The 243793-nt window shown below is 41.3% G+C and overlaps 2 protein-coding genes and 1 long non-coding RNA gene across 7 annotated transcripts; 2 read left to right on the forward strand and 1 right to left on the reverse strand.

Annotated features, from left to right (window-relative positions):
* The first annotated feature begins 52827 nt into the window (after nt 1-52827).
* ITGA6 (integrin subunit alpha 6) lies at nt 52828-131003 on the forward strand. Of its 2 annotated transcripts, XM_045033951.1 has the most exons (26): nt 52828-53156; nt 91430-91554; nt 92987-93066; nt 94499-94754; nt 96883-97014; nt 100121-100331; nt 101067-101260; nt 101407-101495; nt 102194-102312; nt 105156-105254; nt 105706-105767; nt 109797-109957; nt 110347-110490; nt 112097-112212; nt 112337-112526; nt 112616-112699; nt 112797-112876; nt 113026-113103; nt 113190-113292; nt 114580-114753; nt 116542-116640; nt 116741-116851; nt 116951-117049; nt 123331-123456; nt 126655-126784; nt 128914-129059. In XM_045033951.1, the coding sequence occupies exons 1-25, from the start codon at nt 52975-52977 to the stop codon at nt 126760-126762; spliced, it is 3222 nt and encodes a 1073-aa protein (XP_044889886.1). In that variant the 5' UTR covers nt 52828-52974; the 3' UTR covers nt 126763-126784; nt 128914-129059. The 2 variants fall into 2 exon arrangements, with proteins under 2 accessions (XP_044889886.1, XP_023115227.1); XM_023259459.2 differs by lacking the exon at nt 126655-126784 and having other exon boundaries at nt 128914-131003.
* On the reverse strand, nt 128315-188697 carry LOC123379173. 3 transcript variants are annotated; one of them, XR_006583292.1, is made up of 3 exons: nt 187833-188697; nt 186469-186777; nt 128315-129842 (listed from the first exon to the last, which is right to left on the reverse strand). It is a non-coding gene; the product is annotated as an uncharacterized LOC123379173 (long non-coding RNA). The 3 variants fall into 3 exon arrangements; XR_006583291.1 differs by lacking the exon at nt 187833-188697 and adding an exon at nt 187305-187441; XR_006583290.1 differs by lacking the exon at nt 187833-188697 and having other exon boundaries at nt 186469-187195.
* PDK1 (pyruvate dehydrogenase kinase 1) lies at nt 187371-220493 on the forward strand. 2 transcript variants are annotated; one of them, XM_003990864.6, is made up of 11 exons: nt 187371-187572; nt 189429-189570; nt 192175-192246; nt 194390-194574; nt 194855-194950; nt 196167-196244; nt 198034-198110; nt 199923-200021; nt 211145-211255; nt 215025-215138; nt 217864-220493. In XM_003990864.6, exons 1-11 carry the CDS (start codon nt 187371-187373, stop codon nt 218002-218004), a joined length of 1317 nt encoding a protein of 438 aa, XP_003990913.1. In that variant the 3' UTR covers nt 218005-220493. The 2 variants fall into 2 exon arrangements, with proteins under 2 accessions (XP_003990913.1, XP_044889887.1); XM_045033952.1 differs by lacking the exon at nt 211145-211255.
* The last annotated feature ends 23300 nt before the right edge of the window (nt 220494-243793 follow it).

A 243793-nucleotide genomic window follows, 5' to 3' on the forward strand; every position in this document is an offset into this window, starting at 1 on the left:
TCTGCTTTGAGATGATCTTTTTCTAGAAGAAGGGGGTGCCTAACTCCTGAAATGGTGATGGATCCTCACGGTCAATGAAGTAGAATTCCAGTGAGGAGCTCACAAGCATGACATCCTACTGTCTCAGATTCTACTTAAAACCGCTGCTCCCAGATCTTGGTGCCAGTTCAGCATGGAATTCTCTGTGCTGGTGACATTAGTGACATTAGGCACTCCTGTATGCTACTTTACCTGAGAAGGCTGTGGTGGGAACCGCTGCCTGTGCAGATGTAGCCTTGCATCCCAGATCAACGCTGTTCTCTCCTACCTGTTGACCAGAAAATAATTCATCTCCTTGCTGTCCAATAAAACAGGTAGACAGGATTCCTTGCAGATAGTTCCCTAAGAGAGTCTGTACTGTGTCTGCATAGAGACCTGAACCGCTATGGGCAGTGATCTAAAGGCCAGAGGAAGGGAGTGAGTGAGTGAAGGGAAAGGAGAAGAGGGCTGGGTAACGAGGGTCCTGTGTAAAGACGGACCACGTGAAAGTAAAAAGAACTGCCAAGGGCACTGATGCCCTTGTCTCTCATGTCCCAGGGGTCCCTTCTAAAGTAAAAATGTAACCTTGAGGGTCATTTGTTTGCTTTTTAGAATTAGGGAGTGGAAGAGAGGTTGATGGCCAAGAGATCTTTCCTCACTTCCCCCTCCCTCTCTTTACACATACACATGCGTGTGTGTCCATACGCACACACACACATACAAGTGCATGTGCACACACAAACCTGCACTTTTGTGTAAATACGTGTAAGCCCTGAGGTCAGAGCTTGCTTCTGACCATGTTTTGCATTTTAAAGTATTTTTCTGCATCTCTGTTTTAAGGACACTCTACTGTACTTTTGAATTATAGCCTATGTCTGGTGGTCTTTCACCTCTATGTGTCTTTTGAGCCACTGATCCTTGGCACTGAGGCCTTAATATTCTTTTAAATTCTATCCGTGTATTCTGTGTAACAGAACTTGCTTGGGCCCAATAGCTATAAAGAGTGAGTGCTTAACAATCGAATAGATTCTGTTTCCTGGTTGACTCCCTTCAAGCCCTGGAGAATGGAATGCTTTGCCCTCACAAGCTGCCTGATAACCCTCAGAGTGGCCCTGTTTGACTAGGGGGATGGGGAGTGGATGAAAGAAGATGGTATTTAAGCTGTGATGACCAAGTCAAGCCCTTGCCTCAGCTCAAACTCTCAGAAAAAATTCTCCCTGAGGAAATGTAGGGATAGGAAGTTTTTGTGAGATCCAGAGGAAGAGGGGACAAGTTCATGACTGACAAATGCGGAGCGACAGACAGAATTGCAGTCTGAAGGAACTGGGCCCAAGACCAGGGCTTGATGGGTGGGAGCCAAGCGCTGCAACTGTTCCTTTCACCAACCCGGGGCGCCTACGACACTACCTTCTGCCCACTCCTGTATCAAGTACTTCCTACAGCCAGCCCCCTGTGATGGCGCCATCTTTGAAACCCTGGAAGTCCTACTTCTGGGATATCTTCCCAGTTTCCTAGGGCCTGGGGCATGTCTTTCCCTGTGTTGAAGAGGTAACCCAACCCAGTCACATTTTTTAGCATTGTTTCGGAGGTAACAGAGATGAAAGTAGGAAATGGGCGTGACCAACATGGTGCAAGAAGGTCTCTAGGTTACGGGTGTCTTTGTCCAAGCTACTCCTCCCCTGAGGCCTGAGACTCTCGTGAAGTCCTCAGGGTGGGACGTCTAAGGCATAGGCCCGGAGTCTGAGCTGCTTAGGAGAATTCAGGCAGGGACAAGCTGAGAACCTTGAGTTGGTTCGGAGCCTCTGAGGTAAAGGCTGCTTGTCTCCAGCTACAACTCTCACAGACCCACTGTGTGTCTTTAAAAAATAAAAATAGCAGGTGAAACCCCAGCTGCTGGGCTCTTTCATGCCACAGCCCCCCACACCTGTGAGACCTTTCCCTGCAGTTTTCCCCACCGCAGGACTTTGTGCTTGGAGGCGATGCCCCCGAGCTGGCATCATCTGCGATTTCTATTTAAAGGCAAATCCCAGACAGTGAAATATTTGCTGAAATTATTACAGCAATGTGACACACGGCTTTTCTGCCACTAAGGTCACTCTGCCACAGGCCTTTCGCTTCCTCCTCGATTGCTGTTCATTCCAGGAGGTTTCCTCAATTTCAGCAACTCTTGTGCAGAACCGCCCAGCCGTTTATCACTGGTAACAACCAGGAGAGCTGTGATCTTTTACATCTCCATCCAGTGATCTGAGTCTTGGAAGGCTTCCTAAACTCCTTGATCCCCTCGGCCTGGTCAGGGCCTCTCTTCCTTTCTGAGTGCAACAGATCGAGTTCAGATGCAGGGTGCTCCTGCTGCGTAGGAGCTTGTGGGTCACAGCAACGTCCGACAGATTCATTAACATAGCGATCTAGCGATCGAAGGAGAGAAACGACGGCCGGGTGATTCTGGTGAACGCTGAGGTTGTTCTAAATCCTCATATAGAATCTTGATAGACCCGCCGGCGGAGGATTTGAGGCACTGTTTTGCAACAGAATTTCAGAGAGCCAAAAACAAGGGAATGGAGCCATCAGGACGGAAAGCCACACATTGCAAAGCTTTACTGCAAACAAGCTCAGGTCTGGCGAGAGGAGAGGTCTTAACTCAACTAACTGCATGCAGCTGCCAACTCCGTACCAGGAGGTCAAAGTATTTTTCAATGTTGAATGAAGGCAAGAATTCCTTTTCTCTCCACCAGTGGTTCCCGTTACTTACTCTCTTACGACACAATGCCCACCCCCACCCCCACCCCCATCCTATCTTTCAGACCCAGAGGAACTTCCTCCAACTTGCAGACATTTCCACAGTTTTTTGAGGGACCCACCCTGGCTTTGAGGGTGAAAGCAGGGTGTGTCAATTAAATACAACCTCCAGGTCATGCATTTCTTGAGGAAGCAGGCCTGGGTGTACCTAAATCCATCCCGGTTATTTCCTTGGAATTGTCCAGCCTGTGAGTGCCCTTTTTGATAGGCACCCCTAGCTGGCAGGCATGGTGGCCTGTCAGGTTTGGCCTGTCAGGACACAGGACTCTGGGGTAATTCATAGCCAAGAGAGAACATCAGCATGTAGGGTCTGAACAATGAGCCATCTTGAACTCATAACTACATTTTGGGAACCAAAAACCGTGCATAGAGATTTAAGGAATCCAGCATTCAGATAAAAGAACAATGCTATGAGAGAGGGGAGGGGGGCTGTTTTTTGCCCCACCTACTTTTCTTGGCTACAAATTCTAGAAAACTTGTGGGATTACTTATTCTAAAAGTCTCAGTTGGAAAAAAAACTCTGAAGCCTCTCCCCAGCAGTGTGTATCTTGGCCAGCCACTTTCTCATACATGAACAAATGCATTGGACAAGCATTGGATTTGGGGCCTAAAGAAGAACCCAACAAACCCATCACCTTGCCCTACTCTGTGACCACTTATAATCAAACGCACTAAGTTGCAGTTTTGCTTTTGAAGTTGTCCTATTTCTCTCGCTTTACAATTTATTTTGGTAATGAATTGCTGTGAAGGAATTTTAATGATAGATGTGTCTGCTCTGTACTGGTCTTCCCTCCTTAGCAGCCCCTGCAGGCTTCTTTTCATCAAAGAGCAAACTGAATACCCATGGCTGCCCTGGTCCCTCCCTAGGGAATCCTGCATCACCTGCTCCTTACTCAGAAAGAGGAACAGTCGCCATTTGTTGGCGGCTGGTAGTCATGGCTGCCTCATGTTAATGATCTGGGTTCTCTTTTCTGTCACAGCAAAAGGGGCTGCAAGGCAAGCACAAAGGGAGGCTGAGCAGGATGACTTTGGTGTTTGGAAGCGATCAAGTTGGGGCTGTCTCTTAGAAGCACAATGAGATGGCACAGGTTGGAGGCATAGGGTGGGGAGGGGCGGGCACAGGGGCTGCATGCTTTCCTGCACTGATCCTTCTAAAGGGCTACCAGGCAGGGCTGACTTTTGTACTAACTCCGGGGCTCTCATTCACCTTGGAATTGTGTAAGGCTGGGTCTGGGGTTTGTGGCTTCCCAGGCTTGTGCCTGAGGGGAAGACATTAAAGGATTGGGCAGACCTATGACTCTGCCCCCGTTCCGCCCTCGGCCCCAGCATGCTGCCATTCAGACTTGAGCCAGAGCCCATCTCTGAGGGCCAAGATGTGTCCCACGTGGGAGAGAATCTTCTGGTTTTGCCACATACTAAACATCTGGCGAATTATTGTATTGTCCCAGTAGAGACCAATGACCAAAAGAAGGCTCATGATCAAGTTTTCAGAACTTGGCCTTTTAAATTGTACTTCACATCCCATGGATTTTCCACCAGAACTTCTACTCTCATTGCTTCCCTGTTCGGCCCAAGCCCATTCATGTGATATCCAAGGTGTAGTTGTGGCTCTGGGGTAGGGGTTGGTTTGTCAGGCTGTCTCAGGTAACGGTGGTGGTGGGGTGGTGGTGGGGTATTGTAAGAACAGACACAGCAATGCAGGAGATGAGGATTCCTCGAGAACCCAGACTAGGGGACAGGGGGTCCTCATGGAAGAGGAAATAGAGTTCAGGAATTGGAAAGATCTAAAATTAGCCTAGGGCCTCTTTTGTTGTTCTTTCATTTTGAACTTCCACCATTACAGGGGTAGAGCACTTCTTGTCTTTCCTTGGATTTTCCCAACATCAACACCTGCATCATGGTCCATCCTATGTATCTTTTTCCTATGTTAACAATTTCTGCCCACAGATCAGACTTCTCTTTACTTTAGACTTTGCTTCACTCGTAGACTCTCACTGCTCACTGCCAAACAGTGCTCTTACACCTTATCTTCAAGAATCTACAAGAGACAGAATGTGACTGGTCTGGGTTTGCCACCAGCAATCCTCTGGGCCACTCGCCAGACTGTGGATTGCCTGCCTAGTCCTGTCTCCTAGCAGTGGGCTTGGGGGTTTTCCCTAGTGGAAGACTGTGAGCTTATAGCACTTGGTGGTTCCCTCCAGAATGTAAGACCAAATGTAAAAAGGAAGAAAATGAAATTTTCTTGAATTCCATAGCAAGCTGAGAGCACCACTGATCGCAAGGCATCTTGGGAGCCTGCTCGTAGCGAGGTTCCTATTACATATTTCTACCAACAACAGAGCCTGCAGGTTGCTGGCCTGAAAGCAAGGGCCAGCCATTATCTGCCTGCCATTTTGTAAAACAGCAACAACAAAACCCCCAAAGCTTTGCTTGAGGCTGTGAATACTAAAATTTGCCAAAGGAAGCGGTGGGAACTGCATTACTTAAATCCTTTCAAAATTGCCTGAATAAAGCACTTCACTCAGACATAAGGAGAATAGACTGGCGCTGACCCTGCAGGGCATCCATAAGATGACCTCAGAGTTTCTTTCCTGTGTCTGGTTTCTATGAAGGAGAAAGACTGGAGCTGAACCATGGAACAAAGACGGAAGTTCATACCCCCTCCCACCCCCACAACCCCCACAACCTTTAGTCTTTAGCTGGGTTCTGATTCCAGACTGTGTCCACCGAAGACGTTTTAAAAGCGTCCACACATACCGCCCTCCTAAAATATTGTAAGATCATCCTTTCCACTTTAAAGAGAGAATTCATTGCAGAAAGGCTTTCGGGTTCCCATTTCTTCTATAATTCGGGCAGACGTCCTCAGGAGTGGGCTCGGCCTCATTTTCCCAATTCCTTCCGCTACCTCAAAAACGCCTCCACCTCGTAGCCACCAAACAGTAACAGTCCCCTCACGCCGCTCTACCATATCGGTTAGAAGTCAGGGTTGTTTGCTCTTGGAGATCCAAATAATCACAGGGCAGCTTCTCAGGCAGCAACTGGACTCCAGAAAAGTGAACGCAGAAGGAAACGGATAGCTTTTGCAGGAGGTGTAGTTTTGCTTTCTTTTCTTCTTCCTTCATTCATTCTTTGTTTGGAAAGCAGATAAGGAGGCGTTATTTATTGGGAAGGAAGTGTGTGCATTAGCTACCATGGCAACTTATGTAACTATTGGCACTGTTCAGGCCAATTAAGCCCCTTTCATAATGCTCATTTTCTTTCTAGGGGCTGAGAAAGCCACTTAAGTAAGAGACAGATAAGTATCTTACAAGCTCTGAGCATCAGGCTTCAAATGTCCCTCTACTGACTTTCCTGGCAAATCTGTGCACAATGGAGTTTCATTCACTCCAAGCCTCTGGGAAGACCCTGGACGGTAGGCAGCCCTCACCTGTGCTCTGTAGCTCTGGGCAGGGGTCAGTCTTGCTGCCACACCCTTCTGCACCTGCTGCTTCCTCACTCTGCAGTTAGATTCCCTGCAGTTAGACTCACTTGTTTGTTTCTATGGAGATCTTCCTTCCCTGGGCTCTTTGCCCAGGACCTTGGTCCCTGCCATCATACCCCTTTGATGCTAAAACTGTTGGTCTGCCATTCATCTACCTATCAATCCATGCATCCATTGGTTACCTTTCTACTACATTCGAGGTGCTGCATTTGGTGCAGGGGATACTGAGATGAAGAGGCCATGGTTTCTGCCCTCAAGGGACTTGACAGTTTAATGGACAAGGCAAAAAGGCCTGTGATTTTTTACATGAACATATAAAATTCACATCGTATGGAAGATTTATAGTCAACCATTTAATTCCCACTCCTATTGTGCAGATTCCCAGTTCCCCTCCCCACCGACTTCAACCAATTAACTGAAATGCTTCCAGGGATATGCGCAAAAGCACATGCAGGAATCTGGGGGGGGGGGGGGGGTGGCACGCAGTAGATGCCTTCTGGACTTGAGGTCCCTGACAAGGGGTAAGTGTACTGAGTCACCCTAAGAGTGTCCCCAGCCCTGGTACGCTGGCATACGCACTTTTATTCTTTTTGGCTCTCATTTGTACAACTATGGGTTCATCCTCCCAGGCTCCTGTGCTATCTGTGCTGTGTACCAGTCCCTAATTGCCTGCTGATCTTTATATATAACTGTTTCCTTAGCTACTTCTTTGGAGGTGGCAGGAGGTCTCCTAAGATTTGCATTCCAAATCACTTCCATTGCTTCTGGGGAGGCCCAACTCCATCATTTCACACTTTATTGGTCATGATGGGTGTTCACCATAAAGTAAAATGTTAGGCATGGAGAAAGGCCACATTGGGTTAAAAATATGGTCATTTATTGAAGAGAGTGTGTGGCTGAGGGCTGGCTGGTGGCATAGATAAAATACACACCAATAGAAGATTTCTAAGGTGGATAAATTTTGGATAGGCAGTGGATATTCAGCTCTTACATTCATCCAGTATGCATCAGGACAGCTACACTGGTTGTTAATAGCTGGTGTATTTTCTGATTAGTTGGTGTTATGCCATACAAGTTGGAACTATTTCAGTGATTAATAGCATTAATGTAAATAAATACTTCATGGTACAATTTTAAATGAAGAATGCCTGTATTTTATGTATAATCAATCACATAGATCAGGCCTTGGATTTTAAAAGCATTTCTGAGCCTCTTTAACCTTTCCTTGGAACTTTCTTGGGTAAGAAATGGGGCCAAGCAGGCAGGGCCTTGGGTCTTCCTTTCTCTTGCTTCCACATCCTCAGAGGACCTGCTCTTTTGCATTGAGTTCTGAGTAAGATTTCTTTTCCAGAAAATACTCTGTTAATTAGGCATAAGGTTGAAACCCTATGAGATATATAATTCCAATACGCTGGCAGTGTTTCTATGGGGGCCATGGAGGTGCGTGGGGAGGAGCACCTACTCCCGTCTTGGGGGTCAGGCATGGATCAGGAAAAGCTTTACCATAAAATGTGAATTCTAAATGTGTGTGTAGGGTGAGGTGAGGAGATTGTGTACCTCCCAGGCAGAGATAGCAGTATGTGGAATGTCCCAGAAGCAAAGCAAACAAAGTTTAGCTTCTTCAGGAAAGTTACAAGGTGTTCAATATGGCTGGAGTGTTTGGTTTCAGATGAGACTGAGAGGTGAGCTAGGTGAGCAGAAGTCAAACCTATGTTCCTGCCTACTCCACTTTGTCGGTTTCACATCCTTCAACCAATGATGGCTCTCAAAGTTTTGAACTTCAATTTTTTCTAATGTTTGTTTATTTTTGAGAGAGAGAAAGAGTGCAAACAGGGGAGGGGCAGAGAGAGAGGGAGACATAGAATCTGAACAACCTCCAGACTCCGAGCTGTCAGCACAGAGTCCGATGCGGGGCTCAAACTCATGAATGGTGAGATCATGACCTGAGCCGAAGTTGGACACTTAACCGACTGAACCACCCTGGCAGCCCTCAAACTCTTGAATTTCAAACCTAGTATGGGTACCATCTGTTCCTCCCTATCTTTTTGACACTGTTGAACTTTGACCCCAACCATGTTCTCAGACCACATGATCCCACCTAAGAGACTAGTCATTGAATCCAGTCAGCTCACCTTTAATGTTTGCTTTTTTGCAGTCTGCGCTAACTCATCAACTTTCCAGATTCCTAAGCCCCATCAAGCCTAAGGTCTGATTTGTCTATGCCAAGTCCTAAACTCCCTTCCAGTGGCCATGATCTCACTTTCTGGTTCTCATTTGGTTCCTTAGTCAAATCTTTGGAAAAAAGAACTTGCAATGGAATGATAGAGTGACCTCCCAAACACTCAACACCCTACAGCAAGCAAGTGTGGTGTCTTTTGGAAGCCAGTCTTTGGTTACCTACAGTTTCAGTCTGACTAACATTCAAGAATTATTGTGTTCTCCCTTCAGCTCACTAAGATATTTTTTGTACTAAATTGTAGTCCAGGCTACGACAGTTTAGCTTATGATCAAAATTTTCATTCTTGGGAAATGATCCATCCTTTCTTTATCACATTGGACTTCTCTTAGTGAAAAGGGATCTCCAAGTTGTGAGAACTGAAAATGCCAGAAATTTCCTCCTGCCGAGCACCATGATGGCTGCCAGCAAGAGAATTTTGGGCTCATCAAAATCGGAGAGCTCAGTTGAAGGTCTTTAAGGAGTTGTGCTTGCTGGTGGAGAAACCATCAGGTTCTGCACTGCTTATTACGGTCTCCAAACTGTTGATTGTGACAAAGCAAATTTTGTGTACAGGAAACAACCACTTCCCTTCTCCCTTTGGAGGACCGAAAAAAAAAATGATCTTAGATAAGAAGCCATAAATAATTACACAAACAATTACTCAGCCTTTGCCTTTTTTTCTCTCAATCCTTTAATAGTACTTCACCAATAACATCAGACACCATTATTTGCCTTAGGTTTTCACAGTGAATAAAAATAAAAAGAAAATTTAAATATTTCAAGTACTTGGTTTTTAAGGACTTTCATTAGTTGTAAGAAAACCGTGTTATTGATGCATTGCTGGCTCCTAATTTGCAAGCCATGCATGACTATGAAACTGAATGGAAGTTTTTGTTTTTCCCCACGCAAAGAATAAGACCATTTTTACAGTATGTCACTGAGGACGTAAATTTTCCAGCTGTATGAAGTGCTTAGATTAAAACTATGCTTTTAGATGTGAACCATAGCTCCAATATTTAGTTTTAACTATCAAAACTTTAAGTTCTCCCACGCCATAAAGAAGTTAAAAGCCAGGTCATTCTCTAAACAGAAGTTGAGTTTTCTAATATACTGTTATTTTTTATGGGACAAAAAGCGATGGCAATGTTTCCTAAATGTTAAGCTTATCCTATGTAACATCCTATAGGAAGTGAGGAATAAGAATGTGCCCCGTCAATGTGAGCAATAAATATTTGCCCTGTGCTCTGTGATAAATTAGACATTTACTGTTTGAAAAATGTTCTGGAAAAAATTTTTAAAAAGAAAAAGCCACTTTACTATGGAGAATGTGACTATCCATTAGCATGAGAAAAGAATTTCCTGACTTGAAGTGACATGAACCAGTTGATTTAATATTTAACATTAGTGTTAATAAACATTTCTAATATTTTATAACCACAAAAATACCTGCTTATAATATGAATGTTCTAATGCTGGATAATACACTGTGACTAGTAAAGCTTACTTCATAAGCATTATCAATGTGGAAGCTTCATTTAATGCTCTAAAAGAGTTGTATAATTCTACCTTTTATTCTGTTAAGCCTATTTGTCTCATAGTAGTAGAATTAATTGCATAAATACCCTTCTCTATGCCTCTCTGTGTTCATTATTCATTCACTCTACTTATTGCCTGTTGAGCATCTACAGGGGCCAATCCACTGTTTAAGGTAAGAGGATTCAGGATTCCGAGATAAGTAGAACCTGGTCTTTGCCCTCCAGGAGTAAAACACAAGTGGAACGGATTGTTTGCTGTGCTCTGACACAAGTGTGAAAAGAATGCAGAGGAACTAAGGAGGAAGCGGGCCTGGTGTAGACAGACAGAGGCCTGGTCCACACAGTCCTTCTACAATGCAGGATTTACTCATGACAGATGAGAAGGTGTCAGGAAAAGGGCCCTGTGTTGGGGATTAGAAGGCTTGGGTTTGGCTCCTTTTTCAGCTTCTTACTAGATTTGTGACCCTGGGAAATTTACTTCAACTCCCCACATTTTCTCATCTACAAAATAGAAATAAAAATAGCTGCTCACCCGTCTCACAGAATGTTGGTTTTAAGGCTCAGCTGAGCTAGTGCAAATTAAAACCCTTTTTAAAGATGGTATAGGGGCACCTGGGTGGCTCAGTCGGTGAAGTGTCCTACTTTTGATCTCAGCTCAGGTGTTAATCTCAGGGTCGTGAGTTCAGGCCCCGAGTTGGGCTCCATGCTGGACATTGTCCATGCTGGACAATTTTTTTCTTAAAAAGAAAAAAATTAAACAAATAAATAAATATTACGCATGCGCGTGCGCGCACACACACACACACACACACCGTTGGAACTAACAAATTCAGTAAAGTTGCAGGATATAAAATTAATCACAAAAATTTGTTGCATTTGTGTACACAAAAAACAAACAGAGAGGGAAATTAAGAAGACAATCCCATTTACTATTGTATCAAAAAGAATAAAATACCTAGAAGTAATTTAACCAAGGAGGTGAAAGACCTGTACTCTGAAAACTATAAGATGTAATGAAAGAAATTGAGGAGGACACACAAGAAGGGAAAGATATTCCATATTTATAGATTAGAAGAATCAATATTGTTAAAATACCATACTTCCCAAAGCAATCTACAGATTCAGTGCAGTCCCTATCAAATACCAATGAGATTTTTTTCACAGAAATAAAATAATCCTAAAATTTGTATGAAACCAAAAAAGACTCAGAATAGCCAAAGCAATCTTGTGAAAAAAGAACAAATCTGGAGGCATCAAGCTTCCTGATTTCAAACTATGTTACAAAGCTATAGTAATCAAAACATTATGGCAGTATCATAAAAACAGATACATAGATCAATGAAACAGAATAGAGAGCCCTAAAATAAATGCACACATATATAGTTAATTAATTTGTGACAAAGGAGGCAAGAACACCCATTGGGAAAGGACTGTCTCTTCAACAAATGGTGTTGGGAAAACTAGATAGCCACATGCAAAAGAAAGAAATTTGATCACTTTCTTACACCACACACAAAAATTAACTCAAAATACATTAGAGATTTGAGTATAATACCTAAAACCATAAACTCCTAGAGAAAAGCAGGCAGGAGCTCCTTGACACCAGTCTTGGTGATGATGTTTCAAATCTGACACCAAAAGCAAAAGTAACAAAAACAAAAATAAATAAGCGGGATGACATCTTACTAAAGAGCTTCTGCCCAGCAAAGGAAACCATCAATAGAATGAAAGGCAACTTATTGAATGGGAGAAAATATTTGCAAATCATATATTTGATAAGGGGCTAGTACCCAAAATTTGTAAAGAACTCATACAGCTCAGCAGCAAAAAAAAATCTGATTAAAAAGTGGACAAAAGAGCGGAGTAGACGTTTTTCCAAAGAAGACATACAGATGGCCAGCAGATACATGAAAAGATGGTCAAAATCAGGGAAGTGTAAATCAAAACCACAGTAAGATATCACCTCACACCTGTCACAGTGGCTGTTATCAAAAAGACAAGAAATAAAAAGTGTTGGCAAGAATGTAGAGAAAAGGGAACCCTTGTGCCCTGGTGGTGGGAATGCAAACTGGGTGCAGCCACTGTGGAAAACAGTATGGAGGTTCCTCAAAAAATTAAAAATAGAACTACCCTATGATCCAGCAATTCCACTTCTGGGTATTTATCCAAAGAAAACAAAAACACTAACTTGAAAAGATATATGTTCACTGCAGTATTATTTGCAATAGGCAAGACGTGAAAACAACCTAAGTGTCTGTCTGTGGATGTGTGGATAAGGAAGATGTGGGATATATGTATATATATCATACATATGTATACATATATGCATATATATGTATATATATGATGGAATATTATTCAGCCATAAAAAAGAATAAAATCTTGCCATTTGCAATAGCATGGATGGACCTGAAGGGCATTTTGCTAAGTGAAATAAGTCAGACAGAAAAATACAAATACTGTGTGATCTCTCTTATATGTGGAATCGAACAAAACAGCAACAAACAAACAAACCAAGCTCTTGGATACAGAAAACAGATCGGTGGTTGCCAGAGACAGGGTGTAGGGGGGTGGAAGACATGCATGAAGTGGGTCAAAAAAAAAAGGAAAAAAAAGATAATGTGTATAGTTATATAAGATTATATTACATAAATCTCACATTATGGGCACCAGTGTCCAATTTCAAGTATTGTGAATACTTCTGGATCATAACGGGGAGGGGAGATGGAGAATTTAGAGAGGACTTAGAAGAGACAGCTAAGAAGAGAAGACTAAAACGGGAAACCTGAGACAACACGTGCAACACAGGAAGGGCGCCAGGTGTTTCCTATCTTTACCAAGACCCAAACAAGAAGAAATGGATTTACACAGCAGCATGAAGGATTTAGGTTAGGAATGATTTTATTTTCTCTAAAGCGCTGTTAAAACACTAAAAGGGCCAGTACAGGAGGGCTCTGGTTCTCCTCCTCCTCTGGGAGTCTTTAAAAACAGAAAGAACAGAGCCATCCTACAATAGTGGGTCACTGTTCAATGTGGGGTTCTATAAAGAGAGTTCAAGAAATACCCAGGTGATGCTTGGAACATGCACAACCTTAAATTATTCCCTTGGGGGAGAACCAGTATTGGGAGAATTATATCAGGGCCCCATTCACTTTCTGGACAAAGTGGATGGAAAAGATATGCCTTCTCCTCTGTAGACCTCTGTTGTTCTTGATTTATGACTTTGTATAACTTCAGGTGTTTTATGGCAGACCTAGTATAGTCTGAGGGTCATAAGTCATTTGCTTAGGTACACCAAATGTGCCACCGCTTCCTCGTAAGCACTTGTGTTGATCCTCATTCTCGATAGCGTTCTATGATTTCATCCCCGTGCCATATAGAGAGCCTTACAGGCCTCGTGGACACTGGACTAACTCAAGCCTCTAAGTTTCAGCCTTAACCTCAGTGGAGTGTATTTCAGGGATTTCTGCTTCGTGGCAGGCTGGAAACCCGTTGCACTGGGACCTGGAGACTTAACTTGCTTATTTTCCAGGCTCTAGAAAGTGAATAAAGTGAAACAGAATCTTTAAAGCACTCAGGTACAGACCTAGTCTAGGCAGAAGGCAAAGGATGGTCTGCATAGCCAGCCCAAACATACTTCCGAGAAACCATATGTGTTGTTGGAATTGTTCTGGAATGTTCTTGAATCTACAGTATGGTTAAACCTGGCTTCCATTCCCCAAAGACATGAGAGCCTGCAAATGAGCAGAGGCCTATGGTGGGTTTGCCACCCTGGCTGTGGTTTAGTTCTGTCCTTCTCTGGCTGTGGGAGGAAGAATTCAGAGCCAGAGGATATGCCAATGGGTTCTCTACTGTCCAGGTGTGATATTTGGGTCAGACCCATTCCTGAAATGGCACGACTCTTCCTTATTTCCCATCTGATTACACTGTGGCTTGGAGGATGTGCTGTTTTTCCCACCCTTCCTGATTGGAGTCTGCCTCCGTATTTGTGTAGCCAACAGGGAAAATGGCAGAAGGAGGAGGGAGTTTCTGTCGTAACTGGCTATTTTTAGTGGCTCATAAACTTCTCCATATTCCTTTGGCCTGAAGCTACATATGTTTGGTCTCAGCCCAAAGGGAAGTTATTTTGGAAAGTCTGAGCAAAATCCTCTCCACTGCTGCTTGGGTTGGCTAAGGAGACAGAAAAAAATGGGCCTTTGGAAAATCAGGTCTGTAACTGTGGGGATGGTGTGAAACTGGCCACTGGAATCCTATTTGGTCTGTCTTCCACAGCCCCCCCTAGAGGTGGGGCCACTAGGTTGAACATTTAGGGGTCCTTTCGTAGGCTGCCTTCTAGTCACAGGATAGTGACAGCAGGTTGCCCCTAAGTTGAGGGCTGATAGCATGGCCATCAGTAGGCTACGTTGTGGTGCGAAAGGAGAAAGAACCAGATCCAAACTCAGGAAACTCTTACTGGTTGTGTTGCCTTAGACAGAACTAGTCCCTTCCTAGAGGTCAGTTGATCGTCTACAAAATGAAGGAGATAGACCAGCTCTCAGTTCTAATTCTGCTCTGGGATAAGGGGATGGAAATATATCTCTCTTGGGATGAAAGTACTCAGATGATTGGAGGGAAATTGTCTCCACCCCTAAAGGCACTGCTGGTAAGAAACCATTGAGACCAAAGTTAGGCTTTTCCTACAGCTCATATTAGGAAGAATAAAAACTTGAGGTTCTCAAGCACAAATATATAGAGGACTTCTTGTTTGTGGAGGATGGCTATAAACAAAAATGATGATTTTCATGTAGTCATTCTATATAGTTTCCCAGAATTGAAGCTATTTATCCATCAAAGCAGATGAAAGCTGAGCTCAACTTTCCCAAAAATGTGAAAAAGTTCATTTATTAATTTATGCATCTACTTATTTCTTCAACTAATATTTATTGGGTGACCACTGATTTTCACCCTTTCCTCTGGGAGTCGGAAAGGAATGGACAGGGAAAGAAAAAGGTAAGAGAAAAAACTGCTGACTGCCTGGACAGAGAAGGTGGGTTTGGGGCTTCGAGAGCACACTGAGTGTGAAAATGTATCCTCCAGGGAGGACCGAGAGCATCACCAAGCAAAGGGAGTGACCAGACACTTAGATTCTGTGTTTGTGCCTCCCACATGCTTCCAGGTTTCAGAGGCAAATCCCTCTCGCCAACTAGCAGAGGTGTTGGGCTCCATTCTCAGGGGCAACTGGCAGGGTGCCACCACACCTACATCAACCTTCTCATTTCCTTGCTCTGTCATCCATTCCCATGGGAAGCTCCGAGTTCCCACACATCCTCAGCCAGGAAGGTCAGCATGAACACATCTGTGTGTACGTTGGGGTGTGGCTGATAAGCACCAGCTGCTGGACCCTACTTGGCCCGGAGCAGCACATCCTCTTCCATATCAGCTACTGCAGCGAACCACAGACCCCATCCCACAAGCCTGCAGGGCCAGATTTAAGAAGGGGAAAATGAAATAGGGCATGGCTCTTGATTAGCTTTCTTGCCAATCAGGCCAGACCGGGTGCTGGCGCTGCTGCTTTCAGAAGCAGAAAAGGGGGAGTGAGTGGTGGCCTCCTATTCCTGACACTGTGATGCGAAACCAAGAGAAAGGAACACCTGTACTCTTGCCAACCTGAAAAAATGATACAGCGCATAGCGCAGTCCCTCTTAAGCCTTGGTGTTCATACGGATCGCCTGGGGATCTTGTTGGAAGGCAGGTTCTGAGGCGGCAGATCTGAGATGGGTCTGAGGATTTCTGTTTCTAACAAGCACCTAGGTAATGCCTACACTGCCAGTCCATGGCCCTTCCTTTGAATAGCGAGGCTTTATTTAGTCTCCTAGCACCCCTCCTCAGGGGTAGGAATGTGAACATGAGCCAAGCTGGAGCAATGATAATATCTCAACACAAGTCAAGGGGTGGCACATGGCCCCATGTGGGGCCAATCAGAGTTTCTGTGTTTTTAACTTGGGGACTTGAGGGGCTCAATATGGAATTGAGAGAGGGAAACCCTGTCCTCTTTAGGTGCTGAAGTGTGAGTCAGAGCTGCTAGTAGAAGTGATTCCCATCTCACAGAGGACTTGGTCTGAGAAGATGCAGCAGATATATGTGGGAGAAGGGAGAAGGGGGCAGAGAGGATCTTCACAGTGTTCAATGTCCCGGTTCTGGTCATCCTTAAGGGCAGCTCCACCTGGCCCTTCCTGTGGTTTTCCTCTGCGAGCCTGCAAATGCCACCTCTGCTTCAAGTGGTCGTTCTTAACCTGGCTGCCCATTAGAATCAGATGCTTGAACACCTTACCTGGGGACTCTGTTTCAGTCAGTAGGGGATAGGACTTGGGCACAGATAGGTTGTTGTTTTTTTTAGAAGTTTTATTTATATATTTATTTTGAGAGAGAGAGAGAGAGAGAGAGAGAGAGAGAGAGAGAGAGAGAATCCCAAGCAGGCTCCTTAGCACAGACCCTGATTCGGTGGAGCTCCATCTCATGAACCATGAGATCACCACCTGAGCCGTGATCAAGAGTCGGATGCTTAACCGACTGAGCCACCCGGGTAATTTTTAAAGCTTCCCAGGTGATTCTAATGTGCTTCCAAGATGGAGACCCGCTGAGTTATGCTCATTCAAATTGTGTACATATCCAAAAGCAACTGAGCCCTGAAATAGGTTCTGGAGAACCACTGAACTTGAAGAGACAGACTGAGCGAGAAGACTGGGACAGACTCTTGAGAAGCAAGTGTCTACAGAGGGCCTGAAGAAAGGGAGGCTGGGGACTACACTCCAGCCCTCAGTGACCTCTCTGGTCCCTAAACTCTGTATGTGCCACAAGAGACCGTCTCTGAATTATGTGTGGAGCTCAGTCTTGTTTTGGTCTTTGTTTCCAAGGGGTTAGCTCTCATTCCAGATCGTACGCTCCTTCAGGGCAGGGATGTTATCTGATGCCTCTTTCTTTTCTTCCAAAGTACCAGCCACGTACTAGCATTTCCAAATATGAGGTGATTAATGAATATCCAAGTATGTGCCATAACTGGTTGGTCTCATCTTTCACAACCAAGTCTCCCCAACTTCCTCCATGATTATGAAGAATGTGCTTAGCATGTGTTTGGAGGAGGGAAGAGGAATGTTCATCAAGTGCTTATTTTATAGTCCTGATCCACATCTTAGTCATAAGAGTGGATGGAATGTGCCAGAAGTGGGCGATTAAGGGGTTTATGAACTCTCTTGTCACTTTAGGTTCGACAGCTTGTCCTCTTGAAATAGAAATAGCTGCTGGTTTTGTGGGCTCCCCCGCCCCAAGGTCAGGCCCTTTTCTCAGAAATACAGTTGCCTTGGAAAACTGACACTCCCTAATGAGTCCTTAACAGCTGTCCGCCGCACAGCAATAGTAATTATTCTGCAGGCTTCTTGCTAAATTCCAGCGATGGTCTTTGCCAGAGCCCAGAACACAAGCGCATTGGAAGTGGTGGGAGCTCACAGAGCTCTTTGGGTGGTATTCTCTCCCCTTCTCTCAGGGGGACTTGCCCTGGGAGGCTTCCAGGTGGATCTTCCACAGCAGATGTGAGGAGACTGGGGAATGTGAATAGATCTCTCAGGCTGAGCCCTAGGGCTGTTCACCCTGATTCCAAGGATCTAAAGCACAATAAGGCACGGAGCTGATAGCTAGGAAGAGACACCAGCCTTGCCAAGAAAAAGCGAAAGTACATAGGAACTTGTTAATATGTAGAAGATCTTTCACAAATGTAAACACTATCATTCTTCTTCAGTATTATTATATGGGTGAGGGCCTTAATATATGCAAGACAGCTTCTGACCCAAACCCTTAGATCAGAGTCCAGGGCTCAGGTGTGGTCTTGTACACTTTATTCTACCACTAACTTCCCATGTGACAATTCAGTACATTTGTCCAGGCTTCAGATTTCTCACCGCTGGATATTTACCTGTGCTAGCGACTTCTGTGGTGCAGTAAATTACTCCTTATATAAGGTGTCAACAGTCAGTAGCCTTCAAACAACATGTATAGGAAACCAGTTACAAGCACTGGCAAGAATGGTAGGGGGCTATTTCCAAGTGACTTGAATCCACGTGGATGTCAGTTCTTTTTATTTTGTGGAGATGCGGCCAAAATAAAAGGCTAATTGGAAGAAATTTGTCCCCCTTATTGCAGCCTCAGTAGATTAAATGGATCCTCTTTGACTTGGCAAGAGAGAGAATTCATTTTCCGACTCATTTCAGAAGTTCTGCTGCGCTCTGTTTCTCTGTCCTCCATCCCCCAGACTCAATGACTTCCGGGGGTGGGTTTTGACCAGAACACCTGGGAAAGGCCTGGGGATGGGGGTCCTAGTGCATTCAGCTGCTGCCTATAGCTTAGTCTGAAAGGGATTTAAGCAAATAGCGTGAGATGCCTATCCAGAGAGCTGCCTCTCTCCGGCCACTCTGTAGAAGTGGAATCACGCCAGTTCTTCCCAGCTGGCTCTGAAATCCTATGCCTCAATGATTGATTTCACCATCTGACTCCAAAAGACTAGCACACTAGGGTAAAACGGACGGCTCTCAAGAGTGTGATAATCCATGCTTCCTGATAAGGTTTCCAAACACCACTCTCCCTGGGTTTTTTTCCTCCTTGGTTGTAGATCTTTCTCTTGAGTCTGAAAACACCCCTCAATGCTCATTATGATGAAATGGGTTTTACACCTTTTCCCTTCATGTGCCCACAGCATTTTGTGCATTCCTGTCTGGTGTCACAAACCATGATGTATTATATTATTTGTGTCCTTCTCCTGTACTTAACAATGATCTCCTGAAGGGTGAGAGTCGTGCCTTATTTATTCCTGTACATTCAGCAACTAACAGCATATAGTTCTTAGCACATAGTAAGAGTTAACTAAATGTTACTTGACTGAAGGAACAGCATCAGGGCATTTTGGTGATTTTCCAGGAAAAATGAGACTACCAAGAGTCAAAATAGTTTTAAAACTTCACGGTGTCAAGGTATCAATAGAGGAAATACTACGAGTTCATACACTGAGTTAACTTTGGCATTGGTATAATAAAATTATGATTAAATTGGTTTTCTTTCTTACCAATAAGACTCCAGGCGTACCTGGGTGGTTCAGTCAGTTAAGCATCTGATTCTTGATCTCAGCTCAGGTCGTGGGCTCAAGCCCCATGATAGGCTTTGCGCTGGGCATGAAGCCTACTTTTAAAAAAATTTAAAAAAATATCCAAAGTCTCCCAAGATGACATGAAGTAATCCTATGAGGCCTTAAACATGTAGAAGTGAAAAGTTTGTGAGGCGCCTGACTGGCTCAGTCAGTTGAGCATCTGGCTTTTGATTTTGGCTCAAGTTATTATCTCACGGTTTGTGGGTTTGAAGCCAATGTCGGGTTCTGTGCTGATAGTGCGGAGTCGGCTTGGGATCCTCTCTCTCCCTCCCTCCCTCTCTGCCCCTCTCCTGCTTGTGCTCTATCTCTCTCAAAATAAATAATACACATTTTTAAAAAAGGAGTAAAAAGCCTGTTTGCTCATTTATCCATCCGTAAGTATGTGTCACATGAATAAATGAATGGAAAATGAATCTTTTAATAAACAGAAGACACAAAAGTCCTTTTAATTTTCTTTTTAAACATTTTTTTTTTCAACGTTTATTTATTTATTTTTGAGAGAGACACACACAGAGCATGAGCGGGGGAGGGGCAGAGACAGAGGGAAACAGAATCCAAAGCAGGCTCCAGGCTCCAAGCTGTCAGAACAGATCCCAACATGGGGCTTGAACTCATGAACCATGAGATCATGAGATCATGACCTGCATCGAAGTCGGATGTTTAACTGATGCAGCCACCCAGGTGCCCCAGTCCTTTTAATTTTCTTGGAACTCCACTGTTAAAAGAAAAACCTTACCTATAAAAGCGATAATATATATAAACGTAGTATGGTGTGTGACATGTAAATGTTAGCTACTTTGATTTTTTTTTTAATTTTTTTTTCAACGTTTATTTATTTTTTTGGGACAGAGAGAGACAGAGCATGAACGGGGGAGGGGCAGAGAGAGAGGGAGACACAGAATCAGAAACAGGCTCCAGGCTCCGAGCCATCAGCCCAGAGCCCGACGCGGGGCTCGAACTCCCGGACCGCGAGATCGTGACCTGGCTGAAGTCGGACGCTTGACCGACTGCGCCACCCAGGCGCCCCTACTTTGATTTTTTTAATGTAGATAATGAAACGGCAAGCTTCCTCGTTCAGTGCAAATCACAGCGAATGCCAAAAACTCCCTTAACCTTTTGTTAAATTAAAAGCAAATTAAAAAAAGAAAAAAAAGTAAATAAAGAATGACTTGGGAAACTTCTCCAGTTAAGCATAGAGAATAATTTCTTAAATCTGAAGTCCTTTCTGTTTTATAGTCATCATTCTTTAGGAATGCCTTCACACAGCAAGGCAAGAAATAGATGAAGGAAATTGATGGTCTAGCAGAATTTGGCTCAATCGTAGGTCCCAATCTCTCTTCAGATAACTAATTCTGAGTTGGTAGCCCGTTAGTTCTTCCTTTTACTTCTGCCTCATTCCCTGTACTTTGCATGGAGCTTGATGAGGACAGTTCTACAGCTGGGATAGTGGGCCCAAAGTCACCTGGAAGATGGGGCTGGATTAGGGACTGAGAGCAGAAACAGGGAGAACAGCCTGCATTGTATTACTCACTGTAGTCAAAACTCCTGAGCCCATCTGGCTAGTCAGGGAACTAGAGAGGGTCTGATGTTGTTTTCATAACCCTGGTGAGCAACGCCTTCTGATAGGGTGCCTGATAGTCCCCTCGCCCTTATCTCAAGTAGTGAAGATGGGGCCCCATGACCCACCCTGGCTTTCCTCTTCCCACCAAGCCTAGATGGGTATAGAGTGCTTCGCTCTGCCTCCTTCTGTCTCTAGGGAGGCACAGTTCTTAGGTACGGTGTCTGGCTTCACACTATTTTGGTGTTTCCTAGATATGGGCAACCAACCACACCCATTTTAAGGATTGTTTTGCGGGGAGCCTGGGTGGCTCAGTCAGTTGAGCGTCCGACTTCGGCTCAGGTCGTGATCTCACCGCTTGTGGGTTCAAGCCCCGCATGGGGCTCTGTGCTGACAGCTCAGAGCCTGGAGCCTGCTTCGGATTCTGTGTCCTGCTCTCTCTCTGCCCCTCCCTCACTCATGCTCTCTCTCTCTCTCTCTCTCTCTCTCTGAAGAATAAATAAAATATTAAAAAAAAATTTAAGGGTTGTTCTGCTATTTAGGACCAGAAGACAGGAGATGACAAACCTTACAGGGTGCGTGGAGCCACCACCTCCAGAGCAAGACTGGAACTGGAGTGAAGGAAAGTGAGGACAAGTCCCATAAGTGAAGGTTTAACCCCATCTTTATTTAAAATCTTGATATTTTGTTTATTTTGGATTTTTTTTGCATTAAAATATTAATTATCTGGATTACTGACTTCTTCGGCGACCCCTGACATTTTGGCTGAGCCAACAGGATTTTAATGAGCAGTACTGTCTGATTAGTTAGCGTTGAATTGGTTTTTTTGATGGTCTCAGAACATGTCAAGGCACTTCTCTGTCACAGTGAGCCATCTACTCTGAGTTAACATAGACAAAGCACCTGTGCTAGCATAGAGCAGGGACTCAACAAACCAGTCTAGGTGCCCTTTCTTCCACCAGAGCGTGGAAACATTTCAAAGCTTCAGGGATTCTCCTCCTGAATGAATGTGTTTAAAGCGAATGCGATGGGTAAGCTGTGGTGATCTGTTCTCCCCTGAAATGGAAGGGTTGTGTTTCCTTCTGATGCAAGGAAGCTGTTTGCTCCCCCCTTTGGGCTCCCTCGGCACTTTGTTTCTCCTGTTCCCATGTCTGTCTTCCCAGACTGCGAGTTTCTCTATGCAGGGACACTGTCTCGCATTTCTCCCTAGCCCCAAGTACAGTGCCTGGCCCCGGACCTGCTCAGTAAGTGTTTATGGAGGGAAGGTATCAATTAGGCATTGTTTCTGACGTAGGCGAAATATTGTTGAGAGACACCTTATTCAGTGCTTTTTGTTGGCATGAACTTTTTGTATCAGAAATTCTTCAATGAATCAGGACCAAGTGCTTTCTGTGAACCCTACCTAGCTCTCTCTTCCATGACATCCGTTTGTGAGAGCTTCGTGTGTGCCAGGTCTAGCCATTTAGGAAAGTCCTTAGCCACTGGCCAGAGTGCTTGCCGCTTGAAAACATTATTTTAGTGACTGAAAGTCTCCTTGAATTTTGGTTTATGAGTAACAGTCTCCAACTCAAATTAGTCTCAAGTGAAAATGAGAAATTAGCTCACATACCAAAGAATTTGTTATTGGGATAAATATCTGCTCTAGAGGATGAAATGACATCATCAAGACCCCGTCTCTAACCGCTGGTGAAGATGGTCTCCAGCACCCTAAGGCTCACATGCCACCTGCTTCCGGCTCCCAGCGATGAAGAAGGTCCTTCATTAAACTCCACCAGAGAAGCCCTGTCAACGACGCCTGGTCAGGCTTCCATCACACGCGTACTTGTGAGCCATCACTGGGGCCTGAGCGAATGGACCACCTCAGATAGGCCTGGGTCACATTCCCATACCTGGGGTGGAAGAGGGGCTGGGAGGGTCAGCTTCCCCTGAGCCACGTGATCTAAGGCCCTCACAGGAAGAGGGGGCTTCATTACAGAAGAATGGGGGTGGTTCTGGACAGGGAAACAACGGATGCTCACTCCACTTGTTACACTGGATTTACTCATTTTCCATTTATTGTTCATTTTTTGCATTCAGTCTTAAGTCCTGCATTAAGTTATTATTGGGACAGTTTTATGGTTTGATCTTTACCTCTTTTTTTCCCCCTTTGGGCAATTTTTTCAGGCCTTTCTTAAGGTAGCCTGCAGTCTGCTTTTCTTTATTTACCAGGCTTTTATTTCTCCCTTTTTATCCTCAGCTCACAGGTTGGTCTTCGTCATCCAGGGTGTATTTTGGGCTTCCGGTTATTAACAGCCGTGGTGTATGTGTGTGCGTGTGTGTGCGTGTGTGTGAGAGTGTGTGCGTGCATGTAGTGTTGTTTCCAATCTTGACTATTGTCAAATGTCACCTCTGACGGCTTCTAGATGGTTTCAACAAGCGGGCTGCCTCTCTTCATAGGGCCCGCTCTGATAAGCCCCACTGGATGTACATGGCCTGGGTGCTCTCGGGGTGTGTTTGGAGAGGGCACCCCGATTCTCCCGGATATGCACCATGCTCAGTCTCCCAAGCATTTGCGTGTACTGTTATCTCTGCCTGAAATGCCCTTGCCTGGTCAATTTCTACTTGTTCTTTAAGTGTCTAATCAGGCATTGCTTCCTCCAGGAAGCTTTCTAGCCATCCAGCCTGGGCTAGGGACAAGATTCTTTCATAATCAGCGGGTATAGCCTTTTGTGGAGCCAATGGTTTACTTGTGGAGTCACTTCTGGTTGGTCAGTTATCTTTCTGGAGTGCCTACAGCTAGAGCCCCTTCTCTGAGTTCCACTGAATCTCATATATCTCCCTAGTGTGCCCGGTATCACATTGCTTGGTATTTCTCTGTTTATCTTGCTCTCTGCTGGTAGACGCTCAGCTTCTGGAAGATAGGAACTATATTTTAACACTATTCCTAGTTTCGGGAACATAGTGGGCCTTTGATAAGTGTTTGGAGAATGACCCATTCCCTCCACTCAGAGTCCCTTAAGTTCTGCTGCAGGTCCCTACAGTGCCCAGTGCACACCATTGCCATTTGTCTGTGTGTCTCATTTCTCCTATCGCATTGTACAATTTCTTGCGGTAACTGACTATGTCTTTATGAATACCTGTTATCTGTCACCTCATCCAGTGGTATATATAGTAGGTCCTAAATAAGTGTAAGAGATATTTTAAACTTATAGCTCTTTAATTAAAACGTTGCAAACTGGCAGATTATTATGTACCCTTTTGTTTGTATCTGTTGAAGTGCTTGGATAGTTTAATGTGTACTAAGCCATGTGACTTTTGTCAACACTTGATTTGGATGTTCCTTAAATGTCCCCAGGTAGCAGACTATTAAGTAGCATGGCTAGACTTCTCTTACTCTTAGGATGAGAATAAACTCAGAGACAATGAGCACAGTCTGGGCATTCTGTGCATCACACAACCTTCTTTATGTCCTGAGGTATGTCTTCATTAGGCGCCTTGGAGAGTGGGCCCAAGTCTTTGACTGAGCTGGGGTCTTAAGACCTCAGACTGGTGATGGAGCTGTATGGGTGTATGGGGCTAGAGTTTGTGGCCAAAATGAGTGTAGGGGTAAGGCTGGCGTCAAGTTCATACTCGTAGGTGGAGAGCAAGTAGTGGATTCCAAGTAGAGAATCTGGAAGGGAGAGGAAGCTAGGGAGGCCCCTGAAGGAAGGTACTGGAAAGACTCCCAGAGGCACCAGGATGCGGCAAGGACCTTGTCACTGCAAACCTACAATGGAGTCTGTGGGTGGAAAGGGATTGTGAGGGGTAATGAGTGAGCTCTGAAAGGGATAGGAAGGAGTCGGTCTGTTGGCTCTCTGCAGTGGCAAGCTTGAGGGCCACCACAAACATTCCACGGGGGTCAGAGGACACCAAGTAGACAAGCGTACCCTGGGTACGTGTAGCCCGGATCAATCTCCCCCAGGCCACTTTTGGGGCCTGAAGCTGTGCCAGTCTCATGGAAAGACAGGCTGCAGGTTGGGATTGTTGCTTTTTTTCTAACTATTCTGAGCAGCCCAGATTCAGACAGCAAAACTCCTCCTCATCCCAGAATGAGGCTGAATCAGCTAGAATAAATATGAATAATAATGCGCCAGAAGCAGTCTGCATAGAGGCGTTCAGGCCCGCCTGGTTACCCAGCCAGCGATTCACATGAGCTGGACTGTCAGTTGATGCACTGAGCGGGTAGGGGACGAAACTCCAGGGAAGCAAAGTAGGAACGCTTGCTTCTACGTTTTTGTGTTTAACTGAGGTAAAGTCCGTATATAACATTACATTAGCTTCAAATTCCAACCTAATAATCTGCTATCTGTCTACGCTACAAAGTGGTCATACCAGTTGAGTTTCACGGGATACAGTCTGGAGAAAACAGACTCGATCCACTTTCCTCTTGGAAGGAGACACTCTCTTTCTTGGCCAGCTTACGTCAGAGTAGAAGATGAGGATTTGATAAAACAATGTCTTTATTTCCTATGTATATTTCTTTGTTCCAAAAAGAGCTCTGATGTGTTTTCATGTTGGGTTCAAAGAAGAGATTATCCTGGAAAATCACAGCTCCTTTGGAAGGGCAACCAGGATGCAAAAACCCTTCTGCTAAATCTTCACCCTGATAAGCTGAGAACTGACTTCCCCGGCTCAGGTGGCTTTTAATTAAAGCAATTTATATTCAAAGAATGTATGCACACGCAGGCTCACACGAAATCAATGAAATCAAGAGAGGAAACGGAAAAAAAAAAAAAAAGGAATGTAACCAAGTGGCACTTATGTGGAAGGGCAAAAAGAAATTCTTTGTGTTCAATTTCTATTGAGAATATTTGTATACATAGCCTCATTTCAGCCAAAATTCTAAATGTGTTGCATACTGTTTCCTATTCTCCCTCTCCCTGACTGCCCTCCCCCTGCAAAATAAGACTGAGTTCCGTCCTACGTGAAGCCTAACTCCTTATTTTTCTTACACTTAAACGAGTACACAGTTTGAGTGCCTAGGAGGACACATGGAATAATTTTCTGCCCCTTTCTTTCAACCAACTCAGTGAGGATGAGGTATTAATGAGAGTGTCCCCTTAAACAAGCTGCACAGTTTTGTCATTTCCATGAAGCTTGCTGGCATAGAAATATAACCCCACATTCTTTTATGAAACACATCAATGCAATAAAATAGTTGCTTTGCTTCTTTTCTGGAGGCAGAAGGAGAAAAATGTCAAACTCTCATTGTTCAGTGTTTCCAACAGGCCTCTTTTGTATAACCGGGATGACTTTCCAGCACAAAGTTCCCAACTGCAGATAATGGCTTAAAAGGCTATCTGAACTCATTCTGTTATGTAGATGAAAGGCAGTCTTTAAAATTAATCTATGGCATCTCTGAATAAAAAAGAAAGGCACTCATCCAACTCATTTCCTTGGGCCAGAGCAGTGAGCAAGCAGAACAAAAATGCCAAAATTCCGCTGCTCCAAAACTAGAGTTTAACGTGGCACCAGCACAGCAGATTAGCAACCAGATTTTCGCTTCTGACCTGTCACTGTTTGGAAATACGAAACAGTGTGTGATTATTCAGTGTTATCACTAAATTCAAAGTTAACGTAAGGCATCTGACTAAACGGTGGCGAACCTGTTACTTTGCTGTTTTATAACAAAATGTTTTGCGGGAGATAGATATTTAAAAGGACATAAGTACTCCTTATGTAAATATTGACAGACTGTCCAAACCAAGGGAAGCAACAGAAAAACAAATTCTGTCTGTTACTTTGGAATAAATGTACTGGGAATGACCTATCACACATCATCCTTGACAATCAGTTTTATTAATAAAATTGTATCTCCAAATGTATTTCTATCACAAGTACTGTAGTAAGGAATCAAATGCAAATACCGGCAAAGCGCGAGATTTAAAGACTGAGTTAGGGGTGCCTGGGTGGCTCCGTCGGTTAAGCGTCCGACTTCAGCTCAGGTCGTGATCTCACAGTCTGTGGCTTCAAGCCTTGCGTCGGGCTCTGTGCTGACAGCTCAGAGCCTGGAGCCTGCTTCGGATTCTGTGTCCCCCTCTCCCTCTGACCTTTCTCTGCTCATGCTCTCTCTCTCTCTCTCTCTCTCTCTCTCAAAAATAAATAAATATTAAAAAAAAAATACTGAGTTAATAACATTAGTTAAAATGGTATCTGCCATGGGGAGCATTCAGGTAAAAAGAATTGAAAGTACTCAGTTCTCAGAAAGAATAAGCATTTAGGAGGATTAGTTACAAGATAATTGTGCAGATCAAGACTGCTCCCCTATTGAGAGCCAAAGCATAGGAGACTCTTAAAAACCGAGAACAAACTGAAGGTTGATGGGGGGTGGGAGGGAGGGGAGGGTGGGTGATGGGTATTGAGGAGGGCACCTTTTGGGATGAGCACTGGGTGTTGTATGGAAACCAATTTGACAATAAATTTCATATATTGAAAAAAAAAAAGACTGCTCCCTATGCAAGCAATACATAGGAATATAAGAAAAATACAGATCCCGTTCATACTAAGATGTTGATACACACAAAACATCAACAACATAGGAATATACCTATCTGTAGAAAAAAAAACCCAGTTTCCTTTTGAGACGTGTAAGAGGAGGTTTGAATTCTATTTTTCTCCTGGCAAAGACATAAAAATAATATCCATTAGTAAGTCAGTCCCCTCTAATTAAGCTTTGAGTTTTAACAAATTTGTAATGAGAATGCCAATAGGATTTTAGGGAGAACTTGACAAAAATGTTTTAATGTTCGTCTGAAGAAAAAAAAATCCATGATAAAAGTATCTAGGAAAATCCTGAAAAAGTAGAATAATGATGTAGGATTTGCCCACATTTAAAAATGTATCATAATTATTTTGATCAAAACAACATGGCATTATGGGACGCCTGGGTGGCTCAGTCAGTTAAGCGTCCGACTTCAACTCAGGTCATGATCTCATGGTTTGTGAGTTCGAGCCCCCCATCAGGCTCTGTGCTGATAGCTCAGAGTCTAGAACCTGCTTTGTATTCTGTGTCTCCTCCTCTCTCTGTCCCTCCCATGCTCATGCTCTCTCAATAAATAAACATTAAAAAATTAAAAAAAACCCCAATATGGCATTATCACAGGAATAGGTAAATAGGACAGGAATCAGTAACATATTTGGTCACTCCACCAGTTGGCTGGACATAGTAGTGAACACATATAGTTGGGGTTTCTTTCCCCAAAGAGGCTTCTTACCTCCCAGATAAATACATTTCTACTGGGCATTTTTTCAGTTTATTAACAGTGCCTAGAGGTATTCAATGTTTGATGCATAAGTGACTATATTAATAAATGTGCATTGGAAAGAAAACTTTGAATAATGTTAGGATGGTCCACCAGCTTTAAATCTCCGCTTGAGAGTTGCTGACAAAATTCCTTTTCAACGGCTGGCATTAGAATGAGATTTCCTATTTAACAAACCAAACTGCAGCTAATACCTTAGTTAGGTATTTCTCAAATTAAATTAATTTATAGACTGCTTTTCATGGAAAAAAAGCCCAAGTGATGACTTAATTTTTTTTTAAAGTAACATTACTTAGAGGCACCTGGGTGGCTCAGTCAGTCGAACATCTGACTGTTGATTTGGGATCAGGTCATGATCCCAGGGTGGTGGGATTGAGCTACGTGTCTGGCTCCACACTGAGCTTAGTTAAGCCTTCTTAAATTCTCTCCTCTCCTCTGCCCCTCTCCCCCACTCACACTCTCACTCTAAAATAAAAAATAATAATAATAAAGTAATGGTACTTAAACATAAATACAAGTAAAACTAGGTATATCCTTTCTAGGTTTATGAATATTAGGCAAGCATAATACCAAAATGCATTTATCAGTTAAACATCCATATTATAAAACCAGTAAAATCCAAATAAGCAACAGATGGTATTTAATGAAAACCAAATTGCTGGTGTTGGGTTTAATAATAGAAAGATGTGTTTAGCTGTTGTACATTTCACTAGTTGACTTGATTCTTTCAGTCTTCAATATGAAGGACCCTTATCTGAGGCTTCCTCGGTGTTACTGCTGTTTTTAGTTTTTGCAGTTCTATCCATTGATCCTCTATAGTGGTTGTCCATTGAATTTAGTACATTGCCTAGCATATAATTCGTGTACAATGTTGTGTACAACACTGTAGGGTTGGCACCAGGTCTCATGGAAACACAAATGCATATGCTGAACTCAAGATAGTGTTTGGTCATAAGTGGTCATCCCAATGGTCCAGAACCCTCTTGTATTACTTTTCTTAGATTGTAATCTAAAAGAAAACTCTGAATTAAAAAATTCTTTCAGAGCTTATAAATCTTTGTTTGAGAAACATTGCCCTAGCCCATTTCAAATAGTAATTGATTTTTTTTTTTAATTCCAGAATAAGAGAGCAAATGGGGCAACATTTTGTGATTGTTGTAAATAGATTTTTGACCGTTGATCTATATTTTCAACACCATCTGTGGCATGAACCAACCGATCCTCCTTTGGAGACAGGCACCGCTAACCCTACTTTCCAGAACAAGAAACTGAGGCAGCGAACAGCACTCGGGAGCACAGAGAAAATTGTGGTGAGATTTAGATTAGAGGTCGAAGTCGTTTGTATCTCATTGATAGGGAAAGTGAGTGGTAATCACACAAGCTGCTGAGCCTTTGGCTTGCTCTGACAATCATTTAGGCTTTACCTCTTTTCTTCTTCTGGCTAAGCAGGACTCCTTGATATCTCAGACCACAAGGTACAGAGCCTCATTGAGCCCTTGTGCTAAATACACACTCCCTGTACCTTACCCCCATGTGTCCTATTCAGCTACAAGGGACTCAATGAAAGCTAATAGCTTGTCTGAGACCATGAGAGCCAGCAGTCAGCTTAAAGGTGTTATCCACTTCTAATTACAGACCTGTAAGGGGTGAATGCTTACCATGGGGAGCTACTATTCTTTCCCAAGTACAGGTGTCCCTTCTCCTTGAGCAGCCGCCAGGTGCTCAGCAGCTTGGGAGCCCTCGCGTAAATAGCACCTCAGGTTACATTGCCTCAACTGCGGCATGTGCAGGCACAGCCCTCAGGTATTTGGGCATGGACCTGCCTTCGCCATAGTAAGACTAGAGAGATTATTCCTTCAAATCAGACGAAGTCATAACCGCTTCCCTAAATATCAGGGGAACATCACCTAGCCATTAGTGACTACTATAACCAAAAGAAATCACCAGCAAACATAGAATTCCAAACTGTGCCAAGTAGATTCCTAATTAATGTAAAATAAGATACCATTTAGTATTAAATATAACTTTCCTATGTTTGAAACCTTTCTGCAACTCAGCAGAAGAGCACTGAGAAATAATTTCAGTTCCAAAATTCTTATTATTAACTCTAGTAAGAGCTGGCATCCTGGGGCGCCTGGGTGGCGCAGTCGGTTAAGCGTCTGACTTCAGCCAGGTCACGATCTCACGGTCCGTGAGTTCGAGCCCCGCGCCGGGCTCTGGGCTGATGGCTCAGAGCCTGGAGCCTGTTTCCGATTCTGTGTCTCCCTCTCTCTCTGCCCCTCCCCCGTTCATGCTCTGTCTCTCTCTGTCCCAAAAATAAAAATTAAAAAAAAAAAACGTTGAAAAAAATTTTTAAAAAAAGAGCTGGCATCCTATTTTTAAATTACCAAATTTGACCTATTTGCATGTTTAGAGTAACCTGCCCAAACTAGTAAGCCAGGTTGCCCTGTTCCATACCTATATTATTATCATTTTCAGGGTCCCCAAAGTAGGGCCTAATACACTCTTAAGAGGGAGTTTGACCTATGATCTCTAATAAGGAGCTTCTTAAATCGTGCAAGGTTTGGAAGGCAAATATTTATAAACATGTTCCTACATGCATAAAAGGGAGGATGTAAACCTCACTGTTAACAATGATTATCTCAGGGGAGTGGCATTAGACAGGGAGGAAAATGTCACTTTCTGTTTTATACACTTCTATTGTCTCAGTTGTTTTAATAGTGAGCGTGTGAGTCATATTCTAACTTTTTAAAAACACTGTTTTTATTTAGAATAACTTCATTCCCTTATGGAAAATGAAACTAGATTCACACTCAACCCAGAGCAAGTATGATCTAAGGCACATTAGAATAAGTTCATTTGAATTGATTGGCTTCAGGATGAACTTGTGAACATAGACACAATCTGGGGTAGAACCTCTAGAAGAGGGGGAAGGGATGATTTCTCTCCATTTCTGGATAAGAAGTAGTATGAAGTCAGAGAGACTGCAAGCCCTTGTGTGGAACCTGAGTGGCAGTGACTGGCAACCCTATTAAAGCAGACAAGATCCAGCCTCAGTAGAATGTGATGGCAAAACACAGTCATGAAATCACCTCAAACTCTGCCAGGTGTTTGCTCACAACTTTAGCATCTCTGGGCAAATATAACTTCCATGGATATGTTCCAATGCAAAGCCCTAGGAATTCTAGTGTGGGGGGTTGTGCTTGAAAAAAAGAGCATGTCACCTCTGTGTTGATCTGGCCTGCTCGGGAAAATACTTGGTGAGATTAGGGAGACTCATGATCTAATCCTGATTCTGCCTCTAACCCTTTATGGGTTTCAGTTTCCTCAACTCTGTATACCTGAGACGATTGAATTATACATGATCCCTCAAGTTTCTTTTCATACAAAAGCTTTATGACCTCTAAAGCGGTCCATAAAGCAAGAATTTTGAGTAGTGAGTACCATACCGTTTCTTTCTCATTAGTAAGAGCACAACTTAAAAAAAAAGCCCAACTTTAATTAAACACAGCAACTCAGTCACATATGTGTACGTCATATGTAACATGATATATCGTCAAAGAAATTCAGCCTCCCCTGTAGCCTCCCCTGTATTATAGGAATGGAATTGGAGAACCAAGAGAAGTGGTATGCTTCAGGTTTCTCATAAAATAAGCATGGACTTGGAATTAGGATTTAGTCCTCCATGCTCCAACATGGAGACAAAGCTGCCTTCACATCTCTCTTCATCAGCACAGTACCTTAGGAATAAGGACCGTGTCACCCATTTTCCTTCCAAGTGACACCTTTGCCCAGGGGCAGAGCTCTGCATAGAATGGGCACTCCAAGTTGACACCATGATTGATATTGTGGTCAAGGCATTCCCACTCTGGTAGGGTCCACTCTCAGTTGGGTTCCTGAAGGTAGTTGATGAGTCAGTCTTAGACTGACTCTCAGGTGTCTCCCCCAGGAAGGTCTTGTGAAGATCAGGAAGGACGACTACACATGAAGTGCCTGAACTCTTGGCCACTCTATTTGTCATGCTCAACTTGGGTTACTTCTAAACCGGGATGTGATTTGATGACAGCTACCCTGTTGCATAGTATATTGTACAAAATAAGAGAGCAAAGAGTGACCTTTGGACATCATCTGAAAGGTGAAAGCTAACATGACCACTTCCTCTGACACATGTCCCTATCTGTTTATTTCTTCTTCCTCTCTTTTTCTTCTATACTCTATTTATTTATTCCTTCTCATCTGACTCATGGCTCCCCATGGCACTTCTGGATTGGCATTGGGTATTTTTGTTGGCAGCCTCAGATCCAAAGATGCTACTGAGTTCTGTTTGTCAACCATGCGAGACTTCCATGTGTTTTCTAAATTTCTTCTTGAACACGTCTCCAGGGCTAGGCAGTCCTTGGCCTTGTGTAACCTGTGAACAGACTCCTCCTCCTATTTGACAGAAGAGATTTGACCAAAGCTCATTCCTACTTCTATGAATACAAGACATAATTGTGATTAAAAACCTTCCATACCTTTGAAGACAATAAAAAGTTACTCAACTTTCTTCTCTCTAGACCAAAGAGCCCCAATTCCTTACAGTTTCACTTAAGTCATACTTTAATAATTTAAAATTTCTTGAAACACTTGCCAGGAGATCTATATCTCTGTATCTTTTTTTATTTTATTATTATTTTTTTAAGTTTATTTTGGGAGAGACATAGAATGCGAGTTGGGGAGGCGCAGAGAGGGAGGCAGAGAATCCCAAGCAGGCTCCGTGCTGCCAGTGCAGAGCCCCATGCTGAGCTTGAACTCATGAAACCATGAGATCATGACCTGAGCTTAAACCAAGAGTTGGATACTTAACCAAGGCACCATCCAGGCACCCCTATATCTTTTTTATTTTAAAGGATGGCAAAAATGACACTGTGTGCTAAGTAAGATTTGATTAAAAGAGAGCAGAAAGGGGGCGCCTGGGTGGCGCAGTCGGTTAAGCGTCCGACTTCAGCCAGGTCACGATGTCGCGGTCCGGGAGTTTGAGCCCCGCGTCAGGCTCTGGGCTGATGGCTTAGAGCCTGGAGCCTGTTTCCGATTCTGTGTCTCCCTCTCTCTCTGCCCCTCCCCCGTTCATGCTCTGTCTCTCTCTGTCCCAAAAATAAATAAACGTTGAAAAAAAAATTAAAAAAAAAAAAAAAAGAGAGCAGAAAGTTTTTTGAAACCTGCCTCTTAAAAAATCATGATTTATGTAATACATTCCTTTTCATATAGGTCAGTATTGTATTGTTTCTTTGAAAAATGGTTTCACATAGGTAAAATTATTCTTTAAGTCATTTTTCTTTTCCTCTTCATGCATCAACAATTCCCTAACCTATTTTGGAGTAGAGAGATTTTGTCCAAAAGTGAATTGCTTTTCGCTCATCTGATTTTCAGGTTAGGTTGTTCTGTTTGCAAGGAACAGAGCCCCTCTTGAGTTCTAAGGCCATGGGGCTTGTAAGAGTTCCTGTGGACCACAGTGGAACATGAGCACCGCCAGAATCTGGAGAGGCACAAAGCATAGCCGTGCTCTGATTTCTCATGTTCGTCTCTCTCCCTTTCTCTTTCACTCTGTATCTCTTCTTCATCCTTCTCTCCCAATGGGCCATCTTGCTCTGCTCACTCAAAGCTTCTGCTCCCCCGTAGCTTTGGCTGTACTTTGGCTGTACTTCATGTGTACATGGCCACAATGGCCTCTCATTTTCTTTCCTTATATCATAACTTTTCAACCTGAGTTGCTGTAGCCCACTGGGACACTCTGTTTTCTAGAGAACTGCCAAGAGCAAAGATCTGATAGGCCCACTCCAGCCTATGGACAGACTGTGACCCACGGGCAGTCCAACACCCCTGGGTCAAGTGTTGGTCCACATCCAATCACCTACGCCGGGCACGTGAGCACATGTAGCATGGAGTGGCTGATTTGGCACTGTATTTAATAAACATCTCTGGCACATCTAAAGTGAATTGAATAATTTTTATAGAATTATTCCCCCCCTTTTCTGAGAGTTAGTTGGAATTTCCATCGTCTTCCAAGATATTAACAATTTCACTGAAGTCATTAGCATACAGAAATTGAGGAAACACAGTCTCTTTTTATCTACCTAATAAATACTGATGCTGAATGAGATAGATTCTAAGAATGAACCCCGTGGGACTCTCTTCAGAACATCACAGGTGGACACTGTCCCTATTGACCACTTTTAACTTGTGATTTAAGTCTGGAAGCCATGACTCCAACTCTTACCAAAATAAAATCAAAAGATAATACTTGTTCTTGATTGATAACTTTAAAAAGTCACATATTCTGGGAATTGTTGGGGGTTGGAGTCATGTATCCAGGCTCTGGAGCTGGCCTACTTAGAATCAAAATCTGGCCTTGACACTTCTGATCTGTGTAACTTGGGAGACTTATGTGACCCTGCTGTTCGTACATACATAAAATGGGACCACTAAGAATATTTTTTATTAAAAAATTTTTTTTAAGTTTATTCATTTATTTTTGAGAGAGAGAGAGAGAGAGAGAGAGAGCAAGGGAGAGGCAGACAGAGAGGGAAAGAGAGAAAATCCCAAGCAGCCTCTGCACTGTCCAAGCAGAGCCTGACACAGGGCTCGAACCCACGAACCACGAGATCATGACCTAAGCTGAAACCAAGAGTCGATGCTTAATCAACTGAGCCACCCAGGTGCCCCAGAATATATTTTTTTTAAATAACTTCTTTTTAGGTTTACTTAATTATCTTGAGGAAGAGAGAGAAAGAGAGAGCAGGGAAGGGACAGAGAGAGAGAGAGAATCCCAAGCAGGCTCCATGCTGTTAGGGCAGAGTTCGACTCAGGGCTTGAACTCAGGAACTGTAAGATCATGACCTGAGCCAAAATCAAGAGTCCCACTCTTAACCGACTGAGCCACTCAGGCGCACCCCACCCCCTCCAGAATATTTCTGATACAGGTTCTCGTGAAGATTAAATAAACGAATCAATGTTAAATGTTCTCTGGGAGCTACCTATTACACGGTAAATAAGCCACAATTGTTATTGTTGTGATAAGTAGCGCCACAACTTTTGTTGAATACCGATTGTATAGCTCAAGCTGGTTTGAGGTGGGATTCTGTGATTTTTAAACCATGGTGGTCTTTTTCAAGAAAATGCAGGTGGGTCTCTTGTCACTTTCTCCCAATCAACGTGGCCATGATTTTACTATAGAAAGACTGGAGACTGGTTTGTTTTGCCAAGCTCCTTACAGAATCACAGTGGCAATCTCCTGTCATCTTCATATATATTATTTCATTAGTTTCCTGTTATGAATATTTTCAACTGCCTGGGATCAAATTGAGAGCAGTTGCACAGTTTTTGTTGTTTTCCAGAATATTAGATATTTAATTTCATTTATTCCAATTAAAGCATCCTTCATTTAATATAAAATATTTTTGCAAAGCTGATTCTTTGAATCTTGTAGTGACATTGTTTTTGTTTTGTTTTCCTCTCTATTTCTTCTGGCTATGGTGATTTGAAGCTGTGAGTATGTCGGTGTGGGAGTCTATAGTAAAATAGACACAAGAGACACTCTTGAATCCAAGTTCACGAAGTGTGAAAAGCCTAATAAAGAAATGTGGTTTTGCTAGTTGTCATCTGAACTAAGCTGCGCAAGTTCTGCTCCAAGGTTCTGTCACACTAAATACACTCATCTTGCTAAGGATACATATCAGGTTCAATGCCTCTAAACAGGCAGCCTCTTCTAACCCAGTGGTAAACATTTTGATTAGTGAGAAGTGTTTCCACATCTGCTTATTTCAAGCTTAAGTGCTTTTCTCCTTCTCACAGAAAAATTGAGATAAGGCAAATATCATCATCTCCATTCACTGCCATTTGCAGTTTCAGCTAGAATGTAAATACAAGGCTCAGAGGACCAGAAAATGCCTTAAATTAACACAGTATTATAACTGCGTTGCCCAATGCTGGGGAGTGATGGGAAATTGGTATTCCTAACGGAGCCGTGGTGAATATTCATTTTTTCCATCTGGAAACTAAACATATGCTATTTAAGAGATTGAAAATTGGTGTGACTTCAGCACTGTAACTATATAAACTTTACAGTCTTGAGGGTGTATTTCACATTAAAAAAAATGAACGTGTTGCTGTAAAAGTATACAAATGAGAAATCGAACTGAATTCGCTGCCGGAGCTAATTAAGTCTGTTTTTCAGAGGTGATCTGGGGCACAACCATGTTAAGAAAAAATCATGGGTGGGGACTCAGGACCATACTTTGATCACTATTATGAGGGGCTATAGGAACTTGGAGACGTTCTCTGCCCATTTCTCCACAGGATCTCAGTTTCAACGAGAATTGCCAGAATCTCCCTAGAAATGCAGAATATTGAGGAAATGGAAAGAAACTGAGTAACTCAAAGACACACCTTATACCTTGAATAAAATCCCGGAGTTAGACCTTGGATTGAAAGCCTCCTGGGGATTGACAGCTCGTGTTCCTCTGTTACAACTGCTCTCTGGAAATTAATGGGCTTGGCTTTGTATCTCCAACTGTTCTGCACAAATGAACCAAACTGGGAATCAGTTGGAGTCAGTGAGGCTTAACACAACTCCAGCTATTGTTTACACGGCTCCCATGAAACCCCTGCGCCAAACTGATTAGATTTACAGTTCATTCGATAAGCTTGTCTGCTCATGGCACATAAGGCAGTGAACCTTCTCACAAAATGAAACTAGAGCTGGAGGGAGGGGGAGAAAGGCCTTTAATGAAGAGGGAGGCTGACAGACATTGGTGGGGGATCTTTTAAGTTTTAGGCAGCCTCCCTTCGGCTGGGATTCTTCCACGCCGTGTTGGAATGACACTTTGGGATTTGCCTTCCTGCTTACCTGACGCTCTGCGGTGCCATTTTCAATTTGTTGTCATAATGGATATATGTAACACTACTGGCCCTAGGCACTAGAGAAGACTCTTAAAGGTAAAACTGGGTCAGGGAGCACCAAGTGGCTCAGCAGAAGCTCTTACGAACCACACAACACCAGACAGAGCCGCTTTTTGTTCCTCCCCTATCCCCCGTGCTAGAGGCTGGGAGAAACCATACAAAGCCTACCCTATTTGCACATGCTTTGGATCTATTATTGAGTGATTGAAAATTAGTCATGGAGCCATGAAATCATCACCCTCAAAACTCTGTCTAGTCACCTTTAAGCAAGTATAACTGCCCTCATTTCTCGAAGATCATGACCCCAAAATTTTGCCAACCACGGCCTAGCACTGTGGATTTGCTCCCACTGAGAAAGATGTCAGAGGACGGACCAGCTGAGTGGAAGGTGATGCTCACCATCAGAAGGGTCCCACGTGGGAACTTTATACCTCATCTGTTGTGGTTAGCTGTTGCTGCATCACAAACTACCCTAAAACTTAGTGTCTCAAAACAATAACCGCTGTATGAACATCTTACAATTCTGTGGGTTTGGATTCCAGGCAGGGATTGGCTGAACCCTGCTTTTTCTTCACATGGTCTCCGCTGGGATTTCTTGGCGGTATTCGGCTGGTGGCTGGGCAGGTTTGTAGGGCCCAAGATAGCTTCACTCCCATAGCTGGCACTTTGCCATGGACAGCTGAAGGCTGGGCTCTGTTGAACCTCTCCCCCTCCATGTGGTCTTGTGGTTCTTGTGCCATAGAAGTTGAACTTCTTGCATAGCTTAGGGCCCAAGAATGAGTGTTCCAAGAGTCCCAGGAATGAGCTGTAAGGCTCCTTATGCTTTAGCCTGAGAAGTCTCAGAACATCACATCTGCTCATTTTTATTAGTCAAGAAAATCTCTAAGGCCAGTTCAGATTTAAGGTGAGGGAGTTAGACCCCATCTCTCAATGAGACGAATGTCAAAAAACGTGTGGCCATCTTGAGTCTTCCTCACCTTAGAACTCTAAGAATGAATTCAGTATTACAAGTCATTTCTCCAATCTCTTACCCAATGATGGAAAAAAAAATGGAAGACAACTCTCAAGAAACCTTTATGCATACAGTGAGCATGCACTGAGTGTTTAATAATATTGAGTAAACCTTGGTATGTGCTGAATTCTTAATATTTAGTAACAATTGAGAGATCTATTAAATGGAATATATGATTGAGAGTAATTGCACAGGCTCTAAACAGATAACTCTTGGCTGACAATTTTACTATCAACCTTGAACAAATCCCAGAGAAAATTGATGTTTATATAAAGCAATTTAGTCTGTAAGTATTAAACTCTGGGACTCACACACTGGATGCCTTTTCCCGCTGTTTACCTCATGGTTTGTCATTTATTGCCGTAACCATATGCCCTCACACACACTAACCGTGTCTCCAGAATTCTATGTAAACTATAGTTGTGGCTCTTAACCATAATATATCATCCTTGTAGTGCCGAACAGAAGCCTATTTTCTCAGGTCTTTTGATTTTTTTTTGTAATAAAAAGTTACATCTGTAGTATTGCTTCAAGCTTGTGAGCCTCAGCTGGTCTGCCATGTATACTCAATGCATGCTCTCTCCCAGAAATCCTTTCCTGAGAAGGCCTAGCTGGCATTAAGCTTTCTCCCAGTTCAGCAAGGACAGCTGGGATTGGGAGAAGGCCAGGTGCAGACTGTCCCAGTCACACACTGTTGGGTGGACTGGGTGGGGGGACGGGGGAGATTAGGAAGCATGTCACCTGGACCCTTCCTACTTCAGGTCACTACATCTTTTTATTTGGTGACTAAAGGACGAGGCACACTGACGGTGGCAGCATTGTGAGCACGCTGGGACAGCAGACCAAGGAGTGAAACCATGGATTTTCCAATTTAGGGGATCTAGCCCTCCAAGGACACTGCTACTTTCTTTGTTCAAAAGGCTTCTGGATTTTCAGCTTTCACGCCCCCCTCTTCCATCCACCCACCTCTTCACTCTCCCTCTAACCTCCCCCAAATCCTTTGCTAAGAATTTCCGCTCCAGATTATGCAGTCCACTTTCACTTTTTCCTAGCTGTCTTTGAATTGTTGGCGGGATTAGCGCTTTGGAGACCTTGAGTCCAGAATGGTGCCTTGTTAATTGGCTGACTGGAGGAAGGCGTTTTGCATTTCCATGAGAATTCCTGATCTTTAGAGGAATCTGGGGAGGGAGGATGTGCCCTTTGAAAAAAGTGTACTGTTGGGTATGCTCCATTTGCAGCATATAATACAAGGGTGACACATTTTCTGTAAAAAAAAAAAAAATGCTTAGGTACCATAGTCAGTCATTTTTTCTAGCTTCCGTGTTCCAGAACTAGTTATTGGTACCAGGGATACAAAGATGAATAAAGCTTGAATAAAGCTGACCTCCACACTGAAGGAATTAAGTTTAGTAGCAGGCAGTTTAAAAAAAAATTCATTTTAGGGGCGCCTGGGTGGTTCAGTCGGTTAAGCGTCCGACTTCGGCTTAGGTCATGATCTCGCGGTTGGTGGGTTCAAGCCCCGCGCTGGGCTCCATAAACGTATTTTTGAGACAGAGAGAGACAGAGTGTGAACAGGGGAGGGACAGAGAGAGAGGGAGACACAGCATCGGAAGCAGGCTCCAGGCTCAGAGCCGTCAGCATGGAGCCCAGGGCGGGGCTTGAACCCACCGACCGCGAGATCGTGACCTAAGCTGAAGTCAACCAACTGAGCCACCCAGGCACCCCTGTAGCAGACAGTTTTGTAAGCAGATGAAACACAGTATCACAAATATGAAGTGGGAGAGAGATGTATGCATACCGTTGATGGAATCTGAACAGATGGACAGGGTGTCTACTTAATGCTACTCTCCTTTTTGAGTATTTATTGTAAGTGGCTAATGGCTAGCACATATATATATAGAATATATATATATTCTATATACATCTATATCCTTTTAATTAACATTTGAAAAGATTTCAACTAAGGAATATATTTTAAAAATACACATAACACTAAAACTATTTTTCCGGCGTTTGAACTATTTACAAAATACAGCTAGAAATTATTTATAACCACTAAAGACATTGCTAGATGACTGTAGCCAGCACATAAAGAAAGCTCAGAGAAATAAAATATTTTGGTTATTTACAGAGTGTAAATTAGGATATTCTAATAGCCCTTCAAAATCAAAGAGCTGACTGTCTCCCACACCCTCTTACCTTCCTTTCAACCAGTGTGGCATTTACCCAAACTTTTCTGTAACCAATAGCAACTGGGGGTGGATTGGCTACTCTGGGAAAGTAAACTTCTGGAGCAATGGCGTGGAGACTCTATTTACTAGTAGGGTCCAAGGCTGAAAAAAAATTCACCCTGGTTCATTGGACTGGGTAGAGCGTGAATCCCCCCTGGTTAGCCTTTCTACACTTTCCACTCTTCTGTAAGCAAGAAGAACGTGCACATGTGTTTATGTCTGAACACCCCAACCTAACTGATACAATGTTCCTGGTGGTGGTTTCCTGCCGGAGAACACCTTGGGCGGAGATTACTCTTTTTTTTTTTTTTTTTAATGTTTATTTTTTTATTTTTTATTTTTTATTTAAAAAAAAATTTTTTTTTTCAACGTTAATTTAGTTTTGGGACAGAGAGAGACAGAGCATGAACGGGGGAGGGGCAGAGAGAGAGGGAGATACAGAATCGGAAACAGGCTCCAGGCTCCGAGCCATCAGCCCAGAGCCTGATGCGGGGCTTGAACTCACGGACCGGGACCGCGAGATCGTGACCTGGCTGAAGTCGGACGCTTAACCGACTGCGCCACCCAGGCGCCCCAATGTTTATTTATTTTTGACAGAGAGGGAGAGACAGAGTATGAGTGGGGGAAGGGGCAGCGAGAGGGGGAGACACAGAATCAGAAACAGGCTACAGGCTCCAGGCTCCGAGCTGTTAGCACAGACCAACGCGGGGCTCAAACTCACAGACCGCGAGATCATGACCTGAGCCAAAGTCAGAGGCTCAACCGACTGAGCCCCCCAGGCGCCCCAGGAGATTACTCTTGGTGACCTGCTACAGTTCCTGGTTTGGGAGGCAGGAAATTTGGTCTTTGTCCGCCAGAGCTGAAGGAGACTATAAAGGTGTGGTGTTGGTTATCAAATCAGAAGTCGAGATATCCTGAGTCTTAATTTGTTCAGAGACCCTGGCATTCTCTCTTAGGAAAAGTCCCTGCTTTAATGTCTCCAGATGTAAAATTAGGACAGTGGCTTTGCCTTTTGGAAATGCACTGACTTTCTAAAGATTTTTGAGAGATGAAATGTGATATAAGTGCCAGTGAGCCCATTTTTCTCCTTTTTCACGAGGACTGCCCAGAAATACCTTGTATAATGCAGACTCATCAGGCCCCTCACTTTTAATCCTGTGATCTGGGACAGCAAAGCCATTGTTACAGGAACATTCTCAACTATTAGGTGGTCCAAATTTCTGCATTCTTTTCCTTCTTTGTTATTTGTTCTATACAGTGGTACGTTCACAGGGCAGAATTTATTACCTTGAGTTCAAACGTCTTGCTAATGTGCTAACAGAAGCGACTTATTGAATAGTGAGTTCTTAATTATTCATGTGCAAATGGCTTGCTTTCCAGATTCAACTGTGAAGAAATTTTGACGTTCAGGGTCTGATTTCTCTATTAAGCAGCAGGTTCTCTTAACTACCTCGCCAATTGATTTTTCAATAGCATAAGCTGCTTTAACATTAGCAGCAAGATGTATTCAATAAGCTAAAGTTTCAAACAGAGTAGCAGTGATTTGTTAAGTCGGCCACGGTTTTGGAGGATCTTTATCACTAACGTTTCCCCTGGTTGGACAGACTGTGAAAGGAAGGAGATAAGAATGTGTTTGGAAATGTCCTTCTACTTTTTCTTTTTTAATTTTTTTAATGTTTTATTTTTAAGAGAGAGAGAGAGAGACAGAGTGTGAGCAGGGGAGGGGCAGAGAGAGAAAGACACAGAATCTGAAGAGGCTCCAGGCTCTGAGCTGTCAGCGCACAGCCCGATGCGGGGCTCCAGCTCAGGAACCACGAGATCATGACCTGAGCGGAAGTCGGATGCTTAACTGACTGCGCCACCCAGGCGCCCCTGTCCTTCCACTTTCACCTCATTCTCCCGCCCGGCCTCCTCGCCGGCTGGTCCTCTGAGCTGTTTTTCCCTTTCCAGCTTCTGGTGTGGAGTTTGGGGCCCATCGTTGCTTCCGCAAACACGGCAAGAGGTGCAAGTGGCCCAGAGCTGGTGTGAAGCGTGGACGTGCTTGCGCCCAAACGCCAGGCACTGAGAAAGTGCAATGACAGGGACTATTGGCCAAGCTCAAAGGGAAGGAACGGTTTATCCGGACCATTTACACGAAGTGACTGTGGGGTGCAGGTGACCTCATGTACATAGCCTCTCCCCTGTGTTTAATACCCATTGCCTGAAGCCTGCTCGTTTTATTTTCTAGAATATTTTCTCCTCCTTCATTTTCATAGCTACTATTTTACTCACTATGTATTTAATAGTAGGCATTGTGCTCCATACCTCACGTCCATAATTCATTTAATTCGTGTAACAACCCAGGGAGACAAGAATGCTGGACATTTTGTGGATTAGAAAACCGAGTCCTTGAGAAGCAGAGGAAATCGTTCCAGCCCCTCAGCGGGGAAGTAGGTGAGGCTAAGCTGCCACTCTTGAGTGCTTGCCTTGATCTGAACTGACACACTCCAGACTAAAACGCTTAATGACAGAGATACTGGGTCGTCAAGATGGAGTCCTGCAAGACTGGGTCATTGATGACTGCATTGGTAACTGGTGGAGAACAAATTTTGAACCTCCTCAGTATCCGTATATTCCTGCACATATTACAAAGCCTAAGGAACATAAGAAGTTATTTTTGGTTCAACTTCAAGAGAAAGTCCTGACTCAGAATCAGTTTGTTATTGTTTTTCATTGAAGTTCTTTTTGTAGAAAGCAAAATTTTTTTCTTTACTTTTTTTTTAATGTTTATTATTTATTTTTGAGAGAGAGAGAGAGAGAGACAGAGCACGAGTGGGGGAGGGGCAGAGAGAGAGGGAGACACCGAATCCCAAGCAGGCTCCAGGCTCCACGCTGACAACAGAGAGCTTGATGAGGGGCTTGAACCCAATAACTGTGAAATCATGACCTGGGCTGAAATCAGACGCTTAACCAACTGAGGCGCCCAGGCTCCCCTAGAAAGCAAAACAATTTTTAGTTTAAAGAAATCAATTTTAAAAATGTCTCCTCAGGGTGCCTGGGTGGCTCAGTCGGTTAAGCGTCTGACTTTGGCTCAGGTCATGATCTCCTGGTTCACTAGTTCGAGCCCCACGTCGGGCTCTGTGTTGACAGCTCAGAGCCTGGACCCTGATTCAGATTCTGTGTCTCCCTCTCTCTCTGCCCCTCCCCCACTCATGCTCTGTCTCTCTCTCTCTCTTTCTCTCTCAAAGAATAAATAAACATTAAAAAAAATTTTTTTACGTGTTTCCTCTAAGTTTGGCCTTTCAGTATATAGAAAATCAATATACAGAAATCCATTGCATTTCTATACACTAATGATGAAGTAGCAGAAAGAGAAATTAAGAGAAGAGTCCCTTTTATTTTTATAAAATTTTTTTAAAACATTTTTTTTTGTTTATTTTTTGAGAGACAGAGAGAGACAGAGCACAGGGGAGGGACAGAGAGAGAGGGACACACAAAACCCGAAGCAGGCTCCAGGCTCTGAGCTGTCAACACCAGAGCCCCATGCGGGGCTTGAACCCACCAACTGTGAGATCATGACCTGAGCTGAAGTCATATGCTTAACTGACTAAGCCACCCAGGTGCCCCAAAACAGTCCCATTTATAATTGCACCAAAAATAAGAAAATACCTAGGAATAAACTTAAGCAAGGAGGTGAAAAACTGGTACTCTGAAAACTATAACACATTGATGAAAGAAATTGAAGATGACACACATGGAAAGACATTCCATGCTTATGGATTGGGAGAACAAATATCGTTAAAATGTCCATATACACAAAGCAATCTATAGATGCAATATAATCCCGATCAAAATACCAACAGCATTTTTCACAGAACTAGAACAAACACCCCAAAACTTTGTATGGAACCACAAAAGATCCCAAATAGTCAAAGCAATCTTGAAAAAAGAAGAACAGAACTGGAGACAGCACAATCCCAGATTTCAAGATACACTACAAAGCAGTAGTAATCAAAACAGTATGGTACTGGCACAAAAATCGACCCATAGATCAATGGAACAGAGTACAGAGCCCAGAAATAAGCCCACGATTATATGGTCAATTATCTTCAGTAAAGGAGGCAAGAATATGCAGTGGGAAAAAGACAGTCTCTTCCACAAATGGTGTTGGGAAACCTGGACATCTACATGCAAAAGAATGAAACTGGGCCACTTTCTTACCCCACACATAAAAATGAACTCAAATTGGACTGAAGATCTAAATCTGAGACCTGAGACCATATAATTCCCAGAGGAGAGCATAGGCAGTAATCTCTTTGACATCAGCTGTAGAAAAATTTTTCTGGATATGTCTCTTCAGGCAAGGGAAACAAAAGGAAAATTAAATTATTGGGACTAGGGGTGCCTGGGTGGCTCAGTCGGTTGGGCGGCTGACTTTGGCTCAGGTCATGATCTCATGGCCCGTGAGTTCAAGCCCCGCGTTGGGCTCTGTGCTGACGGCTCAGAGCCTGGAGCCTGCTTCGGATTCTGTGTCTCCCTCTCTCTCTGACCCTCCCCCCGTTCATGCTCTGTCTCTCTCTGTCTCAAAAATAAATAAACGTTAAAAAAAATTTTTTAAAAATAAATTATTGGGACTAAATCAAAAGAAAAAGCTTTTACACAGTGAAAGAAACCATCAGCAAAACAAAAAGATAGCCCACCGAATGGAAGAATATATTTGCAAATGGTATATCCAATAAGGGGTTAATATCCAAAATAGATAAAGGACTTATACAACTCAACACGAAAAAAATAAATAATCCAGTTAATAGCGGGCAGAAGACATGAACAGACATTTCTCCGAAGAAGACAGACGATGGCCAACACACACATGAAAAGATGTTCAGTGTCACTTACCATTAAGAAAATACAAATCAAAACTACAACGAGATATCACCTCATACCTGTCATAATGGCTAAAAAACACAAGAAATATTGCCCAACAGGATGTGGAGAAAAAGGAACCCTCGTGCACTGTGGGTGGGAATGCATATTGGTACAGCCACTGTGGAAAAGAGTATAAATGTTCCTTAAAAAGTTAAAAATAGGGGCGCCTGGGTGGCGCAGTCGGTTAAGCGTCCGACTTCAGCCAGGTCACGATCTCGCGGTCGTAAGTTCGAGCCCCGCGTCAGGCTCTGGGCTGATGGCTCAGAGCCTGGAGCCTGTTTCCGATTCTGTGTCTCCCTCTCTCTCTGCCCCTCCCCCGTTCGTGCTCTGTCTCTCTCTGTCCCAAAAATAAATAAAAACGTTGAAAGAAAAAAAAATTAAAAAAAAAAAGTTAAAAATAGAAATACCATATGATCCAGTAATTTCACTACTGGGTATTTGCCCAAAGAATATGAAAACACTAACACTACATTTCAAAAGATATTTGCACCCCTATATTTATTGCAGCATTATTTACAATAGCCACGTTAAGAGCCAAATGTCCATCAGCAGATGAATGGATAAAGAAGATGTGGTATATTTATACAATGGAATATTACTTAGCCATATAAAAGAATGAAATCTTGCCATTTGCAACAACATAGATAGATCTAGAGGGTATAATCCTAAGTGAAATAAGTCAGAGAAAGACAAATACCATATGATTTCAGTCGTATGTGGAATTTAAGAAAGAAAACAAAAGAACAAAGAAAGGAGACAAACTAAAAACAGACTGTTAAATATAGAGAACAAACCGATGGTTACCAGAGGAGAGATTAGGGGCGGATGGGTGAAATGGGTGAGGGGGGTTACAAGTACACTTATCATGGGGTGCTGGGTGGCTCAGTTTGTTAAGCATCCGACTTCCACTCAGGTCACGATTTTGCAGTTCGTGAGTTCCATCCCTGCATCAGGCCCTGTGCTGACAGCTTAGAGCCTGGAGCCTACCTCAGATTCTATGTCTTCTCTCTCTGCCCCTCCCCTGCTTGTGTTCTGTTTCTCTCTGTGTCTCTAAAAAAAAAATAAATAAACATTAAGAAAGATTAAAAAAAGAGTAATGTATAGAATTGTTGATTCATTATAGTATACACCTGAAACTAATCTAACACTGTATATTAATTACAACTGAATTAAAAGAAAAAAGACTACATTGCATATGGCATGAGCTACACTTAACTTCATGTTTGTTTCTGATGATGGTGGGATGGAAAACCAAATTTTCCAAGTGGTGGTTTCGCCTCAGCCTTGGGAGCTCAGTTTTATATTTCACTTGATTCTTTTAAAATTTAGTTTATTTTTGGCTGTCTAGCAAAATGTGGCTTCTTGGCTTAGAAAAATTCCCTCAAAACAAACAGTAAGAATCCCACCTAAAGTGACCATTTTAACGAGTTCATTGTAAGTGAATTGAAATACTCAAGTGAAATTTATTTTAAAATAGATCTGGGTGAACAACCTTAATGCCCACTGATGGATTAATGGATAAAGAAAACATGGTGTGAGTATATATATGTATATCATATAATATATATATGTATAGCAGAATATCATTCAGCCATAAAAGAAGGAAATCCTGCCATATATGAGAACATGGATGAAACTTGAGGACATTATGCTAAGTGAGATAAATCAGAGAGAGAAAGACAAATACTGTATCATCTCACTTATATGTGAAATCTAAAAAAAAGAAAACAAAAACCCAAACTCATAGAAACAGAACAGATTGGTGGTTAGCACAAGCAGAGGTGGGGGAGTGGTGTTCAAAAGGTACAAATTAACTTCCAGTTAATAATATACATACGTTCTGGGGATTTACTGCACAACACGGTGACTCTAGTTAATAATATTGTATTTTATATTTAAAGGTGACTAAGACAGTAAATCTTAAAAGTTCTCATCACCAGGGGAAAAAAAAAATCGAACTGTGAAGTGACAGGTGTTAACTAAACTTATTGTGGTGATTATTTCACTAAAAATGTACATAATCTCTGGAAAAATAAATAAAATAGATCTGGGCTTTTTTTTAATGTTTTTTATTTATTTTTGAGACAGAGAGAGACAGAGCATGAACGGGGGAGGGGCAGAGAGAGAGGGAGACACAGAATCGGAAGCAGGCTCCAGGCTCTGAGACATCAGCCCAGAGCCCGACGTGGGGCTCGAACTCACGGACCGCGAGATTGAGACCTGAGCCAAAGTCGGACGCTTAACCGACTGAGCCACCCAGGCGCCCCTAGATCTGGGTTTTAAACTAAGGTATAGCTGGAAATTTGGTTTCTCCTGATTCCAGCCAGAGGTAGATTTGCCCCTATAAAATGTGCTGTGACTTAGAGCAAATAAAACGTCAAACAAAAAACATTTTTAGTGTGGAAGGAAAATCTCTGACCGCTTACATAAAGAGACAAAAAAGCAACGTGAAAAACTCTTTTTCATTTTCTGAAACATAAAATCTGCCATTGAAGAGTAGAATCCCTATTTGAAAAGTTTACTGTATGTATCTAGCTCACAAAACTGTATATGTATCATGGGTCAACGCATAACTTGTAAAGGCCAGATTTTGAAAGCTTGTACACACATGAAAGTTTTTATTTTAATGTAACATTTTAAGTGCTTCAGATTCCATCAACCTTACTAATGCTTAAGGCAAGGCAACTCTTTGGGAGTAGATGCTATCATTATCTCAGAGCTGGGGAAACTGAGGCATAGAGAGATTAAATGACATGAGGTCATGTGGCCAGTCTGGACACAGAGGCACAATTTGAAGCACGGGGTCCACAGACCATGTGCTCCAGGAAACATGTAAAACCATTAGTATAATGCAACTACGAAAGGAGAATAAAGAGATGTTTTCAATAGTTAGTTTCCATGTTGCCTAAAAGCAGCAAACATGATGTTCTCTGCAGTTGGTGATGATGAAGTCAGTACAACTGTGAACCTGATAGCAAAATGATTACAGTATTACAGTAGGTCCTAGGAAATGGAAAATATTTCAGGCATGATGGGAGTTTCTCAGAGTTCTCCACAGGTGACCCACAGTTTAAAATTACTTGAAAGCTCCCCTACCAAAGGTAGGATATAGAACAAATAATTTTCTTTTGAAAAGTGTATTGGTAAAACATAATTCAAAAGCTCTCATCTGAGCAAATGTCTATTCATAGCTTTCCTTGCCTTTTTGTTTAAAATTTCCAGTTTGTAGAAGTATCTTCTATGATCTTATAGTCATATTCTTAGGTATTCCTGTTTTCTAATCAGCCTTTTTTGGAACATGACCCGAGTTTGTCATTACTGGATTTGTCGAGCAATTCTTGCAATATGTGTATGCACACACCTCATGCCCTATACGGTCAGCACATCTTTACCATCGAGCTAACTTCCTCCCTTTGCTTCCAGACAAGTGTCTTCTTGTCCCAGATTTATTTTTTTGTTAAAACTATGTACCTCTTTCCCCAGGTCTTTACCTCATAACTTTTAGCTTTCTTGGTTCTTTCATTTCTTTTGGTCCTGAAACTGACAATGTCCTCAGCAGGTCGTGAAGGTCGTCTACATCTTCCTTTTGAGACTTCTCTTACGTTAGTCTAACTCTATTCATCACGGAAATGACAACTGATTCACAAAACTTGTTACAGTTAATCAGGAAAAGCTCACAGCCTTCAAAGAGACTATTGTGAAGAGTCTTTGAGTTTGACTCAACTTCAAGTATGTTTGGCATCCTAGGCAGGAGATAGGTGGAAGGTAGGAGTGTGGTTCAAAGTTTTCCATCTGTCATGGGCACTCGGCACACTCCAGAACAAGTCACTTATCCTTGTTTTTCCTTATCCCTTCCTTTTCCCACACATCATTCAATTCCATAGCACTCTATAGTTAGTTGCTATTTTAAGTTTAACATTATTTAAAATGTCAATTTGAGCACAATCAATATTTGGGATCAAGTAGATAACTGGCCATTCAAACATCATCTACTAAAACATATCTTGGGATAGAGGCAGCAAACGGTGCACAGAATTACCCTTGGAAGCAAGGAGTGATATTCCAGTATGGTGAACAGCTGCTATGACACAGGCACACCCCACCAGATGCCCTTGCAACACAAGGGCTTAAGGGTTTAAACCTTTAGTTGCTGTATTGTGGGGGTGGGTCCTAGGAAAGTGGCCAGGGTAGGGGCAGTTGAACTTGGGGAGCTCAGGGCAGAGTTTTTATCAACAAGTTCAGAAGTATTTCAGCAGGCAAACCATAAGAGATTCTTAAATACAGAGAACAACCTGAGGGTTGATGGGGGTTGGGGTGGTGGGGAAAATGGGTGACGGGCATTGAAGAGGGCACTTGTCGGGATGAGCACTGGGTGATATGTGTAAGAGATGAATCACTGGAATCTACTCCTGAAGCCGAGACTACATGGTATGTTAGCTAACTTGAGAATAAATAAAATAAAAAAATAAATGAAACAATTTACTATCAGGAAAAAAAAAACTTACTTAAATGTTTTTGAGAATGAGTTAGTACATTAAAGAGAATCAGCATTTATTATGCCTATACTACAAGCCTTGTATTAGATAGTTTAGAAGATTAAAAAGTATAATGTGTTTGCCCTTTTCAAGTTCTTGACTTTAATCATTACCCAAGATTTAAAAATGAAACCACTAGAGAATAAAATAATACCACATTTAACCGTCTAAATATTAAATTTCTAAAATAGAAGACAAAGAGGATGGAAATTCAGTGGAGTGGGAGGAAGATACACAAGGCAGAGGTGGGGCCTTAACTGGACCTTGAACATGGTAGTGGAATATGTATTAAAGATGATACAAGGCGGTGGGGAGGACTGCATGAGCAATGGCTTAGAGAAGGAAGGAAGTGTTGTTACGCTGGACAGTGTCAGGTGTCAAATCGAGTCGCATTTCAAAATTAAAAAAACAAAGTGTTACTTAAAAAAAAAAAAAAACAAGGGCAACCGGTACAGCTGCATCAGTGGCTCTCCCTGAATACCAGCTTGCAGTGAGGCTCACTGTACTCTCACTGTAATAGCTCCGATCTGTTTCTCTGGAATAGTAGGTGTTCAACATGAAGAAGAAAGGCTACCTTGCATGAAACATCATAATACAGATGTTTTCCTTAGCTTTCTCAATTAGTTTCCAACAGTTTTTCAATCTTACCATGGTTATTATGCATTTGTTAAAAGTGTGATCTTCAGCCTTGCCCACTGAATTTGAATTCACTGCACCCCACTTTTTTTTTGAGATGCTCAAATCACATGGTTTATTCACTCAATTCAAAACACCATGAAAAGCAACAAGAATTTGATGGGGTAATGAATGCACCTGGGATGTGGTACCTGCCAGATGGAAGGACCATACTTCCAGGATTCTAGAATCCTGGGCTATGTTTTGACCCTCCATCTGCGGCATCATCCTTCCTTGCCAATGATGTGGTTACAAGCACTGGAGTTCAAGTTACACAAGGGGCTCAGTAGACGCAAGGTGCTGTAACCAGCACATGCTTGGCTATCTATTGGGAAGATATCTGCCCAGTAGCTTGTTGGTCATGGACTAACCAGCTGAGTGGCTATTTTTGGCAGAATACTGGCCCCCAAAGATGCCCTCGTCTTAGTCCATAGAACTGTGACTATGTAACTTCACATGGCGAAGGGAACTTTGTAGATGTCATAAAGAAGCTTGAGATGGGGAGATTATCTTGCATTATCTGGTGGGCCTGGTGTTAATGACAGGGGGCCTTTTGGGAAAGTGGGAGGCAGGGGAGTCAGAGTTAGAGAAGATGTGATAATGGAAGCAGAGTCAGAGAGATAGACTCTGTTTGAAGGTGCTACACTGCTGGCTCTGAAGGTGGAGGAAGGAGCCATAAGCCAAGGAAAAGCAGGTGGCCTCTAGAATTTGGAAAAGCCAAGTGTTAATGGACCGAATTGTGTCCCTCCCCTCTGTGGAATTCCTGTTGAAGTCCTCTGCACCCCACTTTTGACAATACTTGACTGGAGTTATTGATTGGAAGAGAAGTAGGACACGCCCCTCTTACCTGAGGGTTCCTGTTTCTCCACATTCTCTCCAGCATCTATAGTCTGCTGACGTGTTCATAAAAGATTTTTAATGTTTATTTATTTTTGAGAGAGAGCGAGACAAGAGTGGGGGAGGGGCAAAGGGAGAGGGAGACATAAAATCTGAAGCCGGCTCCAGGCTCCAGGCTCTAGGCTCTGAGCTGTCAGCACAGAGCCAGGCGGGGCTGGAACTCACAAACCATGTGATCATGACCTGAGAGAAGTCAGAAGCTTAACCGACTGAGCCACCCAGGCGCCCCTATATACTTTTTAATTGACCTATTGCACAACAAGATCTAGTGGAGGGTCTATCTAATGACTGTAATTGAAGATATTGTAACTATGATGTGATGTAAAAAAATCTATGGGTTCTACTCGAGACTAAAGCATAGGTACTTATCCTACTGCCCCTGTGGTGCGTTGCCTACCTTCATAAAGGAAGGAAATGCTAAATGCCAATTAGAGGTTAGTGAAAATAAAAATGTAAAACTTTTTTTTGTCATCCAAATTTCACAGTAACTCTGAATTCTCTTTTCCCTGGTTAAGAATCCCTGGGGATAAAGTTGCCCCAGAGATCAACACCTCACTGGAGGCCCCACCCACCGCTCTGGAGGCAGGAGCCTTTAGGCCACCCACACAGAGCTCAGAGCTGACTCTGGGTGGGGACCTAGTCCCGGCAATTTGGGGGGCAGGAGAGAAGGGCTCCTGAGCCCTTGTCGGTATCACCTTAAACACCCATCCTTTACTGTTGAGGGGCTTCTTCTCAGCTTCAGAGCACCTACAAACCAAGTTTCAAATTGCTGATACCAGAGTGACTTCTCCCAAAAGCTCTCCTTTTCACCTGGTCAGATCCCTCCCTGGGTGCTCTGGGTCCAGGCTGAGCTTGAGTTTTTCTCATCTGCAAAAGAAATACCCATCTCATAGGAGTGTTCGGAGGGTTAAATGAGATAATAGCTGTGAGCTGTAAATTGTATAGCACCATCAAAGTTTGGGCTATGATCATTTTTGACGGTTAGTTCTTTGAGGGCTGAAAACAATCCATGCAGCTCCCTTCCCCGAGTATCTGGCACGCGTTAAGCGCTCCATAAACACTTGTGAACTGAATGAAGTGCGCATTTGCACGTGGGCTTGGGTCGGCGAGAATCCGCTGCTTAAGGCGATCAGTGCCGGCGCAACACCAACACGTCTCCTTGCTAACAGATAGTAAACGCCTTTCTGGCTCGGCGCCGAATTGCAACCACAATTCCCAGTGCTTCTTTCCCGAAGGACCCCCCAGACGGGGCTGCTGGGCCGAGAGCTCAAGGCCCACCCCCCAACTCCAGTCTCCCACTCCGGCTTCCGGGCCAGGTAGGCGGCTGCCGGAGCGGCCAGGGGCCGGCCGGGGAGGGGCAGCGCGGGGACGCAGCGCAGCCGGGCCGGCCGGGAAGGTGCCGGCTGCGGACCGGGTGGCGGGCGCGCGAGGAGGGGCCAGAGGGGTGGGGAGGGGCGGGGCCGGCGTCCTCGTCACTTGATAAAACGCCTGCGAGTCTCCAGAGAACAACGGGCTCATTCAGCCACCGGGAGCTGCCCGCGAGGGGGAGCGGCCAGGCGGAGTGCGCAGCTCGTCCCGGGGGTGGGGCCGGGCGCGGTGGCCGGAGGAGACTAAGGTGGCCGCGGCGGCGGCGGCGGCAGCAGCAGCAGCAGCGCGGCAGCCTCGAACCCGGCCCCGAGCGCAGGGCGGCCGCCGCGGCTCCCGCTCCTCTCCACTTGCGCCCGCCCATGGCGGCCGCCGGGCAGCTGTGGCTGCTCTACCTGTCCGCGGGTCTCCTGCCCCGGCTCGGCGCCGCCTTCAACTTGGACACCCGCGAGGACAATGTGATCCGGAAAACTGGGGACCCCGGGAGCCTCTTCGGCTTCTCGCTGGCCATGCACTGGCAGCAGAAGCCCGAGGACAGGCGGCTGTAAGTTCCCCGACTTCCCACCCCCGCCAGGGCGCCGGCCTGCGCGCGAGCAGGGGCGAGGGCGCGCCGCGTTCCCGCCAGCCAGCCCTACCCGTGCGTCCGCCCCGCCCGGGATTCTGCCGGCCCCTGGGGGAGCGCGGCCCGCTGCTCGCCGCCCCGCCCGTCGCGGCGCCTACCCCCATTTGGCCTTGGAAGCCGGAGGACCCGAGGGCCGAGCCCCGCGGACCCCGGCCCCGGTGCCAGGCGGGGCTGTCCTCGGCCCCGGGAGAGTTTACTTTTTTTTTTTTTTTTTCTTTTTAAACAAAAGTGCTTTCCGGAGGTCCTTCCCTCCGGGCATGTTTGCTGGGAACCCGGCAGGTGGCACGCTTTGCTGAGCTTCACGTGTATGTTTGGGGCGAGGGTGACCCGGGGTGTAGGGTCGCTGCATCGCTGCTGTGGGCTTGCTGGGAGCGTTGTTCGGAAAGATCCAGGCCTTTCCCAACCGCACACACTACCTGGTTTCCTTGAAGACTCGCGAGCCCGGCAGAAGTTGGAAAGCCACTTTTTATCCTGTCTTGCGTGGCTTTCTCTGAACGGCGGGCGCTCCTCTGGGAGCTACTCTTACACCCCAACTTTTTTTTCCCAAAAAAAAAAAAAAAAAAAAAAAAGATGAAATTGACCAAGCACCTGTTCTCTTGACTAAGATCAGCTGAGAAAACAAGCCCCTATGAGTGGTGTTCCCGGTCCCCCGCCCAGGCCCCAAAGCGCCCGGCGGGGGGTACCTCAAGACACTTTGGGCCCCTGCACTGGGCAGGCCCAAGCTGAAGGGTTAAAGCAAAATGTCCGATCTGGGCTGGGGCTTTGCAAACAAGGTTTGGAAATGACCCCCCTCCCCCACCATAGCGTAGCGGTGTTCCTCCCGGGAGAAAGTGGAGACTGGCACTGCTTAGCTTCTCCTTTTCTTTCTTAGACGGTGTTGGTTCCCACATGATCAAACTATTTAGGCTGGAGAGGGTTTGGGAGCTTAGTCCGCCCTAATCGCTGTGGGCCTTCATTCTTGATCTGTACTACCGAAAAATAAACTCACAGAAGGTCCCTCCTCCCTCAAGGCTTTTAGTGGAACCGAGGCCCTTCCAGGACCAACAGACCGGAGAAAGCAAAGTGCAGCCCCAGTAAAGAGAAGACTGTGTTTGTGAGAGACGAAGGGGATTCTAGAGCTGGAGGAAACCTTTTGATTTCTGAGTTAAGAACTTCAGAATTGGTGAATCTTAAAGTCAGGCTTTTCTGATAACACCTGCTAGTGAAGCAAAGAAACTAGTAGGGGGTGGGGAGGCCCAGGGCTGGTGGTCTGAGGGCTGGCCAGCTGCTTATACTCTGCCTTCTTTTAGTAGAAATAATTGTCAAGCTGTAAATCTGACATGAAAGGTGGTTTCTGTTACCTCAGTTAATGGATGACGTTTAGTGTTTCTGAATACTTAGTGTGTAAATGTGCTTCCACCCATATGGAGAGTTTGAACTGGTTAGTGCAGCAATGATTGTGGGCCAGCGGAGGGAATACATTCTGCTTGGTATTCTCTTGACCTGACGCCTACTGAAGGTGATGGCTTCCTTGGAATACTTGTTCAAGCAAACATTGTGAAGGGGAAGTATTGGGGCAAGGAAATATCTGGGATGGAGACTTGCAAAATGTGACTTTAGCCAGGAATCTCTGTCACTACGCAGCATGCCTGCTAAAACTTGTTACTGCTGGTAGAGTCCCCTCCCCTTCTTTTGGTAAAGTATTCCAGCTTCAGGAGCAGCTTTGGTCCCCCCCGGGAAAACCACACACAGGCCATAATCACATCAGTTGTCACCTTTGACTGTAACAGTTGTGAGTGTAAATAACAGCCAGTGAGATTGAGACCCCACAACTTCTGGTCCAGTGTCCTAAACTCTGCACTCTATAGAAAAGCTCAGTAGGAGTATTTCAGGGAACCAGTGAGAGAGGCCTGAGCTCATATTCCTTCTGGGCCATGTAGCAGCTGTTAATTTATTTTGAACCTTAGTTTCTTTATCTGTAAAATGGAGCTATTACTGCTTAATAAGGTTATTGTAAGGATTAAGAGATAGCACGTACAGTGCTCAATTCCTGCCTGGCATGGGTACTTGCTGACTAAGTGGCTGTTAGTGCTGATAAATTTAGAAGCACTAATTCAGTTCTTACTATGTGCCAGCTATTGGACTGGTGTTAACCATTCTGATTGTGACTGCCAAAGAGCAAAGCCAAAGTTTATTGTAGGTGGCGTGATGGATATCGTAAACTCTTAAGTTACATTTATGAAACCTGTGTTCAAAGCAGTTTAACTTTAATTGGTCATAATTAGACTGATAACAAAAAGTGGATTTGCTGACCAAGGGACTTCATTGAGGCAGGAGAAGTAAAGATGTGTGGGAATATCAGATGAATGCACTGTTATCGAAACTGTCATAGATTTTTGTGACTTAAATTTTCTACAGTGTTATTTAAATATTTAACACCAATTTGAACTCAAGTTAAGATTTTATAACAGAATAATGTATCTGAGAGCCTTGGAACGTGTTGGGTGTTCCCAGGACTTTGGGGACTATAAAACTGACCTAGAGACTATAAAACTTCAGTCACGGTTTTGGGCTGTGCATTAAGGAAGTTTGAGACTCCAAACGATGATGAGATAGTCGTCTGAGTTACCGAGGTCAGGGTCTTCACTCCTTGGGATCTTTCGTTTCTCTTAGATATTTAAGGTTGAGTTACCACCCCTGCCAGGTAGACGGTGCAGGATGACACCTGTGGGTATGTCCGTTCTATGAATCATCACCCTTAGCTCTTCTTGGAAGAGATGGATCTATGTTTGACTATAAAGCAGAAACTAGAAGGAAGAAATCTGTAAGTGCAATTCTTGTAGAGCAGTTCTGGGTTTTTCCTCGTCCATTATCTTCTTTTGGGGAACTTTTTGGTCCTCGTCATCTTCCAGAGGCTCTCCAGGCTCCTTGTCCCTTCTGACTCTGTGATGTTTGCTTTTGATTTTTCTCAGACTAGTGATGCTCCTGCTTTAAAAATCATTAACTAGAGGTCATCTAGTCCGACTGACTCCCTTTATAGATGAAGAAACTGAAGCTGAAAGTTAGGAAATATCTAAAGTCTCACAACTGGTTCAGAATCTGAATAGAATCTGGATTTGAACTTGGTGTTTCTGACTTGTGCTCATGCCATGTCCTAAAGGAAAAGTCAGAAATGTCCTTCAGACCTGGAGGAATTGGCCGGCATCTGAGTTTTGGAAACGCACTGTGTTATGTTGATTTATTAAACTGCTTTCCATGTGAATCGGGGCTATCTGTTTAAGTATCTGTGCCTGGACTCTCTTCTAATTGACCCTTATCCAGCTGGCCTTGGATCAGCTTCCGGGTTCTTCTTTCTTTGCCTCTTATTCCCTCCCCTTCTGAAAAAAGCCCAGTGAGGGATGACTGGAGCTAGCCAGGGCTCAGAGTTGCATCCAAGATGTGTGCCTTAGCACTTGCTTTCTTGAGTGCATTCACAGTGCCATGTGGCCCAGGGCCAGCATCCAGGGACTGTGCTCGGTCACCTTGAGTCCTGAGATTAGAGAAAGCTCCAAAATGGGCAGGGAGACTTAGAGATCTTAGGACTCCGCAAGAAAGAGAAATAGACCAGTTTAATTTTAACACAGGTTGGTGTGAGACCAACCAGGTAATGACTTAGGGTTTGAAAAACAGATCAGAGTACCCATGGTATGAATAATTTGTTAAGAGTCAAGTTAAATGCTCTTGTAAGACTCTCCACATTTGTAAAGAAGCAGTCACTGTGTGTTCTTAGTTGTATTGTACTCTGTTTTAGCATAACAATAACATTAAGATTTAGTTTAAGCTTTGGTAACCAAATGGAACTCGAGCTCTGGCACATGGTTTACCCCAGGACCTGGGCTCCACATACTACTGTGGACAGAATTGGCCGGTGAATTATTTGGCACTTTCAAGAGGGATAGTGGAGACGTAATAGAAAATACTATTGTATGTTTAGCTGACCAGGTCAGTTTTATGTGGAACACTGATTGGTTCTCAGGCAGCCCATCGTAAGAAAGAACATAATCATATCTCAGGAGCCAGTTTAAATTTCTCCATGAAAGCCTTTTGAGCCCAACCTACACTATAGCAATTTCTTCTTCCTTTGAATATCTGTAGCACTTAGTATCATGTGTCTGACAGTTCTGAAGGTTTTGTGTTTAACTGTTATCTACCATTTTCAAAGGATGAACCAGTCTCCCCAGCTGGATTATAGGTAATGTGAGGGCAGGGGTTTTATGTTCATTTCTTTGCCTGATAGCACCTAGCATATGCCTTGAAAATACCATGTAGTCCTATGTAACTTGTGAAATCCACTGTTTCAGCTCAGAGTAGAGAGAGAAAGAAATCCCTTTATTTAACTCCTTGCCATTCCCTGCTCAAAGTAGCCCTTGGACTCTGCTACCCCCAAGGAAAGGGAAGCATAATAGGCATAATAGGCATCCAAGACCTTCATTCTCGGTTTTTGAATTTTCAAGGATTCCAGTCCCAGCTAAGGGATTTTCAGGAGTGATTTTAAATTACATTTGATTTTTGCCTTAAAGGTGGCTGACCCACACTGCAGTGGGTTCTTAGGATTTGTTGGTTGTTATAATGAGACTAGATAGAGATGATGGCTGTAGAACAAGATCCTGAAAGCACTTGGCAAGGATGTGCATGGGTCAAATGGGAGTAAGCATGTGAGGGTACTAGTGAATTGATGGCTAAAGCTTTAGTTACTCATGGCTGGTAAGGGAATCTTGGATATGTGTAACTCTAGGGGCCGTGGTGGGGAAGCTGTTGACTTCCTCCAGTGGGAGCTATAGTCTAGATCCCAGTGGTGAGTTGTTTGGGACCTTGTGTCAGAAACAGAATTCAGACGGCTTCTTGGGAGGGTGGTCAAGACTCAGCTGCAGTAATGGGCACCAGGGGCAAGGCCAGCCCCCGTTCTTTCTTACCCTTCTGTGTTTGTGTACAACTTGAAAATCAAATAACTTTATATTTGCAAGGAACCTTAGGGATTTTTTTTTAAAGTTTATTTGGGAGAAAGAGTGTGCATGTGTGTGTGCACAAGCAGGGGAAGGGCAGAGAGAGAGCATCCACGCATGCATGCAGGAAAGAGAATCAATCCTAAGCAGGCTCTACGCTCAGCATGGAGCCTGATGAAGGGCTCAATCTCAAGATCATGCGATCATGACCTGAGCTGAAATCAAGAGTCGGTCACTTAACTGAGCTACCCAGGTGCCCCAGAATATTAGGGATTCTTAAACCTGTTGGCCATCAGGGTAACTTATATAAACATATACTTCTAGGCTCATCCCAGGTCTACTGTATGTGGATGTGATCCAAGAATCTGCTCTTAAAGTTTTCTAGGTTTGAGCCAGATGAGCTTTCCTTTTTTTACACAGAAGATAGCATAATGTAGTGGGTAAGAACAGATCCTAGAGCTATAGTCTAGTTCCCAGCTGGAGCCTAGAGTCAGCTGGGATGAAATTCTGCTCTGCCATTTACTAGCTATGACATTGTGCAGGACAGCTATAATTCTGCACCCGGTTCCAATGTGTGGGCTTTTTTCCCCACACACCACCAGTTGGGTAATCCTACAGTATCCAGTTGTGACACCATCTACCTGGAGATAGCATCGAATCCCACAGATTAAGGACTCAGTCCTATAAGACTGCCTTCTCCCACTTCAGATGCCAGTCCCAAGTCCAGGTTGTCACTTGTGCTTGTGATGGATGAGCTGTAGATTGGAGGTTGCTATGACCTCTCTCCTTGGGTTCAATTAATTCGCTGGAATGGCTCACAGAACTCAGAAACATTTTACTTGCTAGATTACCGGTGTATTATAAAAAAAGTACAGCTCGGGGCGCCTGGGTGGCGCAGTCGGTTAAGCGTCTGACTTCAGCCAGGTCACGATCTCGCGGTCCGGGAGTTCGAGCCCCGCGTCGGGCTCTGGGCTGATGGCTCAGAGCCTGGAGCCTGTTTCCGATTCTGTGTCTCCCTCTCTCTCTGCCCCTCCCGCGTTCATGCTCTGTCTCTCTCTGTCCCCAAAATAAATAAACGTTGAAAAAAAAAATTAAAAAAAATAAAAATAAAAAAAGTACAGCTCAAGAACAGCCAGATGGAAGGGGTGCGTAGGACAGGGATGAGGAAAGGGCACCGAGCTTCCGTGCCCTCTCCAGGTGTGCCACCCTCCCTTAAATTTTTACATGTTCACTAAGCAGAGGTTCTCCAAACTCCATCCTTTTGCGTTTTTAAGGAGGCTTCATTACATAGGCATGAATGATTAAGTCATCGGCTATTGGTGATTGACCTCAGCCTCCAGCCCTTTTCCTTACTGGAGGTCAGGAGGGTAGGACTAGGAAGTTCCAACCCTCTAATCAAGCAGTTGGTTCTCATGGCGGTCAGCCCCCATCCTTAAAGTGTGGTCCAAAAGGAACCATGGATAAAGACGAAATATATGTATTTCTTTTTTAAATGTTTATTTTTGAGAGAGAGCGTGAGCGCCCAGGCAGGGGAGGGGCAGAGAGAGAGGGGGACAAAGGATCTGAAACCAGCTCCATGCTGACAGCAGCAAGCCCCATGCAGGGCTCGAACTCACGAACTGCAAGATCATGACTTGAGCTGAAGTCAGACGCTCAACCAACTCAGCCACCCAGGCACCCCCAAACATATGTATTTCTTACTTTAAATCACAATATCTAATCTGTCTATGCTCTCCTTACACAATTGTAAAGGAGGATAATTGTACCTTAGACTAGTGCTGGCCCAGAATAAGCACTTGGTGTTTGTTAAATAAATGTGGAAACCAAGGCTGTAAGGAGGTGAAGTGACCATGGCACATTGTTGGGCAGGTTGGTTCTCAATCTACATCTTGCATCCTTCTTGGCCTGTGCAGCATGTGGTTTCTCCTTTTGGGTTTGAGTTTGATCGTGGTTAAGTGTACATCCTCCCTTTAATTCCATTCTGTAGTTATCATGTTTGGAAAGTACATCTCCGAGGAACTGTGCCTCGTAGTCTTTTGGTAGCTGCCAAGCAGTAGATGAATACCGGTGTGGTTTCACTATGTGGAGGAGATCAGGAGGCAGACTGGTGCAGGGACAGTGAGGTGCTGGGCGGGCAGTGACTTTGTGCACAGGATACCCTTGAGGCATGGATTGTGACGTTGCAGGATGCAGTTAATAAGGAACACCAACTGTTCGGTTTCCAGATCTTCTCAGACCTCTGACTTTGGAAGTACCCCCTCATCCTTATCCTTGGGAGACTGGGTAATTTGCGCTTCCCCCAGGGCAGGGTTGATGATGATTTATTTTCCTGGTCCTTTGGCATTAACGTATGGTAGGAAAGCTGGATCTGTTTGTGCAAAGCTGGGTCTGATTGTTCACAGTGAAGCTGCTTAACGTTGAAGGTGCACGGACAAAGTGTGGAAGTAACGTTCTAGCAGATTTCTGTTTCTTAAGCCGGCACTTGGAATTGGAAATGAGTGATCCCTTGGAACTAAATTAAGAGACTAATTGTTAATTAGCCCTGAACTAGGACAGGTAGATTGGCTCTTCACAAGTGTCCGTGCCTATTAGCCTAATAACAGGGTGGAATGATCACCATCTAATCTGCTGCTGTCTGGCTTTTCTGGTTATAGGTAAAGAAGGCAAGACAATCCCAAGTCAGTTTACTCTATAGTTGGTGTGCGTGTAGAATGACTTCTTTCACAGGCCACAGGGTAGCCCGGTCAGACCCCAATTTGCTGTCTCGCTGTGTGTCTGTGTCTTTCTCTCTCTCTCTCCCACACACATGCTGGATGCTAGGGTCAGTTACTGTTGTCACTTTGCCCAATCCCAAATTGGGAGAAAGACTTCAGAAAACGTTTTAAGACTCTAAAACCAATGAAATTGCACAGAAGGCTGTTCTGAATTGGGGGGGTGGGGCGAGCGTTCCTGAAGCAAGCGTGGAAGGCAAAAGCAAGTACCATGAAGCCACAGATGTCCGCTCGCATGTTTATTTGCTAACCAGCAACATATATTTTGCGTGTCGTACAATCCGAAGATTACTTTTTTTTGAAGAACCGCTTCAGATATAGTATAGGAAAACCTTTTAGCAAAATATGCTTTCTAAGCCTGGAAGCATAGAAATAAAAATAAACTTTGGAATAATGTGAAAGGGGCACGCTGGTTAATGATATGAAGAATAAACGGAGCACAGAGTAATGCCTGTTTACCCGAGGTCTCTGTTTGCTTTGTTTGGTGATATCAATGTCACTGTAGTTTCTTCATTTTGTAAAGGACATCGATTTGTACTGAGGTTATTTTAAGCGTGGGTGTGGGGGGAAGTGTACAAATGATGGTAAACATTTCAGGCCCATAAGGGTAGGATGTCACTGAACTAGAAGTCTCTTGAGCCAAATAGCCTCTTGTCTTTGCAGAATTAGAGCCCTTCTCTTTAGGATATACTGCCATTGATAAAGCAGCATGATCTAAAGTTAGCAAGAGGATCCTCATCAAGGTGAGTCACAGCCAGGGCTGTGGGATGGTTATTCCTGGTGTGAATGGACCACTTGCTTGATAGCAGTGGGATTTTGAAGTCCTGTTTTTCTTTCTATTTGCTGAGGAGAGTAAGCAGCCCTTCCTAGGTCCCTTTCCCACTGATCCATCTGTCAGATGATGGTCTGAGCCCCCTCCAACTGGCAGTGTAGGACCCTCTCATGAGAACACGGGTTGTTGTTTTTTTTTCTAACTTTTTTTTTTTTCTTTTTAGTGTTTCTTTATTTTCGAGAGAGACAGAGACAGAATGCGAGTGGGTTAGGGGCAGAGAGAGAGGGAGACACAGAATCTGAAGCAGGCTCCAGGCTCCGAGCTGTCAGCACAGAGCCTGACGCGGGCTTGAACTCACGAGCTGTGAGATCATGACCTGAGCCGCAGTCGGACGCTTAACCGACTGAGCCACCTAAGCGACCCGAGAACGAGGGTATTTTGAAATGAAATGGACATGTTCAGAATTCTGCAAGGCTCTGGTGAGATTGGAGATCAGTAGGAAAAGGTGTTTAAAATATGTGGGGTGAGAGGTGCCTGGATGGCTCGGTTAAGCCGACTTCGGCTCAGGTCACGATCTCGCGGTCTGTGAGTTCGAGCCCCGCGTCGGGCTCTGTGCTGACAGCTCAGAGCCTGGAGCCTGTTTCAGATTCTGTGTCTCCCTCTCTCTGACCCTCCCCTGTTCATGCTCTGTCTCTCTCTGTCTCAAAAATAAATAAACGTTAAAAAAAAATTAAAAAAAAATATGTGGGGTGAAGAGAAGTGTTGAAAACCAATTGACTGGGGCTTAAGGAATCCAGCTTTGCTGTGACACAAATAAACCTAAGAGTTTTCAAACAAGGAGAAGCTTAAAGAGACTCAGATGTGATCAGGTGGATACGTAAAGACATAATTCTAGGAAAATGGCACTTGCCCTTGAGGCCTTCTGGCTGCTAGTGGGACCTGGCCTAGGTGCCAACACTTAGGACAATATTCAGAAAAAGTTGAGAGGTGACTTAAAGAGCTGGGTAATGAAGAGGTCTCACATGAACCCACAAATGCAAGAGGTAGGCCTGGACACTGTTGGGCCTTTTAGAGGCTCGAGGATAGAGGACCTGGAGAAGGCGGGTACTGATTTAGATGATCCAGAGCCCAAGGGAGGGCTCTGGGGGCCAGCTGGAAAAGAGTTTTAATGCTTAGGACATGGTAAAGCCAATTGAGATACCATATCCTATCAGCCAGTTCAGAAAGAAATGTATTTTCTAAGCCTTATGTTTAGAAAGGGCCCAGGGCTGCTACAGCGATTATTAACTGAGGGTGGAGACGTGGAGACGCCTCCTCACTCAGGATGATCCCAGGAGGTGAGGGCTACAAGATGAGAATCCCCCAAGTTCGACAGCACCATGATCCAGAAGCCGTCTGAGAAGGTTTTTCACTGTTGTAGGGTAAGAAATTGATCTTTTGTAAGCTCATTTATTTCTATGTGTGCACATTTATGTATAACTGTATAGTTGATGTTTCAACTTAAAGGGATTTTTTTTTCTTACTTTACCATGACAAGCAAGTAAAAACTTAGAGGGGAACGTGCTCTGGACGTCTAGGAGAAACCATAATCAACTTTTTGGGGGTTTTGCTATAGAAGTTGTAAGTTCAACAGATACTCAGTGAGCGTTTACTATGTATTAGGCACTGTTCTAGTGCAGGAGCTATGGCAGCAAATTAAATAGATAAAATCCCTGCTTAGTTCTGTTGGGGGAGACAGACAAATAGGGGTATTATGTTAGAAGGTAGTAAGCAGTACAGAGGAAAAGAAAGTGGAGAAAGGAACTGGGGAGTTGTTTGGCAGTAGGTCAGCCGGGGAGGACTTCCCTGAGAAGGCAAAACTGCAAGCCATGACAGTATTGGGGGGAAAGAGTGTTTTGGGCAGCAAGAACACCAAGTGCAAAGGTACTGGGGCAGAAGCATGCCTAGCAAATTAAGAACAGCAAGGAAGCCTGTATTTTCCTTGAAGGCAAATTGTGCAGAACCTCATAGATCATTGAAAGACTTTGGCTTTACTCTTGACTGAGGTGGGAAGCCATTGGAGGGTTCTGAGAAGAATATGACATGTTCTGACTTAGATTTTAAATGGTTTTCTCTAGCTGCTGGATTGAGCATAGACTCTATGAGGGCAAGGATAGATGTGGTGATACTAATTAAGAGGCTCCTGTAATAATAAGAGATGATGGGAGTTTGGACCAACGTGGTTGCAAATGATTGGATTCTGGATCTATTTTCAAAATGGAGTCAATAGGATGAAGCAAGAGAGAGAAGAAAACAGTATCTTCAGGGTTTTTGGGCTGAGCACCTGGAAGGATAAAGTTGTCCTATGATGGGTTAGGACAGAGCATAAGAGGAATGGATTTTGGGGGAAGAGCAGGAGTTTGATTTTAGACACGTTAGGTTTGAGAGGTTGAGACACCCCAGTGGAGGTGTTGAGTTGGCTGTTGAAGAAGTGTGAAGTTCAGTTGGGGAGGTTTGAGTGGGAGATACAAACAGTACAGTCCTGGGCCTCCTGGTGGACTGAATGATGAATGAGGTCAAGGGAATGGAAGTAGAGTCTAAGGGCAGAACTCTAGGGTACTCCTGTGCAGGGGTTAGGGAGAAGGGGGGCATGGCTAGTAAGCAGGAGTAGATGTGCTCTCCTGGAAGTCACGTGATGAAGGCATGTTGGAGAGGAGATGATCCATCAGTTGTGTCAATGACACTGTGAGCTGATTACTGGGATAGCAATGTGGAGGCCATCCGCAACCTGATCAGAGCACTTGTGGGGGTCTGGGAGCCATGCCTGGCTGGAGTGGGTTAGTGAGAATAGAAGAGGAATTGGAGACAAAAAGTAGGAAGTCAAAATTTTGTTGAGGAGGGGAACAGAGCAAGAACTGGAGGAGAAAATGGGGTCAAGAGGGAATTTTATTATTTTTATGGTGGGAGCAATTGATAGTGAGCTGGGCCATTGATGAGGATGATTGAGTAGAAAAGGCAAAGTGAGCGTAGGAGACGGGAGGGTTGTCAGTGTGCTAGCTGGGACCACAGCACAGGTGGCTCATCACACCACAGAGTAAGGGCGTACAGATGCGGGCAGGTGGGTTCTTGTCCTGGTGGGAGGCTGCGAGAGGTTTTTTCTGGTTCTCATTTCTCATCAATAACAGTAGCTCATTAGCCCAACGTTACTCAATACCTGTGTAGAAGTTTGCCTTGCAGGGGTAAGAACTCCATTCTAGAGATAGAGGAATGTGGGATTGGAATCCCTGCTTCTTCACTTTCTGTGGATTTGACCTTGGGCGGGTTGCTTGTCCTCTTCAGGAAGGTGGAGGTACTAACGGTACCTACCCCATAGGGTTGTGAAGAGGGAATGCAATGAGGATAAAGCTCTTGGCATAGTGCCTGGCACATCCAGTCAACATCATCTTTTACTGTTGTGGGCCCCTTAGCAGTAAAGGCTGCTGTCGCGATCTTGTCTCGACAGTCTGGCAGGCAGCAGATGCTCCTCTGGGGGGTTAGGTCAAAGGTGAAGTTGCCCCACGGGCAGGGCTGTCACTGGAGTTGGGGGCTGTCTGTAGGCAGACAGGAACTATAGTCTCGCCTTGAGGAGAAGAAAGGGAAACATGGGACTTGGAAGAAGGAAGAGAAAATGGCAACACATCAAAATCCTTTAGCCATCTCTAGTTCCTTGTGCTATATTTGAGCTGCAGAAAACTGCAGCTTTTTATTTTGTTCAATTCTTACAAGGCTCATATTAGGTGTTGAGTGAACATCACCCATATGGGAGTATATGCAGCTCCAGGATCTGGAACGGTCTAGGATGGCGTAGTGCCCATGTGTCCATCATCCTCCCGCCGTAGGCATCAGGGCATCGGCAGGCAGGGATGTGCTGTGCAGGGTGGCAGTGAGCCAGGAACACAGCAGGAGTGCTGTTGCCTTGCTTCCTGCTCCTGGGGCCTGGTTGATTGTCTTTGTAATCCTGGTTAACGTATGTAGCATACCACGGTGTGTATCCAGTCAGAGTGACTTAGGGCCTCGTTGAATTGTCAAGAAGGTAGAAAACTAGACTGAATAACCCTTTGGGGTCTAAAATACTGCCAATTTTCAGCCTCTTCTCACAAGACAAGTGGTATAGGCTAACTAGGTAGCTTGAGGTAAATCTGAATCTAAAAGGAAATAGACTGTCTCTGAAATTATGCAAGAGGATGACTCATCAGGACCTTATCCTCTATTGCCCTGGGGTGTGCCACAGATTAATTACAGAACATCTCCCTGAGGCAGCATGGTGGTGAGTTATTAAAAAAAAAAAAAAAAAAAAAAGGTTATCTCTTTCTAGTGCAGAGTGAAATATATGTAAGTTTTTAACCTAAAACATGAGGCTTTAAAGACAGTTTAAGCTTTTAGGCATTTTGGGCTATGCCCCCGTGCATGTTCACCTTCTCCCTGGTCATTCACTGCTTTCGTGGAAATGGTTGAGAAGCACCCACCAGCCTCCTCTCTATAGAGGGACAGCTGAGACCTAGAATAGGGACAGCCAGATAATGGCAGTGAGGGCCTTGGCACACGGCTGCCTGATGCCTAGTCCCTCTAATGCTATGCCCTACACTTCTACCTTTTGGCGAAGCAGGCTGTTCTTGGAATTAATCATGTGCCACATAATCTTGCCCTTAATAGAGCAGTGTCCTATGTTTTTAAGTGTCTCTCTGGAATAAGGATAGCAAGTATATAGCCACTGTTGCCCTTTTACCCTGCTAATTGTGGACACCCCAAGTGAGCATGGCACTTCTTTCCGCCGAGTCTTAGAATTCTCCAGGTCAGCATAAGTTAGCCTCCGCTGGTGAATGGTTGCCTGCACATAAGACAACACCTGTTTGCCTACTTGGTCTGGCCAGATCCCCTGCTATGGAAGGCACTCTCTATATAAATGTCTGCCTGATGGATATTATCCCTACTGGTTTGAGAGCTTCTTAAGAGCAAGGCTGATAGCTTGTCCTTTTTTGGCTCGGATTTCATGGAAATGGGTACCCGGTGGTACTGGTTGAGCTCTTGGAGTTGATTTAATTTCCCAAATACATTAAAGACTTCTAGAGAGCAGGAAGTGGGATGACCATTTTTTTAAGAATGATCCTTTCATCTTGGTACTGTTCTTTTGTTTACCATCTTAACGATTTTTAGGTGTACATTTCGGTAGTGTTAAATATAGTCACGTGGTTGTGAATACTTTGGCACTTCTTTTTAAAAAATTTTTTTCAATGTTTATTTTTGAGAGACAGAGTGCGAGCAGGGGAGGGGCAGAGAGAGAGGAGGAGACACAGAATCCGAAGCAGGCTCCAGGCTCTGAGCTGTCAGCACAGAGCCCAACGCGGGGCTTGAACCCCCAAACCATGAGATCGTGACATGAGCCGAAGTTGGCTGCCCAACCGACTGAGCCACCCAGACGCCCCTGGTACTTCTTAAACTTGTTTTGGAGCCACCAGAAATCAGCTTGTCCATGTTATGAGGCCAGAAAATATTGACCCTCTAAACTTAAAATAACTAAATAGAGACTTGTGCTACATCCTGTCATCTGATAGAAAATTCTAATGTAGATTAGTGGCAATGGAATTAAAAGTTTAACAAATTTACGGTAGAAGTTAAAAAACCCCTTGCGTAGCTTAGTGTGTGTTTTCCAGTTTCGGAAGGGCTGCTCCGGTTGGACCCACAGCTGTGCTCCCAGCTCCATGTGTGGAACGCCCAGGCTCCTCAACACCTGCCCTTTGAAAAACCAAAGTAATTGGTTTTCAGTTTCTGAGTGAAAGAGAAAATCGCAGCAAATACCAAGCCTGGCCGTATTCGTTTGTTTGTCACTTACGTCTTGCTGCTCTTCCTAACTCAGCAGCTTTAGAATGAAACCTCCATTTCAGTGGCACCCCGAGGTCAGGTCAGAGTTGAGGTTTGGTCTGACAGTGGCACATTTGCCGGTTGAAGTTTGAAAGGAAGTGTGTGTGTGTGTGTGTGTGTGTGTGTGTGTGTGTGTTCGTGTTCGTGTTCGTTCAGGGAACATCAGATTAGACTAACAGCTGTCCCTAGCAGTATGGTCATCATTAGCTTGTCTTGCACATTCTTTCCTTGTTCCTACCTCCCCACCCCCAGCTTCCTTTAGAGCCATGTTCATCTGTTACCTGGGAGCAGCTTTATTTTCTTTCTCTGTTCCTCATCTCTTTGATTTTTCCAGTGACTAATTTCTCTATTCTGTTTAGCTTAATAAACTCTTTTTATTCTTACTGATGTGTGTATCATGGAATTTCTTGTAAGCTATTTGGGAGCCATCAGAATAGAAACTCACTGATGGTTCTGAATTGTGGGCCCTCAGAATTGCGTCTGATTTACCTGTGCCTTCCTGGGGCTTTAATATGGAGCCTGGCACACGTCATTCCTCAAAATAAAACAGAAAAGTGCTTTAAAAGAAACCTAGGCCTATGCACAAGCCATAGATGTTTTCATCTGCACACAAAGAGTGGGCGTATTCTAGTAATATCACCCAATAATGCTTTTATGGATTTCTTTATCACTGGAATTATTATCACCTGCAGAAGTTGGCAAGGAACCCAATGAATGATCTAGAAAGGTAGACCATCTCCCTTGTTTTATGGATCAAGGAATGGAGGCCTAGAATTTGTTGTAGGTCATGTAGCCAGCCACTGGTGGAGCTGCCCCTGTGTCCCTCCTCCATCCAGAAGTCTTTGTACACTTGAACCCCGTCCTCCACCTCCACCCCCAAGCAGGGGTCTGTGTAGTCCATGCTTCTGTTTTTATAAGAGAAGCTTAAGCAGATCTGTTCAAGTCCTACCAAGCCTCTCTGAAAATCTTTTCTCATCAAAAAGAGCTGCCATCTTGAGTCTGAGCTAAGCGTTTCTTGATGAGGAGCTGGGCCTGGATTTGCCTTTGACCACAAATCCAGAAGCAGTTATGTGTTCCCTGTATGGATCCCCACACCCTCTGGTATGTTCCTGGACCAGGAGTCCTGGTCGCCTACACTCCTCTCATTCATGCTGTAGATTAGATGAAAGGTGAGGTGCCTGACTCAGGCCATGACTCATTCCTGCTCCTCCCTTTAGCAGGTGGTTACTGCGGAGAGGGTTGGGTAGTGTCCATAGCATGGAAGACTAAGGCATTTAAACCCAGCAGCTATTTATAAATAGCTCTGTATATTGGGATGCCTCTGAACTCGGTAGATTCATTCCCTTCTAAAGGAGGATATGAGGAGTGAGAATTGTGTCGATGTTCCTCTGTAGCTGACATGTTCCCCTGAATGCTACTAGCAGTGTGGACTTTTATGATGAGTGTGCAGCTTCCTCTCCGGTGTCCATGCATTTTACTCTCTAGCTCACTTGACCATGGCGGGAAGCTTGTCCACCTTCTCAGTTGTTTGGATTTCCTCTCCTCAGTATCTTTCAACTTCTGCCCTCCGTGTGGACTTGATTGTAATGCCCAGATGGCCAGCACAGTACGGGTTATATGCTTCTTTATTGCTGTGTCCTCATGCCTCTGGAATGGGCTGTAAAAATCAGCTTTTGACTTTTGCCTGCCTGCAGCTGCCTACATAAAGATAGCATGTGTGAGCTTGTCTTCTGCAGTTCTGAGCTTTGCTTTCTTCATGACTTCCAGGCACGGATTTTAACCTCCGTGACCATCTCTGTCCTTTACTCTGCAGGATTTTCAGTGACCCAGTGTTCATCGGCTGACATTATTTTTAAAAGCACATTTAAGTTTATTTTTGAATAGGTAATACAGTCACAGGTACAAATACAAAAGCTACAAAAAGATGTGAAGTGAAAATCACCCTCCCACCCCTGGTCTCCAGTTACCCTGTACTTCTCAGAGTCAACCGTTGTTTAACCAGCTTATGAATCCTTGCACAGGCACTTATACATTTATAAGCAAATACATGCATTTTTTTTTACACATATGGTAACATGCTGTATATATTCTTTTGCACCTTTTTTCTCTTGACATGTTTTTTTTTTAATTTTTTTTTCCAACGTTTTTTATTTAATTTTGGGACAGAGAGAGACAGAGCATGAACAGGGGAGGGGCAGAGAGAGAGGGAGACACAGAATCAGAAACAGGCTCCAGGCTCCGAGCCATCAGCTCAGAGCCCGATGCGGGGCTCGAACTCACAGACCGCGAGATCGTGACCTGAGCTGAAGTCGGACGCTTAACCGACTGCGCCACCCAGGCGCCCCACTCTTGACATGTTTTAGAGCTTGTGTGATGTAAATAAAGAGCTTCCTTGGTATTTAAAAAAAATTTTTTTTAAACGTTTATTTATTATTGAGAGACAGAGAGAGACAGAGCATGAGCATGGGAGGGGCAGAGAGAGAGGGAGACACAGAATCCGAGGCAGGCTCCAGGTTCTGAGCTATCAGCACAGAGCCCGATGCAGGGCTCGAACTCACAGACCATGAGATCATGACCTGAGCTAAAGTCAGCTGCTCAACTGACTGAGCCACCCAGGCACCCCTCCTTGATAAGAGGGAGCCATGATTAATTTAACCAGTCTGGATGTTCAAGTAATTTCTAATCTTTTGCTGTTAAAAGCAGTGCTGTAGTGAAGAACTTTGTACCCCCCTTTGCTTTACCTTAAGTCAAGGGTCAATTCCCAGCATGGTGGTTTGCCCAGCATTGTTTTAATGAACATAGTTGATTCTTGAGGAGTGACTGGCTGCTCTTCGTGACTGCCTATCATGAATGATGTCCTACCATCTGATACTGTCACAGACTACTACCCTGCCATTGGGGTTACTGGAATCTTCTCAACAACTATAATTAACAGTCTTTTAAAAAAATTGTTTTTAATGTTTATTAATTTTGAGAGAAAGAGAGAGACAGTGACAGAGAGTGAGTGACGGAGGGACAGAGAGAGGAAGACCCAGAATCTGAAGAAGAGCCTGGAGCCTCCAGGCTCTGAGCTGTCAGCACAGACTCCCATGGGGCTCTCAAACCCATGAACCATGAGATCATGACCTGAGTGAGGGTCCGGTGCCTAACCAACTAAGCCACCCAAGTGCCCCTACAATCGACAGTCTTACATTCAAACTGTTGGATTCCTAATGGCTTCAGCATTTGTGCTCCCCCTGTACTTAGACTTGTTAAAAACTATTTGCTAGTCAGAGTGGCATGTTGGAATGTGTGTTAACTGAATACTGATAAGAGCATCACTGCATCAGAGTTTACAAGGTTATTTGATGTTATTTTGTTTGATCCTTGCAACACCCTATGAGAAAATGTAGAACCATTTCACAGATGATACCCAGCTGTACAGCCAGGCGGTACAGCCAGGATTTGAACCCATCAGGTCTTCTGGTAACTCCCTCAGTGTTTCCGATTATGGTTTTTGCCTTGGCAGTCTGCTCCGGGACAGGTCAGAAGGTGTGAGCCGTCCCTAGGCGGTAACTGCTAGAAGCATGTGCCCTATTGTTCTGACCGCAGCAGGTCCAAGCAGAACTGTTGCTCAGCCAGGGTATGCCGGTGAAGCAGTACTTGTTGTTAGGCTATTGAAATGCTTCTAGTTGGCAAATAGTTATGTCCCAAACCCCCTGAGTGTCCCTTGACAACTGTGCTGGCCCCTCTGCCTGGATGCTCCCGCCATGTTTCCCCACAATGCAGCCACTAAAGGGGAGGTGTCCTAACACAACAGGGGGCTTCTGGGGGCATCTCCAATACTTTGCCACCATCTGTGCTAATTGGTCACTAAATACTTCTAAATATCTTTAAATGCAGGCGTGGAGTGGTAAACAGCATAAATGTTTAGCAGTGTACCTTCTATAAATCTTGTATCCACTTCTGAAATGGTATTTTTTTGTTCACAGTATCCTTATTTCTAAATCTTTTTTTTTTTTTTTTTTACCTGAAAGACCTCTTTTGGCTTTGCTTTTTTGTGTTGTTTTTGGTGTTGATTGTTCTGCCATAGCGTATAAAAATCAGGGTAGCTGGTTTGAGGTGTCTGGGAACCAGAACTCCTTCTCCCTGCTACTGCACCATGCATAGCCTCAACCTCGTAATCCAGGAGGGCGGCGTCTGAGTTCTAGGGGGACAAACGAGGGGACAAAGAATAGAGCCAAAGGCACACGGGCGCCATCTCTTAAAGGAGATTCCTGGAAGCAGCAATGTGATACCTTGTCTTGCATCCCCTTTAGCAGGACCGAGTTCTGTGGCACGTCCAGCTGGAAAGGGAGGCTGGCACGAGCTGCCTTTTTTCAGGGTGGCCTGGTGCCTCGGTAATCCTTTCACTGTGGGAAGAGCGGAGAACCGGTCGGTACTGGGCCACAGCCGGCAGCCTCTGGCCCAGCTAAGCCTGTCGTTTCAGTTAGCTCATTTAGAAAATAAACTATGTGATATTGATTTCCTTTTCTAAACATTGAAACATTTGGATTTCCTGAGATATTGGAATAGTAAAATGGATATGGTGACTAACCAGGTGTGTGTTTTTTAAATATACCTTTTGTCTCCCTGGTTTTAATATTTTACTGAAGAATGATGGAAATCGAAAGTCACTTTTTCCTTTGCAAGTTACTATTTGGTACCAGCTTTTAAGAATGACTTTTTTTCCCCCCAAGAGTTAGCACTGATACGATTGATGCATGGTACATTGGGCATATAAAAACCTGCTTGGTAACAACATACTCAAGTCTAGAATTATTACATGTAATAAATTACTTCTAAAATAAACTTCATTCATTTAACTGAGCTTGCTGTGTACCTACTGTGTGCCAAGCAGTGTGTGAAGATTGGGGATGGGAGGCTGGGCTCACTGCCCAGCTCGTAGAGCTTCTCAGACTTGGATCCTTGAAAGGTCAAGTCACCAGAAGGACAAATGTGACTCGATTTGGCAGCTGGGAAGTCAGGTATCTGAAAATTCAGAAGCACAGGAAGTGATCAAATGGCACGTTTGACAAGGTCAGGCAGCTGCTTTGTAAAACTAAAGGAATAGTTTTGCTCGGAGACCTTTCATTTTTCCCTTTTCTTACTGCAGTGGATAATAGCGTTTTTATTACAGTTCTTTGAGTGATGACATACCAGTAGTGATTTGCTTGATCTGCTGAAAAGCTCTTTTCGCTAATGATATTATTTTTTATTTTTTATTTTTTAAAATTTTTTTTCCAACGTTTTTTATTTATTTTTGGGACAGAGAGAGACAGAGCATGAACGGGGGAGGGGCAGAGAGAGAGGGAGACACAGAATCGGAAACAGGCTCCAGGCTCCGAGCCATCAGCCCAGGCTCAAACTCACGGACCGCGAGATCGTGACCTGGCTGAAGTCGGACTCTTAACCGACTGCGCCACCCAGGCGCCCCATGATATTATTTTTTAAATGAGCTGGTTATGTATCGATACCTATAGTTTGTCAATTTTTGTTGATGTGGAATTCTTGGACATTTTAAATAGAGTCTTTTATGATTTTACCTTATTGGGTGCTAATTATATTTTTCCTTCAGATTATTTAAATCCTTATTCCTGGGAGATTAGAAGCCAGTGTTGCACCAAAGACACTCCAAAAATTGATGCCAGGAATGGAACCGGAAATCCTTCCCCACCCCGTCTCCCTCTTGCTGATCGGACCACTCTCATTGGTATTCCATTTACATAGTTGAAATCGGTGCCGTGACTTCCCTCTTATTCCCCCGGTAGATGGTCGAGGTTTCTGAGCTGGAAGATGAGGTGAATGCTGGGGATAATAAAAACCCTTTGTGCTTTGTGTGTTTCTTTATTGCATGAGCTCCTTGTTCTTGGTCAGAGACATACCTATTGGAAAATGTACCCAGTCAGGTAGAAACTAGAACCTTCAGGTTCACACATCACAGGAGCTTCGTAGTCGCTGGAAACTGGATTTAGTTCCGGCATGTGTCTCCAAGGAGCCAGGAAAAAAGTCTCTTGTAAGAGTTTTGGATGGCCAGGATGAGATTATTGGTTTTGTGGCCCACAGAAAGGCAACAGGTATTCTTTGGGCCTCTGTGGCCTGGCTCTCAAAGCGCTGTTTTATAGACCTTAGTTATAACTGGCCATCCTTTTATAACGTAGTTTTTTGTAAAGGTAAATAAATGAAAGTGCTTTGGTGATGTTATCCAGTCAGGCAGAAAGGAGACCTAGGGTGTAGTGGTTTAGAGCAAGATTAGGGAGTATGGGGCACAACTCCTGTTTTACCACTTACCAGCTGTGTGACACTGGACAAGTTACTTGCCCTCTCTGAACCTGCATCCACATTTGTAAAATGGGTGGTGATAGTGGTATCTGCTTCTTCATGAACTCAGAGTGCCTCGTATATAATAAGAGATGATGGCTGCCAGTGTGTTCTTAATAATAGCTTGTTTGCCCTAATTTGCAGGTCAGGTGTGTATTTATGTGATTTCTTGGAAGGTTATTAGAAATCCAGTCTTTTGAAAGTGAGATTGTAGTTCAAAAGGGAGCCTCAGCCTTTTAATCACCTTTCTGTGTAAACGGGGAAAACCTGATGCAAGGAGGTGAACAGATTTGTTGCACCGTGAATTTTAACTCCTACTTGCCCAACTGGATCAGCCAGTTAGTACAGTTAAATAGCGTTTTGGTTTTTCTTGGCCAAACACTCTTGAGGTCACACACACACACAAAATGGGACCAAATTCCTGCCCTTGAGGAGTTTATAGCCTGATTCAAGTGAGGTTGGGAGAAATCCTTGTCCAGGAAAGCTTACTGTGGGGAGGGTGACACATGAGTGCAGAATCTGGAAGGCACATTTCTACGTACAGCCTGGAGCTGGAGTCTGGAAGTAGCTGGAGTGGGGCAGGATGGCAGGGAAGTCATGAGGGAAGGCACCGAGGCCTTTGCTCAGAGAGCAGGGGCAACTTGTGCCCAATGGCTAGGGGCTGGCTGGGTGCAGGGGGCGGCTCTCAGCTGTCGCAGGCAGCGGGCGGCATGGAGGAAGGTATTAATCAGGCAGTGTCCCAGCCTCGGTTTCTTCACCTCTGGGATGCAGATACCTATCTGGAACATTTGAATAAAAGCATATGTGAATAACTTTAATAAATTACAGTGTCCCACACATGCAAGTGGGTTCCCCCTACTCAGGTGTGCTGCCTCCCTTGCTAAGAAAAGCATTGGGATGCATGAACAGTGTCTACATAGGGTTATAGTCAACTTATGTATTGAAGGCCAAGGCTGTGCCAGGTGCTGCTCCAGGTTTTGTATTCAGGGAGCAAGAGAAGAACCCCTGCACCTGTGGACTGGTAGCATTCTGGAGAAAAGGTGGGAAGTTGACACAAAAAATGAATATAATTTCAAGCACTGGTAAGGACTGTGGAGGTTATTAGGGTGAATGTAGGGAGGGACTGAGGGAGAGCTCTAGCTAGATAATCAAGGTAGGGGCTCTCTGAGGTGGTGACTGGAGTTGAGCTCCGAGAGATGCAAAGACCCAGGGCAAGAATGTTCTGAGCCCAAGGAAGCAACGGCAGAGACCCTGAGATGGAAACGAGGTTGATGTGTTCAAAGGACACAAGTCAGGCCAGTGTAGGGGTGGGGAGTGAGAAGGGGCAGATGAAGGGCAGTTCTCATAGTACCTTGCAGAGCACGGCGGCGTTTGAATTTCATGTGAGTGGCCATGGGGACTGATGGGAGGGTGATAAGTGGAGGACTGATGTGATGTGTCTTAAGATGTAGAAAGAACAGTGGTTGGGGCACCCGGGTGGTTCAGTTGGTTGAGCGTCCGACCTCGGCTCAGGTCATGATCTCACGGTTTCTGAGTTCGAGCCCTGCATTGGGCTTGCTGCTGTCAGCGCAGAGCCTGCTTCGGATCCTCTGTCCCCCCTCTTTCTCTGCCCCTCTGCCACTTGTGCTGTCTCTCTCAAAAGTAAATGTTAAAAAAAAAAAAAAAAAGAAAACAGTGGCTGCTCTGTGGAGGATGCACTGGGTGTAAAAGAGTAGAAACAGAACAGGTGGAATGATACTGCACTTGTCCAGCTGTGACCAGAGGGTGGCTCCTATAGCAGAGGGGCCCCCGAGAAGTGGGTCAGAGTGAGATGAGGAGGCAGAGCTAAGAGAATGGATGGATGCGTCAGACGTGGGTTTGGAGGGAAAGTGAGCCCTTTCTTCATCCAGGCACGTCTAGTTCCTGCTTGGACAAGATTTGAGGGTCAGACGTGAACTAGACAGGGGAAGTCACAGGCACACTCCTGTCCCTCTCCTCCTAAATAAGGAAAGTGAGCCCACAGTTCAGAGCTCTTACGGTTGGGCAAGACAGGATTGGTCATAGTGGACACAGTTCCCGAAGTGAAGAATATATAGGTAACGGGCACTTCCCATTAAATTGGGGGGAAAGCGGTTAGAAGGGGCCCTCTCTGCATGGTACCCTCCTAGAATTATTGTTTAAAGCTCTAACAATGAAGAGGAGCCCCCTGGTGCTTAATCTCACTAAGATTCTGCAGGAGTTTGACATTCTGGGGCTTCCTCTCAAGCGAGGTAAAGAAATGTGGTTTAGAATTGGACTCAGAAAGAGGTAGTCTGTTTCCTTGGCCTGCTACCCTTGACCTTCTAGTTCCTCTCTCCTTGTGGTTGTTTTCACCATTCCGTTCTTAAATGCAGGGCTGTATATAACTGACCATGGCACCTGGGCAGGTCCTCTGTGAACCTTCATCCTTCTTGCCCTAAAATTAGGAAATCAAATGAGATCAAGCTGGGCTCCTTGAGCAACTCCAGGAAACCAGGGCCTGGTGGGGGTTGGTGGGCAGTGGCTATGCCCAGGGGGTACCAGGGCTCAGAGAGCGTATGCATGGCGGCCAGCACTGGAGGAAGCAGAAAGGGCTTTCTTCACTCGTGAGGGGATGCTCGAGTTGAGTGAAGATGTAGGGCAGACGTTCTGCGGGAATGGATGGCATTTGCAGAGCGCAGAGGCACCAGCCTGGTGGAAAGAATGCACCCAGAGGGTTTATCTGGTTGGAGTCTAGGTGGGTGTGGAGGGGGAAGTGACGAATGTACAGGACCAGCTCCAGATGGTGACCTCATATACCACAGTGCCGCCTTATTCAAGGGGGATACGTTCCAAGACCCCAGCGGATGCCTGGAACCACAGGTAGTACCAAATCCTATACATACTGTGTGTTTTCCTATTCCCACTTACCTATGAAGAATTGTCACTTATAAATTAGGCACAGGAAGAGATTAATAACTGATAGAACAATTATAACAATATACTGAGATAAAAGTTATGTGAATGTGGTCTCTCTTAAGATACTGTACTCCCCCCCCCCCCACTTTGTGTAACGAGGTGAGCTAACGTGTCTGCGTGATAAGATGAAGTGAGGTGAATGATGTAGGCACTGTGATGCTGTTGAGACTGTGTTAGGCTACTCTTGACCTTCTGATTGTAGTTGGAAGGAGGGTAACCTGCTTGCAGATGGCGATTGACCACGGGTAACTGAGGCTGCAGGAAGAGAAACTGCGGATAAGGGGGACTGTTATATAGGAATAGGTGATTCTCCTGTATTTTCTCATCTGTACAAGCAGCCATGTGGAGAATCCAAAGTGGGTTGAGTTAAAGGCATTCGAAAACATTAGGGCTATGAGTTCTGCATATTTAAAACCAGAAACAGAGTTCAGATTTCATTTGACAAGTAGAAGTTTCTAAAGCTTTCTCTCAAAACCCATCCAATGGGCTTATTTTGGTGTTTGTCCTTTTGGGTGAGTTCTAGTTGAAGGCATTTATGTTACTTAAAGCTATGTTTTGATACCTTGTAGACCCTCTTTTGACTTTCCAAATGTGTGGGCATCTGGGAAAAACGGCTCACTGTGCAAGGTGTTGCTAAGGGTCCCGTTTTGAAAGACCTATTTCCTCTGCAAATGCATTAGTCAATAGGAATCACTGGACGGGACCACTGACTCCTCTAATAGGTCCAGTTGAGGTGGGGAAGTGGGTCAGTCACCGCGTAGGACAGAGCACTCATTCAGTGAGGAGCTCAGGAAATATTTGCCGAATGAATGAAGGAGCGAACAGAGGATTGAAACTGGCAGCCAGCATTTCCATGTCATTTCACTCAAAGGTTTACAGACAAAACGTTTTTGCTTAAAACAGTGTCCCATTAATACAGTCTGACTTTAACATTAAGAAAAAATTTTTTTTTATTTATTTTTTATTTTTAAAAAAAAATTTTTTTTCAGCGTTTTTATTTATTTTTGGGACAGAGAGAGACAGAGCATGAACGGGGGAGGGGCAGAGAGAGAGGGAGACACAGAATCGGAAACAGGCTCCAGGCTCCGAGCCATCAGCCCAGAGCCCGACGCGGGGCTCGAACTCACGGACCGCGAGATCGTGACCTGGCTGAAGTCGGACGCTTAACCGACTGCGCCACCCAGGCGCCCCTAAGAAAAAATTTTTTAATGTTTATTTATTTTTGAGAGAGAGACAGAGTGCAAGCAGGGGAGGGGCAGAGAGAGAGGGAGACCCAGAATCTGAGCTGTCAGCATAGAGCATGACGCTGAGCCTGAACCCACGAGCTGTGAGATCATGACCTGAAGTCATACACTTAACATGAGTTGAAGTCATACACTTAACTAACTGACTGAGCCACCCGGGCACCCCTCCCTTTTTTTTTTTTCTTTTTCTTTTCTTTTCTTTTTTTTTTTTTTTTTTTGGTTTTTAATGTCTCTCTCTCTCTCTCTCTCTCTGTGTGTGTGTATATATATATATATGCATATATATATATATATATATATTTTTAATTTTAAATGTTTATTAGTCTAACTTTTACATTTAAAAATTCACAGTGCAAATGCTTTTGTCAGAAATAAACTAGAGCCCTCAAAGGAGTGTTTGGCTTTCTGGTATTAGGATCTCCCCCATTGTTGGGGTGGCTAAGTGGCTCAGTTGGTTAAACGTCCGACTCTTGGTTTTGGCTCAGGTCATGATCTCATCATGGTTCTTGAGATCGAGCCCTCCATCGGGCTCTGTGCAGACAGTGCAGAGCCTGCTTGGGATTCTCTCTCTTGTCTCTCTCTGCCCCTCCCCTGCTCGTGCTCTCCTGTCTCTCTCAAAATAAATAAATAAACTTAAAAAAAAAAAAAAAGGATCTCCCCATTGTCCCCTGCCTTTAGAGGGCTGCTTGTAGAAATGGTTGAAGGTTGAAGGTTTCTCAGATTTTAGATCTTCTGTGTTGAAATTGTTAACAGTGAACTTTTAATTGTGTAAATTACTGTATGAACATGGCTTATGTACGTATGTATGTATTTTGAGATAGAAAGCACGAGTGAGGGAGGGGCAGAGAGAGAGGGAGCAAGAGAGAATCCCAAGCAGGCTCTCCCGCAGCCCGATGCCAGGCTCAAACCTACGAACTGTGAGTTTGTGACCTGAGCCAAAGTCAGATGCTTAACCAACTGAGCCACCCAGGCGCCCCTTGTTTATTTATTTTTAAGACTTTTTAAGAAAAGTTATTTATTATTATTATTATTATTTTTTTTTTTTTGAGGGAAAGAGAATCCCCTGATGTGGGGCTTAAACCTCACAAACCATGAGATCTTGACCTGAGACTAAATCAAGAGTCAGATGCTTACCCGCCTGAGCCACCCAGGTGCCCCAAACAGGGTTCATTTATTAAAAAAATTGTTGAGTGTCCTTTAAGGGTCAGGCACTGAGCTGGATGCTGGGGGGTGGATGTAGCAGTGAATGGACGAAATGTGGCCCCTGTCCCCATAGATCTGACCTGGAGGTAAGGGAGGTGAACAGTATGCAAGTGCTCACATTACTAAGCATGGTGATTGCTGTGAAGGAGAGGTAAGTGGGAACTTACAAGAGGTGACACCTGGCCTCGTCTGGAAGGTATAGGGAGATTTTTAAGCAGAGACCTCAAGTCTGAGTAGGAGGATTCCAGGGAGAGAGAGGAGCATGTGCAAAGGTCCTGAGCCAGGAGACAGCATGTGCTGGAGGGGTTTGAAAGAAGCCCCATCCAGTTAAAGGGTCCAGAGTGAGGGAAGAGTTTAACTCAGACTGTGCTCTTGAGACATACTTAACCTCTGCAAAAATGTTTTGGGTTATCACCAAAATTCAAGTTCTTGGTGAAGATGAATAGGGAAGAGGCTGTTCAGCTTTCTTGCCATGGTAGAGAGCATAATGCTTATGAAGAAGTCTGTGTCCTAACCCCTCCACTCCCAAACCTGTGAATGTATTAGGTTAAGTGGCAAAGGGGACTAAAAGTTGCAGATTAAGGTTGCTATTCAAATGACTTTACCATTCAGGAGATGATCCTGGATTACCCAGGTGGGCCCAGTGTAATCAGAGGGCTCCTCTTAATGTGGAAGAGGGAGGCAGAAGAGAGATTGGGAGCTGCACATCTCACTTACTGCCAGCCTCGCGGAAGGAAGGGGCCATGAGTGCAGGAATGCGGGTAGCATAAGATGCTGGCTGGAGTGATGAGAGATTCTCCCCTAGAACCTTCGGAAAGCAACTGCCGACACTTCGATTTTCACCTCTGAACTGTGCAACTGTAAGATGCTACATTTGTGTCGTCTTAAGCCACCAAGTTGGTGGTAATTTGTTACAGCAGCCATAGAAAACTAGTACACCTGCCCAACTCCAGGTCTCATTGCACAGATGGCTGTTGCCACCAAGTCACTTGGTGGTAACGACCTCTGACAATTTGTTTGCTCTTCTCAGAGCAGCGGAGAGTGGCTCTTATGCATCCTGTCTTGCGGCAGTCAGCCATGATGCTTCTTCAGTAAATATTGATGGTGCACTGCCACGAGCCAGAGCCTGCCCTAGGAGCTTGGGATAAGTCCGAAGGTTCAGAACAGAAGGATCTGTGCTTTTCTAGAGCTTCAATCCATGTGCCTCACAGCCTGACTTACACAGAGGGCTGGTGGGGGCAGAGATTTCTGGCTCATGACTGCTGGATAGAACTTTTTGTGAATGCAGAGTTCTCAGATGTATTTTTAAATCTCCAAATGACCAGTCACCAAAATAAGGAAAATTGCTTAAGGTTTCATAAGTTTAATAATACATATACATACATTTTGGTTGAAAAGCCTAACAGGAGGTATTAGTCTGGTGATTGATTTTTTTCTAGTTGCAAAGGAGAGAGAAGCAGGCCCTCTCTCCCCTGAAGGAATCTAACTCAGGCAGAGTTGCAGGGTTTAGATAAAAGCTTTAATGCCTTTGCTTCTCTTTACCAGATGGAGAAGAGAGAGGAGGAGGGTCTTTAAAGAGAGGGAAGAACCATTAAAAAAAATGGGGCGGGCACCTGGGTGGCTCAGTTGGTTAAGGGTCTGATATGGTCATGATCTCACAGCTTGTGGATTTGAGCCCCGTGTTGGGATCTGCGGGTAGCTCAGAGCCTAGAGCCTGCTTTGGATTCTGTGTCTCCCTTTCTCTTCTCTGCTCCTTACCCCTCCCCACTCAGAAATAAGCATTAAAAAAAAATTAAAAAAAAAAAGAAGAAGGATGAGTCGCCTCAGCAATCTGGGCAGGCTACCTGGGTTGCGAGTGGTGGTGCAGGGGTATGGACGTTCCCTGTTGACCACTAGTCCTTGGAAAGCAAGTACCTCTCCCTCCAGCCAGAGGCAGGACAGTGCTTCTATCAGTGGACACCTGGAGAGTCAACCTGGTCGGGGGAGAGAAGCTCTCCTAAGGCCAGTGGAGCTTTGGGGACCAGACAAGCTGTCCCCAGGTAGCCCAGATATATGGGAATTGAACACAGGGCCTCCCAGGCCAGAACATCTCACCAAGTGCTTGTGAAGCCATGGTCAGATCCAACCACACAGCTGGAGTTTTAAGCACAGCATTTTTAAGTTCAAGCCGCTGCATCAATCCAGTTCTATTGCTAGCACTCTCTCTGAGGCTGGGGTGACTGTATAATTGGTCTACCAAGCTGGGATATTTGTGGGAGTAAGGGGGGGTCCAGGACAACAGGTGTGAAGCAGGAGTGTCCTGGGAAAACCTGGGGATATGGTCAGCCGAGCTAAGTGCTGAAAGCTTTAACCACACTGTGGATAGTCTGCTGACCAAAAATAACTCCATACAACACGGCCTTTGTGTAGACGGGACTACCCCTTCCAGGAGAGAATGCGTGACCCGGAGGTCTTTCCTGAGATGCCTGTCCACAGCACGGGGAGCTCTCCGGCTGGGGGGGTCTTGAAGATTTGTTTTCTGTGCACCCTTGAATATAATGAAAGATCTATTTTTTCACCTCCAAATGATTCCACCTTCTATGTGAACCCTTATAAAGATGTTCTGTGAGAACTGCCCTCTTGATTACTTTATTTTGAACAACAAAGTTCTGTTTGTTATAAACACATTAGCCTGAAAGGACCTCAATCAGTTATAATTGTGGATGCGGATAGAGGTTAAATTGGTTTTAAAATATTTTAAATAAAATAAATTGCTTTTAAAAAGGAGGCAAAGAAATTTAGCTCCCATTTAGTAATAATTCCTCAGGATTTGACACCATAATTGCAAGTCTTGGATGTTGTTATAAACTTTAAAATGTCCTGGGAATGCTCCTGAAAACTGGGTTAGACCTGGCTTTCAGAAAGTAATGTCAAAGAAGCATATGGAGTTTGAATAAAATCACTTCATGAAATACAAGTAAAACTATTTTTAGATGTTTAACGTGTTATTTAAAATGTATAAATGATCAGATGTGGTCAATTGACTATCCTCTATATTCATAAAAGCTTACATATACAAATTGTCTAGAAAACCTGTTTTGGATTTTTTTTTTTTTTCCATGCAGGGAGTCTTCTAAGTAGGTACACACAGTATATGAGAGAGGGTAGTAATGATAAAGAGGTGTTATGGGAACAGTTGGGAGAAAGACCTCTGCAGACGGCCAGGAAACAAGGCTGGAATGAAGACCTGATTCCTTCAAGAAACTATTGGATTTTGAGTTAAGGTTGCAGATGGTGGGCTGGGTATACAGGGTTTCCCTCCAGGCTCCTCAAGGCTCCATAATGGGTGAGATTAGGTTACTGAGAGACAGGAAGCAGATGGGCTCTGGCTTATGACTGTGACAAGGGGAGGAACCGCAGTCTGGAGCACGTCACGTGGGAACTGGGGGGTGGGGGGTGGTCCACCTGTGACGGACCACCCTTGGAATCCTCAGGTAAGGCGGGGACTGGGGAATGAGGTATATATCTGGAAGGGAAGGTCTGTGTGCAGGACCACAGATACCAGATAGCACCATCATTCCCCACTCTGTGCAGAGTATATAGTCTGTTGGCATTTAACACTGTGTCCAGAACGAAAACCAAACCCCATAGCACTCTTTTGGGGGCAGCGGGATGGGATTGTTGACAGGTTTTTTTTTTCAACGTTTATTTATTTTTGGGACAGAGAGAGACAGAGCATGAACGGGGGAGGGGCAGAGAGAGAGAGGGAGACACAGAATCGGAAACAGGCTCCAGGCTCTGAGCCATCAGCCCAGAGCCCGACGCGGGGCTCGAACTCACGGACCGTGAGATCGTGACCTGGCTGAAGTCGGACGCTTAACCGACTGCGCCACCCAGGCGCCCCTGTTGACAGGTTTTAAGAGCTTGATTGCAACTCAAAAATAAAAAACAGATTCTTGTAGACAAGAAAGCTATGTGTTATTAAAAACCAAAAACAAAAACAACCCAAAGCTAGGTCTTCTGGTGTGAATGCTGGCACCCCAAGAATTCAAGGCTTCCTCCTCTAGCATTTATTTGAAGAGTGGTTTGTAGTCTGACAGCAGCTCCCCACCCACTCAGCCAATAGTGAATCCTGCAGGCCCCACCCGGGACTCCCTTCAGAATTCCTTCTCAGGGTGAGACCAAGCCAAAAATGGACCTTTTAAGACAACACCAACACATGAGAACCAAGGATCATGAGGCATGTGGTGAGAACATAAAAGGGAATGGCTGCAGTAAACCCAGGAAAACACTGGGAAACAGATAATCCAGGAACAGAATGAGACCTGAGGGGGGGAAAACCTAGGTAAAATGCTCAGAGTTTTGAGAACATGCTGATCCACAAGTTAATAATAGAGTGCATTGTTATGTAAAAGGCACGATCAGAACCAAGTAAGAGCTTTTGGAGATTACAAACATAACTGCTGGAATTCAGGGTTTTCAATAGAACTATTGGAAAATCAAGTTGAAAAGCCTTAGAGAAGGAAGAAAATGAGAGAAAAGATAGACTAATCCAGGAGGCCTAACACCTGACTAGTTAGGAAGTTCCAGAAAGAGCACAGAAAATAGAACCTGTAAAGTGATAAATGTACCGTACAAGTTTCTTAGAAATTTTTTTTTAATGTTTGTTTATTTTTGAGACAGAGACAGAGTATGAATAGGGGAGGGTCAAAAAGAGAGGGAGACAGAACGTGAAGCAGGCTCCAGGCTCTGAGCTGTCAGCACAGAACCCGACGCAGGGATCGAACTCACGGACGGTGAGATCATCACCTGAGCTGAAGTCGGACGCTTAACCGACGGAGCCACCAGGCGTCCCACAAGTTTCTTAGAAATTAATGTTCTAATTCCATGGGTCGAGGCCATGCAATCAGTGCACAGGTAATGAATAAAGGCTCACGTGCAGATACATGGTGGTGGTTGTATGTTTTGCTGTTGAGAAGGCCCGGGGTAAGTGAAGGACCTAAAAGTTCAAAGAAGTCAAAACTGGACTTCCCTCAGAATTTTCATTGGGTGCTAAAATAACAGCAGTAACATTAAAGTTCTGAAGAAAATGTTTTTCAGCCTAGAAAAAAACAACCAAACTATCAATCAAGGGTAAGAGCAGAATAATGGCATTTTTGTATATGGAGGGACTAAGTTTACCTGTCATATACTGTCCTGTAGGATGGTTTTTAAGAAAATAATTAGAATTAGAGGGAAATCTGTTTTCCAAAGCAGATCAGCCCAGGAGGGCAGTCCTAGGGTGACCCAGTACCACAGCCCTGGAGTAATCCGTGTAGTGATGGGAGGTGTGAGGCCTCTGAGGAGGAAACCTGAGCAGAGAAGCAATCCTGATTTAATACAAGGTATGACTGGGGGCTTAGAAACGATGGAGGCTAGAAAAAAAGCAAACAAGGTAAGGAAAAGGGCAATGAGAAATGCCAAGAAAAGCAAAAGTCATGGTTCAAATGTGAAGTACACTAAGCCATTGGTAGAATGTAAGAAGTCTATTTGACCTTGGTGCTGGGGACACTTTCCTTTGAGGCCAAGGACTCTGACCCAGGTCCCAGATAGAAGAAAGAGGATAATTTCAGTGTGGTTTGATTCAACGCTGAATATTTACCTGGTTATGTAAAAGAACAGGTGACCGAATTATGGTTACACAAGACAAGATGTAAGTGGTAATATAGTCTGATAATAGTGTAAAAGTTTAGCTAATGGGTGGTAGGACTTGGAAGGGAAAGTTTGGGGGAAAGGGTCAGAATGCTGAAGCCTTCGTCTCCCCAATTCGGGAATGGAGACAGATTTTGTTGAAAGTTGGTGAAGGGAAAATAGAGGGTTAAGTATATTGTGAAATGTTAAGGGTAACAAATACAAGAACTAAGGTAATATAGTTGCTAAACATAGGAGGGAAAGTGCAGTCCCAAGTAGTGTAAGTTCTTCCCTTTTCATGTTGTGGGGTCAACAGTTATTGTCCAAAGCTGATAAATCAAGAGATAAAAAATATAGGCAGAAGTAATGGAATTATGGAGAAGTAAATACAGACTTTTTTTTTTTTTTTTTTTTTAAAGAGATATACCTAGAGACTGGGGCTTGGGATGAGTTTGGAATCTGTTGCTTTCCATCATAAGTTCTTTCTGTTTGGTTTCTTGTCATTTGTATTTCACAAAAATTAAAAATTGAGTTTGAGGATGGGTTAAATGCAGAGGTGACACAAATCCACGGTAAGGCTGTCTTCTAATTTTCTAATGCTTAATTTGAAGAAACTAAGAAGGCTGTGTTTTAAATTAGGCAATAATAGTGTCCTTGTTCTAATGAAGCAATATTTCATGTTTCCTGGGACGGAGTTGCATAGCTAGAGGCAGAATCTTTAATCCTCGAGGAAATGAGTTATTGCCAAAAGCAATGAAGCAAAGCTGCTATTGTGCTTAGAGTTTTAAAAGTGTTCCAGTGTTTAGATCTTTTGGTTGAAGTAGTTATACAAAAGTATACCTGCTCTGTTTGGGGGAGAACTTGTGTATATGAAATAGGAGTACTTGAAGTTTGAAATAACCTTGTGGTTAATGGCATGACAGCGGGTCCCGAATCTTTGTGCTAGGACTTCTGATCGGGATTCCAAAAGGACCTTGAATTTTAATACCATACCCTCAGTTTTATGTCATACTTGTGTCATTATTAGCCTTTCATATTGTATTTTACTATTTCAGATTTGATTTCTCATCTTTAAAGAGAATGATGTTGTGGTTTTGCAGGTTTTGAATTTTGTGGGTTTTTTAAAAAGTTTTAGTTATGTAAGTAATCTCTGTACCCAATGTGGGGCTCATACTCATGACCCAGAGATCAAGAGTCCCATGCTCTATTGACTGAGCCAGCCAAGTGCCCTGAGTAGTGTATTTAAAATTTTTTAAAAATGTTTATTCATTTTTGAGAGGGGGGGGAGGGGCAGAGAGAGAGGGAGACATGGAATCTGAAGCAGGCTCCAGACTCTGAGCTGTCATCACAGAACCTGAAGCGGGGCTTGAACCCCTGAACATGAGATCATGACCTGAGCCGAAGTTGGACGACGCTTAACTGACGGAGCCACCCAGGCGCCTCTGAGTTTTATGTTTTATTTTTAAAAAAAATTTTTTTTAATGTTTTATTTATTTTTGAGACAGAGAGAGACAGAGCATGAACGGGGCAGGGGCAGAGAGAGAGGGAGACACAGAATTGGAAGCAGGCTCCAGGCTCCGAGCCATCAGCCCAGAGCCCGATGCGGGGCTCGAACTCACGGACTGCGAGATCGTGACCTGAGCTGAAGTCGGACGCTTAACCGACTGAGCCACCCAGGCGCCCCTGAGTTTTATATTTTAAATGTGGCTTTCCAATATGTTGGAATCCCAGGGCAGTTTTTATGTGATTGCAGCTTCAAAATAGTAAAGGTGATGTTTCACTAGCCCTGTGGAAAGCAATCTGGGAAGTATTTTTTCCTGTTCCTTTTGGTGCCTAAGACAATCTTAGTTTAAAACTTAGATTCTTGCCCTTCCTTGACAGTTTTTCTTTTGACCTGATATGGGAATAGGCTTCTTAGACCCAGTTCTGTTAGTTTCCACCACTTCCCTTTGAAGGCCATAACTTCTATCCGCTGGCCCCTGCCACTTTGAATATGAATTGTCGCTGCAGGTTTGAATTCCTCCATACATGTGGCTTAGTAATAACAGCAGCTGCTATCACTGCTTCTTAAGAGGAAATGAACTCAACAGACCAGCAGCTACTACCTGAGTCCTAGGAGTCGCTGTGGGTGTCCTGGCCGTGCCCAGAGAACGTGTGCTGCCTACACCGAAGCAGCCTCTAGGGGCGTTGGGGGCAAAGTGAAGAAAACTGGGCTTTGAGCAGAAACTGTGGACTCTGGTGTGACCTCAGCGTTCCTCTACATGAACACCACCCTTTTTGGAGCTGTACCAGTCAGGTAGCTCAGGAGGCCGCTTGTATTTGAATGGCTTATAGGCCAGTGCCCATCCTACAGGACTTAGACGGGACTTGCACCGGGGATGGTATCGTTTGAGTGGACACAGCTCTTTTTATTTGTTCCTGCCAGACATAGCCTCCACTTATGGGCTGTGACCTCCTGATAAAGGCTGGTTTCGAGCAGAATTAAGTGTTTGCTTATTTCCTGATCGAGAGAAGACCGCTTTCACCTTGAGGATTGAGACGCCTGCCAGTTGTTGAATTTGGTTGGGGTTAGTTACTGTGTTTTTCCATCAAGGTGCTTCCTTGCATTTTCTGCGATTCTCATTTTATCCAACTCCGTTCCACCTGCCCTTCCCTCCCCCACCCCAGTCATTGTTTTCCCGAATTTCCGATTAAGTGTGGGCCCAGGGAACCAGGTGCAGCCAGAGCAGGGGCACCCTTCCGCCCCAGTACTTGCTTGCTGTCTGCTCTTCCTCTGACTGGCTGGGGCCCGAGGCTGGAGGGGGTCTGCTGGGGGCCCCAGAGCACTCAGCCTCCCTCCATCCCGGGTGGGATGGGTTCTGAAGTGGGCTCACTGTGCCAGCTGTCCGGGGACCTGGGAGGAAGGACTGTGGTGGGAACGCGTGCAGGCAAAGCCCACCAGGGGGCGACGTGACCCTTAACGTTGTTCTCCAGGAGTCCATTTCTCGTGTTTGCCAACTTCTCTTCTGTGTTTCCTGCCCCTCCCCACACCCTCAGACCTTCTTGCTGTTTCCATTCTTCTGTATGTCGGCTTTCATCTGCGGCAGTTGCCACGAGAGACATGGGTGAACCCCTCCTGCGAGAGGTTGGTGTCTTTAGCACACATGAAATTTTGCTGTCACAGTTGGCAAACTGGAGTGAAAGCCCTCCCATTTCTCACATGCCTGCTAAAGGCTTGTCTTGGCTACTCTGGATAAGGGGGACAAGTGGAAGGTGGAGGTACTGAGGAGGGAGAGGCCCTACCGTTCTGCCAGGAGAAAGGGGGCTGGGGGAGGTGGCAGGCCTATTCCGGACTGTCCATGTACGTGGAACAGGAAGTCCGCAAGCGCCTATCCTCTGCAGGGCACGGCAGCCTGGGGCTCTGAGGGGCTCTGCGGGTGCGTGTGCCTCTGGCCCTTCACCCCAGAACCCCCAACTCCACTGACCAGCTTGCGCCTCCCCAGCCCCGTCTTGTGGCATCACCGATTCCCACCCCTCCGTTTCCTCTGGCTCCTTCCCCCTGCCCGCGGTCAGCCTCTGCAGGTGACAAGCCCCTCATCTGCATCCCCAGCTCTGCTGTGGTCTGGGTGACCCCCTTCCCCGCAGGCAGATTTTGGTGCCCCCCCCCCCCCCCCGGACCGTGCGCAGGATTACCGGTCCCGCCCTCGCATGGCCTCTGCCTCCCTCTGGTTTAGTACCTGCTTATGAATCTGCCTCCCTCAGGGCCAGAGTTTTTTTTGGGGGGGGGGGGGGGAGGGTGCGAGGGCAACCCATACTCATTCTAGAAGGTTTTTAAATGTTTGTGGAATGAATAAGTGAATGAGTGAACATGAAATAACAAGCCCAGCACCTGCCTTAGCCTCGGGTGTGGATGAGGAGGAGAGGAAGTGGTCAGAGAAGACGCTGTAATAACCTTGGAACTCCCCGGCTGCTCTTTATAGCCTTCCCGTTGCAGTTGGTTACCTTTACAGATAACCTCTTCCCAACCTTCACCCCACCCAATTCCAGCAACCCTTTCACTCCGCCTTCCTTCAGCCTTTCCATATTTTGCTTACATCTGTCAGTTGCCAGAGCAATTCTTGTTTCAGTGTTTCATTTGTGTAGGTTTTGCCCTTTCAGCAAAGTTGTAAATGCTTGAAAATCCTGGGTTTTATTTCCTAGGAAGCATCTAACAGGAATGGGAAAAAACATTGCTCCAAAGTAATTTTTTTGTCCTGTCTATATCTGTGTATCTATATAGATATATGCTTATACCTATATCGAGCTGTGAGATCGTAGGGGCAGACTGCTTACCCTCCTCGCAAAGGCCTCTGTTTTCTGTTCTGTAAAATTAGGGAGCTAGATGCTTTCTGGCGCCTCCAGTGCTCACATCCTGTGATTCAGCGCTGCTGACCCCAGCGCCTTGCTAGTCCCACCCAGTCCCTGGGTCAGGGTTCCATCCCCATCCTGCCAGGTAATTGAGCTTGCTCACTGACGGTCGAGGCCAGCTCACCTCTCAGTTATTTGTCAGAGCTCCTGGGATCTGGGACAACATTCATGGAATATGTATGTGGGGCAGTCCCTGTAGCCATTGGTCTTGCCTCGACTCTCTGCCAGAAACTTCCAGGCACTAAGGACCCTGCCTTTGTCCTGCTAAGTCTCCATTCCAGTTCTGTGTTTTGGTGTATGCTGTTCATCCCTTCAAATGTGGGACGGGGTTCGAGGTGGAAGCTCACTGTGCCTGCTGTCCAGGGTTCCGGGAGGAAGGACAGCGCTAGGGGCGTGTGTTCCTGCATGAGCCAGCTCTCATTCTGTGACACCTGGCTGCACTCGCCCTCCCTGGACAAAGTCTGGCCCCTCCATTTTTGAGTGCATTTCCTTCTGTTGCACCTGCTGCATTGTATTGGTTTAAATTTTTTGTTGTTGTTTTTGTTAAATCCTTTATTGGGATCATAGAGACAGGTGGTAGAGACTTTTGTTTGTAGGTGGGTTTTTTTAATTTTTAATTTTTATTTTATTTATTTTTTATTTTTATTTTGCATCTGAGTTTTGTGGGTTTCTTAAAGGCCAGGAGTGGCCTATTTTCTGCTTGGGGGTTGTTTGTTCACTTTTGTGTGTCTAGCCCTCTCCCCCAGCTCCAGCCTTGCTTCTCTCTGTCCAGTCAGGTGTGTTCCTTCTCTCTGTCTCTATTCCTAGCTGTTCCATGAGTCAGTCAGACCCAAAGATGGTGAGTAAAGAGCATTAGCAACAGGAACCCTGCAGAAAGACAGTAGGACTCTAGAGATCCCTCCTGGCTGTGACACTGAGACTTTAAGGATTGTGGGTTGGGGATAAGGCCCCTTCTTACAGGAGCTAACAACACTGGGGTGGGAGGGAAGAAGAAAGAGCATTACAATACCTAGTATGTAGGTGGCACTGCCCAGACCCTGCCTGTGGTCTCTGTGCCAGGCTGATAGGAGGAATGTGGAGGACCCTGTCAGATTCAAGAGTGCCAAAAGTAAGAAGTGATGCAGAGAGGCAGAGAAGGGGACGGAGGGAAATAAATTCAGGCCGGTTGTAACTTGGGCGAGCTTAGGATCTAAATCAGTATTGTTAAAAGATAAGCTGAAGCCTATTTTAAAAACTTCGAGTTTATTTGAGCAAAAATCAATGGGAATCTGGCAGCAGCAAGTTGGAAGTGGTTAGGAGTGCTCTGCCAACAGGAACCAGGGGAAAGACCTACTTACAGGGAGTAAAGAATCAAAGAAAAATTATTTAATCAGCTGTAGCTTAAAGCCTGACTGGCTGTTTGTGATCGGTTGTCCTTGGGTTTGATTTTATAACCTTGAGGCATTTATAGGCTTAGATATTTTTTGCTTACATAGGCTGCCACGTCATTAGAGCCACATCAGCCTAATGGCCTCCTTGTTTCCTTAATTTAGCCAGAATGTTTACTGAAGATTTAGGGTACCGTTAAAATTACCTTTGAAAAATACCTCAGGAAGGCACAGTGTTAGAAATTGACACATTATTGCTTGTTAAGTTTAACGGGACCATTTCCCCCCCCCTCCCGTGTGGGAGCATTTGTCTGTTAAGTTCCATATGTCCTTGATTTAGGTTTAGGGGTCATGTTCTATCTATGAAAAGTGTGTCTTTTAAAACACCAGAATCCTACTCAGCAGAGAGGTGCTGATACTATGACAGATGGCTGATACTTTTCGCCTTGTTTGAACAACCCCTCTTCTGAGGCTTGACTTGGCTAGTTGTGCATGTGTGTGTTGCATGAGCCGGTCACGGGACTCGACCTTCACTCTCCCCAGCGCCCAAGCCAGCAGGGCATCTGGGAACTCTTGACAAAGAATGATTTCCCACATCTCTTGGTTCTGACTGATTGAAATGTTAAGTGTGTTTTAAACTCCAATCCCCCAATTCTCTCTTTTGTCAACAGGTTGCTCGTAGGGGCCCCGCGGGCCGTGGCCCTTCCACTCCAGAGGGCCAACAGAACAGGAGGCTTGTACAGCTGCGACATCACCTCCCGGGGGCCTTGCACACGGATTGAATTTGATAATGATGGTGTGTTCTGTACTGTGTCCACTTGGCCAGCTCGCCGGTATCCCACTTGCCCTTTCCATGAGGGGGGAGGGAGGTCCGAGTATTCTTGGAGAGAGGGCCTGTTTTCATTACATGTCTTGAATTGTTTGGTGGGATGCTTGAAATTGCTGCCCTTCCTAATCCTGCTCTCTCAACTGATATGGTGTATTGATGTCGCCACCTAGTGATGTGTTGAGGTTCTACAGGAGGCTGTTAAAACTGAATTCACAGCGGCAAGAAAATTGGGCATCGCTTGTACTTAGCTGCCAAAAGTTCTCGCTTGCTGTTAAACTATGTGGGAGAAAGTCTGTTTTAAGTATCAGCTCTCTCTGAAATGAAAACTGACCATCGTGGATAATTTTTCCCTGCTGGCTCAGACCGGCTTGTTTTGTGAGGCCTCGATGCTGAGCAGAGCAGTTAGTGTACTAAGAAGGCTCAAGCGAGCTGGATTTGACATACTTGGTCTAAGTTGATTTGCAGATTCACGTTTAGGTGCTTCTCTTGATTTTACGTATTTTAGAAATAACGTTTGTTTTTTTGTTTTTGTTTTTTTGCTGATTAGCAAATGATACATGTTAATTGTGGGAAACTTGTAAAAAAGACACCAACCTGTATAAAGAATAAACCAAAAACCTGTGGGTAATTTAGACTTAATCACCCTTTAACATTTTGGCTTCCGTCTACTTAAAGTGACTTAGTGTTTGCATTTTTGTAATGATTCAAGATTAAAAATCATACCTGCCTTCTCATTGAGAAAGGCAGCAATTTGGAGACAGGGTCACACAGTAGGATTAGATTGATACTGAAATGAACATACATGATGGTGTTTGTGATATCTCTCTTAACTGGGGGGGGAGGGACTAAAAATATATCTATTTTCCTTTTTGACATTGATAGATAATAAAGTGAATCTGAGGCCTTGCTTCCTATCTCTAATGCAGAGAATGATTCATGCTGTTATGTAACAAATTTGATACTATGTAGAGAACTGCCCATTTTGTGTTAGTTTGGATGATAGCTGGAGTTTGGAAACTGGATTTCTGCATCACTGCTTTTTTAAATATATCTTTGCTTTAAGTGGCATACGGGGGAGGGCTACTTGTTAGCCTTATAATTTTCAAATGCCTTTCTGTACTCAGGACCCTAGGTGTCAGAGAGGATGTAGGGCTACCAAATAGAGCTATATATTTTATTTAAGAACTTTATAGAAGATTCTTACCAATAACCACTTACCCATTTTCTTAAAATGAGAAATAATTTTTCTGAATTGAGTACATGAATTTAGTAAGTAGCAAGACTCAGAATCTGGGCAATTTAGAAACCGTCTTGTATTGTGTTCATCTCTTGTTTATTGACTGCTCCAGTCACTTTGAAGGTCCTAACTGTGTTATCTCACCTGTGCTGCTTTCCACAGCTGACCCTTCATCAGAAAGCAAGGAAGATCAATGGATGGGGGTCACCGTCCAGAGCCAAGGTCCAGGGGGCAAAGTTGTGGTAAGTGTAGAGAAGCGTGTTCATTCCACAATGTCTGAGTGCCTGTTACATGCCAGCATGAGACATACAGTAGTGAACAAGACTGGCAGAGCCCCTGCCCACACAGAGTTGTACCTTCTAGAAGATTGACTGCTTTAAAGCAGGCATTGGTGTCAAGAAGAAATCAAGGCATTATTTTTCCTGTGATTTCTGATGGTCCTTAAAACACAAAACTAGACATGGTTTCTGTCTCAGGAACTATGTGTCTTTTTCAGAGGAGTTATTAAAAATGTGGGAATGGGGCGCCTGGGTGGCTCAGTCGGTTGAGCATCTGACTTCAGCTCAGGTCACGATCTCACGGTTTGTGAGTTCGAGCCCCGCGTCGGGCTCTGGGCTGATGGCTCAGAGCCTGGAGCCTACTTCCGATTCTGTGTCTCCCTCTCTCTCTGCCCCTCCCCCATTCATGCTCTGTCTCTCTCTGTCTCAAAAATAAACATTAAAAAAATTTTTTTTTAAAAATGTGGGAATGGTCATGGAAAGTAAGATCAGATAATTTAAAACTTCCTGGTTTATTCTGACAAGTCAAATACAAGTGTAGTGAAGAAAAGAGGTTTGTTAGGTGGCTTTGTGAGATGGCCTTGGTGGTGCCTTCCAGGCTGGCTTATGACCATCCTTGCGTGTCTGTTTCAAAATCTGGTTGCTGTAACAAATTTATACAGGGTTTTGAAAAAAAAAAAAAAGAGAATTTTACTGAACACTAAGTTTTGATATCTAAGGGATCCTTACAGGAAATCAACTTGGATATTGTAAAGTCTATTCGTCCTCTGTTACATGGAGGGTAGCCATGAATATCTTGTAAAATTATAGGGATTATTTCATCTTTTCTGGCAGTATAATTCTCTCTGCCTTTTAAAATAAACTTAATCTCAGACTTTAGAGTGTAAGTTAGGAGTGATTATAAGGAAATAGTGTGGGTAAAAGGGAAATGTTTTTGTCTTAGCTGTGTTTGCCTGATCCCTATGAAAATACGTCTGATTTCCCTCCTCTGGAATGTAATTACATATTTTCACAAACACACTGATGTGAAATTTCATACGGCCATTAAAGCCAATTAAATTAAGAAAATGAAATAAGATATTTCCCATTGTTTATGTGACAGGTAAATTTACAAATAAATTGCCTGTGGATTACAGATAGGCATTCAGTATTTGGACTGGAGCATTATTCTCCAGGTGAGAAGAAGGCAGGAGTCCTAGTTCCTATGTGCTAGATAACGGTCTTCTTAGTGCCACTTGGGGGAACAATCGCTGGTCTGGGATCCAGGCCCAGGATGAGGACATGTTTCACATCCCGTTTAGAATTAATCCCTCTTTATTACAAATTGATAAAATTGTCCATAATAAACCTAAGTTTTGTGGAAATGAATGGGCAGCTTCATTCCATCTGTTTGCAGACATGTGCTCACCGATATGAAAAAAGGCAACACGTCAATACAAAGCAGGAATCCCGCGACATCTTTGGAAGGTGTTACGTCCTGAGTCAGAATCTCAGGATTGAGGATGACATGGATGGAGGAGACTGGAGTTTCTGCGATGGCCGATTGAGAGGCCATGAAAAATTTGGTTCTTGCCAGCAAGGAGTTGCAGCTACTTTCACGAAAGACTTTCATTACATTGTGTTTGGAGCCCCAGGCACTTATAACTGGAAAGGTAGGACATGTACTTATAGCAATAGAGATTAGACTGACTACGTAAGTTCTCCTATATGCACCATGATTGAGAACATTTTAAATTGAAACCAAATGTGTTACAAGACACTTGTGTATTATAGAAGTAAGGTAGGATCTTATAATCTCTCAATTATATGATTTCAGAAACAGTGGTGGAAATGTTTGAAGATATTTTTTTCCTTTTCTCAGCAATTTATATTAATACAAGTAGTTAGCCTTTTTCTGTAAGAATATAATAATTAACATTAGTGGGTTTTTTCTGTTTGTGTTTTCCTGTTTCTTGAAGGTGAAAGTTTTATGTTTTAATGTTAGTAAACATTGCATTTTAAGGTTGTGATCTGAAAACAAGATAATTGGTGTCCTATATACGTAACAGTGTATTAATACAGATATATCTTTCATTATATATTATCTTAAAAGGCTGTGTTTTACTAATAAAGCAGAAAAGTTAGAAGGGTAGATGAACTAGGGGAATTTTGAGATGATAATTTTAGATAGTTTACAGGAAAGTTGTTTAGTGGTATCATTTAATGATGATTGTGATATAGGTAAAAGGAGACGGAGGGAGGGAGGGAGGGGAGAATGGTCCTCAGTTTTGACTGGATGAACCTGGTCAGCTCCTATATAAAGTTTAACTTCTCTGAAGAAATTAGGCAGGCATAGGAAACAAGTATGTTACAAAGGACAATTAACTCTAATGCATAATGAAGAAAAATGTATATGATTTAGACATAAGACTTCTTTTTATTAAAATAAATCCTATGTTATAACATTTTCACTAAGTTAGGAAACACTTAGGAGATGTGTTTTAAAAACCTCCCAAGTTTGAATTCCTTTCTAAAAAATTTTTTTTAGATGGTTTTATTTATTTTTGAGAGAGAGAGACAATGTGTGAGCTGGGGAGAGGCAGAGAGAGAGGAAGACACAGAATCTGAAGCAGGCTCCAGGCTCTGAGCTGTCAACACAGAACCTGATGCAGGACTCATACTCATGAACCTCGAGATCATGACCTGAGCCAAAGTCAGATGCTTAACCGATAGAACCACCCAGATGCCACCCCCCCCCCCCCCAGCTCCCTGCTCAAGTTCGAATTCCTATTAGAAATAATCCTCGAGGACACCTTCCTCTTTACATCATCCATGTTAACCTTTGGGAGTAATCTCCTTTGGCCTCCCCACCCCCAACATGACGGTATTTGTAAGGTTATACTGACCTAATGAAAGTAACACATTGAATTTAGAAATAGTTCTGTTGTAGCAAGAAGAGATGCCATACATAGTAAAATAACAAAAACACCCACCAATTATGTATATATCTGTATTTATGGGAAACATGTCTTATATGCTTTATAAACCCTGACTTAAAACGTTATTTATTATTTAATTTTAGAGCACATGCGAGCAGGGGAGGGGCAGAGGGAGAGAGGGAGAATCTCAAGGAGCCTCTACGCTCAGCACAGAGCCTCATGAGGGGCTTGATCCTACGACCCTGGGATCATGACCCGAGCCAAAATCAAGAGTCAGATGCTCAATTGACTGAGCCATCCAGGTGGCCTGAAATGTTACCATTTTTAAAAAGTCATGTAATAGGTTTACTATATGAAATCTTCTTAATTCTTAATTGCTAATTGTGAAAATTTTAGAAAGATGAAATCCAGTCTCCTCCATCACATTAAAATGATTTGGAGAAAGGATCAAAACATTTCACTTTTACACTATAGTAAAGTAGGTAAATTGGTATAGGATTGCTACATCAGGCTCCTATAGCTTTTAAAAAGTTATTTTCTGTAGGTTTAGTTAAGTAAACATTCCATTTTCCATCTAGTTGGTGGCATTATAAAGATAATTCCTAAAAATGCATGGTGCATTTTTTTAAATAACTAGAACACATTTCTTTGTAAAAATTCACACGAACATGATTTTTTAAACTTTAATGACCTCAAAAGCCCCCTTTCCTTTGCCTTTTCTTCCTCTAGACTTTTCTTCCTATACTGACAGTGATAACACGAGGCATGTTTATTAGGAACCATCTCTTTGATTTTGTTTTCATCTTCATTGTTTTTTGTTGTTTTTTTTTGTTTTTTTGTTTTTGCCATTTCATTCCTGTAGGCATTGTTCGCGTAGAGCAAAAGAATAACACTTTTTTTGACATGAACATCTTTGAAGATGGGCCTTACGAAGTTGGTGGAGAGACTGACCATGACGAAAGTCTAGTTCCTGTTCCTGCTAACAGTTACTTAGGTAGGAACAAGTGTAGCTTGGCGTGCCTGTTTTTTCAGATGCCTCAGTGTGACAGCGCCCTCCCTGGACCTGGACTTGGAGGCTGAGGACGGGTCAGGCGGGACCAGGGGCCTGTGGCTGCTCTGATGGGCAGTCGGGTTTAAGCTTTGGTGATCCTGAGGTAACCTGACTGGTGCCTGGGACCCTTCCCTTCTGACCTGGGCTCCCTCAAGGTGGGAAACCTCTTGCATTCAAGCCCATCTCTTGGGCTAGCATCGGCCTCTGTAACCTGAAACAGGCTGTTCATGCAGCGGGGAAAAAAAATGCATGGATGTTAGCAGTCAGCTGAGCCGTATCCTCTTTCTAGAGATACTCTTGAGAGCTCCGTTTATGAAGTTACTCTGCAGTGGCGGGTCAAAACCTCCGCGTCCTTCCTTTGTGACTGTCGATCTTCCAGGGTTGGCCCGGCTTCTGGATCGGGGCCCCCATGTCACGGGGCCCCTGGCGGGTGGCACGGCAGCTTTCCAGCGGAAGCTGGGCAGGACTGCTGGAGGACACCCAGATCGTGTCTAAGTGCCAGTTCCCTAACTCCTCAGGCTTGTCTGCATTACTAATGGGCGTCCTAAATCATTCGTGTGCATTATGGTAATTACACAAAGGCTTTTAAAAGCTTTAATTCTTGGTATGAGTTGACATAAAGAATAATTACTGCACATTTCTTGAAAAAAATGTAAAAAAATCTCCTAAACCTAAATAGTAACCTATTTTTTTTTAAAGTCCCCCTGTGCTAGAGATGTTACTGGAACAATGGAAGATAAGTCAACACAAAGAATAGTTGTTATCAATGTGTTAGTAAACAGATTCTTAAGATGGCCTAATTATGTACATATACATGAATGATCCTGTTAATTTAGGGGAAAAAAACAACCTTTCAGACATTCCCTCCTGCCCCCAAATTAAAAATTTGATGTGAAAGCATACAAGAGAGCAGAGCAAAATTAAATTTATCACTTGTTAAGTGTGGGTCATGTGCTCTAAGTCATGTGGTGTATTTACTACTTTACAGGTCTTACTTGACCTTCCCAAAAACATTATAAAATAAGTATGATTATCCCTCTTTTGATGATGAAAAAAGTGTATCTTAGGAAGATTAATTTCTTAGTCGAAGGTCACACAGTTACTGATCCCTCAGCCTAGGAGAGAAAGTTTCATGGAAGTGACAGGGTCAGGGTGGGAAGCGGCTGGATTGCATGAGTGCCACTACGTCCATGGCTTCGCAGGACAGGAAAGGATGCAGGTGCCAGCAGTTTGCAGTCTCAATATTAAATACGGTTTTTCGGCATAAATACTGTCAACAAACCCATATTTTATTCGAATATATGTGCTGTCCAATCAAGCGTGTTACTTAGGGGTTATTTGTGACGAGACGTACTTAATTTTAATTTTTTAATGTTTATTTTTGAGAGAGAGAGAGAAGTATTTAATTGTAAATGAAAATTTGACTTCATGGTCAAGAAACCAGTGGTCTAGTCTTGAAGATAGATGCTCATGGATGTTGTAAACATAGATGCTATTGGAGCATCTGAAAGGATTCAGCACTTTTTATTAAGCCCATTTGCCACTTTGATGAATGGATTTCCTCCAATGTGGGTGCCTGGCGGGGGAAACAGTCAAGTTTGTGTCGTTACATGTTTTGTTGTCCATGCTGTCTGTGCCTCTGTCATTTCAACGAGTCCGTGGTTTTAAGGAATAAAATGATCAGCTTGGGGTTCGGGAAGCTGGCAAAGAGGGTGGCTTGCTAGATGCGGTGGTGGCCTGGTGGCCTCATCGTCTGGCTGGAGCAGCCGAAGCTCTCGTGCCTCTTACAGAGCGTAATTGCTTTTCCCTTCAATCTCTTCCGTTCCATGCACGTGTCCAGGCCTGCTGTTTTTGACCAGCGTTTCCTACGCAGATCCTGATCAGTTTGTTTACAAAACACAGCCTCCCAGGGAGCGGTCCAACGTGTCCCCTGATGTGATGATGAATAGCTACCTAGGTTTGTGACCTCTGAGATGACAAATAAATTCTCTTGGTCATGGTCATTTAAGAAATTTTTTTTGATCCATACAGAGCATCCATCTTTTTATTTTTTATTTCCTTTAAGTGGAGCACACACATGAGATCATGCCACTGTTGAGGCTCTGCTCCCGGATGGTTTTCAGAGCTGGATTCGGTTATATCACCCTTTTCTAAACTTGGAGCTCATCGTATTTTGCCACTCAAACTTCACAATTTGAGAACTACAACAGTAGTGGTGAAGCTTTTTATAAATCCCACTAAAAAGGGGGAGCTTACACCATTCTGCATCTGCCTCACCTTTACATAGCAAGATTTGCTTAATGCGAGTGATTTTGATGGAGGCGTTTACACTCACTTGCTACCAGATCTCAGTCTGTTATCTGACATCCTACCTGATGCTTTATAATCAGGTGTCTCACATGTTCTGCCCTCCGAACAAGTATGTAATTGTCATCATTGACAGCTTGCTCACCTCTATTGTTTATACTGGGTTCTCAAATACTATATCTCACCAGTCATGGTCTTGTTTGCATGTTTGTGTCCAAGAATCAAGTTGGTTCAAAACACTGAAATGTTGCCTGTGGTATACGAATGATGTTAGCATTTGTTCTTGCCTGATTACCAAGGAGATCACTAATCATTACATTATAGCAGAGCCCTATAACATGCACTCAGGTATGCTGTGTCTGGTTGTATCTCTGTGTATCCTTTCCCGTGATAATTTAGTATCTAGCTTGACCTCTTTTGGCCCACAGTTCCAGTATTAAAATGGGGTTTGAGCAGCTTCTTCAGATGCATGAATGCTTCATGATTCAAGTTACACAGATGTTAAATAGCATAGGTGGATTCCTTTAAAAGTCTTAATAGAGAGCAATGAAATAGCCTACTTCTTTGTACTTGAGTCAGACCTCTTACCTCTGTAACTCTTTTGCGTTGTAAATGTGATAAGCTGGTAGAGAGGCTCAGAAGGAGAGGGTTGGAAGCCAGAGGAAGAGGTAGTGATGGAGTTACCAATGGTAGATACCTCCTGAAATACGGGGTGATGTGAACTGTTACTTTGTGTTTCTAGGCTTTTCTTTGGACTCAGGAAAAGGTATCGTTTCTAAAGATGAGCTCACTTTCGTGTCCGGTGCTCCAAGAGCCAACCACAGTGGAGCTGTGGTTTTGCTGAAAAGAGACATGAAGTCTGCACATCTTCTCCCTGAGCACATTTTCGACGGGGAGGGTCTGGCATCGTCATTCGGCTATGACGTGGCAGTGGTGGACCTTAACAAAGATGGGTAAGAGGGTCTTAGGTTATTTTACGCTTGCCAAGAAATCGTTGGTTCTTTGGCTTCTTTAGGTCTTGAGAAGAGCCATCCTTTCAGGTTAGTGGATTCCAAAGAGTGTTTTTGCTGCCAGGTTTTTACTATCCTATCACATCTTTATCACTTGTATTTTGGCAGCAGACCTTCATTGCCCTCCCCATGGTGTAGGATTACATTTCAGTTTTCAGTTTTCAGATCAAAACTCACGTTTTGGGTCTGTCTGAATTAAAATTTGGGGGAAAAAAGTTAACTTGAAAAATGACACCTACATCGTTCTTCTGTGATTTCTTCAGGGGCTGTCAGAGCATCTAGGATGTCCTTTTGAAAGTAGGGATTGGATTGGGGACAGAGTAATAGTTATGGCTGGTGGTGCCATTTCGGGTGGTGGGTGGAGGGGAGTCTCTGTGCATACTCGTTCTAACTTGGGGACTGTCTTCAGGTTCTTTGATATTTTTCTTTGGGCATTTATTATGGGCTACCATGTAAAATGTTTTATCTAAGCATAAACATTTACATGCCTACATAGTATGTTACCTAAACATTACATAAAAATACCTTAAAATGTTTTAATTGATGAGAAATGAATTCCAGATTTGAGACCCTTTCCTCATCCTATCTCTGTGTCCCTAATACCTGGGCTGGAGGTATTCTCCGTGGGCTTGCTGGTATTTTAGCTGATGGTTGTTTTATCCCTCGTTGTATTTTTAGGTGGCAAGATATAGTTATTGGAGCCCCACAGTATTTTGATAGAGATGGAGAGGTCGGAGGTGCGGTGTATGTTTACATTAACCAGCAAGGCAGGTGGAATAATGTGAAGCCAATTCGTCTCAATGGAACCAAAGATTCCATGTTTGGCATTGCAGTAAAAAATATTGGTGACATTAATCAAGATGGCTACCAAGGTAGGTAATAGATTGTGAAACAGTTATGCTGCTCATAGGTAGATTGATTGTCTAAGATGATGAGTGCTTATGGCATCTTATTTTGAAATGTTGTATTGGAACGTTTTTAAAATGTAGCGTTTGTTGAAATGTGATGTCCTCAACAGATATTGCCGTTGGAGCTCCCTATGATGATCTGGGAAAGGTTTTTATCTATCACGGATCCCCGAACGGAATAAACACCAAGCCAACACAGGTAACCAGACAGCCTGGATTTCTACAATAAGGGTCTTAGCTTTTTGCCTTGTAATAGGGCATTTGGGTTTATGTGCATTTTCGTGCTACTCACGTTTTATTTACAAATCTATAATAGTGTGAATTTTGTAGTTAAAAAATGTACTGTTAGAAGATAGCTTGGAAATGGATACAAATGCAATGAGGTAGATGTGCTTATTTAAATTGTAAAATTGCTTAGATAAATTAGGAGTTGAAGTAATACAAAGGAAAAGATGATTTTGCCGGGACAGCACAAATAGATGGAAATATGATATCTTTCCTTTAGTAGCATACTAAATGGAGGTAAAAATGGGGCAAGTGAAATAGATGATTGTGATTACATGGAGAATTGAGACTCCAAAAATTAAAAATTGCTTTTGAGAAGGATAAGACATTTGGAGGGCAGGCAGAGAGGTTTGTTTGGTATATAGTAAAGAAGCTCATCAAAACTTGTCTCAAAACCTTTGAGATACAATGTAAATCAGATGACTTCTATGAAGTAAAATATATGAAGTGTTGGATAACATGTAGACTTAGTTATAACTCATTTATAATTTAGTATCATTTATAAGCGAACTCTTGAACTTCAGTTTAAAAGGAACCATGTGGCTTTTTGAAAGCACAGAGAAGCTCGTTTTGGTGGGCCAGTCATTCATCCTGATGCTTTGCTCATTTCAGATTCTCGAGGGTAAAACACCTTATTTTGGATATTCAATTGCTGGAAATATGGACCTTGATAGAAATTCCTACCCTGATGTTGCTGTTGGTTCACTCTCAGACTCAGTAACTGTGTTCAGGTATGCGATCTCTGACTTCAGTGAAGCATGTTCAGTAATCTGGTTACACTCAGATTTTGACCCTTTTAATTGAAAATTGTAATACCTGTATTTCAAAGTCAAAAGCTTGTATGAATTTTGAAAATTTTTCTTTTGACAGTGGTATAACAATGTGACAAAACATGTTTTGTAAAATCTTGCTAATGTTGAATTGAGGAAAAAGTCAGAATTGGTGAAAATTCTACTTCATAAATATTTTTAAAACCTTATATTTTGGTAAAAACTGAAACATAAAATTTGACAGGACAAAGCTTATAAGGGAGGAAATAAGCATCCCCTGTATTTAATATCCATTAGTAAGCTCCAAAATCTTGGTTTACCTCCTTTTAGTCCTTTGTTTGCTATGAACGTACATGTATATTTAACAAAACCGAGATCATAACGTACATATTGTTCTATAACCTGCTTTTGTCAGTTTGTAATGCATTAGTAGACTTCTTCCATGTAAGTGAGTTTATAACATACAGGTGTTTTTTCCCCTTTCGTTGAGCACTTTTCTGAAATGAAGTTTATGGCTGCGTCACATGGCTGGGTCCTAATTTAGTTAAGAACCACCATACTGTCATTGGATATTTATGTTGCTTTCTAGGTTTGTTTTTGATGATACACAAAGCTGGTAAAACCTTGACTTTTGTTCATGTCCTGAATTATTTCCTTATGATAAATTCCTAAAAGTGAATTTCAAAAGTCAAAGGGCATATGTGTTTTCAGACTTTGGATTCAGATTCACCAAAATGACCTCCAGAAGGGCTACAGTAGTTTGCCCATCACCTTTGCTTGAGTCCCCCTGTTCACTGCTGGGAATCAGCATTAAAAATCACCTGGGTGATTTTTATTTTATTTCGGTCACCTGGGTGGCTCGGTTGAGCATCTGACTTTGGCTCAGGTCATGATCTTGCAATCTGTGAGTTTGAGCCTCGGGTCGGGCTCTGTGCTGACAGCTCAGAGCCTGGAGCCTGCTTCAGATTCTGTGTCTCCCTCTCTCTCTGCCCTTCCCCTGCTCATGCTCTTTCTCTCTCTCTCAAAAATAAATAATAAGCATTACAAAATAAATAAATAAACTTTAAAAAATAAAAATGTTTTAGGCAGAAGGTATGTTAAAATATATCCTTCTGATATTTATGTCACATTAAAGCTTTAATACTATCATACATGAAATACTCTTGCAACTGTAGCAATTGGCTATAAGATTTTTGTGGATTTTTGTCTCTTAAATATGCTCTCAAAACTTTAATTAGAAATATATCTAGAAATATATCTAGAATTTAATTAGAAATATATCTAGCATCTTAGAAACCAGCAGCTGTCTGAAATAACAATAGAAAGGAAAGTAATTGAGATAAAAGGAAATCTACAAATGAGAATGTGGGCAGCATTTGTCCTTTTATATAGGCTTCCACCTTGCCCACGAATGTTCTCATGCCTTTTCTAGCCTACCGATAGATGGAGTCCAGAAGTTCCAGTTACCTGTAAGGGATTTGGAATGCTTATCAAACATCTTACCCAAGACAGCTAGGTTACCAGAAGACTGCTGAAGTCAGTCTAACTGGATCCATGTGGTAATAAAACCATGGAACCCATTCTGAGTTCTGGCTGAGGAGTGATGGAGATGCGAGGGGTCTGTCTCCCCATCCACTTACACTCCCAGCCACCATCTAGCTGGATTTCTCGTACCTGCGGCAGAGTTCAGGACGTGGGCTGGGGGTGACCCCACTGGCTGTGGGGAGTAGGGGAGAAGATGGAAGGCAGAGCAAGGATGTTTTCACATGGTGAGAAGGACCAAAGGTGTGGGATTACAGCTTCTTGAGCATTTGCGAGGTTGGGGTTAAGGCAGGGTAGAAAAAAAGGCAAAGGGCTTGAAGTTTCTGCTTACAGAGATACTGTTGGGGCAGAAAAGTTGTGATCCATTCTGGTGGAAAGAGGACAAAGGCTTGAGACTGGGGATGGGAGCAAGGAAGGGCAAATGTTTTAGGATGGATATCCGAGAGCTAAGGATTGCCTGTAATAATACAATTCATGTATGTAGAAACCCTGATTGCGTCCCAGGTGTTGGGTGTATATGGGGTTTTAACCTTTTTGAACGTATTTTGGCAAATTTAAAACATGTCCATATTCTTTGACTCAGAAGTTCCACTAGGAGTTTATCCTACAGGTAAATTCAAACGTGTGCCGAGAAGCAGGTACAAGGATGTTTGTCAGAGCCGGAAGCCTAAAAACAGCCTCAAATGTCTACCCGTTAGGGACTGGTTAAATAAATGATGTTGTGTGGGGACAGAACAACACCAGCTGTGAGAAACTGTAAACTAGATCTGTGGATAGATAGGAGAAGGCCTCTGAAATGTTAGAAAAAGCAACATTCAGAACAAGAAGCCAGTAAAGCTCCCATTGAAGAAAAGCATATGTATGTTTCTATATTTAACTTTAGGTAATATTTTTAACAGAAACACAAAGACCGAATAGGTTTCTGGAAGGACATACATACCAGGCCACTTGGGGGTTTGGATGGGGACAGAGACCTAACACTGAAAATTCTAGAACTTTTACATATCACACATATTACTTACCATTTAAAAACTCTGCTAAAACTATAAAACATTTTATAATTATAAAATGTTATATTTAAAACTTAAAAAAAATTGTGTCATCAGGTTTTCAATGGTATCTGTTATTTTCTTTGGCAGTGGGGAACATTTTTTCCCCCTCTGGTTTTTAAGATGTTGTAGGCAGCTGATAGCATGTAAATTCATCTCCCACTCAAGGTAGCAAAAGGCTAAGCCTGTGTTTTTTTATTCCTTTGTTTTCAGGTCCCGGCCTGTGATTAATATTCAGAAAACCCTCACCGTAACACCGAACACGATTGATCTCCGCCAGAAAATGTTCTGTGGGGCACCTAGTGGGATATGGTGAGAGCTTTGGCTTTGTGTATGTAACCTCCTTAGTGTTGTGTTTTTGTTTTTTGTTTTTTGTTTTTTTAAGTTTCTTAATTTTAAGAGTGAGCATGAGCAGGGGAGAGGCAGAGAGGGAGAGAAACAATCCCAAGCTGAACCTGATGTGGGGCTTGATCTCACGAACTGTGAGATATGACCTGAGCCAAAATTAAGAGTCGGACGCTTAACCGACTGGGCCACCCAGGTCCCCATGACCTCCTCAGTTTCACAGCCCTGCTTTATGATGACCCGATTGCGCTGGGGAGCCATAGGCAAGGGTAGACAGAAATGGGCAAAGGGGACATATATATATATATAACATTTTACTCATCGGTGGGCAGTGGGGTATTTGAGAGTTGGGGAACATGGAGTTTTTTTCTGCTGTAGTAATGGATCTTTTAAGGAATATGTGTTTGATTTTATACAGCCTCCAGGTGAAGGCCTGTTTTGAATATACTGCCAAACCCACAGGTTACAATCCTTCGATATGTGAGTACCCAGTACATTTAAAAATTCTGTATTTTCTATCTGCCAGGGTGAAAGTTCTGCATAAATAACAGAAAAATAAAAACTGCAGTGGCCAAGCTGGGTTCATAAATTCGTGTTTACAGAATTCAGTGTATCTGTTGTCTTCTCTTTAATCAGGAGGGAATAACACTCCATTTGGTCCTCATTTGGATTTTCCAGAGCAGATGGTTTAGGACAGGATGCCTTGGGAGAGCAGTCATTTGCTACCACAACTGTTTCCTCCATTTCTGCCTTTGAAGAGCCATGTGGAAAATTGGTTTTGTGGCTGTGAGGTGGTGGGGGGTGGTTAGAGAAGAGTGAGAGCCACAGCCTGAGCATTGCACAGAATTGCTGCCTTAGCCTCTTTTCACTCCCTTGTCCCCTCCCGGAGGCCTCCACGGCCTGGAACACCCACGCTGTGTCCCTGAGTGCAGATTCCTGCAAGGCTGGAAGGCCGGTCTTGAGAATTCAGAGCCCTGGGCTCTGCTCCTGGTTCCAGCTCCGAGGCTGGCCGACCCTGCCGCACAGAGCAAGTCTCTTAACATTTGAGTTTGCATTTTCCTGTCAGTAAGAAAAATGCCTGTAATAGAATTACTACAGAGGATTGTGGTGAGAGCAAAGGAGATGCTGTGGTGAAAGCTGTTTGTCATTTACAAGGTATTATTCTGCTCCCTTTCCCTACACTCCAAACAGGATTTCTGCCCCAGGATTAGACAAGGCTAATGGTACTCTAACAGGAGTACTCGTCACCAAAGCCTTCTGTGCTATGTTTTAGTAACAGCCATGAGTTTTCAGGTGTAAGCCACCTGCTGCAGCTCCAGAGGCAAGACGGGGGCACGGGAATTGAAAGAAAACCATTTCCCAAAGAGCAGGTACAAAGAGTGACGGTGACCTCCATCCTGGGTCAGGCGGTAGTCCCAGAGGCCTGCTGTGAGGGCGTAGCATGCTACCAGGGGCAGCTTTCTGAAGGGACAGGGTGGCGTTCAGTTTTTACTGGAGCTAATGAACTTTCTTAAGTTTCCTCCTTGTTACCTAAAGTATTACTCCGTTTCTTTATTAACGGTATATCCCTTATGATGTCCCAGGATTTGGCAAACATGTCCGTCTCCACCCAGCTCACATTGTCATAGGCCCCCTTTTTGTATGTTAAGCCTCCGTCTTTCCATATTTTGAGCCATCCTCAGGCAGTTTCTTTACCTCCCTGATCTCTTTAGGCCCCTCTTCTGGGCTGTCTGCCGCCATAGCCTCTCTCGCTGGGATCTGCAGACCTTGCCTGAAGTGTGCTTGCTGTGGCTGTGTCATGGCCTGTGCCCTTTGCCTTTTGACGTGGCTGGTATTTTATTCAGTACTGGAAACGATTCTTTGCGTGGCGCCCACTGAGAAGAAAACATCTTCCATGGTCTCTCACACCCCGTCATCCTTTCAGTATCTTTTGTGTTATTTGTACCCAAATGCAGTACCTCACACTTGTCTGTTTGGATAACGGGCGTTTTACCTCTGGGTTTGGAGTAGACTAGAGAGACCAGGAGAAACTGCAATTCTCTGACTAGAGGAGGAGAGGAAATGGGGAGACATCTTTCTCAGTCAGTCAGTCATTTTCCCATACATCTCTGACCACAGACGTGAAACCTCCTCAAGAACTCCCCGTCTCCTCCCACATCAAACATTTCTATATAGTCACGAACTTCATTCTAGCTTTCGTGCAGCATTTGATGCCCTGGGTATGCAATTCATATTCAGCAACTACTCCATTAACCAAGTGTTTATGAACAACTCCATTAGCCAGGTGTTTACCGCTGGCCTAATATGGATAGAACTTTTTTCTGTGAAGACATTTAGAGGGACCCTGTTTTTCATTTCCTGTACTTCCTGTAATTCTAAATCAAATAGAACTTTCACAAAGCTATATGAGTTGATATATCTCAAATCTGTTCCCAGAGTCTGAGAATGTGAGCTTCTTGTTTGATCAGGCTATTTTAACTCCATAGTCCTCAGATGCGGTGTTCCATACATACAGATATTTATAATTGAGCCTTAATGAGTATTCTACTTGGCTTGCCCCTCAAAAGGTCAGCAAAGGTGGCCTGCAAGGATTTTAAGATGATGTGAACTGTCTGGAGGGTTAGGGAAGGTTAGAGTGGGCCTGGTAGATAAACGGTTTTAATGCACCCACACCCTCCCCTACTTTTGCTGTGAGGGGCACTCAGCATGTGAGCCTTCATCTGGTTCATTGTGAAGTTAACAGGTCATTGATAAATGGATGATGTCAAGGCTACAAGGCTAAAATGGAGGCACATTCCATTTGGCAGAAATTACTATTGAAAGTGTCAGTGTTTCTAAATTTTGGTCTCACACATCCGACTGGCTATTGTTTCGGCATAAGAATAACGTCACGTTGTTTGTGCACATGCCTGTGTGTGCATCGGTGTGCATGTGGGTGTTGTGCCAGTCACTCCCGCTTCCGTTCGTCTGTTCTAAAAATCGTACTTACATCAGGTGTTGTCCTGTTGCTGGGGAACACAGTGGCGGGCAGACCGATGTGGTCCCTGTCTACGCTTTTGCCTGGGGAAGACGGTCGGGCGATCACAGCACAGTAGCTAAGTGCACTGGCTGGGGAAATAGAATACTGTCGGATCCCCCTGGAGAGGCCGGGAAAGTCTTCCTGGAGGAACTGATGTCCACGCTGAGATCTGAAGGAGGAGTCGAGTTAGCCAGGCAGTCAGGGGGAAGTGGAGAGGGAAGGGGTCCAGCTGGCAGAAGAAGAGAGTGACTGAAGCAGAGGCCTGGAGGAAGTGGAACCTGGACATCTAAGAGGCCTTCATCAAGCAGTTGTCTTGTGCGTCTGTGACAGAGACTCAGAAGCTGGAGCTGCCCCTGTCCCTCACTGTATGATCCTGGGCCAGTCTCCTACCTCTGTGGGCGTCCCATTTCTTCATCTGCAAGAAAAGGGTATTAAAATAGATGCTCTTTGAGGCCTCTTCTGAACTCCAGCATGAATATTAGAACATGGGTGGTTCATTTTCTACATTTTCTGGAGAAGTTTTGTTTTCTTTTCTTGAGGCTGCCTTCTGTGGCCCTGTACACACTTTGGTTTTCTTCCCCTCCTGATGGTTAGTGAGTGATTAATGAATGAATGTAAGTTATTTAAATATTGTCCCATAAAGAAACACAGTAGCTACATCCAACAAACCAGCAGAGAATGCATTCTGAGGTCAAGAAATGAGATTTTGATCGTCCAAATCCTGGCTTGCCCTCTGAGCTCCATTGGTACAGATGATCAGGAACAGGATGTGCCTTCGAGGAGGTTGGAAACTTTGGTTGTGGGAGATACAGTAGCTGGGCCCTCTAGCTTCTAAAAGGAATATGTTTTATCTTTTAATTCTTTTAAGTGAAAAGTCTCCTATTAAAAGACTTCTCTAATATCGATTATTCCCATTTGGCCAACATTTTATCAGTGCATCTTAAACTTTAACATGTATAAGAACCATCTGATGGTCCTGTTAAGATGTAGAATCTGGTTAACTAGGTCTGGCTGGGGCTTGAGGTTCTGAATTCCCAACAGACCTGAGGAGACCTGGTTCAGAGACCTTTTGTTAATATGCAGACATGGTCCCACATAAGCAACAGACAGCTGAATGGGAATCAGTGTCTGCCTTTAAGGAGTGTTGGATCCCCCATTATCTTTAGTTCTCTAGGAGTTGTTGAAATTTAGCCGGAAATCCTTGGATGCTGCTCAGAGGTTTTGACTTATTCTCGAGCTCCCCCAGGTGGCTCAATGGAAATTTAACTTCAAATAAACTATTAACAGCAGTGGGCAGGAAAGGACAGCTCGATTTGAAACACCATAAATCGGTCGAAATGTACGTCATCAGGAGATATGAAGAGCAACAAGGGCAATGGGAAAAGTATTCTTCTGCAAGGAACTAAACGCAAAAGGGAACTCCCCATACTTCTGGCTGAACTGTACGTGGATGCACTTAAAGTTCATATGATTTTGTTCATTTTATCTAGCCATTTTGGGTACACTTGAGGCGGAAAAGGAGAGAAGAAAATCTGGGCTGTCATCAAGAGTTCAGTTTCGAAACCAAGGCTCTGAGCCCAAGTATACTCAAGAGCTAACTCTGAACAGGCAGAAGCAGAGTGCGTGCATGGAGGAGACCCTCTGGCTGCAGGTGAGGCCCACAGACAGTCACGTCTGCTGTTAGGACAGAAGTTGGGTTTTATGGTGGCATATGTAGATTTCTGAAATTTATGCCAGCGGCTTATTATTCAGTACGAAAGAAAGCATTGCGGGTGCTTAGGGCTCAGCTGGTGAAGTGTCCGACTTCAGCTCAGGAAGAGATCTCATGATTCGTGGGTTCGACCCCGCATTGGGCTCTGTGCTGACAGCTCAGAGCCTGGAGCCTGCTTCGGATTCTGTGTCTTCCTCTCTCTCTGCCCCTTCCCCACTTGTGCTCTCTCTCTCTTTAAAAAATAATAACAAAATTAAAAAATAATAAAAAAGGAAATCATTGTTTGCCCAGGAGCATTGACACCATGCTTAACTCTGCATACTTTTCAGGAAAATATCAGAGATAAACTACGCCCCATTCCCATAACTGCTTCAGTAGAGATCCAGGAGCCAACCACACGGAGGAGAGTGAATTCACTTCCAGAAATTCTTCCGATCCTGAATTCAAACGAACCCAAGACAGTTCATAGAGATGTAAGTCTTTCTGATTTTTGTATGGCCAAAGCTTTTGCCGTGTTATTATGTTACATCACATGTCTTTGAAGGCAGTATGACTAGTGATTTGCTTTAAAATCTATTCCTTTGTATTAAGTAAAGCTTTTTAATATATGCAAAGTTTGGTTGAGATTTGTTTCCCAAATTAATAGTGAGAATAGAAACATATGGAATACAATTTGGAACCAGAGTATTGTTCTCAATAATTTTTGGCCACTGGGACTTACTGAGACTATAATTGGCAGAACTGACTCTCACTTCAAGTTTCTCTTATAGCCGTATGTACAAAGAAAAATACATTGCATTTTACCATTGAGAACATTAAAATGTAGAAAACAAACTTGTTAGTCTGAACATTAAAATCAAGCACCACAGGGGCACCTGGGTGGCTCAGTTGGTTAAGCGTCTCTTGGTTTCCACTCCAGTCATTGATCTCACGGTTCATGGGTTCGAGCCCTGTTGAGCCTGCTTGGGATTCTCCGTCTCCCTCTGTCTCCGCCCCTCCCCCTGAGCTTGCTCGCACGTGCACGTGCTCTCTCTCTCTCTCAAAAAAAAAAATAAATAAACTCAAAAAAAGTCAAGGCATATAACAATTCAGCAAGGCAGAAAAAGATTAGCCATAAAATAGTCATCTAGTGGCTAATGTAGCCTAGCCTATGTAATCTTGGGAAGAAAAATTAACGTGGCTTGCCGTATGCCTCATATGAGGTGGGGTCTATTTGTTAGGGCTTAGGGTGGTGGCCATACAGGGTTAGGCTGGAGAGCTGTGGCATCTTGGTCTGTCATCGTGCACTTGCTGTCATAATCCAGTTGGTGCTGGAGCATCCACTCTGAGGCTCTTGGTTCTGGTGGCCCACGGGTGAAGCCTTTTCAGCAGGGAGACCTGCTTCAGTCTACACGTTGCCAGTCTTCATTGTCACAAAGTGTGGTTCCTTACACTATCGTATACTTTTTCGTAGACTTTGGATGTTATCATCACGTGAATATTTCTTGTGTCTATTCCTAGCTCTGTAGTCCAGTTAAACATAACAGGCAGGGAGACTGTTTTCCTGTTTATCAGTGTGATTCTTGAGCACCCGTTAGCACTGTACCATTTGCTTTCCTGATCTTAAACTCTGTTTCCTCATTTGTACAGTGGAGCCTGTAACAATATCCTCCTAAGTCTGTTGTGAGGATTGAGTTAAAATATGTAGTCGTGTGTTGGCATCATCATTATTGTTGGTAATTCTTACAGTATCCCTAGCAAGTAGGGTGGTGGTATCCCCATATTACCTAAGGTGAAACTTAGCCTCTGAAAGGTTAAGTGACTTCCCCCAAGCCACGTGGCTGAGTGGCAGAGCCAGGATTGAACATGGACCTGTGTGGCTGCAGGGCTCACGCTCTTTACTACACCTCAATGCCATGGCCAAAGTGTTCTTAAAGCGTGGTTCTGTTAAAGCACAGAGTGGGCGTTGGATGCATGGCAAAGTACCTTTGAAGCTTGTGCTGTGGTAACTGTCACACAGGGAAAGGACTGTGTGGAAACAGCCAGTCACTGTTGAGGGTCCTAAATGGCATAAATTACAATGGTTTTGTTTTCCTACAGGTGCACTTCTTAAAAGAGGGATGTGGAGCCGACAATGTATGTAACAGCAACCTTAAACTAGAATATAAATTTTGTACCCGGGAAGGAAATCAAGACAAATTTTCTTATTTACCAATGTAAGAATCGCTCTGTCATCCTAGCAAAAATGACTGCTTTGCAGTGGGTTACTGAAAATGTACTGAGGGCTCTGTCATTTTTCTTGTTTTTTGTGTTTTTTTTTTTGCATTGTTTTTTTAATAGTCAAAAAGGTGTCCCAGAACTAGTTCTAAAAGACCAGAAGGACATTGCTTTAGAAATCACAGTGACAAACAGCCCTTCCAATCCAAGGAACCCCACAAAAGACGGCGATGACGCTCATGAAGCTAAACTCATTGCAACTTTTCCGGACACTCTGACTTACTCGGCCTACAGAGAATTGAGGGCTTTCCCTGTAAGTGTTTTTGGAGAGCTGTGAGGAGGAAACACCCAGAGCCGTGCGGCAAGTGAATGCATTGTGATCTCGTGTTTTTTTTGTTACAGGAGAAACAGTTGAGTTGTGTTGCCAATCAGAACGGCTCACAAGCAGACTGTGAACTTGGAAATCCTTTTAAAAGAAATTCCAGTGTAGGTGATGCCTTTACATACTGTATTGTACTGTTTTACGTGCCATTACAGTGTTGACATGCTTGATCTCTGGTAACATCTCTTTCTATTTGTTTAGGTGACTTTTTATTTGATTTTAAGTACAACTGAGGTTACCTTTGACACCACAGATCTGGATATTAATCTGAAGCTGGAAACGTAAGCGTTTCTTCTACCTTTCCATTCAGAATTATTTCATGAAAACACAGCCAAAGAACCAGCTCTGCTCGAACTCCTAAAAGAAGTGTGAATGTAATGAGAAAACTGACGGTTAAAATGAAACCCTATTGTTTCCTTTTCATTTTCAGAACAAGCAATCAAGATAATTTGGCTTCAATTACAGCTACAGCAAAAGTGGTTATTGAACTGCTTTTATCGGTCTCTGGGTAAGTGTTTGTGTTTAGCATAACAAATCAGTGTTTAAAAGAACCGTTTACAATCCTGCTAAAACTGGTGTTTTTTAATTTAACAGAGTTGCTAAACCTTCCCAGGTGTATTTTGGAGGAACAGTTGTTGGTGAGCAAGCTATGAAATCTGAAGATGAGGTGGGAAGTTTAATAGAGTATGAGTTCAGGGTGAGTTGAAGCAGTTGGTCTTCCGTATTATATACACTAAAAGCTAACATATACTATATATGGTGATATGTGATGTAATTTTAATAAATGTGGATATGGATTTTAGTATGTAATATCAATATTAAGCAATATTAATAAAGAAGCATGATAAATGCTCAGTTAAAAGTGAGTTCACCAATTTTTAAGCAACAGACTGGCTTACGGTAAAAGTTTTATCCTCCACAATGAAGAACACAACCGTCATTCAACATAGGACTTTCAAGATCCAGTTCAGTTTGGCCATTTTCCTGTTAGAGAGTTTTAATGTGTAAGTGGTGTAGAGACCAAGGAACACCTCGCCCCTCCCCAGAGTCTGTCTGTAAAACAAAAATCTCAAAGTACTTCATATCTGGCTTTAGAATGTGTTATGACTCATTTCTTCCTCCACCATAAGGACATCTTTCTTACTGTGTGTGGTTAATGTTCCCTAACATTTCACAAGCCCAGTGCCAGTAAGGAAGACTACTGATTGCTCTGAAGCATTTCAAAATAGGAGTCACACAGTGCCTCTAAGTCTGGTTGGATGAACAGAAACGCGTAGGACAGAGGTGGCTCATACCTCATCCGTGGATTTGGGTCTGAGATGGCAAGAATGTGCCCAACCCTGTCCCCAGCAGGATGAAGGGGTTGAATTCTGTTGTGTGTGTGTGTGTGTCTCAGCATCATAGACACAGCTGTGACAGGTGGTGGCGGTGGCCGTGATGATGCCTGCGCAGGGGTGGCTGAGAGCCGCGTCTCTGGGCTCCGAAGCTGTCCCCGCGCACAGAGAAAGAGAGCTCGTGCCTCTTTCGGCTTCTGCTGCAGGAAGTTACTGTGTCCCCATCTTGGACTCCTGATTCGCGGCTGTCATAATGGTTTTTACTCAGACTCTGCGTTGCTACCCAAGCCTCCCCTGGGTAGTAGAGGACAGAGCCTGCTTCATGTTTACAGTGGGAGGGGCTTCCCAGAAGCAGGTTATTGGTGACTTCCCGAGTGTGTTGAGGGTGTGGCGTATCTACACCACAGATGCTGTTGCACACACTAGTTCCTGGGTGGGAATGAGCAATCATTTCTCTTTACCTTTTTTAGGCATCAATCTCTGTTTTGGACCCCATATCGGTAGTGTCAATTTTTGGAGCCTATACTTTCACTGTAGGATTATGCCAGATATTTGGGTTTTTTTTTCCCCCCTTGGCAACAGGAGCTGCTACTTAATTTTATGTTGAGAGAATTACACTGAGATATATAATACGTATTATTTTCTAACAGGTTATTAACTTGGGTAAACCTCTTAAAAACCTCGGCACAGCCACCTTGAATATCCAGTGGCCAAAAGAAATTAGCAATGGCAAATGGTTGCTTTATTTGGTGAAAGTAGAATCCAAAGGCTTGGAAAAGATAGCTTGTGAGCCGCAAAGTGAAATAAACTCCCTGAAACTAAAGGTATGTTGATGGATTTATCTCCTGTCTCCATCGATGTAAATAGGGAAGCTAACCTTTGAGGGGAAAATCATCTTTTTCCTTAGGAAACTGACATAGTGGCATGTTGACTTTTTCTCTGGTGTCAGTTTCTCTGTTACAGTTGAGTATCCAAGTCAGGCTGAGGGTTGCTGCTGATTAGTGATCGTTATGGCAGGGTCATTCAGCACTTGTTGAAGGAAATGACGCTTCCTGGAGTTTTACAGCTCAGCATGACCTATAAAGAGGACTAGGATATGCTTCTGGGGGTTGGCCAGCCAGTGTTAACTCCCGGGAGAACCAAACTCATTACAAAGGATATTGGCACCTTGGCAAGTGACCTTCAGAGCTTTCATTCTTATTTTTTAAAACAGTGAATACTTAGTCGAGTCTTTATTGTGTCTCAGACACTGTGCTAAGCATTTTTTTTTTAATTTTTTTTTTCAACGTTTATTTATTTTTGGGACAGAGAGAGACAGAGCATGAACAGGGGAGGGGCAGACAGAGAGGGAGACACAGAATCGGAAACAGGCTCCAGGCTCTGAGCCATCAGCCCAGAGCCCGACGCGGGGCTCGAACTCACGGACCGCGAGATCGTGACCTGGCTGAAGTCGGACGCCCAACCGACTGCGCCACCCAGGCGCCCCAGTGTGCTAAGCATTTTATTTGCTTTTTCTCATTTCATTCCCTTGATAGGCCTTTAAGGTATTTTTCTTATCCCTACCACTTCATAGATGAAGAAACTGAGGTTCAGAGAGATTAACATTTTAAGAATCAGCTCGGCAGTTAAGAGGCAGATTCTGCATTCAAGCTCAGCTCCGCCTGTTTTCAGAGCCTGTGTTCTTAACTGCTCAGTACTGGTGCACATAACGGGTTTATCATCTATGCTCCAGTTGGAGGATCTGCTTTGTTATTGCATGTCTGTTTCTTTTAAGTTGTAGAGTGACTCGGGTATGACTAGTGTTAACAGTTGGCGGCTTATAGAAGTATCCTCTGTTCATCAACTTTGAAAAACAAGATGGTCCAGGGGTGCCTGGGTGGTTGAGTTAGTTGAGCGTCTGACTCTTGATTTTGTCTCAGGTCATGATCCTAGGGTTGTGAGATCGAGCCTCATGTTGGGCTGTGTGCTGAGAGTGGAACCTGCTTAAGATTCTGTCTCTCTCCCTCTGTGTCCCTCTCCCCAGATCACTCTCTCTCTAAAATAAAATTAAAAAAAAAAAAAAAAAAAAAAAAAAAGAAACCCAAGATGGCCCATTACTCTTAATCCTGTCTTAAGGAAAATGCTATTTTGAAGCAGAATTCTTACATGGCTTACTTTTCAGTACTCTACTTTGAATAAGTCACTGACTAGTTCTTTGCTTTTTTCCTTGTTCTTCAGTGTCATTTATTTATTCAAGATGTGCTGATTTTGTACCATACATTAGTTACTGAGCTGGGTGCTAAAGATAAAGCAATGAAATCTGATGCCTGAACTCAGGGTACTCAGTCTGGTGAGGAGACAGAAGAACATAGAAAGCCTCTTTCTTTGCCTGAGTTTTGAAGTCAGAGTGGGAATAAATGACCTTAGTCAATAAACTCGCAATGAGATCGGAACATTTGTGGACTTTACACTTAAATTATTTCGGTGCCTTTGATGACAGGAGACGGGCAGATGTTAATTGCTGATTACGTGAATTTGGCGTTATTTGGGAGGGAGGGCTCAAGGGTTTGTATGCTAGGGACAAAGAATTACATACATTAAGTAGAACTAGTTTGGATATAATTTCTTTTCAGGAGTCTCACAACTCAAGAAGGAAACGGGAAATTGCTGAAAAACAGACAGATGATGGCAGAAAATTTTCTTTATTTGCTGAAAGAAAATATCAGACGCTTGTAAGTATTTTTTCAAGAGCCGGGACTGTTTGACAGATGGTGGCGGGAAGGTCTTCCCTGTACTGTTGGATTTCAACTGCCCCTCTTGTGTCCTGTCCAGAATTGCAGCATGAACGTGAACTGTGTGAACATAAGCTGTCCGCTGCGAGGGCTGGACAGCAAGGCCTCTGTTGTCCTTCGCTCGAGGTTATGGAACGGCACGTTTCTAGAGGTTTGGTCCTGCCGTGAGGCTGTCCCCTGCAAGTCATTTGCTGTTTCTTAGTACATCTCTCACTTCCTTAATGCATTTGCTAACTTTGTCTCCAAACAGGAATATTCCAAAATGAACTACCTGGACATTCTCGTCCGGGCTTCCATTGATGTTGCTGCCGCTGCTGAGAATATCAAACTGCCACATGCAGGCACTCAGGTGAGAGGTCCCCCTGTCTTGCCTGAATTCAGAGAAAATCACTCTGTCTCTGCCCTGTGCCCCAGCCTGAGGACATGCTACCGTGGCACTCATTTCGCTCACAGCACCGTGACCCCTCCTTTAGGAGAAGTCAGATGATGCTTTAAGGTGCTGCCACCCCAAGCTGTATTTTAATAGAATCATTGGAAAAAGAAGTACCTCTGGGGTCATCTAGTTCTGCAGTGCACGTGGCAGATTGGAGAGCTATTAGCCTCGTGAAAGAATGGGTGCACCTCCCACCTCTGTAGAAACCCCAAGTCTTAGACCATCCCTGATGCCGTAGTCATCGCTGGGAGTGTCCCCGCTGATGGTCACCACCACTTTATGGAGCAGCTCATGGCACGTGTGGCCAGCTGCAGTTATTGGAAAAGATCTCTTTACATGTGAATCCAGAGGTGAATCTTATAAAATCGGCCCCTGGTTATGCACCTTGGCACAAGTCCCAAATGAGCCCTCTCTCTTAGCCACGTAGCGGCCTTTGGAATAACTGAAGGAAACGGAGATGCCCCTTGGACATGCCTTTCCTTCCGTTCAGAGCGAAGCATCCACCTCTTCAGTTACCCGTCATGCCAGGCCCTCTCCTCCTGGGCTGGCGCTCATCCGGCAGTGTGACTCCCACATGGGCAGAGTGTGGACCTGCTGTCTACCTGGTTCGCCTCACCCTGAGGCCCCGAACTCCAGACACCTCGGCCCCATGCTTCTGTCAGCCTAAAACTTGGTCTTGTGGTGAACATGGGAGACTGTGTTTGCACTTCTAGCGGCTACGGTTTGTGTTCTGCTGAAACTTCCCGGTGTTTTCAAAAGAATGTGCTGTCAAGCTGTAGCTCCCATATCCTGTCCTTGAGCAATTTTTAAAAATCTAAATGTATACCTTTTAATATTTTTTAACGTTTATTTATTTTTGAGAGACAGAGGCAGAGTGCAAGTGGGTTAGGGGCAGAGAGAGAGGGAGACACAGAGTCTAAAGCTGGCTGCAGGCTCTGAGCTGTTAGCACAGAGCCTGACGTGGGGTTCAAACCTACCAAGTGCGAGATCGTGACCTGAGCCGAAGTCAGAAGCTTAACTGACGGAGCCCCCCAGACGCCCCTAAATGCATGCCTTTAAATGTGTCCTTACATTTTATGTGATTTGCTTGTGGTCTGTCATTTCAGTTCACAGAGTAGTTCTGAGTCTTGATCATTTGCCCTGGTAGTGTTCTATGCCTGCAAGGTTTTATCTTTTTCAAAGCTGACAGGCATGCCTTCTCTGGCCTCACCCAGGCAATTGAGAAAAATGCTTCACGGGACTGGGAGCAGTGGCTTCAGGGGCACACTGGAAAGGGTTCCTTGTGGGGGTCTGTAGCCCACAGGGGCTTCTGTCATGCTCTCAAGATACAGTGACTGCATGTCATAGACCAGGATGTTTTACAAGAGACTGGAGAAAAAGATTGTGACTTACCGTTCTTAAACTGATCTGCTGATGTGCCTATAGAAGTGTTTTGGCTTCAGTCCTTTGAGACAGCAGTGAGCTCTCCTGAGCACTCGTTTCTGAATACAGTGATTTTTAGCTGTTAAAACCTATCATCCAAACTAGAACACGTTTGTCTTTTTGTCTGGGGCAAATGCTAAACTGGGCAGGATGCTGGGACAAGGGATATAAATTAGGATTGTCCTAGGCTCACCAGGACATATGTCACCCTGGCCTTAGATTATCTTTGCATGTTATTCCAGCCCACCTTTCTGCCTCTTATCAATAAGGCATCATAGAGGACGGTCAGTGGAGCCATAACCTTCCTGAGAAGCCCTTCTCTACCCTCTCTGACTGGAGGCAGCTGCGATAGCTTGCTAGAACTTTAAATCAGTAAGCCTGAGGGGCACCTGGGTGGCTCAGTTGGTAAGCGCCTGCCTTTTGGTTTCGGCTCAGGTCATGAACTGCTGGTTTGGGAGTTCGAGCACTGCCGTGGGCTCTGTGCTGACAGTGCAGAGACTGCTTGGGAATCTCACTCCTCTGTCTCCATCCCACTCCTGCTTGTGTGCACTCTCTCTCAAAATAAATAAACACTTAAAAAAAGAACAACAGTAACCCGGAGAATCACTGAGTTTTTAGAGCTGGAAAAAGAAACACTTTAGAGGGGATGGATAAGCATCATAAAGCATTAATAAAATGTCTACAATTTACTAGACATTTTACTTATGTACAGTCATTTAAACCTCAGAAGAATGACAAGGTAGACTTACCCATTTTACCAAAAAGGAAGCAGGCACAGTTGGGATCCTGAGTTGAAACCTAGAAGTCTCTGGTTTCAGGGCTCCTATTCTTTGACTCTGTAACGCCTGCTTCCGAGTAAGTCTCCAGATGTCAGATTCCCATGAGAAAACAATCCAAGGAAGGTTGTCTCTCCCTCAGGTCACAGGACCGCCATGTGACGTGAGACCAGACCTTGGGCTCACAGGCCCCCATCAAGTGCTCTTGTTTTCTGGAAGATGATGGGACTAGGGTGCTGGTACCCAGTCTAGTGGCTGGGTCACAAATGAAAGTGCGGTTCTCTGGGGCATTTCATGTAAGGGCTTGGAGAACTCGTGCATGCTAATGGGAAGTGGAGTCTGCTGTGACCCTCCTTGGTTATTTAATAATGGGTGGATTTGTGAATGTATTACTGTTTTGTATCTAGAGTGCATTTCTTTTGAAAATGGAGACATTTTCTTATCTCTAGTCTTCTGGTACCTCTTCTATTGACTCTGATTTCTGAGATACAGCAGCTCAGATATCCATCTACCTGTTTCTTTAGCATTTTCTTTAGTATTTAGGTGTACTTTTCCTGGGCCTAAAGATGTGAGCTTAATTCAAGTGTCAGGATGCCTTTCTCTTTATTCCCTCACTTATTGTGGGTTTCAGTTGCATCTTTATCTTAGTCCATCTGTCCTTTCTAGCCTGAAGATCATTTTTCTTTGGAGATAGAAGCCAAGGAGGTTGAGTAATTCAGTCTTGTCTTTTGGTCTTCATATTAAAACTTCTCCTTGCTTTCACTCTAGTCCTGGCTAGAAGGAAAGAAAAGGAAGAAAAACAAAAAAACAAGAAACACCTTTTAGTTTCCTTATAACCCAACCAATTTTAAGAGTGTTCTGTTTGCTTCTCAATACATTTTAGCACATTGTTACAATAAAGTCGGAGAGCTGGTCACCTAATTGAACCAGATAAAATGGTTACATTTTAGCATCAGTTAAATCCATCCAGTTAACAAGTACTTACTGTGCACACACACTACGTGCCTTCCCTGCACAAATGCTAGAGAAGCAAAGTTGAATAAGATACAGTGTTGACTGTTAAGAATTTCATGGTCTAGGGGAATGTGAACCAGGAGATAATTGTTCCTTGAATTAAGTCAAGGAAGGAAGAGATTGTTTATTGGTTGTATTTATATATCCCCCACTTCATTCCTAAGGAAATTGGAAAAGAGTATCTGCTTCCTCGTTGCCGAAAATAGGTAAAAGGCATATCATTCTTCAGGGGAATGTGATTTTCTTCTTTTGGCTCTAAATTCAGAGAATATGAGATCTGGATCCTTTTACAAGATGGGTTTCTGATATGAGGAACGTGCATGAAAGGTGATGATGTCTTTAATAGAGAGTTTTGTGAAAGATATGAAAATCCCTTCATGTGATTTCTTACATTGATGTTCTAAGAATAGAGAGTACTATGTCACAGAGTGATTCAGGGGAACCATTCTGGCAGTGAGCAGGCAAATGGGGTCTAAGCACTGCTCGCTCATGATGGAATTTAATGCGTCAGCAGAGCTCAAGCCTCATCTTCACATGCATATGTGAAAAGTGCAAACACCTAGATTTTAAAGAACACCCCCCCCCCAAATGTTTTTGGAGTTGGAATAATTTCCACTCCCCTTAACCTGTCACTGTCCATCAATAATAGCTGCTGTGGCTAGATTTGACCAGGCTTTCCAGAGCTCTGGAGGTCACAGCTCATGTCTGGTCTCCCCTTCCCCAGTTCTGAGGTTACCTCCCCCTTGATTCCCAGTCCCAGCTGGAGAATGTCTTAAAAACAAAACAAAATTTAGGTGAAAGTTTATGGAAACAACAAAATCTTGCTGACTCGCCTCTCTCACCTTCCTGGACTGCAGTGTGGCCTTACACACAGCCTGGGTTTGCAGAGCACATCTGCCCTTTACAAGTGTAGCCCTGCCCCTGGCTTCAGTCTTCAGTCTTTGACGCTGAGTTGTTTCACAGTTTCTGAAAGGCTCCAAAATCTGGTTTGAATGGTAGTCAGACTCGGGGCTAGACCTCTCAGCAGGATGTACACTCCACCCCCACCAAATCAAAAATTACCTTGTTCAGCTCTTATACTGTTGGATTGCTGCCATTTATAGGAGTGGTTTCCCCTATTATCAGCCATTTAAAAGGCACTCTGATACACAGTGCGATTGTGGGGCTGGGTCCCCTGCCACGGACCAGTCTCCACTCTCCACTTCCAGATTTATCAGAACTTATTCTTAAAAATGAGGATGGTCCTTCCAGGTTGTCATCTGGCCCCCAAGTAAATGAGACCAGCATAGGCTAATTTTTTTGGTTTGTTTTGGTTTAGAGTAGGCAGGCTTACCAGTCACATCGAGTTCGCTATTTCATCACTGGTCTCTCACCATTCTTTCTTCCCACTAAATGGATACGCCTGTGTTAGACCCAGTAATCAGGGGTGGTTTTAGCTTACAGCTGGGATGCCTTTCCGAAGGGGGATGGAAGGTAGGGAGGATTGAACAAAGGGGCCCCCCCACCCCCACAGTTGTCTGGCAGTTTGAGAGAAACCTCACTGAGAGCATAACAGGAAACACAGTAGCTGGGAGAGGTGTCAGAGTTGGTGTAACAGGCTGAAAACAGACTTCTTTCCTCCTAAATGTTCAAAGAAAAGCAATTCTCTTGCTTTAAAGTATATTCTGTAAATGAGGCTGAGAAGCTACTTTCTATTATAAGTAGAAAGAGAAGTATTTTAGTGAAGAGGTTTTCTTTTAAAAAGAGAATCACATAAGTATGGAAGCACAATGTAGACAGACATAGAAGCACTTTTAGGCAGCATCAGGAATTCGATACTAATACAGAGTACTTGACTGAAAACACTTCTCAGAAGCCAAGTACTCACACTTTTTCTTTACCCTTCACCTTACATTCTTGTAATTCAGAAATATCAGAAACCCAACTGGAAGCTCTCTAATCCGTTTACAAAATCCTGTTTGTAGCTATCACCAGGTCTTTTACGTGCTTGGAAAAATAGTCTCCTGGTTTCACAGAAATCCACCTGAATCCTAAATGCACATAACTGAGTTGTTGCAAATTGCTGTAAGCAACTTCTTAGGTTTCTGAATAGACACTATTTCCGTTTCATTGGTATTTGCCAACTATCAAATGGTGAGAGTTTAGGCTTCTCACCAGCTGCAGCTTACAGCTCTAAGCCCTCTAAGAACAAATCCAGGGCTTACTTTGTCCAAATATATTATTGTAGAACACACGTACAAGGCCATTGCAGGAAACCTTACTGTGTATTAGGGTCCTTCGTTGGACGTCCTAACGAAAAGTTAAAATGGTATCAGCAATGCAGCTCCATCCTTGTTTCCATATTTCACATCATCTTTAAAATCTGAGTGAGGAATGGGGTGCCTGGATGGCTCAGTCACTTAAGTGTCCAACTCTTGATTTTGGCTCAGGTCATAATCTCAAGGTTCATGAGCTCAAGCCCCACATTAGGCTCCGTGCTGACTGTGTGGAGCCTGCTTGGGATTCTCTCTTCGTCTCTCTCTGTCCCTCCCCTGCTCATTCTCTCAAAATAAATATATAAACATTTTTTTAATCTGAGGAATATAGGCTAATTATGGCCTATATTAGCCATTTTGAGCCCTTCTATTTCCATTAGTGAAAATGAAAAGAGAAGGTGATCATTCTCAAAAAGATACCCAGATTATACAGATGAAACAAGATTGGCTGTGTATTGATGAGTGTTGAAACTTGGTGATGAATAAATGATTTATTATACAATTTTCTCTACTTTAACTCAATATAAAGGTTTTAAAAAGATGGGTTAGCAAAAAAAAAAAAAAAAAAAAAAAACTTTGTCAAAATGCAGTCCAGCATTTTCCAGGTTCTGAGAAAAGATATCAGTTAGATCAAAGGCATCTAATTAGGCTGTATTGTTCAAAATGTGTCTGGAACAGAATTAGAACTATGAACCCCACTTACGGTGGTGCTTGCTTTTGTGCCCCATAGGTTCGTGTGACTGTGTTTCCCTCAAAGACCGTAGCTCAATATTCAGGAGTACCCTGGTGGATCATCCTAGTGGCTATACTTGCTGGGATTTTGATGCTTGCTCTCTTAGTGTTTTTACTCTGGAAGGTAAGTCCTGGCTGGCATTTGAGTTTTAATGTTTTTTGAAAACAGTGAATTTACACTGATAGTCTGTACATTTCTTTGTAATGCTTCCCTTTCCCCAACATTTTATTATAAAGCTTTGCCAACATAGAGCAAACTTGAGAATTTTACAGTGAAACCTGTGTATCTACCAAGCACCTTAGATTTAAAGGTATGTCATTTGTACGTTATGAGGAGCTTCCTAAATAAAAAAAACCTTGGTGCTTTTCACATAATTTAGCTGTTCGGAAAGTAACAATTTAAAAATTTTACTACTTTAGCGTTTTCTTCATCTTAAATTAGGAATCTAAGCCAAATTGTTGGATATCCCATTAACCTGAACGTGTATCCTTGTTAATTTCAACTTCTGTGAATAAACGGGGCTTACTTACAGTTGCAGCCAGATTAGAAATAGAAAAGCATGAAATTGGGGTACCTGGGTGGCTCAGTTAGTTAAGCATCCGACACTGGATTTCAGCTCAGGTCATGATCTCACGGTTCGTGAGACCGAGCCCCGTGTCAGGCTCAGCACTGACAGCACAGAGCCTGCTTGGGATTCTCTCTCTCCCTCTCTCTCTCAAAATAAATAAACAAACATTAAAAACATGAAATTAATAACTCCATTGCAAGGGAGTCCTCATAGCCTCTATCAAACATGAGGAAGATCTGGGTTTAATTTGATGTTCTTCATGAGAATTTGGTCCTGCAAATAAAGTTTAGTATCTTCCCCTTGATTTCTGCCAGTAAATAGTCTACATTACAAAAATATGTGTGTGGGATGGATGCATACTTTCGTTGCCAAAGATTATGACCTATAGATTTTGGACGATTCTAAGTGAGTAAAGGAGGCTCATAGTCCCTTATCGACAATTACAAATTGCAAAAAAAACTCTGAAAATTTGTAACGACTTATTTGGGAACAAGACGACATGTGAAGAGAGGCAGTATATACCCTTTATCCTTTATTTAGCAGTTCTGTGAAACTAATGTCTAGATTACAGTGGCATTATGTATGCAGCATGTTACTTTTCTAAGATGCCAAAATTTCTGGATTTCCAGAAAAATTCTGGTCCACAGGATTTTGGGCAAATGATTATGAACCTCTACCAACAATCTCCAGGACCAAACCACCTATATCCTTCCCTTGGATCCAAGTATAATTGACAAGGATTCAGGATATTGTCACTTTCAAATATTGGACATTTCTTTTTTTATTTTTCCAAGTAACTTCCTTTTCCTAGTGTGAGATAACTTTCTGGTGTCCTCCAAATGTGTGATTGAAGCTTTGTAATTGTTCATGCCAAGACTCCTCCTTGAATTGGACATTAGCCAATCCTACCTCTGATGTTCACTTTAGGCAGTAGGTTTCTCTGGTCAGCACAGCCAGCCACAGGAGATGCTCTGGAAGCTATTTTGGTACCAAAAACTGAATTTGAGGTTTGATATCTGAGGATGACCGTCGTGTACTCTTGGGAGGAGGTCACAAAGACAGTCTTTTTCAGACCAGGTCTTATTGGCAGTCTTTAATGAGGGTGAGACATAGCAGTGGGTTGAGAGTTAAGAAACCCAAGCTATATAATTTTAGGTAAATCATTTCATCTCCCCGGGGCACTGGTTTGTTTTAGCTCTTTAGTACGTACATTGGACTGTGTGATCTCATGGGTTGTTTGTAGCTCTAAAGTCTCCAGAACTCAAAAGTGCAACTCAGACAACCTCTATGTCCCCTCCATGAAGATCATTTTTATTACTTTACAGATACTCTTCTTTCTGAAAGTGAACTATTTGTTTTTATGTGTTAAAATCCTAGAACTGGAGGGCCAGAGAGGACTTTGGTTCAATGGCCTTTAAAGTGAGTTTTGCACATCCACATAGGTGCCAAGATGAAGTGAGGCAGGGGACTTAGTGCAAATATCCCCACTTCAACCAGAGTAGTTCTGATATCTGCTTTAAATTCCAGGATATTACATAGGGTTTTGTTGGAAGATGAAGACAAAAAGTCCTTGAGGCTGGTCCAGTCGCTTTAATTGTGCCAACAAGGATGCTCATGCCTGTGGATATTAAGAATGTTGCCAAACTGCAGGCAGGACCAGGACTTTGGATTCCTGGCTCATTCCTTCTCCCCACCCTGTTGCCTGGCATGTGTGACTGAAAGTTGGCTGGGTGTGTTCACTGTGTATTAAATGGAGAGAGTCACAAGTAAACACCAGGATAGAGAGTTTAGATCCGTGCTGCCCATAAAACGCCCTGTGATAATGGAAGTGTTCTGCAGCTGCACTATGCAATGTGTAGTCATGAGACACAGGTGACTACTGAGCACTTGGAATGTGGCTGGTGCGACGGAGGTATTTTTCATTTAAATTTGAATAGTCTCACGTACTTAGTAGTTAGCATGCTATACAAAACAGACCTAGATTTTTACTTTCATGAGTTGCCAGGCTAGGAAGCACAGTTTTCCAGGAGGGCGGGTTTATTTGACCAAGCTATGTTTCAAAGGGCAGTTCCATAGCCTTATGAACAAGTAGACCAAAAAATTTCTCCATCATTGAATGAAGGAAATTAGAGTAGAAAGTGGAATTACACTTCTGTGTTCATTTAGAGTGACTTAACCTGAAGAACATAGGTTCCTACCACTTAAGGGTTTCATAGTGGTTCAGAATTTGGGAAAATGACAGCAAATCATTCTTTCATGATGGTAAATTCAAATTTATATTGTGATTTACCCACAAATCCAAAGGCTTCAAGTAGATGGCATTTGTTCCATACAAGTTACTGTGAAAGGCAGAAAAATGCAGCATCTTTTTTTATTTGGATTTGTGCTAAATTTTAGAGAACTTCCTTAACCTTTGTCTAAGTAAAACGCAAAAGTCAATCTTTTGCCTGTTTTAGAGTTCATATTCATAATCGTTACAATGATTTTTGTCCTCAGGATTTCTGTTACAAATACAAAAATCAGCTGAGTAATGTCATCTAAGTATCTGACCAGAGACCCATGAGAATCGAGTTGGTTTGGTCGCTGTCCGTGTAACCTAGTGCAGGTGGCGGTCCACTTTTGGCTGATCCATCATGGTCTCTTTGTAAATAAACAAGCTGTAAATAGAAAACAGGTTAACATCTGAGATTTGCTTTTGTTTAGCTCTTATATACAAAACTGTAAAACTGACTAAATACCTTGCTTCCTTATAGTGTGGTTTCTTCAAGAGAAATAAGAAAGATCATTATGATGCCACATATCACAAGGCTGAGATCCATGCTCAGCCATCTGATAAAGAGAGGCTTACTTCTGATGCATAGTATTGATCTACTTCTGTAATTGGTAATTGATCAATGTTTTTTAATTGCTAGCTGTGGGACGTGCTATGGTTGTGGTGGCTAACTTTAAGAGCAACAGCTTGCTGTGTGTGTCCCATTAACAGATGTTTCCAAATGTCCACACTGGCTTGCCTTGCTTGGATTTATTTTATTTCACTTGAAAGCTCAGGGTCTTTTTATTTTTTAGAAATGCACAAAGAATCTTTTGTTGCAGGTGAGTTATTCTGTGTTGTTGTCAAACATCACCCACAGCAATGAAGAAGATTGTAATCTATGTACACACAAAAGGAGGCATTAGCCCTCCACAGTAGCCCAGTTTGCCATGTGTTGTCAATCCAGTACCTAGCATCCCACTTGGAATTTCAAAGATGAATAAGAAATCGTGACGGGTTTCTTGTCCATTTTGGAATTTCCCAGAGATAGAAGCTTGTGTTGACTGCCTAATTAACCTGTTGCATGTTGGAAACATTGTGTTTCTCCTGAAGAGAAGGCTTTCTCGCTGTCTTTTTTGATCTTGCTATAAAGTGATGGGGGAAGGCTTGGAATGCTTTTATTGTTGCTCAGAAATTGTTTTATGCTAGCTAAGCATGCAACTTCCTTTTCCTGCTTATCTACTACAGGTCAAAGACCATTACAACAAACTATGACTGTTGTTGACATGGTGGACATGATGGCCAATTTCAGAAGATGGTTCTAAAGTGACCTTCATTATGCAAAATTCTAATATAAAAATGATCTGGACAGTTACTATTTCAATGTTGTTGTAATGGAGTTTGACCTTGTTTCATGTTCCTAGAGATTTTATTCAACTTTGGTTCTTGGTTGATTTTAAGTTCATGTATTTTGCTTCTCTTGTGTGTAGATCCATGGAAACAGGAATTGGTGATAATTCCTTTTTCCATTTCTCTGGGCATGAGAGGATAGAATTACTCCATAATCCCTTTCCATGGCATTGTCATGATAAACCCCAGCATTTCCATTTCAGTTTTACATACCACCCTTGATTTCCTCCTTTGTCTAAATGAAGCAAGAGCCACATTTTGTAACTGATAGGTATTTTGGCTTTTTGCACAGAATAATTATGGAGTCCAATGTAGAAATGGCCTTAGAACAAAATGTCTTGGTCAGTTTTTCCTATTGATTTAGTGATGCCTGGATATAATTTTACTTTGCCCGGTGACACTTTTATAACATCTAAATGTTCCATTCCTGTTACGTGATACAAATTGACCCAACTGTCTTCCTCATCTTCCCTCTATCTGCATTTTTAAATTGAAAACACATCTGTTTCATTAAACGTATATTTTATTCATTTTAAAAATTCAGTTTGAGTAAAAAACTTCCTAATATGTCCTCAATAAAAATCTACTTTCGATTAGATTGAATATTTTAAAAAAAAATGAATAAAATATATATTCATTAATAATTTAAGTGTTAAATTTCCTTTGCCAAAAAAATCAGGGGTGCTCGGAAATTTAACGTAGTGCTACTGTCCTCAAGTTCTTTGTGGTACACAATTGATTTTATTACAGGACACAGTTACTACATGATTTATTAATGAAACAGCTTAATTTATAAGCACAACAGGAAATCCAGGCAGTGTAAATTGCCTGGTAGCTAATGAGAGATATGTGCTGAGCCTTGGAGGAGAGAGGATTCTTAAATTGGCCCATTTGAACACTGACATATTTAAATAGTAACTTGTAAAATATTTGTGATCTGATTCCATTTTGTTAGTGGGAAAGGGGTATGAATAATCTTTGGTTTATGGCCTTTATTAGAATATCATTTTTAAAGACCAATCTTTTTAACCTAAAAATTAGATCTTTAACATATAATATCGTGATTATAAAAAATGGAAGCATTTTTCCGTAACTCTTAAGTTTGTTAGTAGAGACACAATGGAAAAACGGACTTTTCTTCCAATGTTACAGCTGTCTTCTCTTCTGTTTATCCCCACTGCTGGTATGTCTTTTGGACCTATTAGTTCCTTCTTAAAAGAAACCATGTTTATTTTTTCCCCTTCATCCAAAGGTAGGCGTAGCTGAACAGAAAGCTTAGACATTCCCATTTTGTGCATTTGCTTTTCTTGAGATACTTAGTTTGTTTCTGTTTCTCTTTCCCCTTCGTCAGTGCGGATTCTTTAAACGCTCTAGGTACGATGATAGCGTTCCCCGATACCATGCTGTGAGGATCCGGAAGGAAGAGCGGGAGATCAAAGATGAAAAATATAATGATAACCTTGAAAAAAAACAGTGGATCACAAGGTGGAATGAAAATGAAAGCTACTCTTAAAGGGGGCCAGAAAAAGCTTCACAGTTCCCAAACTGCACCCTCCCCCTCCCAACTCGAATCGAAACGGACTTAAAAGGCTGCTCCATCCCTGGAATATTAACTTCAGACAGACTGCACACAGTACGAACTGAGCAGTTTCAACTGTGGACGTGGTCATGTAGCCTGAGGCTCCGGTTTTGCACAGCCAAATCTAAGACTGTTGGAATGGATTTTTCTTTCACTGCCTTAATTTAACTTTCCGGGTTGCCTTTGTTGTTTTGGTGTGGCTGACTTACACGTGCCGGGACAGGGACCGCCGGGTGGCGCTCACGTGACATCTTCCCGCTTAGCCTAGCTGAAGAGGGCTCCCGTCTCGGCGCTAACAGAGTGGCCGTCCTAACCTGGCGCTGCCTCTGCACACATTGTTCCCGTAGGACTCGAGAACTCGCAAGTTAACTGTCCCTCATCACAAGACTATGCCGTCGGGGGAGTTGTATTTCGATTTAAAGTGCTATTCTTAAATGTGCAATAGGTGATGTTGCCATCCTGCCATCTTTTCCCATTTCCTAGATGTGTGAATACTCACACTAGATAACATACAGGTTTCATGCTTCCTTTTCACTAAAACACACAGGTGCAACAGACTTGAATGCTAGTTATACTTACTTGTATATGGTATTTATTTTTTCTTCTTTATAAACCATTTTGTCATTGACAGGCCAAAGATTCTCTTCCAGTTGGATTAAACCATCAGAATTAGAACCTGGATTGTCACTGGTTTGGATTTACTGCAAAACAACAACAACAACAACATTCCTTATAAAGTTCCTACTGCATCTCCCTTCATGACAGCCCTCACACGCCTTCCTCCAGACCCAAAATGTTTAAGAAATAGGAATTAACCATAGAGGTTTAATCCTTACCACACAGTGGATATTTCGGAGTTTGGAGCCCTGTGTGATGTGTCCTGCATTTTGTGCTGTAACTTTCAGGAACCCTTGGAAATAATGTGTTCGTTTGCTGAACTTCAGTGCAGTTTAGTCCTTACTGCAAGTATTGTATAATCAGGACTTGAAAGAAATGGTGGGTGCCTCTGGCAGATCCAGACTGATCCAGCGTGAGACTACTGAGTATCTGATACTGAAAGTCAGAACATCATGGCTTTTAAGTTTTTAAATGTTGGAAACAGTGAGTCAATGTTCTGTCTTTAACTTTGTTTCCTCCCCTAATCTGTATTCCCCCAAATTACTTTGGGACTGCACTAACCACAATTTTAAATGGCTTAATTATAAGAATGAAGTGGCATTTTTATACATTCAACAGAGATTGAATAGGTAGTAAAGCTGAATTTAAAAAAATTTCAAAATGTTATATGGGGAATTACAGCAAGCAGGTGCTAATTTGTTTGCATATAGTATAAGCAGTGTCCCAATCTTTCAAAAGAACAAAATACAGCTATATGTGCCATTTTTGCTGTGGAGCTTTTTTTTTTTTTTCTTTTCAGAAATCGTATGCCCTTAAGATACTCTTGTTGTACTTTGGGATTTTCATTCACAAAGACAGTTTTACAAATGATACTTTGTTTACAAAAATTTCTCTAAAATCGGTCATACCAGTGTTTGAAATCTCAACTTCTTCCTTAGGTAACTTGTAACCTAATGCACTGTCTTTCTAGGTTGCTAAGAAGCTGGTATTTTGAGTGTTACAGACCTTTGTTATAAAAAAAAATGAATAAAAGGGAGGGAGGAGGTGGAAGGGCGGTTCAACAACAATGAAACAAGAATGTAGTGGTGTTTATTGTTAAAAATGTCATCTCAAGTCAAGTCACTGGTCTGTTTGCATTTGATACATTTTAATACTAACTAGCACTGTAAAATTATCTCATGATTAGAAAATACCTGTGGATATTTGTATAAAAGTGTGAAATAAATTTTTTATGAAAGTGTTCATTGCTTAGTAACACCACATTATATATGTGAAACAAACTCTAAAATTATAACCTGAATTGTTTTTTTTATTCCATGAGGCCAAACTGAAGTATTTGAGGTTTTTATTTTATATGATTGAAGGTTTTCTTTTTTTCCTTTGGGCTCTACTGTTCAGTTGATGTCAAAAGAAAATGATCTTAAAGATGGTTTATTCAAGATTCCTACAAACTGAGAGATGTCGTTTAGCAATGATACCATGGAATGAAGAGTAAAAGTTCTTAGGGCAAAGTTGCTTTCTTCTTAGAAGGTATTTTGGATGTGACATGTGTCATTACTGATCACCAAGGACTGCTCTGGCAGAATTGACCAGTCTGAAAATATTTTCTTCACCAAAGGATTTTGTTTAGATTTAAGCAATTTTATGAACCTTTTCTAGCTGGTTTATCACAATCTAATAAATAAAAATAAGGCATGTATGTAGTGCTCAGATAACACAGCATGAACTGGCCTAAATAATTTTCCAATGCAAAATATACTGTCTAGTAAATTAATAGTTTTCTATTTGGTATTATATAGTGAATTGTAGTCTTAGTTCTCTGAAGATCAGACAGGTATTACCACCCAAAGAAATGTGGTAGTTTTTCATGACAGACCAGTGGCTGTGAACCTCTTATTCACAGTCCCAAGGATCCGCCCAGAATAATTACTACAGTGTGTAATCACTCAGAGTGTCAGTAGCTGTGGCCTGGCTAGGGTGATGGCATAAATGACTTGCACTGGACATCATGCCAATGCTTTATAGGACGCCAGGGATTCTACCCCTTTCTCTCCCTCTTAAAAAATCGTACAGGAATGCCTAGAAATGACAGTTGTAGAGTAATGGGATCCATTTACAAACACGTTTTGTTGTTGGTTACAGATTACTTGTCGCTGGGTCATGCCCTTGGGGTTGAGACTAGTTGAGACTATTGAGATGTAAGTGGGAATGCTTTAAATTGTCCAGACCAGGGGAGTAAGGATAAGACCAAGCCTTCTACTCTAAATGAAAATATCTTATTGAGAAGTGATCTCCAGTACACTAACCTATGAAAGGACAATGTGGGAAGACAGACTGGGATTAACAGATTGTTTTGTTTTGAAGAAAAGAGTGAAATGCTATAGGTGGCTGGGTTCCACATGAATACAACCTGAGGGCTAAGAAAACAGGAATGTATGAAAGTTGTGATCAGGTGGGGTAGCATAAAGTAAATGATTACAGGCAATTCTATAACACCTAAGGGTAGGGTCCAGTCGTGGCTCAACCACCAAGGAGAAGGCAAGGTTCAAAGAGATGAAGAAAATTAACTTCAGAATGATTTCAAAACAGTAGCTATCGCAAAAAAAAGCTAGTAGGCCTCTGTTCTTCTAGTAGTTCCTGCTTCTGGTCAAATGGCAAGTGTTTTCTTTCTCTTTCTTTCTCTTAAAAAAAAAAAAAAAAGGTTTTGCTGACTCTGAAAGGCCCAGCTGTTAGAATGGGGAGCACTGAGTGCTGAGTACCAGTGGCTGAGGCCAGGTGTGCAAAGGCGATAACAACAGACCTATCTAGAGGGACAGTTGTGAAAGGATTCATGGTTAAATCCTCCAAGAATAAGTGAATTATAAAACACAAATCAGAGGGAGAAAACTGGTCTAGCACAGTGTGAGGGTGGAGAAGGTGCCACAAAGTATATAACCAGCCAGGGAATGGTTAATGAGGACCCTGGAGTAAAGGAGTCAAGTGCAAATTTTATAAGTCAGTGGAGCTCATGGGCATCAGTCTCTGCCCTTCTGATGCCATCTCTCAGGCTGGCTGTTGCATGGAAATGGGCAGCAACAGACCCATGTCAGCAGAGATCAGATAAAATTTCCTACTATTCATTCTTCTAGAACATTCACAAAAAAGTCTCAAACTATAGGGATGACATTACTTCTTTTGTTATCCAGAGCTTAGCAGATCAGCATTCAATTCACCAATAACCAGTAGATAGATTTAAGTGAATATTGCGCTAACACCCGGTCATTGTGAAATGGAGATAGATGTCATTTAACTGTTTCTTCCAGTTGGAAGTAAAACTTCTAAGGATGGTAATAGACTCTGGGGATACACATACAAATGAGACCTCTTATAGGAAGCTTACCTAAAACAACAGATGGCAAACCAAAGCAATCTTGAGAAAGAAGAACAGAGCTAAAGGGATGTATCCCAGATATACTACGAATCTATAATAATCATAACACGACGGTACAAGCACAAAAAAAGACCTATGTCGATGAAACAAAAGAGAGAGCCTAGAAATAAATCCAAACTTACCAGTTTATGACAAAGGAAGCAGAAATATACAATAGGGAAAAGACAGTCTTAATAAATGGTGCTGGGAAAACTAGTTTCTTACACCATACACAAAACCTCAAAATGGATTAAAGACCTAAATGGGAGACATGAAATCATAACTCCTAGAAGAAAACCTACGTAGTAATCTCTTTGACATCAGCCTTAGTTAGCAACATTCTTCTGGCCAGGTTTTCTCAGGCAAGGGAAACAAAAGCAAAAATAAACTATTGGGACTATGCCAAGATCAAAAGCATTTGCATAGTGAAGGAACCGACGAAAGGAAAAGGCAACCTGTGAATGGGAGAAGATATTTGCAAATGAAACATCCAATAAGGGGATTATATACAAAATATATAAAGAACTTCTACAACTTGACACCAAAAATAGAAACAATCCAATTAAAAATGAGTAGAGGACCTAAATAGACACTTTTCCAAACAAGACACATGTGGCTAACAGATACATGAAAAGATGCTTACCTCACTAAATACCAGGGAAATCCAAATCAAATCATAATCAGATATCACCTCACACCTATCACACCTGTCAGAATGGCTAGTATCAAAAACACAAGAAACAAGTAAGTGTTGGTGGGGATGTGGAGAAAAGGGAACCCTCATGTGCTATTGGTGGGAATGTGAATTGGTGCAGCCACTGTGGAAAACAGTATGGAGGTTCCTCAAATTAGAAATAGCATATGATTCAATAATTCCATTACTGGGTATTTACTCAAAGAAAAAAACACTAATTTGAAAAGACACAGACACCCCTATGTTTACTGCAGCATTATTTACAATAGCCAAGATATGGAAGCAACCTCAGTGTCCACTGATAGACGAATGGATAAAGAAGATGCGGTATTTACGTTCTGTGGAATATTAGTCATAAAAAAATGAGATGTTGCCATTTGTGACAACATGGGTGGACCTAGAGCACATTATGCTAAGTGAAGTCAGAGAAAGACAGATGCCATATAATTTCACTTATATGTGGAATATAAAAAACAAAGCAAAGCAGAGACAGATGACCACAGAGAATTGGTGGTTGCCAGAGGGAAAGGGGGTGTGGGGAGGAAACAAGAAAATGGGTGAAGGGGAGTGGGAGATGGAGGCTTTCAGTTATGGAATGTATAAGTCACAGGGATGAAAGGTACAGCACAGGTAATACAGTCATTAATACTGTAATAGCATTTTATGGTGACAGATGGCATCTATACTTGTGATGAGCACAGCATAATGTATAGACTTGTCTACTATGTTGTATACCTGTAACTAACACCATGTGTTAACTATACCTTGATTTAAAAAAAAAAAATCACACACACACACACGCACACACACAAATTCTCTATCATTACCACAGTCCTCCCCATACCTTTTATCTGACCTCTAAGAATGGGAGAGGATCTTAACAAAAGTATGATTTATTTTCTTTTATGGTCACTTTTGGGTAGAAGTATGCAATAGTTTGGGTTTCTTTGTTATGTGAAGCTATTATAATTCATTTATTTTGACATTCAATAGTCATAAAGAACCTGTTAAAGTACCTATTACAGGCCAACGTCTATGGAAGGCGATAGAGATACAGAAGTAACACACACTTGATTCTTGTTCTTGTGGAACTTACCATATGATAATTAATACTTAATCAAAAAAGTGGTTGGATGGCATGATAGCTAATTTATACTTTTAAATGTAAAATCCACTGCCTTTTGTCTACGTAATGATATTACTTACCAGATCTTGTATAGAATGGACCAAAAATCATAATCAGAATTTGTGAAAAAGTTATTCCCAAAGAGTAAAATAATGTAATGGATGCTTTCAGTAGGAATCAATTTGTGTTCTTTCCCTTTCTTTTAACTCTTACCAGTAGTGTAATAAAATACTGCAATACTTAAAAGACTCTAAGAAAGAAAAATGTTTAGATAAAACAACAGATGGTGCTGTCAAACACAGATGAACTCACTTTATAGAAGTAACAGAATTTAAAATCTTGCATTAAGATATCAATGGTTGACATAAGAGAAGTACCTGATCCTATGTGGGTAGAACTTGCCTTCAGAACCAACCCCATTCCCGGAAAATTTGGAATAGTCATTCTCAACCTGGGCTGCACATTTGAATTTCTAAGGAACATAAAATTTTAAAAAATCCCAATGCTTAGACATGCCAGATAGACTCTGTTAGAATCTCAGGATGGGACCCATGCATCAGTGCTGTTCAAGGCTCCCCACATGACTCAAAGTGCAGCTGATGTTGACAACTGCTTTAGAAGTCACTGGGTGGCCTGGATATTTATGGAAAGGGCTCTTCACTCATGGGAAATGCCTCGTTTCTGCTTATGGTGCTTCCACCGCACTAGCAACAAAAGCTGAGAAGCCAGAGGCACATTTGCCATAGAGAGGGAGCAAGTGGTCAGGGTGTGTAAGAGCAAGGCTCGAGCCACACTGCTGAGTGTGAATTGGCTTCTGCTCCTAGAATATAACCTGGTGAGTGACTGACATGTTTGTGCCCCAGGTTCCTCATCTATAAAACAGGACTGATAGTAGGAACCTCACAGGTTCTTTAAAAAATATATTTTTTTAATTATATAGAGACAGCATGAGCAAGGGGAGAGGGACAGAGGGAGAAAGAATCTCAAGCACGTTCCACGCTGAGCATGGAGCCCAATGCAGGGCTCAATCCCACAACCCTGGGATCATGACCTGAGCCAAAATCAAGAGTCGGACGCTCAACCCACTGAGCCACTCAAATGCCCCTCTCATAGGTTCTGGTAAAGAGTAAATGAGATGATTCGGAAGTGCTTGTTAAATGTTTTTGTAATTACACTTGTTTGTTATGTAGAATCATAACACATTAAATAAAGTAGGAAGGAAGTAGAGAAATCTAGTTTTACTTCCTCATTTCACAGATGGGGAGACACAGCTTCTTTTGATTCTCACTGACCTTCTGTCTCACTCTTCAATGTCTATCATACCCCATGATTTACTAGTGGGTGTTATAGCTACAACCTGCAAACTTAAGTACCTTTAACTACAAAGTACTGTGAACTGAAGTCTTGAATTTGAACTGCTTATCAACATAGGTTACTTTGTACAATAAGACTGACCTTATTTCTGTGTCTTACCCCTTAATACAATAATTGTAATGTAGGCTGGGGTTGGGGCATGCACACAAAGTCAGTGTGTAGGCATCTTGAAATTGCTTTGTACTGATTTTGGATTTTTTTTTTCTGAAATGGAAGAATGTAAAAAAAGCAGGTTCCTTTTTAAAATGCTTTCTCAGTTCTTTACACACACTATCAATTCTTTGGTTTCCTTTAGTGGGAGGGTGCCCTACCGTTTTGTTGCTTATTACCTTTATTGCTATGCAGAAGAGGAAATGCTCACAGGGCCCATCTTGTGCTTGACTTACATCATGAAATTAAGGATTAGAGTTTACTACTGGAAGAACAGCTTGAAAACTCCCATTTCTCCCTCTGACATGTCATAATGCACAGACTGAAAGACTTATTAAAGGCAAAAACGAAAAAATGAGCACTTTCCCCTAGGAAGACAGGTTCTGCTTCATCAAATTACTGACAGAACCCAAGTTCTAGGGCACCTGCCTCACGGAGAAAGCTACTCCTGGTTAGGAAGTCTCAATCAGCAAAGTGGCTATGAGCAGACTCCTCATACTTTAACAAGCCAAGAATCACCTGGAGATCTTGTGAAGATGAAGGTTCTGATTCAGGCAGTCTGCAACAGAGCCTAAGAATCAACATTTCTAACAAGCTCCAGGTGCTGCAAACCTGCTGGTCCATGGATTACACTTTGGGTAGCAATGGTTTCAGGGATAAGTCTTTGTCTAAGTTACTTCTCTGCCACTTCCTACTTGTGTGACCTTGGACAAATATGCTAACCCCTGACTTCTGGGGAAGAAGGCAGAGTAGGAGGATCCTAGCCTCATTTTGTTCCATAGATACAACTAGATAACACCCACATCAGTGTAAATAACCCGGAAGAACAAACAAAACCCAAAACCAGCAGAAGGAAGCAATAAAGATTAGAGCAGAAATAAATGATATAGAAACTAAAAAAACAATACAGCAGATCAATGACAACAGGAGCTGGTCCTTTGAAAAGGTCAACAAAATTGATAAACCTCTAGCAGATTCGGGGGGAGAGGGGGTAGAGAACTCAAAATCACAAATGAAAGAGTACAGATAACAACGAACACCAAATAAATACAAAGGATTCTAAGAGAATTACAAAAAACTATATGCCAACAAACTGGACAATCTAGAAGAAATGAATAAATTCCTAGAAACAAGTAGCCTACCAAAACTGAAGCAGGAGAAGATAGAAAATTTGAACAGACTGATTACCAGCAATGAAATGGAGGCAATAATCAAAAACTCCCAACAAACAAAAGTCCAGAACTCGACAGCTTCACAGGCAAATTCTACATAACATTTAAAGAAGAGCTAATACCTATTATTTTCAAACCATTCCCATAAGGAAAAATTCCAAAATCATTCCATGAAGTCAGCATTTACCCTGATACCAAAACCAAAGACACCACCAAAAAAGGGAACTATAGGCCAGTATCTCTGATACACATAGATGCAAAAATCCTCAACAATTCGCAACCTGAATCCAACAATACATTTAAAAATCATTCAACATAATCAAGTGCAATTTATTCCCAGGATGCAAGGGTGGCTCAATATTTGCAAATCAATCAGTGTGATACATCACATCAATAAGAGAAAGGATAAAAACCACAGGATCATTTCAATAGATGCAGAAAAAGCATTTGACAAAGTACAATATCCATTCATGATAAAAACCCTCAACAAAGTAGTTTTGTAGGGAACATAAAATAGGCGTTATATGAAAACATAAAAAAAGCGTTATATGAAAAACCACAGTGAACATCACACTCAGTGGGGAAATGCTCTCAGGAGAGGTCAGGAACAAGACAAAGATGTCCACTCTCACCACTTTTATTCAACATAACACTAGAAGTCCTAGCCACAGCAATCCGACAACAAAAAGAAACAAAAGGCAACCAAATTGGTAAGAAATAAGTAAAACTTTCATTATTTGAAGCTGACATGATACTATATATAGAAAACTCAAAAGACTCCACCAAAAAACTTCTAGAACTGATAAATGAATTCAGTAAAGTCACAGTATATAAAATCGATATACAGAAATCCATTGCATTTCTATACACTAATAATGAAGCAGAAAGAGAAATTAAGAAAACAATCCCATTTACCAAAAATAATAAAATACTTAGGAATAAACTTCACTAAAGAGGTGAAAGACTTGTACTCTGAAAACTGTAAAATATTGATGAAAGAAATTGAAGATGAAAGAAATGAAAGAAATGGAAAGACCCTCCATGCTCATAGATTGGAAGAACAGATATTGTTCAAGTGTCTATACTACTCAAAGAAGTCTATGGATTTAATGCAATCCGTATCAGAATACCAACAGCATTTTTTTTGTCCAATATATGAAGTTTATTGTCAAACTGATTTCCATACAACACCCAGTGCTCATCAACAGCATTTTTCACAGAACTAAAGCAAACAATCCTAAAGTTTGTATGGAACCACAGAAAACTCTGAACAGCCAAAGCAATTTTTAAAAAGAACAAAACTGGAGGTATCCCAATCCCAGATTTCAAGATATACTACAAAGCTGTAGTAATCCAAACAGTATGGTACTGGCACAAAAACAGACACAGAGATCAAAAGAACAAAGAGCCCATAAATAAACCCATGATTATATGGTCAATTAATCTTCAACAAAGGAGGCAAAAATATGCAATGGTAAAAAGACAGTCTTTTCAACAAATGGTGCTGGGAAATCTGGAACAGCTACATGCAAAAAAAAAAAGAAGCTGGAACACTTTCTTACACTATACACAAAGATAAAGTAAATGGATTAGGGACTTAAATGTGAGACTTGAAACCATAAAAATCCTAGAAGAGAACACAGGAAGGAATTTTTCTGGTATCAGACATAGCAACATTTTCCTAAATAGGTCTCCTGAAGCAAGAGAACATAAACAAAAATAAACTTTTGGGACTACATCAAAGTAAAAAGCTCCTGCACAAAAAAGGACACCACCAACAAAACTAAAAGACAACCTACTGAATGGGAGAAGATATCTGCAAATGATACACCTGCCTGATAAGGGGTTAATATCCAAAAAATATAAAGATCTTATACAACCCAACACCAAACAAATAATCCAATTAAAAATGGGCAGAAGAGGGGCCCCTGGGTAGCTCAGTTGGTTAAGCGTCTCTTAGTTTTGGTTCAGGTCATGATCTCACAGTTCATGAGATTGAGCCCTGTGTTGGGCTCTATGCTAATAGCACAGAACCTGCTTGGGATCCTCTCTTCCTCTCTCTCTCTGCCCCTCCCTTGCTTGCATGCGCTCTCTCTCTCTCTCTCTCTCTCTCTCTCAAGATATATAAACTTTAAAAAAATGGGCAGAAGATATGAACAGACATTTCTCCAAAGAAGACATACATGTGGCCAACAGACACATGAAAAGATGCTCAACATCTCCCATCGACAGGGAAATGCAAATCAAAACCACAATGAGCTATCACCTCACACCTGTCAGAATGGCTAAAACCAACAATACAAGAAAAAAATAGGTGTTGGCAAGGATGTAGAGAAAAAGGAACCCTCGTGCACTGTTGGTGGGAATGCAAACTTGTGCAGCCAACTGGTACAGTATGAAGTTTCCTCAAAAAGTTGAAAATAGAACTACTCTATGATCCAGTAATCACACTACTGGGTGTTTACCCAAAGAATATGAAAACACTAACTCAAGGGGATATACGCACCCCTTATATTTATGGCAACATTATTTACAATAGCCAAACTAGGGAAGCAGCCCAAGTATCCATCAACAGATGAATGGATAAAGAAGACATACTGGAAATTGAAATTAAAAAAAAAATTGCTAACCCCTAATAACTTAATTTCTTCATCTGTAAAATGGCATATGGAATAACCAGGCCCCTAGGAAACAGACTCTATCCTACTCACCTCTATACAACCTCCAACCCCCTAACATCCTCAAACATATAGATAAAGAGCATTGGGGGCACATTTTAATCTTTCTTATATCTGAGTGCACAGTATTCACTATATTGAAAGGATAATGACATTGGCCTTTGTGGCCCATGCCTTCAGGATACATGCCCTGCTAGAAGCAAAATTCCATTACAATGAACACCATTAGAACTGAATGAGGAACAATATGCCAGTTCTTGTCGATGACCCACAGAAACAGTGATATATCGGTCTGGTTATAGTGACTTCTCTAAGTCTGTAAGGAAACAGAAAGATTGAAATAAGGCTCAGGATGACTCCAAGAGTTAAGCTTTTGCAATTCGACATTTCCTTTTTCAAGCAGCAACTGTTCTTCAGTTTTCCTCTGCCTATTCCCACCACAAACAATCCAACTACTCCTGCCAGAAAACATAAAAAGAAAGAAAATGCCTCAGCCATTGTGATAATTAACTGTGGATTGGCTTGTTCAACCTCTATTCCACCCTTCTGGTTGGAAAAGCTAAGTAGACATTTCCAGACTCCCTTGTAGCTAGGGTTTTGCATGTGAGTTAGAGACTACGAATACATACCTTCATTTGAGATCTGAAAGGTAAACTCACAGTGGGTATTTCTACTAATGAGCATGGCTGTGGAGATCAAAATTTCAGTGTTGGGAGCCTTCTAGCTTTCTGAGTATCAGAGCAGGGTTAACTGGTGGTGGTCTCTTCATTCATTTTCCTCGCCTTGGACTGCAGCTACAAGTATATGTCTTCACCTGAACTTCCAGCAACTTCCCCAAAGCTTCTCAGGTAGATCATTATTCTCGAAATTATCCTCAGAGGCCCAGCCTAGAACTCACCTTAGTCTATTTTGTATACATGTAATTTCCTGAATTAAATCCCTTCATGCCAATAATAGCTAGAGTGACTTCTGTTTTGTTCACTGAACCCTGACTAATATGGCCACTCACCCAAAGAAAATGCTAAAGAGCTAAGAAACTGAAAGAGAACATAGGTACTAAGGATGTGGCTGCCTTTTTCCAGCTACTTTCCAGATTCAGAATACTTTCACTGCTTTTAAGAGCAACTTGATTTTCTAAGATTTATGTCCAATAAACTCATATTCAGGTGAATCGTATTTCTTTTTTCTAAATCTCCTCTAATAGAGGGTGGAAATGTATATACATGCATTACCTGACTTAGAAAAGAAACATCACCAAATAAGAGGAATAAAAAAGAGAAAAATGTGAATAATCATTATTCTTTAAATTTCAGAATGTCACATTTCATGGACTGAATGTGTTCATTATATCCCAGTAAGGAATTCTAGCAATAATGAAGAAATATTCAGTTAAGAAATTTGTAAGTACAAATACACTGTAAGAAAACATGTTTCCAGTCTGCAGAACATGGAAACAGATAATCAGTGTGTGTTGTTTTCCCCTGCCCAGCATCCTTTCTTTGAGTGAAGGGATCTGCTGTGTTCTTTGGGGATCCTTCCTGCTCCTAAATCAGTGGGAGAGATTGTGTGTGTGTGTGTGTGTGTATGTGTGTGTGTGTATGTGTGTGTGTGTGTATGTGTGTGTGTGTGTGTATGTGTGTGTGTGTGGGGGGGTGTACATCACCAAACCTATTCCCAATTTCTAGGAGTGGAAACATGCCCTATGCTTGGCCAGAGTCAATCTTGGTGCTTCTCTAGAGCAATTAAGGAGTGAGGTGCTCATTAGGGAGATTTTGCCAATCTAGGACTGCTGCAGGCTGGTGCTACTTTGTCCATCTCTGTCATTACAAGGATACAGTCAGTCTTGTGAAGCCAACACCAAAGAAAACAGAGATGAAATACGGGGAGGAAGACAGGGGAGAAGAAGGAGGGCAGGATACACTCTGACGCTCTGGTTCCACCTGAGGATTTTTCAGTGACTTGAGACAAAATAGTCTCTTTTTATTTAAGGAAGTTTGAGTTGGCTTTTCCGTACCGGAGTCTCCAAGAGTCCTGCCTAATACAAAGTAAAACCTGTCAACTCCATGACATCACTGACAGGATTATCTAAAATAGATAAATATTTGGTTATTCTGAATTTCCTTTCTTTACATGGTTTATACAGTGGGCTTCTCCCAACTTTCCCTTTAGCTTCAGCTGTATTCTGTCTCCTGCTTCACACACACAAAAAAGTAAATTATCATAGAAGGATTTTCTCAATTTCCTGCTTAGATTTGGGCAGTGGTCTAAGTTACTTTAACAAACATGTTCTCTCCACTAGGCTATATAGCCTTAGCATTCTCCAATGTAAAAACAAAACAAAACAAAGATCCCACACACACAAAAAACCCACAAAATGATTTCATTAGTTAGTGCCTGTAGCATAAAGAGTGCTCAATAAGAGAAACAGCCATAATCACTGAAGACAATGAGCAGCTCGGCCAAGGTTACAGAGTTAGAAAGTGGAGATGCCTTGATTCCAACCTATGTCTGCCCACATCAATTCCACACATTTCTCAAACACACTGTAATGCATCCCAATCAGAGACAGGTTCCTCAGGCAAACCTCCAGTCCTCTAGGACTCTATTCAGGTACTTAACTTCTCCCTCTTTATATACAGTTTGACTCACTGGTCCCTCAGCTCCAGCATTTAGACATACTCAAAACCTTCCCTTTGTAAAATACATGAATAAACCAATTCAACTCCATGGTACTTCCCAATGACTGTATTTATTTACAGTTATCTTTATTTCCCCACTCCTATTCTCATAAAACCACTCATTCCAAAGCCATCAACATTTTGGTTAAGTCTAAAGCATACTTCTCAGTTCTCATCTTACCTGACTGCTGAGGAATATCTAACAGTGTTGAATGCCCCCTCATTTTTGAAAGCACTCTTCCTTTAGTTTCTACTAGTGATCATCACTTAAACGCTGTTGCATTGGAGAATTGTCTCTGGCTTCATACCTTCCCTAGATGATCTCAATAATTCCAATTATCATGTTCATTAGAGACAGCGAGTTATCTCTCTAAGGGCCAATGTCAGACCTTCCCAAGATGGACCACTTTGGCGTGGACTATCTGGTCAAAGTCCTCTCTATGTCCCATTGTTTCTGAATGGCCCAGAAAACATTTGTTTACCAAACATTTACTCCTTTTCATCCTCCTGTGAATGGTATTCCTTCCCTTTGAAGTCCCAGACCCCTACCATTCTCCTTAGTTCAGGATGAGATATATACTTCATTTTGCCTGACTTTGGAATCTCATGTCTATGTGGATTCTCTGTACATATAAAATTAGATTTCATTTTCAGCTCTGTCTCACGCCTATTTCTTAGTTCAGTTAGAAGAACCTTAAAGGGCACAGTAAAATTTCTTCCTCCCCAACAGCTAGCAAAGTCAGCAGGATACTTTAACTTTGTGGACAACTTTGTGGAAGCTTGCCCCAGTACTGCTTCAACTGATATTCTTGGGCATTTGACATACATACAGCAGAAGGTAAGTTTTCTTACTGTGTCAGCCTCCCAGAATTTCTGTCTGCAGGGTCCAATGGAACAAGATTTCTCTTTCTAAATTTATTTTTTTTTCTTTTTTAAAATTTTATTCATTTTTGAGAAAAAGTGAGGGAGAGCAAGCAGGGGAAGGACAGAGAGAGAGAGGGAGACACAGAATGCACGTAGGCTCCAGGTTGTGAACTGTCAGCACAGAGCCCAATGCAGGGCTCAAACCCACGAACTGTGAGATCATGACCTAAGCCAAAGTTGGGACACTCCACCAACTGAGCCAACTGAGCCACCCAGGCGCCCCTCTTTCTAAATTAGATTAGCAGGAGAAAATATTTGTGAAAACTAGTTCCTTGGACTTAGCAACTCTTGCTAAATTTGGTAGAGTACTCTTGGTTTGATTAATCCATTTCCTCCCAGAGATGGTCTTTGTTCTCATCTTTGTCTGTTATGTTGTTTGTCATTAAAAGGAAAAACCATAGGGCAAGAATGCAGGCATAGGCCCTATTATAAGTCTGCTGTTCAACCTGGCCTCACAGATTGTTGAGTTCATGGTTCTTACCAGACTGGCATCTGTTTAGATAAACTTTGCTGCTAATGTACATACACATGAGGAAAAGGGTGTTGCTAAGGGACATCTTGGAAACCAAAGCCACAAAATAGTTGGGTATGGGTTGCACACTCAAAAGCTGTTAGAGTGCCTGCCACCTAACTCAAAGACTCCTGTGTTAGGATATGTTGGTCATATCGTATCCATCAACTCACAGAATGGGTTAGATGGAGACTAGGTCACCTGTCAACTTCAAGCAAACTTCCATGCAACATGGTACACTGTAAAACACCACACAATCTCTAACTCCATGGCACATCCCTCCTAATATGTTGGGCTCCAAAAAACCCGTGGCTTAGCTAAAGCTGTTAAATGTGCACGTAAGAAAAATTAGATAAGGTTTTCCTTTCATCTTGTATGTCCTGAGAGCTTGGCATAACCTCTGAAGGATGTATGGACCAGTGTACATCTGGGGGATAGCTGAATAGGCTGTGGACTCAAACTTAGGGAATTAAACAAAAATTGGGGTGAAGTTTTGGCTTGGTAAGTCATCCTATTCTGTTCAAAGTAGGGAAAACATGTGATTCCCTGTGTTTTGACACAGCTGTTTAAAAACAGAGTCCCTCATAGTTCTTGTCTGACTGCGCCAGCTCTCAGGGAAGTTTGTCATAAAGAGGTCCCGGACTATAAGAAATCTTTGTCGTCTTGACCTTCGTTGCCTGTTAGTGCTGCGAAGTCCCTTTCTGGAGGCACCTGCCTGGTGTCACAGATCGACAAATCTGTGACTGGAGGCATCTCACGTTCTGGGGGGAGACCAGGGACACTGTTTTACTATACACCATCCTTACTGCCTATACAGTGAAGGCCTTTGCTTTCTTAGGAACTTTTGGATCATGAAGCTGCATCATTCATCTATTCCCTCTCTAAGAATGCCTCTTGTATCTTTGGTTAAGCCATTAAAAGGCTTATTGGTTTGAGACACTACTAATAGATCCTACTTGCCAATGGCCAGATGATGGATCCTTTAAGTTGGCTATATTTGAAAGAAAAAAAATCTTTATGGAGAGCTCTCAATTGTCTTATTAGTATAATAGCTAGCATTAGGGGCTCCTTTGACAAGATAAAAGAAAAGAAATTACACTTAAGATAAAAATTAATGGCCATGACTATGAAAATTAGTAAAGCACTTTACTAAACTGGATTTGGGAGGCTAGAAGGAGAAGCTGGAAGGGGTAGCAGTACTACTCAATGCCAATTACAGGAAGACTTGTCAACTGCAGATCATAACAGAACCATCAACAGAAAAGAGTCATCCATGACAGATTCCAACAGGGAAAGACATTGCATTTCCTAGAAGAAATCAACTACCTCAGCAGCTCAGCCAATGAGAAACTGTCATCACCCTGAACTCTTGCTTTTCTCCAATGGACTTTCCTTCAGAACAACTCCTCTAAAATTCCTCCCTCTTCTGGATAAAAGAAGATTCTTCTCCTTTGTTTGTTAGACTTCCTTATGGTTCTGCCATAGCTTGTTTGCCCCAAATAGCAATTCTCTGTTATTCTTGAATAAACCCACTTTGCTGGTAAAATAACTGACAGTTTTATTTTGAAGGTTAACATTACTTGGTGATCAGAGGTGGGATCCTCAGAAGACCCCCCAACAACCTTAAGGCTGATGAGCAAACAGGTGCTCATCAGAGCCCACAGAGCCAACTGGACTACTCACTGCTTTTTTGCTGACCTTGGAGTTTGAGGGTAATTTTCTCCCAGATTTCAAGCTCCACTCTTTGTGTTTGAGCTCTCCAAGCTTTATTTGGGTTCTATTAAAGACTTGGTTCTTTCTGAGAGTATTCCTTTGGCCTTCAGTCTAACCCCTTTTTGGAAACAGACTGTTCCTGTTGGAACTGTGCCAGTTTTTGGTCTGACTCCCATTTTTGTGAGTGACTATACTTGTTGGAACTGTGCCTGTTGGGATTGCACTAGCCTTTGATCCAATCCCTTTTTGGAACCAGACTGTCCCTAATGAAAAATGTGCTGACCTTTGTTCCAGCTCCTATTTGGAACCAAACTGTTCCTATTGTAACTGTGCTAGCCTGTGGTCATTTCTTTTTGGAACTGGACTGTTCCTAGTGGAACTGTGCTTGCCTTTGGTCTGACTTCTTTTTGGAACTGGACTGTTCTATTGGAACTGTGCTAGTCTTTGGTCCGATTCCTTCTGGAATGATGCTGTGACTGTTGAAACTGTGCTGTTTAGGAATTTTTCTTCCTACTCTAGAGAAAAACCTCTAAGAAATGGGATCCCAGCTACCAAAATGCTTTGAGGGCATCCTGCCTTACTGGACCCCAATTTTATGTTTAAAGACTATGATCCCTCCTCCTGTGCATTTCTAACTAAATGGATGGACTTAACCAAAAGTAATTTAGAACGTCAATGGCCATTATGGGGAACTTTCAATCTCCCAAACTTGTTTTTCTCCAAATTAAGTTAGAAAGACACAGCTTCTAAAACAAACTAAACTAAATGGGAATACATACTTTAATTGGTACCTTACGCTTCCAAATGTTTTCAGGATTCTCCTTGCAAAATACTATTTCTACAGAAAGAAGTCGAAATGTCTTCCAAGGCCTCTTTTTCACCTCCCTCATCTTCTTTGCAGACCTGTGGCAGCCACCTTGTGCTCAAGGCCTGCCTCCAGCACTATTTTCTTTTTGCTGGACTTCCCTTTTCCTCCAAACTTCGCCCCATTTTCTCCTTTCCTGAACCTTTTAAAACCTGTTACTTTAAAGTTAAGTCTTCTGAGGAACTAAGGAAACCCCAAGATTCTTACATTCTCTGGACTAAGCTGAATTGGGAGCCACAGTTAAAGAGTTCTCTAAAGTAACTAAAGGGCCCCCATAAGTTTACTGAAGAATTTAACATGGTTATTCAAACCTACCAACCTGATTTTTCTCAGATTTACGTCAATTAGTCCACATGCTTAGTGAAGGGTAGGCCACACACTGGATGAAAATAGCCCACTGGGAACCTCCTGAAGGGGACCTAGAGATGCAAACCCCTAACTTTTGGTAAGATGCTAGAATACTCACTAGACACATCCACCAAACAAATATAGTAGTTTTTCCTAAGCTGCCGACTGGAACAAAATTCAGGCTTGCACACAAAAATCCTGATGAACCTGTTTGTGACTATTACAATCAACTCCAAATTGTCTTTAAAGAAAATTCTGGTCTTCCTTTAGATACTGAATCCAGCTGGGTAGCGTTCAAATCTATGTTTACTACTGGGCTGAACTGGGATCTTTCTCTTTCAGTTAAAAGGACCAGGATGGAAGGAGAACCGCCTACTTCAGATTTAGTTAATATGGCAAACCAGCTCGTTCACCCCCTAGATGAGTCATCTAAAAGAAAGATTGCTTAAAATTCTTACTTTTCAACTCCAGCAATTAAGGCCTCTAAACAAAACCAAAAGCCCCCTAATTTCTGCTGTTATTGCAGAGAGCATGGGCACTGGAAAAAAGATTGTTAACAAACTTAAGCATTCCAGGCACCTCCAGCCCTCTTATACTTCTTTCCAATGTCCTCCTAATTCCCAATGATGGGGCTCCAAGGAACCACAGAGTCTTCCCTCAGCCCTCCTTCTTACTAGGCTTGGAGAAACCACTCTCCAGATTGGGAATGAATATCTCTCTGTCCATACTGACACACTCTTTGTACACAACCCCACAGCTATAAAGCAGCCCCTGCCTTGGAGTACCAAAACCAGTTCAAATAGCAGGGGTCTCTAATAAACCTCAATAGTTTCTTGCATCTGAACCCATTCTCTTCTAAGGCCCTCTGAGAGATACACATGCTTTTGTCTTTAGTTCTTCTGTCCCTATTTACTTACCGGGCCTGAAATTTCTTAGAAAAGAAGTATCATGCTAGAATTTCTTTCTGCCAAAAGGGGGAATAATTCTAGAAATTGACAGTAGTTAACCAAAATAGCCAGTCATGGGGCGCCTGGGTGGCGCAGTCGGTTAAGCGTCCGACTTCAGCCAGGTCACGATCTCGCGGTCCGTGAGTTCGAGCCCCGCGTCAGGCTCTGGGCTGATGGCTCGGAGCCTGGAGCCTGTTTCCGATTCTGTGTCTCCCTCTCTCTCTGCCCCTCCCCCGTTCATGCTCTGTCTCTCTCTGTCCCAAAAATAAATAAACGTTGAAAAAAAAAAATTTAACAAAATAGCCAGTCAGGGGAATTAAATGACCCTTTGACATCTTTTATTTGTTCTGTCTCTGACAGCACTATAGCTGAGTCTGGGGACACTGATTATTCTTATTGGATCAGCTACCATTGCCTTTATGGGAAAAATCTTAAACTGATATAGGTAGAATCTATAGTGTACCTCCCACCAAGATTCAAATAGATCCTGGGGGCGCCTGGGTGGCTCAGTCATTTAAGCATTCACCTTTTGATTTCGGCTCAAGTCATGGTCTCACAGCTCGTGAGCTAGAGCCCCGCATCAGGCTCTGCATTACAGTGCAAAGCCTGTTTGGAAATCTCTCTCTCCCGCTCTCTCTGCCTCTCCCCTGCTTGTGCTCTCTCCCCTAAAATAAATGAATAAACCCTAAAAAAAAAAAAAGATTCAATAGATCCTTCAAATCATTTCCCTGGAATTAATCAATACCCTATTAAAAAAAAGAGGCCCTTCAAGGCATCAAGCCCATAATAGAAGGTAACAAGGCTCAGTGCCTCATTATCTCCTCTACTAGTCCATGAAATACCCTTACTTTACCTGTGAACAAATCCAATGGCTAAGGGTGCAGGTTTGTGCAGAACCTCTAAGCAGTAAGTAACACTGTTATCCCTTGGCATGCAGTTGTTCCTACCCCCATATGCTACAGACATCCACTCCCACTGGAAGAAAAATTTTCACTGTAACTGACCTATTCAGTGCATTTTTAGTATTCCAGTTGATAAAGACAGAAAATATCTTTTGTTTTCACTTGGGAAGAATGGAAATATACCTGCACAGTTATATCCCAGGGTTTGACAGAGCGTCCTTACTTTTCACAAATATTAAAAACTGATTTAGATGAGGGGCTCCTGGATGGCTCAGTTGGTAAAGCATGAGACTCTTGGTCTTGGGGTCATTCGGGCCCCAAGTTGGGGGTAGTGTTTACTTAAAAATTTTTTATAAAGCTGATTTGGATGATAGAAAGTTTTCTGCAGGCTCTACTTTGTTATACATAGATGATTTGCTTCTCTGTTCCCCTTCTAAAACCTCTTCACAGGAAGATAACACCCACCTATTAAAACTTCCGGCCCTAAAGGAATGTAAAGTCTGAAGAAAACTGAAGTTGCTCAAACTCAGGTTTGACACTTAGGGCACCTCACTCATCTTGGGGCAAGAACTACATTTAGATCCAGGTAGACCTCAAGGAATCCTGAACTTCCCCAAACCTAAAACTAAGCACCAATTATGAGGTTTTCTTGGACTGGTCAGCTACTGTTGAAACTGGATTCCAAGATTCTCTCTTATGGCTCAATCTCTATATGCTTTACTAAAAAATGACTAACCTCATCCCATTATTTGGTAAGATCAGGAAAATACAGCTTTTGAGACTTTAAAGAAAAGCCTAATACAGCCCCTTGCCCTCAGACATCCTAATTATCAACTTCCCTTTTTCCTCTTTATATATGAGAGGGAAGGAAATGCCCTTGGAGTGCTCACCCCAAAACACACACCATTACTGACCACAGAGTAATTATAGCCAGCAGCTTGACTGTGTGGCATGGGGATATCATCCCTCCCTCACAGCCATTCCTGCCACTGCCCTTTTAGTTAAGGTCACTGAAGAAATAATCATGGGATCCTCTTTACCCATCCTTGTACTTTAGCCCAGAGTAAAACTGTAAACATTTATACTGATAGTATGCTATTCAGGTAGCTCCTGAATTTGGAATAGTATGTAAACAATAAGGATTTTGTTTTTTTACCTCCAATGGGGATAAAGTTAAAAATGGCTCCTATGTTCAAAATGTATTAAATGCCATACTTTTGCTGGCTGCTCTGGCTATTATTAAAGTCTCTGGGCATTCCAGACTACACTCTCTGGAGGCACAGTGAACCACTTCACTGATATCATACCACCAAAAACACTGCTTTCAAGGAAACCAACAGCTAAATCTCTGGCATGGTCAATTTGGATATTCTCCCAAATGATAATTTGGAAAAACTGGCAAGAGATACCCAACAATCGTTCCCAGAGAGGGAAAAACAATATGAAATCTAGTAACAATTGGTTCAAAAATAAATAACTCTGATTTGCACCAAATAACAATCTGACCCTATCAGAAATTCTAAAATCCCCACTATTTCCTGTATAATTATTTTATATTTTGTATTTTGTTGCCTATACATGCATTAAGCCATTGGTCTACTGATAGAATGATAGTATTCATGAACCAGTATTGGTAACCAAGAAATATTAATAAGGCTACAAAAACTGTCTATCTCACTTGTCCCACCTGTCCAAAGTATAATCCAGGGAAACCTGTTCACAAAGTGGATTTCACACAGCTTCCCTGTCTCATGGATGTAAATATGTTTTAGTCATGGTGTATGTTTCTCACTGAACTGAAGCTTTCTTATTCACAGGCCAGTGCTGCTTTTGTAGGTAAAATTTGGTTAGAAAAGATTATCCCTACCAGGGGAACCCCTCTTGAACTTCATTATGATGAGGAAGCCCATTTTAGCAGTCAGATACTTCAATAATTCTCTGCTCTTTGGCTGGTTTTACAATACTTTCATTGTGCACACCAGCCTCAATCATCAGGGTTAGTCAAACACACCAATAGCATTAAGACTCAACTGCCAAAATCTGTAGAGACCCTCGAAATACCATAGCCCAAAGCAGTGCCATTTGTCCTTCTAAATCTATCAACTCCCTATGGAACTCGTAGGCTCTCATCCTTTGAGATAGTCGCAGATGTCCAATGCACTTTGGCCCCTGCCTCCTTTGATCCACAGTAGGTAAAGGAGATATACTTTACAATATTGTAAAGGCCTAACTGCTTCTATTAAAATAATCATGCTATGGTAGACCAATCTTTTCACAATCCACTCAGGGAGACAAAGATCTTAAGCATAACACCTTGCAACCTATTGGAAGACACTTCCAGAAAGACTCCCTTCAAACTCATTGGAAGGGCCCTTATCAGGTATTGCTAATCAATGATTGTGCTGTCAAACTCCAAGGAATAGACTCCTAGATTCATGTGACATACCTAACCAACGTACCAAACCCTGACTGGACCTGCACACCATCTGGTGACCTGAAAGTAAATATTTCTCAGAATTGAAGCAGAAGACATCTGATGAGACAGCTTCCCCAAGATGTCTGGATCAGACCTATCTATCTTTCTCTCACTGTTTGCTTCTACTATCTCTTTTGTGGAAACAGTGCCAATGTCTGCATTTCCCAAACCCTTGCCAAAGGGAGAATACCTCATTTCCCAAACCCTTGCCAAAGGGAGAATACCTCTTCTCTTGACCACGGCCTTTTGGAAATAACCTTGTCATGATCTCATGACAAATATTTTCACTTGCTCCTTCTGAAGGATTAGAAGGTTCAAGATTCACAAAAGTCTTTTTTCATCTAGACTATTAACTGACTCTGGATTCTTATCCATATTCATGGTTTCCAGATTCATAACTTTTCAGACTGTATTATTGATAACATTTAGTTCCAAATAATGCTTTTGAAATAACAAACATTTTTGTTTTTTTTTTTAATTTTTTTAACGTTTATTTATTTATTTATTTATTTTTATTTTATTTTTTTTAATTTTTTTTTCAATGTTTATTTATTTTTTAGGACAGAGAGAGCCAGAGCATGAACGGGGGAGGGGCAGAGAGAGAGGGAGACACAGAATCAGAAACAAGCTCCAGGCTCTGAGCCATCAGCCCAGAGCCTGACGCGGGGCTCGAACTCCCGGACCACGAGATCGTGACCTGGCTGAAGTCGGACGCTTAACTGACTGCGCCACCCAGGTGCCCCAACGTTTATTTATTTTTGAGACAGAGCGAGACAGAGCATGAATGGGGGAGGGGAAGAGAGAGGGAGACACAGAATCTGAAACAGGCTCCAGGCTCTGAGCTGTCAGCACAGAGCCCGACGCGGGGCTTGAACTCACGGACCGCGAGATCATGACCTGAGCCGAAGCCGGTCACTCAGCCGACTGAGCCACCCAGGCGCCCCATTGAAATAACAAACATTTAATACATCCTTGAAGCTTTGCTATTTTCATTGCAAAAAGTTCATTATATTGCTTCATAATTATACCTGCATCGTATTTTCCCAAATGCACTAGGTTAACTCTTTCAGTGTGTTCCTGCAGTATTACTATTCTGCTTTCATGGCCACTTTAAGCAAAGACTTTCAGGAGGTGTACATCATTTGCCTTGATGGGAAAAAACCCCTAAGTCTGAATAAATTCCAATAAATGTTTAAATTGGTACTTTCAGACCTAGTGTCCTGGTGTAGAGCTGTCATACAATTTGGAATTATTATGTTACTTCTTCTGTTTCTATATAATTGTTTTATATTTTATATTTTGTTGCCTGTGAAACTTTTACAATAATGATGTACCCAATAAAGAGATGGTTTCCAATGCTTCTGATCTTGATACATATGAACTATTGATGATAAGTGCCTGAGAATTCTCTCCCTAACTTACCCTGTTATTCAAATGTGGCCTTGTTTCCAACTGCTCTGCTCTTTCCCTCTGACACAGGGAAAGGTCTTTCTTGGCACAGAGGGGCAAAACCACTAAATACAAAAAAACAAAAAAACAAACAACTGATTTTTGATCAGTCATGCTTTCAGAAAAAAATCTTGATCAAAAGGGGGGACATGTGAAAATTAATAAAGGAAAACCACTAAAATGGACTTGAGATGTTAGAAGGGGAGGCAGAAAGGGGGAGCAGTACCACTCAATGAAAATTTCAGGAAGACTTGTCAGTTACAGACCTCAACAAAAGAACCATTAACAAGAAAGAATCATCCATGACTGATCCTAACAGAGAAAGACATACACCACATTTCCTACAAGAAATTGGCTAGTCCAGCAACTCAGCCAATGAGAAATTGTCATCACTCTGAACTGTTGATTTTCTCCAATCGACTTTCTTCCAAAACAACCCCTTCCAATTTCCTCCCTCTTTTCCGTAAAATATTCATCTCCTTTGTTTGTTGGACTTCCCTGCAGTTTTGACATATTTGCTTGTCCCGAACTGCAATTCTCTGTTATGCCCAAATAAACTCATTCTGCTGGTAAAAAAAAAAAAACCAACAGTTTTATTTTTAAGGTTAAAATAACAACATAAATCCCCCTTCTTAAAATCCAGCCACATTAGCCTGCTTTAAATTCCCTCTTCCGTACAGGCTTTAGAGAGAGAACTCTGGCTGAATCTCTAGGTCCGAAGTGTACAGGTTACTCATATAAATGCTGAAAGCCAAAAAGTGAATTTAACGAAAGTGCCTAGGACTGGTAGTAAGTCTCACTTTGCTTCTACTTTCCAGGGCTCTGTAATCAGGTTCTGCCAGCTTCAGGCATTCCAACGCAATGTGCTTTGCAGGTTTACCCTAGACCTCCCACCACAAAGAATTCATGTTCCCTGGACAGCAACAGATCTTTGAAATGATAAAGCCCTTTACCTCCACTTTCAAAAGATCCTACCAAATGTAGAGAGGAATTAGAAAGGTTGGTGGCCGTTCACAAGTGTCCCCTACCCCATCCCACTAGAGGAAACAGATGACTCTTCTACAAAAGGCCAATATTCAGGAGCTAATAGCAGCCAAGGTTGAACTGTGTACTTAGGAAAAAGGCTTTATTAAAATGCTTTATACAGACTTTATAAAGCATAAATCTTTAAATTCCCATTTTAGTTAAAAATCTTCCTGAAATAAAGAAGCAAGTTTAGGGGCGCCTGGGTGGCGCAGTCGGTTAAGCGTCCGACTTCAGCCAGGTCACGATCTCGCGGTCCGGGAGTTCGAGCCCCGCGTCGGGCTCTGGGCTGATGGCTCAGAGCCTGGAGCCTGTTTCCGATTCTGTGTCTCCCTCTCTCTCTGCCCCTCCCCCGTTCATGCTCTGTCTCTCTCTGTCCCAAAAATAAATAAACGTTGAAAAAAAAAATTTTATAAAAAAAAAAGAAGCAAGTTTAATTAAAAAGGTAGGTCAAGCCCTTAATATTCAGGCTGCAATCCACTTCTCTGGGGGAATTAAAAACAAATTGCTTTGTTGTAAGAATCTCTACAAAACCAGAAATACAACTGTAAAAACAAGTCAAAGCCCATCTATCTTTATCAATCCCCCAAACCTCACCTATTCCTCTCAAAATGCTTATTGATACAAAAGATCAGGATAGTGGAACAAAACTGTCCTGTACTCAAGAAAGGTAAATTTTAAATGGCAATTACTCGGGAACTCTTAGGAAAAAAGAATTTTTTTTTTTTTGCATTCTTTCTCTGTTCCTTAAAATTATAAATCTTGTTATGTCTTTGAACTATAAATATAGCTCATACCACCTAAGATTGATGAACAGAAAAGGGGGGAAAGAGGGCTTTTAAAATACAAACTGCTAGGGCACCTCGCTGATTCAGTCAGTAGAGAAGGGTCCTGAGTTCGAGCCTCACGTTGGGGATAGATTTTACAAAAAATAAAAAAGGCAAATTGCTGAAAGTGTTCCAGCATCTCTGATAATAGGCATATGTGCCCCAAGTCTCAACCTTGAAAAAAGTTTTGATACTTTCTCTGTGCCTTTGTGATGTCAATTTTCTATCCCTATTTTCCCTAGGACCGAAGAGCCATTTTTTGAAATGTAAACTTTAGGGAGAAATTTTTCATGAGAAATTACAAAAAAAAAGAAAGAGACAGAAAGACAGAAGATAGATACGTATTTGGAAATTGGGCCTATAATGCCATATCCACGAAAATTAGTAAAAACAAAAGCTATTAGATTTTTGTTTGTATCTGTGTTTATATGTGTGTCCATAAATATGATGCAAACGTCAGATATTTTCTCTACCTCCAAATGGCATTGTGAAAATGAATCTGTAACAGAGCTATGTTTCCTTGGTTCGAACACAAGTGCTTGTAAGGATTGCTCATTCTAAGACTCTCAGAAAGATAGAAACTGACCCAAATGGTTTTAGAGGTCATGTGATCTGGGAATATACCTAGTATTAAAACTAATTTAGAGTTGTTGGTTTAATTAAGATAGAGATGTCTTTAGAGTTATCAGCATTGAATATAAAACTTTGTTGTGCCTGTGTTTCCTGAAAGTTGAGTAAGTTTGTTATCTCTGTTGCAAAATTTGTCAGAAAGAAAAAAAACTTAGCACAACTTTGATGCCTCATAGAGCTTTGTGGGTAATCTAAACATAATTGTTAAGAACAAGTAAATTAAATAGGTATAAATAAGATAAGAAAGTTTATAGGTAAACTTTTGAACAGCTTCCAAAATATTTTTGGTAATCTTAAAGTTTTGCTAAGTTAAATGATAAGTTAAATTCACTATCTAGAGCATTTCCAAATAAAGTAAAATAATGAACATTAAGTACAGAACGTAAGTTTATCTATTTTTCTCTTATTACAGAGAAACTAAAGATAAATTTGGGTCTGTTGGCAAACATATTTTGTGCTTAATTAAAAGACTGTACTGTGAAGATGCACATGTTTCTAGAAACCATGAAACGAATTCATAAATTTGCCAATATAAAGAATACCGGTGTAACAGTTCACAATTGCTTACTACTTAGATTTCACTAGAAATTAAGGTTTTGTCACCAGCAAGACCAAAAAACCTTGACCTTACTGCCCACCTGCAAGTATGTACTTACCTTTATCCCACATTTTTCCTTAACTACTTCTTTCCAGCTTATCTTTCTTTTAACTTGGGCAAAAGACCCAATGGGGCATAGCATCCTGTGATGGAAACCGAAACTACCCCTCAAGCAGTAATGACAGCCCTGATGAAGAGCTCCAGCCAGCCCAGACCACCCTGACCAGTTTGAGCTCATACCCTGACTCACACCTGCGAAAATGGACCACAGGGTGACCAAAAATTACCTTTATTTCATTTTAATGTTAAAATCTCTGCTCTTCTCTGCCTGAGGAACACAAGCCTCATTAACATAACATACACTGCACGTATAGACATGTTTCTGTAAGGTACATGTAGGAACCTTATACCTGACTCTACATAGGATGACAAGGCTTCCCTTTCTAAATATTCATCCTAACCCTAAATAAAGGGAACCCATTCATCCTTGCTCAGGTAGTCACAGTTTCGGAAGTTATTCCTTGTGACCTTGTTTGCTGCAAATAAAGATTCCTTTGCGTGACAACTCTACCTGGTTGGTCTCTACCTGTAACTCAGCAAGAAGCAAATTCATGTTAGTTCAAATATAGTTTCTAAGAGTTAAGAATTCTAATAAGTGTAATTAAAACTACTGGAAATGGGAGGAGTTAAGATGGTGGAGCAGTAGGGGAGTCTACGCTTGCCTCATCCCTCAAGTATGGCTAGATAGAAATCAAATCATTCTGAACACCCAGGAAATCAATCTGAGAACTGAGAGAACACAGTGCACAACTAGAAGAAGCAAAGAGGCCACATGTCATGGAAGGCAGGAGGTACAGAGACATGATTTGGGGGAGAAAAAAAATTATGGGTGCTGCTGAGGGAAGGGAACCCTGACCACAGGGAGAGAGAGAGTGTGTGTGTGAGCACACAGTGTGCAGGGGACTACAAAAGAAAAACACTTCCCAAAGCCTTTGATGGGAAAAATGAGAGGGCCTGATTATTGCAAGCTTTTACAAGCAGTGGAGCTCAAAGTCTCAAGTTTTGGAAGTCCACACCATCTCTGGGGTGGAGCCCGGCAGGCGTCAAGAAGGAGAGCAGAGGGGCGCCTGGGTGGCGTAGTCGGCTAAGCGTCCGACTTCAGCCAGGTCACGATCTCGCGGTCCGTGAGTTCGAGCCCCGCGTCAGGCTCTGGGCTGATGGCTCAGAGCCTGGAGCCTGTTTCCGATTCTGTGTCTCCCTCTCTCTCTGCCCCTCCCCCGTTCATGCTCTGTCTCTCTCTGTCCCAAAAATAAATAAACGTTGAAAAAAAAAAAAAAAAAAAAAGAAGGAGAGCAGAGGTCCAGGAGCAGACAGCATGCTCTGAGGATCCCCTGGGTGGCACTGGGAGAGACAGTTCCTCTTCTTGGAGTGCGTTTGGGAGAGGTGGCACTGTCTCTCAGGGGACAAAAGAGTGGGAAGGCACTAGTGTGCTGCCCTGTTCATTAGCATAGGAACAGAGACACCTGCTGAGGGCAGCTAACCTGGACGATGGCTTTCTGCTGCACTTTACCATAAACTTCAAGCCCCTGTGTGTTTGTGCAACTGCCCTTCTGGGACAAACTAGCACCAGGCACAGCACAGTGAGACCCTCCCCCAGAGGATCAGCACAAGACTGTGCTGTGCCTAGTCACTAAAATTTGGAGTTTTGAAACCCAGCCAGTACATCTGAGATAAAACAGGAGCACTACACCACCGGTGGGCCGATGGCTCGGACACAGAATGAAGACAAGGATCAGAGGGATGCCTGGGACACACGAGGGGAGACTGTTTGCCTTTCTGTGAGGGCTTCCTGGAGGTGGGTGTGAACTTGCCTCTCCGGTGATGAGAGAGTGGGCTGATGCAATTTTTACCCCCACCAATCAGCACAGATAGACTTCAGTGACCAGCACAGCCCCCACAATGGAGGCTTGAACCACTGACACGAAGCCTCACCTCCCTGTGCCCTATAGATGTTTTACTTGGGCAAGTGTGCCTAAGAGCCAGAGCAGCAGCAGGCCCCTCCCTCAAAAGACCAGCAGAAACCTCCTACACACACAAAGTCTACTGACCAAAAAGTGCTGTAAATCTTCAGTTCAAGGAAGTGGAAATAGGACATAGCCTCTTTTAACAAACAGACCAAAACACACTTAGTTAAAACTTGCCACACACTGGACAAGGTCCAAGCACTCTCTACTACAGGCAAGGAGAAATTCTGCAGAGGACTGACCTGAGGGAAAGAGCAGCCAAAATACAACAGCAGAGTCCACACAGCATATACCAGAAACACTTCCTGAAGTGCCAGGCCCTGGAGAGTATATGACCTTTTCTTAATATAGCCATTACTCTCAGGAGCAGGAAACATAACAGACTTTCCTAACACATAGAAGAGAGATCTAGACAAAATGCCAAGATGGAGGAATTCATTCCAAAAGAAAGAACAAGAAAAGGTCACAGCCAGGGATCTAATCAAAATGGATATAAGCAATATGCCTGAACCAGAATTTAAAACAAGAATCAGGACACCCGGGTAGCTTAGTCGGTTAAGCATCTGACTCTTGCTTTCAGCTCAGATCACGATCTCATGGTTCATGAGATCCAGCCCATGCTATCAGCACGGAGCCTGCTCAGAATTCTCTCTCTTCTCTCTCTGCCTCCCCCCTCACTTGTGCTCTCTCTCTCTCTCTTTCTCTCTAAAAATAAATAAATATTTTAAAAAATAAATAAAACAACAATCATGAAGATGCTAACTGGGCTTGAGAAAAGCATGGAAGACATCAGGGAGTTCCTTACTGCAGAGATAAAAATCTAAAACCAAGTCAGGACAAAATAAAAAAACACTATAACCGAGATATGAAACCCACTGGATGTAATGACAAGGATGGAAGAATCAGAGGAACGAATAAGTCATATAGAAGATAAAATTATGGAAAACAATGAAGCTGAAGAGGAAAAGAAAAATATTGGATCATGAATATAGATTTAAGAAACTCAGTGACTCCATAAAGCATAATAGCATTCGTATCATAGGAGTCCCAGAAGAAGAAGAGAGGGAAAAGGGGGCAGAAGGTTTATTTGAGCAAATTATACCTGAAAATGTCCTTAATATGAAGAAGGAAACAGATATCCAAATCCAGGATGGCACAGAGAATTCCCATCAAAATCAACAAAAGCAGGACAACACCAAGACATATCCTAGTAAAATTCGCAAAATACAAAGATAAAAAAAATCTTGAAAGCAGCAAGGGAAAAGAAATCCCTAACCTACAAGGGAAGACAAATAAGATTAACATCAGTTCTCTCCACAGAAACTTGGCCAGAAAGGAGATGCATGACACACTCAATGTGCTAAATGGGGAAACTATGCAGCCAAGAATCCTTTATCCAGCAAGGCTGTCATTCAGAATAGAAAGAGGGATAAACAGTTTCCCAGACAAACAAAATGTAAAGGAGGTCGTGACCGCTAAACCAGCCCGGCAAAAAATATTAAAGGTGACTCTTTGAATGGGAAATAAAGACCAAAAGGAACACAGACTAGAAAGGAACAGAGACAATCTCCGGAAACAATGACTTTATGGGTAATACAATGGCACTAAATTCATGTCTGTCAGTAATCACTTTGCATGTAAAAGGATGAAATGTTCTAATCAAAATACACAGGTTATCAGAATGGATAAAAAAAACAAGACCCTTCAATATGCTGCTTACAAGAGACTCATTTTAGACCCAAAGACACCTCCAGACTGAAAGTGTGGGGATGGAGAACCATTTACCATGCTAACAGACACCAAAAGAAACCTAGAGTAGCCATACTTATATCAGACAAACTAGATTTTATAATTTTTTTAATGTTTATTTATTTTTGAGACAGAGAGAGACAGAGCAAAAGCAGGGGAGGGGCAGAGAGAGAGGGAGACACAGAATCCAAAGCAGGCTCCAGGCTCTGCCAGCACAGAACCCAATGCAGGGCTCAAACCCACAAACTGCAAGATCACGACCTGAGCCAAAGTTGGACGCTCAACTGACGAGCCATCCAGGCGCCCAAGACAAACTAGATTTTAAACCAAAGATTGTAACATGAAATGAAGGATACTATATCATAATAAAGAGGTCTATCCAACAAGAAGATCTAACAATTTTAAATATTTAAATATCTGTCCACTTACAGCAATGGACAGATCATCTAAGCAGAAGACCAACAAAGAAACAAGAACTTTGAATGAAACACTGGGCCAGATGGATTTAATAGATATATTTAGAGCATTTTATCCTAAAGCTGAGCACCATACACATTCAAGTGCACATGGAACATTCTCCACAATAGATCACATACTGTGTCTCAAATCAGGCCTCAACAATACAAAAATCCTGAGATATATCATGCATATTTTCCAACCACAATGCTATGAAACTTGTTGAATTCAACCACAAGAAAAAAATTTGGAAAGACCACAAATACACGGAGGTTAAAGAACATCCTACTAAAGAATGAATGGGTTAACTAGGAGATAAAAGAAAAAATAAAAATACATGGAATAAGTGAAAATTAAAACATGACATGGGCCCCTGGGTGCCTCAGTCTAACTTCAGCTCAGGTCGTGATCTCACAGTTCAGGAGTTCAAGCTCCACATTGGGTTCTCTGCTGTCAGCACAGAGCCTGCTTCTGATCCTCTGTTTCCCTCTCTCTCTCTGCCTCACCCCTGCTCACACTCTCTCCCAAAAATAAATAAACATTTTTTTTAAAAAAGAAAACACAATAGTCCACAACCTTTGAGATGCAGCAAAGGGAGTCATAGAGGGAAGTATATAACTATACAGTCTACCTTAAGAAGAAAAGTCTCAAGTGTACAACTTAACCTTATACCTAAAGGAGCTGGAAAAAGGAAAGAAAATAAAGCCTAAACCACCAGAAGAAGGTAAATAATAAAAATTAGAGCAGCAATAAATGATACAGAAATTTAAAAAAAAAAAAGTAGAAAAACCAATGAAGCTAGGAGCTGGTTCCTTGAAAGAATTAACAACATTGATAAACTCCTAGCCAAACTTATCAAAAAGAAAACAGGAAGGACCCAAATAAATAAAATCATTAATGAAAGAGGAGAGATCACAACCAACACTGCAGAAATACAAGCGATTATAAAAGAACATCATGACCAATTATATACCAACAAATCAGGCAATCTGGGAGAAATGGATAAATTCCTAGTAAAATATAAACTATCAAAACTGAAACAGGAAGAAAGAGAAAATCTGAACAGACCCATAATCAGCAAAGGAATATAATCAGTAATCAAAAATCTCCCAATAAACAAGAGTCCAAGGCTGGATGGCTTCCCAGGAGAATTCTACCAAACATTTAAAGAGTTAATATCTATTCTTCTCAAACTGTTCCAAAAAATGGAAACAGAAGGAAAACTTCAAAACTCAGTCTATGAGGCGAATATTACCTTGTTTCCGAAACCAGACAAAGACCCCACTAAAAAGGAACACAGGCCAATATCTCTGATAAACATGGATGCAAAAATTCTCAACAAGATACTAGAAAATGGAATCCAAAAGTACACCTTGATCAAGTGGGATTTATTCCTGGACTACAGGGCTGGTTCACTATTCACAAATCAATCAACGTGATACACCACATTAATAAAAGAAAGGATAAGAACCATATCATCCTGTCAATAGATGGAAAAAAAGCATTTGACAAACTACAGCATCCATTCTTGATTAAAACCCTCAGCAAAGTAGGGATAGGGAATCCACGTCAACATCATAAAGATCATACGTGAAACACTCACAGCTAATATCATCCTCAATGGGGAAAAACTGAGAGCTTTCCCACTAAGATCAGGAACGTAACAGGGATGTCCACTCTCACCATTGTTATTTAACATAGTACTGGAAATTCTAGCTTCAGCAATCAGACAACACAAAGAAATAAAAGGCATCCAAATTAGCAAGGAAGAAGTCAAACTTTCACTATTCACAGACAACATAACACTATGTAGAAAACCTGAAAGATTCCACTAAATAATTGGCAGAACTGGTACATGAATTCATCAAAGTCACAGGATACAAAATCAATGCACAGAAATCTCCTGCATTTCTCCACACCAATAATGAAGCAGCAGAAAGAGAAATCAAGGAATTGATCCCATTTACAATTGCACAAAACCCACAATATACCTAGGAATAAACCTAACCAAAGGGTTAAAGATCTGTACTCTGAAAACTACGGACTTGTGAAAGAAATTGAAGATAACACAAATAAATGGAAAAACATTCCATGCTCATAAGAACAAATATTGTAAATGTGTACTTCCCAAAGAAATAAACACATTTAATGTAATCCTTATCAAAATATCATCAGCATTTTTCACAGAGCTAGAACAAACAATCCTAAAATTTGTATGGAACCAGAAAAGACCCCAAATAGCCAAAGCAATCCTGAAAAAGAAACCCAAAGCTGGAGGCATCATAATCCTGGACTTCAAGCTGTATTACAAAGCTGTAATCATCAAGACAATATGGTACTGCACAGAAACAGACATATAGATCAATGGAACAGAATAGAAAACCCAGAAATGGACCCACAACTATATGGTTAATCTTCAACTAAACAGGAAAGAATATCCAATGGAAACAAGACAGTCTCTTCAACAAATGGTGTTGGGAAAACTGGACAGCAACATACAGAAGAATTAAACTGGGCCACCTTCTTACACCATACACAAAAATAAATTCAAAATGGATCAAACACCTAAATGGAAGACAGGAAACCATCAAAATCCCAGAAGAGAACACAGAAACCTTTTTGACATTGGCTGCAGCAACTTCTTACTAGTCACGTCTCCAGAGGCAAGGGAAACAAAAGCAAAAATGAACTATTGATACTTCATCAAGATAGAAAGCATCTGCTTAGCAAAGGAAACAATCAACAAAACTAAAAGGCAATCAACAGAATGGGAGAAGATATTTGCAAATGACATATCTCATAAAGAGTTAGTATCCAAAATGTATAAAGAACTTAAACTCAACACCCAAAAAACAAATAATGCAGTGAAGAAATGGGCAAAAGGCATGAATGGGCAATTTTCCGTAGAAAACAACCAAATGGCTAACAGACCCATGAAAAAAATACTGAACATCAATCATCATCAGGGAAATACCAATCAAAACCATAATAAGATACCACATCATACCTTTTGGCTTGTTATTACATGAAACTGAGGATACTGAGTCTAGTGGTAAATGTGCTTTATGTTTTATTGCAAGTTGTACTATGAAAAGAAAAAACATGTTTCTAAAAATTATAAAATGACCTCATAAATTTTAGATCTAAAGAATTCTGGTTTAACAGTTCACAATTGCTTACTACTTAATTTTCACCGGGGTCTAAGGTTTCTAAGTTTCTAAAAGTTCTATTTACATTCTGCTAAATGTAATTAAGACTGATAGAAATGACAAAGAAAGCATGTAGGAAAGTAGGAGATATGCTAAAAGGTATGAAAAAAAGGAATACAATTTTATCAAGGCAAAAGGAAATAATTTTGTCCTAAAATGAGACTGGTTATTCAGAGAAGGCTTAGGACAAAATTTCAATGAAAAACAAAGTTGTAGAAGGTTTGTGAAGGGAAAGCTTTGGAAAAGAATTTTATACGTAGTTAGAACTAAGACTGAAATGAATGAATTAAAAATACACTGGTAGGGGCACCTGGGTGGCTCAGTCAGTTAAGCATCTGACTTCGCCTCAGGTCATGATCTTGCAGTCATGAGTTTGAGTCTCACGTCAGGCTCTGTGCTGACAGCTCAGAGCCTGGAGCCTGCTTCAGATTCTGTGTCTCCCAATCTCTCTCTACCCCTCCCCTGCTTGCACTCTCTCTCAAAAATAAAAAAAAACATTAAAAAAATAAATAAGTAGAAGCACACTGGTATAAGACTGAAATTCAATTAGTGTGCTCCTGATAGAAATTGTAAACAAAGTTTTTTTCTTTTTCCTTTATCTTCCCAGAAAACCAAAGTGTCTATGTTTTATCTTTACCAGGTCTTTGATTACTTAGGAAAACTGAAACTTCTCAATGTTTAAGGAGCGAAGTTTGACTAGCACTTATATAAACTTCTGTAGAATCTCTTATTACCACCTTGGTTAAATAATTAAATATTAAGTTGTGTAATAATCTGTAATCCTATTTAGGTATGTGCTTTAAAACTTTCTGAGGTTTTTGACAAAATTCCCAAGATTCAAATTCTAAATGGAAGTCTTTCTTACTTTTATTTAGTCTCATTTGTTTGCTATGCTTAAGTTACATGGGAAGCACCATCAAACAAACAATGAAAGACCTCTCTAGGTTATATTGTATAGGTAAAGGCTAGAACTGTTTTAGAAATTATATGAAATTCCTAAAGTTTTAATATGTTCTGGTACAAGGTCATCATTTGACATTCTAATTATTGAAATGTTATATATCATAGAAACAACCAGATTTCCTTGTCAACTGTATTATAATGAACTCTCATCAGATTTTTAACCATGGCCACTTTTATTTATAGTTATTGTCCTTATGCTCTTGAGAAATGTATTTCATGTTAAAGGAGATTCATAAAAAGAATTTTCTAACAAACATAGGTTTTTGATATCTTTAAGATCATAAAACTTAACTGGGTAAGAATCCCTGGAACTGGGGCGCCTGGGTGGCTCAGTCGGTTAAGCTGCCGACTTCGGCTCAGGTCATGATCTCGCGGTCCGTGAGTTCGAGCCCCGCGTCGGGCTCTGTGCTGACAGCTCAGAGCCTGGAGCCTGTTTTGGATTCTGTGTCTCCCTCTCTCTGACCCTCCCCCGTTCATGCTCTGTCTCTCTCTGTCTCAAAAATAAATAAACGTTAAAAATAAATAAATAAATAAAAGAATCCCTGGAACTATTGGGGATACTGCCTTCAAACAATAAAAATTAATAACATTGGACTAAATGAACTGAGGAAGATGACTATAGTTTTTATGACTCTTATTTCAAACATTGCTGGTTCTATAATGTTTGCTCTTCCAGATTTAAGGAAGTTTTCTCTTACCTATGACTTATACAAATATGATAAAGTATTCCTTTGTGTACAAATTGAGACATTTATCTTTTCTCCCTCGAGGATTCAGCAACTGTGAGTATTCTTTCATGGCAGTTATAATTATTTGCATAAGTTCAGTGAGAATCTGTTCTCCTTGCAACAAGACACCATTGGAAACATTGGTTATATTACCAAGGCCTTGACTGGAATGTCATATTTGACAAAAACATGCATAGACTCATACGACCAGATAGCTTTAAGGACCTAAGGTTGACTTTATGGAGCCAACAGAGTCCCCTTGGAAATGTTAACTGTTCATTACAGGGTTCCCAGCAGCTTTACTGGTGAGTAAAGAATGTCACTTCCTCGCAGGTACAGGAAACCTCAGGATATTTGGGGGACCTTGAGAGGAAGAATTCACCCAAATCTATAGGTATTGCAGGCAAATTTGATGGCAAGTCTTTGGCTTGGCTTCTGGCCTTGAGAGGCTGTTAAAGGCTCAATCTGAAATTCCTTATAAAAGTTCCAGCAAAGCAGATTAAAATAAAACTTATATGGTCAATCATTATTCTTACTGAGTTTATTGAAATAATTAGGCCAAGTTTATTAAAACTGGGCTTATTTCACAAACGAACTAGTCTTGATTTGGCTATCTTTGATGGAAAATAGGGTGGCTTTAGAGAAAAATTATGTTTTAATAACACATCTTTGTCAATGTTAGATACTAGTTCTGATTGTCCTTTAGTTTTTGCTGTTTGCCTATAAAACTGGGTTAGATTCTAAATTCTGATGTCCTTGAATATCTGATTATGACTCTCCAAACTAAGATTTCCAATTTTCTCCCATTCTATTGACTTAAAATCATTAAAAACTAAAACTGCTCTTTTTCCTACAGCCCTGCAAACTGAAGCTGGATAGCTCGATGAAAACTTCAGAGAAGTTGCCACAAAACTCACATATAGATAGTCAACAGTGCCTATTGCTCTATGGGCCACTCAAAAATATCACCAGAAACATTTAAACTATAATCCAAAAGGACCCATCAGACTGCCACTGCCTGCTCCCACTCCATTTCAGGATGCTTAGAGCCTGACATCTAGAAATCTTCTCACTGGCAACACTCAGGACTCAGACATTGGGTTTGTAAGTTGCTCCACTCACTAACTGTTTTCCTTTTGTTTCCATAGAAATGCCTCTTATGTATTACCCGACTGCTTGCTAAATAAGGCAGAGCGTATATGTGATGGCTAACACAGCACCTACCGGTATTAGTCCTGGGAAGTAAGAATCCATATACATAAAATCAGGCAACAAGTCACTTGGCTACAAGATGCCCTTGACTACATTCTTACAAAAATCTGGAAGTCTTCACAATGACTAACACACTGTGCTGTGTATGAATCAATTCATCTGGAGAAGTTAAAGAAGCCTACAGGTCACCAGGGCAGTAGCTAACCAGACCACGTTTCTCCATAAATCCACCCCTACCTCCTCTTCCTGGTGGGATTCCTTATTCTCCTAGTTTCCAGGCCTTTCACGGTTATACCCTCTTCTTGGACCCTTAATAGCCACACTTATTCTGATGTATAGACCTCAGTATTTAGTATCCTAAATTACTAACAAAATTTATTTCCTCTTGACTCAGCCAGGTGAATCTCCAGATGGTGGTCCACAACTACCCTGAAAGGAATCCAGAAACAAATGACTATCAACACCCACTACACCAAACCACAACTTCCTTCTATTCCCTACTGCCCATCCAGGTTTCCTACAATTTAGATAGCAAGGAATTCTGGAGCCCTCAGGCAGGGTCAACATCCCACACCAGCATGAGGTAGTTACAGAAGATAGACCATCACCCAATTTTCTCTTAAAAGGTATTAGGGCCCAGAGTCCTTGATGGGGGAATGTTAAAGTAGGCAGTTAGGTTCCAACAGGAAAGAAGAAGTCTTGGCCAGCCATTGGGAAATCAGAGGCCCATCCTGGCAGCACTCCACAAGAAGCCAGATCAAACCAGGCAGGCCCAAGATGGTAGATGGCATACAGGAAACCCCTGCCCAAATAAGCAAGAAAAGGCACAAAACCTTGCTTCCAAGAAATCCCTGCCCTTAGGAATGAATATTCCACCCCCTAGTTAACAACTGTCAATAAAAGATAGAAATCCAACCCCCAGGATGTGCAGTTCTCTCTCTCTTAAGCTCACCCACTTTAAAAAACTTCCCCATTTGTGTTGCTCATTTGCTGTCTCATGTTTGTTCTTGAATTTTTTCTTGTGACAAGACCAAGAACCTTTAGCAACAACTCTGGGACAGGCTGAGTTGAGGCCCCAGTTCGCCCAGCAACACCATGAAATCAGTGTTCCCCAATCACTGCCCACCTAAGCTCCAGCCATTTTACCAAAGCTCCAGCCATCCCCCCAAAGTGGCCCCGGTGTGATGCACAGAGGGACACCGAGGAACAGTGAGGACTGTAACTCCGCCATGTCACCAAGGCAACATAGGCAGAAAGCACACCAGGGCACACCAGGGCCACACCTGCTTTAGCCCCTGACAATGTGTGGAACAGCCCCTTGTGTGGAACACCCAGGACCCCCAGCCTGCACCCACTTTACCTCCAGCTGTCCTGCCATAGCCCTCCTGCATGGAGCACCTTGAGACCTCCCAGCCTACACTGCATCAACTCCAGGTCTGCTACTAGAGGGAGTGGCCTCCACTCCACACAGGGAGTGGCCCAGGATCACTTGGCCTGCACCTGCTTCAGCTCCTGCTATCTCCTTAGGTAGTCTCCTGCATGCGACACCCTGGGACCCTCCTGGACTGTGCTGACTTCAGCTTCAACTATCCTTCCAGGGTGCCCCTGGCCCACACCTACTTCAGCTCCAACAGAAAACCAAAGCTACCAGGCACATTCTGGTAGGGAAAGTTCCTTTCAAAGCTAAGGGAAGTAGCTATTTGTCTAATTCATTGAAACAAACACAGAAAGTCAAACAAAATAGAGGAAAATGTTCCAAATAAAAGAATAAGACAAGACTTCAGAAAAAGAACTAAACAAAACAGAGACATGCAATCTACCTGATAAAGAGTTCAAAATAATGACCATAAAGATGCTTTCTGGAGTGAAGAGTGGATGAACTGTGTTAGAATTTCAACAAAGAGACAGAAAATATAAAAATGAACCAATCGGAATTGAAGAATACAATAACTGAAGTGAAAAAAAATACCTAGAGGGAATCAACAGCAGGTGAGGGGATGCAGAAGAATGAATTAGTGATCTGAAAAACAGGATAATGGAAAGTACCCAAGCTGAACAGGAAAAAAAAAAAAAAAAAAAAAGGAATTAAAAAAATGAGGATAGGTTAAGGAATTTCTGGGATAAATCAGGTATACAAACTTTGCATTATAGAGATACCAGAAGAAGAGGTGGGGGTGGGGGTGGCAGAAAACTTATTTGAAAAAATAATAGCTGAAAACTTCCCTAACTTGGGGAAGGAAACAGACATCTAGGTGGAAGCAGAGACAGCCCCAAACAAGATGAATTCAAGGAGGTACATACCAAGACAAATAATAATTAAAATGTCAAAGATTAAAGATATAAGAGAATCTTAAAATAGCAAGAGAAAAACAACAAGTAATGTATAAGGGATCTCCCATATGGCTATCGGCTCATTTTTCAGCAGAAACGTAGACCAGAAAGGTGTGGCATGATATATTCAAAGTGCTAAATGGGGAAAAAAACCCTACAACCAAGAACATTCTACCAATAAAATTATTACTCAGAATTAAAGGAGAGATAAAGAGTTTCCCAGACAAAAGTTAAAAGGTCATCACTAATAAACTAAACTGGCATTACAAGAAATATGAAAGGGACTTCTTTTTTTTTTTTTTAATTTTTTTTTTCAACGTTTTTATTTATTTTTCGGACAGAGAGAGACAGAGCATGAACGGGGGAGGGGCACAGAGAGAGGGAGACACAGAATTGGAAACAGGCTCCAGGCTCTGAGCCATTAGCCCAGAGCCTGACGCGGGGCTCGAACTCCCGGAATGGGAGATCGTGACCTGGCTGAAGTCGGACGCTCAACCGACTGCGCCACCCAGGCGCCCCGAAAGGGACTTCTTTAAGTGGAAAAGAAAAATATGAAAGGAAAAGCATGAAAGAAAAAAGCAAACATACAATAAGAGTAAAAGCAAACATACAATAAGAGTAGATCGATCATTAACACAGCTACTGTAAAGGTTGAAACGAAAGTAGTAAAATTGATTATATCTAAAAAATGTTACAGGAGTCACAAAAAAAAAGATGTACAATATGACATCATGTACATAAAACATGGAGAAGGTTGGAAAAATGTAATGCTAGAATGTGTTCAAACTTAAGCGACCATCAACTTAATATAGACTGCTATATATTTAGGATGTTATATATGAACATATGGGAATCACAAACCAAAAACCTATCATAGACACACAAAAATTAAAGAGAAAGAACCAAAGCATAAAAATAAATAAAGTCAGACAGCAACATGCAGAAGAATGAAACTAGACCACTTTCTTACACCATTCACAAAAATAAACTCAAAATGGATAAAGGACCTGAATGTGAGACAGGAAACCATCAAAACCCTAGAGGAGAAAGCAGGAAAAAACCTCTCTGACCTCAGCCGCAGTAATTTACTTGACACATCTCCAAAGGCAAGGGAATTAAAAGCAAAAATGAACTATTGGGACCTCATGAAGATAAAAAGCTTCTGCAAAGGAAACAATCAACAAAACTAAAAGGCAACAGACAGAATGGGAAAAGATATTTGCAAATGACATATAGGACAAAGGGCTAGTATCCAAAATCTATAAAGAACTCACCAAACTCCACACCTGAAAAACAAATAATCCAGTGAAGAAATGGGCAGAAGACATGAATAGACACTTCTCTAAAGAAGACATCCAGATGGCCAACAGGCACATGAAAAGATGCTCAATGTTGCTCCTCATCAGGGAAATACAAATCAAAACCACACTGAGATATCACCTCAAGCCAGTCAGAGTGGCCAAAATGAACAAATCAGGAGACTATAGATACTGGAGAGGATGTGGAGAAATGGGAACCCTCCTGCACTGTTGGTGGGAATGCAAACTGGTGCAGCCACTCTGGAAAACAGTGTGGAGGTTCCTCAAAAAATTTAAAAAAGATCTACCCTATGACCCAGCAATAGCACTGCTAGGAATTTACCCAAGGGATACAGGAGTGCTGATGCATAGGGGCACTTGTACTCCAATGTTTATAGCAGCACTCTCAACAATAGCCAAATTATGGAAAGAGCCTAAATGTCCATCAACTGATGAATGGATAAAGAAATTGTGGTTTATATACACAATGGAATACTACGTGGCAATGAGAAAGAACGAAATCTGGCCTTTTGTAGCAACGTGGATGGAACTGGAGAGTGTTATGCCAAGTGAAATAAGTCATACAGAGAAAGACAGATACCATATGTTTTCAGTCTTATGTGGATCCTGAGAAACTTAACAGAAGACCATGGGGGAGGGGAAGGAGGAAAAAAAAGTTAGAGAGGGAGGGAGCCAAACCATAAGAGACTTTTAAAAACTGAGAACTGAGGGTTGATGGGGGTGGGAGGGAGAAGAGGGTGGGTGATGGGTATTGAGGAGGGCACCTGTTGGAATGAGCACTGGGTGTTGTATGGAAACCAATTTGACAATAAATTTCATATTAAAAATAAATAAATGAAAAAATAAAGTCATCAATCACAAGGGAAGAGAGCCAAGAAGAGAAAAAAATGAAACTCCAAAAACAACCAGAAAGCTATTAACTAAATGGCAATAAGTACATCAAGAATTACTTTATTTATCTATCTATCTATCTATGTATTTATCTATCTTGACAGAGACAGAGCACATGAGCAACAGAAGGCCAGAGAGAGAAGGAGAGACAGAATCCCAAGCAGGCTCTGTACTTCCAGCGCAGAGCCCAACCTGGAGCTTGAACCCTCGAACTGTGAGATTATGACTTAAGTCAAGAGCCGGATGCTTAACTGACTGAGCCACTCAGGCTCCCCATCATCAATAATTACTTTAAATATAAATTATCTAAATGTTCTAATCAAAAGACATAGGTGACTGGATTAAAAAACAAGACCCATCTATTTGCTGCCTAAAAGAGACTCACTTCAGACCTAAAGACATATACAGACTGAAAGTGAAGGGACATAAAAAGATATTTTATTCAAATGTAAGTAAAAAAGAAAGCTGGAGAGCAATACTTATAACAGACAAAATAGACTTTAAAATGAAGACTGTACAGAGAGACAAAGGCATTACATAATGATAAAGGAATTCATCAAGAGAATATAACAATTGTAAATATCTATGTACCCAACACAGAAGCATCTAAATACATGAAGCAATTAACAACTGACATAAAGGGATAATACAATAATAGTAGGAGACTTGAGTATCCCACTTACATCAATGGATAGATCATCCAGCCAAAAAAATCAGTAAGAAAATAGTGGCTTTAAATGACACATTAGACCAAATGGACTTAACAGATAGATACAGAACAATTCATCCCCAAACATCAGAATACACATTCTTTTCAAGTGCCCAAGGAACATTGTCCAGGAGAGATCACATGTTAGACCATGAAACAAGCCTCAAAACATTTACAAACACCAAAAATCAGGCACCTGGTGGCTCAGACGGTGAAGCATCTGACTTTAGCTCAGGTCATGATCTTGCAGTTCATGAGTTTGAGCCCTGCATCAGGCTGTCTGCTGTCAGCACAGAGCCCACTTTGGATCATCTGTCTCCCTCTCTCTTTGCCCCTCTCTGCTCACATGCTCTCTCTCTCTCTCTCTCTCTCTCTCAAATATAAAACATTTGGGGAAAAAAAAAAAAAAAAAAGCTTGTCACTTTAAGAACACCAAAATCATATCAAGCATCTTTTCCAACCACGATGGTATGAAACTAGAAATCAATTTAAAAGAAAACTGGAAAGGGGTGCTTGGGTGGCTCAGTCGGTTAAGCCTCTGACTTCAGCTCAGGTCATGATCTCATGGTTCATAGGTTCGAGCTCTGCGTCAGGCTCTGTGCTGACAGCTCAGAGCCTGGAGCCTGCTTCCGATTCTGTGTCTCCCTCTCTGTCCCTCCCCTGCTTGTGCTCTGTCTCTGTCTCTCAAAAATAAATAAACATTAAAAAAAAATTTTTTTTTAACTGGAAAAAGCACAAACACATGGAGGCTAAACAACATGTTACTAAGTAACCAATGGTTCAATGAAGAAATCAAAGAAGAAATTAAAAAAATCCATGTAGACAAATGAAAATGGAAACACAATGGTCCAAAATCTTAGGGAGATAGTAAGAGCAGTTCTAAAAGGGAGGTTTATAGCACTACAGGCCTCCCTCAAGAAACCAGAAAAATCTCAAACAATCCAACTTTCCACTTGAAGGAACTAGAGAAAGAAGAACAAAGCCCAAAGTTAGTAGGAGGAACAAAATAAAGATTAGAGCAGAAATGAATGAAATGGAGATTAAAAAACAATAGAAAATATTAATGAGGGGTGTCTGCATGGCTCAGCCAGTTGAGTGCCTGACTTTGGCTCAGGTCATGATATTATGGTTGGTGAGTTTAAGGCCCACATTGGGCACACGGCTGTCAGTGCAGAGCACACTTTGGATCCTCTGTTTCCCTCTCTCTGCCCACACCCCCCCGCCCACTCACACTCTTTCAAAAATAAATAAAATAAAAAACATTAAAAAAAATCAATGAAACCAAGAACTGGTTCTTTCAAAAGATAAACAAAATTGATAAACCTTTAGCCAGGCTCACAAGGAAAAAAAGTAGAGGACCTAAGTAAATTAAATCAGAAACAGAAGAGCAGATGGGGCCCCTGGGTGGCTCAGTCGGTTAAGCATCTGACTTTGGCTCAGGTGGTGATCTCATGGGTCATGATTTCAAGCACCACATCAGGCTCTGTACTGACAGCTCAGAGCCTGGAGCCTGCTTCAGATTCTGTGTCTCCCTCTCTCTCTGCCCCTCCTCTGCTCATGCTCTCTCTCTCAGAGAATGAGTAAACATTAAAAAAAATTTTTTTTAAAAAGAAAAAGAAACCGAAGAACAGAAATAACAACTGACATCACAGGAATACAAAGCATTCTAAGAGACTAGTAAAAAAAAATTATATGACAACAAATTGGGCAACTTAGAAGAAATGCATAAATTCCTAGAAACATATAATCTTCCAGGACTGAATCAGGAAAAAGTAGAAAATCTGAACAGACTGATTACTAGTAACAAAGTTGAATCAATAATCAAAAAACTCCCCAACAAACAATAGCCCTGGATCAGATGGTTTCACAGGTGAATTTTATCAAATATTTAAAGAATTAATACCAATTCTTCTCAAATTATTTCAAAAAATAGAAGAGGAAGGAAAATTTGCAAATTCATTCCAAGAGGCCGGCATTACTCTGATACAGAACCAAAGACACTAAAAAATAAGAAAACTATAGACCAATATCCTTGATGAACACAGGTGAAAAAGATCCTCAACAAAATTCTAGCAAACCAAATTCAACAATACATCAAAAGGACCATTCACCACAATCAGGTGGGATTTATTCCAAGGATGAAAAGATGATTCAATATCCGCAAATTGATCAACATAATAGATCACATTCAAAAACGAAGGATAAAAGCCATATGATCACCTCAATAAATGTACCAAAAGCATTTGACAAAATACAACATTCATAAAAAAAGCTCTTAACAAAGTGGACACAGAAAAAACATACCTCAAAATAATAAACACCATATAGGACCAAGCCAATGCTAACATTTTACACAATGATGAAAATTGAAAGCTTTTCCCCTAATATGAGGAACAAGACAGGATATCCGTTTTCACTACTTTTATTCAACGTAGTACTGGAAGTTTTAGCCATAGCAATCAAACAAAAAAAAGAAATAAAAGGTATCCAAATTGGTAAGGAAGAAGTGAAACTGTCACTATTTGCAGATGACATACTATATATCCCTAAAGACTCCACGAAAAAAATATTAAACTTAATAAATGAATTCAATAAAGTTTCAGGATACAAAATTAATATATGGAAATCTGTTGCATTCCTATACAGTAATAATGAAGTAGGAAAAAAGAAATTAACAAAACAGTCCCATTTACAATTGCACCAAAAAAAATAAAATACCTAGGGATAAATTTAACAAAGGATTGATGAACTATCTATACTCTGAAAACTATAAGACACTGATGAAAGAAATTGAAGATAACAAACAAATGGAAAGATATAACATGCTCATGGACTAGAAGAATTAATATTGTAAAAATGTCCATATACTGAAGCAATCTACAGATTCAGGACAATTCCTATCAAAATACCAATAATATTTTTCACAAAACTAGAACAAATTTGTATGGAACTTTAAAGATCCCAAATAGCCGAAGCAATCTTGAGAAAGAACAACACTGGAGGTATCACAATCCCAAATTTCAAGCTATCCTACAAAGCTATAGTAATCAAAACAGTATAGTGCTGGCACAAAAACAGACCCATAGATCAACAGAACAGGATGGGGAGCCCAAATATAAACCCATGCTTATATGGCCAACTAATCTATGACAAAGGTGACAAGAATATACAGTGGGCAAAGACAGTCTCTTCAATAAAAGGTGTTGGAAGAACTGGATAGGTATGTGCAAAAGAATAAAACTGGACTTTCCCAGAACACATAAAAATAAACTCAAAATGAATTAAAGACCTAAATGTGTGACCTGGAACCATAAAGCCCCCAGGACAAAATAGGCAGTAATCTCCTGGACATCAGCCTTAGCAACATATTTATGGCTATGTCTTCTCAGCCAAAAGAAACAAAAAGCAAAATTAAACTACTGGGACTACAACAAAATTAAAAGGTTTTATAAGTAAAAAAAAAAAAAAAAATCAACAAAATGAAAGGCAACCTATTGAATGGGATAAGATATCTGCAAATGACATATCTAATAAGGGGTTAATATCCAAAATATATAAAGAACTTACACAATTCAACACCAAAAATACAAATAATCCAATTTAAAACATAGGCAGAAGACCTGAACAGATATTTTTCCAAAGAAAATATACAGATGATCAGTAGATACATAAAAAGATGCTCAATATGACGAATCATCAGGGAAATGCAAATCAAACCACAAGGTATCACCTCAGACCAGTCAGAATAGCTAGTATCAAAAGACAAGCAATAACAAGTCTTGGTGAGGATATGGAATATAGAGAACCCTCACACACTGTTGGTGGGTATATTGGTGCAACTACTGTGGAAACAGAATGGAGATGCCTCAAAAAATTTAAAATATAAATACCATATGATTCAGTAATTTCACTACTGAATATTTACTCAAACAAAAACACGAATTCGGAAAGATATATGTATGCATCTCTATGCTTATTGTAACATTATTTACAATAGCCAAGATATGGAAGCAGCTCAAGTGTCCATCAATAGATGATTAGATAAAGAAAATATGGTATACATATATAATGGAATATTATTCAGCCATAAAGAGAATGAGATCTTGCCTTTGTGACATCGATGGACCTAGATGGCATAATGCTAAGTGAAATAGGATAGAGAAAGACAAATACCGTATGATTTCACTTATATGTGGAATATAAAAAAAAAAAAAATAAGCAAACAAAAACAGAATAGAAACTACTCATAAATACAGAGAACAAACTCTTGATTACCAGATGGGGGGGCGCGGGTTGCAGGATGGACAAAATAGGCAAAGAGGATTGAGAGGTACAAACTTCTGGGTATAAAACAAATAAGTCACTGAGATGAAAGTACAGCATAGGGAATATAGTAGATGATACTGTAATAACATTGTATGGTGCCATATTGTAACTACACTCATTGTGGCGAGCATTGCATAAGTATGGAACTGCTGATTTGCTATGTTGCATACCTGAAACTAATATAACATATAACTATACTTCAATAATAGAAAAAAATTTTAATTTTACTCAGTTGAATTTTTGTTCAAATTTCGTTCGAGAAGGCAAATGTATATAAGAAAATATCATGCTCCAGTGGAATATAAAGCATTGCTTAGAGCATAACTTTCTAAAGGGTCTGATTCTGATTCATCATTCTCTTGGAGCTATTTCTAACTCTGCAAATTGTAGATAAGTGATAATGCAAAATTATGCTTGCCTATATCCATGAAAATAAATTGTCAGATGGAGGGTTTCTGATTCCTAAAAGGAAAAGAGCCAATTTTGATGCCCTTTGCAAATTCACTTCTGTTTTCCTTTTTTTTTTGAGTTCTCCTTTGAACTGGTTGTAACATCTTTTCTGGTTGCCTCATTTAATTAATGTCTTAATTAAATTTTTGGCATGTTCATTTTATTATTATTATTTTTTTTAGCTTTACTGAAGTAAAACTGACAAAATTGTAAGATTTAAAGTATACATGGGGTGCCTGGGTGGCTCAGCCGAGCGTCTGACTTCAGCTCAGGTCATGATCTCATGATTCATGGGTTCGGGGCCTGCGTCAGGCTCTGTGCTGACACCTCAGAGCCTGAAGCCTGCTTTGGATTCTGTCTACCTCTCTCTCTGCCCCTCGCCCACTCATGCTCTGTCTCTCTCTCTCAAAAATAAATAAACGTTAAAAAAATATTTTTTAAGTATACAATGTGACAATGACATGTTCATTTTATAACTACTTTCAAAGCCTTGATTTTACCTTTTTCAGCTTTCTGTAAGTAAGTAAGTAAATAAATAAATAAATATTTTTTAAAAAGGTGTCCAATTTGCCTTTGGGCTACACATGCAAATGAAGTTGAAATATTATGAAGTGCAGAGCCTGTGTGCATTTCTTGGAAAAGGAGTAAACCATTTCAATCAGTACCTCAAACCATCACTCCAGAAATCAGAACAAAGAATTAACCTTGTAACAGACCCTCTCTTAAAACAAGACGTTCTTGTCTTTACTACCTTACCCTACACAACAACCCAATCTTGCCATAAAGAAAGAAGGCAAGGGGCGCCTGGGTGGCGCAGTCGGTTAAGCATCCGACTTCAGCCAGGTCACGATCTCGCTGTCCGTGAGTTCGAGCCCCGCGTCAGGCTCTGGGCTGATGGCTCAGAGCCTGGAGCCTGTTTCTGATTCTGTGTCTCCCTCTCTCTCTGCCCCTCCCCCGTTCATGCTCTGTCTCTCTCTGTCCCAAAAATAAATAAACGTTGAAAAAAAAAATTTTAAAAAAAAAAAAAAGAAGAAAGAAGGCAAGTTTGACTCAGAGGGAAACCAAATTTATTGATTTGTACAGGACCTAAGGCACAGAAACTCTTCTGTAATTCCTTGGCACCCTAGAGTCCCAAATCCAAATTCAGCTATTATTCTTAGCTGGATTCCTGCTGATGCAACCTGGGTTACAGCAACTGACCCTTCCTCAGCTTTCTTTTCAATCCCACCCAGACTCACAATTTCTTTTTGCATTTCCATTTAAAGGGAGACAATTGCCATGGACTCACATACCATAAGGCTACTACGAGTCTTCCTCAATATTTCCCCAAGTCCTTAAAGCCACCCTAGACCCCATAACCTCTACCCAAGCTTCCACACTAGCGCAGTATGTTGATGACCTTTTACTCTGTAATTAAACTAAGTCAGGAGCTCTTACAACTTCTTCATTCTCTTAAAGGCAGTAGCTGAACAAGGCGATAAAGCCTTTAAATCTAAATATCAGTGGGTACATGCAACTGTTATCTCTTCAGTATATGCGATACGTCAGGGCATTCAAAAGCTCACTCCATGGGGCATCTGGGTTGCTCAGTGGGTGAAGCGTCTGACTTAGGCTCAGGTCATTATCTCACTGCTTGTGAGTTTAAGCCCTGCATCAGACTCTGTGCGGACGGCTGGGAGCCTGGAGCCTGCTTCAGATTCTGTCTCCTTCTCTCTGCCCCTCCCCTGCTCATGCTCTGTCTCTCTCTCTCTCTCTCTCCCCCTGAAATATAAAATAAAAACATAACAAATATATATATTCCAAAATGCCTTGAGTCATTTTGCCCAGCCCTCTCCCCAAAACAGTTAAATGAATTTTTAGGGGCAGACGGCTACTGCCACCAACAGATTCCTAATTTTCCAGTTTTTGTTAAATCTTTGTATGCTCTTGTCTCAGATATCACCCCAGAGCCCATTTTCTGGCTTTCAGAGGCATTAACCTCTTTTGAAGCCATAAAATCAGCTCTGTCCACACTTCTGACATACCTAATTTTGCCACACCTTTCCATTCATACAGCCATGAAAACAATGGCTTTGCTGTAGGCACTCTTGGACAACCTTTTGCCTCTCCTGAATGGCCAACAGCATATTTCTCACGCCAATTAGACCCTGTGGCATCAGGTATGCCTCCATGCTTACGTGCAATGGCTACAGCTTCCACCTTGATGGGCAAACCCCCTACTCTTACATTAGGCTTCCCCATTCACCTATGTGTTCCCCATGCTGCGTTTGCTCTCTTACAAGTTAAGTCACAGCATCTCTCTACCCAATGACAGACCACTTATGAATGATTAAGCTCTCTTGACTAACCCATTAACTTACATCACTGAAGAACTTTAAATCCAGTTACCTTACTAACCTCTCTGATAATGGAGAGCCCCATTCTATTCCCCACGATTGCCTTACAACTGTAAGTATGATCTCAAAACCACAAGAGTGTCTCTCAGACATCCCTCTAGATAATCCAGACTTACTTCCGTTTTGTGATGGCTCCTGTACACAAGATTTCCAGGGAAACATAATCATTGGTTGTGCCATAATTTTCCCCCATAAAACACTTGGAGGCTTATTTTTTGCTCACAGTAAAATAGCCCAAGTGGCTGAACTCCTAGCTCTTACTAGAGTTTATATACTGGTGGAAGGGGAAAACTGCTACTATTTACACGGATTTTGTAATCTGCCATGCTGTTGGCATAATCTGGAAATTTCATGGATTCTTAACTTTGGTGGATACTCCCATTGCTAATGGGCTCATAATTGCTGACCTATTATGAGCTATTCACCTCCCTTCTAAAATTACGATTATTCACTACTGAGTTCATACTAAGGAAACTGATAGTGTATCCTTAGGAAACCATAGGGCTAACAGAGCTGCTAAATATGCAGCCCAAAACATACCACTCCCCCATCCTCAATCCACCCAGTTTTTAACCCTACCTTTAACCCTGACTCATATTATTAATTATCATACAAATGCCCTCCAATTTTAAGAGACAATTACATACAAAAGGGTGGAAATAATTATCAGATGGATTATATATATTGGGTCAAATGGACTCCTTGTAGCCCCTTTTCTTATAACCTTTTGGCTAGCACTTATCTCCCACCAAATGGGACACAAGTGTGTGAAAGTCAATGAAGGGAAACCTCACTAAAAGGAAGTTGGGAGGTTTGGCTGGGAGAGCTCTCACACTCTACCACTCATTTTCAATTACAGAACCAACAGGAAGTCTGCAACTCAAAGCCACTTTCCTTGGTAGCAGCTCAGCTACCAAGAGACCGTCACAAATCAGCCAACGAAAAGCCACTATATACTTCAAACTCCCAGTTTACTCTAACGGGCTTTTCGTTTATAACAGCCTTCCCAACTTCCCCCCTTCCCTCTATAAAAGAGCACCCCTCTTCTTGTTCTGCATACTTGCCTATGGTTTTGCCACAAACTGCTTGTCCCAAACTGCAATTCCCTGCTATTCCCACATAAACCCATTTGCGCTGATAAAACAACTGGCAGCTTATTTTTAAAGTTAACCTGTGCAAACAGATTAATTAAGGAACTAAAAAAAACAATTGGTTCTGCCGTGGCATCCGTAAAATTTCTGACCAAATTATCTCCCAGAGTACTACTCATACATCTTACCAAATCAGCATGCCCCTAAGAAGTACTCTTAGGCCCACAATGCCCTTTATGGCATTTTAAATGGTTTTTATAGACTCACCCCCTGCCTTGAGCTATTCTCCCTATTTGGCTATTATCTGCCTATTTAGTGAAGGGTCTGAATGCTACCTGACTGTGTAGACTGTATGCTACACTGATGTGCTCATGCCACAACAGTGGTAAAGAAATTAGTAACTGAGATTATTCCTCATTTGACATTCCTTTATGGACTGAGTTAGATGAAGGAACTCATTTTACAGCAGAGATAAACCGCCTGCTTGCAAAAACTCTGGGACACTCATTAAAATTTCACATCCCCTATTAACCTCAATCATCAGAGCAAATGGAACATAAAAATCTAGATCTAAAAAGAACCTTAGATGGCACAAAAACAGACACATAGACCAATGGAATAGAATAGAAACCCCAGAACTAGACCCACAAACGTATGGCCAACTCATCTTTGACAAAGCAGGAAAGAACATCCAATGGAAAAAAGACAGCCTCTTTAACAAATGGTGCTGGGAGAACTGGACAGCAACATGCAGAAGGTTGAAACTAGACCACTTTCTCACACCATTCACAAAAATAAACTCAAAATGGATAAAGGACCTAAATGTGAGACAGGAAACCATCAAAACCTTAGAGGAGAAAGCAGGAAAAGACCTCTCTGACCTCAGCCGTAGCAATCTCTTACTCGACACATCCCCAAAGGCAAGGGAATTAAAAGCAAAAGTGAATTACTGGGACCTTATGAAGATAAAAAGCTTCTGCACAGCAAAGGAAACAACCAACAAAACTAAAAGGCAACCAACGGAATGGGAAAAGATATTCGCAAATGACATATCGGACAAAGGGCTAGTATCCAAAATCTATAAAGAGCTCACCAAACTCCACACCCGAAAAACAAATAACCCAGTGAAGAAATGGGCAGAAAACATGAATAGACACTTCTCTAAAGAAGACATCAGGATGGCCAACAGGCACATGAGAAGATGTTCAGCGTCGCTCCTTATCAGGGAAATACAAATCAAAACCACACTCAGGTATCACCTCATGCCAGTCAGAGTGGCCAAAATGAACAAATCAGGAGACTCTAGATGCTGGAGAGGATGTGGAGAAACGGGAACCCTCTTGCACTGTTGGTGGGAATGCAAATTGGTGCAGCCGCTCTGGAAAGCAGTGTGGAGGTTCCTCAGAAAATTAAAAATAGACCTACCCTATGACCCAGCAATAGCACTGCTAGGAATTTATCCAAGGGATACAGGAGTACTGATGCATAGGGCCACTTGTACCCCAATGTTCACAGCAGCACTCTCAACAATAGCCAAATTATGGAAAGAGCCTAAATGTCCATCAACTGATGAATGGATAAAGAAATTGTGGTTTATATACACAATGGAATATTACGTGGCAATGAGAAAAAATGAAATATGGCCTTTTGTAGCAACGTGGATGGAACTGGAGAGTGTGATGCTAAGTGAAATAAGCCATACAGAGAAAGACAGATACCATATGGTTTCACTCTTATGTGGATCCTGAGAAACTTAACAGGAACCCATGGGGGAGGGGAAGGAAAAAAAAAAAAAAAGAGGTTAGAGTGGGAGAGAGCCAAAGCATAAGAGACTGTTAAAAACTGAGAACAAACTGAGGGTTGATGGGGGGTGGGAGGGAGGAGAGGGTGGGTGATGGGTATTGAGGAGGGCACCTTTTGGGATGAGCACTGGGTGTTGTATGGAAACCAATTTGTCAATAAATTTCATATATAAAATAAATAAATAAATAAATAAATAAATAAATAAATAAAAAGAACCTTAGAAAAGATGTGTCAAGAAACTGACTTCAATGGCCAGAAGAACCAAACTTGGTCTTTATTAAAATCCAGAATACTCCATATAGGAGACATGGATTGATCTCTTTTAAAACAGTGTTTGGTCGGGGCGCCTGAGTGGCTCAGTTGGTTAAGCTTTGGACTCCTGATCTTGGCTCAGGTCACGATCTCAGGGTTCATGAGATGGAGCCCTGCATAGGGCTCTGCACTGCCAGTGCAGAGCCTGCTTGGAATTCTCTCTCTCTCCCTCTCTCTCTGCCCCTCCCCTGCTCACATACTCTGTCTCTCTCAAAATAAAACAAAAAAAAAAAAAAAAAAAAAAAAGCCCAAACTGGTCTTTGTTCCTGCTAATGTAAACATCTGATGGACTGAGCAAAGGAGACAGGTAAATAATAAGGTGTGATATCCATGATCAGAAGAAAGTTACTCTGCCTTTTTCCCTGGTGAGTTACGTGGGTGGCAGAAAATCTCTACAGAAGCTCAAAGACTATCCCTTGTCAGGGTGAAAACAATAGCTGAAGATTTTTCCTGTTACATTGAAAACAGACCTGCCACTGGACTTCTCCTGGATGACATACCAAGCTAGTATTACAACCAAACTCTGTGTTTGATGCTGAAAATGGCATTTTCTTTTTCTTTTTTCTTTTTTTTTTCTTTTTTTTGGAAAATGGCATTTTTAAACTTGGCAAGGAGATTAAAAATAACTCTAGCATAAAAGTTTGCCAAATCACCAAACGGGTTTACATACCAGCTGCCCCTCTTGTTAGATTGCCCAATACCACACACTATATTTGGGTGGATCAGAATTGCAGATTTCTTTGGCTCGATGACAGCAGTAAGCTTTATAGCTGCCAGAACCAAACTATAGACCTCCTACATCACTATTTCACAACCTGTTCTGCTCTCATAGACTGACAGGAAGAATAGAGATGTATGGATATTAACATTATCAATGGCAAAGGTCATGGAATACTCCCGACTTTAAAAATTACAGGTTTCAGGGTGCCTGGGTGGCTCAGTGGGTTGAGCATCCGACTTCAGCTCAGGTCATGATCTCATGGTTCATGGGTTCAAGCCTCGCATCGGGCTCTGCTCTGACAGCTTAGAACCTGGAGCCTGCTTCAGATTCTGTGTCTCCCTCTCTCTCTGCCCCTCCCCCTCTCAAAAATAAATAAACATTAAAAAAAGAAACTACAGGTTTCAAGGGTGCCTGGGTGGGTTGAGTGTCCCACTCTTGATTTGGGCTTAGGTCATGATCCCAGGGTCATGGGATCAAGTTCCGGGTCAGGCTCTGCACTGAGTGTGGAGCCTGCTTAAAATTCTCTCTCCTTCTCCTCCGGCCCCTCTCCCCTGCTTGCACTTGTTAGCTTTCTATTTCTTAAAAAAAAAAAAAAAAAAAAAAAAAAAAAATTACAGGTTTCAACCTAACCTTGTCTGTAAATCATACCCCTCTTTTTTATTTTTAAGTTTATTTATTTATTTTGAGAGAGAGAAAGAACACAAGCAGGGAAGGGGCAGAGAGAGAGGGAGAGAGAGAATCCCAAGCAGGCCCCACCCAAACTGTCACCATGGAGCCAGAATCGGGGCTTAATCCTATAAACCCTGAGTGTTGACCTGAGCGGAAATCCAGAGTCTGATGCTGAACTGACTGAGCCATCCAGGTGCCCCAATCATAACCCCTTTTTATCTTATGTAGCAACAAAGTACATAAAGGGTTCCCACCTAAGTTTGCAGGACAATGTGGGTTCAGACCTGCCTCCTTCTGTCACTAAATACTCCACGTTACATGCCAAATTATAAACTTGGGTTCCTTTGTTCATAAAATTATGTCACACAAACACGCCTCTCAAAAAAATCATAGAAATTCTGCTTGCATATCTCAAGTCCACCTTCTTTTCAGCTTTAAGGGTTTTTATTCCCAAATCTTGGAGATTATGAATTAGAAAAGGCAATCCTAAATCTCTCTCTGTAGTGGAATAGTTCAATACCACTATGCAAACTTTGAAAACACTCCCGTCAGAAGTTAACAGCTTAGCCTCTTTGGTACTGCAGAATCGTCATGCCCTATATACACTGGCAGCTCAGCAAGGAGGAACTCCCTGGTGAAAAATGTTGCTTCCGTGTAAGCCAAAGGGGACAAATAATACCTAACTTAAATCTGTCATAATAAAGGATTAATATTTGTCATCAGATAAATGAAACAGTAATATTTACTGGACGGATCTATTTCTGGAGTTGGGAGGCTGGCTTAATGGGGTGTGGGGAAACGCGCTCTGATTTGTTCTTCTGTTTTTTTCCTCATTCTAATCTATGTGCTTCTTTCTCTTTGCAGATCTCCTACCGCTCACTAGCTCAGTTTCTCTCTCCACAGTCACCAGCTCAGCTTTTCATATTGAAACTCCCAGGGAAGTTTCAGAGGGAACTGGAGAGGCCCAGGGCAGGCTGCCCCCAAAATGTGCCACATGGCATATTGGTTATTTTGAATTGAAGCTACTTGGAAAAAGCACAAACACATGGAGGCTAAACAACATGTTACTAAGCACAACATGTTACTAAGTAACCAATGGTTACATGAGGCTACTTGGGAAATAGCCAGTGTAAGGACACAGACCTTCCTCTGTCCCCCACCCCCACCACCCTCTAGGCAGGAAATAAACCTTCCTTATGAAAGTTACCTTCCCTGTACTAAGAAGTAAAAAGACAACCTTATCACCAGAGATAGAGATTTTAAAGCTGAGAAAGTTGTAGAAACAAACCTTGTCACTTTTATTTTAAGTTTATTTAGACAGGGTGGAGGGGCAGATAGAGAGGGAGAGAGAAAATCCCAAGCAGGTTCCCCACTGCCAGGGCAGAGCCTAATGTGGGGTTCAAACTCACGAACTGTGAAATTACGACCTGAGCCAATATCAAGAATCAGAAGTTTAACCAACTGAGCCACCCAGGCAAACCTTGTTACTTTTTACTAATCTACAACCTCAGCCCAAATTCTTAGAATTCCTAATTAAAACTCTCAAACATCTATTTTCTTTATCCTGTTAATTCCTCCCAAATTTATCGTCTTTTTGTCTAAAATGTATAAAAACTGCGAGTCTTGGTCATTTCTTTGGATCTTGATTTCATTATTGGGTCTCCATATGTGCCTAATGAATTGGGTTTTTCTCCTGTTAATCTGTCTCATGTCAATTTAATTCCTAAACCAGCTGGAAAAACCTGGCAGGGAAGGACATTTTTTTCCTTCCCTAAAACTGCTTCCCCTAAGATATTTTTACCAATCGTCGGGTTAATAGATCCCTGAAAAACTCTAATGTTCTCTCCAGCTTCTGGACAGTAAGCCTTTGACCAAAAAGTAAAATGTTGATAGCATTTTTAATGTGTTTTCATAGAATCACTCTCTGGATATTGAGTGGAAGTTTGGTGGTGAAGATACTTTGCAGAAAAAAAATATTTTAATAAACAGCTGAGTTAGTTTCTGGGAGAACAAAGTTGCTAAAATAAATCTCAAGATTCTTGCTGGGCCTTTGTACTTCCACACAAGTCAATGTTCAGCTGAATCCCTCCACGTGCTCAGGTGGAAAGCAGCAGAGTTGCCAACAGTGGTTGAAGGAGCTGAATAATACTATGCATAACCTTTAAGATTTTGGAGTTTCTACCCCAGTGATTGCTGGAGCTATACATGCATACATATTTTATTGATAAACTACCCAGGAAAAAGTAATTTTGTTTCATCTAAGACATACCAAAGTACTGGGGATGGATATAGGGGGAAGTAGCAGTGGAGAGGAGGAGGGACAGCAGTGGAGAGGAGGAGGGACAGCAGTGGAGAGGAGGAGGGACAGCAGTGGTGATTTTCAGCACAGATTGCAACTTTTGTAGCTCTACGGCATTAACCAATATAAGAAATTGTCTAGTCTTATATTCACTATAGGCAGTTCCTGACTTTCAACAGTTCAACTTAATGATTTTTCTATTTTACAATGCAGCAAAAGCGATATCCATTCAGTGGAAATTATACCTTGCATGTTGATGTTTTCCCAAGCAAGATGCAACGTGGTACAATATTCTTTCGTGATGCTGTGTATCAGCAGCTCCAACTCCAAGTCTGCCACATAATCACCAGGGTAAACAACCGATGTACTTACAACCATCCTGTTTTTCACTTTCAGTACAGTATTCAATAAAGTGCATGTTCTTATAAAATTGGCTTTGTGTTAGAGGATTTTGCCCAACTGTAGGCTAATGGAAGTGTTCTGAGCACATTCAAGGTCCACTAGGCTAGGTTACGACGCTGGATAAGTTAACCGTATTAAATGCGTTTTCAACTTACCATATCCAGAGGTGCCCCATCGTCTAAGTCGAGGAAGACGGAGCAGAAGAGGAAAGGATGGAGCAGCCAAACTGTGAGGCTGAGAAGACAGTTAAAGTCAGTCAGTCAAGGAGAGGGACCCTTTAAGTACTTTGCTGACCATGCCCGAAGACTTGTCACCTAAGACTTGAAGTTGGGTTGCCAATCATCTTCTGGGTCTGCAGTCGCTGACAACATTTAGGGCCACATTCCCCCTTGTTCATTCGTATTTTTGTACCACTTCTTGGCAAGGGTCAGATCCTGAAGCTCTCTGGGTCTTGGCTCCTTCACCTGTAAAACGTGGGGTTTGCATCACAGAGGAGAGTTTCTGGAAAGCGCTCGGACAGCCAGCACACAGGTGTGGGAAGCGAAGCGCGGCCCAGTCCTTCAGCCTTTTGGCTGAGGCTGGGGAGGCACAGATAGCAGGAAGGTGGGGTGTGCTCCGAGAGAGCGTGGGAAGGGGGCGCACCAGTAAGCGAGGGCGCCTTAGGGCCCCGGGCGCCACGGCCACCTACGGGCTTCCTCGCTGCAGGGCGGGCCGGGGACTGAAGAAGCCTAGGCTCCTCCCGCACCCACGGCTTCCCGCCGGCAGACCTGCGCACGCCCTGCCCGCCCCACCGCTCGCCAGCACCGCCCCGGCGCACGGAGGCTGGACTTTAGCACGGGGGCGGACCCCACTCCCGCTCCCGCCTCTCTCCCCGCCTCCCTCTCTGGGTCCCGCCCCGCGGCGCAGGGGGCCGGGCTCCGGCGAGGGGGGCGGTGGCCGCGGCGGTGACAGCCGCTCCCCGCCCCCGAGGGTCGCCACGTCCCTCACGTACCGCCCGGCCGAGGCGCTGAGCGGCGACCTGGCTACCCCAGCTCCGGCTCCTCCGGCGGGGCTCGGCATGAGGCTGGCGCGGCTGCTTCGCGGAGCCGCCTCGGCCGGCCCGGGCTCCGGGCTGCGCGCGGCCAGCCCCGGCGCCAGCCGCAGCTTCACCTCGGACTCGGCCTCCGGGCCGGCGCCCGAAAGCGGCGTTCCGGGCCAGGTGGACTTCTACGCGCGCTTCTCGCCGTCCCCGCTCTCTATGAAACAGTTCCTGGACTTCGGTGAGTGCGGCCCGGGCCTAGGGCCTTTGTGCGCGGCCCTGCTCGGGGAAATGCGGCCCCTGACCCGGGACGGGCCCGGCCCTCGCTGGCCCCCTCTCACCTCTGGCGCACCCCTCCTTCTTAACGTCTCCTCCCCCAACGCTGTAGGTGTTTCCTTCCTCCCTTGCGGACAGATCCCCAAGCTCAGGTGCACGCACTGGCGGGCGGGATAAATAACCGGGGGCGTGTGCCTTTTTGTTGTGTATTGTTGAAAAACAAACCTGGAGGGCCGCGGGCGGAATGACCTCCCGCCTTTCAGCGCACGTGCAGAGCCGCGCTCTCTGCCAGGCGCCTTCCGAAGAGTAGAGCTCCGGCTGGAGGCAAGTGTGCTGCACACTCCCGGGAGTCGTGTTCGGATTCTGCACAGTGATGATAAATGCTCAGTTTTGTAGACGATGATTGCATAAAATTGGCGCGATGATAGGGGAAGCAGGTTATAACTGGCCCAATTGTTTCATAGAATGTTTTCCTTGCCACTTGCTTAATAGTGTTTCCACCAACAGCACATTCATTTCATCATCAGCAAGTAAGTGTTGAGCACACGTAAAGTGCGTGAGCACTAGACGTGGGGATTGCCACATTTCACCCTGTAGAGGCGACGGTCCACTTTCCTCGTCTTCCGGTGGGCCCTTCCTGGTTTTCTCTAGAAAGGATGCAACAGATTACAGAGAAATTGCAAAGTTAGACTTATAACTTTGACTTCTCATACGGAGGCGTGGAGGGGAAAGGGAAAACTAATAAACTCGAATAAAGTCATAACATTTCAGTAGAAAAAGTTATCTTCTGCATTGTGAGTACTGTTAAGGCAGTAATGGATCTCTGGTGGGCTCAAAAGATATCACTTAGCTGGCAGCTTTATCTTAAAATTGTGGTGTACAGGGGCGAACTCTTTTTGGCGCAAAGCCCTCGGTTTTCTTTGTTGTTACTTTAAAATGACTGTAGTGTGATTAAGGGGTGAATTTGGCCTTGTTCACAGTATGCCATTAAACTTTCACAAGAAAGTGTTTTCCTTTAATTCGGTAATTACTGCTAGGAACAATCTAGTTTTGGCTAAGGCTGCCTTTCTAAAACAGCAAGATGACATTCGTGAGTTCAGAATGCATTGCTGAAATAACATGATTTTTTAGTTTAACTTTCAGTAGAACTGCTTGTCAAAGGACATTCTACAACTGTTCTGCTTAGTAGCTTGGTACAGGAGTGGAGGAAGAGCAGGATGCTTACCAGGAATCAGACTATTGAATAAGACCTGGGGGTGGGGGTGAGGGGAGGGGGAGCTTGAAGATGGTTGCTGAACAGGTATTGGTATTTTTTGCTTTCTGTTGCCTGAAATCCCTCCTGTACATCAGCTCTTTGCTTATCGTGGTTCCCACGCACATTGACCAAATTTCTCTGTTTATATTGGACAGGTATTCATTTCTTACAAACCTGGAGTTAGGAAACAGATTTTCTAAATAATAGCATCCAGTTAATAGACTTTGGCAGGTCCTGCTGTTAATTAGACTCTGCACCTTGTTCAGACTTGCTCGGGTTACCTTGGTGCTAAGATAATCACAGGAAGGATGCAAGTGATGGAGAGGGGAGAGTATCTTCACTGCTCTACAAAGCGACTGGAATGTCATGACTTAGGTCATTTAGGATGCCTCACAACCCTGCTGACTGGGTTATCTCATCCCTTTCGTCCTCATTCCCTGTCATGAAGGGGATGCTACTACCACTCTGACGTTGCCAAGTAACTCCCTCTGTGTTTCTCCCTGCCTCTTGGCTTCTACTGCCTTATGGGCTCTACTTACTGCTGTTCCCACCTTGTTTCGTTTTAGGATCTATGAATGCTTGTGAAAAGACTTCATTTATGTTTCTGCGGCAAGAGCTGCCTGTTAGATTGGCAAATATAATGAAGGAAATTAGTCTACTTCCAGATAATCTTCTCAGGACTCCATCAGTTCAGTTAGTACAAAGCTGGTAAGATTCCCATCTTGTGTTTGCAATTTCAATGGACTTACGGACTTTACTCAAGGTGAAAGCAAATACTCTTTTACTCTTCAGTGGGTTCTTACGGTAGTAAGAGCATTCCTCCACCTCTTTTTGGGTGTGTCTGGGCTTGTCCCCTGAATCCTGGACTCTACCACTCCTTGACTTTGAGAAAACAAACAAACAACCAATCAGAACTGCACAGAAATACACACACTAAATTTAAGATTTCTGATATTAAATCTGTAGGGATGTTATGTTATAATAAAAAATATCTACAAAAAATATATGTCTACCATTTGTTGATGGCTAGGGATTTATAGGCATTACCTTTAATCCCTTTGACAACTCTGCCCATTAGGCATTATTATCATCATTTACAGATGAGGAAATTGAAGCACCTACTGGCCTTTTGTCAAAGGTAGTACCATTCATAGTGGAGGTAGGATTCAAGCTCAGATTTGTTTCTTTCTACTATACCATGCTCTAGTCAGAATGATAAAATGTATTAAAGTGTGTATATATTTTTGAATAAACTGGATTTATTTTACTGTAGTATATCTTTGTCAAACACAAAAGTTAAAATCTTTATTCTCCCATTTTAAAGTAATTACAAATTAGTGGAATCATATAAGAAACTATGCTGTCTTCCAAAATATGACAGTAGAGGTATTAAGGGTATGAACATATACGTGGCCATTTAAATACAGCCTTTCTTGAAAAATAAGATAAAAACAGAGAGGGAGGCAAACCATAAGAGAGTCTTAAATATGGGGAACAAACTGGGGGTTGCTGCTGGGGGGGGGGATGGGCTAAATGGATGAGGGACATTAAGGAGGGCACTTGTTGGGATGAGCACTGGGTGTTATATGTAAGTGATGAATCACTGAATTCTACTCCTGACACCATTATTACACTGTATGTTAACTAACTTGGATTTAAATTAAAAAATAAATAAATACGGCCTTTCTTGTTAATGTTATTAATTTAAAAGTGTAATTCTTTTAAGCACTATACATTTCAAACAAAAGAGTTTGCCAGAGTTCAGTCTTAAATGGAAAATAAAAATTAGCTGCAAGATTTTTCCCAGTTCTGATTCATGGAGATCTTAGCACTTTTTTGTAGCCATTATAGTTTGTAGGAGAAGCTAATCTAACTTCAACTTTAAAAAACAAGCAAAAGAAGTATGACTGCTACAATATGTGATAATGAGATGCTATCTGGTTCAAGTATGGAACAATTATGAGTGTGGTTTAAAGAAGAGGCATTTGTTTAGGAACTCTGATGGAATCTAAAGGAGAACATATAATTTTCTACGGAAGCTTATTTCTGTTTTTTAAAATTCTTCACTGAAAATAGAATATGCTGCATCTTGAAATCTGTTCTGTGCCTAACATGTTGTCAGTGCTCAACCGTCTCTTGAATTAAGAGCGTGGTTTTTCTTGCCAGGGAAGAGAAAAGTAAGGGGTAAAGCAAACGTCAGAATCACTTGACTTTGGAATGCTTTGGACTGAAGAGAGGCACACACTGCTTGTCAAGAACAGCTTTCCAAATCAACATATGGATTTACAGATTTTTCAAACACTTTCATTGCTCCTGGATGCCTACTAAAGACAGTTGTAGATAACAGTGCCCACAGACCAGTCAAAGCAGAGCCTATATAATTGAAAGTCATTGAATAGTAGTGAGGTGTTTTCAGCTCCGGCCCTGTACTGCCATTATGCTTGGCCACATGACCTTGACAAAGTCATTTGGCTTTCCTTATTTTGTTCCTTCCTTAATGGGTGATTTGCTACCTTGAATTGTTAGATAAATTAGAAACCTACATTTGTATGACTTTTGTTTTTGTTCAGCTCGTTTAAAAGAACTATGTGGTAAGTTATAGGCTTTTAACAAATACTTCTTGATGGTACACAAACTATTAACCTGGAGAGTGCATGCTTCTGAAGGACAGACAGCCACCTTCAGCTCCAGCTGGTCATTGCCACTGCGGAAGTACCATCCATATCATCTGGTTTTTGTTTGTTTAAAGAAAAGCCACAAGTCTAGATTTTTAATGTAGAATCTCCCAATTTTGAAAGATTGCAACTAATTAAAAATTTTGTAAAGCACCAAAGCCCTAGAAGGTCTGTAGGGTTTTAAAACACAGGTTTTAAGCTAGACTCAGAGACTGAGGTAGGTGTTCCTCCACATTTCGCTGAGACTAAGACAAATTAAGTCATTTCCCTCAGATCACATAGTTACTGGTAACAGACGCAATTCTCATGACAATCAGCATTTCTACTGTATAGTGGTAAATTAAAGAAATTGAAAAGCTATTTTAGAGTATAGAACTTAAGAATAAAAGAAGTAGGAAATCTTAAAACTCTAAAATGTAACCTATGTTCTTAGGAGAAAATGTGCACCTTCTATTACTTTATGCCAGGCACTTTGCTCAAAGGTGGATGGGTATAAAAATCCTACTTCAACCATAATTCATAGCACGATTCTAAATTAAAAATTAAGAGATGGGTAAAAATACCTTTTGAGTATTTTCATAATATGGAAATTTCAAATTGTGAAAAAACAAATTTATCCAACTGATTTGCATTTTAGGTATATTCAGAGTCTTCAGGAGCTTCTTGAATTTAAAGACAAAAGTGCTGAAGATGCTAAAACTATTTATGAGTAAGTACATGATTTTGACCCTATTCGGACACAATTTTTAAAAAAAATTTTTTTTAACATTTATTCATTTTTGAGAGTGAGAGAGAACATGAGCTGGGGAGGGGCAGAGAGAGAGAGAGAGAGAGAGAGAGAGACACACACACAGAATCCAAAGCAGGCTCCCGGCTCTGAGCTGTCAGCACAGAGCCCAACGCGGGGCTCAAACTCACGGACAGTGAGATCATGACCTGAGCTGAAGTCGGACGCTCTTAAACATCATGTAAAAAATATAAATGTATTGAACTTAAACTTGCTATTGGGTCACTTTAGGGAAATTAACTTTTAGTTTCTCACCACTCGAGAACATACAGTAGTACATGTGTCTATAGCAGCTCATACAAGTAAGACAAATAATGTAAAACAGTGAATATAAGAAAAGACAGTTCAAGTCTGATGATTAGGGGAAATCCAGAAATGGCCTTGGTGCCATTTGGATGATAGGGGACTGGTGAGAGGACTCTTTATCTGGAGAGCTCAGGTGAACATTCAGCTCCAGCCAGTCATTACCAATGCAGAGACATTATTCAGATTGTCTGATTTTTTTGTGTTAAAAGCAGTAACTTTAGATTTTTAATGTAAAATCTCCCCCAATTTTGAAGATTGCAACTAATTTTAAAAAGTTGTTTTAACACCGAAGGCCTACAAACACACCTCTGTGGTCTCACTTTCTGACTTCTGTAAGATGATGAAAGTAATGACAAATGTAATAACCAGTGTACCAGAATTGATAAACCCAGGTAGTCCCCTCAGGCAATTATCTGCTTATTCCGATGAATGTTGCTCAGAACTTAAAGCCCACCTCTTTTGTTGTCCCCAGAGTCTACTGCACATTTTTTTTTAACTGTCTTTAAACATGATGGCAACATTTCACCTTTTAAACATAATTGGGTCTGAAAATAACATCAAGGATTTACTCTCTACCTAGGTATGAAGCACACTGTATATTTAATCTTTAAAACAGTGCTCTTGAGTTAATGCTATCTGTGCACAAAGAGGTTAAGTGACTTAAGGTAGCATTAAAATCACATAGCCAACTAGTGTGATGGGATCAGGATTTGAACCTAAGCACTTGCACTTAAAAATAAACGTATGCTATAGAACCTTCTGAAAATAGCTAGTCAGAGCTGAATCTAAAAAATAAGGTGAGCAATCAAGCAGAATAATCCTGTTTTGGGTTTTTAAAAGAGAGAGGTGAAATAAAGGGGTGATTAGGAATGATGAGTGTTTGTTGTTTTTGAGGAGTTTTGTTGTTTGTATTTTGGATTAACCGTTTGGTTTTGAAGCACATTACAAACTAGGAATTCCAAAAATATTTTGAGCGATGAGAGCATCACTGGAATAAGTTGATAGTACTCAAGATGATGACTTTGAATGGGAAAGCACTCATTCAGAAGTGTAAATTCTGATGGGTATGTTACAAGATGGATTTTATTTCGTAATTAAGACTTCTTTTCTCTTTTATCTAGATCTTTAAATTAACCATGCAATAAATGTCTTCTAAATGACAGAAGTGGGAAGGCTGGATGACTTGAAAATTTTTCTTTTAACACAACAGTTGACTCTTTCTCTCCCATTTTTAAACTTACAGGATCAGCGACATTAAAATTCCTTTTACTTTTCTGTTCTCAGTAGTTCTTTCTCTCTTGGAACCATAGAGAATAGTTCCAAAACAGACAGGCTTTATTGGCTTATTCATCTTCATTCCTCACAGAGCTGTGTTCACTAGAAGCAAGCACTCTCTGTCTTCTCTTATGCTGAACGTCCGTGGAATACTGTCCTTGTAGGGAATGCTCAAACGATCTTAGTTGATGATGGTTAAAGCAAACCCTTAACATTTTTAGGATTGTGTTTTTGTGGCAGCCTTACTTTTAGGAATTCCAAGAAAATAATTAAGCTTCAAAAGTTTTATTTTGGAGGTCTTTATATTCTATATTCTATATATTGATGATCTGAAATACAGTTAAATAAGCAGAAGAAAACATGCACTGATGCTTTTTTACTGAAGTAGGGATTTCTTGCCTAGAAAAGGTTGGTTAAACGTAGATTTTAGTAATAAATTCACTTGTCAAAATATTTGGCTGTTTTGACGGACAGGTTTGTTTAGCTTTACAGATACTGTGATTCGGATCAGGAACCGACACAATGATGTTATTCCTACGATGGCCCAGGGAGTGATTGAATACAAGGAGAGCTTCGGGGTGGACCCCGTCACCAGCCAGAATGTTCAGTACTTTTTGGATCGCTTCTACATGAGTCGCATTTCAATTAGAATGTTACTCAATCAGCACTGTAAGTATCTAGAAGTCAGGAGAAGAAGCAAAATAAAATGAATGTGTTGGTATATTTTAAGTTTATTTAGAAAACTTCCCTTTAATAAACATTTGATTTGGCTTTTTTGTGTGTATTAAGTAAATAGACTGTCATGCAAAGGAGGTATTCTTATTGAATGTAAAATACTACGTTTAAAAAAAGTGTCTGTTCTACTGTTTGGCACCATTCAGAGACACAGTATTCAAATCAGGAGAAGGGCATTAGAGAGTTTAGCTTATTTTGTTTGTTTGTTTGATAGCTTTATTGTTTGGTGGAAAAGGCAAAGGAAGCCCGTCTCATCGAAAACACATTGGAAGCATAAATCCAAACTGCAATGTAGTTGAAGTTATTAAAGGTAAATGCTTACATTTCTCCTTTCATGAAGGATGCAAAAATCAAAATTATTGAGTGTTAATTCATGCCAATAAAACAATTACTTATATCTTGAGATAAAACATTAGGAACAAATGCAAGGATTTGAGAATAATTTTATGATGTTAATTATACATTATGTATAGGATGAATATTTTGTTGATCCAATTCTTTGTTAGGCAAAGTATGGTGATACTGTGAGGGCACCTGTTTCACTTCAAAAAGATTCAAGCTCCACCTCCCCCCGCTTTCTAATTCCCTGTACTAGGAGCCATAGTCTGTGATAGTTTGGTTTGCATTTTTCCACACTTTTTTCTGTTTATACCACATATACTCATATATGTATATATGTCATTGTTGTTCTTACGTTGTTTGCTTTGGGAAAATGGATGCTGTATGTATATTTTTCTATAAGCTTAGAGCCATCACACCACATTCAGTACATATGGAAATACCTTAGGTTTTTGGGTGGCTTAATGGGTATTTCAGAATGTATTAATCCATCCTTCTATTGATGCATATTTAGGTTTTAATTTTTTTTTAACCAGTAATACTGAAGTGAACATCTTTAGACATGTGCTGACTTTACTAGTACTTTAGAAGGCAAGATTCTTAGAATTTAAGACATTTAAAATGCATTTAGGGGCACCTGGGTGGCTCAGTCAGTTAAACGTCTGGCTCTTGATTTTGGCTCAGGTCGCGATCTCACGGTTCATGAGATTGAGCCCCATTTGGGGCTTTGCACTAATGGTGCAGAACCTGCTTGGGATTCTCTCTCCCTCTCTCTGCCCCTCCTCCCCTCCCTCAAAATAAATAAACTTAAAAAAATTTTTTTTAAAGCTAAAATGCATATAAAATTTTGATACCTCCAAAAAGGTATCAAACAATGAATTCCTAAACTTTTACCAACTCTATATGTTATGTGTATTGTAAATATTTTCTTCACCCTGCTGTTTTTACTTTGTTCACAGTGTCTTTTTCTTTATGAATGTTTTTATTTTCTTATAATCATATCTGTCATTTTTCCTTTATGGCTGTTAGGTTTTATCATGTCATACCTTCTCCAAACTAAGACTGTTAAATTATATTTTCTTCCATAAACGGTTTTAAAATTTCATTTATCAATAGTATTGCCATCTTAATGCATGATATAGAAATACATTTATTTTAATGCTTTTTTTTGTTTTGATTTACACTAGATGGCTATGAAAATGCTAGGCGTCTATGTGATTTGTATTATATTAATTCTCCTGAACTAGAACTTGAAGAACTAAATGGTAAGCCTGATGATATCTTTTTCTGAATGATTAGTGTTGTGATTATCTGCGAAGGAATGATAAGAAGAATTTAGATTTGTTTTAATATAAAAGGACTTTTCATAAACTCTTTCATTGAATATGAAAGCTGAGGGAGAACAATCATGTTAAAAATATGTGTGTGTGTGTGTGTGTGCGCGCGCGCGTGTGCATGTATGCGTGTATGTGTGTAATTAGTTGGATTCTGTCTGAAAAGCATTTTGGCTTCTTCCTCGTTTTGTTTATGTTCAGTTGATAATGTTGATTCTTTCCTTATTTTTGTGGGTTTTCTTTTTGGTTAGTTTGGTTAGAAAAAAATGATGCCACGAAAATTATATTTGACTTTTATATGCATTTCAATAATATAGAATTGAAGAATTTAAGAATTCCACTTACTGAGTGGTAAATCATTTTTATTATTGAGGAACTAAAGAGACTGGGGGTGTAAAGAGGAAAGAAAGATGCTGATCTGTTTGAGAATCTGTTAATCTCTGATGGTCTTTTCACCCTGACTAGTAGTGTGCCTTTTGGACCAAACAATTTCAGATATCTTGGAAGGAGATTGATAAGTTTCTCTGTGTTTCTGAGGGGTAGTGTAGTTTTGTAGAGGGAAAAACAGTTACTAAGTGAAGATGACCCTTTAAGAAGAATAAAATTAAGTAGGGTTTTTCTAAACTGTATTCTGGAACTTATAGTGGGAGAGCAATAAAGAAGTTACTCAATTGAAAATAGAACTGCTTGGTGTTTTTCTAAAGCCATATTAACTTTTGTTTCATAACAATACCATTCAGTAAATGAGAATCACAATGCAGAGATGATATTTACACCTGAACTGCTGTGAGCATGTTCTAGGTGTCCCATCCATGTTTCCGTGGGGTGGTTTATTCAGAGGAGAGTCCAATTTATTGGGTCAGTTGGAATTCTAAGGTAGGGTGAGTCTTATTGCTTTGCTCTACTTTAAGTTCTGTTTTACATACAACCTGCCCCCCTCACCACATCCCCAACTGGCCTTCTAAATTTAATAAAATGTTTGAATATAGAATTCATATCCCTTGATAAATTGATGCTAGCTTAATTTTTTTTTAATTCAAATCTATATACATAGAAATGCCTGAAATAAAACAGAAAACATTCCACATGGGAGAAACATTCAAAAAATGACTTTTTAAAAAAAAAGTATTTTTTTTTATATTTATGTGAATTGGACCATGGAAGTTACAGACTTTAATACTTGTTTTGGTACTCTGTATTTAAGAGTCTCTTATAGTTTGCCTTCCAATGGGGGGTGGGGGAGAAGGGAAAATGGGTGATGTGAATTGAGGAGGGCACTTGTTAGGATGAGCACTGGGTGTTGTATGTAAGTGATGAACCCCGGGAATCTATCCCCAAAACCAAGAGCACACCTTACACACTGTATGTTAGCCAATTTGACAATAAATTACATTGAAAAAATTCTTGCTTTGGAAAGTAAAATTCTGGCCTAAAGGCTGAGTGTCCTTTAAAAAGACTCACCATCATAGAGGAAATAGGAAGCTGGGTTGGCTAGATTGTCATTCAGGGTCGCAAGAATGACTGCAAACTCATGTTGTCACTGTCATATGTGAATGTGGGGTCAAACACTAATATACTGAAGAACTGGGGTGACAGTTCTCTCCCAAATAATAGTGTCCTCCATAGTAAATGTTTTCTTTTCATCACTACACAATATATACTTTAAAATGCTTTAAGCACATCTCTCTGTACTTTTATATTTTTCTCTTCTGCTCTGTAGCAAAATCACCAGGACAGCCAATACAAGTGGTTTATGTACCATCCCATCTCTATCACATGGTGTTTGAACTTTTCAAGGTTTGTAAAATAGTATTACATAACCTTTATCAGTCCTTTTCTGAGGTTAGGGATCTGCTCTGAAAATTAAGTACTCTACCAGGTTTTCCTCAGTTTCATTAAAAGATGTCATTTCATGCTCAGTGTCATGTCACGTTGCTGGAGATCAGCCTTTTGTCAACACTGATGGACATCTCAGTGTAGCAGTCAGCTCATACTGGGAAGTCAGAAAGACCTGGGCTTGAATTCCAGTTCTTGATACATACGTGACCATGGGAAAATCAGTCAACCTTTTTGAGCCTTAGTTTCCTCTTCTGTAAAATGAGGGTAATACTATCCAGGTTATGATGATTGGGAATAGCATACTAAATGTCCAGTACAATGACAACTCATTATAGGTGCTCAATAAGCTATATTAATATTTTTTAAAAATGGAATATTTAGAAGAGTAATTTTCAATTTTCCACCCTTAAAAAACCAGAGTCCCACTATTATATGTTTTTTTTTTTCTTTGAAAAAGTCATTTAGATTGACTTACAGGGCTTCTGCTATTATATTTGCTCCTTACAACAAATTTCAAAAGCTAAATAAAATGAGTCTAGTAATGTTGAGAGTACTCATTTCCCAAATAACGCACCAATGACAACTTGGTAATGGATAGAAAAGTGAGTGAGGAGAAGTGGTACAGGTCCCTGTGGCTAAAAATGACTGCCCTAAATCAAGCTGATAGTCTCTCTGACTTTAGTTAACATGTCTTCAGCCAGCAGCAAACTGCTAGAAGAGGTGGCTTTCATCCTGACCATGAAAAAGAAAAATACACTGAAACACAGAAAATCTAACAATATCATAGAACAGCAGGAGTTCAAGAATGCTCTTTTGTTCTAGGACATCAAGAACATATCTAATACCTTACAAAAATCTTTCTCAAAGTGGGAAAATAAGCAATTGGCACTTAAAGGATTAAGCTTAATTTTTTTCCTTAAGATTTCAGTTACATAAAGGTCTTATTCCCCATGATGCTTAATAAAATAAATAACCGTATTATAAAACAGATTTTATATAATGTCAATAATAATGTCAATAATCTTAAGTAGCCTTTGGTAGAGATTATAGCATCCCCAGGGATACTCAATCCTGATGTGTATGTCAGGGCCACACACTCTGAATTTTTAGGAGTGTTTTTAAAAAATTTAGTTTAAAAAATTTTTTAAATTTGGTCCCATCTTTTGCCTTTTTAACTGTATCTAGTTTTATCAATTTCTCCTCCATTGCTACATGTCATGTTATCTTTTAGTGCTCATAATATATTGGCATTGTGTACTGTGTATCCTTTAGGAACTGATCAAAACTAGGGATATTTACAGTGTAAATCAAACTAGTGATGAATTGGATTAGTTTCTACATCATAAAACCATTGCTGTGAATACTATATGAAAAAATTTTTTCCTTAATTTATGGCAATTAAAATGATTCCTAAAAATAGAGACAAAACTCTTTTCAAAAAATAAGTTATTATCTACTAAACTATAAAAATATTTGGATAGAATTTTCAGCTTTAATGTAAACTATTTAAGTGTTGAGATGCCTGGTTTTGGAAAATGTGCAAACTGGATTTGGTTGAAATCTTTAAGTCAAAGTATCTCACCAGTCGTCCAAAATGGACAATAATTTTTTGAAGTAATTCTTTAAATATAATTATAAGAATTATACTTTGGCATATTTCCAGAAAATTAAAAATTTTTTAATTTCAAATGGTGCCTATGTGTTTGAAAATCAGAATTAGTTTCTTCTTTTTTAAAGTTGTGTTTTGAACGGAACCCTAATGTATTTCAGAACGCGATGCGAGCGACGATGGAGCACCATGCTGACAAAGGTGTTTACCCTCCTGTTCAAGTCCACGTCACACTGGGTAACGAGGATTTGACTGTGAAGGTAAATGCTCCCTGGCATTGTTTTGTTTGTTTCGTTGATGTACAGGCATGCACATAATTTCTTGAAGATGTAATTTATTCTTAGAAAGAGATCTTATCTCTAATAGCTAATAAGCACGTTGCTTCATTTATCTGGCAGATTATGGAATTATCCCTTGAGTCTCTTTCTATTCTGGTCTGTAATCCAGATGATGCAAGTAAAAATAAATCCTGAAAACACAGTTTAGCAGTCATCATGAATATCTACTTTGATAAAATATATATATTTTTTAGAATTTAACATTTATTTATTTTTAAGACAGAGAGAGAGAGAGCGCGCGCATGAACGGGGGAGGGTCAGAGAAAGAGGGAGACACAGAATCTGAAACAGGCTCCAGGCTCTGAGCTGTCAGCACAGAGCCCGACGCAGGGCTCGAACCCACAGACCGCGAGATCATGACCTGAGCTGAAGTCGGATGCTTAACCGACTGAGCCACCCAGGCGCCCCTACCTTGATAAAATATTTGAGTGTTCGCAGTGTTACATAGATAGCATATAACTTTTCATTTTTAAGTAACATTTTTCAATCTACTTTTATATCATTTCATTTGATTCTCGTTAACGGCTCTTTAACATAGGAGCACAGGTAATTTTATTGTCAATTTTACAGGTGAGGAAACTAAGACACAGTGATTAGCTCATAATTAATTACCCGACTAATAAATGTAACAGGACATGAAGTCAGGCTCTCTGACCCTAGAGAGCCTTCTTTAGATAGTTTAGTTTCTTAGAGTATGAATATGCTCTTTTTTAAATAATCCTTTTAAATTTTGTTTTAAAGTAATAAATGCAAAGAGTATAAAAATCAAATATATTAGTTCCTGGCCATTTGTAGGCCACTACTCAGAGATAATCTTTTAGTTATTTTTTCTGGGATTTATTGATGTATTTTTAGTAGTATTCTGATATTGCTATTTCTGAAATTTAAAAATTTTCAACAGCAAATACTAGCTTTCTGTTATGATAGTTTAGGAATTAGCTCTTGTAGAGCACCTCCCCTCCCCAACACAGACTTAGTCGCTATTTTCCCAGTTTTAAGTTCATACATGAAATTCTGGATTGAAAATAATCATCTTGATGAATTTTGAAGGCATCTACTGTTACTTTTTTAAAAAGTATATAATTCAGTGGTTTTTAGAATACAAAGTTGTGCTACCATACCACTAATTTCAGAACATTTTCATCACTCCCAAGAAAAACCTCAATACCCATTAGCAGTCACTCCCCAACTTCTCCTACTCCCCAGTCTTTGGCAGCCACTAATCTACTTTCTGTAAATGGATTTCCCCATTTTGGACATTTCATAAAAATGGAATTACAATATGTGATCTTTAGTGACTGACTTCTGCCACTTACTGTAATGTTATAGCATGTATTGTTTCTTCATTCCTTTTTGTGGTTGAATAATACTGTTATCCATTTTTTTTTATCCATTCATCAAGTTGATGGACATCTGGGTTTGTGTTGTGAGAAGACTTTGATAACTCGTTCAATCTCTTTATTTATTATCAGTCTATTCAGATTCCGTATTTCTTCCCGAGGTAGTTTCGATACTTTAGGCCTTTCTAAGAATTTGTCCATTTCACCTAGGTTGTTTAATTTGTTGGCATAGAATTATTCATAGTATTTCCTCATAATCCTTTTTATTTTTGTAGGATTGGTAGTAATGTCCCCACTTTCATTCTTGACTTCATCAATTTGAGTTCTCCCTTTTTTCTTGGTCAGTCTTGCTAAAAGCTTGTCAATTTTGTTAATCTTTCCAAAAAAAAACCAAAACTTTTGTTGAGTTTTTGCCATTGTTTTTCTATACGTTATTTCATTAATTTCTACTCTCATGTTTGTTATTTCTTTCTTTTCCTTGCTTTTGAGTTATTTTGCTTTTTTTTAGTTCTTTTTTGTTTTTTTTGTTTTGTTTTGTTTTGTGTTTGCTTTTTTTTAATTTCTTAAGGTGGATTTTAGGTTATTGATTTGAGACCTTTTATAGCTATACATTTTCCTCTAAGTACTGCTTTCTTTCTATCCCATAAGTTTTTTGTTTTATTTTATTTTTTTAACATTTATTCATTTTTGAAAGGCAGAGAGAGAGAGAGCACGAGCAGGGGAGGGGTGCAGAGAGAAAGGGAGACACAGGATCTGAAGCAGGCTCCAGGCTCTGAGCTGTCAGCACAGAGCCTGACATGGGGCTCAAACTCACAAACTGTGAGATCATGATCTGAGCTGAAGTCAGATGGCTTAACCAACTAGCCACCCAGGCACCCAATATCCCATAAGTTTTTTATGGTGTGTTTTCATTTTTATTCATCTCAAAGTATTTTCTAATTTCTCTTGTGATTTCTTCTTTGACCCATTGTTTCTGTAGGAGTATGTTGTTTAATTTATATATATTTGTTAATTCCCACATGTTGTTCTGTTATTGACATCTAATTTCATTCCGTTGTGGTTAGAAATACAGTTTGTATGATTTCAGTCCTTTAACATTTATTGAGACTTGTTTTATGGCTAACATTGTCTATCCTGGGAAGTGTTTCATGTGTACTTTTGAGAAAATGTGTATTCTGCTATTGTTGGATAGAGTGTTCTATAGATAGTTGTTAGGCCTAATTGGTTTATAATGTTACTCAAATCTTCTATTTTCTTGTTGATCCGCTATCTAGTTGTCATATCTGTTATTGAAAGTGGGGTATTAAAGTCTCCAACTACTATGGTTGACTTGTCTATTTCTCCTTTCAATTCTGTCAGTTTCTGCTTTATGCATTTTGGAGCTCTGAGGTTAAGTGTATATATGTTTATGATTTTATATCTTCTTGATGTATTCATCTTTTATCATTGTAAAATGTCCATCTTGGTCTCTGATAATAATTTTTGTCTTAAAGTGTATTTTTATCTGATATTAGTATAACCACTCCAGCTTTCTTTTGGTTTCTGTTTCTGTAGCGTATCTTTTTCCAAGATTTTCCTTTTAGCCTATTTGTGTCTTTGAATCTAAAGTGTGTCTCTTCTAGACAACATATGGTTAGATTATGCTTTTTTTTTAATCCAGCCAGCCAGTGTCCATCTTTTAATTGGAGTGTTCAAGTCAGTTACATTTAACATAATTATTGTTAATATGGAATTTATGTTTGCCATTTTGTCATTTGTTTTGTATACATCTTATGTCTCTTTGATTTTTTATTTCTGTATTACTGATGCCTTTTTTTGTTCAAATGATACTTTCTGGTGTACCATTTTAATTTCCTTCTTGTTTCTTTTTATATTTCTTTGAGTTATTTTCTTGGTGTTGTCCCAGGATGACAATTAATATAGTGATTTATTTATAACAATTCAGATTCAATTCAGATTAATACCAACTTCATTTCAATAGTATAGACATACTTTGTTCCTGTATAGGTCCATTCCTTCCCCCTCCCCATCCTCTGTACTGTTATTGTCATAAAACATACATTTTTATACATTGTGTGTTCATCTACACAGATTTATAATTATTCCTTTCTGAAATTGTCTTTTAAATAAGGTAGGAGAAAACAGTTACACGCAAAAAATACACACATACTATCTTTTATATTTACCTATGTAATTCTTTTTCCTGATGCTCTTTATTTCTTCATGTGGATTTTAGTTATTGTCTAATGTTCTTTCATTTCAGGCTAAAGGAATCTCTTTAGTATTTCTTTATAGAGCAGGTCTACCAGTGATGAACTCTCTCAGTTTTTGCTTACTTGAGAATGTCCTAATTTCTCTTTCATTTCTGAAGAACAGTTTAGCTAAATATAGGATTTTTTGGTTAATACTTTTTTTTCAGCACTTTAAATATGTTAATCCTACTGCCTCTGGTCTCCCCAGTTTCTGATGAGAAATCAGTTGTTAATCTTTTTAGGATCTTTTGTATGTGATGAATCACTTCTCTTGCTGCTTTCAAGATTCTTCTTGGTTTTTGACAGTTTTATTATGATTTGTCCAGGTATGGATCTATTTGAGTTCATTATACTTGGCATTTGATGAACATCATCTTTTTTTTTTTTTAAGTTTATTTACTTTCAGAGAGTGAGAGAGCAAAAGCATGAGTGGGTAGGGACAGAGAGAGAAGGAGAGAGAGAATCCCAAGCAAGCTCCATGTTGACAGTGCAAAGCCTGTTGTGGGGCTCGATCCCACAAACCATGAGACCATGACCTGAGCCAAAATCAAGAGTTGGACGCTCAACCGACTGAGCCACCCAGGCACCTTGATGAAAATCATCATTTTAATCAAAATTGGGAAGTATTTTGCCTTCATTTCTTAAGATGTTCTTTCTGCCCCCTCTTCCATCTCCTCTTCTGCTGGGATTTCCGGTACATCTTGGTACACTTGATAGGGTCACACAGGTCTCTGGTCTCTGACACATTTTTTTTTTCTTCTTCTTCTTTTTTTTTTTTTTTTCATTTTTCTTTATTTTTTTTTTCTTTCTGTTTCTCAGACTGGATAATTTCAATTGAGTTATCTTCACTATCACTGATTCTTTTTTCCACATGTTCAAGTCTGCTATTGAGCTCTTGTGAATTTTTCATTTCAGTTATAATATACTTCTCAACACTTGAATTTCAGTTTGGTTCTCTTATATAATTTATATATATTTTTTATTGCTGTTCTCTATTTGGGGAGATATCATCCTCTAACTTCAGTACTTTTAAAATGGTTTCCTTTAGTTCTTTCAAAATATTTAAAATAGCTGACTTAAAGTCATTAGTTTCCTCAGATATAGTGTCTCTTGATTCCGTTTTTTCCCCTGTGCATGGGCCATACATTTTTCTTTGCATCTCTTGTAATTTCTATTGAAAATTAGACATTCAAAATAACATAATGTGACAACTCTGAAGATCACATACTTACCCTCTCCCAAAGATGGGTTGTTTTGTTTGTTTAGTGACTGTTTAAACTATTTCTGTAAAGTCTTTATTCTGTAATGTGTATGGCCACATATACTTGGTTAGCTTAGTGATCAACTTATGATTGGACTGAGAGTTCCTTAAATACCTGCTGTCTTCCACTCTTTGTAAAGGGGCTCTGTGTGTATATTGGGGCACACTTTCGACACTCAACCCAGCAGTTGACAACTTCAAATTAACCTTTAGGTCCTGCTTATACAGAACCTCAAGGTCAGTCAGAGATGAAACCTTTCCTGAACGTGAACATAGCCCTGCACATAAGCATGACCTTCTAGATTCCCAGGATATCCCTGAGCTTTTGTAAGCCCCTAAAGACATCTCATTCCCTAGCTTTTCCTATTAAGGTTTTTAGTTAATTTATTGTTTGCCTTAACTGTTGTACACTGCTTTAGGCAAACTTCAGCTTAATCAATTATCTCTAATTGTTTTTGACATATTTCTGAGGATCAGGGGTGGATGTATACAAGACATTTTGCACTGGGGAGCTCAAAATCAGGCCAAAGAAAGATAGCCTTCCCAGTGGCTGCCAGGATGCCAGTTTCACTCTGATTGCATGTTACTGATGGGAGTGGAGATGGGGGCGGGAATAAGCCAAGTTAAAACACCACAGAGTCCACCGGTTTTGTTTTGCCTAAGTGTTCCCTAAATTGCTGCAAACCCTTGGTTAATTTCTGGAGTTCTGAACAAATTTGATTCTGACAGTATTTGCCTTTTTCTTGGTGCTTTCATGGATGAGAGACTCCTTTTTCTACAATTTTTGCTGATGTCCCTCTTGCTATTCTTTTTGAGAAGACTTTTGCTTATTCCATTTCCTGTTCCTTCATACAGGCCCAGTTTTAGATGTCAGGCTTTATTGTTTTGTTTGTTTTAACTGAAGCTTTGAAGATCTTTTCTTCAGCTCTGTTCTGAAATTTCATAATGATGTGACTTGGTGTGGGTTTTTTCTTACTCGTTGGTCCGGGCCCTTAGAATTTCCATTGTGTCCTTGGCACTTTCTTCCCTACTGCTTCACTTTTTGCTAGTCTTATTTGGAGGATGCTGGTCTTCATGAATTGATCTCTGATTTTCCTTATCCTTTTCTCCTGCTTTTTATCTCTTTAAACTTTTCATTCTACTCTGTGAGATGTCCTTGACTTTGAATTTCCAACTCTTCTATTGAATTTTCATTTCCACGATCTTATTGTAAATTTCCAGGAACTCTTTATTTTTTATTATTCCTTTTTTAGAGCATTCTGTTTCAGTTTTATCTTCTATTATCACTCTGAGGGTAGTAATAATAGCTGTATTTTTTAAAAAAATTAGTATGCCGGGTGCCTGGGTGGCTCAGTCGCTTGAGTGTCCAACTTCGGCTCAGGTCATGATCTCGCTATTCATGGGTTTGAGCCCTGCATCAGGCTCTATGCTGACAGCTCAGAGCCTGGAACCTGATTTGGTGTTTCCCTCTTTCTCTGCTCCTACCCCACTCGTGCTCTGTCTCTGTCTCTCTTTCAAAAATAAATAAACATTAAAAAAAATTTTTTTAATTAGTATGCCTTAACTCTCTACACTTTTCCCTCTGAATTTCTTTTTTCTGTTTATCTCTCTTGGCTGTTCATTTAAAAAGAGTGAGACACAAATAAATATATGGCAAATACCATCTGTGTGCTAAAAATGTAATGGGAATGCATCACTTTTTTTCAGCCCAGATGCTAAAGTATGTCTATTTTTTGGTTGTGTGTCAGCTATTTGCTCATTAAGGTTTACTTGATTCAAAGTAAGTCCCACATGTCTTCTGCTTTGGGGCCTCAGTTGTGCTACAGTATCGTCTTTCTCATACCTTTTTCTGTTTCTCTTTCATGTGTTTTTACATGTTGGTCTGTAGCTGTTTTCTTTCACTTGTGGTCATCCATCACAGCATAGATCAAGATTCACTGAGGTCTTAGACACTTAGCAGAGATTTGTCCTGTGCTGGTGGACAGGCTCTGTTTGGGGAATCTGTCTCTTTGGTGTAAAGAAAGCTTTATAATGACCTGGCAGTTCCATTCCTAGGTATATACGCCAAAGGACTGAGAACAGATACTCAAGCTAAAACTTATACAAGAAGGTTCAGAGCAGCATTATTCATAATAGCCAAAAACTGGAAATGGCCCAGATGTCCATCAACTAAAAAACAGATCAACAAAATGTGATATAGCCACATAATGGAATATTATTGGGCCATAAAAGGAATGAAGTATTGGTATCTGCTACAACATGGCTGCTACAACACTGGAAAGATGACACTAAGTAAAAGAAACCAATCACAAAAAACACATACAATTCTATATATGTGAAATGTCCAAAGTGGGCAAATGTATAAAGACAAGAAATAGACTAGTGTTTTCTTAGGAGTGTGATCAGTAAAGAGTCCAGGATTTCTTTTTGAAGTAATGAAAATGATCTAAAATTTGTGGTGATGGTTGTACGTATCTGTGACTGTATTAAAAACCATTCAGCTGGGGCGCCTGGGTGGCGCAGTCGGTTAAGCGTCCGACTTCAGCCAGGTCACGATCTCGCGGTCCGGGAGTTCGAGCCCCGCGTCGGGCTCTGGGCTGATGGCTCAGAGCCTGGAGCCTGTTTCGGATTCTGTGTCTCCCTCTCTCTCTGCCCCTCCCCCGTTCATGCTCTGTCTCTCTCTGTCCCAAAAAACAAATAAACGTTGAAAAAAAAAATTAAAAAAAAAACAAACCATTCAGCTTTTACATTTTACATAGGTGAATTTTTAAAAAAAAATTTTTTTTTTCAACGTTTATTTATTTTTTGGGACAGAGAGAGACAGAGCATGAACGGGGGAGGGGCAGAGAGAGAGGGAGACACAGAATCGGAAACAGGCTCCAGGCTCTGAGCCATCAGCCCAGAGCCCGACGCGGGGCTCGAACTCCCGGACCGCGAGATCGTGACCTGGCTGAAGTCGGACGCTTAACTGACTGCGCCACCCAGGCGCCCCTACGTAGGTGAATTTTATGGCATGTGAATTATTTCAATAAACTTTTTTTTTTTTTTTTAAAGAAAGGCTCATAAGGGTCTTGAACAGACTGTTCTAGAGGTCTCTAAAAACTCTACCCATATTAGGCATAGTCACTTGACTGCACCTGCTCCTGTTATCTCTACTCCTATTAAATGCTTGCTTTAATTTTCTTCAGTAGAGTTTTCATCCCTATCACTAATACTAGATTTTCAGGCTCAAGGTCTGCTTTTAGCATATTTATACAGATATGTAGAGAGAAAAATAATGCTGAATGATATGTATTAAAAAGTCAACACGATGGCTTAAAGTTGAGTTTTTATATAGTCTTTTTTTTTTTTTAATGTTTATTTATTTTGAGAGAGAGAGAGAGAGAGAGAGAGCAGGGGAGGGGCAGAGAGAGAGAGAGAATCCCAGGCAGGCTCTGCACTGTCATTGCAGAGGCCGGTGTGTGACTCAGTCTCATGAACTGAGCCAAAATTAAGAGGCGGGTTCCTGAGTGAGCCCCCCAGGCGCCCCTATATAGTCTTTATCCCATTCTTTTAGCTTATTCAAATTTTTGACATTTTTCACCTTTTTTCTCTGCTAAGAATCCTGTGAGACAATTGTTTTTTTCCAGCATTCGAATGGAGCTGCTCTTTCAGATTTGATGTTTATGCTGTATTCAGTAAATAACATAAATGTTACAGCCACATCTTTTAAATTAAAATGTAAATGTCTTGGTTCATACCCTGTTGGTGATTTTACAAACTTGACATTGATAAGCTCTTGAGTAAGAAACTTCAGGAGCTCTGGGTGAGTTTAGGGTTAATAAATCTCTTTCCTTTAGAGCTGTCATCAAGTTAGTAGTGGTTCATTTCCCTTGGACCTGAAATTCACGTGAATTAGCCCAGGGAGGCCAGTGTTATTGGAAACAGGAAGTTAGGGATAGTAACTCTTGGTTAGATGACATTGAGATGTGGTGATTTCACACACTAAAGAGAAAACTTTAAACATAATTGCCAGACTTCTCTTTCTAAGCCTTTTTGTTGACATTACTCTGCACCATGATCTCTTTCATAATCTCTTGATATTTCCTTTATGTAGGTTTGTTCCCATGATTCTAGATTTTTTTTCTTCAAATTATCTTAATCAGAAAATTTTTAATTTTCACATCTTTCTCAAGATATTTGTTGTCAGTCTTCCATTCTTAAATATGTACTGACCAACCATCTGCCCTTCTCTACTATTAATCCCTCCATCCCCTTTTCCACAGAACTCAAATACTCTGGTGTAATGTCATTTGGTACAATTCTCTTGGAAACTCTTTTGACCCGCTGGTTCCAGTTTATTATGTTTTTGGCTGCAAAACAAAAAGGGGTTACCTTTCTCAGTTTTTAACTACATTCCTATGGCTTAATTTACCCCCTTCACCTCTAATAAGATGACACTTCTCAAAGTCACCTCTGTCCTTTATGCTCAGCTCTCTGCTTTTCTAATACTGGCCTCTGGCTAGAAATCACTTCTTGTTTCCTACAAGATTGCTGTAATCTGTCTGGCCAAAGGTTAAGGAAAACCAGGAAGTATTTATTGAAGTCTACCTTTTAATCGTAATATCTATTCTAATATATTTAGTTGATATTTATGGAACACCCACGCTTCTTAGTCATGTTACCAGCAAACGTGCAGCAGAGCATTAAAGAATGAGTAACAAATTGATGGATCTCAGAAAATACTCAGAGCTCTTTATTAATGTTACTAAAATAAATCTCATCACTGGGCTTTGAATTCAAAGCCAAGAACAATTTCAAGCACGTGTACATACAGGTTCTGATTAAAGTCTTTATATATTTTTGCCTTATATTGTAATTTTCTAATTGTAGATATATCAAAGGCAAGCCATCAAATGGTATTTCAAAGCAGATTTTTATTTTAAAAATTAAAATATCTATGTAACTTTTATTATGAAAGTCGTATATATACATACTGTAAAGATATTTAAAGATCATATAAAAACTCAACTATAAGCCGTCTAGCCTATTGACTTTTTTTAAATAACGTGCTTTTAAACTTATTTGTGACCAAGTCTTTACTTTTATTTTTTTTACTTTTTTTAAGTATCTCTGCACCCAGCATGGGGCTCCAACTCACGACCCTGAGATCAAGAGTCAGGATGCTTTACCAACTAAGCCAGCCAGACATCCCTAGCCTAGTGACTTTTTAACCATTCAGCACTATCTCTCTGTCTGTCTATCTATTCATTTGTTCATTCATTCATATACACACATATGTTAAAGCAGATTTGTTTATGACAACTGTATAGTGTCATAGATAGTAAAATCAATTTAGATTTTGTGACAAAAGAAAATAACTGTAATAGATGAGAATGTAAACTATAAATAGGAAATAAGACCATGTTAACTATGAAGGAAACAGAATGAAATAGTCTGTAAATAAATTACTAAATTCCACCTACTGTATGATTTGAGTTGAGAAATGACATTAGAACAGTATAAAGACCAGTATACTTTAAAAACTCACCAGAAAGCTGTCTGGGGTTCTGTGAAGCTGAACAATGTCTTGTGGACCTCCTTCATGCCAGTATATACAGTTCTACATTATATGTAATGGCTCAATAGTATTCTATTTTAGAATGTGCATTAGTTTACTTAAATAGTCCTCTATTAAGATTGTAATCCACTTAGCGGAGCCTTCGATAGCTCAGTTGGTAGAGCGGAGGACTGTAGATTGTAATCCACTTTTAGCTATTCTACATAGTGCTGTGATGGATATCCTCATGCATACTTTGCATACTTCTAGGGAAAGCACTGTTGGGTCAAAGTGTACATGGATTTTGAATCTGATTGTCAAACCACCAGAAAGGATTAACAAATTTATTGTTACATCCAAGATAGACTTAGTTTATGCCCCATTCTGTTCCCACTGTACTGTTTGTGTGTGACTTGAGTAAATATACAGAGCCACAGCATTGACTCTGTATTGTGATGGAGTTTGTTATGTGTTAGAATTGTCCATACTGGAGGAGTTGTATGAAGTCTACCAGTGAGGAAACTGCTTACACTCGTAACTTGGATTGCATGGTACTCGTTTTTGAAAAGCAGTATTCTCCAGCCAGCAGCTGTGTGTTGGTGTTTTGCTGTTTATGGGACTTGGTCATAGGGCATGATCCTTTCTCACCGTAGATGAGTGACCGAGGAGGTGGTGTTCCTTTGAGGAAAATTGACAGACTCTTCAACTACATGTACTCAACTGCACCCCGGCCTCGTGTTGAGACATCTCGAGCAGTGCCCCTGGTATGTGATCAAGAAATAGTGAAGTACAAAAAAGAAAAAGAAAAGAAAGAATGAAGTGTGTTTTTGTGAATTGCCAAAAAAATAAAATAAGTACCAAATAAATTACCAAATAAATCAGGTAAGCACTTGTGTAGGGTACCCCTAAGGAAGAAAGGAAGCTAATAGAAAAACACTTTCCTCTAAATTTAAACAGCCTTTGGCTGGTTTCTTCTTTTGATTGAAAAGAGCACAAGACATGGGGCACCTGGGTGGTTTGGTCAGTTGAGCGTCTGACTTCGGCTCAGGTCATGATCTCACAGTTCGTGAGTTCGAGCCCAACGTCAGGCTTGTGCTGACAGCTCAGAGCCTGGAGACTGCTTCGGGTTCTGTGTCTCCCTCTCTCTGTCTGCCCCTCCCCTTCTCGCTCTGTGTCTCTTTCTCTCAAAAGTAAATTTTAAAACATTAAAAAATGTTTTTAATTTTTTATTTATTAAAAAAATTTGTGTTAATGTTTATTTATTATTGAGAGACAGAGAGAGACAGAGCATGAGCATGGGAGGGGCAGAGAGAGGAGGAGACAGAATCCAAAGCAGGCTTCAGGCTCTGAGCTGTCAGCACAAGCCCAACATGGGGCTCGAACTCACAAACCACAAGATCATGACCTGAGCTGATTGGACGCTCAGCCAACTGAGCCACCCAGGTGCCCCCAAAAAAATTTTTTTAAGAGAAAAGAGCACAAGACAAAGTATTGTTTTACAGTTCTCGTTGCCTCACTTGATAGTGATGTGTCAGTAGTGTTCATGTGGTTAACCATGTTTTGATACACCATGTCTAATGTGAAGACTAAATTACCGGTTTTACTAGCATTTGGCCAACACTGATTTAATCTTCAGTGTTGATTTCTTTTTCCTCAAGTACTGATAATTAGAAAGAACTCATATTCTAGACTCGGAAAAAAGACTAGAGGCTGATCATCTAATCACCAGCCTGGAAAAGGCTCAAATTATTTTTGTTGTGATGGTAGTTTTTATTGATCTCAGCTACCTATTTTCAGATATAATATGATCGGCTTTTGAACTGGTTCCATCCTTGTCCTCTAACCCCTAGAAAAGCACTTTGCCAAATCTCTGACCTGTAACTCTGGAAGAGCTGTTGTTCTGGGCTTTAAAACTTCTCTGACATATGCATTGGGGTTATGCAGTAACATGATGACATACAGTACCAGATTGATCTATTTTAGGTTCTTTCTAAGAAGTTCCTAGAAGGACTTTATTCTAACAGTTTTACTTGTTACACAGCACAGATTCTGTCATTACAACTGTAATATAGTTCATATTCTTACCATACTTTTAAAATGATTACTCCAGGGATGTGCTTCTCAAATTGAGATACATGTGCATCCATGTGCCAACAGGCAGACATGGTCAAATAATAAACAGGAGCATCTTCTTAGATTCTTTGTAATAACTATTGTAGAATTTTTATGAAGAGTGGCATAGAATACCAGTCCAGACTCTGGATCAAAACCGTCTGATTCCCTTCCCCACTCCACTCTATCCTGGCTATATAGCTTTGAGAAAATTATTGAACTTTTAATGCTGTAGTTTTCCTAACTTTAAAAATCAAGTTACTGTGAGGATTGAGTTAATATACATAGAATTACTTTTTATGGTGCCTGGCATGTAGTAAATGCCGTATAAGTGTTTGTTATTTAGGATGCAACACTTACGTGAATTTTTAAGAAAACAAGAGGTGTGGCGTGGCACAGGCTTCTCTGTACATCGACATAGACTTACCAAGGCTAAGACCACCATTAGGCCCTTACAGAGCTTCCCTCCTCGTGTCACAGCCACTTTGTAAGTAGACTCAGTAAGCCAGCACTGGGACAGCTGGAGAAGTGCCGCTTGACATCCACGGGTGTGACCATCTCGTCTACCTGGTTACTGAGTGCTTCCTCCATGTGGACACCTGGTGGGCATCTGCATGGACAGAATATCTTCACAGTGGAAGCCCGTTCAGAGACAACCATCCACATTTCTCTCTTCCAGACCTTCTTCTCATTAGTTACCCAGTTTTGTTCTAAGTCCCTGACCGGCCAGCCAGCTTCCTTGCCACTGCCTGTGAGTCCCTGTAGTTGCAGAACTCCCAGCTCTGCCCGCTGATAGGATTCACTTCACGCCCACCTCTCAGGCCTGCCTCTGAGAAGGGTCGTAGCGAAAGGGCAGTCCACTTTGGCTGGTGCTGGCAAACATGTAGGTCGTGGGTGCACCAGGCCCATGGTGTTCTCTTTCCTTGTTAACTGTTTATAGGGGAAGCCCTGTGAGTCCCTGTGTGTGGTTGAGGTAGAGGCAGGTGATCAAGTAGATCAGGTACCACGGGATCCTGAGCCACATGGCTTGTGCAGTTTCCTAGAGGCTATTTCTGGGACCATTTAATGCATCAATCAGGGTCCCAACCAAGGAACGAAATAGCTCATTCAAATTATAATGCAAGGAAGGCATATTGGCAAACAAATTACAGAGCTATGGGCAGGGGTAGTATAGGGATCCAGGGCTGGCAGCATAGAGCTGTTCCCACCCTGAATCAAAGGGAGAAGGAGAAGTTGGCAGAACCCAGAAGAAGAGACAGTAACAGAGCAGCTGCTTACACTCAGTGGTCCAGCCCCAAGGGAAGCAACTCAGCAGGAAGAAAGCAGAGGAATAAATATCCTGACTTGACTCCCCCTGAACTCCTACAGACTTCCCTATTGGCTGGACCCACTGGAAGCAGAGGGCAGGGGGATCCACTGATATAATCCTCCCGGGGCAAGGAGTAATGTGGAGAATGGGTTGTTGATTTGGAGGGATAAACAGAAACTCTGGTTGGAAAAGTCAAGTAATAAATGGTAGAGTTAGGTAAAGCCAGAGCCTGCATTTGTTAATAGCATTCTGATTCCCGAATCCACATAAACTCTTAACTGAAGTGTTAACATGGAATATCATCGAACATCTGACTTGGTGATAAAAACTGTTTTTACATTTGTCCAAATGTTTTGCTTTGCATTAAAGAATCTGTAGGATTTATTCAGGTAAAGAAGGCCATTCCAGATACTGGGAACAGGATGAACAAAGACACAGAAGTGAAAACTAACATTTGTTTGAGGAACTTAAGAGCAGGAGATTTGGTTCAGCTGGACTGGAAGGTGGGAGGCAGAGACCTGGTCTGATCAGGTCTTGAAAGCTCTTTTTAGAAGCTTGAATTTTATCTCAAGGCAGTGGGTTGGGGATGGCGGGTGGGTAGGGCGTGGTGTTAGCGGTGATGTGCTTTGTAGGTTTTTAAGCAGGGAAGTGACTTGTCAGTGCGTAGGAAAGTGGACCTATTATTGATCTATCCAGGTTCAGAACTCAGGCTGGAAATTCATGGTATGAAGTCAAAAGATGTATGTATCTCTGAGGCTGCAACAAAGCTTTTTCTACTCTTGCTCCTAAGAGAAAGAACATGTTTTATGTGATATTGCCGAAAGCAATACCGGGATACTGTAGAGCATGGCAGCGAAGAAAAGCAATGTGCTGTTCTAGATCTACAGGAGTCATTCTACAGAAAAAAGAATGAGTTTTAAATGACCAGCGGGGAGTCATCTAATGTAGTACCCAACTAGGCTTCCGTCTGATCAGTATTAGTAGTTAGGTATTAATGATCTCTTGCATGCAGGCTCTGATAGCCATGGGATACTCAGAAGCATTTATTTTAACTAGAAAAGTATTTTACTGTGTGGCTTTCTGAATAGAATTTCATTTTTCTCATCAAACAGGCTGGTTTTGGTTATGGATTGCCCATATCACGTCTTTATGCCCAGTACTTCCAAGGAGACCTAAAGCTATATTCTCTAGAGGGTTATGGGACAGATGCAGTTATCTACATTAAGGTAATAACATAGTCTTTTTGATTTAATAATACTTCTTTCGGTTATGAGAAAAGATGCCAATATGTAGCTTTAATGAAATTTTCTTTTACCTCATTGCTATTAAAATATAAAAATGTGGTTTTTATGTAGGATCTCATCTATATTCACAAATGATCTCTTTGACTATGGGAAAAGACAGACTCTAATCTGAAATGATCAGGACTATGGTTGTTAGAAAAAAAGGTTGAAGTGGGGAATCATATACCACCTCACGCCGGTCAGAGTGGCTAAAATGAACAAATCAGGAGACTATAGATGCTGGAGAGGATGTGGAGAAACGGGAACCCTCTTGCACTGTTGGTGGGAATGCAAACTGATGCAGCCACTCTGGAAAACAGTGTGAAGGTTCCTCAAAAAATTAAAAAAAGATCTACCCTATGACCCAGCAACAGCACTGCTAGGAATTTACCCAAGGGATACAGGAGTGCTGATGCATAGAGGCACTTGTACCCCAATGTTTATAGCAGCACTTTCAACAATAACCAAATTATGGAAACAGCCTAAATGTCCATCAGCTGATGAATGGATAAAGAAATTGTGGTTTATATACACAATGGAATATGACTTGGCAATGAAAAAAGAATGAAATATGGCCTTTTGTAGCAACGTGGATGGAACTGGAGAGTGTGATGCTAAGTGAAATAAGCCATACAGAGAAAGACAGATACCATATGTTTTCAGTCTTATGTGGATCCTGAGAAACTTAACAGAAGGCCATGGGGGAGGGGAAGGGGAAAAAAAAAAAGTTAGAGAGGGAGAGAGCCAAACCATAAGAGACTCTTAAAAACTGAGAATAAACTGAGGGTTAATGGGGGGTGGGAGGGAGGGGAAAGTGGGTAATGGGCATTGAGGAGGGCACCTGTTTGGATGAGCACTGGGTGTTGTATGGAAATCAATTTGACAATAAATTTCATATTAAAAAAATGAAGTGGGGAATCATAAGAAGTTATATATCATAGAAGTTTAATTTTAATATAAAACACATGAATGGACATTGATCCACCAATCTTTTTTTGATGTACTGCCATGGTCTTTTCTTTGAATAGGAGTCTGCAGATTCAAGTTTCAGTAGTCTTTCTTGCAGAAGCTATACTTATAATGCATTCTTTTGATTTCTTTAAACAAAGAAACAATCAAGTGCATAATCCTTTCTTATTTATATGTAGTCCCTTACAGATGTCTTCTGACTCGGATTTGATGGCAATTTTTATGTGACTTTCGTTCATAAGTCTTTCCAAAGCATTCATCTTAGTTTTCAAAGAACCTGCCCCCACCCTTGTTTTGCATTTTGTTTAAGCAGTACTTGTTTAGTACTTGATTACATTATGTAATTACAATGATAGAAGTGCCTAACAGATTTGGGAACAAGCACAGGTGATTCTTGGTAAGCATATAGCTCACCTTGTGGGAGCACAAGCAGTTAGCCTACTGGCCTGTGATGTTCCATGTGTTTATGCAAAGATCAGCATATTTTACAGGGTTAGAGAGTACTGAGCCCCATCAGCCCACTGGTACCTCATATAGTGACTCAAGTTTCTTGGTCTGGCCACTAGATGGCACCTATTTTATAGGAAATGCTGAAGACTGTATATTGGAAAAACTAAATTTATCTGAAAAGGTTAAATTCTTCCAAGATAATAATTTTTTTTTTCAAACCAGCTCAATTGTGAGTAACTTTAAAAGGGCGACATGAAGGTAACATTTTTATTAGCAAATGTAACATTTTTGATCTAGCCTACAGAAGAATAAGGGGTTCTGGCAGTTCTGGCATATTTAAAGAGAATATATAGGTGAAAGGTTTTTAATTCCACTTCGGAAAAAAATAGAAGACAGGAATCTTATAAAATCATTAAAATCAGTGTCAAAGACCTTCCTTACCATTATCGGAAAGAGATTTCCTGTTCAATATTTGCTGCATCTTAATACCTGTGGCTTAACGTTGAATTCCTGCTAAAATATCTTAACTTGAAGAAGATCAGGAAAAACATAGTCTATCTCAGATTCCACTGATTTACAGGAAACTGAAATAGAACAGTGAATTAATGGTGATGGTATGTTGGAAACATGGAATTATGTACAAGGCAGAAATCCCATATGCCATAACAAATTGGTGGCTTTAATGGTAGGAGAAGAAACACAGGATCAAACCCAAGGCCAAGAATTTTTCAAGCAAAAGCCAAGACGCCTTAGACATAGTTTTGTATTTATCGAGAATCTTTTTAGGATGGCTGCTGAAAAAAATAGTATTTCTTCTAACAAATAATTGAAATAGAGTTCATTAAATGATTGTATAATTATATGTTAAGGTACATATGTCAATTTTTATGCTTTTACACTTAACTGATTTTTTCAGTTAACCAAGGTCTGGGTCGTGTTTTTATAAGAGGCATCTCCTTTCCCTGTGTAAAATTTCAATCCAGCAGCTTCCAGGCTGGCTGGACAATTACTGCAAACAAAACAGTAAAGCAATATGCACACCCAGCAGTGCAATAGACTTAGTAAATAATGCGTTTCAAATATGTACACTGTTTCATAATGTACGTACATTGCTGTTAATGATTAGTAAAATACGAATCCAATAAAGTACTGTTTAATTCGTAATGACCTTTTTGCCATTGTATATTTTCTCAAATAGTGGATTCTAAAAACAAAGCGCCAGACTTTTAAGTCTTGCTCTTTCTTTCAGGCTCTGTCAACAGACTCGATAGAAAGACTCCCGGTGTATAACAAAGCTGCCTGGAAGCACTACAACACCAACCATGAGGCTGATGACTGGTGCGTCCCTAGCAGAGAACCAAAAGACATGACAACATTTCGCAGTGCCTAGATCCGTTCGGGACACCTGGAAAATCCAAATGTGGCTTCTGTATTAAATTTGGAAGGGATGATGTTCAGAACCACATTATACCAAATACGTCATGTGTTATTTTCAGAATTAACTATTTGGGTAGAATAGATGGAAAGTGAATTCCATTTATGTCCGTCAAGGCTACTAAAGGATGAAATCATACCTATTTTACACTTATATTTTCACAGTTAATTGAGCATATTTTTAAACACCTGTAGTTTTGGTCAACTTTTCTCTTTATGGTAGACTTCAGAAGCACGGAAGTCTTTGGGTTTCTACGCAAAGCTGTGTGTGTGTGTGTGTGTGTGTGTGTGTGTGTGTGTGTGTTTCAAAGAACTTTTCGTTCATGTCTGCTAGAAACATTTTCTTCATAATACTGATGAGCTAGTTAGCCATCCTTCTGTTTTGGAGTTGTGCCATCCTTCATTAGTGTGTAATGACAGCTGTAATAAGACAGTCTTCAGATGTACCAGTGACTGACTCTAAGTGAAGCAGAAAACAGTTGCCGTGTTAGTGAAGCAGCAGCCACCTTTCAGCCTCTACCTGCACTGTCTTCATTCTGAAGGTGATTTATCATTTTTTAGTTTCATTGCAAGGGATTGTAATAAGTTCCCTGTGAAGCTAAGCCAAGATTGTAGGCAGTCTCCCCTGAATGTGCTTCTTGTGATTAATGCAGGGGGAAATTTTTATACTAAAAACAAACTAGCAGCTGCTAAAATTCTAGAAAAGAAATTGAGGGCAAAGCAGTGAGTCCCCAAAATTGAACTATAGATTATCGTGATTATCTGGGGGAACTTTTGAGACGGAGAGCTTTTCTGGGTTCTACTCCAGACATACAGACAGAATCAGACTGTCTGTGGCTGGAGCCCAGGAATCACAATCTTTAAAACGCTTCCCAGATGAGTCTGATGCCTCACCCAGTTAGGAAACCACTCTTTTAAAGTGAGTGACCATACCACATTTCCTAAAGTAACAGAGATCTTTAGGTTTTGATTCTCACTTACTGAAAGGTCAGACTTCTAGACTCCAGGAAAAGACCAGCACTCTCAGGCCTGGTGCAATTAAAAGCATAATTAAAAGCTGGAGACAAATTGATTGTGTGAGAACAGTCAAGTAACCAAAGGATCAGAACCATAAATGGATAAGTATTGACAAAGAACATATATTTTACAAGAAATGTTTAGATTCTGTTGTCAGGAAAACTTCAGCTAGGGCTTAGTAACAATTCTTTGCATTCATATGGTAATTTGTAGTTTACCAGTACTTTGCTAGATTATGATAACTCTGTTGGGCCTTAAAACAGTTACAGAGCTGGTGGTATCATCCTCGATTGGAGACTCAGAGGGTGGTCCAAAGTTGCACAGAATGGGAGGCAGGGCCTGAGCTCTACCCGCTAATGACTGTCAGCCGCCAAGTCTGGGAGACCATGAAGTTAGAGGACCTTGTGAGTCATACCTCATCATGTAAGGTGACAGGGAAATATAGTGAAAATAAATTTAAGGTAAGATTTTAAATGTTTAAAGAACAGCTTTACTACTTAAACGTGGGGAACTTACATTGGGTGGAAACACCTCACTTTCAAAAGGATTAAATTAGTTTAACAATTCTATACACATTTGTAAACTGGAAGGGATGTAATAGGGCAGTTAGTCCAGGATCCTCACTTGAGAGGTGATAGTCCTGAGACTTGGGGTGTGTGGTTTGCCCAGGGTTCTTAGCTAATTCGACCAAATGTTGGAAAAAGAGATCTTTTACCTAATCTATATTGTTCCTTAATTATGGATTTTGTGAAAAGTAATAGGATATGCTAGTGGATGATTTATATTAGTTAAAAGTGTTATAACTTTTTAGCTTTAAATTACACCTTTTTTGTAATGATGAAATATTTTAGAATTCTTTGAATCAAAATACTCTTTCCTAAATAAGACATTTGTACAACTGACATAAACTTGATGTTTTACTTATAAAACACTTTCTCTCCCCCCACCCAAAATTAAAGGAAAAGTGAAATGTTTTCCTTTAGCTTCTTTTTAAGGTATAACAACTTTTTTACCTTGTTATGTGGTAATGGACAAAAGATTACATACAAAAATATTTGGGGGCTAGCATTCGCCTCGATGGTTTCAAATCATTGTGCTCCTTGAAAAGTTTTTAGATTCTTAGGCTGTTTCGTCCACCAGCATTTAATGTGATGCCATGCAGCTATAAAAATATACTGAAGGATTAGCAGTGGATACTAAGTGATTTTTATAATCTGGGCATTTAATGAATGTGCCAACATTTTTTAGGAAGAATCGCAAAAATATCCTCCCTATACTTAAATTACTGGCTGGCTTTAGATGTCTTCATACTTAATAGTGATCACTTTCTTGCACTGAAGTTTTTACATGAAGATGTTTAAGTGGAAGTCTACCATATTATTTTATAAAATGTTTTGTGTGTGGCAATAAACTGAAAACATGAATTAACTCTTATTTGGAAAATTAATTGGGTCAATTTAGGTTTTCAAAAATATACTTTTTAAATTAGAATCTCTTCCATCATCAGGTGTTGACGTTCTAGAAGCGTTCAAAATGTGGCTAGGTGGCTTACACCCAAGTCTCACTATCTTCAGTAGAGAAGATTTTTGGAACTTGATCTCCAATGTGTGTATTCTAATGGAGAAAGCAAAAGGTAGAATTTGTGTGGTTTGAGTTATCCTAGATTTTCACTGTCCAAACATCCACAGAAGACTGACTATATTAGTGAAGATCTTCTGTTGTGTGAGTTTTGAAAGGTTATATTAATGTGCCCTTTGAATAAGTTTTCACAATGTAAGTAACTGTAGGAAAGGTCTTAATTTAACCAGTATTACCCCCTGTACCAGTTGAAAATTCAGAACTAAATCTAGTCAAAGACAGATTCCTATCTTATTCCTGAATAATGGGATATGACCACAACTTCCCTTTGTTGTTAAATCTAGCAAGTTCTTTTCTTTTTTAATTTGTTTAATGTTTATTTATTTTTGAGACACAGAGCGTGAGCAGGGGAGGGGCAGAGAGAGAGGGAGACACAGAATCCGAAACAGGCGCCAGGCTCTGAGCTGTCAGGGCCTGACATGGGGCTCGAACTCAAAACTTCGAGATCATGACCTGAGAAAAAGTCGGACGCTTAACCGACTGAGCCACCCAGGTGCCCCAATCCAGCAAGTTCTATAACAAACTCCGCAGGTAAATAACAGGAAACAAACTACTAGTTACTGTCCCTTTGTGGCCTGTGAATGGCTAATCAGAGAGGAAGCCAAAAATCAGCCAACCAGTTTCAGTTATGTCTTCAACTGCTGTGTCATAAATGCGAACTTTTAACAGATGGGTAATCAGGGTTGAGTTCGCTCGTTTGCAATCTTGGCTTTTCCTGAGGGAACTTTTCATCATATGTGATTAACTTCTGGCCCCAGTGGTTAATTTTCTTACAGGCAAGCTCAGTGCTTAAAACAAATTCTATAATGAGGTGTGAAGGATTTTATCTATGTTAAAAAAAAACACACCACTGGTTTGCCTAGTTCTGGCATTTTGAAATTACTGCCCTTTTGTTCTGTTTACATGTTTGGAAAGAATTAGACATACTGCACACTTTTTTCTGGAGCCTTCACATTTCTTCAGCAATTGCTAACCATAGGATTTTAACAGGAAAAGACAAGATTGTCAGTTTTGTTTTGTTTTGTTTTTAATTTATAACATGAAATTAACTTGTTTACATACATAAGAACAGTGCTTGTCACTTAGTAAACACAGTATAGGTGTATATTATTATCATTATTCTTAATACTCCTTCCTCCCTGGGGCCAATATTTTACATAGTTATACACAGTCCAACTGTAATTTTTAAAAGTTTTTCAGCAGTGAGTTTGCATTTTAGTGGAGCTTGGAATGCGTTTCTAGGTTTCTTTATTCTGGTACAAGATTGCCAGTTTTTCCTGCAAAACTTTAGGCCTTTTTTCTCATCTTGCAAAAGCTGTTATGTTTACTGGGGAATGGTGACAGCTGTCTTTTACTCTATTAGAGATTTTTGAGCAAAAGTATACAATTTTCATTCCAGGAAGATAAACCCAAGAAACTTCCATTTGACTGTTGCATTCACTTAGGAGGTCACTTTTTGAAAGTCAAGAAGTACACTTCCTGCAGTTGTCACATAGGATACTGTCGGAAATTTTGTAGTTTCGAATGGAAATGTTGACATCTGTTTATAATAAATTTAAAAAGGTGAAAATTTCCTCGAAGAAACCATTTATGAGGCCAGGACATTTTAAAGTCTAACTCAAATATAAAGGGCCATAGTATTCTTGCCATGGGTTTATACTTTCATGTTCTCCATTATGGGATTCAAAATAGTTATGGAATTACAGTACTATACAAAAATACCTAATTATTTGTCCAAAAACTTTTAAAAAGCCCATCTGGTTACATAACTGAAATAGAATTGGAGAGAGAAACGGAATGTCATTTATTTTACTATATTACAGTATAAAAATCATCTGATTTGATATGAACTATTTCTTTTCCTTATTTACTCCCAGTATTTCCAATGCTGCCCAGTACATACTAGGTACTTATAACTGTGTATTCTGTAAATGCATAATGAATAACAAATTTAACAGGTGCCCTTTCTCAAAATGATACCTCACACAGAAATGAATCTGTACAATAAAACTATAGGTAGTAATCGACACAAGAAATTTGGCAAAAGGAGAAAATACGGAAGAAAAGGAGAAGGTAAAGGAGTAGCAAAACTGCACTACTAAAGTTATGGGTTTAATAGCTTTAGTATAAAGCTAAATATAAAGAAATAAATACACAAACATTGTTCTGGTAGGTGAAGCCTTCCTATTTGTGACAGCAAATAGCTGAAGACTGTACCTCAAGGGAGCCTCTGTAGGCTGATCAAAAGAGATACGTCCAGAGAAACCACTAACAAGGACTAAAGAGGGGGGAAAAAAGGCCCAAATGAATAGTATTTAGATAAAAACAAGAAGATCTAACTACAAATAGAGATGAAAAATGATTGTTAAGAATACCATTAACTTTATGACAAAAATTTTGAGTGTAGAAGAAAAATGATTCATCTAAGAGATTTTGGCAATTTAAATCAACCAGTAACTACTAAGGAAATGGAATTAGTAATCCTAACTGCACCTCACCAAAAGACAAGGTTTACAAGGTGAGTTTTATCAAAATATCAAGAACCTGATAATTCCTATATTAAAGAAACTTTCAGAGAATAGAAAAGAAAGCAAGCCACCTAATCCATTTCATAGAGTTTATAAAATCTCAAAGCTGAACCTGGTCATGCATAGCATGAAAAATTAATGTATACACTAATCTTACTCATGAACATAGAGGAAAATTTTTTCAGTAAAATATGGGCAAAGTGATACAATAGTGTATACAAAATTATATACCATGAACCAAGTGGGGCACCTCCTAGGAATCCAAAGATGTTTCAACATCTGAAAAACCTGTGTCATTTATACTACAAATTAAAGGATAAAAACCATGTGATTACCTCACTGGAGACAGAAAGTTCAATATTATTTTGTTATTTTGAAGTAGAGGTTAGTCGTAGTTACGATTGCTTCCCTCACCATACAGGTCACTGTTGGATGTTACAATAAACCTTGGATGGTGGTAGCCAGGTGTAAGGCATATCCTGGAATTGTCTGCTGAATTGAGACCATGCTAGCCCTACCATGGAAAATGCAATTGGTACTGTGTCCAGAGCTTCACTATTTGCTCGGTAAAAGCTCTGGCATGGGGATTCCTCCCAACTCTGATCCAATACTTTGAAACATGGAGGAAAAGAAACATCCAACGTCTCTGTGTTTGGACAAACATAAAGTCTATAAAAGGGCCTGGCGTTTTTGACAAGCGTATTTGTTTGCTAAAGCCTAGCCTTTCTCACTCTGGAGTAGCAAATTCACTTCGTTTTGGAGAAAAATCTCCCTTTCATCTCAAAAGCAACCTTCAATTACCAACAAAAGCAAGTAATAGGAACAATCACCAATTGGGAATCATCAGGCAATTCTGTGGCAATTTTATTCTGTGGTGCGCAGCTGACCTTGATTTTTGCCGTTGGGTCAGAATGTTTTCACAAAGACTGAGTTAACAAATGGAAAGTATAGATAGGTCCTAGGAAGCAATGCTTCTCAAACATTAATGTGCACAAGAGTCACCTGGGATTTTGATAAAACACAGGCTGTGATTCAGCAACTTTGAAGTGGGGTTTGAGATTCTTCATTTCTAACAAGTCTCCAGGTGATATTGATGCTGCTGGTCCATGGACCACACTTCAAACAGCAAAGGTTTAGAGACTGTGGGATAAACTGCTATCAGTATCCAAAAGACTAACTGAAGAGACTAAATGAGTTGCAGTATGAGTGGGGAGCCAGATAGATCTGGTAATCTGATTCTAAGAATATTAAGACGGGCTAGGAGGGATCCATTCCTAATATCCAGAGTACTTGGTGGGTGTACCCATGACCTTGAGATCCAAATCTCATTAGTTAACTCCGGTGAAATTTGAGTTTTAAGGATCTTACCCAGCAGAACATGTAACTAGTAGAAGTCCTGGTTAACGCAAGGAGGTGATGCCATTTGTAAAGTTCATCTTTGTATTCATGCTTCTAGAATACAGACAGTAACTTGTGTGTTGACAGAAACATCTGCAACATGAAGATGATGTTCTGTGATGTTTCCCATATTGCTGGCATGACCTAGGGCATATCTACCTTGCTTTCAGAGAGGGCATCATGGTTGCAAGGTCAATATCCTGAATCAGAAGTGACATCAGTACTGGTGTTGGCATATGTTGCAGTAAATTTGAGTTTCTGGGTTTTAGTGCTCATTGGTGGCAGAGATTTTTTTTTCTCCCCCCTCCCCTTTTTTTTTTTAACTCTTTTTCTTTTTTAAAAAAAAATTTTTTTTCAACGTTTTTTATTTTATTTTTGGGACAGAGAGAGACAGAGCATGAACGGGGGAGGGGCAGAGAGAGAGGGAGACACAGAATCGGAAACAGGCTCCAGGCTCTGAGCCATCAGCCCAGAGCCCGACGCGGGGCTCGAACTCACGGACCACGAGATCGTGACCTGGCTGAAGTCGGACGTCTAACCGACTGCGCCACCCAGGCGCCCAACTCTTTTTCTTATAGAGGTGAAATGACCAGTGCAGGTCATTGGCACTCAATACATTCACAAGGCTGTGCAACCACTACCTCTATCTAATTCTAAAACATTCTCGTCACCCCAAAAGGAAACCCTGCATCCATTAAGCAGTGGTAGTTTCTTTCTCATGTTAATTTTATAGCATGGCTTGGAATATTATTCTTGGGAACTTATCCTGGAGTTCTTTTCTACAGTAGTATAATTATGCAAGAGTGAATATATACAAGGGTAAACCTATAGAAACAACTTGTGCCTAAATTAGCTCCTGGACATACTGTCTTCAAAGGAATGTTTCAAAACAGCCAAAGCATCAACATGCTTACATTTGAGTCTATTTTAAATTAAAAAGCCAAAATAGTAAGTGCACTGGCTTTTTATGAGTTTGGAAATAGAATCAAACAATTGTGAAAATATAATTGGGTAAGTTGTGTCTAGAATTCTTGCCAAGCCACTGCAGGTCGTACTTCTAAGATGCAGACTGAACCGGTCAAGGATTACGACTTCAGCATGCCTCCGGTTGTCTTGCCACCCCTCTGCCTGCCTCACATCAAAACGAGATGTGCTGTTGCCCCAGGCTGAGTGAGCTCTCTCTGCCTGGAGGGTGCCATCACTGCAGCTGCAGGCTGTCACACAGTGCCAAGCTCCCTGTTCTTTCTGACTATAGGGGTGAAGTGAGATGGGAAGGGCTGGCATGTGATAGGAGACCTAAAATTATGGTACTAGGAATGAGGTTGGCCAAACTCCAAGTAGAGGCCGATCCTACGTCTGACTATAGCAGGGCCAGTGCTAGGGGAGCAGTTTCAGTGGTAGCCAACCTCAAAGACCAGCAGGCGGCAGGGGAAGGAAGCAGCGGGTACAGGAGGAGCAGTGAGTGAGTGAACTCCCAAGAGGGGAATAATAACTGGTAACTGACTTTTGCAGATTCCAGATTCCCTCATATCCAGTCTATACTTCTCCAACATGTTTCTTGGGCAATTATCTAGAAAAGAGTATTTCTGCCAAGAGCTATGTTCAGTGTTCAACTGTAATTATTTAAACAGTATCATATGGTTTGCAGTGTTTGTAGTATAAAGCAAAAGTCTGAATTAAGGGTCATTAATAGTAGCCTTCTCAATACTTGACTCAACTGAGGGTGAGGCTCCAGATGCAAAATGGTAAAAAAAAAAAAAAAAAAAAAAAAAAAGGTAAATTTAAAAGTCCCATCATGCTAGATTGTACAAGTCTTTATGATTTGTTGTGCTTTTAGTCTGTCCATGTGAAACCCAGTCCATAGATTTACCAATGGCTGTTTTAGCACCCCCAAACTTATTTTTTATTCTAATGAGTTTTATCTCTTCACTTACTCCATTTTCTTTTGTTTGATTGAAATCTCTACTGTTCTCCTCTATTATATATTATTCATTGTTGTTTGAGGCACCTAGACCCTTTTAAAAAAATTAAAGTCTATTTAACTGATGATTGTTTATCTATTGAAATATAACTTTGAGTGCCTACTGTATACCAGGTGTTAAGAAAGGCCCTGGGACTAAAAAGACAAAAGGGTGGATTTCCAGGCCATGGAATTAAATTTCTCTTTCTCCAAATCATTTAACAGCCACTCAGTTGATTGGTTCCATTTTCGGTGAGAAAATTTGGAGGCTCATAGATACTTGGATATTTTCATAAATAATATTCAATTGCATAATAATTTCTATAATGAAAAAGCACATAAGTCCCAAACCATGGAAGGTTATTATGTCTCACTACAGTAGGCAAAACGAAAAATATTCTTGCCTTGGAATCTGTTTTCTACAGGGATTGAGTTACTAACGGGTGTTTTTGAGATATAGTAAATGCACTTTTAATTTCCAATCAGCAGATAGCAGCACTTGATTTCAATTCAAGAGAAAGTTACAGTGGTGTTCTGTGTAATGTAAAGTACACTCAGAGCTTCCAGAAGATGATTCTTAAGATGAAAACTGAACACATTCAAATTGAAGATTCTCTCTCTATTTTGTCTTAGAAGGGGGAACACTTGGTAATTTGGTCAAGTACCTTTAATTTAACAAGGTAAAAGACACCTTTTACTACTCTTCAGTGTAAACAACTGCCCTTTTTCCTGTTAAGTAGCATATAAAGCACAATATGAATTTTTTTTTACTATAATGGGAAGAAAATTTTATATTTTTCCCTGATTAACTTTTCTCAAGAGCATTCTAAGTGACATGAATTTGATTTACTACAATTTGCAATATCACTGCTGCAGGCACTAAATTATCCACTGCATTCTTTAAAATAAAGACCACACAAAGGAGTTTCTTCCAAACAACCCAAAGAAGTAAAAGGACACATTCCTGTGTACTAGGTTTATAAAATGAGCATATGCATTTTCTTAAATGCTCACTGTCACTGGAAGGCATGACTATCCTGCTGTTCGTGTTTGTGGTATTGTCCCCAAAGGAAACTGAATTATCCATCCAACAAATGTGGTAGGCCCTGTGCTACATTCATAGCTTCCTGATGTTCAGTACGAGTTGCCATAGTCACTCACTTTCAATTTCCAGCTGAATGATCTCTTGTCTAACTATACCTTTATTGTGATTTCTGTAATACCTTATTTCAGGCGTAGGTCCATTAAATAGTGGCTTTTCTTGATTGGTCTTCCCTGAAATGGGTCTACTATGTCACTGATTAGTTGCCCCTCTTGTTCTATAGTTATCACTTGACAGACAAATAGGTGTCCAGTGTGTTTAGGCATCTTGCCCCTCTGAGGCTCCCCTCAGAACCCTGAGCACCAGCTACATGTGCTCCTTCTTGCACCAAGGGTTTCATAGCATCACGTCTTCCCTTTTGTTCTCCAGCCCCAGATGGGACTGAAAAATTCTTGCAGGTATTAATCTTTGGGCTACCTCACAATGGCCTTTTTGTTCTTTTAGTTTTCTGTCATTTGTGCAATCAATTCCTCACATTAAGTCTCTTCGATTTGAAATACTTAAAAAAAATTTTTTTATGTTTATTTATTTTTGAGAGACAGAGTGTGAGTGGGGGAGGGGCGGAGAGAGAAGGAGACACAGAATCTGAAGCAGCTCCAGGCTCTGAGCTGTCAGCACAGAGCCCGATCGGGGCTCGAACTCATGGAACCATGAGATCATGACCTGAGCTAAAGTCGGACACTTAACCGACTGAGCCACCCAGGCACCCCCTATTAGAAATACTTAATTTCTGTCTTCAAAATGGTATCATTTACTTTCAATAATTTAAAACTAGGGCCCAGAAAATCAGAGATTTAGGGTGGAAGAAAGAAAAGCAAACAAACAAAGCCCTCAACATTGCACTCAGCAGTTGTTTAGATTCACGATTAACAAGTCCATTTAACAGGTTAATTCCTGGGGCGCCTGGGTGGCTTGGTTGGTTATGCGTCCGACTTCAGCCCAGGTCATGATCTCACGGTCCGTGAATTCAAGCCCCGCGTCGGGCTCTGTGCTGACAGCTCAGAGCCTGGAGCCTGTTTCAGATTCTGTGTCTCCCTCTCTCTCTGCCCCTCCCCTGTTCATGCTCTGTCTCTGTCTCAAAAAATAAATAAACGTTAAAAAAAAATTTTTTTTAACAGGTTAATTCCTGGGCACCCAGGTAGTTCAGTTGGTTGAGTGTCCAACTCTTGATCTTGGATCAGGTCATGATCTCCCGGTTTGTGAGATCAAGCCCTTCATCAGGCCCTGTGCTGACAGTGTGGAGGCCACTTGGAATTCTCTCTCCCTCTCTCTCTGCCCCTATCCCACTCGTGCTCGCTCTCTCTCTCAAAAGAAATGAATAAACTTAAAAAAATGTTAACAAGTTGAATCCTGAGCATCAAATACTTTACATTCTATAAATGTAAATATAAAATCAAATTACTACCCAGATCTTCACATTATATGTGGCCCCCTTACTGAGTGTTTTCCTCTCTCCCTTTAAAAAAAAAACAAAAAGAGTGGAGTGGGAGACACAAGCTTCCAGTTTTAGAACGAAGAAGTCACGGGGATAAAAGGCACAGCATGAAGAATATAGTCAATGATATTGTAATAGCAATGTAATGGGACAAATGGTAGCCACACTTGTGAATACAGCATAATCTACAAACTTGTCAAATCACTAAGTCATACACCTGAAACATTATGTGTCAACTATACTAAAAAAAAAAAAAAAATAGCTGAAAGGAGAACCATAAAATACCAGAACTCAACCAGGATGAACTAGATAATCTGCATCATCCTTTACCCACTATAGAAATAGAATGTGTAATTTAAAAGTTTACAAAATAGAGGGGCGCCTGGGTGGTTCAGTCAGTTAAGCATCCTACTCTTGATTTCCACTTAGGTCATGATCTTGTGGTTTTGTGAGTTTGATCCCTGCATCCAGCTCTGTGCTGGCAGCGTGGAGCCTGCTTGGGATCCTCTCTCTTTCTCCCTCTCCCTGCCCCTCCCCCACTTGCACTGTCTCTGTCTCTCTCAAAATAAATAAACTTAAAAAAAAAAATCAAAAGAGTTTACAAAAAAGAATCTCCAGGCCCAGATTGTTTCGCTGGAGAATTTAACCAAACATTTTTAAAAGGTCAACATCAGTTTTATACAAGCTCTTCAAAAAAATAGAGGAGCAGGGAATACTTCCCAACTCATTTTATAAGGCCAGTATTACTTTGATACCAAAACCAGATAAACAGTACTAAAAAAAAAAAAAAAACAAAAAAAAAACTACAGACCAATACCTCTCATGAACTTAGATACAAAAGTTCAACATGATATTAACAAATCTAATCCAACAATGTATATAAAGAAGAACATACTATGAAGTATACACCATATCAAGTGGGATTTATTCTAATATGTGAGGCTGGTTCAACATCAAGCAGGCTAAAGAAGAAAAATCATATGATAGTATCAACTGACACAGAAAAACCATTTGACGAAATCCAAACACATTCAAAATAGTCAGGGTCCCTAGTTGGGATCTGATAGTGTTAACTCCACTCTTAGGCAACTTTACCCAACCTTGATATTCCTGTATGTAAAAACAATGCTTTTACACCTCATTTTGTGAAGTAAGAGGTCAGATTTTAAAAGAAATACATGGGTGGAAATGGTATAAGTCAAACACAAATTTACCGTGTCATAATTTTCCAAGCTACAATTTAAAAATGTCTTTAGAAACAGTACTTTTCTAAATAAATAATGTAGTTGAAAAGTTCATCATTACTCCTCTGGTGTACATTTTACTGGATTAAGCTAATAAGTACTTATATAAGTAATGATATTTCTGTTCCCAAGATCCACCATTATACATTAACATTTGAATAAATACATTCATTATATAGCCAGGATAGCAATTTCCAGTTCAAGTGCTAATGTACTTTCTGGCTAAAGCTGAAACTCTTAAGAGCAAATTAACTAATTCATGAATTAATATTGTTTAGACATCAGCCTGTAGAACTAAATGAGATGATGTATGTAAAATGCTTAGCACATTTCCTGCCATATAGTAAGTACTCAACAAATGACAGCCATTAGTTTCAGTACTGTAAACTAATGATGTCATGAGGTTTTCTACATTGATTACTGCCACAGGTAAATTTTTTCTTTAAGAAATATAAACCATTTTCAAGCTATGGATAAGTTTCTCAAATGCAAGGTCCTATGTGCTGGGAATGCTTTTATGCTCTTGTAAATCCAATCAAATCTGTCAATCAAAAGTTTGATTAGAAAGTTTACCTATGGGGCACCTGAGTGGCTCAGTCGGTTAAGCATCTGACTTCAGCTCAGGTAGCAAATTAAAGCCTTTGCTACTGAAAAGTTGTGTCATTTGAGTAATGTGCAACACAGACGCTGAGACAGAGTTAGAATGGCAAAGTTTTAGTGAGGGTTAACGAGAACAAAATTTAGAGATGAATTGGGGAGCAAACAGTATGGATCAGGAAGAGCCCCAGACCGTGATGATGCAGGTCTCACAGTCTTGGCTAAGATAATGAGTTGGCCAGGAGCAAAGACTGACCAGGAGGACACCCACTCAGGGAAGAAATGGCTGGCACCCTCTCCATGCTCAGTCATTCACTCCTGTAAAGGAGGCCTTATAAGTGAAGCAGAGCAGAACTTAAAGAGTGAAGCAGATGGAGCACATTGGCTAATTGTGCCCTTTCCAGCTGACTGGTAAGTCCCTCAGGCAGATCTGAGCAGCACACCTCCATGACTTCCTCAGAAGACATGCTGGAGAAACACATAGAAAGAAGTACAATTCCTGTATGACCTTTCTTGCTGCCTCTCTAGCACTCATTAATTTCTGTTTTAAGTCTCCATCTTAGCATGACTTTCACCACTTCCATGCTACTCTCAGGCTCAGGGGAAATCATTCTGCCACTCCCCAAGTTGCACTGGGGAGAGTAGGGATTTGTGAGGTTGTCCTTGGTCACCTGGATATATCATTTAGACACTTCACTCCTTCTTCTCCTTCCAGGCATAAGAACAGACTCACGCCTGCCTCTTTCCCAGGGGTGCCCACATTCTCCTCTGTTCTTGGATTTCCAAACTTATTTGTGTGTTTCTCCTCTCGCTTTCTCCAGTCTGAACAAAATTATGTAGTTCAATAAATCACAGGTGGAGAGGAAGGGAAGCAGGGGGTGTGTCAGGATTGAGAAAAGCAGACCTTGACTACAGATAACATAATTTTTCCTCACCTAATTTTTATGGCCTGAGTTCCCTCTGGACCTAGAATTTTTTTTATGTCCAAAGCCACAGCTTTAGAAATTTAAAAAGGCCTTTCTTTGCTTTTCTGCTGTAATAACCTTTCCCTGAGGCAATGAATGCACTGACTAAATGCATAAAGAGCAAAGAGTAAAAGAAACTCAGAAAGGAAAATCTTAGGTAACATCTCAAAATATTATCCTGCCACAATTACATCCAAGGATCCTAACAGAACCTGTGGATGAGATCAATGAAACTTTGTTATAGTCTTTGATGGTTTAGGGAGAAGGGAAAAAGACCAGATGATCAAATGATCAAAGCCAGGAAAAGTCTCAACTTTTTTTTTAAGTCAGAAGAAAGAGGATGCTGCAAATCATAGATTGGTAACCAAATGTTCCCATTTGTCTGGGAAAATTCCAGATAAAACTCATCTCATCTTTTTTCTTTTTCCTTTTTCCTTTTTCCTTTTTCCTTTTCTTTCTTTCTTTCTTTCTTTCTTTCTTTCTTTCTTTCTTTCTTTCTTTCTTTCTATAGTTTGTCTTGGTCAGGCAAATGCCTTGAAATAAGGTATCTGGGCTGCAGGAAATAATTTAACAGTCTCTGGTGATACTACAATGAATAAGTTGTATAAACGAGGACCAGAAAGCAGAGGGGCTAGTAGATTTGTGATATGATGAACAACTACCCCCAGTAACAACTGGAATAGGGCCAAAGTCAAGTAGTCAAGATAGAGGTGGCTATGGAAACTATGCCACATAAAGTTGGACAGAACTGAGGATATGAAGCCTTAAGAAGCCCCAGGGAACCCACACTAATCTAAAAATGAGGAATTAAGCACCTATCATTCATACACTAGTTCTGTGCAGCTGAAAGGAAAACAAACGAACTAGGAGAAATTTCTGATAATTAGAATTTGTCTCAAAAGCAAACAAAAACAAACAACAAAAATAACCACTAGGACGTTGTGAGGTAATGTGTTTATCAGCAGCATTTCGTTATAGATTCCTTCATTCTATTCAATGTACAGATTGTCTACATTCCATTCATAGAGAAACACAGAGTGAAACCAAATGACTTCTAAAAGGTCCCACAATTCTGAGCAGCTATGATTCTATTCTAAAAAAATGTGAGTGCTAAACCAAAACCAAGAGAATTTCCACATTTTTACAAAAATGTTTTACATGATTTACAGAAAAACTAGTGACTCAGAAAGAGCTTTATAAAAGTCCGTGGATACACCCAGAGTTGATTTTATGACTCATGACTGGCAATATTAATGGAAGCACTAATAAAAGTTATGATATATAGTAATAAAACACTGAAGCATGGAGTCATAAATCATATTCCAACAGGATAAGGAAGGTAGTTTTTCCTTTGTGATTTAATACAGCTTTCCACAGGAGACCTATAAACCCCCAGGATAGGCTAAAGACTGAGGTTAAACCACTCCATTTCAAAGATAAAATAGCAATGAACATATAGATATGAAAAAAGTGACATTCTAGATTTACAAAGTGGAAATTGTTTAGTCATCCCACTTGATAGCATAAGAACACAGGAGGTTGGTTATTTGGTTCTTCCAACTTAAGATTTAGTAGGTTGACTTTTTCCCATTCAACTCTACTAAAATTCTAGACTAATGTTTGAGGAGACATTAAACATACTACCTTTGGTCACAGCTGTTTTTGCAGCTCAACTACTTACCCCTGCCATTTGGTATCACAGCCATTCTATTCTGCTCAGGAACTACTCCTCTGACACCTGATGGGGCTATCATAAGACCTCCCCTCAACTTTCACTGGGGTATGATTCCAGCTGGCCAAGTTTTCCCAACCACTCATGATGGTTAATTTTATGTGCCAATTTGACTGGGCTAAGGGATGCCAGATAATTGATAAAACATTATTTCTGGGTATGTCTGTGAAGATGTCTCTGGACTAGATTAGCATTTAAATTGGAAGACCAAGTAAAGAAGATCATCTTCACCAATTTGGGTGGGCATCATCCAGTCCATCAAGGGCCCAAATCAAAAAGGCAAGTTCTCTGTTTCTCTCTGCTTAAGCTGAGACATTCATCTTCTCCTGCCCATGGACATCAGAGCTCCAGGTTTTTGGGATTTTGGACTCAGACAGGGACTTATATCATTAGCCCCCCATTTCTCAGGCCTTTGTACTTACACTGAATTACACCATCAGCTTTCCTGGTTCTTCAGTTTGTGGACGGCAATACATGGGACTTCTTGACCTCCATACCTATTGGTTCTGTTTCTCTTGAGAATCCTGACTAAAACACACCAGAAGAGTGACTTGTCCAGTGGTTTCCCCCATCTGACCCAAACAGGTCCAAAATCTTTCTCAGAGATTATTAGGAATGCTAAGAGGAGGCTTAAGGGAAGCTTATCTCCTGATATCACAAGAACTAGAGACTGAGTCTGAAGATACTGGGAACTCATCTTTGTCACCACAAGAAAGAAGCCTCCGTGGGAGTAAACCAGTGCAGAGAAAAGAGTGGGAAGAGACAAAGACCTTATAACATCCTTTGAGTTCCTGAATCCAGCTATTATTGAATCCATATGAAACCCTGGACTTTTCAGATTCATGAGACAATGAATTCTTGTCTACTTAAACTAGTTTAAGTTCATTTCTGTCACTTGCAACCCAAAGAGTCCTAATTAATTAGCCATAACAGTTACCTTTATGTTATTGGTTTATCTCTGTTTCATTTTCTGGTAATTATCTTCAAAGAGCTTATAACCTTGAGTAAGAAGAGATCTTCTCATTGAAAACTTAGAGACGACTGAAGATTTAGTCATTCATTTCATTTACTTATTTTTGAAGAGTGACCCATGCAAGCACACTAGTTAAGAAAGAATGTTGAGCACCAAACCTGTCTGGGGATTTGAGCTTCCTTTCCAAGTTAAAATGAGTTGATCATTGTGATGCGATAATAAAATGTATTTAGCCTATCTCCCATATTCTTTGAGAGATGTAGCTAACACTTCTCCCCACAAGAGATGGAATCTAGACACTCTTTCCTTGAGTCCAGATGGGGCTTGTATAGTCCTGATCAGTGGGGAGTGATGGCAGAGATAACATTTGGCATCTGAAACTGGGCCATAAAAAGGATACAGCTTCTGTCTGGCTCTCTCAGGACACTTGCCCTGGGAACCCAGATTCTCTGCTGTGTAGAAACTCAAACCAGCCCACATGAAGGGGCTCATGAAAGGGGAACTGAGAGTTCCAGCTGACAGCCAACATCAACTTCCAGACATGTGAGCAAACAAGCCTTCAGATTGACTCTACTCCTAAGACTTGTAGTCTTCCAGCTGAGGTCCCATATACAACCATCATGCTTCCCACTGTGCCCTGTCTGAATTCCTGACCCTCTTGAACCATGAGAGACAGCAAAAGATTGTTTTTATTTTAAGCCACTAAGTTTTGGTGTGATTGTTAAATAGTGTTAGGTAATAATATGGTCATCTTAGTTGAGATGATAGATATTTTGCTGAAAGAAAAAACATGGAGTTATATATGTACAGTCAAAATCTATTTTCCCAGAAAATTAAAGTGGTGGCAGAATTATTTGGGGGGTTTAACACTGGTGATTGCATAGCCTTTACAGTGGGACTAGACTTTCTTAGATATAAGTGAAAACACACAATTGTGTAAACATGGAATCTCCAAATGATTGCTCAACTTTTGGATGTTCTTCAACCTAGAAAAATGGTGAACATAAATGCTTCAGTATTAGATTTGCACCTACCAATATGGAGCTCAGACTCTGGAAATTAAGTCAGTTTTGGTTGGCAACTATAGCACAGATGGTTCAGTGTGTTCCTTAAGCCTGTTTCATTTTACTCATGGGCACATAGCCTATCCTCATTTCCCAGCCTCCCCCACAGTTAGATGGGGGTGATTGAGTTCTGTGCAGTGAGCTGTAAGTGGACCCAAAGTGTTTTGTTTGGCTTGAGGCAGTTGAGAGCAAACATGCTTTCTTTGCAATCTGTCATCCCTTGTCTGGACCCGAGAGCAACCAGGAATTGAAGATAGTAGAGCTTCTGTCAGCCTAGATCCCTGAAAGACCGTGTGGAGCAGAACCTGTCAGCTTTGGACTGTGAGATGAGAGAGAAATAAATGCTTATTGTGCTTAGTCACTGAGATTTGGAATTGTAACAGCAACTAGTATCAGTGAATCTGACTAATATAGTAGTCCCTCATAGAACTGCTCACCATGAATAAAATTCAAGTAAGGGGCTGGTATCTGCTGCTCTCCCCAACCCCCACTCGCATATCTCCCAACAGCTACTCAACCAGCTATCTTGTGAAGTTACCTTTTACATAAATCCTCTTTTTCTATTCTTACTGCATTACTGTAGTTCATCTTTTGTTGGGATACCCAACAGGTTTAGTTCTCCATGCTCATTCTGCAGGCAGAATGATGTTTCTGAAATGTTCATCTCATCATATCAAAACTATGTGCTTGAGGACACGAATGAATCAATGACAAAAAAAAAAAAAGAACTAAACAAAGATATAAAAATATATATATATAACCCCCACAAAGATCCTCCTTCCATGCAAGCTGTAGTAACTTATATTTAAACTAAAGTTAGCAAGGCTGTAGCAGCAAAAACATTTTTTTAGAAATATTTCAAAGCTCAGTGATATTGGATTCTCTGCAACAATTTTTTTTCTTTCCCTGGCTTGGGAGATGCGAACTAATGTTGTCATTTAAGAAACTGTATCTGTTTGGGGTGCCTGGGTGGCTCAGTCGGTTGAGCATCCAACTTCGGCTCAGGTCATGATCTCACGGTTCGTGAGTTTGAGCCCCGCGTCAAGCTCTGTGCTGACAGCTCAGAACCTGGAGCATGCTTTGGATTCTGTGTCCCTCTCTCTCCACCCACCCCTGCTTGTGCTCTGTCTCTCTCTCTCTTTCAAAAATGAATAAACATTTAAAAAAAAATTTAAAAAAAAGAAAATGTATCAGTGTTTTTGTTTTTAATTTTTAAATTGATTAATTGCTGAGGCTCTATCCTTAATAGCCTAAGTCAGATATGTGCTAAATTTCACTGGATTTTTTTGGAAGTGGGGGTGATAATTGGTATTAATGGGAGTTCATGAAAATAAATTTGCATACCTAAAACTTCTGCCAACGTATCATTTACCAGTATTCAAGAGGCATACTTATTTTGCAGAAGGGGAAAGTTTATAAACATTGATGAAGAAACTGCTTTTCTGGCTACAGTTTGGAAATCCATATAAACATTAATATCCATTATTTTAATGATATACTTTGAAGTTGAAGTGTCACATGTTATTTTGGGGGAGGTCACTAATTTATTTAAGAAATCAGTAAAATAAAAACAAGAAGGTAAGCCAATTTACAAAGAGGTCATGATAATGCCCTAGGGAATGTGCAGTAAAACACAATAGCATGCAATTATTTTCTTTTGCAGCTCTGAACACTTTTCAATTTGTGGCAGATTTACAAGATCATCTTCTGCATAAAGAAAAAAAATCCTACAAATCGTTTCCTGAAAAATTCTAAAAGAGAGAGAAAAAGAATGAAAGGAAGGAAGGAAGGAAGGAAGGAAAGAAGGAAGAGAAAGAAAGAAAAAGAAAGAAAGACAAGAGAATCTGAAAAAGCTTCGAAGTTGCCATAGGAATCAAATCCCAGGTCCAGCCACATGATTATGCAAATCATTTCAGGTTCAGAGGATTATCTAATACACTCGGCTGAGAACCTTGTCTGAAAGAATAGTATCTAAACCTGCACCCAGAGCAGCCACCGCGAGTGCCTGTGAATTGTCACCTGCTCTGTTCTTCTGGACCCTTTAGCTCTTCAGTTCTTATAGTTTCAAGTCAGTATTTACATATTTTCAGCAATAGAGGTTTCACAAAGCATTATGTTCTTTAGGGAAATACTGGAGTGGAACATAAAATATTCTGTTGTACAAAAGCAACAGCAGCTGGTGGAATTCACATAAACCAGTAGAGCCCAATATAATGAATTATAAGCATGCTTGTGTTTAAAGCAAGCACTGACATAAAAGAGGCAATAGAACACAAAGTATGCTTCTATTTAGCTCATAAAAATATGCACAGTATGAAGAAAGCCGTTGATAATGATTAGATCCAGGAAATTCAGGTACCAGGTTATATTTTGCTCCCCTCTCCTTTGGGTGCAGAGTTAAGTTAATCATATTCTCTCATTTATGGCACACTATTATCAGTCTTTTTTGCAGCAGCCCTCTCTCTTTTTACTCCTTCATTCCTGCTCTCTGCTATCCTTCCACCCTTCCCCTTCATAGCTACCAAGAGTAATATGCGTGGAATGTGTCCTTGGATATCTGAGCATCTTGAAAAATGCAATGCTGTTTCTGTGTCAGTTGATGTTGAAAACATACATGAATAGGATTGCTCTACACATTTCAATTTGTTGCTTGCCTTTTCCACCAAACACTAGGTTTTTAAGCCCTGTCTCTGGTGCTGTATGTAGTTCTGGTTCATTATTTCTGACTATAGCAGAGTATTCCATAGTATGTCTCCCCTGCATTCTAATTCTTCATTTCCACCATCATGAACTTATACAGCCTCTAAATCTCTACTGTCATAAACAACATCATGATGGATGTCTCTGATCATGCAACTTCTTATGTTTTTCTCTTTTTCATTTTTTTTTTTAATTTGAGAGAGAGACAGCACCAAGTAGGGGAAAGGGGCAGAGGGATGTAGAGAGAGAACCTTAAGCAGGCTCCATGGTCAGCATGGAGCTGGACACAGGGCTCAATCCCATGACCCTGGGATCATGACTTGAGTTGAAATCAAGAGTTGAATGCTTAAATGACTGAATCACCCAGGTGTCCCAATCATGCACCTTCCTGATGACAGTGTGAGCTGTTCTACAGAAAATAAGAAGAATTGATTGATTATTTGATATATGCATCCTTAATTTCACCAGACTGTTTTCCAAAATGGCCTTCAGTCTTCCCCCAACATTCAGCAGTAAATGAGGGTTGCTTTTCCCCACATCCTCACCAACCCTTGGTATTCTGTGACTTTCTACCTTTTTAGTAATACTATGTTATGATGTTAGTTTGCATTTTTCCAATTATTTGTGATTTTGGATCTTTTCATGTAATTGCTATCTGTTTGGGCTTCCCATTCTATCAACTTATTTATATTTTTCTATTGGACAATCTTGTATTTCTCTTGTTGATTTGCTAGAGTTCTTTGAACATTCTAGGTCTAGCACTGTCCAATTAGGTAGCCCCTAGCCACATGTGGCTATTTAAATTTAAATTAATTAAAACTTCAAAATTAAGGGGTGCTTCGGTGGCTTAGTCGGTTAAGTGTCTGACTTCAGCTCAGGTCATGATCTCACAGTTCATGAGTTCGAGCCCCACAACAACAGCTCAGAGCCTGGAGCCTGCTTCAGAGTCTATGTCTCCCTCTTTCTCTCTGCCCCTCCCCTGCTCACTCTCTGTCTCTCTCCCTCTCAAAAAATAAACATTAAAATTTTTTTAATTTAAAAATTAAAAACTCAGTTCTCAGTTACGTTATCCCCATTTCAAGTGTGCAGTAGCTCAATGTGGGTAGTGTCAACCTTACTGGAGAGCACAGACACTGAACATTTCCTTGATTACAGAAAGTTCTAAGGGACAGCACTGTTAAATATTAATCCCTTGTCACTTTTTAACATTGCAAATATATTCTCCCAAATGATCAACCAAGTATAAATCTTATCTATTTTGTCCTTCATTGAATAAAAATCCTTAATATTCATGTACCCATATCAATTTTTCGTAGTCTCATGGGATCTTAAGGAGTCCTTCCCTACTTCTACATATTCTTCTATTCACTTTGTAGCTTTACCTTTTACACATAGGTCTTTCACCTATTTGGAAGTCATCTTTGTATATGGGGTGACCTAAAGTTCCAACTTCATTTTTCTCTGTACAGTGAACCAGTTTTCCAAATACCATATAGTAAACAATCCATTTTTTTCCTGCTGGTTTGTGGAGCCACCTCTATCAAATAATAAGTCCCCATATATACATGGGTCTATTTTGAGTATTGTATTGTATTGTGTTCTATTCTATTCTATTCTATTCTATTCTATTCTATTCTACTCTATTCTATTCTGTTCTATTCCATCCCATCCCATTCCATCTCATACTATCCTTTCTTATCCTGTTCTATCTCATGTGCCAGAAGTACACTGATGGTTTAGTTGTTTGTTTATTACCAGAAGAGCAAGTCATCCGTCAAAGCAGACCCTCCTAATTACCTATCCAATATCCATTCTGCATTTCCTTTTTACAAACGGAACTCCAATTTTGTTTGGAATAGCAGCATTTCTAGCCAAAAATATTTGTTTTTCAGCCTCTCTTGCAGCAAGGATTGGGCATGTGGTACCGGTATGAATAATGAGATGGAACAAAATTTCCTAAGGACAGTATCCTTTCCCAAGTAGAAAGGAGTACCATGAGAAAGCCATTCATCTCATTTCCCTCTTTTCTTGCCTAGAATGTAGATATGAGGCCTAGAGGAACAAAGTTCTGAGGTGACAAGCGTGGGGACAAAGGTCTACATATTAAGAATGGCAGGACAGAAAAACTGAAAGGGCCTGGTCCTTTAGCTGTTTAGCTGTCAGTATTAATCCCAGACTCCCTCTGGGCTTGACACATAAATCAAATCGTTCTGTCTGTGTAATCCCTGATAGTAGAGTTTTCTGATATTTGTGTCTGAATATATCAGGCTTCCTATCCCTTCTTTTCCATATTTGTCTTACTTAGACTTTATTTTTCCATATAAATTTTAGAGTAAGTTTTTCAAGCTCCTTAAAAACCTTCTCTGGAATTTTGATCGTAATTGCATTAAATTTATAGGTTAATATGAGCAGTAGTGGAGTCTTTAAAATATTAAGTCATCCCAATCACAAAAATAGTGTATCTCTCCATTTATTTAGGTCTTCTTTCATTAAAGAGTTTAAACTAGCTTTAATAAATTTTTTCCAGTAAAAATCCCATGCATTCTTTGTTGGGTAATTTGAGATACAAGATCTAGAACACCAGTTTATTGAATTTTACCAATTCTAAGATATACTTTGTTTTTGTTTTATTTTGATTTACATTTGAACATGTTTGGAATCTGGATTCATCTTTGGATTGATGACATCTAACAGCCATATTCACCTCCACCTTGTCCCCTTAGTGGTATATAAAATAATGATACATTGAACCATATATGGTTTCATTAAAAAAAATACAGTATATATTTTTATTTAATATTTTTTACTTGTTGCTTTTATTTGTGTTTGGTTTCTTTTGTTTATTCCCTTGAAACTTCCAACTGATCAAAATAAAACCTGAACATTGTTTAGGGGCACCTGGGTTGCTCAGTTGGTCAAGCATCTGACTGTTGGTTTTGGCTCAGGTCATGATCTCACCATTCATGGGATTAAGCCCCACAGGGGGCTCTGCACTGACAGCATGTAGCCTGCTTTTGATTCTTTGTCTCTCTCTCTCTCTGTCCCTCTCCCAATCGTGTGTGCTGTCTCTCAAAATAAATAAATAAACTTTTAAAAAACCCAAAAACTGACCACTGTTTAGAAATACTCAAATTATTACATTCACTATTTGTTCTAATAATTGATAATAGTAAGGGTGCATTTCTATAATTTTTGTAGATAGAGCAAATCTATTTTTTGTTTTGCTTGTAGTTTTTTTCATGAAACGTTTTTGAAAAGTACAATAGATAATATAACAAAGTCTCATAAGCCAACCTCCCAAATGAACAAATACTGGCATTTTATATTTGCTTCCATTCTATTTCTTTTTTTTTAACATTAAAAAATCAATAATGAAATTTCAATTTTATCGATTTAATTTATTTAAAAACAAATTATTATTACAGACAAAGTTAAAGTTCCCTGTTTTTCCCTTTCTACCCTCCTTTCTCAAACCTCTCCTGAGGCAACCACTTTCTTGACTTTGCAGTGTCACCAATCCATATTTTGCCTATTTTTATTACATATCACTGAATTCATAAGTAGCATATAGTATTGTGTTGTCAATTTTAACATTTTACCTGGGGGTGCCTGGGTGACTCAGTCAGTTAAACATCTGCCTCTTGATCTCAGCTCACATCTTGATCTCAGGGTCATGAGTTCAAGCCCTGCTTTGGGCTCCATGCTATAAATAAATAAATAAATAAATAAATAAATAAATAAATAACTTTTTACCTATATGACAGTGAGGCCATGAATTTTGAACATACTTCCTTGCTCATGTTCAGGTATAAAAATTCCTTAACCACCTCTTGTTCTTCAATAAAGGCAATCTTGTTCTTTAGGAGAAAAAAACAGACAAGTTCTCTTATTCTTTTCAAGAAGAAAATATAATTGGTAAAAGCTCTAAGAACGTCTTTTCTCCTCTTTGTATGAAATAACTACAGTGTGTTAGTGCATTATAATGAGGATGGTCGTTGTAATTACATTCCATGAAAAAGCTCCTATCTGAAATGTCAACTTTATTCAACTGGAAATGATTTTTTAGAAAACTCCCTGTGTCCTTTTTTTCCCCAAAAGCGAGCACAGACTTATCATTTTCCATATGATTCCTTTGGCAAATACAGATTTGCGTAACATTTCATCAGAAATATTGAAATTTCTGTTATTTGTGCTTAAGTCTACAATATCACTGCATTGTTCAATAGGTAAATCTAGTATGCATCTGAGCATTTATATTACACCCATTTCTATAGCAACGAGGTAGATTTAACAAATTGTGCATAGGGGCGCCTGGGTGGCGCAGTCGGTTAAGCGTCCGACTTCAGCCAGGTCACAATCTCGCGGTCTGTGAGTTCGAGCCCCACGTCAGGCTCTGGGCTGATGGCTCAGAGCCTGGAGCCTGTTTCCAATTCTGTGTCTCCCTCTCTCTCTGCCCCTCCCCCGTTCATGTTCTGTCTCTCTCTGTCCCCCCAAAAAATAAATAAACGTTGAAAAAAAACCACAACAAATTGTGCATATATTACATATTAATATTTAATGGTACAAATTTTGCTACATTTCTATCATCCACAGGAGGTATACTGCAGGGTCCTCCATCCATATTCTTCCTTTTTAAAATGTTTATTTGTTTAGAGAGAGTGAGAGAGAAACAGCAGAAGAAGAAGGCCAGAGACCAAGCAGGCTCTGTGCTCATAGCAAAGCCTGACACAGGGCTTGATCCCACAACCATGAGATCATAAAGAGTCAGCGCTTAACTTATTGAGCCACCCAGGTGCCCCTCTTCCTTTTTTTAAATTTAAAAATAAAAATGTACATAAGATAAAAATCAAAGTATGTCAAAGGGCAAACAGTAAAAAGTAAGTCTCCTTCCTACTCCAGACTTTTAAGTTCCCAGAATCTATCTCAATATATAACATATTAGTGCTTTATATGATAGTTTATGATATTCAATGACAAGACTTAAATAATGGTTATGAGACAGAACAGTCTAGGAAAGTTGAATGAATCTGAAAATACACCTGACTGTAATGATTTCTATGCAAGGCAACCTTATAGATGACTTCAAGAAATGGTTGGTGTTTCCAAATATTTCTTGGTCCCCACTTGGGCCAATGCCAGAGTAGCTTCTTATCAGCAGTTTGGCACCTGTTTTGGAGCACACTGTGTAATGAAGGGTTCCCCTCCACCATGCTGGAACATAACCACACTCTCACCCCTGAACTGCTACACAGATCATTTACTGCTCTTTGCCAACTTTCCTTCATTGAATTTTCTTTCAATGTCTATCAAACACTCTCAGGTGACTCCATACAGGACACACCATAACTCCCTTAAAAGTATTCTATTCTAAAAAAAAAAAAAATGAATAAAC

This window comes from Felis catus, chromosome C1 (assembly GCF_018350175.1).
Source record: "Felis catus isolate Fca126 chromosome C1, F.catus_Fca126_mat1.0, whole genome shotgun sequence".
NCBI lineage: Eukaryota > Metazoa > Chordata > Mammalia > Carnivora > Felidae > Felis > Felis catus.

Bases quoted from the DNA above. Each gene is read 5' to 3' on its own strand.
- ITGA6 (XM_023259459.2), top strand. From the start codon at position 52,975: ATGGCGGCCGCCGGGCAGCTGTGGCTGCTCTACCTGTCCGCGGGTCTC. The intron at 112,700-112,796 runs GTAGGTGATGCC...CTATTTGTTTAG, and splicing joins CTTTTAAAAGAAATTCCAGT to GTGACTTTTTATTTGATTTT. The intron at 117,050-123,330 runs GTGAGAGGTCCC...TGTGCCCCATAG, and splicing joins TGCCACATGCAGGCACTCAG to GTTCGTGTGACTGTGTTTCC.
- PDK1 (XM_003990864.6), top strand. From the start codon at position 187,371: ATGAGGCTGGCGCGGCTGCTTCGCGGAGCCGCCTCGGCCGGCCCGGGC. The intron at 189,571-192,174 runs GTAAGATTCCCA...TTTGCATTTTAG, and splicing joins GTTCAGTTAGTACAAAGCTG to GTATATTCAGAGTCTTCAGG. The intron at 194,951-196,166 runs GTAAATGCTTAC...GATTTACACTAG, and splicing joins TGTAGTTGAAGTTATTAAAG to ATGGCTATGAAAATGCTAGG.